Genomic DNA, 288,358 nt, shown 5'->3' on the forward strand with positions numbered 1-288,358 from the left:
AGGATGTATTCAGCGAGTCCAGGTCCAGTGCTCTTCCTCCTCATAGGGACTGTGACTGCACTATAGATTTGATTCCGGGTAGTAAATTTCCTAAGGGAAGATTATTTAATCTGTCTGTACCTGAGCATACCGCAATGCGTTCGTATATCAAGGAATCTCTGGAGAAGGGGCATATCCGTCCATCCTCTTCCCCTCTTGGTGCGGGATTCTTTTTTGTGGCCAAGAAGGACGGATCTTTGAGACCTTGTATTGACTATCGGCTTCTGAATAAAATCACTGTTAAATTTCAGTATCCTTTGCCTCTGTTGTCGGACTTGTTTGCCCGGATTAAAGGTGCCAAGTGGTTCACCAAGATAGATCTTCGTGGTGCGTACAACCTTGTGCGCATTAAGCAAGGAGATGAATGGAAAACTGCATTTAATACGCCCGAAGGTCATTTTGAGTACTTGGTAATGCCTTTTGGGCTCTCTAATGCTCCTTCAGTGTTTCAGTCCTTTATGCATGATATTTTCCGGAAGTATCTGGATAAATTTATGATTGTTTATCTGGATGATATTCTGTTTTTTTCTGATGATTGGGACTCGCATGTAGAGCAGGTCAGGATGGTGTTTCAGGTTTTGCGTGAGAATGCTTTGTTTGTTAAGGGCTCAAAGTGTCTCTTTGGAGTACAGAAGGTTCCCTTTTTGGGTTTTATTTTCTCCCCTTCTGCGGTGGAGATGGACCCAGTCAAGGTCCGAGCTATTCATGATTGGACTCAACCCACGTCAGTTAAGAGTCTTCAGAAGTTCTTGGGCTTTGCTAACTTCTACCGTCGTTTTATCGCTAATTTTTCTAGCGTTGTTAAACCTTTGACGGATATGACCAAGAAAGGTTCTGATGTTGCTAACTGGGCTCCTGCAGCCGTGGAGGCTTTCCAAGAGTTGAAGCGCCGGTTTACTTCAGCGCCTGTTTTGTGCCAGCCTGATGTCTCACTTCCCTTTCAGGTTGAAGTGGATGCTTCTGAGATTGGGGCAGGGGCCGTTTTGTCGCAGAGAGGCCCTGGTTGCTCTGTAATGAGACCATGTGCTTTTTTCTCTAGGAAGTTTTCGCCTGCTGAGCGGAATTATGATGTTGGCAATCGGGAGTTGCTGGCCATGAAGTGGGCATTTGAGGAGTGGCGTCATTGGCTCGAGGGTGCTAAGCATCGTGTAGTGGTCTTGACTGATCACAAAAATCTGATGTATCTCGAGTCTGCTAAACGCCTGAATCCTAGACAGGCCCGTTGGTCATTGTTTTTCTCCCGTTTTGACTTTGTGGTCTCGTATTTACCAGGTTCAAAGAATTTGAAGGCTGATGCTCTTTCAAGGAGCTTTGTGCCTGACTCTCCTGGAGTCGCAGAACCAGTTGGTATTCTTAAAGAGGGAGTAATCTTGTCAGCCATTTCTCCGGATTTGCGACGTGTGTTGCAGAGATTTCAGGCTGGTAGACCTGACTCTTGTCCACCTGACAGACTGTTTGTTCCTGTTAAATGGACCAGCAGAGTCATTTCCGAGGTTCATTCCTCGGTGTTGGCAGGGCATCCGGGAATTTTTGGCACCAGAGATTTGGTGGCTAGGTCCTTTTGGTGGCCTTCCTTGTCGCGGGATGTGCGGTCATTTGTGCAGTCCTGTGGGACTTGTGCTCGAGCTAAGCCTTGCTGTTCTCGTGCCAGCGGGTTGCTCTTGCCCTTGCCTGTCCCGAAGAGGCCTTGGACACACATTTCCATGGATTTCATTTCAGATCTTCCGGTGTCTCAGGGCATGTCTGTCATCTGGGTGGTATGTGATCGCTTTTCCAAGATGGTCCATTTGGTATCTTTGCCTAAGCTGCCTTCCTCTTCCGATCTGGTTCCTTTGTTCTTTCAGAATGTGGTTCGTTTACATGGCATTCCTGAGAATATCGTGTCTGACAGGGGATCCCAGTTTGTTTCCAGGTTCTGGCGATCCTTTTGTGCTAAGATGGGCATTGATTTGTCGTTTTCGTCTGCCTTTCATCCTCAGACTAATGGACAAACGGAGCGAACTAATCAAACTTTGGAGGCTTATTTGAGGTGTTTTGTTTCTGCGGATCAGGATGATTGGGTGACCTTCTTGCCGTTGGCTGAGTTTGCCCTTAATAATCGGGCTAGTTCCGCTACTTTGGTCTCGCCATTTTTCTGCAACTCTGGTTTCCATCCTTGTTTTTCCTCGGGACATGTGGAGCCTTCTGACTGTCCTGGGGTAGATTCTGTGGTGGATAGGTTGCAGCAGATTTGGAATCATGTGGTGGACAACTTGAAGTTGTCACAGGAGAAGGCTCAGCGTTTTGCCAACCGCCGCCGCGGTGTGGGTCCCCGACTTCGTGTTGGGGATTCGGTATGGCTGTCTTCTCGATTTGTTCCTATGAAGGTCTCCTCTCCTAAATTCAAGCCTCGCTTCATCGGTCCTTACAAGATATTGGAAATCCTTAATCCTGTGTCCTTTCGCTTGGATCTTCCGGTGTCGTTTGCCATTCACAACGTGTTTCATAGGTCTTTGTTGCGGCGGTACGTTGTACCTGTGGTTCCCTCTGTTGAGCCTCCTGCTCCGGTGTTGGTTGAGGGCGAGTTGGAGTACGTGGTGGAGAAAATCTTGGATTCTCGTCTCTCCAGACGGAGGCTTCAGTATCTGGTCAAGTGGAAGGGCTATGGTCAGGAGGATAATTCCTGGGTGGTTGCCTCTGATGTGCATGCGGCCGATTTAGTTTGTGCCTTTCACGCTGCTCATCCTGATCGTCCTGGTGGTCTTGGTGAGGGTTCGGTGACCCCTCCTTAAAGGGGGGGTACTGTTGTGAATTAGACTTTTTTGGCTCCCTCTTGTGGTCACTAGTGGTATGACTCTGAGATTGTCTTTCCCTAGTTTGGCACCCACCTGGGTCGTTAGTCCAGGGGTGTTGCTATATGAACTTCCTGAATTCTTAGTCTGGTGCCTGGCATCGTTGTAATCAGTCCTTTCTGTTTGCTCCTGTCTGCTGGTCCTGGTTCATGCAAAATTAAGCTAAGTCCTGCTTCCTTGTTTTTTGGTTATTTGTATTGCTCTTATTTTTTGTCCAGCTTGTACTAAATGTGATTCCTGATTTTGCTGGAAGCTCTAGGGGGCTGGTATTCTCCCCCCGGGCCGTTAGACGGTTCGGGGGTTCTTGAATATCCAGCGTGGATATTTTTGATAGGGTTTTTGCTGACCGTATAAGTCATCTTACTATATTCTGCTATTAGTCAGTGGGCCTCTCTTTGCTAAATACCTAGTTCATTCTTACGTTTGTCTTTTCTTCTTACCTCACCGTTATTATTTGTTGGGGGCTTGTATCCAACTTTTGGGGTCTTTTCTCTGGAGGCAAGAAAGGTCTATCTTTTCCCTTCTAGGGTTAGTTAGTTCTCCGGCTGGCGCGAGACGTCTAGAACCAACGTAGGCACGTTCCCCGGCTGCTGCTATTTGTGGTGCTAGGATTAGATATACGGTCAGCCCAGTTACCACTGCCCTATGAGCTGTTTTTTTGTGTTTGCAGACTTGGTATTTATTGCAGAGACCCTCTGCCATTGGGGTCATAACACACGCCCCAACCACACCCATTTAGCACTGTTGATCACACTGTTTCATAAACAATTATAAACAGAAAAAAATATGGCCACACAGTGCTCCATACTGTATAATGGCCATACATGATGCTCAATACTGTATAATGGCCCCACATGATGCTCTATACAGTATAATGGCCCCACATGATGCTCCATACAGTATAATGGCCCCACATGATGCTGCGTACAGTATAATGGCCACACAGTGCTCCATACTGTATAATGGCCCCACATGATGCTCCATACTGTACAATGGCCCCACATGATGCTCCATACTGTATAATGGCCACTCTGTGCTCCATATTGTATAATGGCCACACATGAGGCTCCATACTGTATAATGGCTCCACATGATGCTCCATACTGTATAATGGCCACTCTGTGCTCCATATTGTATAATAGCCACACATGATGCTCAATACTCTATAATGGCCACACAGTGCTGCATACTGTATAATGGCCACACAGTGCTCCATACTGTATAATGACCACACAGTGCTCCATACTGTACAATGGCCACACATGATGCTCAATACTGTATAATGGCCCCACACAATGCTCCATACTGTATAATGGCCACTCTGTGCTCCATATTGTATAATGGCCACACATGATGCTCCATACTGTATAATGGCCCCACATGATGCTTCATACTGTATAATGGCCCCACATGATGCTGCGTACAGTATAATGGCCCCACATGGCGATGCCAGTGTATAGTCGGGGCTGTAGATGTGTTCCAGCAGCTCTGCTTACAATAAATACAATAGCCACTGATGCATGTCAATTGTAAAACTCCTAACAGGAATACGTCCTACAATGGACATGAAGGATAACTGTTGTGAATTAGACTTTTTGGCTCCCTCTTGTGGTCACTAGTGATATGACTCTGGGATTGTCTTTCCTCAGTTTGGCACCCACCTGGGTCGTTAGTCCAGGGGTGTTGCTATATGAACTTCCTGAATTCTCAGTCTGGTGCCTGGCATCGTTGTAATCAGTTCTTTCTGTTTGCTCCTGTCTGCTGGTCTTGGTTCCTGCAAAATTAAGCTAAGTCTTGCGTCCTTGTTTTTTGGTTATTTGCATTGCTCTTATTTTTTGTCCAGCTTGTACTAAATGTGATTCCTGATTTTGCTGGAAGCTCTAGGGGGCTGGTATTCTCCCCCCAGGCCGTTAGACGGTTCGGGGGTTCTTGAATATCCAGCGTGGAAATTTTGATAGGGTTTTTGCTGACCGTATAAGTCATCTTACTATATTCTGCTATTAGTCAGTGGGCCTCTCTTTGCTAAATACCTAGTTCATTCTTACGTTTGTCTTTTCTTCTTACCTCACCGTTATTATTTGTTGGGGGCTTGTATCCAACTTTTGGGGTCTTTTCTCTGGAGGCAAGAAAGGTCTATATTTTCCCTTCTAGGGTTAGTTAGTTCTCCGGCTGGCGCGAGACGTCTAGAACCAACGTAGGCACGTTCCCCGGCTGCTGCTATTTGTGGTGCTAGGATTAGATATACGGTCAGCCCAGTTACCACTGCCTTATGAGCTGTTTTTTTGTGTTTGCAGACTTGGTATTTATTTCTGAGACCCTCTGCCATTGGGGTCATAACAGTATGCCAGGCGTATATTGAATGTTTAATGCATTGCAGAAGTGGGATAATAAGAAAGGAAATTCTGAGTTTTTTTTTTTTCCTCTCTTTCTTCCTCCCCTTTACCTCTGAGTGGCTTATGCTTGCTGCAGACATGAATGTCCAGACCTTGATTAGAAGTGTGGACCAGCTTGGTGCTCGTGTGCAGGGCATACAAGATTTTGTTACCAGTAGTCCTATGTCTGAACCTAAAATACCTATTCCTGAACTGTTCTCTGGAGACCGATTTAAGTTTAGGAATTTCAGGAATAATTGTAAATTGTTTCTATCTCTGAGACCCCGTTCGTCTGGAGACTCAGCTCAGCAAGTTAAAATTGTTATCTCTTTCTTGCGGGGCGACCCTCAGGATTGGGCTTTCTCGCTAGCGCCAGGAGATCCGGCATTGGCGAATATTGATGCGTTTTTTCTGGCGCTCGGATTGCTTTACGAGGAACCCAATCTTGAAATTCAGGCAGAAAAAGCCTTGCTGGCTATTTCTCAGGGCCAGGATGAAGCTGAAGTGTATTGCCAAAAATTTCGGAAGTGGTCCGTGCTTACTCAGTGGAATGAGTGTGCTCTGGCCGCAAATTTCAGAAATGGCCTTTCTGAAGCCATTAAGAATGTGATGGTGGGTTTCTCCATTCCTACAAGTCTGAATGATTCCATGGCGCTGGCTATTCAAATTGATCGGCGTTTGCGGGAGCGCAAAACTGCTAATCCTCTGGTGGTGTTGTCTGAACAGACACCTGATTTAATGCAATGTGATAGAATTCAGACTAGAAATGAACGGAAAAATCATAGACGTCAGAATGGGTTGTGTTTTTACTGTGGTGATTCTACACATGTTATATCAGCATGCTCTAAACGCCTAACAAGGGTTGTTAGCCCTGTCGCCATTGGTAATTTGCAACCTAAATTTATTTTGTCTGTGACTTTAATTTGCTCATTGTCTTCCTACCCTGTTATGGCGTTTGTGGATTCAGGTGCTGCCCTGAGTCTTATGGATCTGTCATTTGCCAGGCGCTGTGGTTTTGTTCTTGAGCCATTGGTAAATCCTATTCCTCTTAGAGGTATTGATGCTACGCCATTGGCGGAAAATAAACCGCAGTTTTGGACACAGGTAACCATGTGTATGACTCCTGAACATCGGGAGGTGATTCGTTTTCTTGTTCTGCATAAAATGCATGATTTGGTCGTTTTGGGTCTGCCATGGTTACAGACAGTGGCGTAACTACAAAGTTATGGGCCCCGGTGCGAACTTCCAAATGGGGCCCCCCCCCCCCGCCATAAAATTCAATGTAACCCCCGTAGAATACAATGCAGCCCCCCTCATAGTATAATGCAGCCCCTCCATACAGGGGCAGTGAGAAAGACACAAGCAAATGGTGGGGAGAGGGCACAAGGGGGCAAGGAAGACAGGCACAAGGGGACACATGGGGGCTAGGAGGCAGGGGAGAAGGATACAAGGGGACTAGTGGGCAAGGGAGACTGACACAAGGGGAAAATGGAGACTGACACAAGGGGCACACGGGGACAAGTGGGCAAGGGAGACTGACACAAAGGGCACACGGGGACTAGTGGACAAGGGAGACTGGCACACGGGGACACAGGGACTAGTGGGCAAGGGAGACTGACACGGGGAATAGTGGGCAAGGGAGACTGATACAAGGGGACTAGTGGGCAATGGAGACTGATACAAGGAGACACACGGGGATAAGGGACAAGCACAAGGGGAAAAGGGAGACAGGCACAAGGGGACACACAGGGACTAGTGGGCAAGAGACTGACACAAGGGGACAAGGGATACAAGCACAAGGGGACACACAGGGACAAGTGGGAAAGGGAGACTGACACACAGGGACTAGTGGGCAAAGGAGACTGACACAAGCACAAGGGGACAAAGGAGACTGACACAAGCACAAGGGGACATAGGAGACAGGCACATGGGGACACACAGTGACTAATGGGCAAGGGAGACTGGCACATGGGGACACAAGCATAAGGGAGACAGGCTGAAGGGGACACACGGCCCCCTGACCTGCCAGAGCCGCTTGCAGCTGCGACCGTGGTAGTTACGCCGCTGCCTCACACACACACATACTACAGATATCACACACACACTACAGATATCACACACACACACACATCATACTACAGATATCACACACACATCAGTTATCACACACACTACAGATATCACACACACTACAGATATCACACACACTACAGATATCACACACACTACAGATATCACACACACACACACACACACACACATACAGATATCACACACATACTACAGATATCTCACACACACACACACACACACTACAGATATCACACACATCATATTACAGATATCACACACACACTACAAATATCACACACACACTACAGATATCACACACACACTACAGATATCACACACACACACACAGACATACTACAGATATCACACACACATCATACTACAGATATCACACACACACATACTACAGTTATCACACACACACTACAGATATCACACACACACATACTACAGATATCACACACACACACCAGAGATACCAGCTCATATACACAACTCACAATCTCCTCTCTGGTACAGGGGTGGCTGATGTAAACCGGCTGCAGCTCCTCAGCTTCTCCTGACTAAAGCGGCTCTGTCCCGCACCTCCCCCCTGCTCTCGCCTTCTGTCCCGGGGTTATTTTGGCTTTCTCTTAAATACGATCTCATTCAGACGTACATGAGATGTATGAGGGGGGAAAAATACAGACTGAGAAGCTGTCTCATCGTGATGACTGGAGCTGCTTCCTGTCTCTCACGTGCCCCAGCTGCCCCCTTCCCCTAGATACGCCTCGGACTGTTGCCGTGCAGGAGGAATCTCCTGCACTGCAACATGGTGTTGGGTGCCAGCACAGCCCGCACAGTGGTCTATCCAGCACAGCCCGCACAGTGGTCTATCCAGCACAGCCCGCCCAGTGGTCTATCCAGCACAGCCCGCCCAGTGGTCTATCCAGCACAGCCCGCCCAGTGGTCTATTCAGCACAGCCCGCACAGTGGTCTATCCAGCACAGCCCGCACAGTGGTCTATCCAGCACAGCCCGCACAGTGGTCTATCCAGCACAGCCCGCACAGTGGTCTATCCAGCACAGCCCGCACAGTGGTCTATCCAGCACAGCCCGCACAGTGGTCTATCCAGCACAGCCCGCACAGTGGTCTATCCAGCACAGCCCGCACAGTGGTCTATCCAGCACAGCCCGCACAGTGGTCTATCCAGCACAGCCCGCACAGTGGTCTATCCAGCACAGCCCGCACAGTGGTCTATCCAGCACAGCCCGCACAGTGGTCTATCCAGCACAGCCCGCATCTCTCGCCCCCCCCCCCCCCCCACTCTCCTTACCTTTCCTCTTGCCAGCGTTGCTTCCTGCTCCGGTCTCAGGCTCGGCTGCAGTCTGCCCGGGATCGCGCACCCGCAGTGTCAGAGGCAGAGCGCGGAATGATGGGAGAGGGAGCATCTGTAGACGCTCTCTCCTCCGTCATTGCATTCAACTGTACCGGCGTCATAGACGCCGGTATAGTTGAATGCGACGGCAGGGGGGGTGAGTCGTCGGCGGCGGGGGGAGGCGGATCGAGCGGCCCATGACTGGCACCGGCTCTTCTGGCATTTGCCAGAAGTGCCAGATGGCCAGTCCGGCCCTGCTCTGACCTGCTGGCCCCGGGCCCCTGACCTGCTGGGCCCGGTTGCAATGGCGACCACTGCAACCGCGGTAGTTACGCCCCTGTCCATACTGTACAATGGCCACACATAGTGCTCCATACTGTACAATGGCCACACATAGTGCTCCATACTGTACAATGGCCACACATGATATTGCCTACAGTATAATGGCCACACATAGTTACTCCTACACATGCGGCTGAGCTCCGTACACATTGCACATGCGGCTCCCCTCCGTACACCTCTTACACACCCGGCTCCGCTCCGTACACCTTGCACACGGCTCCGCTCCGTATACCTCGTACACACACGGCTCCGCTCCGTACACCTCGTACACACACGGCTCCGCTCCGTACACCTCATACACACACGGCTCCGCTCTGTACACCTCATACAAACACGGCTCCGCTCCGTACACCTCATACACACACGGCTCCGCTCCGTACACCTCATACACACACGGCTCCGCTCCGTACACCTCATACACACACGGCTCCGCTCTGTACACCTCATACACACACGGCTCCGCTCCGTACACCTCATACACACCCAGCTCTGCCTTGTACACCTCATACACACCCGGCTCCGCTCCGTACACCTCATACACACACGGCTCCGCTCCGTACACCTCATACACACACGGCTCCGCTCTGTACACCTCATACACACACGGCTCCGCTCCGTACACCTCATACACACCCAGCTCTGCCTTGTACACCTCATACACACCCGGCTCCGCTCCGTACACCTCATACACACCCAGCTCTGCCTTGTACACCTCATACACACACGGCTCCGCTCCGTACACCTCATACACACACAGCTCCGCTCTGTACACCTCATACACACACTGCTCTGCTACATCCACACAAACCCATCCTGACCTCACACAAAAGCTTACCCTCCTCCAGCAAGATGACGACCAGCACTGCACTACTGTCCTGCACTACACGGAAGCCTTTGATCATGTGACTCCGACTCCTCCCCTCCTGTGACCTCATCACAGGTCCTGCGTGCACAGAGCAGCTGCAGCCATAGTTGTGGACGGTGTGCGGCTCTCTGGGGTGGAGGGGCTCTGCTGCAGGACAAGTGCAGTCCCACCCGTGATCGCGCGTGCACTGAGAGAGTGCACGCGCACTAGGGCCTGTAAAGAAGGTTTATTTAAAGGGCCGGCGGCCCATTTTGTAGCTCAGAGTCGGGGCCCCTAGGCACTGCGGGCCCCGTCGCAATTGCGACCCCTGCGACCGCGGTAGTTACGCCCCTGGTTACAGACCCATAATCCAGTCTTGGATTGGAAGGCAATGTCTGTGTCAAGTTGGGGCTGTTAGGGAATTCATGGTGATTCCCCGCCGGTGTCTATTGCTTCCTCTACTCCTTCGGAAGTTCCTGAGTATTTGTCTGATTTTCAGGATGTATTCAGCGAGTCCAGGTCCAGTGCTCTTCCTCCTCATAGGGACTGTGACTGCGCTATAGATTTGATTCCGGGTAGTAAATTTCCTAAGGGAAGACTATTTAATCTGTCTGTACCTGAGCATACCGCAATGCGTTCGTATATCAAGGAATCTCTGGAGAAGGGGCATATCCGTCCATCCTCTTCCCCTCTTGGTGCGGGATTCTTTTTTGTGGCCAAGAAGGACGGATCTTTGAGACCTTGTATTGACTATCGGCTTCTGAATAAAATCACTGTTAAATTTCAGTATCCTTTGCCTCTGTTGTCGGACTTGTTTGCCCGGATTAAAGGTGCCAAGTGGTTCACCAAGATAGATCTTCGTGGTGCGTACAACCTTGTGCGCATTAAGCAGGGAGATGAATGGAAAACTGCATTTAATACGCCCGAAGGTCATTTTGAGTACTTGGTGATGCCTTTTGGGCTCTCTAATGCTCCTTCAGTGTTTCAGTCCTTTATGCATGATATTTTCCGGAAGTATCTGGATAAATTTATGATTGTTTATCTGGATGATATTCTGTTTTTTTCTGATGATTGGGACTCGCATGTAGAGCAGGTCAGGATGGTGTTTCAGGTCTTGCGTGAGAATGCTTTGTTTGTTAAGGGCTCAAAGTGTCTCTTTGGAGTACAGAAGGTTCCCTTTTTGGGTTTTCTTTTTTCCCCTTCTGCGGTGGAGATGGACCCAGTCAAGGTCCGAGCTATTCATGATTGGACTCAACCCACGTCAGTTAAGAGTCTTCAGAAGTTCTTGGGTTTTGCTAACTTCTACCGTCGTTTTATCGCTAATTTTTCTAGCATTGTTAAACCTTTGACGGATATGACCAAGAAAGGTTCTGATGTTGCTAACTGGGCTCCTGCAGCCGTGGAAGCTTTCCAAGAGTTGAAGCGCCGGTTTACTTCAGCGCCTGTTTTGTGCCAGCCTGATGTCTCACTTCCCTTTCAGGTTGAAGTGGATGCTTCTGAGATTGGGGCAGGGGCCGTTTTGTCGCAGAGAGGCCCTGGTTGCTCTGTAATGAGACCATGTGCTTTTTTCTCTAGGAAGTTTTCGCCTGCTGAGCGGAATTATGATGTTGGCAATCGGGAGTTGCTGGCCATGAAGTGGGCATTTGAGGAGTGGCGTCATTGGCTCGAGGGTGCTAAGCATCGTGTGGTGGTCTTGACTGATCACAAAAATCTGATGTATCTCGAGTCTGCTAAACGCCTGAATCCTAGACAGGCCCGTTGGTCATTGTTTTTCTTCCGTTTTGACTTTGTGGTCTCGTATTTACCAGGTTCAAAGAATGTGAAGGCTGATGCTCTTTCAAGGAGCTTTGTGCCTGACTCTCCTGGAGTCGCAGAACCAGTTGGTATTCTTAAAGAGGGAGTAATCTTGTCAGCCATTTCTCCGGATTCTCCGGTGTGTTGCAGAGATTTCAGGCTGGTAGACCTGACTCTTGTCCACCTGACAGACTGTTTGTTCCTGATAAGTGGTGTCAGTGTGGGGACGTTCCCCCGAGGAAGCCTACGCGAAAAGCGCGTCGGGGCCGCCGGACTCACACTGACACCAATTATATCCTGGTAAGATTGGCAGTATTTTTTTACAATTACTTATATCTATTATGGGCTGTTGAGTAGTAATATAGACGGAAGGACCAGGCATATGCCGGTTCATAGGAAGCACTATGCACTTTATGGTAACAATTACGTTCTGCTGACTAACTAATATGCCCATAATGGCAATTAGTTTCTGCCTCTCCTATACCCGTGGTGTTATTTGCAGTGTTGCAAGTCCGCCGTACATGCACTATATGTGTACTTTGTCTGTTATTTATGTGATTTGATTATGTTTAATAAAACTTGTTACATTTTACTTATGACTTTATGGGTATTCATACTCCGTAGCTGTTTTGTAAGCTCTGCTTACAATGCAGGCAAAGATTTTACCACCTGTCGCTGTCCACACTGCTGCCTCACAGATCCTGCACATTGCAATGTAGCCCAGCTCTGCGAACTCTGCATGCACTCAAACAACACCACTATCTACTGGCTCCACTCCATAACTGCTGTAGTATATAAAGTATCCATACTTATATACTGTGCCTATGACTAACAGGCTGCACTGGATTGCTCCAACTGCTGCCACTACTCCTGGTTATAATGCCTTGTACTGTAAGCAGAGCAGGGCCAGCTGCATGTATGTGTGCAACACGCACACACACACGTACCTCAGTATGTCTTCTCTCTCTCTGAACCACAGGAGAAGATACGGAGGGGGCATGGCCTAATACAAGGGGGCATGTCAGCTGCTTCTCCTGCTGGCTGTGCAAGAGAAGCAGAGTCCCGTCCGGGACTGCGGGGCACAGCCTCAAAATCAGGACAGTCCCGCAGAATGAGGGACGGTTGGGAGTTATGCAGTTGTCCAGGGTCCAAATACACATTAGATTGTCGACTGAAGCCATCGATATCGGCAGGTTCTTCCGACATTAGTTTAATGTGTATTTGGCCCTTAAAGGATTTCCATGGGAGACATTAAGGGGAGGGGAACGTCATAGATGTTTTGAATCAGATTTTCATCAGAGTTTTGTCAGTTTATCCCATATGCAAAAAACATAAAAAATTAGAGGATCCTCAAGCTTCTCCTATCAAACAGTCCGTGAATGTGAACAGCACACTTGTATAACTAGGATGTTATCAGAGTGCTGGCAAGGTGACCCATAGAATTGCATTAGCCAAATTGATCAGTGACTAGTGTATCAAAAACACACGTCTCCACTAGTGATGAGCGAGCATACTCAATACTCGATCGAGCGTCGAGGTGCTTGGGCACGCTTGATACTCGACTGAGTATCCCTCGTGCTCTTGCACATGCTCGAGTCCCCGCCCCTCATGTTTCACGTCTGTTTTTCAGCCAGTAAACATGCGGGGATTGCCTCCCAATCACGGTAATGCCTTAGCCATGTTGGCTACTATATAAGACCCGGTGACGCGATTCTTGCCACACTGTACCCTGGAAACAGAGTAGGGATAGCTGCTGGAGAAGGGAAAGTTAGCATTACAGGCCTAGTCAGAATTTTTATTGCATTACAGGCCTTGCTGCAAAAACCTAAAACCAACAGTTCTTATCAGGGCTCCATTTATTCTATTCAATACCTCTGTTAGATGTATTTAGTGTAGGGATAGCTGCTGGAGAAGGGCTAGTAGGGCATTACAGGCCTTGCTGCAGATACCTAAAACCAAAACTCCTTATCGGGGCTACATCTATTCTATTCTAGTCTCTATTAATATGGCTCTTACTGTAGCTACAGTACATACCTAATGTAGTATGTGCAAGGCGTGCGGTAAGGGACATGAAAGTAGATGTGCTGCTGATAGTGCACGCAGAGGCCGCGGGCCAGATGAAACTGTGTCTGCTGATGGAGCACAAAAAACACTTTCTCAATAACTAGTTACCTGTCCCACTTTGCAGTGGGGCATGGGACACCATACTTGAAGGCAGTACAGCGATAACAAGTGGTCAGTGGTTAGCGGATAATGCTTCCAGTACGTTTCCCACCACACTCCTCCACACGGTCCAGTCTTGCAAGCTATCAGTCTAAACCACATAATCCTCAGGCCGGGATCGCACATGAGCGAGATACGTCTGAGTCTCGCATTGTGATCCTCGACCCTGCCGCCTGCACTCCGGAGCGGAGCATGCGGCTCCATGTATTGCTATGCGGCTGCACGCTCCGCTCCGGAGTGCAGGCGGCAGGACCGGGGATTACAATGCCAGACTCAGACTTATCTCGCTCATGTGTGATCCCGGCCTCACTCTGATCTTTTTTACTCCCACTATGGCGAGTCCCAGGACACAAGTGAACCCCCACTTGGACACTCCGAGTAGCTCTTTTCATTTCCATTTTTTGATTATGTGCTCATTAGTAGTGCTCTGAGTATCTTGGGCATGCTCATAGATTATGTTTGTGTCGCCGCTGCTGCATGATTTGCGGCTGTTAGACAACCTGAACACATGCAGGGATTGCCTGTTTGTTAGGGAATCTCCACATGTGTTTAGGCTGTCTAGAAGCCGCAAATCATGCAGCAGCGGCGACACAAACATAATCTACGAGCAGGCCCAAGATACTCGGAGAACACCCAAGCATGCTCGGAAATCTCGAGTAACGAGTACACTCACTCATCACTAGTCCCTACCCCGGATCTTAGAATGCAAGCGTAAATATGCAGCCACTCACAGGCCCAAACACTAAACAGGCACATTTCCAGATTGTTTGACCTGGAAATGTTGCTGTTTTGGCTTGTGGACACTGAGGCTTCCTGCAACCTCATGGTGGCGACCGTCCCTCGATACTCGGACTCTAGCTGCCACTATTTCTCCCGGTGTGCCGTCCCCGCCTTTCACAAGCACATATCCCATAACTTCACCCATGCTCTGACCAACGCATTTACTGAGAAAGTCCACTTAACCACCAACATATGGGCAAGTGATTGTGGCCAGGGACACTACATTTCCCTGATGGCACACTGAACTAACCCTGTGGAAGCTGGGACTGAACCCTATTTGTTTAGGTGAAAAACAGCACACGTGGCTCATTGGCTGTGAACTCACAGGACCTGTCTGACGGCACCGTGAGCAGGAGAACTTTCTCACGCTTGCAGTGCCCTCAGATAGGTAATGGGAGTTCACAGGGAGACACTGATCACACGCTGCTCAGTCTCTCTGCTGGATGACAGGCTGTATGGTCGCATCATGCAACCATGCAGCCTGCCATCTAGGTATAGCAGAGCTAGACCTGTCGTGGGAAAAATGGATTAGCAGCATCTCTGCAGAAAGGTGAGGAATATTGTTGTTTTTTTAATAGTAGTACAACGTAGTTTTAGAGGTAGCGTAGCCGGCGTCACAGTGTTAGTGACAACCGATCTTGTTTTAGAGAAAAAAAAATTGTATAGAGTAGTTTTAGTGGTAGCGAGGTACAGTGTTAGTATAGCCAGCATCACAGTGTTAGTGATGACTGATCTTCTTTTAGAGAAAAAAAAATCGTACAGCGTAGTTTTATAGGTAGCATGTTAGTGTAGCCGACGTCAGTGTTTGGTGACGTACAGCGTGGTTTTATAGGTAGCGTGTTAGTGAAGCCGGCGTCAGTGTTTGGTGACGTCCGATCTTGTTTTAGATTAAAAAAACAAAACATATTGAGTAGTTTTATAGGCAGTGAGGTAGCTTTTTTTTTGGCATAAAAAAACCCTGCTATCGCCAGGTAATTTCTCGTGCATTAGGGGAGTGTATGTCACATTGAGAGTCCTCAGTGGTTGATACCTTTTAATGGCTAATTGTTGGTGACGTTTGTTTTTGTTTTGCAAAAAAAAAAATTTGTTGCGTCAAGTACGGTAAATTTTAGTGCATTAGGGGAGCGGACGTTTTTCTTTTGTAAAAAAAATAATTAGTTGCGTTGAGAACATTTTTAGCGAGTGCATTAGGAGAGCGTACGTCACATTGTTGGTGACGTTCGTTTTTCTTTGGTAAAAAAATAATTATTTGCGTTGGGTAAATTTATAGGGAGGGCATTAGTGTAGCGAACTTCTGTATTTTTTTATACAAATTTATCTGATTTTCTTTTCATTTTTTTCTTCTACATTTTATCTCTTTACTTTTTTTTTTTAATAAAGAGTACCCTTTACACAAGCCCCATACATTAAACATGTAAAAGCACCACTTAGGCCTCTTTCACATTTCCGTCGGTACGGGGCCGTCGCAAACTGTCGGCCCGACGTACCAACGGACATTGTGCAAAATTGTGCACAACGTGGGCAGCAGATGCAATTTTCCGACGCATCCGCTGCCCATTCTGAAGTCCGAGGAGGGGGCGGAGTTCCGGCCGCGCATACGCGGTCGGAAATAGCGGATCCGACGGACGAAAAAACGTTCCCTTGAATGTTGTTTCATCACAACGGTCCGCAAAAACACGACGCATCCGTTGCACGACGGATGCGACGTGTGGCCATCCGTCGCAATCCGTGGTCAATAAAAGTCTATGGCAAAAAAACACATCCTGCGGGCACATTTGCAGGATCCGTTTTTTACCAAAACGACGGATTGCAACGTATGGCAAAAAAACAGAAGTGTGAAAGAGGCCTTACACACACATCCCCAGGGTTTGGAAAAAAAAAAATTCCCATTTGTCTAGAAGACGCTATTCACCAAAGGAGGCATAGGCCTTCCTTGCCTCCGACACAGGTTCAGGCAGTGAGGAAGATCCCACATTCCTCTATTCCTCCTCCTTTTCATCTAGAGAGGAGGGACCCCCAGCAAGGCGTACTAGAACCCAGGCAACTCCTGCAGCAATCCATCCCATATGGATTGCACCAACCCCGAAAATTATCAGCCTGTTATTCCGGATTTCAGTGGCAGCTCAGGAATCCAGTTTGACACCACCACCACTTCTTCAAATTCTTTTTCAGCGAGGAAATAATAAATGTTATGGTGGCCCAGACAAACCTGTATGCCCATCAATTTTTCACCCCAAATCCCACATCATCATACGCCAGATGGACCCCTGTAAATGCAGCAGAGATGATGACATTTTGGGGAATTGTGCTGCATATGAGCATAATCCGAAAACAAGAGCTTCAACAATACTGGAATACTGATGTTCTCTACAGTACACTGGTATTCCGCATGGCCATGACAAGGACACAATTGAAGCAATTCCAAATTTTTTGCATTCGGCCGGGGTCGCACTTGCGAGTGCAATGAGAGAAACTTGCAAGAGTCTCTCGCATCGATACCCGGCACTGCCGCCAGCACTCGGACCGGAGCATGCAGCTGCATAGAAATACATGCAGCCGCACACTCCGGTCCCGTGTGTCGGCAGCAGTGCCGGGTATTGATGCGAGAGACTCGTGCAAGTTTCTCGCATTGCACTCGCAAGTGAGACCCCGACATTATAGTGAAAATGCACAGTGTCCTCCCCAAGACGATCCAAACTTTGATGGTCTATATAAATTCGGCCAGTGGTTGAACACTTCAGCAGAAAATGTACTGAGGCATGCACACCCCAGAGGGACATCACTATTGATGAATCCGTGGTTCATTTCAAAGGGAAGCTAAAATTCCGACAGTACCTGCACAGTAAGAGGGACAGGTATGGAATAAAACTGTACAAACTGTGCGAGAGTACCTCAGGATACACCCACAGATTTAGGGTCTACGAGGGTTCGGACGCCCAATTAACCCCCCTGAATGACCCCCTGTCCAGGGGGTGAGGTGGGGAAAATTGTGTAGGAATTGCTTCACCCACTGCTCAATAAGAGATATCACCTCTACATTGATAACTTTTACACCAGCGTCCCGCTCTTCAAGACCCTCTCTGCCAGAGATACAGTTGCATGTGGCACCGTGCAAAAAAATCAGCGAGACCTCCCTAAGCCGCTAATTGGGAAAATGCTGAGAAAAGGCGAAAGCAGAGCCCAATGCAGCGGCAACATGCTGGTGGTCATGTATAAGGACAAAAGGGATGTCCTTATCCTGGCTACCATACACCGTGACAACAGCACCCTTGTCACTGTTCATCGGACCATAACACAAGTCTCAAAGCCAGATTGTGTTTTGGATTACAATGGGTACATGGGGGGTGTAGATCTTTCAGATCAAGTTCTCATACCATACAGTGCCATGCGAAAAGCCAAAGAATAGTACAAACAATTGGCCGTGCACATTGTACAGATGGCACTGTACAATGCTTTTGTGCTGTTCGACCTGCAGGCAATACAGGGACCTTCCTTCAGTTTCAGGAGGAAGTCATCAAGGCCCTAATGTTTGGCAATCAGGAAGGTGAGGATCCCAGTGTTTCTGAAACTGATAGTGCCCGTATTGTCCCAGGTCAACATTTCCCAGGACAGGTTCCCCAAACAGCGAGGACAGGACGATCACAAAAACGGTGCAGAGTATGCTCCAAGAGGGGAATCCGAAAGGACACAAGTTATCATTGTGAAACCTGCCCTGAGAAACCTGGCCTTTGCCTTAAAGGGCCACTGTCACCCCCTCCAGCCGTTATAAACTAAAAGAGCCACCTTGTGCAGCAGTAATGCTGCAGTCTAACAAGGTGGCTCTCTTAGTTTTTGCTTCTGTTATTCCCTCAATAAAGCGTTTTATAATTTTCCCTAAATACCTATCTTTGTACCTGGAGGCAGGTCTGAAGCCTCCTCTGTGAAGCGCCCAACTGCCGTCACTCATCTCTTCTGGGGATGTGGTCGCCGCCCCCTGCACGCTGTTCTTCTTAAATCCGGCGCCTGCGCTGTGCGTGCCTGCCTGGGGCAGGCGCAGTGTTCATTGGCCGTCATAGCTCAGATGCCGGGTGCCTGACTGCGCCTATGCGGGCAGTGCGGCCACCCTGTTACTGAATCCCCGCCCCGCACTGTGTTATGCATTATGCACAATGCGGGCTGGGATTCCTGGGCATGGGCACTGCGCTTGTCAGACGCTCCCCCTGGTTCCCTGCCTTCCAGCGTCGGTCTGTGCAGGAATCTGCCCAGGAATCCCAGCCCCGCACTGTGCATAATGCATAACACAGTGCGGGGATTCAGTAACAGGGTGGCCGCACTGCCCGCACAGGCGCAGTCAGGCACCCGGCATCTGAGCTATGACGGCCAATGAACACTGCGCCTGCCCCAGGCAGGCACGCACAGCGCAGGCGCCGGATTTAAGAAGCACAGCGCGCAGGGGGCGGCGACCATCGCCCCAGAAGAGATGAGTGACGGCAGTTGGGCGCTTCACAGAGGAGGCTTCAGACCTGCCTCCAGGTACAAAGACAGGTATTTATGGAAAATTATAAAACGTTTTATTGAGGGAATAACAAAAGCAAAAACTAAAAGAGCCACCTTGTTAGACTGCAGCATTACTGCTGCACAAGGTGGCTCTTTTAGTTTATAACGGCTGGAGGGGGTGACAGTGGCCCTTTAAGGATTGCTTCAAAGCGAACCACACGTACATAAATTAATAAAATTAGTTTATACCCTATTGACACAACACACTTTTAGAATCTGATGTACTCTGCATATCTTACACATAATACCACATTATAAATTCATACACCAGGAAAACCAAAAGCATAATCATTACTATAAGACTATACTTCTAGATAAATTCCTTCAGGGGTGTAGTTTCCAAAATGGGGTCACTTGTGAGGGATTTCCACTGTTAAGGCACATGAGGGGCTCTGCAAACGCAACATGATGCCCGCAGACCATTCCATCAGTCTGCAATCCAAAATGTCACTCCTTCCATTCTGAGCCCCGATGTGTACCCAAACAGTGGTTTTCCCCCACATATGGGGTATTGGCGTACTCGAGAGAAATTGCACAACTTTTTTGGTCTATTTTCTCCTATTACCCTTGTAAAAATAAAAAAATCGGGGCTAAAAGATTATTTTTGTAGAAAAAATGTGTTTTGTTTTTTATTTTCACGACTCAACGTTATAATTTTCTGTGAGGCACTTGGAGGTTCCCGGTGCTCAGCACATATCTAAATAAATTCCTTGTGAGGTCTAGTTTCCAAAATGGTGTTACTTGTGGGAGATTTCCACTGTTTAAGCACAGCAGCAGCTCTTCAAACGCAACATGACGCCCGCAGACCATTTCATGAAAGTATGCAATCCAAAACATCACTACTTCCCTTCCGAGCTCTGCCGTGCACCCAAACAGTGGTTTTCCCCCACATATGGGGTATTGGTGTACTCAGGAGACATTGCGCAACAAATTTAGCGGACCATTTTCTCCTGTTAAGGTACCTTCACACTAAACGACTTTGCAACGATAACGATAGCTGTCATGTCCCACGACTTGGGAAATCATTCACTGTTTGCATTGCTTGTGTTCTATCCTTCTTTCTAGGCAGAAGTTTGCTTTTCCCTGTATTTTGTCCCAACTCTCTCACTGTAGTCCTGTGATGTATGTTTGTTCACGCCCTTATTCTCCATTTTGTCATCATCCCCATATCTGTATGCATCCTATTACATGTCCTCTGTTGAATATTCCTTTTTACCTGCTACTTTCATCATAATACAAGAATTTCGGTTAAAGCAATCCTCTTTTCCTGGAGTCTTCTTACATGAGAACGTGGCTGAGTTAAGCTATCTGATAAATCGGTATGAACGTGAGTACAGGTCAATACGGAAGCGCCCAAAAGAATAGGTCTATCCAGGCACCACTGCGTTCTACATATCCATGAGTCAGAATAGTAAAAAGGAATAACCTGCCTTCAGAGACAGTAACTCAAGGTCTGTGCTGAACCTCAGTGGAAAAGGACATTTCCCAGATACACAGTAACCCAGTTCCCAGCCAGACCCCAGCGTGCATAGAAGCACACACTGCAGATAAACAGTGAGAAGTATAACCCTCATCATCCACTCTTCCTGCCTGCAAACAAATCATGTCTGAAGCGAGGTATACAATGTCCCTACCAGACTTACAGACACAGGAAAGAGACCTAGATCCCCATCCACCAGCTAGTGAAAGGGGAAAACGTACAGTTAAACCTACATGGAAAGTCATGGAGAATTTAGAGACTGAAAAAGGTGTTGTATATCGTGATGTGTCTTCACTATGGGAGAAAGTGCTGAGTCACATAGACACTGTATCAAGGCCTGCTTCTCATGAGTTACCACTAGAGGGAGTCCTAGAACAATTATGCACAGCATACCAAAGGTATATGGAGAAGACTGACCAATACATTACTCTCCTGAAAAAACTGAATCTGCCAGAGACTTTAAAAGAATTGCAAAGTTTCCAGCAACTTAATTCTGAAAGGGACTACACCGTACGCGACATTAAGACAAAGATAGAGGCTAAAATTGCACGGACACCAGATGCATCATCTCGCTCATCCAAATCGTCTAAGCACTCAAAACGCTCATCTAGGTCAAGTTCATCAAAATATTCCACTCTCAGCCAGCAGCTTATAAGGGCACGTGCTAAGGCAGAAACGTCTAAGATACAAGCAGCCTTTGCGCAAAGGAGAGCAGATATGGACGCAGCCACAGCACAAAAGAGAGCAGAAATGGATGCAGCACAAAAGAGAGCAGAAATGGATGCAGCACAAAGGAGAGCAGACATGGATGCGGATGCAGCACGCAAGGAAGCTCTGGAGAAGGAATGTGAGCACGCAACAGCCATGGCGGAGTTAAGGATCCTGGAGCGAGCTATCAGTGGGAGTCAAAGAGACAGCATCAGTTTGTGTGAAGTGGAGGCAGAGGACCCTATTGAACGCACAAGAGACTACGTGCTAAGCCAAAATGGCGAACCGCAGATCATCACTAACACTCCTGATGGCGTTCATGCTTCTCCAGGGCACCAGGATGCCTATCCACTTACAGAACCCTACACTCAAGGTCAGTACAATGCTCCCGAACTTGAACTTCCTTCGTATTCCGGTATGCGCCAAGACCCTGCATCTCATCAAACTCCACAGGCTATTATCTACACGCAACCCAATATACCGGCAGGTCATTATACTCTCGACAACCGCATAGTGCCAGCTCCGCATGTAGCAGAGACTATACCCACCAAACCGGTTGCTGGACTAAATGCATATGCCACTCCATACTTACCCACGTTTCAAGGCCAAGACGTCTCCACTCCTATGTACAACACCGCTCAGCCCACATTCGTGCATCCTAAGTCAGAAAGAACAGACATGTCTGACTTCGCAAGGTACATGATTCGCCGCAAACTTACTAAAACCGGTCTCACAAGGTTTGACGACCAACCTGAAAATTACAGAGGTTGGAAAAATGCCTTTAGAACCGTAACTAGTGACCTCGGCATCACTGCTGCCGAAGAGCTGGACCTGCTAATCAGATGGCTAGGACCACAATCCACAGAGCGTGTCAAGAGACTCAGGTCTGTACATATCAGTAATCCAATGGCTGGTCTCATGGCTGCATGGGAAAGACTAGAGAAAAACTTTGGCAGTCCAGAAGCCATAGAGGATGCACTGTTCAAGCGTCTACAGAGTTTTCCAAAGATAGCAAGCAAAGACAGTTCAAAGTTCCTGGAGCTCAGTGACTTGCTGTTAGAGCTCCATCTGGCCAAGGCAGACACCCACCTACCTGGCCTCAGCTATCTGGACACTGCTCGTGGAGTAAATCCCATTATCTCCAAGCTACCGTACAACGTGCAAGAAAGGTGGACTACACTAGGGTCAAAATACAAGAAAGACCATCAAGTGTCATTTCCTCCATTCTCCTACTTCTGTGAGTTTATAAAAGATGTGGCAGAACGCAAGAACGACCCAAGCTTTTCCTACCAAGAATCCAGTGGCCCAGCTTCACCTCCTTCTAAATACGTCAGCGCACGCTCGAACGACAGAAACCGCAGGGGTCCAGTGTCAGTGAAGAAGACGGATATTCTTCCCATACCAACATCAGCCCCAGGCAAGAGTAACAAAAGTGAAAAGATAGAGAACCCAAATCGTGAGTGTCCCATCCACAAGAAGCCACATCCCTTAAAAAAGTGCATCGGCTTCAGGAAGAAACCGCTCCTAGAACGCAAGGAGCTTCTAAAGAAGTTCGGGGTATGCTACAGATGTTGTGCTTCTACTGAACACCTTGCTAAAGACTGTAAAACTACAATTAAGTGCATGGAGTGTGACAGTGAGGACCACGTACAAGCACTCCACCCATTCCGTCCTGACTCTACACTTACTCCTTCCCCCACCACGAGCCATGGCGGGGAGGACGCAGCTCAAACTGCAAGCCATACCACAATATCTTCTTCATGCACAGAAGTCTGCGGAGAAGACCTCTGGGACAAGTCCTGTGCGAAGATTTGCCTGGTGAACGTATATCCCAATGGTCACCCAGAGAAAGCCGTGAAGGTGTACGTCCTTCTGGATGATCAGAGCAACCGATCACTTGCAAGGTCAGAACTCTTTGATATGTTTAACTTAAAGGGAAATGCCTACCCTTACACCTTAGGTACCTGCAGTGGTGTTACAGAGGTTTATGGGAGAAGGGCCAGTGGTCTTACAGCGACATCTCTCGAGAACACCGTCGAGATACCGTTACCTACACTGGTCGAGTGCAACCAGATTCCATCCAATCGAGAAGAGATCCCAACGCCAGAGGCTGCTCTTCATCACCAACATCTCAAGGGGATAGCAAACAAGATACCAGCCCTCAACAACAGTGCAGATATCCTGATTCTGCTTGGCAGAGACATTCTCCGGCTGCACAAGGTGCGTCAGCAAATTAATGGACCACACGATGCACCATTTGCCCAACGCTTAGATCTAGGCTGGGTAATCATAGGCAATGTTTGCATACACAAGATGAAGAGACCCAACAACATCTCCTCTTACAAGACACACATCTTGTCAAATGGTCGCAGCACCCATTTCCAACCATGCCCACATCACTACTGGGTGAAAGAGAAAGTGAGCAACACCAAGTGGCAACAGGAATCCTTCAACAACATGAACACACTCCAGTCCTGGGAAGAAAACCTCGGGTCATCAGTGTTCGATTCCACAAGTAATGACAACAAGTTGGCACCCACAAGGGAAGATAAAGAATTTATAAAGGTTATGGATAAAGAATTTGTTCAAGACGACTCCAACAGTTGGGTAGCTCCTTTACCCTTTCGTTTCCCAAGAGTGAGGTTGCCGAACAACCTGCAGCAAGCAACTGCAAGGTTCTCATCCTTAAAGCGTACCCTAAAGAGAAAACCAGAGATGGAGAAGCATTTCATTGACTTTATGCAGAACATCTTTGACAGAAATCATGCTGAACCTGCGCCACCACTGAGGGAGGGAGAAGAATGTTGGTATCTTCCATCCTTTGGTGTCTATCACCCTCGCAAGCCTAATCAGATCAGAGTGGTGTTTGACTCCAGTGCTCAGTTTGAAGGCCTCTCTCTCAATAACCTGCTCCTAACTGGGCCCAACCTGAACAACAGCCTCCTTGGAGTATTGATCCGCTTCAGACAAGAACCTGTTGCCATAATGGCCGACATTCAGCAGATGTTTCATTGCTTCATTGTGAAAGAAGACAACAGAAACTATCTTAGGTTCCTATGGCACAAGGACAACAACGTCAACAATCAGGTCATAGACTACCGGATGAAGGTCCATGTCTTCGGCAACAGTCCCTCACCTGCTGTGGCGATCTATGGACTGAGACGGACAGCCCAGGAAGGTGAGAGAGAGTACGGTTCCGATGCTCGGCAATTTGTAGAGAAGAACTTCTACGTGGACGATGGGCTCAAGTCCTTGCCCACAAGCGAAGATGCAATTGACCTACTCTCCAGGACACAGGAAATGCTATCCACATCAAACCTCAGACTCCACAAGATTATCTCTAACAGTCAAGAGGTAATGAACGCGTTTCCATCTGAGGACCGTGCCTCAAACCTAAAGGACCTCAACTTGGGTTCCGATGTTCCTCCAACACAGCGCAGCCTTGGTCTACTGTGGGATATCAAACGGGACACCTTCACTTTCCAAGTGTCACCCTATGACAAACCCTTTACCAAACGAGGAGTCCTATCTGTCATAAATAGCATCTATGATCCTCTCGGGTTTGTAGCACCCATCACTATTCAAGGCAAGATACTGTTAAGACAGCTTACGGCCGAGAACACGGATTGGGACACCCCGCTCCCAACTCAGAAACAGCAAAGGTGGGAGGCGTGGAAGAAGTCTCTGAAGTTCTTAGAGCAACTCCAAGTCCCACGTTGTTATTCTCCAAGATCACCTTTGACTGCAATCAGAAGAGAAGTCCATATTTTCTCTGACGCATCTACAGAAGCCATAGCCGCAGTAGCTTATCTGATGACCTTAGGAGCTAACAAGGCACATTGTGGTTTCATCCTGGGTAAAGCCAAATTAACTCCAAAGCCTGCACACTCTGTACCCAGACTCGAGCTTTGCGCTGCGGTATTGGCAGTAGAAATTGCTGAAGTTGTACAAGACGAAATGGACATTACAATTGATTCCTTTACCTTCTACACCGACAGCAGGGTGGTACTCGGGTACATTCACAACCAAACAAAGCAGTTCTATACATATGTGAGCAACAGAGTAGAGCGCATCAGAAGTTTTTCTACCCCTGAGCAGTGGCATCACATCTCCACCGATTTAAACCCAGCCGACCGAGGTACAAGACTCGCAGCTGCTTCTAAGCTTGATGACAACATGTGGTTAACGCCTCCCAGTCTCCTGTACGAAGATTTCTGTGCGAACAACACCAAAAATGCTTATGAGCTGGTGGAACCAGAATCTGACAAGGAGATAAGACAAACTATCTCTGCTCACTATACTTCAATGACATCTAGGCAAGGTTTGAAGTCTCATCGTTTTGAACGCTTTTCAAGCTGGTCCTCCGTTGTACGAACTGTAGCTCGTCTCATTCACATTGCTCGCTGTTTTACAAAGGACAAGCCCTCAGGGTGCCATGGTTGGCACGTGTGTAAGAGTCGTCTTACTGCCGACGACATAGACCATGCCGAACAAGTTATCATCAGGTGTGTGCAACAAGAAGAATATTCACATGAGATTGGCAGTATTACCAAGGGAGTCAGCGTGTCCAAAAACAGCACTCTACTCGACTTGAATCCAGTAGTCGATCATCTCAAGTTTCTAAGAGTGGGAGGACGTTTAAGTAAATCAGACCTATACGATAAGGAGCAGAACCCTTTCATCATTCCAGGTCGACATCACGTCACTACTCTGTTGATTCGACACTATCACGAACGAGTACAGCACCAAGGCAGACATCTTACTGAAGGTGCCATCAGGTCTGCTGGTCTGTGGATCATGGGAATGAAGAGGTGCGTCTCTTCAGTTCTCCATAGATGTGTCAAGTACCGAAGGTTACGAGGAAAACACCAACAACAACAAATGGCGAACCTCCCAGCAGATCGACTGAGCATGGACCAACCGTTTTCATATGTTGGTGTAGACGTCTTCGGGCCATGGTCAGTTGTTACCAGGAAAACCCGTGGAGGAGCCGCGAACAGTAAGCGATGGGCTGTCCTATTCACCTGTCTCAGTATCCGTGCAGTTCACATCGAGGTTATTGAATCCATGGATACCTCCAGCTTCATCAATGCCCTAAGAAGATTCTTTTCCATCCGGGGACCTGCCAAACAACTCCGGTCCGACTGCGGCACAAACTTTGTAGGAGCCTGCAAGGAACTGCAGTTTGACAACTTCTTGTCCGACAATGGATGCACTTGGGTATTCAACCCTCCACACTCTTCACACATGGGTGGATCTTGGGAACGCATGATTGGTGTTGCACGAAGGATCCTCGACTCCATGTTGCTGGACCATAAACTTCCCCTTACTCATGAAGTTCTGGTTACCTTCCTCGCAGAAGTGTCAGCCATAATAAATGCTAGACCTTTGGTTCCAGTATCATCCGACCCCGATGCTCCAACGATACTTACTCCAGCTACACTCCTTACACAGAAGATTGGAGCCGCTACAGTCCCACCTGGGAATTTCGATAACAAGGACATTTACAAACGTCAGTGGAGACAAGTTCAACACCTGGCTAATGTGTTTTGGCATCGCTGGAAGACCGAATATTTGCACTTGCTTCAAAACCGTCACAAATGGCAGACGCCCAGTCCCAATCTCCAAGAAGGAGACCTTGTTCTCTTAAAGGACAAAGAGGCTCATCGTAATGACTGGCCAATGGGACTTATCACCAAGGTCCTACCCGGTGAGGACGGAAAGACTCGTAAGGTAGAAGTTAAGGTGACAAAAGGGGGCTCTACCCGAACCTTCTTCCGCCCGGTCACTGAACTCGTGCTGCTTCTACGAAAGGAGGACATCACATGAACTGAACATGCTCCTGGACGTTGTTCACGGCGGGGAGCATTCCTCCTCATTCCCCAGTTTATTGAATGTTGACATTTTCCATTGGATTGAACCCTTAACATTCCCATTGGATTCTGGGTTGGTGGAAGAGTTTGCATGTTTGCGGCTTCCTCAATCTGAAGATGGGTTTTATATACTTGAACTTATCTTTCGGTGTGATCTACGGGTCAACAACAACGAGTTGGACTTAAAAATCTTTTATGTTTATTATTGCATGCATGTTTTCTTCCTCTTGTTTTTTCAGGTTTGAACGACTTCGAAAAATTACGGACATCGTGAAATCCAAGGATTTCAGACGGGGAGTGTCATGTCCCACGACTTGGGAAATCATTCACTGTTTGCATTGCTTGTGTTCTATCCTTCTTTCTAGGCAGAAGTTTGCTTTTCCCTGTATTTTGTCCCAACTCTCTCACTGTAGTCCTGTGATGTATGTTTGTTCACGCCCTTATTCTCCATTTTGTCATCATCCCCATATCTGTATGCATCCTATTACATGTCCTCTGTTGAATATTCCTTTTTACCTGCTACTTTCATCATAATACAAGAATTTCGGTTAAAGCAATCCTCTTTTCCTGGAGTCTTCTTACATGAGAACGTGGCTGAGTTAAGCTATCTGATAAATCGGTATGAACGTGAGTACAGGTCAATACGGAAGCGCCCAAAAGAATAGGTCTATCCAGGCACCACTGCGTTCTACATATCCATGAGTCAGAATAATAGCGATCCGTGACGTTGCAGCGTCCTGGATAGCGATATCGTTGTGTTTGACACGCAGCAGCGATCAGGATCCCGCTGTGATATCGCTGGTCGTTGCTGAAAGTCCAGAACTTTATTTGGTCGTCAGATCGGCGTGTATCGTCGTGTTTGACAGCAAAAGCAACGATGCCAGCGATGTTTTACAATGGTAACCAGGGTAAATATCGGGTTACTAAGCGCAGGGCCGCGCTTAGTAACCCGATATTTACCCTGGTTACCATTGTAAAAGTAAAAAAAAAACACTACATACTCACCCTCTGATGTCTGTCACGTCCCCCGGTGTCCGCGCTGCTGCTCAGACCTTCCTGCACTGAATGTGTCAGTGCCGGCCGTAAAGCAAAGCACAGTGGTGACGTCACCGCTGTGCTTTAGGGCCGGCGCTTACACAGTGCAGGGAAGCTGAAGGCGAGGGATGCGACAGACACGGCAATGTAAGTATGTAGTGTTTGGGTTTTTTTACATTTACACTGGTAACCAGGGTAAACATCGGGTTACTAAGTGCGGCCCTGCGCTTAGTAACCCGATGTTTACCCTGGTTACCCGGGGACTTCGGCATCGTTGGTCGCTGGAGAGCTGTCTGTGTGACAGCTCTCCAGCGACCACACAGCGATCGGCATCGTTGTCGATATCGCTGCAGCGTCGCTTAATGTGACGGTACCTTTACCCTTGTGAAAATAAAGATTGTTGCTAGTGATGAGCGAGTGTACTCGTTGCTCGGGTGGTCTCTGAGTATTTGTTAGTGTTCAGAGATTAAGTTTTCATTGCCGCAGCTGAATCATTTACAGCTACTAGACAGCTTGATTACGTGTGGGGATTCCCTAGCAACCAGGCAACCCCCACATGTACTCAGCCTGGCTAATAGCTGTAAATCATTCAGCTGCGGCGATGAAAACTTAATCTCCGAACACTAACAAATACTTGGAGATCACTAATTGTTGCTAAAAGGTCATTTTTGTGGAAAAAATTAGATTTTTTGTTTTCACAGCTCTACGTTATAAACTTCTGTGTAGCACCTGGGCGATCAAAGTGCTGACGAGACAGCTGCACAAGTTCCTTGAAGGGTTTAGTTTCCAAAATGGGGTCACTTGTGGGGGGTTTCCAATGTTTCAAATGTTCCAAAGTACATCAGGGGCTCTTCAAACGCGACATGGCATCCGCTCTCAATTCCAGCCAATTTTACGTTCAAAAAGTCACAAGGTGCTCCTTCCCTTCCAAACCCTGCCGTGCGCCCAAACAGGGGTTTTCCTCTCCATATGGGTTATCAGGGTAGAATGCTGTAGAGAAGCCCGGAAGGCAGTGGTCGCATCTTATAGCGGCAAAATCTGCTGACAGGTTCCCTCTAAAATCGCACTGCATTCGGATGTAAGGCCGGGGTCACACATGCGAGTGTGATGTGAGAAACATGCGCCTCAATACTCGGCACTGCCGCCGGCACGCTGTATTCCTATGCAGCTGAGCGCTCCGGTCCTGAGTTCCAGCGGCAGTGCCGAGTATTGATGATCGAGTTCCTCGCATCACACTCGCACGTGTGACCCCGGCCTAAATGGGGTGCTAGGTGTGAAAACTCGGATTGCACTCGCACGACACTCGTCCTACTTTGCAGGAACAAAACCGGACCGATTTTAAAATGGCTAGTGTGACTCCGGCCCATACATTCAGCATTTCCAGCTCTTTGTATATTTTTGTGCTCAGGCTCATCTGCCCAATGTCTGCTCCTCTGCCCCTGCTCCCCACTGCCTGGGCTGCAGAGCTGGGATGCTGCTATGGATCATGCAGCTCCAGGATCACTTTCAATTATGCTGGCTATAGCTCCACATCGCCCCCTGCTGCTGCATAGTAAGTAATGCATAGGAAGGGCTTTACACAAGCTCGTGCAGTTTTATAGGAAGAACAAGTGTGCTGAACTAGAACTACCCAATACCCAGATTTCTGCATAGTGGCCATGTCAGCGTCCAATCACAGCTCTCGTCTCATTCCGTGACGTAGTGATTTCTGGTGTAAGCCGCGCTACTACTGGTAGCCTCTTCCTGGGAGGCGGTGCCGGGCTTCTGGGAAGTGGTGCAGCAGAGCTTCCGGTACCTTTATGTCCGGAGCCGGCTGTCAGCGGCAGGTATGCGGGGGAGGGCTGTGCTTCCTGCCTGGTGCTGAGGGGTCGGTACGTGGACCGCTTCTCCGCACCCGGCAGGTGTCGTCCTGAGGCGGTCCGGCTATGTGTGCGGTGCACGCTATACCCTGCCATATTAGGTTCCTGTAGTGTCATGCATGAGACCCGGTGAATTACACTGCACGAGGTTCCCCAAGTTTAATAACAAGCAGACGTGACCACAATGATAAAGGAAATCGCAGGACGGTGCCTGGGCGGGAACGGTTCAAAATGTAAAAGTACGACAAAAATGGGCACTGATGGGTATTGTGTAAAGGGTTAAATGACTTCAGGCCGCTGATCACTCACACTGCGGAATCGGGGGTCACCCTAGCATGCCCCAATGGGTTCTGGGCACCAGATCTGGCATTATATTGGCCCATTTTCACAGAGTCGCCTAGGTAACTGGTGTTTATAAAGGGTTAAATGCCTTCAGGGCGTAAGACCGGTGAAGACCTCCTCATGGCTTTGCCCCTGTGGTCTCCAGGTGGAGACGGGAGGCTGGAATGGTCTCCATAGGTGAAACCCGCATTTGTCTTGGCCTGGTGACTGCATGAGCAATACCTTCGAAGGGAGGGCCTCCCCAGGGGAACATTGCTCCTACTCCCAGGATTATAGTGTGGGCTGGCATCATGTATGGTAGCCGGACCCCTCTAACACTCATTCTAAACATGATAGCCGGACCCCTCTAACACTCATTCTAAACATGATAGCCGGACCCCTCTAAGGGTATGTCTCCACGTTCAGGATTGCATCAGTCTTTGGTCAGGATTTTATGCAAGTAAAATCCTGACCAAAACTGCACCTGAGGTCACTGGCAGGTCACCTGTGGTGTGCCTGCGTGTTTTGCTCATTGTAGCAACATGCTGCGTTTTGAAAAAACGCACAACGCATGCGTTTTCGCGGCAAAAACGCATGCGTTTTTAAACGCATAGTGGAGTCTGGATTTCATAAAATCCCATCCACTATGCTGTAACATCTGGACGCTGCGTTTTTGACGCAGCAGAAAAACGCAGCGTCAAAAACGCAGCGTTTCCTGAACGTGGAAACATACCCTTATACTCATTGTAAAGATATGGTAGCCGGACCCCTCTAATACTCTAATGATATGGTAGCCGGACCCCTCTAATACTCATTCTAAACATATGATAGCCGGACCCCTCTAATACTCATTGTAAAGATATGGTAGCCGGACCCCTCTAATACTCATTGTAAAGATATGGTAGCCGGACCCCTCTAATACTCATTCTAAACATATGATAGCCGGACCCCTCTAATACTCATTGTAAAGATATGGTAGCCGGACCCCTCTAATACTCATTGTAAAGATATGGTAGCCGGACCCCTCTAATACTCATTCTAAACATATGATAGCCGGACCCCTCTAATACTCATTGTAAAGATATGGTAGCCGGACCCCTCTAATACTCATTGTAAAGATATGGTAGCCGGACCCCTCTAATACTCATTGTAAAGATATGGTAGCCGGACCCCTCTAATACTCATTCTAAACATATGATAGCCGGACCCCTCTAATACTCATTGTAAAGATATGGTAGCCGGACCCCTCTAATACTCATTGTAAAGATATGGTAGCCGGACCCCTCTAATACTCATTCTAAAGATATGGTAGCCGGACCCCTCTAATACTCATTGTAAAGATATGGTAGCCGGACCCCTCTAATACTCATTGTAAAGATATGGTAGCCGGACCCCTCTAATACTCATTCTAAACATATGATAGCCGGACCCCTCTAATACTCATTGTAAAGATATGGTAGCCGGACCCCTCTAATACTCATTCTAAAGATATGGTAGCCGGACCCCTCTAATACTCATTGTAAAGATATGGTAGCCGGACCCCTCTAATACTCATTGTAAAGATATGGTAGCCGGACCCCTCTAATACTCATTGTAAAGATATGGTAGCCGGACCCCTCTAATACTCATTCTAAAGACACATTGATTTGGTCACTGGAGCCAGTGGTAGGGCCATTTCTCCAGTGTCCTAGATGCCGCTTTCCAACATGCTGATGCTAGACCACATGTTGCTCGTTCTATTGTTAGCAGCCTGTGTGGCCTATGTGTGCTACCATGGCACATCTGGGACGTTATTAATCAGCAATTGCATAGGGAGCTGCCAACAGTGGATCTTGATGATTTGCATTTTTAAGTGCATTCAGCATGGCAGAACGTTTCTCAGACAACCATTAGTAACCTCAGTGAAGCATGCCAAGGCGTGAAAGTGCGTATATTTCTGCATGTGTCACTCATACTTGATCTTGAATAAATCAAGATGTTTTGAAAATGTTCAACATTTTTTTCATTTACATATCCTCATCTGCAAGGCTACGTTCACATTTGCGTTGCGTCGGCGACGCATCGGCGACGCAACGCATGCAAAACGCATTGTTTTGTGACGCATGCGTCCTTTTTTGGCATGTTTTTTGACGCACAAAAAAATGCAACTTGCTGCGTCCTCTGCGCCCTGATGCTTGCGCCAAAAAAACGCATGCGTCACAAAACGCAACACAAGGCATGACCATGCCCCCCCCCCATGTTAAATATAGGGGCGCATGACGCATGCGTCGCCGCGGCTGCGCCCGATGCAACGCAAATGTGAACGTAGCCTAAGTCTTAACAAGGTTCAAATTATGATGTGTAGGTGACTGGGTCACGGTGGCTCAGTGGTCAGCACTGCAGCCTTGCAGCGCTGGGGTCCTGGGTTCAAATCCCACCAAGGACAACATCTGCAAGGAGTTTGTATGTTCTGACAGTGTTTGCGTGGGTTTCCTCCGGGTTCTCCGGTTTTCTCCCACATTCCAAAGACATACTGATAGGGAATCTAGATTGTGAGCCCCATCAGGGACAGCGATGATAATGTGTGCAAACTGTAAAGCGCTGCGGAATATGTTAGTGCTATATAAAAATAAAGATTATTATTATAAATATCTCTATAACAGCAGGTCCTAGTCCGTCTGGTATGATACAACAGAACAGCTATTGTAGCTCAGTTTGTTGAAAAAAGTAAAGTAGCAGTCTGAGGTTATCAATATATATTCCATCTGTAGTATGCTTCTTCAATATGAGACCGGTGGGGTCACCTGGCAACCCTATCGATCAGCTGATACCTAACCCAACATTAGTCGGATGTAAGCAATGTAGCGGACCCCCAGAGCCTTGTACATTGTCTAGTGGCCCCTGCCGAGTACTATGGCTGTTCCTATATAAGGTATTGTCTTGGTCTCCAATCTTTCCATGTCTCAATTCAGTCCGTTGGGTGCTCTGTCAATAAAAGTCCAGTACAAGACCTGCGCTCAGCGGGTCAGAAATGTTTTGGAGGAATTGGGAGCATAAACAATATTTACAACAGGAGTGTAAAGGCAACATGTCATGTAAAATAATGCTCTTAACCCCTTCACAACCTTTGATGTACACATACGTCAAAAGTCGTATCCATTCCTTTGATGTGGGTGGGCACGCATGCCGAGCCTGCATATTTCTTGGCAGATCATGGCTGATTTCCTCATGTGCCTTAACAGCTACGGATGGAGCAGCGTTCCCACCACAGCTATTAACCTGTTGAATCCCATTGTCAATCTCTGACAGCGGCATTTAACACCTGCTGGCGGGGGGGCGTCATTGTGGGGTTCTGATGGATTGTCATGACAGCCAGGGGTCTACAGATGATCCCTGTGCCTGTTATTACAATTCTCTTGTGAAAAACAAGTTTAGCTGGTGTTCACAGATTGTGATTTCAGCTATACAAGTCCCCTAAGGGACTTTTAAATACAATAAAAAGTATATAAAAAAAAAATAATACAAAGTTTAACCCCTTAGTGACGGAGCCAAATTTTTGAAATCTGACCAGTGTCAATTTATGTGGTAATAACTCTGGAACGCTTCAACAAATCCCAGTGATTTTGAGATAGTTTTTTCATGACACATTATACTTTATGATAATGGTAAATTTAGGTTGATATGTTTGGTGTTTATTTATAAAAAAAATCAGAAATTTGAGAAAAATGTAAAAAAATTAGCAATTTTCAAACTTTATCTGGAGTAAAGGGATAATCATTCAGTCATACAGCAGCAAAACATTAATAAATAACATTTCCCACATGTCGGCTTTACATCAGCACCATTTATAAAATGTTCTTTTATTTTGTTAGCATTTTAGGAGGTTTAAAAATGTAGCAGTAATTTTTTATTTTTTCAAGGAAATTTAAAAAATTTATTTTTTACGGACTTATCCATGTTTGAAGTAACTTTAGGAGTCCCATATATTGGAACACCCCCAAAAGTGATACCATTTTAGAAACAGCACCCTCTGACATATTGAAAACTGCAGTCAGGTAGTTTATTAACCCTTCAGGTGCTTTTCAGGAATTAATGCAAAGTGGCAAGACAGAAATGAAAATGTGTATTTTTACCACCTAAATGCCTCTAACTTCTGAACAAATTACTATAGCCGACAGACTCTAAGGTCACTATTTGGTCATGAATTGCCTTGGCAAACATCAGGATCACAAAATCATGATCTGAGGGCACCGATTGGGATAAAGAGGAAGCCCTCACACTCTATTAACCATTTATAATGATGTAGTCACTAATGACAGCAGCATCTAAGGGGTTAAACAGATTTGGACGGTGCAAACATTGATCATGGCTGATGCAGCAAGTCAGCTATAGTGTACAGCTGACAGCTGCTGGATTGTCACCTGTATGGGGAGGCTATTCTCAAATATCTCAGGTCAGTTAAAAGACATATTGGCTGTCATTAAGGGGTTAAATTACAGGGGATACTTTGCCCCGTTTAAAAATTAAACCATAAAAAATAAAATACTGAATACTGGGTCGAAAAAGTCAATCTATCAAAATATTAAATAAGTTAATCTGTTCATTAATGAGAGATGATTAAAACATCGGATTTACCCCAAAATGGTATCAGTTTAAAAAAAAAACAGCTCAGGGCTCTTAACCCCTTAAGCCCCAAGAGTGGTTTGCACGTTAATGACCGGGCCAATTTTTACAATTCTGACCACTGTCCCTTTATGAGGTTATAACTCTGGAACGCTTCAACCGATCCTGATGATTCTGACATTGTTTTCTCGTGAAAATTTCTTTGATAAGACTTGCGTTTTAAAACGGACATTTCGTGAAAATTTTGAAAATTTCACAATTTTCCAACTTTGAATTTTTATGCCCTTAAATCACAGAGATATGTCACACAAAATACTTAATAAGTAACATTTCCCACATGTCTACTTTACATCAGCACAATTTTGGAAACAACATTTTTTTTTTGTTAGGGAGTTATAAGGGTTAAAAGTTGACCAGCAATTTCTCATTTTTACAACACCATTTTTTTTTAGGGACCACATCTCATTTGAAGTCATTTTGAGGGGTCTATATGATAGAAAATAACCAAGTGTGACACCATTCTAAAAACTGCACCCCTCAAGGTGCTCAAAACCACATTCAAGAAGTTTATTAACCCTTCAGGTGTTTCACAGGAATTTTTGGAATGTTTAAATAAAAATGAACATTTAACTTTTTTTCACACAAAATTTACTTCAGCTCCAATTTTATTTATTTTACCAAGGGTAACAGGAGAAAATGGACCCCAAAAGTTGTTGTACAATTTATCCTGAGTACGCCGATATGTGGGGGTAAACCACTGTTTGGGCGCATGGCTGAGCTCGGAAGGGAAGGAGCGCTATTTGACTATTCAATGCAAAATTGACAGGAATTGAGATGGGACGCCATGTTGCGTTTGGAGAGCCACTGATGTGCCTAAACATTGAAAGCCCCCACAAGTGACACCATTTTGGAAAGTAGACTCCCTAAGGAACTTATCTAGATGTGTGGTGAGCACTTTGACCCGCCAAGTGCTTCACAGAAGTTTATAATGCAGAGCCGTAAAAATAAAAAATCATATTTTTTCACAAAAATGATCTTTTTGCCCCCAATTTTTTATTTTCCCAAGGGTAAGAGAAGAAATTGGACACCAAAAGTTGTTGTGCAATTTGTCCTGAGTACGCTGATACCCCATATGTGGGGGTAAACCACTGTTTGGGCGCATGGCAGAGCACGGAAGGGAAGGAGCGCCGTTTGACTTTTCAATGCAAAATTGACTGGAATTGTGATGGGATGCCATGTTGCTTTTGTAGAGCCACTGATGTGCCTAAACATTGAAACCCCCAAAAGTGACACAGTTTTGGAAAGTAGACCACCTAAGGAACTTATCTAGATGTGTTGTGAGAGCTTTGAACCCCCAAGTGTTTCACTACAGTTTATAACGCAGAGCCATGAAAATAAAAATGATTTTTTTCCCACAAAAATTTTTTTTTATCCCCCAGTTTTGTATTTTCCCAAGGGTAACAGGAGAAATTGGACCCCAAAAGTTGTCCAATTTGTCCTGAGTACGCTGATACCCCATATGTGGGGGGGCCACCTTTTGGGCGCATGGCAGAGCTCGGAAGGGACGGAGCGCCATTTGGAATGCAGAGTTAGATGGAATGGTCTGCAGGCGTCACATTGCGTTTGCAGAGCCCCTAATGTACCTAAACAGTAGAAACCCCCCACAAATGACCCCATATTGGAAACAAGACCCCCCAAGGAACTTATCTAGATGTGTTGTGAGAACTTTGAACCCCCAAGTGTTTCACTACAGTTTATAACGCAGAGCCGTGAAAATAAAAAATCTTTTTTTTCCCACAAAAATGTTTTTCTTAGTCCCCAAAATTTTTATTTTTTCAAGGGTAACAAGAGAAATTGCACCCCAAAAGTTGTTGTCCAATTTGTCCTGAGTACGCTGATACCCCATATGTTGGGGTAAACCCCTGTTTGGGCTCACGGGAGAGCTCTGAAGGGAAGGAGCACTGTTTTACTTTTTCAACGCAGAATTGGCTGGAATTGAGATCGGACACCATGTCGCGTTTGGAGAGCCCCTGATGTGCCTGAACAGTGAAAACCCCCAATTCTAACTGAAACCCTAATCCAAACACATCCCTAACCCTAATCCCAACGGTAACCCTGACACACCCCTAACTCTAATCCCAACCCTAATCCCAACCGTAAATGTAATCCAAACCCTAACTTTAGCTCCAGCCCTAACCCTAACTGTAGCCCTAACCCAAGCTCCAACCCTAACCCTGGCCCTAGTCCTAACCCTAGCCCTAACTCTAATGGGAAAATGGAAATAAATAAATTTTTTTAATTTTATTATTTTTCCCTAACTAAGGGGGTGATGAAGGGGAGTTTGATTTACTATTTATAGCGGGTTTTTTTTTTCTGATTTTTATGATTGACAGCCATCACAGACTAAAAGATGCTTTTTATTGCAAAAAATAGTTTTTGTGTCTCCACATTTTTAGAGCAATAATTTTTCCATATTTCGGTCCACAGAGTCATGTGAGGTCTTGTTTTTTGCGGGACGAGTTGACGTTTTTATTGGTAAAATTTTCGGGCACGTGACATTTTTTGATCGCTTTTTATTCCGATTTTTGTGAATCCGAATGACCAAAAACCAGCTATTCATGAATTTCTTTTTTTTTTGGGGGGGGGGGTCCGTTTATACCGTTTCACGTTTGGTAAAATTGATAAATCAGTTTTATTCTTCGGGTCAGTACGATTACAGTGATACCTCATTTATATCATTTTTTTATGTTTTGGCGATTTTATACGATAAAAACTATTTTATAGAAAAATAATTATTTTTGCATCGCTTTATTCTGAGGACTATAACTTTTTTCTTTTTTCGCTGAAGATGCTGTTTGGCCGCTCGTTTTTTGCGGGACAAGATGATGTTTTCAGCGGTACCATGGTTTTTTATATACGTCTTTTTGATCGCGTGCTATTCCTCTTTTTGTTTGGCAGTATGATAATGCGTTGTCTTTTGCCTCGTTTTTGTTTTGTTTGTTTTTTACCGCGTTCCCTGAAGGGGTTAACTAGCGGGACAGTTTTATAGGTGGGGTCGTTACGGACGTGTCGATACTAAATATGTGTACTTTTATTTATTTTTTATTATTTAGATAAAGAAATGTATTTATGGGAACTATATATATATTTTTTTTCTTTATTTAGGAATTTTTTTTTTTTTACACATGTGAATATATTTTTATTTTACTTTGTAACATTGCCCGGGGGGGGGGGGAATCATGTTATAGGGTCAGATTGCTGATCCGACACTTTGCAGAGCACCGTGTCAGATCAGCGATCTGACATGAAGGGCTGCAGGCTTACCAGCGCTTGCTCTGAGCAGGCGCTGGTAAGCCACCACCCTGCAGGACCCGGATGTAGCCCCGTGGCCATTTTGGATCCGGGGCCTGCAGGGAGGAGACGCTCGGTACAAAGTGAGCACATCGCCTTGTAACGAGGGTCTCAGGGAAGCACGCGCGATGCTTCCCTGTACCGCCGGAACGCTGCGATCATGTTTGATCGCAGTGTTCCGGGGGTTAATGTGCCAGGGGCGGTTCGTGACCGCTCCTGGCACATAGTGCCGGATGTCAGCTGCGATAGTCAGCTGACACCCGGCCGCTCTCCCCCCTTGAGCGTGGCCGATCGCATATGACATACTATCCCGTCACTGGGAATTAAGTCCCAGGTCACCTCGACTGGATAGTACGTCATATGGGATTAAGGGGTTAAAATTAGCGATCACAGAGCACTTTATCACGAAAAATGAAAACGATACAGGTCTCAGAAAATGGCAACGAGCAACATTTAAAAAAACAAAACTATACATGTTTGGTCTCTGCGTAATCGTACTGACCTGTAGAATCATTTTGCCAGGTCAGATTAACCATATAGTGAACATGCTAAATTTAAAAAAAAAAAAAAACATTGTGAAATAGCACTATTTTTTGCAACTTCAACACACTTGGAATTTTTTACCCATTTCCCAGTACACTGTGATAAAATGAATGGGGTCATTCAAACGTGCAACTCGTCCCACAAAAAAAAAAGCCCTCAGTCGGCAATGTGGATGGAAAAATAAAAGTTATGGGTCTTGGATGAAGAGTTGGAAAAAAAATTGCTTTGGGGTGAAGGGTTTAGCCCGCAGATACTGTATGTGGTTAATAGCGTGCTGACATAGTGCAGTTCCTTTACTTTAGGCCCCACTGCTGGGAGGAAGTGATCTTTATACTCCCTGGCATTTTTCGACTTCCAGTTATAGGTGCTGCCAGCACTGTTTCACTCACCGCTCTTTGCATAAATAACAGTGGCTATAATTAGAGATGAGCAAACATGTTCGGAAAATATTCGCCAATCTCAAATTCGGCACGAACTTAGCAGATTCGGATCTGTGTTCCCTTACATGAGCATTTTTACTCAAAGTCATCAAAATTCGGCCTAAATTCGGTAAATCATCACGTTTCCAATAATGCTTTTGTTATTACTTTGACTAGGATAGTGGTGCTGTATGATGAGCGGGATGGGGAAGGGGGATGTGTTTTATGAGGGGAGGGGGTGTGCAGTGGTTAGAGGAGCATGTGAAGACATTGTAGGAGCTGCGTGTGCTTTTTTTTTCTTAACTTTGTGTGTTGATTCCGGCAACCAATCAGGGCCCGGAAACCAACCACAATTTCATGGTTTTCTGTGGTTGACTGCTGAAGTCATATGTCCCTGGCCATGTAAAAAGTGGACATCTTGTTTTGCTGGTGTCATTTGCTCAGTGTCACAGTGCAGAGAGGGCGCTCCTTCACTAGTGCTGGTGCTGAAAGTGAACATGTCAGTGAAATAGATAGGATCCTGTCCTGTGTGAAATCGATCTTCCAGCATCGAAGTAGATTGTGCAAAGACTGTCGGGCAGTCTCCGGAAGCCCCATTTGCTACTCCAAATCATTTGATCTAAAACTGTGTTTCAGTGGCAAATCAGAAGGCCAGATTTCCACGTAAAAAATTGTTAGGCATAACAGTCTTGTTCAGGCACACTAAGAAAATAAATAGTGATTGTTCATTTATTGACAGGTGACTGACAGCTGTGGGTCTAAGGTTGTGAGGCAGCAGGGTACAAGAGGGGAAGGCTGCTTTCAACATGAGTGGGAGAGGTCGTGGTGGAAGGGGGAATAGGCTTGGTGTTCGACGTGTACGTGGGTTAGGTGTTAATGTGAATGAAAGCTCAACTGAAAAAACACAATCTCGTCCTATCCAAAGATCACTCACAACATCAGTTACTGGCCGGGCTACTCAACTCCCTTTCTTTGGCAGCTACACAGAGGTACGCCTTGTAGATGAAACTCAGAAAGAGCATGTGCTACAGTGGATGGGCAAGCGCTGCATCAAGTGGCCTCTTCCTCCACCTTAACATCACAGACAGTACAATCTTCAGAGGTGGCACCCCAATCTCCCTTGTTTCCTCTGCGTCAAAAATTTCCAAACCCCCAACTGACTGTGGGGAACCACAGATGGGCCATTCTGAAGAGCTGTTCACACATTGTATTCCATGGGTATCAGAGGTCTTCTCCGAAGAATCACAGAATCCAGAGGAGGAAAGCATCTGCACTGACGCCCCAAATTTTTTCATGTTGGATCCGGGGCCGGACGAAGTAGGGTCCGAGCAGAATTCAGATCCTCTGAGAACAGAGAGGATGATGATAAGGTTGTAGATCCCACTGGGTGTGAACCCAGAGGTACGCAGCTGAGTAGCTCAGCAGAGGAGAAACATGAAGAAGTTACATTGCGCCTTCCCACACAGACACGAAGTGATGCAACCACGACAAGCACTGCATACTCGGCCCCATCTCTGGCTGTGGCCAGCACCTGTCACGAGTATGCAGTTTGCAGGGGCAGCAAGGGTTGCCTAGTTTTTTGAGACATGTTATCTGTCACATTTGCAAAAAAAAAACTCAGAGGCAAACATTGCAATAATTTGACAACCACATACATGAACCGGCACATGCGCGATCAACATGCCTTAGTGTGGGAATCTCTCCCCTAAAATGCGGACTGGTGGGCCTCACCAACACACTGGCCATCCCATCAACCCCATTTGCTGCTTCCTCCTCCATCACCATTCCAAGTCTTCTCACATAGGTCTCCAGCGCAGAAACTACAATTGTTTTCCCACCACATTCTTGGTGAGTGAGAGTCGGACAGCTATTACAGAAGTAGACATGTCTGCTGTTTTTGTCTCAACTAGCACAATGCATCTTTCACAGTCCACCATAACATCTCCTCCTGCACCTCACTCACAGTCCAGCAGTTTGTCCTGTTCTCCATACTCCAGTAAATGGTGACTGAGAGCCCGTCGTCAGCTGTAACAGAAGTGGACATGCTTGCTGTTTTTGACCTATATCGGAGAACTAGCACACCACAACTTTATCAATCCACCGTAACATCTCCGCATGCACCTCCCTCACAGTCCAGTAGTTTGTCCGATTCACCGTACTCCACCTTCTCTCAGCACAGCAGCAAGCCCTCGGTCCTGCAGTTGTGGTCACGTAAAAGAATGTTTCCTTTTACACATGGCAAAGCTAAGAGCTTGAACTCCACCATCTCCAATCTGATGGCCACGGAAATGCTGCCTTTCTGCTTGGTGTATACAGACAGTTTCCGAAAGTTGATGGCCGTCGCAGTCCCCCAGTACCAGTTGTCCAGTCGCCATTACTTCTCTAAGACAGCTGTGCCTGCAACAACACTCGTTCCCTGAAAAAATCTATGTCTGCCAGGGTGCATTTCACCACTGACACCTGGACGAGCAAACATGGGCGAGGGCATTACATCTCGCTGACTGGCCACTGGGTGACTGGCAGACTGTCAAGGGGCTGCTCCACAAGTCTTGGAGTCCCCAAGGCTTGCGGGACAAACCTCTGTATTGAACACTTCCTCCACTGCTTCTGCCTCCCCCACCTCCTTTAGGGCCTCCACCTGTGCCCTCAACCTCTCCCTTAATCAGACATGCGTTCCAACAGTGCAGAGAGAATCCCCCCACTTCCGTACTGCACAGCCATGGCTCACTTCAATCAGTCAGTAATATAAAATAAGTAATAATAAATAATAATATATAATTAATAAATTAATATGACTTGGAGATCACAGTCACACAGCTCAAGAGTTGTGGACAGGTATCCAGGCCGGCAATCTCACACACGTGCCTTCCATGACTCACGTCCTCAACCTGGTGGCGCTGCTATTTCTCTGCCACTATACAGGCCTTGATGTGCTGCTGCCGAAAGCTGTGTGTGCTCACTTCCAACAATCGCATCCCGCAGGTCATCGACTTGCATCGCTACAGAGGTCTTTCAGCCTACCGGTTAACCGTTTGATTAGCGATGTTCCAACACAGTGGAATTCCACTCAGTACATGTTGCTGTGGCAGCAGCGATGAGCCCTGGTGCATTATTTGCTTTTGAATAGCCTGGGCCAATGCAGTCCGGATTGTAGTGAGGAGGTGATGGTCCCAGCAGAAGAGTTGGAATCAGAGGAGGATACGGAAGGGAGAATAATATCTCAAATTTCCAGACTGTCGCACAGCATGCCATGGGAGGGTGGCTTACAGCGATCAAGGAGGGCTCGTGGTACCAGACAAACTTAGTGAAGATGCAGGAGCCGGGAAACAAATGGAGGAGGATGAGGTGATGGACGCACAACAGGAGAAGAAGAGGATAATTATCTGCTCTATGTTGTCCATGGTTGTCGGAAGGGGATGGAGGAAGCAACCTTGAGTGTTACCCTGGCACCAACACAGCATGAACATGGGCCTCATGGAAGCGTCCGACACATGAGTGACTTTTTGCTGCGCTATCTTCAAAACGATGACCGTATTCTTAGGGTTAGAAATAGTGCTGACTACTGGGTTGCCAGTCCGTTAGATACATGGTACAAGAGTAAATTTAGCTAGATGCTTCCCCCCGTTGAAAGGGATGTGCGCATGCTGGAGTATCGAAACATGCTTGTAGACAGCAGTGAGGCACACAGTGTGCATCCCGTTTCTAGACGTCCAACTCCTGGGAATGTCAAGGCGTTATCGCAAAAACAATAGCAATTTCTGTGAGTCACTTAACACATATTTTAGCCCAGCCCCTGCACCAGCAGAACAGAGTACAGGTCTGACACGTTGTGAACGGCTGGAGAGGATGGTGCAGGAGTATCTGGAGCTCAATATCAATGCTATCGCTGTTGTTTGAGGTGTCAGGTCTCCCATCTTAGAAGGCTTACACCGCTCACTTAACCACCAGGTCCTCAATTCCTCACGCATGGCCCATGGCTGACTTCTGCTGTGCTATTTGCAAATTTCTACTGTGAGTCAATTGATGCCAGATTTTTTATGGTGTCTACCCCTAATTTTACCTGTTTGGGAAGCTGTTTTTGTCACCCCTTAAGGTGTTGTGTATATGTTTGGTTTTGCCTTCTATTGAATCTAATGGCATTCGGGTACTTTTGTCAAACCGTTCATCGAACATGTTCTAATCATTCGGCCAATCGAACCAAACCTTGAGGTTCTCTCATCTCTATCTTTAACTGCTCCCCCGACACTGGCTGACAGCAGGATCAGCATTATAGTCTGCTGTCAGTCAGTACATGGGGTGCGGTTACTTGCTCTCTATACACAGAGCGGTGAGTGAAACAGTGCTGGCGGCACCCCTATGACTGAAAGCCGAACACTGCCAGGAGGAATAAAATGAATTCCCTCCTGGCAGAGGGGCTCTCGGTGCCAGCACCGCACAGTATCCGAATGCTATTTTCCTACAGATTAAGCCTGTATCTACTGTTTACATAGTAACATAGTTATTAAGGTTGAAGGAAGACTTTAAGTCCATCTAGTTCAACCCATAGCTTAACCTAACATGCCCTAACATGTTGATCCAGAGGAAGGCAAAAAAAAAACCATGTGGCAAAGAGTAAGCTCCACACTGGGGAAAAAAATTCCTTCCCGACTCCACATATGGCAGTCAGACCAGTCCCCTGGATCCACGCCCTATCAAGGAATCTAGTATATACCCTGTAACATTATACTTTTCAAGAAAGGCATCCAGTCCCCTCTTAAATTTAAGTAATGAATCACTCATTACAACATCATACGGCAGAGAGTTCCATAGTCTCACTGCTCTTACAGTAAAGAATCCGCGTCTGTTATTATGCTTAAACCTTCTTTCCTCCAGACGTAGAGGATGCCCCCTTGTCCCTGTCTCAGGTCTATGATTAAAAAGATAATCAGAAAGGTCTTTGTACTGTTTCCTCATATATTTATACATTAACATAAGATCACCCCTTAGTCTTCGTTTTTCCAAACTAAATAGCCCCAAGTGTAATAACCTATCTTGGTATTGCAGACCCCCCAGTCCTCTAATAACCTTGGTCGCTCTTCTCTGCATCCGCTCTAGTTCAGCCATGTCTTTCTTATACACCGGAGACCAGAACTGTACACAGTATTCTAAGTGTGTTCGCACTAGTGACTTGTATAGAGGTAAAATTATGTTCTCCTCATGAGCATCTATGCCTCTTTTAATGCATCCCATTATTTTATTTGCCTTTGTAGCAGCGCCTGACACTGGCCACTAAATGTGAGTTTGTCATCCACCCATACTCCCAGGTCTTTTTCATTGACGGTTTTGCCCAGAGTTTTAGAATTAAGCACATAGTTATACATCTTATTACTTCTACCCAAGTGCATGACCTTACATTAAAGCTCATTTGCCATTTATCAGCCCAAGCTTCTAGTTTACATAAATCATCCTGTAATATAAAATTGTCCTCCTCTGTATTGATTACCCTGCAGAGTTTAGTGTCATCTGCAAATATTGAAATTCTACTCTGTATGCCCCCTACAAGATCATTAATAAATATGTTAAAAAGAAGAGGGCCCAATACTGACCCCTGTGGTACCCCACTGCTAACCGCGACCCAGTCCGAGTGTGCTCCATTAATAACCACCCTTTGTTTCCTATCCCTGAGCCAGCTCTTAACCCACTTACACATATTTTCCCCTATCCCCATTCTCATTTTATGTATCAACCTTTTGTGTGGCACCGTATCAAAAGCTTTTGAAAAGTCCATATACACTATATCCACTGGGTTACCTTGGTCCAGTCCGGAACTTACCTCTTCATAGAAATTGATCAGATTAGCCTGACAGGAACGGTCCCTAGTAAACCCATGTCGATATTGGGTCATGAGGTTATTCTTCTTCAGATACTCCAGCATAGCATCCCTTAGAATGCCCTCCAGGATTTTACCCACAGTAGAGGTTAAGCTTACTGGCCTATAATTTCCGAGTTCAGTTTTTGTCCCCTTTTTGAATATTGGCACCACATTTGCTATACGCCAGTCCTGTGGTACAGACCCTGTTATTATGGACTCTTTAAAGATTAAAAATAATGGTCTATCAATGACTGTACTTAAAGGGAACCTATCACCCCGTTTTTTAAAGATTAGATAAAAATAGTGTGAAATAGGGGCAGAGCTGGGCTTTACATTACTGCCTTTTTGGTGCCTTTACACCCCCGTTATGCTGCCGAAATACCTTTGTGAAGTGGCCGTTTTCTGCTGTCACTCAAGTTGGTCAGGTCGGATGGGCGTGGTCACAGCGCTGTTTCTCCCCCAGATCAGGCTCATCATTACGTTGGTGGCGTAGTGGTGTGCGCATGTCCAAAGAGAAGATCCACTGCCCAGGAGATTCAAAACAGCGCGGTCTTCGCTATTCGCCGTTTACCGGTGGGCGCGGCCATCTTTCCTGTGGCCGCGCGTGCGCAGATGGAGCGCTCTGCTGTCCGGGGCTTCAGGAAAATGGCCGCCGCGATCTCCATCTGCGCACGCGCGGAATCCCGCGGCCATTTTCCTGAAGCCCCGGGCAGCAGAGCGCTCCATCTGCGCACGCGCGGCCACAGGAAAGATGGCCGCGCCCACCGGTAAACGGCGAATAGCGAAGACCGTGCTGTTTTGAATCTCCTGGGCAGTGGATCTTCTCTTTGGACATGCGCACACCACTACGCCACCAACGTAATGATGAGCCTGATCTGGGGGAGAAACAGCGCTGTGACCACGCCCATCCGACCTGACCAACTTGAGTGACAGCAGAAAACGGCCACTTCACAAAGGTATTTCGGCAGCATAACGGGGGTGTAAAGGCACCAAAAAGGCAGTAATGTAAAGCCCAGCTCTGCCCCTATTTCACACTATTTTTATCTAATCTTTAAAAAACGGGGTGATAGGTTCCCTTTAATTCCTGCAGTACTCGAGAGTGTATCCCATCCGGGCCCGGAGATTTGTCAATTTTAATGATTTTTAGACACCGCCGTACTTCCTGCTGGGTTAAGCAGGTGACACTTAATGGGGAATTTTTGTTATCACTGGCCATATTGGCTGCCATGGGATTTTCTTTTGTAAATACTGATGAAAAAAAGTCATTTAGCATATTGGCTTTTTCCTCATCCTCATCCACCATTTCACCCAGACTATTTTTAAGGGGGCCTACAATATCATTTTTTAGTTTCTTACTATTTCCGTACTTAAAGAATATTTTGGGATTATTTTTACTCTCTCTGGCAATGAGTCTCTCTGTCTCAATCTTTGCTGCCTTGATTTGCTTTTTACAGAATTTATTTAATTTTCTGTATTTATTTAATGCCTCCTCACTACCTACTTCCTTTAATTCTCTAAATGCTTTCTTTTTGTCCCTTATTGCGCCCCTTACAGCTCTATTTAGCCATATTGGTTTCCTCCTATTTCTAGTATGTTTATTCCCATACGGTATATACTGTGCACAGGTCCTATCCAGGGTGCTAATAAACGTCTCCCATTTTCTTAGTGTATTTTTATGTCTCAGGATATCGTCCCAGTTAATTGCACCAAGATCATCTCTCATCCGTTGGAAATTTGCCCTCCTGAAGTTTAGTGTCCGTGTAACCCCTCTACTACACATCTTATTAAAGGATACATGAAAACTTATTATTTTGTGATCACTATTCCCCAAGTGACCCCCAACCCTTATATTTGCTATGCGGTCTGGCCTGTTGGTTAATATTAGGTCTAGCAGTGCCCCCCTTCTTGTTGAGTCCTGAACCAGTTGTAAAAGGTAATTATCTCTCATAGTTGTCAAAAACCGATTACCTTTGCTGGAACTGCAGGTTTCTGTTCCCCAATCTATTTCAGGGTAGTTGAAGTCCCCCACAATAATGACTTCTCCTTGAGTCGCAGCTTCATCTATTTGCTTTACGAGGATATTCTCCATTGCTTCCATTATTTTTGGAGACTTATAACAAACCCCTATCAGTAATTTATTATTTTTTCCCCCTCCCCTTATCTCCACCCACAGGGACTCTACATTTTCATTAGATTCACCTATATTATCACGCAGGATGGGTTTTAAGGATGATTTAATAGCATTATTTTACATTACATGTTCCCTTTTAATGTTTTGGCTAATCAGTACTTATCATATCGCACTTCTGACTCCTGTTTTGTTTTTGTGTTTTAATTTTTGAATGTTAACCCAAGCAATCAATACTTGGGATCATGAGGGGAAAAATTAGCTTTTCTTAGGGTAGATTGATTCATGCATTGATTCATGCAGAACACCTTCTGTTTATCACCTCCCATCTATCAGATGAACTTGATGGATGTGTGTCTTAGGTTGTTTCAGCTGTACTAACTGTGATTCTAGTATTGTAGTTGTGCAATACTGCATACATGTAATCTTTAAGTGATTCTTATGACTGACCAATTTTCAATTATTGCAGATCTGCTGTCCCTGTTCCTAGACACAATGGTAAGTCCAAATTATCCTGCACTATGAGAGAGAGCGTTTTATTTATTTAAAAAAAAAATCATCCTCCAAAAATGTACTCAATTGAAGTTACCAGAATCAGGGCCCCCTCCCTGTTTTGGTGATGCCATGTCTTTCTTCCTGTCCCGTGCACTTGTGGCCTTGCCTGTTCAGAAGTATGTTGGTTCACTTAACAGTCGGTGTAGACTGCATGTTAGAGTACTTGTAGGGCATAAAATGAAGCAAATATATGCACATTATTTTATAGCTTCTGGCCAGGCCAAGCTGAGCTATAGTACTCAACAATGAGCATTATACAGTGTATGGAGCTGTGGTGATGGTCGCACATGTCCAATAGCTTTGCTCCATCAATGAAGTTATCTTGATTAGTGGTGATTCCTTCTATTGTGCCGACCTGACTGTAGGAGTCAGCTTCGATTTGCCATCACTGTACTCATTAGGTGTCGGGGTTTCTACTTTTGCTGAATTTTAAGATTAAAGTAGTTCTCAACATATGTTCAATATAAGGGCAATATAGTAAATGAACAGGTCTGCTCTCGTAATGGCCAAAACAGCAAAAATATTGTCATTGGCTAAAAGGAACCATGAAAAATGAACTCCTAATTATGCCTACAGTGTCTATAGGGGAGTGCTCCAGACCTTCCTGTCAGTGTATATCCAGCAGCCTGTCGGTCACCACTGAGATGGGTGGGAGAGGATAATGCTTCGCTCATGCACACAGCATAATCGGAACATGTGCTTACTGTATTGAGAAAAATTGTGCCTTTTTAACCAGTAAGAGAAGAGACCTTTCCTGGTACTAAAAAAAAAAAAAAAAAAATCAAAGAGGAAGAATAAATGATGCAAACACTTTTGTATTGGGATATTTATAACACGTTTGGGTGATTTATATTTTCTAAATATCTATCCTTATGCCCTTACCACTTTTGTAATTAGCTTTATTACACAATGCCCTACTTTTCCCTATATAATCCCTAAATGTGTGTTTTGTTTTTTGTTTACTGTACTTCCTGTTTCAGTTCGTTTGAGAGGAGTCTCGAACACGACATCAGCGGAGGCTGGGGCTGCACTCACTCCCCACAGCGTCTATCACCCCTCCTGGAACAGGACATCATCAAGGTTCAGCGATACAGTTACTTACTAGTTTCCTGCATCATGGCCCCTGAGAAGACATCCTGGGTGATGGACGAGTGAGTCTAGCACCGGCTTTCTGCTTCTATTGCCACAGTAGCGTCTGTGAAAGAATACATCAGGTGGTGGAGAAATAAGAAGTGAGTGACACTAGTGCTGCCCCACAGTTTCTAGCACCACCCTCGAATCATCAAGAGGCAGCGTTGGTGTCACTCACTGCTTCTAGCGGTGGCAGCGGAGATGGAAGAAAATTGCTGGTGCTGCACTCACATTGTCAATCATCCAGGACATCTTCAGAGGGGGTGGCGATGCAAGGAGCTAGTAAGCAGTGCTGCTTCCTGGTGGCCTCCTGTTCCAAGAGTGGTAATGGACACTGCGGAGAGTGAGTGCAGCCCCAGCCTCCTGTAACATCACATTTGAGACGTCTCTCAAACGAAAAGTCACAGGAAATTCTGTGTTAATAAAAACCCCCCACAGGGATTAGTGTTGTGTGATACAGCCAATTACAAAAGTGGTTAGGGTGTAAGGATAGATATTTAGAAAATGCATTTTAAAGGGAACCTGTCACCCCCAAAATCGAAGTTGAGCTAAGCCCACCAGCATCAGGGGCTTATCTACAGCATTCTGGAATGCTGTAGATAAGCCCCCGATGTATCCTGAAAGAAGAGAAAAAGAGGTTAGATTATACTCACCCAGGGGCGGTCCCGCTGCTGTCCGGTCCGATGGGCGTCGCGGTCCAGTCCGGCTCCTCCCATCTTACGATGAAGTCCTCTTCTTGTCTTCACGCTGCGGCTCCGGCGCAGGCGTACTTTGTTTGCCCTGTTGAGGGCAGAGCAAGTACTGCAGTGCGCAGGCGCCGGGAAAGGTCAGAGAGGCCCAGCCCCTGCGCACTGCAGTACTTTGCTCTGCCCTCAACAGGGCAGACAAAGTATGCCGGAGCCGCAGCGTGAAGACAAGAAGAGGACTTCATCGTAAGAAAATGGGAGGCCCCGAACCGGACTGCGACGCCCACCGCAGCGTGTCCGCCCCTGGGTGAGTATAATCTAACCTCTTTTTCTCATCTTTCAGGATACATCGGGGGCTTATCTACAGCATTCCAGAATGCTGTAGATAAGCCCCTGATGCTGGTGGGCTTAGTTCACCTTCGATTTTGGGGGTGACAGGTTACCTTGAAGTGCCCGACTACCCCTCTAGCACCCTTCATCTGATTAAAATAGACTGTTACTACATTAGCCACAGATCAATTTAAATAGTCAAAATGGCGTCCATTGTGGTGTGAATGGATTAACAATATATTGGTATATGGTGACCAAATACAGATTAAATTAAGAATTACCATGTCAAGTGTCTTGCAGCATTGAGTAATGCTTACAAATAGAACATTATGTATACCATTCTAGGAAAACTGTAATCACGATTACTTCAGAGGATATAGAGGCGCCATAATGCTGTCTCTTAAATGGCAACAACAATTGAGGAAACTGAATTCGAATCATTGGCACAAGAGGCCAGGAAATCTTCATGATACTTTGCCACTACATAGCTCTATAGTACATAGTATAGCTTAGTCAAAAATCACTTTTATTATATACTGGGGTTTTTGCAGCTGTAGATGAGAACAAATATTGTTGTGCCAGGGAAAAATCTAATCTTTGGATAATGTATTTGTACTGCGACATATCACTTGTGACTTGTGAAGTCTCAGTCTCCTATGCAAGTAACATTGCGATTGGGAAAATGTATTTGGTTTTTACATTTAGCTTTGGAGACTTTTTGTTTTTTTGATAGTCTACGCCATACATCAGTATGAAAATACGATAACATTATTTCCCATGTGATATTAAGAAAAACTGATTGCAGTATCTACGTTCTTGAATTCACAAAGCCATATCCTATATTCTGTGTTTAGCACGGGCGGATTAAAGTGAAGACTACGTTGGAGCAACAGGAGGCAAAGCGTAAGGAGAGAGAGAGAAAATTACAACTCTATGTTAGTGCCACACAGGCAGCCTTCAATAAGGTAACTGAAGCGGTCATTGGTGCTGGCTTTTCCACTAATATGCTTCCAATTTTCCATTGAGTCTAAAGAGTTTTCCAAAATCTGTAGAAGAGTAGGGATCTTTTTTAAAACCAAGAAATAATCCTTACTTACCAGTTAAATACCACACTGCTCCGGTGGACCTCATCAGTCCTACTTCATTCACCTGACCTCTGTAGCCAATTGCTGGCTTCAACGGTGCTGCCTATGAAACCCTCACATGGCCAGTGAGTTGCTACAGAGGTCAGATGAATGATGTTTGAATCGTCATTATTGCTGGACTAGTGATCACTGGAGCCGGAATCCGGAATTAGCAGCACTTCGGATGCAGTGCATGTCCGCTGTGTCCAAAGCGCTGCCTTCTGTTGAACACAGGTGAATCCACATGTGTTCACTGAAATTGACAGGCTGCGGTCTTGAAAGACGCCCCTCATGTCGGTGTTCGCAGGTGATCCATAGGTACACATGCACACATACTAGACATGGGATTTCTAGAAATCCCATCCATTATACTGCAACATCTGGCCACTGCGGTTTGTACGCTGCATAAATAAACAGCATCGAAACCGCAGCAAATTCCTGATGGTAGGCACATACCCTGACTCTCAGCTGGTAAGTAATGCTTTTAGCATATTCTATAGTCTTATGTAGTAATGGTTTTTATTTTGTTTATTTAAATCCTGAAAAATCCTTTAAGGGTATGTTTCCACGTGCCGGATTACATCAGGATTTTCTGCGGATTGGACACTGCTTTCAGCCGCAGCGTCCAATCCACAGCATCCAGATGTTACAGAATAGTGGAGGGAATTTTATGAACTCTCGTCTCCACTATGTGCGCACTGCCGCATCCGGCGGCCCTGCGTATCCGGACAGGCGGCATGTCTTTATAGACTGCAGCATGACTATTTATCTTGCGGCGACGCTCCATCTCCGCAAGATAAATAACTTAGCCTATGTATAGGATGCGGTGATTCCGCCTGTGTTCAATGAACACATCCGGAATCACCGCGCGTAAAGAAGGGGGCAGCACTTTGGGCGGAGCGGGGTATCCGCTGTGTCTAAAGCACAGAGCTTCCGGAACGTGGAGACATAGCCTTAATCAGTATTTCGATTAAATCTAGAAATTGACAAGTAACCATTTATGTTTACGGAGATTCGATTAGGTACAATGTATGTGCAGATGTATTGGATTTTATCTGTATTAACCCCTTTTTTGACATATGTACATTATAATGGGTAAGGAGATGCCCCATTATGACATGATAATGTCTTAGGCTACTTTCACACTGGCGTTTTCTGCAGTACGTCTCAATGCGTCGTTTTGCTGAAAAAACGCATCCTGCAAAAGTGTTTGCAGGATGCGTTTTTTTTTTGCATTGACTTACATTAGCGACGCATTTGCGACGCATTGCCACACGTCGCAACCGTCGTGCGACGGTTGCGCCGTGTTGTGGCGGACCGTCTGGACCAAAAAACGTTACATGTAACGTTTTTTGATCCCGACGGTCCGCTTTTTCCGACCGCGCATGCGCGTCCGGAACTCCGCCCCCACCTCCACGCACTTCCCCGCACCTCACAATGGGGCAGTGGATGCGCTGGAAAAATGCATCCGCTGCCCCCGTTGTGCGGCGGAGACAACACTAGCGTCGGCGACCTCGGCCCGACGCACTGCGACGGACCGAGCCTGACGCTAGTGTGAAAGAAGCCTTAGTGATTTATGGGGGCAATAAGAGCTGGCTTCACTATCCGCACCTTCAGATCAGGAAGTGAGAGCTGTAGCTGCACTCTCACTTCCTCTTGATTACTTATACGTCTGAAAGAGGGGATAGTGAAGCCGACACTGATGGGCAAACGGCTCACATTACATAAAAGCCTCAAGTTATTACACCAGTGATCAAACTAAAATGTTCAAGTCTCATAGAAGGACTAAATAAAAAGTTAGCAAAAATTTAAAATAAGCAACATAAAAAACACAACATTTCCTGCAATTTAAATAAATGTATAATACATTTGGTATTAGTATTATGTAAAATTGTCACATTACTTAACCCCCTACAGTGAACATAACAAATATATAAAACCCACTTTTTGACTTCATTTTTAATTATTCCGCTGCATAAAAAGTAGAACAAAATGCAATAAAAAAAAGCATATGTATCTGAGAATATAGCTGAAAACATTGGAGTAAAGGAGAAAGGGTCGGAGAGCTTCAAACAGTGGGGTGCTTTTTTGAATTTACCAAATGGATGAAACAAAGAGTAAAAAATGTAAAGGGGTCTGAATACTTTCCGTACCCACTGTATATTATTCAAGGTTTTTTATCCTTTGTTATTACATATTTAAATTAGGCCGTTGGATTAAATGCTTTTTCCTGCTCTTACATAACCTATTTTATTCTAAGATCTATTAATTAAAACATACTTTGTTCTTGGGACAACCACTTTAAGTTTATTTCCATATGAAAAAGTTCATCGTTACATTTCAAAAGGAAAAACTTCCTTAATTGTAGACATTTTTTAAAAATAAATGTCAAGGTTGGCCCGCGACTTTGTCCAAGCTTTTAATAATTGCGTTTGACATCCCTGATTTAACCCAGCCATTTTCTCTCCTCAGTGAAACATGAACGGACCATCGACATAAATTTGACAATATTCTTCTGTGCCTGCTTTAGAATCTACATTTGTCCGTAGTATCAACCTTCTGTGCTATGAAGGCTTATTTTTGTTTTTTTTTCCAGCGAAAAGGTGGACAGTTGGATAAAGAAGCCTTGGAAATAGCAGCTCAAATATTGGCTTTAAATCCAGACTTTGCCTCATTATGGAACTTGAGACGAGAGGTTTTTCTTGCACTTGGATCTGACAGGTGACTTTTCTTTTCGCTGTAGGACTCTGATATTGTACAAATTGTGAAAAGGTGTAGTGTTAGCATGTATGGTCAAATAGAAATGATCCTTTAATGATCACATGCATTCAGACGGTTTGCTAGAAGTGGTGCTTGGTGACAGATGGAAGGGGGGTACACGTAGGATCAGACTACTCACTGATTTGTTTGTAGTCTCTAACCATGGAAATGCGTAGATATGCAAAGTAGCTGTACAATACTGAAAGATATTTTTGACATTTTCAAACGTGTGCATATTCATTCAGAAAAGCTACCCAATTAAAGGTACAAGTGGGTAAAATGTAAGTGGTCAGTTGTTAAGCACATAAATATTACACTTTCCTTTCTTTTTGTATTTGAGGTCCGATGAAGAGATGCGCTCTCTATATTTGTCAGAGCTCTCCTTTCTACAGAATTGTCTACAAGTCAACCCTAAATCCTATGGCACTTGGTATCATCGTTGTTGGATCATGAAACATATGCCGGAGCCAGATTGGGCTAGAGAGCTAACACTTTGTAATCAATTTCTGGAGATTGATGAGAGGAACTGTAAGTGCAATCTAAATAGAGTCCACTCTCGCGCAATATTGTGAAGTTAATCATATTTATTTTCCTCCTCGTCTGGTATACAGTTCATTGCTGGGGTTACAGAAGATTTGTAGCACAATCATTTCATGTGCCTCCCTCTGATGAGCTTGAATATACTAGCGACCTTATCACCAAAAATTTCTCCAATTACTCATCTTGGCATTATCGGAGCAAGCTTCTTCCCCAGATTCATCCAGACCCACAGCATCTAGGCCGAGCAACCGAAAAAGTCTTGCTCTCAGGTGGGAAAACAAAGATTACTTAAGAAATGTCACAATTCTATCCATATTTCATGCAGGAACCCTTGGAGAAGGGATTCTGAACTTTAGGGTAGGTTCACACGTTATTCTATAGGGACAGCTCTCCAAGCAAACATATGGACATGTGACCAGACGCTTAAAAAGGAACCTGTCAGGTCAGATAACTCTATTATCCTGCAGATGTGGGTTTATCTGCAGGTTAAGATAATTAGAAAAGTGCCTGGCCAGTGTACTGGAAGTGCGGCACCCAGGAGAAAGTCAATTTTATTCCTCCTGGGAGCTGCTGGCTTTGTCAGGCAGGCAGGCGTGTCAGTGTGGCTAAAGTCATTGCTCCCTATACTGTGACTGACTGATAGCTGGGCTCTGCAGTGCCTCCATGCAGAGCTGGCTGTCAGTCAAAGTGCCGGAGCGTGCTTACAGCCACCTCACAGTATATAGTGAGTAGCGACTAGCCGTACTGGCACACCTGGCAGGTCCCGGGAACCTGGAATAATAAAATTCACTGTCTTCTGGGTGCTGCTTTTCCAGTATGGCAGCCAGGCACCTTTTCTAATGCTATTAACCTACAGATATCTGAGGTGACAGGTTCCCATTTAATATAAGACAATTGACAATTTCCATGCTGAGACTCTGTAAATTAGTCTAGTTAATTTAAATTTGCCAATCATAGTGATCAGCCTACTCTACTTGATTGACAGGTCTTATTTATTTTTTTACTTCAAATTTTTAGTGTTCTGTCACACATTTGTAACTTTTCCATGTGTATAATGTGTTCTGTAATAAATAGCATTTTGATTTGTATTTTCTGCTAGAACTGGAGCTTGTACAGAATGCCTTCTTCACAGACCCAAATGATCAGAGCGCCTGGTTTTACCATCGATGGCTTCTTGGAAGAGGTGGGTATCTCCTAGGATGTCTTTCCTCCTTTTACACAATTACAGGCTTATAGTGATGATGGTATGTGGATGATTGATCTTTGGTAGTTCCTTAAACTCCTGTGATCATTGATGGAAAGCTATTACTGTTAAAAGGCGAATCCTTGCTAATAATACTAAATCAAGAAATTGCTGTTTCTAAATTTCCATCATATTTGTTACACCAGCCTCAATGTAACTTTTGTACATTTCTGCATTTCTGTAAAATTTGTCTTTTTCTTCCAGCTGATCTTCCTCTGTCTATCAGATGTATCTCTGTTGATGTGGCTGGCTCCTGGATATCAATAACCTTTTCTCAACCAGTTTTAGTAGGTGTACAGAAGTGAATTTCATGTTATCTTGTTTTGATGTACTACTGATTAAGGTAACATTATTTGGCTAAAGGTACCTTCACACTGAACAACTTAACAACGATAACGATAGCGATCCGTGACGTTGCAGCGTCCTGGATAGCGATATCGTTGTGTTTGACACGCAGCAGCGATCAGGATCCTGCTGTGACATCATTGGTCGGAGCTAGAAGGCCAGCATTTTATTTCGTTGCTGGGTCACCCGCTGACATCGCTGAGTCGGTGTGTGTGACGCCGATTCAGCGATGTCTTCACTGGTAACCAGGGTAAACATCGGGTTACTAAGCGCAGGGCCGCGTTTACCCTGGTTACCCGGGGACTTCGGCATCGTTGGTCGCTGGAGAGCTGTCTGTGTGACAGCTCTCCAGCGACCACACAACGACGAAACAGCGACGCTGCAGCGATCGGCATCGTTGTCTATATCGCTGCAGCGTCGCTTAATGTGATGGTACCTTAAACCAAAACCTGATCTCATTTTAAAGGCTTATAAGCTCCATACACAATAGCTGTCATTCGTCCATTGATTGTTTGCTGGCAGCTATCTCTCCCAACTCCTCCATAAACAGGCATTAGCAATCTGTCAAGCTCTCCTGTACTTTCTACAAGGTAGCCACTGCCAGCCTCCTCTAGCTGTGGCTTAATTCACTGAGCACAAAAGGATCAGTAGTCCCAAATCAAACATGCTGGATCCATATGCCCCCTGCCATCTGTCAGGGAATCTTGTTATTCTCAAACACATTAGGGCTCTTTCAGACATCAGTGTGTCCCGTACATGTGGTGACAGTTTTCACACGCACCGGAGACACTTACACAGGTAGATCCATACAAGTGAATGGGTCTGTGCACATGTCAGTGTGTTTCCACGGACCGTGAGTGCAAAACACGCTGACATCCTGCACACTGAGACAAGGATGACATCCGTGTGTCTGTCAGTGTGACACGTACCGGTGCCTGGCAATCATCTGTACTGTTAGCGCTGTTCCCTGGCGCCGAGTGCTGAAAACAACTCTCCTCATTCTCCCATGCTTGCGTAGTGATCAGCGCTAGCATGGGACAATGTTGAGAGTTGTATTAAGCTGATAACAGTGAGAGCAGGCGGCAGCTGATGAGAGTATTCATCAGCCTCCACCTGCTCTATAAATAAATAAAAAATTTTGTGGGGTTCCCTTGCATTTTTGATAACCAGCCAGGCAAAACTGATAGCTGTGGGCTGCAACCGTCAGCTTTATCAAGGCTAGTTATCAAGAATATAGGAGTCCCCATACTGTACTTTTATTCTTGTTAACTAGCCTTGCTAAAGCTGACAGCTGAGAGTTGCAGCCTACAGCTGTCAGTTTTGCCTGGCTGGTTATCAAAAATACAGCGAAACCCCATGTCATTATTTATAGCGCAGTCGGTGGCTGATGAATACTCCCATCAGCCGTCACCTGCTGTCTCTGTTAACAGTTGAATACAACTCTCAACATTGTCCCCTGCTCGTGCTGCGAGCAGGGGACAGTGATGTTAGCTGTCTTCAGCACACAACGTCGGGAAACAGAGCGAAGAGTACCACTGATTCCTAGATGCCGGTACGTGTGATACTGAGGCGGCACATGGTTACCACACACATTAAAACACATAGACACTGATATCTCCGGTACTGTTTTTTCCAGTATCAGAAATATCAGGACTTGTGAAGGAGCCCTTAGACTGTTGGCCGAGCCTGCCGACACTTGTGCTGCAGACACTTGTGCTGCAGACATTCTTCTAAAGTGTATGGAGGCCTTAGCTCTTATAGCCGAATCATGGCGTTTTGTATCAAAATATTATAGGCCTGTCACAGAGGTACATGGAATTTCTACTCTATCCAAATTTGAGAAAAAAATGTACAAACTCTTTCTTGCACATACACGCTTATAGATTTTAATAGGAGAGCAGAACACCTTTTTGTCTTAAAGGGAATGTGTCATCAAAAAAAGTAAAAAAAAAAAATTGAAACCTTTAAAACCTTAATGTTTACACTGTTAAGATATGCAAAAATTTAAAGTATAGGATCTGAAAAAATGACTAAGAAAAGTTTTGATATTTTCAGCTTATAAACACTAGGAGGAGCAGCTGCTCATGTTTGATATTAACACAAAGCGTAATTCTAGCTTGTATTATGATTGCAGTAAGTGTGGACTGAATCTGCTAGCATGTGTCTGACTTTACTTCTCGCCTACTCTTATGGGTGTCTGCAAAAGGAGAAGGGAAGATAATTTTGTAGGTGACTGTCCACTTCAATATCACATTACAGTGCCACAGATGACTGCAGACAGTGCCGATCCTAGCTTACCTGCTAACTGAGGCAAAAATTGACATAGCGTCCCACTTCACAGGGCGCAATGTCACAATTTGTTGTGAATTAGTCAAGAGGTGCTTATTTTTCACACTTATTAAAGCAACAAGATCTGCTTGTTTCTTTCCCAAGACCATTGTTGCTATCAATATGTAAAAAGCCAAATAAAGATCTGAAAGTAATGAATACTAGCAGTCTAATACTCTAAGAAAGCAGCTTTGAATAATAAAGTGAAATGTCAGTGAGACAACTGAAATGGTATTTTCCTACTACCCTTTGTCATTCTTCACTTCCCTTTCTACAGAATTTTCCACATTGGCCATGTCCTAAATACAGGAGGGAAACATTTGCTGTTTGATATTAACCCCTTAAGCCCCAAGGGTGGTTTGCACATTAATGACCAGGCCAATTTTTACAATTCTGACCACTGTCCCTTTATGAGGTTATAACTCTGGAATGCTTCAATGGATCTTGATAATTCTGACATTTTCTCGTGACATATTGTACTTCATGATAGTGGTAAAATTTCTTTGATAAGACTTGCGTTTATTTGTGAAAAAAATGAAAATTTTGAAAATTTCGCAGTTTTCCAACTTTGAATTTTTATGCCCTTAAATCACAGAGATATGTCACACAAAGTACTTACCCGTATTTCGCGGACTATAAGACGCACCGGACCATAAGACGCACCCCAAATTTGGGGTGAAAATTGCAGAAAAAAAGATTTTTTATAAGATGGGGGTCCGTCTTATTGTCCGAATTTACAGTATCTTACCTGTGGGCTGGTGGTGGCAGAGCAGGGTCCCAGGAGGCATGGTGTCGGCAGAGGTGGGGTGAGGCGGTACGGCGTGCACCTGAGCAGGGTCCCTTCCTGCTTAGGTGGGCGACGCCACGGCCTGGTGTCCATGGGAGGGTGGCAGCAGTGGTTACCGGCAGAGGTGTTGGGATGAGGAGGCACAGTGAGAGGGGTGCGGGTGAATCCTGTTGTTACCGTGGTGGCAGAGGTGTGGAGACGAGGAGGCGCAGTGAGCGGGGTCCCTTTCCCTGGTGAGGTGATGCAGCAGCCCCGGTAATGCAGCAGAGCAGGGTGAATCCTGTGGTTACCGTGGTGGCAGAGGTGTGGAGATGAGGAGGCGCAGTGAGCGGGGTCCCTTTCCCCGGAGAGGTGATGCAGCAGCCCCGGTAATGCAGCAGGGCCGGGTGAATCCTGTTGTTATCGGTGCGCGCGGCCATCTTCCTGAGGCCGCGCGTTCGCAGATGGAGCTCTGCTGCCCGGGGCTTCAGGAAAATGGCCGGCGCGATCCCCATCTGCGCACACGCGGCATCCCGCGGCCATTTTCCTGAAGCCCCGGGCAGCAGAGCTCCATCTGCGAATGCGCGGCCTCAGGAAGATGGCCGCGCGCACCGATAACAACAGGATTCACCCGGCCCTGCTGCATTACCGGGGCTGCTGCATCACCTCACCGGGGAAAGGGACCCCGCTCACTGCGCCTCCTCATCTCCACACCTCTGCCACCGCACCTCTGCCGCCGCACCTCTGCCGCCGCACCTCTGCCGCCACGGTCCACGGTAAGCCTGCATTGCGAATATAAGACGCACCCCCCATTTTCCCCCCTTTTTTGGGGGGGAAAAAGTGCGTCTTATATGCCAAAAAATACGGTAATAAGTAACATTTCCCACATATCTACTTTACATCAGCACAATTTTGGAACCAAATTTTTTTTTTGTTAGGGAGTTATAAGGGTTAAAAGTTGACCAGCAATTTCTCATTTTTACAACACCATTTTTTTTTAGGGACCACATCACATTTGAAGTCATTTTGAGGGGTCTATATGATAGAAAATACCCAAGTGTGACACCATTCTAAAAACTGCTCCCCTCAAGGTGCTCAAAACCACATTCAAGAAGTTTATTAACCCTTCAGGTGTTTCACAGGAATTTTTAGAATGTTTAAATAAAAATGAACATTTAACTTTTTTTCACACAAAATTTACTTCAGCTCCAATTTTATTTATTTTACCAAGGGTAATAGGAGAAAATGGACCCCAAAAGTTGTTGAGCACTTTGACCCACCAAGAGCTTCATAGAAGTTTATAATGCAGAGCCATAAAAATAAAAAATCATATTTTTTCACAAAAAATGATCTTTTCGCCCCCAATTTTTCATTTTTCCAAGGGTAAGAGAAGAAATTGGACCCCAAAAGTTGTTGTACAATTTGTCCTGAATACGCTGATACTCCATATGTGGGGGTAAACCACTGTTTGGGCGCATGACAGAGCTCGGAATGGAAGGAGCGCCGTTTGACTTTTCAATGCAAAATTGACAGGAACTGAGATGGGACACCATGTTGCGTTTGGAGAGCCACTGATGTGCCTAAACATTGAAACCCCCCACAAGTGACACCATTTTGGAAAGTAGACCCCCTAAGGAACTTATCTAGATGTGTTCTGAGAGCTTTGAACCACTTGGGGGTAGTGTTTCACTACAGTTTATAACGCAGAGCCGTGAAAATAAAAATTATTTTTTTCCCACAAAAATTATTTTTTTGCCCCCAGTTTTGTATTTTCCCAAGGGTAACAGGAGAAATTGGACCCCAAAAGTTGTTGTCCAATTTGTCCTGAGTACGCTGATACCCCATATGTGGAGGGGAACCACCGTTTGGGTGCATGGCAGAGCTTGGAAGGGAAGGAGCGCCATTTGGAATGCAGACTTAGATGGATTGGTCTGCAGGCGTCACATTGCGTTTGCAGAGCCCCTAATGTACCTAAACAGTAGAAATCCCCCACAATTGACCCCATATTAGAAACTAGACCCCTCAACGAACTTATCTAGATGTGTTGTGAGAACTTTGAACCCCCAAGTGTTTACAACGCAGAGCCGTGAAAATAAAAAATCATTTTTTTCCCACAAAAATGTTTTTTTAGCCCCCCAAATTTTTATTTTCCCAAGGGTAACGAGAAATTGGACCCCAAAAGTTGTTGTCCAATTTGTCCTGAGTATGCTGATACCCCATATGTTGGGGTAAACCCCTGTTTGGGCGCACGGGAGAGCTCGGAAGGGAAGGAGCACTGTGTTGCTTTTTCAACGCAGAATTGGCTGGAATTGAGATCGGACGCCATGTTGCATTCTGAGAGCCCCTGATGTGCCTAAACAGTGGAAACCCCCAATTCTAACTGAAACCCTAGCCCCAACTCTAACCCTAGCCCCAACCCTAGTCCTAACTCTAGCCATACCCCTAGCCTTAACCCTAACCCTAGCCCTAACCCTAATGGGAAAATGGAAATAAATACATTTTTTTAATTTTATTATTTTTCCCTAACTAAGGGGGTGATGACGGGGGGTTTGATTTACTATTTATCGCGGGGGGGGGTTATCGGATTTTTATGATTGACAGCCGTCACAGACTAAAAGACACTTTTTACTGCTAATAATTGTTTTCGCATCTCCACATTTTGAGAGCTATAATTTTTCCATATTTTGGTCCACAAAGTCATGTGAGTTCTTGTTTTTTTGCTGGACGATTTGACGTTTTTATTGGTAACATTTTCGGGCACGTGACATTTTTTGATCGCTTTTTATTCCGGTTTTTGAGAGGCAGAATGACCAAAAACCAGCTATTCATGAATTTCTTTTTGGGGGGCGTTTATACTGTTCCACGTTTGGTAAAATTGATAAAGCAGTTTTATTCTTCGGGTCAGTACAATTACAGCGATACCTCATTTATATCATTTTTTTATGTTTTGGCGCTTTTATACGATAAAAACTATTTTATAGAAAAAATTATTATTTTTGCATCGCTTTATTCTGGGGACTATAACTTTTTTAATTTTTCGCTGATGATGCTGTATGGTGGCTCGTTATTTGCGGGACAAGATGACGTTTTCAGCGGTACCATGGTTATTTATATCCGTCTTTTTGATCGCGTGTTATTCCACTTTTTGTTCGGCGGTCTGATAATAAAGGGTTGTTTTTTGCTTCGTTTTTTTTTTTTTTAACCACGTTCACTGAAGGGGTTAACTAGTGGGACAGTTTTATAGGGGGGTCGTTACGGATGCGGCGATACTAAATATGTGTACTTTTATTGTTTTTTTTTATTTTTTAGATAAAGAAATGTATTTATTGGAACAATATATTTTTTTTTCCTTTATTTAGGAATTTTTTTTATTTTTTTTTTACACATGTGAATATTTTTTACATCCATCGAACTATTTAGCTAAAGGTGTTCTCTTCAAAGAAGTCCCTTGCCAGTTTGCCTTTCCAGGGATCTCAGCTATTTGGCTCTAAGCTGGACCAAATTATTAAAGAGGCAACCGGAGGGACGAGTTCTCTCCTTCCTCAGGCCAAATCTCGACATTCCCTTCCGAAGCGTAAGTTTCGGCCCTTTCGCCGTCTCTCATCAACGAAAGATTTTTCCCACCAAGAGAAGTCACAGGTTCGCCAGGAAAGGAAAAGCGTTTCCTTCAAACCTACCCCCTCATGGCTGAACCGCAATGCACAAGGTAAATCCGCCTGACACAGGCCTGTCAGATTTTCCTCCGCATGAAGCCTCTCCCAGGCTGGGTGGTCATCTTCTGTGTTTCAGGGAAGCCTGTCTTGCCTCAGTTGATGGCTCAGAGAGGTTGTATCTTCAGGATACAAAATTGAATTCTTTTTGCGGCCCCGAGATCGATTGTTTGTATCCCGTCATCCAAGAGATCTCCGGGGTTCCGAGGTTTTTCGCTTCCATTGCCTCTCTTCTCAGATCAGGGGTTATTGTTCCCGTCCCATCCCAGGAACGTTTCACGGGCTTTTATTCAAACCTCTTCCTGGTTCTGAAGAATGACTGTTCGGTCCGACCCAACCCATCCTGGATCTGAAATTACTGAACAAATGGGTCTGTCTGCAAAATTTCAGGATGGAATCACTTCGTTCAGAAATAGCTTCCATGGAGTTGCCAGAGTTCCTGTGCTCGATAGATATCCAAGACGCCTATCTCTATGACCCTATTTTCCTAAGGCACCAGAGAGTTCTGCGTTTTGCGGTGCGGATGGACCACCTTCAGTTTGTCGCCCTACCGTTTGGTCTTGCAACCACTCCCAGGGTATTCACGAAGTTCATGGCAGCGGTGTTGCCCCTTCTACGGTTCAGTTACCTAGTGCTCATCCCGTGCCTCAACAAAATCCTCATCAAGACTCAGTCTTTTTACCAGGCCCAGCAAAGCTTGTCCATCACTCTTGAGACCCTGTCTCGACTCGGCTGCTTAGTCAACAGGGCAAACTCCTGCTTGTATCTGCACAGCATCTGATATTCCTAGGCATGTTGTTCAAAACCCTCCAGGTAAGCGTCTTTCTTCCCAAGGAGAAGAGGGCAACCCTCCAGCGAGGGGTTCGCTCTCTGCAGGGTCCTCGGTCTCCATCTTTCTGATCAGGACTTCCATCAGATTTGCCTTTGATGGGGCAATCGGGATGTAGACCTCATGGCATCCCGGTTGAACAGGAACGTCCCATAGTTCGTCTCAAGGTCCTGCGATCCTCTTGCAGTGGGTGCCTATGCTCTGGCGATACCCTGGTCACAGTTTGCTCTTCCTATCTGTTCCCTCCTCTCCCCTCCCTCCCAGGCTGTTGAAAAAGATCAAGGTGGAAGGGGTGACGGTCATTCTAATTGCACCGGATTGGCTCAAGAGGTCTTGGTTCACAGAGGTCGTCAATCTTCTCGCAGACACCTCCTGGACAGACCAGATCTTCTTTCCTAGGGTAGGATTTTCCACCAGAATTCTCAGTTGCTCTATTTAACGGCGTGGCTGTTGAACCCGTAGTTTTAAGAACGTCCGGGTTTTCAGGACGAGTGATTCAGACGATGATCTGGGCTTGGAAGCCGTTATGATCATCTGTCTATTATCGGACTTGGAAAGCTTTTTTTCGGTTGGTGTGAGGCTGATCACATTGTTCCTATGTCCTTTTCTCTCCCTTCTATTCTGGCATTTTCATCAGGCGGGACATGATGCAGGCCTTGCTCTCAGTTCTCCAAAGGACCAAGTGTCAGCGCTTTCTATTCTTTTCCAGAAGAACTTATCCTTCTGTCCTCAGGTCAGAACATTTCTTTAGGGAGTGGCCCATGCAACCCCTCCATACCAGACACCTGTTCATCCCTGGTACCTCAGGTTAGTTCGGGGGGCCCTCAGGAGTTCCCCCTTTGAACCGTTTCCAGAAGTCTCTCTTTTTTTTCTTTCTTGGAAGGTGTTTTTTCTTGTGGCAATCACTTCCATTAGGTGCTTCTTTGAGCTGGCGGCTCTTTCCTGTCACCCCCACCTTCCTGGTTCTCCACCAAAATAAGGTGGTTTTGCGGCCAATGCGTGGTTTCCGCTTTTCATCTAAGTGAGCCCACTCCTCCAGAACCTCCATTTTATTTTGAGTGCAGACCAATTATTAACTTTCATGTAAATGAGGATAATGGATTTCTGGTTACTCACCATAAAATCTGTTTCTCTAAGCCTTCATTTGGGGACACAACACCCTTCCAAGTTTTAACAGCTCTATTAACTGTGTTATATTGTTTCAATTTGAGTTTGTGTTTTTTTTCTCTTTTACATGTTGCTTCTCCTACTGCTTTCTCACTAACTGATTAATTTAGTTCCAGTTGGTGGGGTGTACACTGCTGAGGAGGAGCTAGTTTTTTAGTGCATAGTGTCATCTTCCTAGTGGCAGCAGCATTTACAAATGGTTTCCTGTGTCCCCCAACGAAGGCTCCGATAAATAGATTTTACGGTGATTAACCAAAAATCCTGTTTTTGCCTTTGCTGGTTATTATTATTATTTTGGGGGGAGAGCCCCCCTCCCATTTTGATAACTAGCAAAGTAGACCGCTGTGAGATGATAACCATGGACCTTCCCAGCCTGTTAATATCCGGCCCTTCTCACCCTGATTCATTTTTTTTATTCTTATTATTAATGGGTTTAATAAAGATAAACACCCTTTAGTGCCACACAAAAGGGTGCTAATTTATTATACATAGGGGACTTGCGACATTAAATGTCTACTGGACATCTATGTATTCTATATATCTGTGTATAAGATTGCTTTATTAGTTAGAAAACTAGCTTTAAATTACATAGAGAATTACAGTATATAAAAGGTGTTAAATCCACTGCATATGCATGTCATATGGATACTGTGTGAGGAAAAAATTGCACACTTACATAGCATAAGTTGAACCATAAGGATTCCACCCGTCCAACTTTTCAAGAGCAACATTGGGGCTATTTTTTTATATGCTAATGTGAGAGAGCCTATTCAAACAGAATAGAAATATCCAGGTTATGTCACATTTTTGTCAAACTTGGTTTATTTCAGCATGTTAAATAATTAGTTTTTTCTTCCATATGTTTTAGGTGGAGAGTGATTTGATACTGTTCATTGATGAGAAACCAATAATGGTCACGTGGAAGACACCAAATGGAAAAGAGAAGCCAAGTTTACTCTGGGTACTGCGGTATTTTGAGTTTTGTGTTTGAGTATCTGAAGATCATATTTCTCATCTTTGCTGAGTTGGTTTTTTTCCTTCTCATTTTCATTCATTCGTCATCAACTTTCTTCGTATTAATTTGTGCATTCATTGCCAGTATTTGTTATACTTTTGTGTTTGGTACAACACAGGGATTCTGTAAAAAAAAAAATAATTTTTTTTTAAACAAAAAAGTGGAACCCTATATTTCAAGGACGTCCCTCCTGACAGCACCATGGAGGTTGTCCTTCTTATCCTTTATAGGGACAGGAAACACATAAGAGGTTAAAGGACCCCTCCCACCCACCTCCCTGATTGCTTTTTACAAGTACCACACCAGGATGGATGTAACTTATGCTTTATTGAATTGCCATTAGTGATGAGCGAGTGTGCTCGTTACTCGACTTTTCCGAGCATGCTCGGGTGTTCTCCGAGTATCTTGGGCGTGCTCGTAGATTATGTTTGTGTCCCCGCAGCTGCATGATTTGTGGCTATTAGACAACCTGAACACATGCAAGAATTACCTGTTTGTTAGGGAATCCCCATATGTATTCTGGCTGTCTAGCAGCCACATTCATGCTGCTGCAAGGACACAAACATAATTTACAAGCAGGCCCAAAATACTCGGACAACACCCGAGCATGCCCGGAAAACTTGAGTTTCGAGCACACTCGCTCATCACTAATTCCCATACAACATTAACTCACATTCGTAATAGGAAATCTTATGGGAGGGAAACTAAGCATGCTGTCAGGATGAACTCCTGGAAACATCATTACTGGTAGGTCTGCTCCCCGTTTTCCAGGACGTCCCTCCTGACAGCACCATGGAAAATACCAAAGTATTACATTCTAGGGTGGGACCACTGTCTAGAGAACCTTTCTACTAAAAGCAGTCTGTTGTCCTGACAGTACATCTAATTTATAATATTTGCAGAAAGTATTCATGCTAGTCCAAGTTGCTGCCCTGCAAATCTGTTCTACCGAGGCCCCTGCTCTTTCTGCCCAGGAGGTGGAGATTGCTCTTGTAGAGTGGGTTTTTAGGTCTCCCAGAGGAGTTACCTTTGAACTGTAGGCTAGAGATATTGTGGACCTGATCCATCTTGCTATATTGGGTTTGGAAGCCGCCTTCCCTTTATTTCTGCCCACATATTGAACGAATAGGTTGGTATCCTATCTCCAATCCCATGTGGCCTCTAGGTAAAGTCCTCTCGGCAAAGAATGACAGCCTGTCTTACATCCAATGAATGAAAGAGGTGCTCTTTTTGGTGCTTAAAGTGTTGACAAAAGGAGGGCAAGACTACTTCCTGATTCATGTTCTGGGTAGGAACTACCTTGGGCAAGAATGCTGGATCGAATTAAGGATTATTCAGTCCTTCAAGATCTGAAGGGACGGATCTTGTACCGACAAGGCCTGAATGCTGTTTTAAACGTCAGTCTGGAAATGCTTATGTCTTCTACAGTAACATAGGGGCATTTGCATAGGGTATTAAGGACTAAATTTAAATCTCATGGGTGCATTGCTTTTCTTATAGTGGGTCTAAGCCTCTCTATTGATCTAGTAAATCTGGACACCCACAGGTGGGATGCTAGGGGATGGTAAAAAAAAACAAAACTGAAGGCTGATATTTAGACTTTTAGTGTGCTTGGCCTTAGACCCTTGTTAAAATCGGTCTGTAGGAAATCTAGTGTTTCTTTCTCGCTTCATTGGGGGACACAGGTAACCATGGGTGTATGCTGCTGTCGCTAGGAGGCTGACACTATGCAAATAAAGAAGAAATAACTCCTCCCCGGCAGTATACACCCTCTGACAGGCACCAGGCAACTCAGTTTTTACTTAGTGTCTGTAGGAGGCGGACCTGGATCTAATACCAGATCCGCTTTATCTTTCCTTTTCAGGGATTTGGCATGTGTTAGTAATCATTTTCCCTTTTTCAGATACTTTTCTTAGGGTAACAGGGTGCAGTTTCTCTCACCCTGTTTTTCCATATTATACGGCCGAGAGAGCAGTGTGATTTCACCACAATGGCCCGTTCTCGGTGTCGCTGTGCAGGACTTCGTCCCATGTCACCCTTAGGGGTGTTCACGGTGACCTTCGGTGGCCAGTCCTTGCTCTTTTCCCCCCCTCATCCCTATCCTCGGAGTGGGTTGAGAGGAAGACGGTGGTCACCTGCGGTGACCTCCCCCCTTTTAAGGGGTTGACGCCGTCTTCTCCGCCGACCTGAAATGGCGCGGAAAGGAGGACTCCCTCTCCCAGGACCCTTTCTATCGTCCAAGGGCTCCTGATGCGATCCTCAACTTCAGGTAGGAAGATCTTCAATAACAACATCCCCACGCGCAGAGCTTCCCCCACTATCTTTACTGGCCGCCTGCACAAGCAGTGATCACTTAATCGTTCCAGGATGGTCGTTTAATTTTTCAAATTTCGCTCGTTCCCGCATCTGCTACTGCGCTTCTCGGACATCTTCTTCCTGGATCTCCGCACGTCGCGTGGTCACGAGGACCTCTTCCAGCGGGGGACACAGTCTCCTGCGCTGCCGCTATCGCTGGGTGTCTGGTAGGCTTTGCGCTGCTCCTCCACCTCCCGGCCTGTACTTCACTCAGCAGCATCGCTTCTGCGTCCTGCTTCGGTATTACTATTCTCTACCTATGTCCAACCCCGCAGGGGCCCCCGGCTATATCAATACGGTCATTCACTACGCTTGCGCCCGCTGTAAGAAAAAGTGGGCTTCAGGCCAGCCATCTCCTTTCTATCTGTCCTGCAGTCCTCCTATCATGTCCGTCCCTCAGGAAGCTCCTATTTCTCGAGATGAGTGCACTCCCCCTCCCCCGGAGTGGGCTGTTGCCATGTCTCAGTCAGTGTCTGACCTGACTAAAGTATCTCAGTCCCTGGTCCAGGTACTTGAACGTATTCCGCTTCTTTCTAATGCCACCAGTGCCGCGAATTCCTCACACGGAGATTCTTTCGCACCTGACGAAGACCCTCACAGGGGCAGGCTTGGGAAAAGATACAGGAAGAGGACTCTGTCTAGCTCCTCATCCGGTTCGCCTGATCACGCTACGTCAGCCGGAATAACCCTCTCTACCCGTTCCCCCTCCTCGCAGGCGGACGTCGGGTCAGACGTAACTTCTCAGTCGGAATCTGACTCGGATGCAGATCAGACCTCCGGGACGCAGGATATGGTTGATAGCCTTGTTTAGGCTATTATTCAAACACTTGAACTTAAGGAGGAAGAGACAATCTCTCAGGACATCTCCGTTTCATTTAAACGGATGAAACGTCCCTCTAGAGTTTTTCCCAATCACAAGGAGTTTGACAACACTACGTCGAGACACTGGGAGCATCCTGGTAAGCGTTTCCCGGGAAGGAAACAGCTGGACGTTTTATACCCGTTTGATTCAGACCTTGTTAACAAATGGTCCGAATCTCCTGAGGTAGACCCACCTGTGTCTAGATTGTCCTCACAGACAGTGTTGTCCATTCCTGACGCTGCATCTCTTAAGGATCCCACGGACAGACAAATCGAAGCCTTAGCCAAGTCGGCATTTGAAACTTCTGGCGCCTCTCTCTGTCCTAGTTTCGCCTCTTCATGGGTAGCGAATGCGGTATCAGCCTGGGCCAAGATCCTGCGTAGAGGCATTGTAGCTTCAACTCCTGCTGAGGAGCTGGCTGATTTAGGGGATCAGATTTCTCTAGCAGGGAAGTACCTCTTGAATGCCTCTCTGGATGCGGCTGCTTGCTCCGCAAGGGCCGACAGTAACATTATTGCCATTCGCCGAGTTATTTGGCTGAAGGCATGGAACGCAGACCCCGCTTCTAAAAAATCCCTCACTGGTCTGCCCTTCCAGGGCTCCAGGTTCTTTGGCACACAGCTGGACCAAATGATCTCGGACACCACTGGTGGTAAGAGCACTTCTTTACCTCAGTCTAGGCCCAGGCGTTCCTTCAACAAGAAGGGACCCCAGTCCTTTCGCCCCTTTCGATCCTTCTCCTCCTCAGGTGGTACCTCTCGACAGGAACGGTCTGCCACCCAAGGGGAACGTAAGGAACCTGCCTTCAGACCTACACCGCACTGCAGAGCTAAAAGCCTATCGTCTAAACCCTCCTGTTCTCACGGCCATAGATTTTCTTCAAAATGACGGGTCACCCCCACCTGGAAATATTTCCAGGGTGGGAGGAAAGCTTCTTCTGTTCACAGAGGCTTGGTTATCGGTGGTCGACGACGCCTGGGTCAGGGAGATCGTCACTTCGGGCTACAAAATAGAATTTTCTTCGCCCCCAGGAAGACTTTTCTTCCTCTCTCGTCCACCCAAACGGCCCTCCCATGTCCCAGGGCTTCTCCAGGCCTTCGCTTCACTCCTCGCCTCAGGGGAAATCATCCCAGTTCCTTACCGCGAGCGGTTTTCGGGTTTTTACTTGAATCTGTTCGTAGTTCCAAAGAAAGACGGCTCTCTCTGCCCGATTTTGGACCTCAAGCAGTTGAACCGTCACCTCCGGATTCGGCACTTCAAGATGGAGTCTCTGCGCTCGGTGTTCGCCTCCATCGAACCGGGAGAATTTCTATGCTCTGTGGACATCCAGGATGTGTACCTACACATTCCTGTTTGTGTACAGCATCAGAGGTTCCTTCGTTCCGCGATCCAAGAGCAACATTATCAATTCACAGCTCTCCCAATCGACCTGGCGTCCACCGCCAGGGTCTTTACGACGGTAATGGCGGCGGTCATGGCCATCCTTCGATCGAAGGGGATTCTTATAATCCCCTATCTCGACGACCTCCTTGTCAAGGGTCCGTCTCGCCGGGACTGCGCCCAGAGTCTCCAGATCGCAGTGGACACACTAGTCCGTCTAGGTTGGATAATCAACTACAGAAGTCCACCTTGATTCCAACCCAACGCCTAGAATTTCTGGGCATGGAATTCGACACCATTCAAGCCCAGGTCTTCCTCCCAAAGGAAAAGTTCATGTTTCTTCGGCAGGGCATCAAAGCTCTGAAGCGCTCTGCCCTTCTACCTCTACAGCTCGGCATGAGAGTTCTAGGGAAGATGGTAGCTTCCATGGAAGCAGTACCTTATGCCCAATTTCACTCTCACCCTTTCCAGCTGGCCCTTCTGTCGGCTTGGGACAGGAGCCCACTTTCCGTAGACCGCCCTGTTCGTCTCCCTCTCAATGTGAGGAAATCTCTCTCTTGGTGGTCGCTGTCCACCTCCAATCTTCGAGGGAGGTCATTTCTCCCCCTCCACTGGCAGGTCATCACCACCGGTGCCAGTCTCCAGGGGTGGGGTGCGGTCTTTCTCCATCTCACGGCCGCTGGAATGTCCAAGAGACGCGTCTCCCAATCAATCTCTTGGAGATCAGGGCAATCTTCCTGGCCCTTCTCCGCTGGCAGTCCCTCCTCACGGGAAAACCGGTCCGCATTCAGTCGGACAACGCCACAGCCGTGGCTTACATAAACCACCAGGGAGGGACTCGCAGCCAGCAGGTCATGAGGGAGGTGTCAAAGAGTCTACGGTGGGCGGAGAACCACATTCCCTCCATATCGGCCATCCACATCCCAGGAGTGGACAATTGGGAAGCCGACTTCCTCAGCCGTCGGGCGAGTGGGCTCTTCTCCCCGCCGTTTTCGACCAAATTTGTCAAAGGTGGGGCTTTCCGGATGTCGACCTAATGGCCTCCTGAACAAACCACAAGGTTCCCCAGTACGTCTCCAGGTCTCGGGATCCGATGGCTGTCAGCTGAGACGCCCTTGTGATTTCGTGGGCCTAATTTCAGATGCCTTATCTGTTTCCTCCTCTTCCCTTGATTCCAAGGGTCATAAAAAAGATAAAGTCAAAGGGGGTTCCTGTTCTCTTAGTAGCTCCAGATTGGCATCGGAGGGCCTGGTATGCAGAGCTAGTGAACATGCTATCGGACATTCCCTGGAGACTCCCAGACCGTCCGGATCACTAATCACAAGGACCCCTCTTCCACCCGAATTCTAGGTCTCTGAATTTAATGGTATGGCCGTTGAGGACGCAGGCTTTTCCCACAGCGTCATACAAACCATGATAAAAGCTAGGAAACTGGCATATTCGCGTATCTACCATAGATGTTGGAAGGCCTTTTTCCGCTGGTGCGATGACAACAGTTTTTTCCCTATGGTCCTTTCCCTTCCTTCAGTGCTTGGTTTCCTCCAAGCGGGTCTCAATTCGGGCCTTTCCCTAAGTACTTTGAAGGGTCAGGTTTCCGCTTTGTCCATCCTCTTTTCTTTCAAAGAGACCTGGCCTCCCTTCCCCAGGTGAGGACCTTCAAGGTGTCGCTCATATAGCGCCTCCTTACTATCCTCCGGTTGAGCCTTGGGATCTCAACCTCGTACTCGGCGCCCTCCAGAGTGCGCCTTTTGAACCTATTCAGGACATTTCCCTTTCTCTTCTTTCCTGGAAAGTGGCCTTCTTGGTCGCCATAACCTCAATTAGGAGAGTTTCCGAGCTGGCGGCATTGTCCTGCCGTTCTCCCTTCCTGATTCTACACCAGGATAAAGTGGTCCTGCGGCCGGTTCCTTCCTTTCTACCAAAGGTAGTTTCGGCTTTTCACATCAATGACGACATCGTCCTTCCTTCCTTGTGCCCTTCCCCAGTTCACCCTTTTGAGAAATCTCTTCACAAGCTGGATTTGGTCAGGGCCATCCAAGTCTATCTTTCCAGAACTGCTTCTTTTCGCCAGTCTGATCCTCTGTATGTCATCTCGGAAGGGGCTCCCTGCCTCTAAATCCACAATTGCTCGTTGGATCTGTTCGGCGGTTCTGGAGGCATATCGTGTCCATGACAAACAGCCTCCTCCAGGGGTGAGGGCTCACTCTACCCGGGCTGTGGGAGCTTCCTGGGCAGTTCGCCACCAAGCTTCAGCCTCGCAGATTTGCAAGGCCGCAACGTGGTTGTCCGTTCACACCTTCGTAAAGTTCTACAAGGTGCACACTTAGGCTTCTGTGGACGTCGGCCTGGGTAGGAAGATTCTGCAGGCGGCGGTTGCTCACCGGCTGACCTGAGTCTCCTTCTCTCTGCATATTATCCCCACCCTTGGGACTGCTTTTAGACGTCCCATGGTTACCTGTGTCCACCAATGAAGCGAGAAAGAAAGAGGGATTTTTGGTTCTTACCGTAAAATCTCTTTCTTGGAGCCTTCATTGGGGGACACAGCACCCTCCCTTTAGGTTGTACCGTTTTGGCCAACGTGCCGTTGTTTTGGGTTAGTACATAGGTTGAGTTGGTTTATACTTGTTCCTACTACTGCTTTTGCACCAACTGAGTTGCCTGGTGCCTGTCGGAGTGTGTATACTGCCGGGGAGGAGTTATTTCTTTATTTGCATAGTGTCAGCCTCCTAGCGACAGCAGCATACACCCATGGTTACCTGTGTCCCCCAATGAAGGCTCCAAGAAAGAGATTTTACGGTAAGAACCAAAAATCAATCTTTTAGAGATATCCGGGTGGGAAGTGTCCATGGAAGAACTGCCACATTCCAAACAGAATCTTTTCCAAATTTTGTTATAAATAGCCGATGTGTACGGCATCCTGTTTGCCTGAATTGTGGTTATCACCTGATCTGAAAGACCCCAGGATCTTAGGATGTTCCTTTCAGGATACATGCCAATAGATGAAGTCTCTACAGGTCGTGGTGAAGAACTGGACCCTGATAGATCAGATCTTCTATCAGGGGAAGTAAGACCAGTTCCTCTAAGGCCATGATTTTCAATAGAGGGAACCAACTTATTTTTGGCTAAAAGGGAACTATCAGGAGCACCTTTGCCGGATCTTCCTGGATTTTTCTGGGGACCCTTGGTATTAAGGCCGTATGAAAGAGTCCTGCTTCAAACCTGGTTTAAGGCGTCAATCCCTTTTGGATTGTCCATGGGGTTCAGGGAGTAAAACCTTCTGGCCTTTGAATTCTTCCTTGTTGCGAATAGATCGATCTGAGGAAGACCCGAGTGCTGACAACTGCTGGAAAACCACCCCTTATAACTCCCGCACGGAGGCCAGCTCTGCCTGCCTGCTTTGGTAATCCACCACCGTGTTCCGGGAAACTTCCAAATAAATTGCTGAAACTGATAGAACAGTTCTTTCTGCCCAAGCAAAGATCCTTGAGGCCAAATCCTGAAGAGTCCGGGCCTTGGGCCTCCCTGGTGGCGTAAAAAAGATACAGTTGTTATGTTGTCCGTCATAATCTTTTCGTGTCAGTATTCCAGCAATGGACGACTCTGTTTTAGAGCTTCCCAGTTACCTGTATCTCTGTAGGCCAAATCCCCTGGAATATTTTTCACTCTAGATGTGCTCTCCATCCCTTTCTACTTGCGTCGGTGGTGACTGTCACGCAGGGAGAGGAAATCCATGGAATACCCAACTGGAGGTTTTTGGGGATGGTCCACCAGACCAGAGATCTCCTTACCCCTAGGGATAAGTACATTTCCCTGCCGAGGGTTATCTGCCGCCTGTCCCAGGAGGATAGAATAGCAGTCTGAAGATCCCTCGAATGAAACTGGCTCCCTGAAGCTGGAGAAGTCTTCAAACGGAATTTATGTCTTTTTAGCCACCTTAGCAACTGGAACATCAATCTTCAAGATTTCTTCCCTAATTTTAATGTCCTCAGCCTCGAAGGGTAAACGAATCCTGAAGTAACGGGGTATGACCAGCCTTTTTTCTGCGTCTTCCCATTCTTCCAAGATCATTGCATGGATATGCTTATTCACTGGAAAAAAAACTATGTTTCTGGGATCTCAGTCCCTCAAACAATTCGTCCTGGATCGACTGCTGTTTTTGAGCTTCCTCCATTTGCATGGTATTTCTAACTGCACGTACGAGCTCGTCTGTGTCATAGGGGGAGAAGAGATATATTTTACCCTTCTCCGGGGGTTCTGAAGCTATCTCCCCTTTGTAGGGATTGTATATCTTTCTCTGAACTCATCTCCATCTCGATCTTGGTCTCTTAGCCCGTAGAACTGGTTAAGATGTCTGTGGAGAAGCGAGACTGGAGATAGAGGCCTGACCTCTTAAATGATGGACCTCATTTCCGATAGGAATGTTGGCTGTTCATCCCTAATAATCTTAGTGGTGTAGCTTTCATATAACTGCTTCCCATAAACATCAGGCAATTTCATGCTGCAGATGGGGCATCGTTTAGATTTCCCTAAGGCTTTGCCAGCCCTTCTGGGAGCAGGGACTGATGTAGCAGGAGTTCCCCTGTCCTAAATTTGCGACAAAAAATAGACACCCTAAGTATACTGGCGCATATAATGAGAGAAAAGAACCTTAATCCTTTACCCACGATTACCATGCTCTGTTCCTGAGTGTCTGCCCGGCCTGCTTCTTCCATCCCTGTCTAGATGTGTCAGCAGTGTGCCCCCATGACAAAAGGTATTGCTCTTATATTACCTTGTCTTCTTGGATTCCCGGTGTTCCACGGTGGAATGCACTCTCAGCCTGGAAGTAAGCCACTGGAGCGCCTCAATGACGTCACCGGAAATGCGCCTGTTTATCGTGCCACGTGGTCTGCCCAGAGCAGGCAGCACACCGCCGGCGGACGCTGGAGCCAAGAGCCCCCCCACTGTAGGGAAGCGGCTCGTGAGCCAGGAGCTCTTCATGCTCCACTGGTTTGTGGCTGTGGAACCCCCCGGTCGGCCACGGACCTCCTGACTGGGGGGATGGAGAGGAGGAATTCCCCCCCAATACCCCCGAGTCCGTTTAAGTAACCTCGCTTCTGAGGCTCCTTCCTGTTTCAACGTCTTCTCTCGTATCTATCCTTACAGGGACAAAAAAAACACTGAGGGAGGTGGGTGGGAGTAGTTTTTTAACCTCTCATGTGTTTCCTGTCCCTATAAGGATAAGAAGGATGACTTCCATGGTGCTGTCAGGATGGACTCCTGGAAACATCATTACGGGTGGTCTAATCCCCATTATTGCACTGTATTCGTATATAATGGAATAACTTGGTCTTCCATGTGAGTTTTGCCTAGAGAAGTCCTACAAATGTATACTTTAGGCTCCAGTGCAGTGTGAACAAAGCTTTCATACTTTCCAGTATCCTCACATGCTAGTGCATTTTGTCATGTACATATTTATGTTTTTTCCCCAGATCTCTGAATTCCCCAAGGATCGTTTCAGTGACCATTGTCAGCATAACTTTAAAGTTATCTGGAAGGATGGAGAAGCTCAAAAAGAGTGCGTCTTGTACCCAGGTGATCACTGCTGAATACAGGTTATCAGGAGATGTAAAAATGAGAATACTTCCATAATTTGATTTTCTTTTTCAATCTAGGAAAACTGAGCACATGGTTTCAAGATTCTGCAACAGAAGATAAAATCTTCAGGTGAATATTGCTTATGCATCAGAAGTGCTGCATTTGTGTAGCTCTTAGTCATTCCACAACTGCCTTTTGAGAACAGGGCCTTACACTTCTGACTAAGGTTGATGGTGGCGCGAGTACAATTGATGGCAAAACAACCGCAAACTTATTCATCTTTTTCAGTTTGGAGCTATCTGAGGGGAAAAGCAACGTATTGCAACAAGAATTGCAGTCCTGCAAGGAGCTGCAAGAGCTGGAGCCTGAGAATAAATGTAAGTTCTTGAGGAGTCTACCATGATGGTTTTCAAGTAATATTCATGGAATGTTGATCTTTTAACCCCTTTGCTGAGCCCACCTCATATAGTGCAGGTGATGACTGTGTTACATAGTCAGCAACCAACAGTAACTGCTGTCATCCAAGCTAGTTTATTTTGCAACAGTCTAATATATGAATTGCTGTTGTCAAGCATGATGGCTCACTAAAGGACATAAATTCAAAAAGTATACCAGAAAAAGAAGCCGCCTTACCAACACCAAGTCAACAAAGTTGTGATGGATACAGCCACTCACAAACCTACCAATTCATGGAGGGAGTGGCTGCCTAGTAAAAATTGTTCACAAATGAGGCTTGCATAGGATGCCAGTCACACAGATACGGCTCCCTTTACCACAGATGTAAAGGTTAAAATATTCATCACATATGGTAAACAATAAAACCAGAAAAAAATCAAAATAACCATTTTTTTTACTTTGCTTTTCTGAAAAATTATCAAAAAGTCATACGAATGCTACAGTGATATCAATAAAAACTATAGCTCACCCTAAAAACCATTTGTCTTAATGCTATCAACTAAAAATACAAAAAATATGGCTCTTAGAATATGACTAAAGTGATATTTTGTCTTGTAATTAAAAAAAAAATTGCAGTGTATCTCTGGTCATTAGTTCCCTGGTCATTTTTACAGCAAAGTGTTCCCTAAAAAAACAAAAATGGCAGGTTCCTTTTATTTTAAAGAGAACCTGTCCACATGACTTTGTAATGTAAATACACGGTTGTAATGTTGTGTTCTGCTAATTAGAATACAGTGCATATGGGCTGAGTGCTTCCCTCCCTGCCAGTGATTCCCTGCCTCCAGCCTTTCAATGACCTGCATCCTGTATTTGAAATCTGTCACTCAGAGACCAGAGGTCCCAAGGAATCAACAGGGAGGGAAAAGCTCAGCCCCTGTGCACCGAAGTCTAATTGGCAGAAAACTTCAAATGTTGATTAAAGAACCACAAAGTACGGTACATTTCTTCACCAAAGGTTTGGATTTTTATCAGTATTACAGCCTCATTACAGCAATGTCTTTACATTAGTAACTTGTGCTGACAGGTTCATTAAATTCATTCATCCTTCTATATTATTTCATAACGCTCTTTTTCGGTGATTCCTTTGTATATCCGTTCATGCTGCACCCACACACACAAATGATACACCATTTGAAATTTAAACTTGCCCCCTTCAGCAAGAAAATAGCCAAACAAACCACAAATCCACGATGTGATCACAAAATACATTTTAAACATTAATTTTCATAAAAGTGCGGTAAGGAAAAATGACCTGCAGGTGGCACCACACTACCCCAAAGCATACTAATACAAAGCTGAAACAAATCCTAGCATTTGCCTTTGGGGCTTTCCAGCTTGCCGAACTTCTTACCCAGCCGATTTCAGCCCCAATCTTCGGCGTGTCTCAGCGCTTCCACACGCTTGATGCCGACGAGGCGCAGAGAGGCTGCAGGACCTCGTGTGACGTCACTGAGGAAGAAGTCCGCCGACTTCGAAACGCGTTGGATAGCTTTTTTTCGGTACTTTGTGCAGTTTCTAGCCGCTCACGTGCAACATCACGTGATAGTGACGTCACACGAGGTCCTGCAGCCTCTCTGCGCCTCGTCGGCATCAAGCGTGTGGAAGCGCTGAGACACGCCGAAGATTGGGGCTCACTACTAATGAGGTAGGGGGTGACTGTCACCGGCCGGGACAGAACCTCCTTAATCGTTCCTCATATTTGGAGTAGAAGGAAAGAACGCAAGGACTTTGGAAGTACAGTTACCTAGTGAATCCAGACCGTGTCATACGAGGCAACCAAGGATACCAAATCAGGAGACTTGGAATGCATAAATGCCCGGTAAATATGAATATATAGATTTTTAAAGGCAATACAACAACTAATTTTGGATAATTTATGATAGAGTGCATGTTGAATGATCTATGTAAAATATTGCACTCTCATCAATAGATAGATTTCTTGTAACCTGCAGCGCGGATATACATATATTAATTGATCTCTGGTGTGTATCTACTCCAATCCGGACGTTTTTTGGTAGTTGTGTCCGTCTATCTGCAGCAGTAGGATTACTAGTGCAGCGCCCACAGTTGTTTTCTTACATACTACATACAGGAGGAGATGACATACAGGTATATACTATATACAGGAGGAGATGACACACAGGTATATACTGTATACAGGAGCAGATTACCTACAGGTATATAGTATATACAGGAGGAGATGACATACAGGTATATGCTATGTATAGGAGGAGATGACATACAGGTATATACTATATACAGGAGGAGATGACACACAGATATATACTATATATAGGTGAGATGACACACAGGTATATACTATATACAGGAGATTACATACAGGTATATCTAATATATAAAGCTGAATGTGTGTATGTATGTGTGTATGTCCGGGATTGGCATCTGCACCGTCGCAGCTACAGCCACAAAATTTTGCACAGTCACACGTTTGGACCCCGAGAGCGTCATAGGCTATGTTGTGAGGTGAAATTTTAACCCCGCGCGTTCCAATTCACCAAACAATTTTGCCCCTATCTACATAATGGGGAAAAAGTGAAGGGAAAAGTGTTGGAGGAAAATTGACAGCTGCCAGATGTGAACAATGGGGACTTAAAGAATGAGAGCGATGGCGCCAAAGAGTATATACCGTACAGTTGCTAAGGTGGGGCCCCGACATGGGATACTCACCACACACGGGGATATGAACACAAACACAAAATGCGCCACACACTACCACGTGCTTGAACACATATACGACCCTCAGCACACATTTCTCCACACACACACCAACCTCGCCACATAAAAGTCGAAACACAAAAGTCAATACTCAAAACTCGCCACGCGCAAAACTCGCTACATGCAAAACTCGCCATATGCAAAACTAGGCTCACGCAAAACTCGCCACACGTGCAAAACTCACCTCATGGAAAACTCACCTCATGCAAAACTTGCACACACAGAAAAATTGCCACATGTACAAAAGTTGCAACACATGCTAAAGTTGCCTCACACAAAACTTGCACATACTCAAAACGCACCACACATAAAACTCGCCACGCGCAAAACTCGCCATGCGCAAAACTTGCTGCACACAACTTGCTACACTAACCTGTCACATGCAACTCGACACACAAAATGTTGCTACACGCATGTCACCACACAAAACTCATCTCACAAAAGTCGCTACATGCATGTCGCCACACGCAACTCAACACACACAACTTGACACATGAAACTCGCCCTAAAACACACACAAGTCTGGTATTGTCCTTCAAAAATAAAAATCTGATTAATAAGCAGACAAACTACAAGAGCAACAAATGTACCATATAGGAATCCGGCAGCTGTCAGTCACATGACCTGTCTATTATGTGTATGTGTAAGCTAATATATACTGCCAGGGGGGAGGGCTTCCTGTTGGCTGGGGATTTATCAGGCTGCCAATAGCAACCAATCACAGCTCAGCTTCTATTTTGCTACAGTTAATTAATCTGAGCTCTGATTGGTTAATATAGGCAACAAAGACATTCTCAGTATAACAAAGCTAATATATGTTGTGAAATGCTTCTATTAGCTTAGTTTTTGCCTTTGAATAATTACATTTCTATCTATTTGTTTTGTGGTTTTTGTGTGCAGAATAAATTTTTGTTAACACATTCTATTTTGCTAACAGCAGTCATTAACCCGGGCGAAGCCAGGTAGTACAGCTAGTGCTAAATATTGCCCTAGGAAGACTGAAAAAGATGGCGTTCATCAAAATATGTATCAGAGAGCTTTAGCCAATCCTCATTATCACAGCTGTCTTTTTTCCCTGTGATCTAAGGGTAAGGTTTCTTCTTGTGGACAATGAAATGCCAGGCCTAGCATGTCAGAGTGAGGAGACGTAAAAGCCATGCATGCTCCTCTTGGAAATTTCAATATGCAAATTGTCTCTTCAGAGAAGAAGAGGACTAGAATTCTAGTGCCACCTATAGGAAGTAGCAATCCTAAAAGTCAGTATCGACCCTTTTAATGAGCCTTGCTTAGGATAAAAGCTAAATCACATGGCAAAGTTTTTGAAAGAGTCAATATTGGCTTTTAGGATTGATACTTCCAATAGGTGGCACTAGAGTTCTAGTTCTAGAGTTCAGTATTGATAAACCATCTCTGTTCTGTCCTTTCTGCACATATTGGACAATGTGAAATTTATTGAAAGAAAATGACTGGTCTTATTTAACATGATATTTTAGAGAAGACATCCCTTTAAAAGAAATGAAGTGTTCATTGTTAACCATTGCGATAGTATGAGGAAGAATTGAATGATTCTTAACTGACTATTTTTCAAGTCTGCAGTCATTTGTGGTTGTTTCTTCAGTTTCACGTCAGAGGTAACAGATATCACAACTATCAAAATACATTTATATTATGAATCAAATAATGAAATGGAGTGTTGCGTAACACTGCAAGTAACCTGTAGATGTCGCCATTTATAGGGATTGACTATTGATGTGTTTAATACTGCAGAATGAATTTCTACAGGGATCAATCAATAAAATCACACACTGAGTAACAGCACTTCTCATTCTGGCAGTGCTATTTCTAAGACTTACAGATAAAATACATTTTATAGCAACCTGGATGCTGAAGCTTCAGTAGTATCATGTTAGAATCTGAAAAATGCCGTCAAACCTGCCAATACTTTTTAAAATTCAGTTTTCGAGTGCAGATTTTGCTATATTTAGTCATAGTATATGATCCATGATGGAGATATAAGTGAAAATCCTGTTCAGGGAGTAACAGGTCATGCACAGATTTACAGTGGGTGCCACTTCCTGCAGGTACAGCCTCTGACATAAGCTAAAAATGGATCCTATTCATGTAAGCAAACAATGCATGGGGTCAGGTCTGCAAACCGCAAACGTTATCCCCACTTATACTGTCAGTGAGCATTCTCAGTAATTCTGTTATTGTCAGCTGTCACACCATTGTGCTTCATGAACTTGGATGCCAAAGAGCTAAGAAATAAGACCCTTATATGGTGTTATTATAAAGCGAAGTGTCCTTGAACATTACTGTTTGATTTGGCCAAACATTTCTTTTTTTTTTTTCCTCTGATACAGAGGAATCGGATAAGGGGCTGCCAGATAAGTCTTGTTTATCTCGCCAGGAAACATGGAACTGATCATGTTAAATTTCAGGATGTCATTCCCTTCCACTGACCCACTCCCTTTAACAGAAGTGTTACAACTGCCTTCACGCATATTGCATCGTCATCAGAACCCTCTGACATTTATCTAATGAACGACTAATGTTGCCATGCACGAGGAAACTTATTTCAGACTTTCACCCTATTGTACAATGGGAAAAACTTGAGTAAAATTGAGTGAACAATAAACTTATTTTACATGCATTATTGTAAGAGTGATTCACATATAACCCATGTATTATTGATATGGCGGCGATCCTACAGTGGATATAAAAAAGTCTGCACACCTGTGTCAGCTTATGTAAACAGCTATACCAAGAAGAACTTCTCCATCTTTTAATGTCGTCCATAATCTGTACAAGTTCATTGAGAAACAAAGTGAGATCATTTTGAGGATGGGGGGGTCGGGGTAGAGGGTATGTGTATGTATTTGTATATATATATATATATATATATATATATATATATATATATATATATATATATATATATATATATATATAATCTCTCTGCTAAAAAGCAGAAGATGAAGAGAAATTTCAGCATGACAATGAACCTAAGCATAATGAACTATAAGCCATTAAACAAATGGCTTTAACAGAAGATCAAGGTTTTGGAATAGTCCAGCCCTGAATCCAATTGTAAATCTGGCTTGACCTGAAGAGGGGTGTACACTAGAGATGCTCTCATAACCTGACAGATTTGGAGCGCAACTGCAAGGAAGATTGAGCAAAGATTTGCCAATTTTTTGCGATTTCATTCTTATAGTCTCCAATCCCCCCCAAAACCCACAATACTGTCTTAAATTCAAAGGGTAGTTTAACAAAGTATAGTATTTTTAGGACTATAAGACACACTTTTTTCCTCCAAATATGTGGAGGAAAATGGGGGGTGCATCTTATAGTCCGGATGGCCCGGCTCTGGCTGTGGTGGGGAGGTGGGGGAGCAGCAGCGGCGAGGCAGGAGGTCACAGAGGCAGGAGCCAGCTGCTGCGGCTAACTCCTGTGCCCGCTGCTAAAGAGAAATGAATAATCACTGCATTCCACGCCTATGTGCATGGAAGGCAATGAATATTAATTTCTCTTTAATAGCGTCCTGGTATGATTGGCTCCCATCCCCGTCCTGGTGTGCATGGCCCCATCCTTATCCTGGTATGATTGGCCCCCACCCCCATCCTGGCATGCATGGCCCCATCCAAAAACATTAAAAAAACAAACCATTACACTTACCTTCCCAGCGCTCCCTCGCAGCATCTTGTTCCGATGCCAGCAGCTGCTTTATGGACATCATGCGCTGCTTGAAAGCCGAAGGGCAGCTGCCGGAATACTCACCGCTCTCCATGCTGTGACTATGTGTGGAGGGCAGTGAGTATTCATTGTTCGCTCTTTAGTAGCGAGCACAGTGTCAGATGCCGGCTTCCTGCAGCTGTCAGCGGTTACGTGTGCCGCTACTTAAGAGAAATGAAAGGAAACTGACTTTTCAAAGCTATTTACACCAGAATTCTGGCAAAACAGCTTTGATGAATTGGGTTTTAGTTTTCTCCCGGTGGGCACTGTACCAGTAAGTTAGCTGGACAGGATTTTAAGTACTATTTACCCGCAGGTACCATAAATAGCATTTTGGAAGTTACCAGTTCCCTTTTAAGCACTGTGGTTGTGAATGCACAAGGCTGCAAAATGAAAGGGTTACATGGCTTACCAGCTTTCTTAAAATAAAAAGTAAACACATTTGATATGTTTGATGGAAGCAAGCTACGCAAATATGCACTATTTAAAGACAGTGCCGTGTTTCATAGCTCAAGTTAGCAAAATATATGTAAGTTATAATTCAGAACATCTCATCAATAAAGTAAAGGCCGATTTAGGCTTCTTTTACATTTGCCGTGATTTGTCTGCCCGTTTTTGTGGCCCCAATAGATTTCTATGTTGCCACAAAAACGGGCCCCAATAATTTCACGGTGCGCCGTATAGCCGTGAGGGCCGTATTTACGGCCGTGAAAAAAGATTGAGCCTTCTCGATCTTTTTCACGGCTTACGGACACAGCCCCCAGTGGAAATTAATGGGGCCACAAAAACAAAGGAAGGTTGTTCTTGCGGTGCACCGTGATTTCCGTTATTGTGGACCGCCGTTCACGCAGCAGAACGTGAAAATTGCGGCAATAACGGGCCGCAAAAAACACGTCAAGTATAAAAGAAGCCTTACATGTAACAAATATTTTTATCAATCATTTTATTTCAGTCTTCAAATTCCCTAGTGTCAATGCACAAAAGTCTATAATAAAAACTATGGTTAATTGATGGTGACTATTGATTGTCTGTTCTAACATGTGGTTCTACGTTCTCTTCCAATGTGCTGCACCTCTAACGCAAAGAATCTATAGGAATTAAGCGGTTAATATTATGTATGATTGGTATATTTCAACATTCATCTACTACTTTCAGACATGGCGAATTAGTTATTGAAAATCTAGAAAGCGTCTTTAAAACCGTATTCACTTGTAAAGGGAAACGTGTTATATTTGTATTGATTTTTAACTGGGTCTTAAAAGTGGCTATAAATATTAAAAGGGCTGTCCAGGACTTGGATACTGATGACCGGTCTGTTATAGGTCAGTAATATCAATTAGGTGAGGATCTGACATCCGGCAACCCCTCCTCCCACCACCAGTCATCTGTTTGCTGGTCCTGTGGTGGTCAGACGTGTGCAGGGCCACTACACCATAGCGCCATACACAGCTTTTCTCAGATGCGAGGGGGGTCAGATCCTATGAAAGAACCACTACTACAGTGTATTGAGCTGTGCTGTTCTCGCTTTCTTGTTTGCAGTTTCTATGGGGGCTGAAAGTAATCAGCTGATCTGTAGGGGTACTGCCTGTCAGACCCCCACTAGTCTGATATCGTAAGGATAGGTTAGCAATATTTTAGTCGTGGGCAACCCCTTTAATTTGTAAGTCAGGTGCTTGTTTGGCTGGCTCAGGCTATATTCACACGATAAGCTTTTGATGCCTTTTTTATGTAGCGTATTTTCTAAAAAAAAAATGCAAGTAACGTATTTTACTTAATGGTGCAGATACTCTGTAACAGCAAAAGCTCATCGTGGGAACATAGCCTTATGGTAATTTTATTTATAGATTTTTTTTTTTTCCTACAGTAATTTCTCCTGGCTGTTTGTTTCATTGCAGAGAGGAAAGTAAGCTCAGTGTAATGAGTAAAATGTATTTTCAAATTCTTATGTATGTGACTGACGGCTTATAAGCGGCAATACTTCCAACAATACTTTCTTTCTCATGCGGTGTCACAACTTGTTCCAAAGCTTCTCACTTGAATGCTACTTGCCCTTTACACACATGAGAATTTGGATCCCATAATCCTCAGGATTTTGGCATCCTCTGCATGAGGGGGTTTCAGCATTACACCCCTCCGGGTTGTAATTTACAGGAATTTTTGATGCCTTTCCAATTAGTTAAAGATGTTTCATAGCAAGTACAGTGTTTGTGCAATGCACATGCAAACTACATTCATTAGCATTACGCCGTAATATCTTGCAACATGAGAAATCCATATATTCGGAACGTGACCTTCTACTTCTCAGCAGTCAGCAGCAGACTGGTTATCTCACAAACTAGTACCACACTGGGCAACAATGGGGCAATCGCTGATTATAGGATCCTATTCAAAGTACTTGTTCTCACCCACAAAGCTCTCCACAGTGCGGCACCCCCTTACATCTCCTCCCTCATTTCTGTCTATCGGCCTAACCGACCTCTGTGCTCTGCAAATGACTTTCGACTAACCTCTGCACTAATCCGTTCCTCCCACTCCCGACTCCAAGACTTCTCCCGTGCTGCGCCAATCCTCTAGAATGCTCTACCCCAAGAAATTAGGACCATCCACAACTTGCATAGTTTTAGGCACTCTCTCAAAACACATTTGTTCAGAACGGCCTATCACGTTCCCTAATCAAAGTCATTTTATGTGTAAGTATGTGTGTGTAGCCCATTCACTATCTCCTCCTATCCCCCACCCCCTGAAGATGGCTGGACCATCATTGTAAATACATCATTGTAAATACACACCTGTACCTTGTATCTCCCCCACCTCATTGTAGATTGTAAGCTCTCACGAGCAGGGTCATCTTATTGTGCTTTAATTATTGTATTGCTAACGTTGTTACTTATGACTGTTGTGTTTCAAACTGTTAAACTGTAAAGCGCTGCGGAATATGTTAGCGCTATATAAAGATTATTATGTTGTGAGAAACTTTGCAAGGAATTACTTAAGGTTAGGTTGCCTTTTTGGGCATTTTTATTTCTTTTACTTCAATGATTGTATTTTGTCATAAAAAATAAACAACAGATGGGATAAACAGCCCCAGTTGTTGCTATACAGCTGACAGCTGTTGATGTTTGCCATCGTATGGACATAGTGCTGTCTGTGTGTGAGGAAACCGCACTAATGAAAGCTGCCGACGTCTTCGCCTGAGAATTCGTCAGTGAGCTCCTTCTGACAGTCTAACTGGAAAGTTTGTAACTTACTGTCTCACTTATTCATTCTCGTCTGGACTATTGTAACTCTCTACTAATCGGCCTCCCTCTTACCAAACTCTCCCCGCTCCAATCTGTCCTGAATGCTGCTGCCAGAATCATATTCCTCACCAACCGTTACACCGATGCCTCTACCTTGTGCCAGTCATTACACTGGCTACCCATCCACTCCAGAATCCAGTACAAAACTACTACCCTCATCCACAAAGCACTCCATGGCTCAGCACCACCCTACATCTCCTCTCTGGTCTCAGTCTACCACCCTACCCGTGCTCTCCGCTCCGCTAATGACCTCAGGTTAGCATCCTCAATAATCAGAACTTCCCACTCCCGTCTCCAAGACTTTACACGTGCTGCGCCGATTCTTTGGAATGCATTACCTAGGTTAATACGATTAATCCCCAATCCCCACAGTTTTAAGCGTGCCCTAAAAACTCATCTGTTCAGACTGGCCTACCGCCTCAACACATTAACCTAACTATCCCTGTGTGGCCTAAAAAAAAAAAAAAAAACATAATCCGGTTCCTCTCATCATGTTCTCATACACTTTATGCAGTTAATAGCACTCGATGTCTGTACTGCTACATACTTAGGCAGTTAACTGGTTCATGCAGCTTTACATGAACACCCGAGCCTTACACTATGGCTGGTCCAAATAACTAAAGCTATTGTTACCATCCACCTCTCGTGTCTCCCCTTTTCCTCATAGGTTGTAAGCTTGCGAGCAGGGCCCTCATTCCTACTGGTATCTGTTTTGAACTGTGATTTCTGTTATGCTGTAATGTCTATTGTCTGTACAAGTCACCTCTATAATTTGTAAAGCGCTGCGGAATATGTTGGCGCTATATAAATAAAAATAATTATTATTATTATTATATATTATTATTAACTTATGTCTGTCTCTTTGAGCTGTTACTGGCTAGTTGAATGTGAAGGAAAGCAAGCAAAACGGTAAAGTTTGTATTGAAACTCCATTGCAAAAATGATTTTAGATTATAATATGTGCATTTCAGTAATAACAATAGAGTCCCTAAAGGTGGTCAACATCCAATATCCACAAGCAGCCAGCAACATCCTCAGAGGGCATTAACTATATACCACCAATTGGGGCCGCTTAACCCCTCCTAATTCTATCTGCTTATTTGAGGGAGGGGGGCTACTTTTTTTCCCCATTTTCGCAGTGCGGTGTCGCTCGACGCCATTTATCACCCCAGGCAGAGTTGTGGCTGCAAAGTCACGAAGCTACGGTGGCCTGTAAGGTTCTCCCATGATCAGCGTAGATGGATAAACAACCCTAGTATGGGTCCTCGACTTTCACTGGTCTGATTGCTGGTCTAATACTCTGCAATGCTTATTCATTCCAAATAAATATATTATAAAAGGCATCCCTGAAAACCTCATGTTCTGCAAAAAGCAAGCCCTTATTTGGCCCTGTAAGGAAAAGTTACAGCTATTCGAATCTTGAATTGCTGTTTTTGTTCATTCTGTTTTTTGAAAATTTAGAATAAAAAGGGATTTAAAAAAAAAAAATTGCCCCCAATAGCACAAATAAAAGAGGCAAACCAGCCACTATTCAGATCTCTCAACAGAGAAACTGAAGTTTTCTATTACAAAGTAGCTCAAAGGCGCTGGAAAAGTGGCATGGCTCCCAAAATATAATTCTAGTAAAATCCACAGTATGAAAGTCTATTGGCCCCTTCTAACCACAGTTAACGTGAACATTACATGGAGTTTCTGCAGAAGGTAGAATGTGCTTCAAGGGGATTTCCAGGTCTAATCATTACTGACCCACCCAATTGATAGCTTATCAGTGGATATCAAACAGCTGGCGCGATCCCTGGAAACTGCTCCAGCAGCTGCTGGAACTAAAATGTTCGGCCAGAACATAGCAACCCTGTCCATTGCTTAGTGGTTACAGAAGTACTGCGCTCTATCTCCCATTGAAATTGTGCTGCAGTACTCCGTAGCCCCATACATTGCTTGGTGGCCACTGCCGAGTTTAGCCTGTATATTAATAAACTCGGACCACTTCCGACGTAACGTTCAGCTGATCGTGGGAGTGTCTGACCACCACCAATCTCCATATTGAGAGGAGTCCTCAATTGTTGGGTACTGACAACTTACCAATTTATTGGGCTCGTCTCATGTAGCTCAAGCTGGGCTCTCTGTATTGGGCACTAAGTGGCATATTTGCAATTTTCACTCTGCAACATCCACTGCAAACTATTGAGACAAATCTGGACTCCAAAATCCAAATGGTGTTTCTTACCTTTCAAGCCCTGCCATGTGTCTACAGAGTTTTGTATTTTGCCACATTTGGGAGAATTATTGTGGGATCCATTTTCTTATATTGTTTTTAATGTCTCAGTGTTAAACTTTTTAAGCAGCAAGCAACTATAGGTCCGAAAAGATAAATTCCTTGAGGCGTTTAGTTTCCAAAATGACTTTCCTTGTGGGGAAGTGTCTGCCATTTTGGCCCCTTGGCAAATGTTACATTGTGTCCAGAATCAGCTGGGCAGAAAAGTGCAATATTAGCTGCAAACCGATTCTGACTTCCAGTGCATTCAGTAGAAATTGCTTGGCACATTCTTTGGTGCATTTTCTTTTCATTACTTTTATTACAGGTTGTGAGAATTAAATGTGAAGCTAAAGCAACATTTTGGTTGACAAAATGTAATTTTGATTTGTTTTTTGATTCCACTGTGCATTAATTCCTTTGAAGCACCTGAAGAGTTAACACACTTCCTATATTTCGAAGTATGTACAGTACAGACCAAAAGTTTGGACACACCTTCTCATTTAAAGATTTTTCTGTATTTTCATGACTATAAAAATTGTACATTCACACTGAAGGCATCAAAACTATGAATTAACACATGTGGAATTATATACTTAACAAAAAAGTGTGAAACAACTGAAAATATATCTTATATTCTAGGTTCTTCAAAGTAGCCACCTTTTGCTTTGATGACTGCTTTGCACACTCTTGGCATTCTCTTGATGAGCTTCAAAAGGTAGTTACCGGGAATGGTTTTCACTTCACAGGTGTGCCCTATCAGGTTTAATGAGTGGGATTTCTTGCCTTATAAATGGTGTTGGGACCATCAGTTGTGTTGAGCAGAAGTCTGGTGGATACACAGCTGATAGTCCTACTGAATAGACTGTTAGAATTTCTATTATGGTAAGAAAAAAGCAGCTAAGTAAAGAAAAATGAGTGACCATCATTACTTTAAGAAATGAAGGTCAGTCAGTCCGAAAAATTGGGAAAACTTTGAAAGTGTCCCCAAGTGCAGTGGCAAAAACCATCAAGCGCTACAAAGAAACTGGCTCACATGAGGACCGCCCCAGTAAAGGAAGACCAAGAGTCACCTCTGCTTCTGAGGATAAATTTATCCGAGTCACCAGCCTCAGAAATCGCAGGTTAACAGCAGCTCAGATTAGAGACCAGGTCAATGCCACACAGAGTTCTAGCAGCAGACACATCTCTACAACAACTGTTAAGAGGAGACTTTGTGCGGCAGGCCTTCATGGTAAAATAGCTGCTAGGAAACCACTGCTAAGGACAGGCAACTAGCAGAAGAGACTTGTTTGGGCTAAAGAACACAAGGAATGGACATTAGACCAGTAGAAATCTGTGCTTTGGTCTGATGAGTCCAAATTTGAGATCTTTGGTTCCAACCACTGTGTCTTTGTGCGACGCAGAAAAGGTGAACGGATGGACTCTACATGCCTGGTTCCCACCGTGAAGCATGGAGGAAGAGGTGTGATGGTGTGGGGGTGCTTTGCTGGTGACACTGTTGGGGATTTACTCAAAATTGAAGGCATACTGATCCAGCATGGCTACCACAGCATCTTGCAGCGGCATGCTGTTCCATCTGGTTTGCGTTTTAGTTGGACCATCATTTATTTTTCAACAGGACAATGACCCCAAACACACCTCCAGGCTCCAAGGGCTATTTGACCAAGAAGGAGAGTGATGGGGTGCTACGCAGGATGACCTGGCCTCCACAGTCACCAGACCTGAACCCAATCGAGATGGTTTGGGGTGAGCTGGACCGCAGAGTGAAGGCAAAAGGGCCAACAAGTGCTAAGCATCTCTGGGAACTCCTTCAAGATTGTTGGAAGACCATTCCCAGAGACTACCTCTTGAAGCTCATCAAGAAAATGCCAAGAGTGTGCAAAGCAGTCATCAAAGCAAAAGGTGGCTACTTTGAGGAACCTAGAATATAAGACATAATTTCAGTTGTTTCACACTTTTTTGTAAAGTATGTAATTCCACATGTGTTAATTCATAGTTTTGATGCCTTCAGTGTGAATGTACAATTTTTATAGCCATGAAAATACAGAAAAATCTTTAAATGCGAAGATGAGTCCAAACTTGTGGTCTGTACTGTATGTGTGTGTGTGTATGTGTGTGTGTGTATATATATATATATATATATATATATATATATATATATATATATATATATATATATATATATATATATATATATATACATACACATATATATATATACACACACACATGTATATTGCTCCTAAATTTTTAGCCCTTCTAACTTACTAGCAAATTGCAAGAGCTTTTAAAGATGTTGATATAAAGAATTATTTATTAGCTATATTTTCTGCTAGAATTACCTGTTTTGAAAATTGCAAACTTAATAACATTTTTGCCAACTTCTGAATTATATTTTTTTCCCCTCCATAAATACATTTTCATTGATCAAAGTTTATCATTGACATGGAATTAAATGTGTGACGGAAAAATATTCTTAGAATTGTTTTGAATGGAAGTATCTTTCCAAAGTTATTAAAACCTAGTGATACAGATCAGGGCGCGGTCAGGATTTAGGGAAGAGGATTAAGAGGTAGTGCAGCATTTAGAGCAGTTTCCACAAACTGACAACTATGGACTGGTCTAGTCACATATTCCTCCATCACCGGCCATTGTATGGACACAATGGCCAATCTATAATAATAATCTTTATATAGCGCCAACATATTCCGCAGCGCTTTACAGTTTGACAGTTTCAAACACAACAGTCATAGGTAACAACGTTAACAATACAGTAATAAAGCAAACTAAGACGACCCTGCTCGTGAGAGCTTACAATCTACAATGAGGTGGGGAGATACAAAGTACAGGTGTGTATTTACAATGATGTATTTACAATGATGGTCCAGCCATCTTCAGGGGGTGGGGGGTAGATGGAGATAGTGAATTGGCTACACACACACACACAAACATAAAATGACTTTGATTAGGGAACATGATAGGCCGCTCTGAACAAATGTGTTTTGAGCGAGCGCCTAAAACTATGCAAGTTGTGGATGGTCCTAATATCTTGGGGTAGAGCATTCCAGAGGATTGGCGCAGCACGGGAGAAGTCTTGGAGTCGGGAGTGGGAGGTACGGATTAGTGCAGAGGTTAGTTGAAAGTCGTTTGCAGAGCGCAGTGGTCGGCTAGGCCGATAGACAGAAATGAGGGAGGAGATGTAAGGGGGTGCCGCAATGTGGAGAGCTTTGTGGGTGAGAACAAGTACTTTGAATTGTATCCTGTAATGAATGGGCAGCCAGTGTAACGACTGGCGAAGAGCGGACACGTCCGAGTAACGATTAGCCTGATGGACGACCCTAGCTGCCGCATTAAGGATAGACTGGAGATGAGAAAGTCGCGTGAGGGGGAGGCCAATTAATAGAGCATTGCAGTAGTCCAGGCGGGAGTGGATTAGGGCGACAGTGAGAGTTTTTGTTGTCTCCATGGTGAGAAAAGGGCGGATTCTAGAGATGTTCTTTAGGTGTAAGCGGCACGAGCGGGCAAGAGATTGTATGTGGGAGGTAAAGGAGAGATCGGAGTCAAAAATAACACCCAGACAGCGTGCCTGCTGCCGGGGCGTTATTATGGTGCCACCCACGGAGAGGGAAATGTCAGATTTAGGGAGGTTAGTAGAAGGCGGGAGCAGAAGAAGTTCAGTTTTGGAGAGGTTGAGTTTCAGATAGAGAGCGGACATGATGTTGGAGACTGCAGACAGACAGTCAGTGGCGTTCTGTAGTACAGTGGGGGTAAGGTCAGGGGATGACGTGTATAGTTGTGTGTCATCAGCTTAAAGATAATACTGAAAGCCAAATCTGCTGATGGTCTGTCCAATTGGGGCTGTGTAAAGGGAGAAGAGAAGGGGGCCAAGGACTGAGCCCTGAGGTACCCCAACAGTGAGAGGAAGAGGAGATGAAGTGGAGCCAGAGAACAGAACACTGAAGGAGCGTTCAGAAAGGTAGGAGGAGAACCAGGAGAGAGCAGTGTCCTTAATGCCTAGTGACTGGAGCCTAGAGAGTAGGAGAGGGTGGTCAACAGTGTCGAAAGCTGCAGAGAGGTCCAGGAGAATGAGCAGAGAGTGGTCACCATTACATTTTGCTGTCAGATGGTCATTGGTCACCTTGATGAGTGCAGTTTCTGTCGAATGTAGGGGGCGGAAACCGGACTGTGAAGGGTCTAGGAGGGAATGAGTGGAGAGGTAACGGGTAAGGCGGGAGTAGATCAGGCGCTCCAGGAGTTTTGAGATGAAGGGGAGATTGGAGACCGGTCTGTAGTTGTTTGTGAATGATGGGTCAAGGGTGGTTTTTTTTTTAGTAATGGAGTAATGATGGAGTGTTTGAAGGAGGAGGGGAAAATGCCAGAGGAGAGGGAGAGATTAAAAATTGTAGTTAGGTGAGTTGTGACGACTGGAGAGAGAGACTGGAGGAGGTGTGAGGGAATGGGGTCGGTGGTGCATGTAGTCGGACGAGAAGAAAAGAGGAGCTTGGAGACTTCTTCTGTGATGGGATCGAATGTGGAGAGTGAGCCAGGGGAGATGCAGGGAGGGATGGGAGTCATTGCACTTGGTGTCTGGGAGCGGATTTCCTGACGGATATTGTCTATTTTCTCTATAAAGTGGGAGGCCAGGTCATCAGCACAAATGTCTGTGATAGTGTCTTGTGCTTTTGGCCTGAGGAGGGAGTGAAAGGCGTTAAAAAGTTTCTTGGGGTTGTTGGATAGTGAGGAGATCAGGGTGGTGTAGTAGGTCTGTTTGGCGAGGTGAAGGGCAGAGTTATAGGTTCTTAACATAAATTTGAAGTGGATGAAGTCTTCTGGTCTGCGAGTTTTCCTCCATAAACGTTCAGCACACCTAGAGCATCGCTGGAGAAATCGGGTTTGCGATGTGAGCCAGGGCTGTTTCACTCTGTGTTTGGAGGTTCTGAGGGTGAGGGGAGCTACTTGGTCTAGGGTGCTTCTAAGAGTGGCGTTGTAGTGATATACAGATCAGGACAGGAAAAAGAAGAGTTTGGGGACAATGATGAGTGTAAGGAGTCTGAAAGTGTATGAGGGTTACTGGCTTGTAGATTTCTGAATGTGTGATAGGTAGGAGAGTGCTGGGGTGGGCGAGGAATTGTGAGTGTGAAGGAGAGAATGTTGTGGTCAGAGAGGGGAATCGGTGAGTTATCTAGGTAGGAGATTGAACAGAGCCGGACAAAGACCAGGTCCAGGGTGTTACCGTCTTTGTGTGTCTCAGAGGTTGAGAGCTGTGAGAGGCCTAGAGAAGTGGTTAGTGATAGAAGCTGGGATGCAGATATGGAAGTGGGGCTGTTAATAGGGATGTTGAAGTCTCCCAGGATAAGGGTTGGTAGTTCTGAGGACATGAAGTGCGGCAGCCAGGCAGAGAAGTGGTCCAGGAAGTGTGTGGGTGAGCCTGGGGGCCGGTATATGACCGCTACTCTGAGGGAGAGGGGACAGAAGAGTCTGATGGTGTGGACCTCAAAAAAAGGGAATGAGAGTGATGGAACTGGGGGTATAACCTGGAACGTGCATTGTGGGGACAAGAGTATGCCGACTCCACCACTAGGTCTGTTTGTGGGTCTTGGGGAATGGGAGAATTGAAGGCCACCATGGGGAATGGCAGCAGGGGAGACAGTGTCAGAGTCCTGGATCCAGGTTTCAGTGAGGGCCAACAGATTTAGAGAGTTGTTCAGAAAGTAGTTGTGCAGGAAAGGAAGCTTGTTACATACAGACCGTGGATTCCAAAGGGCACAATTGAAAGGGAGAGATGAGGGAGTGCAAGTAATATTAATAAGGTTAGTATGGTTTTGATATGAGGTAGGGTAGCGGTTGAGGTTGGGGAATGGGGGACCGGGGTTTGGGGAGATGTCCCCTGAAATCAGAAGGAGTAAGAAGATAAAAAGCAAGTAGTTTTTGGAAGTGTATGAAGTTTTTTTGTGCAGTGTGTTTGGGCAAGATGGGCTGAGGTTTTTCAGGAAGGTGAGAAGTGCATGGGAGCTGTACATGGGAGAGGGAAGGATTGAGGAGCTGATGTATATGAGTCGTGATGGAGGGGGTATTGGGCGGTGAATGTGAATTGCAAGGGAGCATAGGAGGATAGGAATAAAATTTCATCTCATTAAATATTGTGAGTTATCTGTGCATAATTTGACATAACTCTTCACCTCTTCTCTTGTGTATAGGGTGCCTCCTGACTATAATTCTCCTAATGCGTGCCCTTGATCCATTACTGTATGAGAACGAGTCTCTTTGTTACTTCGATACACTCAAGGTATGTGACAATGTGATAAATGCCAAGGCTCCAGAATGTCTATTCTACAGTATTCTAGTATGTTTTAGGTGTCTTATTTCATTCTTTGTACAACGTCCAATTCCCATAATTGTTAGCTTGGCAAACCATTATGTATTTCCTGACTCCTCCACACACGAATGATAGGCCTGTCCTATTTTGATCCAATTTGTGGATCAGAATCACATATTCAAGTGAATTGGCAGTTAAAAAAAAACAGATCTTGAATTACATGCAAATGGCATCCAATTGCTATCAGTTTTTAACCAATTGGGTTAGTCTCCAGGAACGTAAACATTGCTGCTGTTGACAATCCTGAAGATGGCACTCTTGGGTCCAAAATGGATTAGAGAGTCAATGTGGTCATTTAGAAACTAGGTCAAAGTGGTCATCCACTTCCTGTGAATGGCATTTTTGCACGTAGGAAAGGTATTTATGACAAGGGCCTGAGGCCGGCTGTCCATTGCAAGCACAGGTGTGCCCTCTAACAAAGCCTTCAAATTGAGAATATCGTATTACCAAACAAAAATTCATATGAAAAACATAATGGAGGTTATGTATATGGTTAACAGAATTAACTTGTTGGTAATTTTTAATGTTCAGCATTCCTCATGTCATGCACCTATTGCTTGTTGACCCCTATTAGCATGTTATCCATCTATTTGTCCAAATGGTTCCAATGTTTGTTTCTAACAATCATTGTATGGACTTGGCTATTTATTTTACTCATATTGCACTACTAATTCCACAGCACTTGAGAGATCATTAATGTCCCCATTGTGGTTCACAATCTAAGTTTTCATCTGCCACTCCTGCGCTATAAATAAATAATAAATTTAAAAGTGGCGTGGGTTCCCCCTAATTTTGATAACCAGCCAGACAAAACTCAGAGCTTCAGCAAGGCTAGTTGCCAAGAATAGAGGGGTTATCACGCTTTTTTTAAAAAAATATTTAAATAAATAATTTTAAAAAATGGCGTGGGGTCCCTCCCATTTTTGACAACCAGCCTTGCTAAAGCTCACAGCTGGGGGTTGGTATTCTCAGGCTGATAAGGGGCCATTGATATGGGACCCTAGACTAAAAATAGCAGCCCGCAGCTGCCCAGATAAGGCAAACAACCTAATAGATGCGCCAATTCCGGCGCTTTGCCTGGCTCTTCCCACTTGCCATGTAGCGGTGGCAAGCAGGGTAATGAGGGGTTAATGTCACCTTGCTGTTGTAAGGTGACATTAAGCCGGCTTAGTAATGGAGAGGCATCAATAAGACACCTATCCATTAAAAATCCAATAGCAGTTAAAGGGTTAAATAAACACACACGCAGAAAAAAGTATTTTAATGAAATAAAACACCACACAGTTTTGACCATATTTTTATTATTCTTCCATTCCAAGCATCGATCTTCTGTAATAAAAATAAAATAAAAAAGCGAAAGTATACTCCCTGATCCGTCGTAGTCCGATATATCGAGTGTTCCACGCAGAATCTGGGGGAAATAAAGCGTACTACTGGGAGCGCTGCTAATGCGACCACTCCCGGCTGTAAGCGACTGGGGAATGAATGAGCCGGAGTGGGCGCAGGCCCAGTAACTAGTGGTGACGTCACTGAGCCTGCGCCCCTCCCAGCCTGACCTGAGGTAACCTCCGGACCGTGGGAAAATGCCAGAGAAGAGGATACCGCAAGTAATGTATCTATTCTATCAATCTATCTATCCACAGGAAGTTGTTTTTTTTTCTCTTGTGTGCACTCAACATTATTGGCATGCACAAAGAGAAAAAAAACGCATGAAAAGACGCACCTAAACCTGCATTTTTGGCACAGCTAGTTTCCTGCCAAGATGAACAGGTTTTGCTGCAGAAAACAAATGCAGCAAAAACGCCCTGTGTGAAGTTACCCTTAAGCTGTACGGGAGGACATGGAAAGGAACAAGCAAGTTACAGTGAGATGTGGAGGAAAGGAGTTTGCGAGCTGCCAGGATGGATTTAATAGCTGGTGTCAGAGTGACCTCCGGTCTGCACAGACATGACAAATAAGCTGATGTGGAAAGGTTCGAAATGTGAGGATGCAACTGGGCTAACAAACTACACGGCTAGAATATGGCTAGAGATTTAGCTAGCATTATACGTACAAACAGAATTGATGGAATGTGACTTTGTCTTTGCCTTTCGATGCGGGCTCACATGCTGAACCTGCATCCTTCCCAGCAGATGGCTGATTTAATCAGCCATCGTGTACCTTTAACACAGGGGTGGGGAACCTTTTTCCGGTCGGGGGCCATTTGGAAATTTCTACCATCATCTGAGGGCCACATAAAAATGATCACCTTGAAAATTACCCTGGTATATTTAGTCAAACAATTAATTATGGTAACTCGCCCTTAATGTGACGACTGGAGCTGCTTCTCTTTGGTGTAGCTGTGTTGATAGGTGATGCTGATCATGTTTCTTCTCACAGTTGCTTTTCCAGGGGTGGCACGAAGATCATGGGGGCACAGAAATCACAAGGGGGGGTGGGGCACAAAGATCAAAGGAAGGCACAAAGCTGAGGAACACAGAGATCACGGAGGGGCACATAGCTGGGGGGCACATAGCTGGAGGGGACAGATCACATGGGAGTGCAAATATCACGGGGTACATAGCAGGGGTCACAATGCTGGGAGTCTCAGACATCACAGGGATGCACATAGCTGGGGGCACAGAGATCACAGAGGGGCACATAGCTGGAGAGGACAGATCACAGGGGGCACAAATCACATGGGAGCACAAATATTGCAGGGGGTACATAGCAAGGGGGCACAAAGCTGGGAGCCACAGAGATCACAGGGATGCACATAGCTGGGGGGCACAGATCACAGTGGGGCATATAGCTGGAGGACACAGAAATCATGGGTGGTACATAGCTGGGGGGCACAGATCACAGGGGGCATATAGCTGGAGAGGCAGAGAGATCACAAGGGGAACAGAGATCACAGGGGGGCACATAGTTGGGGGGCACAGAAATCACAGGGTGGCATATAGCTGCCGGGGCAGAGAGATCGCAGGGGGAACATATCACTGGGGGACACAGAAATCACAGGGATCACAGGAGGGGCACAGAGATGACATGGGGGCACATAGCTGGGAGGCACAGAGATCACAGGGGGCTTATAGTTGGAGGAACAAAGAGATCATATTGGGGCACATAGCAGGGGGAGGCACAGAGATCGCAGTGGGCACATAGATTAGCTGAGGGACACAGATCACCTGCAGAGCTGCCAGCACAGAGATCACTCTGGACTCTGTGGCTGCAGCAGCTTCTCTTCCGAGACAGTAGGATGGGAGAGCATTTGGCGCTGGCCCCGCCCACCCGGCGCTAACCCTGCCCACTCCGTCATTAGCCCCGCATACCCCGATGACGCCATTCATGTGCAGGGCAGGCAGCATTCTGTGATGAACCCTGTGTGCCATGCACTCGGAGTTAAAGGGCCGGCAGCCGACAGGATGTGGCTGCTGCCGGTACATTGCTGACTCCGGGGACCTTCCCGCGGGCCGCATGAAAAGCCAGTACAGGCCGCATGTGCCCGTGCGTCGGAGGTTCCCCACCCTTGCTTTAACAGAAGCAAGCTTCTCCTGCTGCTGTTAACCTGTTGAATGCCACTGTCAATCTTGACAACAGCCTTTAACAAGCATCGGCAGAGGGGCGCGTCATTTCTTGCATCCATCGGGGCTCGCAAGACATGTTTGCGGGGACGCTAGTGGGTTCCCATGAAAGCTGTGGGTCTGCTGAAATCCCCCATGCTTTTCATGACAATTCTCTTGTGGATGCTGGCATTAGATTGTGATTTAAACTATATATATATAGCACTACTTATCAGACTATCGCAGCTGCAAGTCCCCTTAGTGGACTATTAAATACAGTGTAAAAAAAAATTTTTATTGAAAATTTAAAAAACACAAGTTCAAATCATCCCCCTTTTTGACCTATTAAAAATAAAAACAAAAAAATACACATTTGGTATTGCTGCATTTGCTACAGTCTAATCTATCAAAATATAAAATTTAATCTGATTGGTAAATGGCGTAACGAGAAAAAATCTAAACGCCAGAGCCACTTTTTTGGCCACCACAACATAACAATAAATGCAATAAGAGGCAATGAAAACATTTGTATCTACCCCAAAATGGTATAGGTAAAAATGCCAACTCGGGGCACAAACAAAAGCCCTCACACAGCCCCATAGCCTGAAAATGGAAAGTGTTATGGGTCTCGGATAACGGCAACACAAGCAAAGTTGTGGTGTGTGGTTTTCAAAACAAATTTACAGGGGAAAAATTTTCACCACTTACAGAAAAAAAACACCTATGCACATTTAATATGTGCATAATTGTACTTACCTGGAGAATCATATTGCGAGGTCAACTATTTAGTGCACAAAAGAGTGCAATTTCACAATTTTATTTCAGCTAACTTGGAACTTTTTCCCGCTTTCCAGTGGATCGCATGATAAAATAAATTTATTTATTTTTTATTTATTTATTTTACTCGCTTATATAGCACCATTAATTCCACAGTGCTTTACATACATTATTGGCACTTTTCCCCGTTGGGGCTCACAATCTAGATTCCTATCATTATAAGTCTTTGGAATGTGGGAGGAAACCGGAGAACCTGGAGGAAACCCACACAAACACTGGGAGAACATACAAACTTCTTGCAGATGTTGTCCTTGGTGGAATTTGAACCCAGGACCCCAGCGCTGCACGGCTGTAGTGCTAACCACTGAGCCAGGATGCATGTGTAAAATGAATGTTGTCATTTAAAAGTACAACTCGTCTCTAAAAGAAACCAACCTCTTAAATGTCTATCTGGACAGAAAAAAATAAATAAAAAGTTATGGCTCTTGGAAGAAGGGGAAGAAAAAATGAAAAGGAAAAAATTAAAATTGCCCTAGCGTGAAGGGGTTAAAGATCATTTTTACCAATGTAAGTTTTAGCATACTGTTCTGGACAGTGAGAGTTTTTTTTTTTTTTTTTACTGAAAGGGAGCCTGCTTCTTGCTATAAGTACATATGTAGAGACCTGTCAGTCATGTAGGTTGGGCAAGGAGAAGCCAGAAGGAGCTTTGGAGGGGACTTTTCTCTCCATGCCTGGGTTGTTGTTCAATCTTTGTTTTCACAAATAAAAGCCGATCTCTGTGTAATAGAGCCTGTCTAGATTATATGCAGCTCATGCTCCAGGCAGCATGAAACTGCTGACAGATTACCTTTAATAACTTAATTCTCTGCTGTTTACATGTCCCATGAATTATTTATCAGTTTTCCACGCCTGTTTATAATGATCTTGTCTGCTCACATTGGTCTATTGATCAGAGATGCAGATAGCATCCATTGCTTCTTCTAGCTACATAGTAAGCCAGATTTAACACATCCTCAAGTTTTAGGAGGAAAATGTCCAAAAAAAAAAACAAAATCAAAAACGAAACCAGATGGTTGCACTTGATTGTCAGCATTTGTGTAGCGAGAATTCTTTTCTGCTGATAGGAATAAGTGACATGACCTAGTAATAGTTTGAGGTTTCCATTGAAGTTTGTAGTTGTTGATGAGGAAACCTGACCACGGAGGTTTTATAATATTTTGGTAAGAAACTAATGGCTGATTACATAGCAAGGCCAAATAAGGGTCAAGTCTTTGTTCCACCCCGTAAAGAAAGTGTAAGAATTGTGCAGTTAACTTTTGTTCCTCATTTCATCACAGGCCGTGGACCCAATGCGTTCTGGTTACTATGATGATCTGCGCAGCAAGTTCCAGATAGAAAATGCTATTTTAAAGATGGAATATGCTGAGGCAAATGTGATCATTCTTTTAGATAAGGTAATATGTATAATATGTACAGTCATATCATTGCATCCATAGAACGATAATGTAAAGTCATTATGTAAAGTATCGCATTCTCTTCTCAGGGTCTGACACGACTGTATCACCTAGACCATATGTTGTTGGTCAGTCATATGTGTCTTTCGAATAATAAGCTTCGTGCTCTTCCCAGTGATTTGTCCATGTTGCGATATATTGAGGTATGTGTTTAGTGTTGTGTTTTTGTTTTGTTTTGTTTTAATATATCGTAGTAGGACTTTTCTGCAGAATGTAAAAAATAAAATAAATTTGGGTCTTTAGTGGAATAGTAAGATTTAGGTATGCCCAACTGTTTTACTATGGAGATACCCTTATACAGTAAGGGTAAGTGCACACAGACTTGAGACTTGCAGCATATCTATCAATTATTTTGGGTCTAGTTGTTTTTCATACACAAGAACTGAAGAGGTAAAGTGATTTGCAGTGTAAAAAATTAATGCTCTCATGTAAAAATTTTCTTTTGCGACAGAAGAAGAGGAATTGAACTCTATTTCGCCACCTGTTGGAAGCAGCAATCCAAAAGGTAGCGCTGTAGAGTACAAGTCATCGTCCTCTCTGATGATGCAATTTGCACATTAACCCTTTTTGACATCAGATGTAATAATCCGTCCATGTGACCTGGGTCTATCGGACCAAGGACGGACTATTACATCCGTGCACCGTTCTGACAGCTGACACCCGGCACTAAGTGCCAGGAGTGGTCACGCACCGTTCCCGCCATTTAAACCCCCAAATTGCTGCGATCGAACGAGCTGGCAGACGGCTGACTGCCTTTGAATCGGATACCTCTCAGCTTGACGTGGGGTCCCGATCGTTACCATGGTGACCCGTTGCCATGACGACATCCGGGTCACCAGAGCTAGGAAACTTGCAGATCATGCACAGTGCATGATCAGCAATTTTCCCTGTCAATGCAGAGCTGACAGTTTCTACAGGCCCATAGTGGGACAAAGTACGGTAATAAAAGTAGAAAAAAGAAAGTTAAACTTTTTTTAATAATTGTAAATATATACAAAATCAAAAATAATAATACAAAAATCAAAAGTTACTGTATCTATAAATGAATATTTGAATGACTTTGAATTAAAATGTTATGTAAAATGTTCCCAATAAAAGCTTCAACTCAATCCACAAAAATAAGCAAGTCTCCACTCAGGTCCGTCATCTGTTAACCGAAATATAGAGGGCTTCCACGTTACTGTTAGCACAGAGGCTCTGGAAAAGTGAAATGGCTCCTCACCCGCCAAAAGAAATTCAGCAAATTCTCCACTCCCAAATCCAAATGCCCCCCTCCCTTCTGAGCCTCACAGTGTACCAAAACCACATATAGCATCCACATTTGGCATTTCTGAAGCAAGAACCCGCCTAACTTACGGGTGCATGCCTCCAGAATCATGGGCTGGGCATAATGTACTGGTGACTGCAACACCAGTTTGCAATTTTCACTCCGCAACATTCATTGCTGCTTGTTTCTGGAAAATACCAATCTAGTCAAAATCTATTCCCCCAGGGGGGTATAGTTTCCAAAATGAGGTCACTTGGGGGGGAATCTGCTCTTGTGCTCTGTACATGGAGTGCACAAATTGTTCTAGGAAAACCTGCGCTCCAGGAGGCAAATAGCGCTCCATTCCTCCTGAGTCTCTCCATTTGGCTATGTAGTACTGTACAGCCACATATGGGGTATTGCCGCGTGCAGTAGAAATTGTTGGACACATTTTGGTGCCTTTTTTACCCACTTGTGCGAAAATGTAAAATTTGGAGGCTAAAACTAAATTTTGGTGGTAAGAAATGTAGTTATTTTTTTCTTCAGTGCCAAAAGGTATAAAATTCTGTGAGACACCTGTGGTGTCAATATGGTCACTGACCCCCTAGATAAATTAATTGAGAGGGAGTTCTGCTGTTCTGGCACCTCATTGACTCTCCCAGTGGGTCATGGCACCTGCAAACCATAACAGTAAAATGATGCCCCTTGCCTTCTGAGCTTTGCACTGTACTTGAAAAATATTTCCCGATTACATGTAGGGTATTGGTGCACTCAGGAAAAAATGGACCTCTGTTTATTGTAAACAAAATTCCTATTAGCCCTTAGAAAAATTAAAAACTGGAGGCTAAAACAACATTTTAGTGTTAAAAATGTAATTTACTCTTTCTTCACCGCTCAGTGGTATAAAATTCTGTGAGGCACATCAATATGATCACTGCATCACTAGATAAATTCATTGGGGAGTGTAGTTTGTAAAATGAGTTCACTTATGGGGGGGTTTCTGTTGTTCTGGCACCTCAGGGGCTCTGCCAATGTGACATGGCACCCTCAAACCATTCAAGCAAAATCTGAACTCTAATATGATACCTCTTCCCTTCTGAGCTTTGCATGGTGCCTCAAAAGTAGTATTCCCCCACATATGTGGTATCGGCGTACTTTGGAGAAATTGTACAACAAACTGTATGGTGCAATTTCTCCGGTTACCCTTATGAAAATGCAAAATTTGGGGCCAAAATAACATTTTTGTGGGGAAACTTAGATTTTTTTTTCACGGCTCAACGTTATAAACTTCTGTGAAGCACCTGGGGGTTCAAGGTCTCACCACGCATCAAATTACATTCCTTGAGGGGTCTGGTTTCCAAAATGGTGTCACATGTGGGGGGATTCCACTGTTTAGGCACATCAGGGGCTCTCCAAATGGGACATGACGTCCGCTAATGATTACAGAAAATTTTACATTAAAAAAGGCAAATGACGCTCCTTCCCTTGTGAGCTCTTCCATGCGCCCAAACCGTAGTTTTCTCCCTCATATGGGGTATCAGAGTACTCAGGAGTAATTGCAAAACAAATTGTCTGGTACAATATTTTATGCTAATAACATATTTGGTGGGGGAAATTTGATTTTTTCTTATTTTTATAGCTCAATGTTATAAACTTCTGTGAAGCACCTGAGGGTTCAATATGCTCACCACGCATCTGTATCAGTTCCCTGAGGGGTGTAGTTTCCAAAATGGTGTCACAGTTGGGAATTTTCATTGTTTAGGTACATCAAGGTCTCTCCAAATGTGACATGGCATCCACCAATTGTTCCAGCAAATTTTGCATTTAAAAAGTCAAATGGCGCTCCTTCCCTTCCGAGCTCTGCCGTGCGCCCAAACTGTAGTTGTCTCACTCACATGGGGTATCGGCATGCTCTGGAGAAATTACACAACAAATTTTTGGGTTCCTTTTTTTTCCTGTTACCCTTCTCAAAATAAAAAAATTGGATCTGAACGCAATTTTTTGTGAAAAAAAGTTAACCCCTTCATGACCCAGCCTATTTTGACCTTTAATGACCTGGCCGTTTTTTGCAATTCTGACCAGTGTCCCTTTATGAGGTAATAACTCTGGAACGCTTCAATAGATCCTAGCGATTCTGAGTTTGTTTTTTCATGACATATTGGGCTTCATGTTAGTGGTAAATTTAGGTCGATAATTTTTGCGTTTATTTGTGAAAAAAATGGAAATTTGGCGAAAATTTTGAAAATTTTGCAATTTTCAAATTTTGAATTTTTATTCTGTTAAACGAGAGAGTTATGTGAGACAAATAGTTAATAAATAACATTTCCCACATGTTTACTTTACATCAGTACAATTTTGGAAACAAAATTTATTTTTGCTAGGAAGTTATAAGGGTTAAAATTTGACCAGCGATTTCTCATTTTTACAACGAAATTTACAAAACCATTTTTTTTAGGGACCACCTTACATTTGAAGTCAGTTTGAGGGGTCTATATGGCTGAAAATACCCAAAAGTGACACCATTCTAAAAACTGCACCCCTCAAGGTGCTCAAAACCACATTCAAGAAGTCTATTAACACTTCAGGAGCTTCACAGCAGCAGAAGCAACATGGAAGGAAAAATTAACATTTAACTGTTTAGTCACAAAAATGATCTTTTAGCAACAATTTTTTTTATTTTCCCAAGGGTAAAAGGAGAAACTGGACCCCAAAAGTTATTGTACAATTTGTCCTGAGTACGCCGATACCCCATATGTGGGGGGGAACCACTGTTTGGGCGCACGACAGGGCTCGGAAGGGAAGGAGCACCATTTGACTTTTGAATGAAAAATTGGCTCCAATCTTTAGCGGACACCATGTCGCGTTTGGAGAGCCCCTGTGTGCCTAAACATTGGAGCTCCCCCACAAGTGACCCCATTTTGGAAACTAAACCACCCAAGGAGCTTATCTAGATGCATAATGAGCACTTTGAACCCCCGGGTGCTTCACAAATTGATCCATAAAAATTAAAAAGTACTTTTTTTTTCACAAAAAAATTATTTTAGCCTCAATTTTTTCATTTTCACATGGGCAACAGGATAAAAGGGATCCTAAAATGTGTTGGGCAATTTATCCTGAGTACACCGATACCTCATATGTGGTCACAAACCACTGTTTGTGCACACGGCAAGGCTCGGAAGGGAAGGAGCGCCATTTGACTTTTGAATGAAAAATTAGCTCCAATCGTTAGCGGACACCATGTCGCGTTTGGAGAGTCCCTGTGTGCCTAAACAATGGAGATCCCTCACAAGTGACCCCATTTTAGAAACTAGACCCCCCAAGGAACTTATCTAGATGCATAGTGAGCTCTTTGAACCCCCAGGTGCTTCACAAATTTATCTGTAAAAATGAAAAAGTACTTTTTTTTTCACAAAAGATTTCTTTTAGCCTCAATTTATTCATTTCCACATGGGCAACACAATAAAAGGGATCCTAAAATTTATTGGGCAATTTCTCCAGAGTACACTGATAGCTCACATGTGGGGGTAAACCACTGTTTGGGCACACGGCAGGGCTCGGAAGGGAAGGAGCGCCATTTGACTTTTTGAATGAAAAATTAGCTCCAATTGTTAGAGGACACCATGTGGCGTTTGGAGAGCCCCTGTGTGCCTAAACATTGGAGCTCCCCCACAAGTGACCCCATTTTTGAAACTAGACCTCAAATGGAACTAATCTAGATGTGTGGTGAGCACTTTGAACCCCCAAGTGCTTCACAGAAGTTTATAACGCAGAGCCGTGCAAATAAAAAAATAATTTTTCTTTCCTCAAAAATTATTTTTTAGCAAGCAATTTTTTATTTTCACAAGAGTAATAGGAGAAATTGGACCCCATAAGTTATTGTCCAGTTTGTACTGAGTACGCTGATACCCCATATGTGGGGGGGGGAACCACTGTTTGGGCACACGTCGGGGCTCAGAAGAGAAGTAGTGACGTTTTGGAATGCAGACTTTGATAGAATGGTCTGCGGGCATCAAGTTACGTTTGCAGAGCCCCTGATGTGCCTAAACAGTAGATACCCCCACAATTGACCCCATTTTGGAAACTAGACCCCCCAAGGAACTTATCTAGATGTATGGTGAGCACTTTGAAGCCCCAGGTGCTTCACAAATTTATCTGTAAAAATGAAAAAGTCTTTTTTTTTCACAAAAGATTTCTTTTAGCCTCAATTTATTCATTTCCACATGGGCAACACAATAAAAGGGATCCTAAAATTTATTGGGCAATTTCTCCAGAGTACACTGATAGCTCACATGTGGGGGTAAACCACTGTTTGGGCACACAGCAGGGCTCGGAAGGGAAGGAGCGCCATTTGACTTTTTGAATGAAAAATTAGCTCCAATTGTTAGAGGACACCATGTGGCGTTTGGAGAGCCCCTGTGTGCCTAAACATTGGAGCTCCCCCACAAGTGACCCCATTTTTGAAACTAGACCTCAAATGGAACTAATCTAGATGTGTGGTGAGCACTTTGAACCCCCAAGTGCTTCACAGAAGTTTATAACGCAGAGCCGTGCAAATAAAAAAATAATTTTTCTTTCCTCAAAAATTATTTTTTAGCAAGCAATTTTTTATTTTCACAAGAGTAATAGGAGAAATTGGACCCCATAAGTTATTGTCCAGTTTGTACTGAGTACGCTGATACCCCATATGTGGGGGGGGGAACCACTGTTTGGGCACACGTCGGGGCTCAGAAGAGAAGTAGTGACGTTTTGGAATGCAGACTTTGATAGAATGGTCTGCGGGCATCAAGTTACGTTTGCAGAGCCCCTGATGTGCCTAAACAGTAGATACCCCCACAATTGACCCCATTTTGGAAACTAGACCCCCCAAGGAACTTATCTAGATGTATGGTGAGCACTTTGAAGCCCCAAGTGCTTCACAGAAGTTTACAACGCAGAGCTGTGAAAATAAAAAATCATTTTTCTTTCCTCAAATTATGTTTTAGCAAGCATTTTTTTATTTTCCCAAGGGTAACAGGAGAAATTAGACCACCAAAGTTGTTGTGCAATTTTTCCTGAGTACGGCGATAACCCATATGTTTGGGTAAACCATTGTTTGAGCGCACGTTGGGGCTCGGAAGGGAGGGAGCACCATTTGACTTTTTGAACACAAGATTGGCTGAAAATCAATGGTGGCGCCATGTCGCGTTTGGAGACCCCTGATGTGCCTAAACAGTGGAAACCCCTCAATTCTAACTCCAACACTAGCCGCAACACACCCCTAACCATAACCCTAACCACAAGCCTAACCCTAACCCCAACACACCCCGAACCTTAATCTTAACCGTATTTCCAACCCTAACCCTAATTCCAACCCTAACTCTAGTTCCAACCCTAATGCTAAGGCAATGTGCCCATGTTGCGGATTCGTGTGAGGATTTTTCCGCACAGTTTTTGAAAAATCAGCAGGTAAAGCGCACTGCATTTTACCTGCGGATTTACCATGGATTTCCAGTGCTTTTTGTGCGGATTTCACCTGCGGATTCCTATTGAGGAACAGGTGTAAAACTCTGCGGAATCCGCACAAAGAATTGAGTGCAGAAATTCCATGCAGCGTTTCCGCGTGGTATTTTCCGCACCATGGGCCCAGCGGATTTGGTTTTCCATAGGTTTACAAGGGTACTGTAAACGTGATGGAAAACTGCTACAAATCTGCAGCGGCCAATCCGCTGCGGATCCGCAGCCAAATCCGCACAGTGTGCACATAGCCTAATTCTAACCCTAATTCTATCCCTAACCCTAGCCCTAACCCTAAGGCTATTTTCACACTAGCGTCGGTCCGTTGTGAAATAAATGCACAACGGGGACAGTGGATGCAGTTTTTCAAAGCATCCACTGTGGGGGGCAGATAGCGATCTCCAGCCATGGCTGATGCTATTGCAGCATCGGCCATGGCTGGATTGTAATATTTCACTAATTTTCATTGGTGAAATATTACTATCGCTCTGATTGAAAGTGAAAGTGAAACGTCACTTTCAACAGCCAATCAGAGCGATCATAGCCACGGGGGGGGGGGGCGAAGCCACCCCCCCTGGGCTCAAGTACCACTCCCCCTGTCCCTGCAGGTCGGGTGAAATTACAGTTAACCCTTTCACCCGGCCTGCAGGAGCGCGATCCGACCATGACACATATGCTGCGTCACAGGTCGGATTGGCACAGGTTTTCATGACTCATACGCTGTGTCAAAGGTCGGGAAGGGGTTAAATGTAAGGGTATGTGCACACGTCAGGATTTCTTGCAGAAATTTCCTGAAGAAAACCGGAAATTTTCTGCAAGAAATCCGCTTTTTTTTTTTTTGCGTTTTTCCGCGATTTTTTTTAGCATTTTGCAAGCGAAATTAGCTTGCAGAATGCTAAAGTTTTCCAAGCGATCTGTAGCATCGCTTGGAAAACTGACTGACAAGTTGGTCACACTTGTCAAACATAGTGCTTGAAAAGTTTGACCAACTTTTTACTATAGATGCAGCCTATGCAGCATCAATAGTAAAAGATAGAATGTTTAAAAGTAATAAAAAAAATTAAAAAAATGGTTATACTCACCTGCAGACAGCCGATCTCCTCAGTGGCGTCCGTTCCTATAGATGATGTGTGTGTGCAGGACCTTCGATGACGTCGCGGTCACGTGAGCGGTCACATGACCGGTCTCGCGACCAATCACAAGACCGCGACGTCATCGCAGGTCCTTCACCACATACCAGCTATAGGAACTGAAGCGGCAGCATGCACCGCTGAGACTCCGGGGCCATCAGAGGGTGAGTATATCACTATTTTTTATTTTAATTCTTTTTTTTTTTACCAATTATATGGTGCCCAGTCCGTGGAGGAGAGTCTCCTCTCCTCCACCCTGGGTACCAACCGCACATAATCTGCTTACTTCCCGCATGGTGTGCACAGCCCCGTGCGGGAAGTAAGCAGATCAATGCATTCCTAGGTGTGCGGAACCCCGCAATTCCGCAAATTTAATGAACATGTTGCTTTTTTTTCCGCGATGCGATTTTTTCGCGGAAAAAAATGCAACATTTGCACAAAAAATGCGGAATACCCTGAAAATAATGGTAGGCATATGTTAGCGTTTTTTTCGCGTTTTTTTCGCGTTTTTATAGCAAAAAACGCAAAAAAAACGCAAAAAATACTGAACGTGTGCACATGGCCTTAATTTAAATTTTTTTTTTCAAAAAAGTCCTGTGAAGCACCTGGTTTAAGGGCATGAAAATTCAAAGTTGGAAAAAAACAAAATTTTCCAAATTTTTGCGAAATTTCAGTTTTTTTCACAAATTCAAGTTGTACTGAAGAAATGTTACCACTATCATGAAGTACAATATGTCACAAGAAAATATTCTCAGAATCACTGGGATCTGTTGAAGCATTCCAGAGTTATTACCTCATAAAGTGACAGTGGTAAGAATTGTAAAAATTGGGCCGGTCATTAACGTGCAAACCACATTCGGGGGGTAAAGGGGTTAAATTTCCCAGAGAAACATTGCATCAGCAAATAAGCCTCCTAACCCTGGAATGCCAGAGTCGGTATGTCACTCTCCACACGGAGAAACGTTACCCCTTAGACCTTTTACGAAAATTCTGTTTTTCATTGCATTTTTGTTTGCAGATTTCTGATTCTTTATCACTTGCATTTGAATTTAGCCTTATTACTTGAATTATCCTTCAGATTGGCTTCTTGCATCATATTCTTGAAGTCAGCAGCCACCTATATGTTAATTTATTCTCTGATACCTCTCAATTATGGTTATTAATTTCAGAACGCATTCCACCATTCAGACCTAGAGATTCTGCTCAATGACCAGATTTTAGAAGGATGTACATGTGAAAGTTTCCAAAGAAATCGTTAATGATCTCGAGCCTTTTGCATTGTACTTTGTGAATTGCATCCTCTATGAACCGCTGCTCTCATTTGTACTAGTTTTCATGTATTCTTTTTTAAGGTTTCTTATTTATTCTTCCTTTTTAAAGGTGCTGGAAGTGGACAATAATGAAATTTCACATCTAGAAGGCGTGTGGAATTTACCGAAGCTGGAAGAGTTGTCTTTGAAGTGTAATAGTATCCTTTAGAATTAATTGTTTTCGGTAAAATTAGTTATCGTGTCCTTAGTTGCTATCTTCTAATAATGCAGCAATTTAATTCTGGCTACTTGTAATTCTTTGGATTTTTTTTGTTCTCCATGATTTTAAATCCAGTATATATGCTTAAAAAAGTTGCCAGACTCTTGACTGCCTATGGAGAAATTTGTACTGTTCTTAATCATTAGCAGTCCTTCAAGTTTTCTCATGAAGCTTCCTAATGAGTTTCTGCAGCTGCTTTGCATAAGGCCTCTAAGCATAGGAGCTCACTGGTAATGAGTAATGCGGTGCATGAGAACCGAGAAAGGGAGCCATCGGATGCAAAGTGGAGCAGGGGAAAAAAGGTTTGGCACAGAAGGGATCTTGGGAGGGACGGTGATGTATATATTTAATTTACGGAAGAAGTTAATTGGAACTTGGCTGCTAATCAAGCCAAAAGGGTGGTTTAAATACTAGAAGCTGGAATGATGACCACAGATTTGATTGTTGTATACTTGGGTCTCTGAGGAAAGAGTTGAGCCTGGTTCCACCTCTTAGATAAAAAATGGCTCAGAGACCAATTGAAATGTTTTCCTTTTTTTAGTCCCTCTGCTGGACTTGAACCTGTGATATTTGGATTGCTTATACTATACACTTCAATACTAATTAGTTGCAATAAATAGTGAAATCGACCAATGGCTGATGGTACTCACACAAGTACCAAAATAGCAATGACAGCGGCCTTCAGCAGGATACAACTGTAACCCTTCAGTTCCCGGCTATTGGCACAGGGGCTCCAGTTACTGCACATGCCATCTGTTACATAGCTGCATCTGCCTGATATGTAGCAGGCTCAGCTCATGAGCCGGTGTCATTTTCCTTAATGACCCAAGACCTACATTTTCATCATAGGGCATTAGGAGTTAAACCAAGCCAAAAGTGTATACACCAGAATGGAAAAGTAGAAGTCCTTACTTTGCGATAGATATACAGTGGGTATGGAAAGTAACATAGTTAGCAAGGCTGAAAAAAGACATTTGTCCAACCAGTTCAGCCTATATTCCGTCAGATTAAATCCCCAGATCTAAGTCCTTCTAAAGAACCTAATAACCAAGAAGACATCCAGGCCTCTCTTAAACCCCTCGACTGAGTTCACCATCAGCACCTCCTCAGGCAAGGAACACCAGTGTCATGATCCGATTCCAGGGTTTAATCCTGGCTGCCTTTTTTCCAGGCGGATCATGCAAAGGGTTAACTTTGCTCTGCCTTATTCTGGGTTCATGTTCACTATTTAGCTCCGATTCATCTTGCTGGAGGTGTCAGCTATAGTTCTGCCTTCGGCGTGTGAACCTGTCACTGGTAGCCCTTGATTTGTCCTGCTGTGATCCCTGACTTGCCCCGTGTCTGTTGACTCCCTCTGTCTGCCCTTTTCCTAGCGTTTCCCTGTTTGTTGGTTTGATTCTCTGGTTTGTGACTTGGCTTGTATTCGGGCTCGCTTCTGCCTTCTGTCTTTGTCTTATCCGCTTCTGACCGTTGCTGAACCTCCTGGCTTGTTCCTGACCACGTGTACTGCTGATACCTTTTGTACTTCTGCCTCTGATTGTTTTTTGACTCAGCTTGTCTGATGTTATGATCCTGGTGGTTAGAACACATGAACTGACCTGATAAGTATACCCAAAAATAAGGACAAGCTCTGGGAATGTGGGAACTTTACTGACCGCAATTCTGATCCTATAAAACCACACTATAGGCAGCCGTGGAGCGTTCCTAACTCGGCCTAGACGCCTCGTTCACAGCCTGAGAAACTAGCTACCCCTAGAGAGAAACAAAGCCTCACTTGCCTCAGAGAAATTTTCCCCAAAGTGTAAGCAGCCCCCCACAAATAATAACGGTGAGTTTAAGGGGAAAACACAAACATAGAAATGAAAATAGGTTTTAGCAAATGAGGCCCGCTAATAACTAAATAGTCAGAAGATAGCCAGGAATCTGTGCGGTCAGTATAAAATACTACAAAAGTATCCATGCAGAGAATACAAAAAGACCCCCACACCGACTCACGATGTGAGGGGCGCAACTCCGCACCCCAGAGCTTCCAGCTAGCAATCAAATAGCATATAAGCAAGCTGGACTGAACTCATAACATACTGAGAAACATTTTCAAATAGAAATGAGCAAAAAAGGACTAGCATGACTTAGCTTCTCCACGAGGAGACAGGTCACAAGGGAAGTCCCAGAGAGATCTGAACCAGTACTGAATACAACGACAGCAGGCAACAAGTAAAGGTCCAGATGGAGTTAAATAGGCAGCAGGCCTAGCAGGAAACGAGGCAGCTGGGGTCCAGCTACAGACCAGCAGTAACACTAAAAGCCACCAGAGGGAGCCCATAAACAGAACTCACAAAGTACCACTCATGACCACTCAGGACCCAAGAACGGAATTCACAACAGTACCCCCCCCTTGAGGAGGGGTCACCGAACCCTCACCAGAGCCCCCAGGCCGATCAGGACGAGCCAAATGAAAGGCACGAACCAAATCGGCAGCATGGACATCAGAGGCAACAACCCAGGAATTATCCTCCTGACCATAGCCCTTCCATTTAACCAAGTACTGAAGTTTCCGTCTCGAAATACGAGAATCCAAGATCTTCTCCACCACATACTCCAATTCTCCCTCGACCAACACCGGAGCAGGAGGGTCAACAGACGAAACCACAGGCACCACATACCTCCGCAACAATGACCTATGGAACACATTATGAATGGCAAAAGATGCTGGGAGGTCCAAACGAAATGACACCGGATTGAGGATTTCCAAAATCTTATAAGGACCGATGAAACGAGGTTTGAACTTAGGAGAGGAAACCTTCATAGGAACATAACGAGATGACAACCATACCAAATCCCCCACACGAAGTCGGGGACCCACACAGCGACGGCGATTAGCAAAGCGCTGAGCCTTCTCCTGTGACAACGTCAAATTGTCCACTACGTGGTTCCAAATCTGCTGCAACCTATCCACCACAGAATCCACCCCAGGACAGTCAGAAGGTTCAACCTGACCTGAGGAAAAACGAGGATGAAAACCAGAATTACAAAAAAAAGGCAAAACCAAAGTAGCGGAACTAGCCCGATTATTGAGGGCGAACTCAGCCAATGGCAAAAAAGTCACCCAATCATCCTGATCAGCAGAAACAAAACATCTCAGATAAGTCTCCAAGGTCTGATTCGTACGTTCGGTTTGGCCATTCGTCTGAGGATGGAAGGCCGAAGAAAAAGACAAATCAATGCCCATCTTAGCACAAAAGGACCGCCAAAATCTGGACACAAACTGGGACCCTCTGTCAGACACAATGTTCTCCGGAATACCTTGCAAACGGACCACATTCTGAAAAAACAGCGGAACCAAATCAGAGGAGGAGGGTAACTTAGGCAAAGGCACCAAATGGACCATTTTAGAAAAACGATCACAAACCACCCAGATGACAGACATCCTCAGAGACTGGAAGATCCGAAATAAAATCCATGGAAATATGCGTCCAAGGCCTCTTCGGGACAGGCAAAGGCAAAAGCAATCCACTGGCACGAGAACAGCAAGGCTTGGCCTGAGCACAAATCCCACAGAACTGCACAAAGGAACGCACATCCCGCGACAAAGAAGGCCACCAAAAGGACCTAGCCACCAAATCCCTGGTACCAAAGATCCCAGGGTGACCCGCTAACACTGAAGAATGAACCTCGGAAATAACTCTACTGGTCCATCTATCCGGGACAAACAGTCTCCCTGGTGGACAACGGTCAGGTCTATCGGCCTGAAACTCCTGCAGCACCCGCCGCAAATCAGGGGAGATGGCAGACAAGATCACCCCCTCTCTGAGGATACCAGCCGGCTCAGAAACTCCCGGAGAGTCAGGCACAAAACTCCTAGAAAGGGCATCAGCCTTCACATTCTTTGAGCCCGGAAGGTATGAAACCACGAAATCAAAACGGGAGAAAAACCGACCATCGAGCTTGTCTATGATTTAACCGCTTGGCAGACTCGAGATAAATCAAATTCTTGTGATCCGTCAAGACCACCACGCGATGCTTGGCTCCCTCAAGCCAATGTCGCCACTCCTCGAATGCCCACTTCATTGCCAACAACTCCCGATTACCAACATCATAATTCCGCTCGGCAGGCGAAAACTTTCTAGAAAAGAAAGCACATGGTCTCATCACCAAGCCATCAGAGCTTCTCTGTGACAAGACAGCCCCTGCTCCAATCTCAGAAGCATCAACCTCGACCTGAAAGGGAAGAGAGACATCAGGCTGACGCAAGACAGGAGCCGAAGAAAACCAACGTTTCAGCTCCTGAAAGGCCTCAACGGCTGCAGAAGACCAATTAGTCACATCAGCACCCTTTCTAGTCAAATCCGTCAAAGGCTTAACCACACTAGAGAAATTAGTGATGAAACGCCGGTAAAAATTAGCAAAGCCCAAGAGCTTCTGAAGGCTCTTCACCGATGTAGGTTTAGTCCAGTCATAGATGGCCTGGACTTTAACTGGATCCATCTCGATAGTAGAAAGGGAAAAAATAAAGCCCAAAAAGGTAACCTTCTGGACTCCAAAGAGACATTTAGAGCCCTTCACAAACAAGGCATTGGCACGCAGGACCTGAAACACCATCCTGACCTGCTTCACATGAGACTCCCAAACATCAGAAAAGACCAAAATATCATCCAGGTACACAATCATGAATCTATCCAGATACTCTCGGAAGATGTCGTGCATGAAGGACTGAAACACGGAAGGGGCATTAGAAAGCCCAAAAGGCATCACCAAGTACTCAAAATGACCTTCGGGCGTATTAAATGCTGTCTTCCATTCATGGCCCTGCTTTATACGCACAAGATTATAAGCTCCTCGAAGATCTATCTTGGTGAACCAACTAGCCCCCCTAATCCGAGCAAACAGATCGGACAGCAGAGGCAAAGGGTACTGAAATTTGACCGTGATTTTATTTAGAAGGCGATAATCTATACAGGGTCTCAGAGAACCATCCTTCTTGGCCACAAAAAAGAACCCTGCACCCAAAGGTGAGGAGGACGGACGAATATGCCCTTTCTCCAAAGACTCCTTTATATAGCTCCGCATAGCGGTATGTTCTGGTACAGATAAATTAAAAAGTCGACCCTTAGGGAACTTACTACCAGGAATCAAATTTATGGCACAATCACAATCCCTATGAGGAGGTAGGGCACTGGATTTGGGCTCATCAAATACATCCTGGTAATCCGACAAAAATTCAGGGACTTCAGAAGGAGTAGAAGAAGCAATTGACACCAAAGGAGCATCGCCATGAATCCCTTGACAACCCCAACTTGACACAGACATTGCTTTCCAATCCAGGACTGGATTATGAACCTGCAGCCATGGCAGACCCAACACGACAACATCATGCAAATTATGTAACACCAGAAAGCGAATAACCTGATGTGCAGGAGTCATGCACATAGTCACTTGAGTCCAGTACTGAGGCTTATTCTTGGCCGATGGCGTAGCATCAATTCCCTTTAGTGGAATAGGGAATTGCAATGGCTCCAAGATAAAACCACAGCGCCTGGCAAATGACAAATCCATCAAATTCAGGGCATCGTCTGAATCCACAAAAGCCATAACAGAGTAGGATGACAGAGAGCAAATCAAAGTAACAGACAAAATGAATTTAGGCTGTACAGTACCAATGGTGACAGACTTAGCGAACCTCTTTGTGCGCTTAGAACAATCAGAGATGACATGAGCGGAGTCACCACAGTAAAAGCACAACCCATTCTGACGTCTGTGATTTTGCCGTTCAATTCTGGTCAGAATCCTGTCACATTGCATAGACTCAGGCTTCTGTTCAGAAAACACCGCCAGATGGTGCACAGGTTTGCGCTCCCGCAAACGCCGATCAATTTGAATGGCCAAAGACATTGACTCATTCAGACCCGCAGGCGTGGGGAACCCCACCATAACATCCTTAAGGGCTTCAGAAAGACCCTTTCTGAAAATCGCTGCCAGGGCACACTCATTCCATTGAGTGAGCACAGACCACTTCCTAAACTTCTGACAGTAAACCTCTGCTTCATCCTGACCCTGAGAGCCAGCAAAATCTTTTCTGCCTGGTCTACTAGATTAGGTTCCTCATAAAGCAATCCAAGCGCCAGAAATAACGCATCCACATTTAACACTGCAGGATCTCCTGGCGCCAGGGAGAATGCTCAATCTTGAGGGTCACCACATAACAAAGAAATAATAATTTTAACTTGCTGAGCAGGGTCACCAGAGGAATGAGGTCTCAGAGAAAGAAACAATTTGCAATTATTTTTGAAATTCAAAAACCTAGATCTATCTCCAGAGAACAGCTCAGGAATTGGTATTTTAGGTTCTGACATAGGACTGCGAACTACATAATCCTGAATGCTTTGTATCCTTGTAGCAAGCTGATCCACACAAGAGGACAGACCTTGAATGTCCATATCTGCAGCTGAGTCCTGAACCACCCAGAGATTAAGGGGAGGAGAGAGGCTAAACACACTGCAGAGGAAAAAAAAAACCTCAGAGCTTCTCTTATCCCTCTTTTGACCTGATAAGTATACCCAAAAATAAGGACAAGCTCTGGGAATGTGGGAACTTTACTGACCGCAATTCTGATCCTATAAAACCACACTATAGGCAGCCGTGGAGCGTTCCTAACTCGGCCTAGACGCCTCGTTCACAGCCTGAGAAACTAGCTACCCCTAGAGAGAAACAAAGCCTCACTTGCCTCAGAGAAATTTTCCCCAAAGTGTAAGCAGCCCCCCACAAATAATAACGGTGAGTTTAAGGGGAAAACACAAACATAGAAATGAAAATAGGTTTTAGCAAATGAGGCCCGCTAATAACTAAATAGTCAGAAGATAGCCAGGAATCTGTGCGGTCAGTATAAAATACTACAAAAGTATCCACGCAGAGAATACAAAAAGACCCCCACACCGACTCACGATGTGAGGGGCGCAACTCCGCACCCCAGAGCTTCCAGCTAGCAATCAAATAGCATATAAGCAAGCTGGACTGAACTCATAACATACTGAGAAACATTTTCAAATAGAAATGAGCAAAAAAGGACTAGCATGACTTAGCTTCTCCACGAGGAGACAGGTCACAAGGGAAGTCCCAGAGAGATCTGAACCAGTACTGAATACAATGACAGCAGGCAACAAGTAAAGGTCCAGATGGAGTTAAATAGGCAGCAGGCCTAGCAGGAAACGAGGCAGCTGGGGTCCAGCTACAGACCAGCAGTAACACTAAAAGCCACCAGAGGGAGCCCATGAACAGAACTCACAAAGTACCACTCATGACCATAGGAGGGAGCCCGAGAACGGAATTCACAACAGTCTGACCACTTTCTCGCCACTTGGTGGCGCCTGTGCTGCTGCTCTTTGGTGCTACTCTGTATACGCAGGCTCACTTCCCTCTCAAGCTCCCTCTGGTGGAGGTTGCGCTATACTGCACTGCAGCAGCATGACATCCAGATTCCCAATGCCCTAACAGTAAAGAATCCTCTTCTATATTGGTGGAAAAACCTTCTCTCCTCCAGACTCAGAGAATGCCCCCTTGTGACCGTCACCTTCCTTGGTATAAACAGATCCTCGGAGATATATTTGTATTGTCCCTTTATATACTTATGGTTATTAGATCGCGCCTCAGTCATCTTTTTTCTAGACTAAATAATTCTAATTTTGCTAATGTCTCTGGGTATTGTAGTTCCCCCATCCCCTTTATTAATTTTGGTGCCCTTCTTCGTACTCGCTCTATTTCCATAATATCCTTCCTGAGCACTGGTGCCCAAAACTGTACACAGTACTCCATGTGCGGTCTAACCAGGGATTTGTACAGAGGCAGTATAATGCTCTCATCATGTGTTTCCAGACCTCTTTTAATGCACCCCATGATCCTGTTTGCCTTGGCAGCCGCTGTCTGGCATTGGCTGCTCCAGGTAAGTTTAGGATTCCCAAGTCATCTCCATGTCAGATTTACCCAGTGGTTTCCCATTCAGTGTGTAATGGTGATATCGATTCCTTCTTACCATGTCTATAACCTCACATTTATAATTGTTAAACCGCATCTTCCACCTCTCGGCCCAAGTTTCCAACTTATCCAGATCCATATGTAGCAGAATACTATCTTCTCTTGTATTTATTGCTTTACATAGTTTTGTATCATCTGCAAATATCGATATTTAACTGTGTAAACCTTCTACCAGATCGTTAATAAATATGTTGAAGAGAATAGGTCCCAACACCGACCCCTGCGGTACCCCACTGGTCACAGCCACCCAGTTAGAGAATATACCATTTATAATCACCCTGTGCTTTCTATCACTACGCCAGTTACTTACCCATTTACACACATTTTCCCCCAGCCCCAACATTCTCATTTTGTGTACCAACCTCTTGTGTGGCTCGGTATCAAACGCTTTGGAAAAATCAATACATACCACTTCCAATCTATAGCTTACCTCTTCATAAAACTGATTAGATTGGTTTGACAGGAGTAATTCCTCATAAACCCATGCAGATATGGGGTTAAACAGTTATTTTCATTGAAATAATCCAGAATAACATCCCTCAGAAACCCATCAAATATTTTACCATCAATAGAGGTTAGACTTACTGGCCTATAATTTCCAGGTTTAGTTTTAGAGCCCTTTTTGAATATTGGTACCACATTTGCTATGCGCCAGTCCTGTGGAAAAGACCCCGTCGCTATAGAGTCCCTAAATGTAAGAAATAATGGTTTGTCTATTACATTACTTAGTTCTCTTAGCACTCGTGGGTGTATGCCATCCGGACCCAGAGATTTATCTATTTTAATCTTATTTAGCCGTTTGCGCACCTCTTCTTGGGTTAGATTGGTGACCCTTAATATAGAGTTTTCTTTGTCTCTCGGCATTTCACCTAGCATTTTATTTTCCACCGTGAATACTGTGGAGAAGAAGGTGTTTAATATGTTAGCTTTTTCCTCATCATCTACAGCCATTCTTCCCTCACAGTTTTTTAAGGGGCCTACACTTTCACTTTTGATTCTTTTACTATTGATATAGTTGAAGAACAGTTTGGGATTAGTTTTACTATCCTTAGCAATGTGCTTCTCTATTTCCTTTTTGGCAGCTTTAATTAGTTTTTAAGATAAAGTATTTTTCTCCCTATAGTTCTTTAGAGCTTCAATGGTGCCATCCTGCTTCAGTATTTTAAATGCTTTCTTTCTACTGTTAATTGCCCCTCTTCTTTGTTTAGCCACATTGGGTTTTTCCTATTTCTTGTCCTTTTATTCCCACAAGGTATAAACTGCTTACAGTGCCTATTTAGGATGTTCTTAAACATTTCCCATTTATCTGTATTCTTATTTCTGAGGACATTGTCCCAGTCAACCAGATTAAGGGCATCTCTAAGCTGGTCAAACTTTGCCTTCCTAAAGTTCAGTGTTTTTGTGACTCCCTGACAAGATCCCCTAGCGAAAGACAAGTGAAACTGTACAATATTGTGGTCGCTATTTCCGAGACATCCGACGACCTGCAGATTTGTTATTCTGTCAGGCCTATTAGATAGTATTAGGTCTAAAAGTGCTGCTACTCTGGTTGGATTCTGCACCAATTGTGAAAGATAATTTTTCTTGGTTACTAGCAGAAGCCTGTTGCCTTTATGGGTTTCGCAGGTCTCTGTTTCCCAGTTAATATCCGGGTAGTTAAAGTCCCCCATAACAAGGACCTCATTATGGGTTGCAGCTTTATCTATCTGCCTTAGTAGTAGAATTCAGACCCCTTTACATTTTTCACTCTCTGTTTCATTGCTATTTGGTAAATTCAAAAAAGTTCATTTTTTTCTCATTAATGTACACTCTGCACCCCATATTGACTGGAAAAAAAACAGAAATGTAGACATTTTTGCATATTTATTAAAAAATAAACCTGAAATATCACATGGTCATAAGTATTCAGACCCTTTGATCGGACACTCATATTTAAGTCACATCCTGTCCATTTCCTTGTGTTCCTCCTTGAGATGGTTTTACTCCTTCATTGGAGTCCAGCTGTGTTTAATTAAACTGATAGGACTTGATTTGGAAAGGCACACACCTGTCTATATAAGACCTCACAGTGCATGTTAGAACAAGTGAGAATCATGAGGTCAAAGGAACTGGCTAAGGAGCTTAGAGACAGAATTGTGGCCAGGCACAGATCTCGCCAAGATTACAAAAGAATTTCTGCAGTACTCAAGGTGTTATGATCTGGTGGCCTAAGAGCAGCGTGAGACGTACTCTGGAGAAGGTGGTACCTGTACTGACCGCAGACCCTAAACCTAACACCGCAACTAGAAGTAGCCGTGGAATGTACCTAGCGCTCCCTGGACATCTCGACACAGCCGAAGGACTAATTACCCCTAAAGATAGAAAAGGGAAAACTATCTTGCCTCAGAGAAAATTCCCTAAGGATAGGCAGCCCCCCACAAATATTGACTGTGAGAGGAGAGGGAAAAAACATACACAGACTGAAATCAGAATTTAGCAAAGGAGGCCACTTCTAGCTAAATAGAAAGGATAGGACAGAGTACTATGCGGTCAGTATTAAAACACTAGAAAATATCCACCACAGAAAATACAAAAACGCCACAGCTAACTAAAGATATGGAGGGTATATCTGCATCTCCAGAGATACCAGCTTGGCTAAACAAATCCTTATACAGACCAAGCTGGACAAGACAAAAAAAACATGGAAAAGAACTGAACAATAAGGCCACAGCATGTGGACAGCAAAAAATCAAGGCCAGAACTTATCTTTGTTGAAAAGAACTGCAAAGCAGGAGAGACCAGGCAGAGATGTGAATCCTCCAGGAACAATGGACAACTGGCACTGACTAAAGGGTGAAGCAAGACTAAATAGCCCAGTCAGATTTGCAAAAAGTGAACACACCTGACAAATGCTGCGACTCAGAGAGAGCAGCGCTACCACTTACATCTACCGGAGGGAGCCCAAGAGCAGAATTCACAACATCAAGGTTCCTAAGAGCACAGTGGCCTCCATAATCCTTAAATGGAAGAAGTTTGAGACCATCAGAAGTCTTCCTAGACCTGACCGCCCAGCCAAACTGAGCAATCGTGGGAGAAGAGCCTTGGTGAGAGAGGTAAAGAAGAACACAGTGGCTGAGCTCCAGAGATGCAGTAGGGAAATGGGAGAAAGTTCCACAAAGTCAACTATCACTGCAGCCCTCCAGTAGTCAGGCCTTTATGGCCGAGTGTCCCGACAGAAGCCTCTCCTCAGTGCAAGACATATGAAAACCGGCATGGAGTTTGCTAAAAAACACATGAAGGACTCCCAGACTATGAGAAATAAGATTCTCTGGTTGGATGAGACAAAGATTGACCTTTTTGGTAATAATTCTAAGCGATATGTGTGGAGAAAACCAGGCACTGCTCATCACCTGTCCAATACAATCCCAACAGTGAAACTTGGTGGCAGCATCATGCTATGGGGGTGTTTTTCAGCTGCAGGGACAGGATGACTGGTTGCCATTGAAGGAAACATGAAAACAGCCAAGTACAGAGATTTTCTGGACGAAAACCTCTTCCAGAGTGCTCTGGACCTCAAACTTGGCCGAAGGTTCACCTTCCAACAAGACAATGACCCTAAGCACACAGCTAAAATAACAAATGAGTGGCTTCAGAACAACTCTGTGATAATTCTTGACTGGCCCAGCCAGAGCCCTGACCGAAACCCAATTGAGCATCTCTGTAGACACCTGAAAATGGCTGTCCACCAATGTTCATCATCCAACCTGATGAACTGGAGAGGATCTGCAAGGAGGAATGGCAGAGGATCCCCAAATCCAGGTGTGAAAAACTTGTTACATCATTCCCAAGAATCTACACCTCCCCCATTAGAAAAAAGAGGGGGTCCATTCAAAAAAAATAAAATAATAAGTATTTATTTCAAATATTAAAACAGATTTAAAAGTTCAAGCAGGACTAACATACAGTGACACATACCAATCAAAAAAAATCATGTATAATTAATCCTAGTGGACATAAGCTCATAGGTTTAATGAAAAATATCATATATCGCTCCTAGTCCTTTTTAGTGTGTCTAGGTACCGCCCATAATTACCATATAAAATGCATGTGCAAAGCAGTGATAGGGCTTTCTTGTGCCTAACACTACACAATAACAGAGAGATTTGCACTCGCTGAACAGAACCGAAATGAAACACACAGTACTTGTAGATACTCACATAAAGTGCCTGGGAGCCAATGAGGTAAAAGATTCAAGTGTCACCACCCTGACGACGCTGTTTCGCCAGATGCTTCTTCATTCCCAAGAAGACTCATGGCTGTACTAGCTCAAAAGGGTGCTTCAACTCAATACTGAGCAAAAGGTCTGAATATTTATGACCATGTTATATTTCAGTTTTTCTTTTTTAATACATTTGCAAAAATGTCTACATTTCTGTTGACCAAAGTGGATACCAATAATCTGATTATAAAAGACAGCAAGCATTGTTGTTGTGATGTTTGAATACATAAATGTACTATGCAGGTGGGAAAGAATTCCTATTTTACACAGCCTGTGTTCTGCTGAGGGTATTGCAGGGAAGCAAGATTCCTGTGATTCCCCTGGTGTTCGGGGGAAATGTACTTACCGTATATACACGAGTATAAGCCGACCCCCCTAATTTTGCCACAAAAAACTGGGAAAACTTAATGACTCAAGTATAAGCCTAGGGTGGAAAATGCAGCAGCTACCGGTAAATGTCAAAAGTAAAAATAGATACCAATAAAAGTAAAATTAATTGAGACATCAGTAGGTTAAGTGTTTTTGAATATCCATATTGAATCAGGAGCCCCATATAATGCTCCATAAAGTTTGATGGCCCCCATAAGATGCTCCATATTAAAATATGCCCCATATAATCCTGCATAAAGGTTAATAATGGCCCCATAAGATGCTCCATAGACACATTTTCCCAATATAATGCTGCACAAACATTAATTATGGCCCCATAAGATGCTTCATAAAGATATTTGCCCCATATAGTGCTGCACAAACGTTATGGCCCCATAAGATGCTCCATACAGACATTTGCCCAATATAATGCCTCACAAACGTTAATTATGGCCCCATAAGATGCTCCATAAAGATATTTGCCCCATATAGTGCTGCACAAACGTTGATTATGGCCCCATAAGATGCTCCATACAGACACTTGCCCCATATAGTGCTGCACAAACGTTATGGCCCCATACAGACACTTGCCCCATATAGTGCTGCACAAACGTTATGGCCCCATACAGACACTTGTCCCTTATAGTGCTGCACAAACGTTATGGCCCCATATGATCGCGCAGCGCTCCCCTCCCCGTCATACTCACCTGCTCCTGGTGCTGTGCAGTCCCTGCTTCCCGGCACTGCAGCTTCTTCCTGTAATGAGCGGTCACCGTTACCGCTCATTACAGTAATGAATATGCGGCTCCACCCCTATGGGAGGTGGAGCTGCATATTCATTACTGTAATGAGCGGTACCATGTGACCGCTCAGTACAGGAAGAAGCTGCCGGCGCCATTGAAGCAGAGACCTGCAGGGGCCGCGCCAGGAGCAGGTGAGTATAATTAGACAGCCCCCGCTCCCCTGCCAACCCCTGGGTATGACTCGAGTATAAACCGAGAGGGGGACTTTCAGCCGAAAAAAATGGGCTGAAAATCTCGGCCTATACTCGAGTATATACGGTAAATATTTTGTTATTTGCGGACCGCTTGGGACTCTTCTGATAAGTCCTGATTGACTATACTAGTGTGAACTCTCTTAACATCAATAATTTTGATTGGAAATATATATTTATACTATAAAATGGATTTCAATCAAGGTCACAAGAAAAACACTTGTTTTTGTACTTAATGACAGGCCTCGATCCATCAAGAGTGACCATCAAGTTGCACTAAAATTTAGCAACTTTTTATAGCTTTCACCATTTTTTGGGGTTAAAGCTTTGATGAATCGTTTAGCAATGTATTAAATTCTATATGACAGTTACTGATCTTCTATACGGGACCACTAAACCTCCATGGGACCATGCTGTATTTTTAAAGCTTGAATAATATATAAAGAATTAGCATTTATTGATAAATTATTTGTCAAATTTCACCTTGCTTTTCCTAAACTACATGTCTTAGAAATAGAAAATGTCTTGAACCTACAATCTCTTTGTAGCTGTCCTCGACTATCAGTGCTACATTTACAAGGAAATCCCATCTGTGAAACAGTAGATACCGAAGATCAGCTAAAATCTCTTCTACCACATGTCACCCTTATTGAGATGTGACATTATTTATTATGATTTATTATTATTGTCACGTTATAAATCAACGATTCCTGTTGTAATATTGGATTTTGTTTTCCTGATAAAAATAAAGAACTTTACACTTCAGGAGTGTTAATGTCATGGGGTTACCGCTACAGTGTGGAGCCATAAAACTGCAACGTCTGATTGCTCCTACTGCGGCGCTGAGAAGAAGCACTTCTTTGTTTTAATGGTGTTTATTCCTTTTGGCAGAACAGGGGTTAATCGGCCATGATTGAAATCTCTGAACTCTCAGCTGAGCTCAGTTAGCCACTCCCTTCCCCTTTATAATCTGGGTTCTGATGCAGATCCATGTCAGAGCTAGCATTTGCTGCATGGCTTCAGGAGGAAGAGGTGTTCATACGAGAAGGAATGTTGGAGGAGTTATCTATGCCTGCTGTGTGGTTTCTAAGTGTGGTAATTCCCTTCCCTTCTCTACTTTTGTTTATTCCCCTACCTCCACTCCCCGGTGCATTCCTCTGTTATTTGTGAGTGAATATTTTGTATGCCTGGAGTTTTCAGTTAACCCTTGTTTGTGTAGCCTTGTTTGTCGGGTTGGTGTACTGCGGTTCACAGTAGCACCCCTCTTCCCTGTGTGGTGGAAGAGAACAGATGGAGGGCTAACTCGGATAAGACAAGGATGGCGGCCCCAGCATATTCACCTTCATAAGTATCCAGGGAAATAGGGCTAGCTAGGGCATCCCCTAGTGATAGGGTCAGGGAAGGAGTGCCTGGTCACCCAACAGCTGTGCCATGACACTTATGTTATTCTGCCAACAAAAAACCTGGGAGTGTTAATCTAAAAGAATTTTGTCTCCCCTATATATAGGAAAAATTCTACTAGGTCTAAACCTTGACCACCCACCCTGGAGATTTGTTTAATATCATTCCTGTTTGATTTAATATTGGAAAGTTGATTGAGAAACAACAAGTTAGGGGCACAGTTACCACCATGAAGTTTGCTCGCATCTGAACATGTACAGTGATGCTTCAAGGTTTGTAAACCCTTCAAATTTATTTAGAAATGTGGAAAATTCTTACCTAAAACTACATCAGATTTTCACACAAATTGTAAAAGTAGATAAAAATAACTAAATCAAATATGTTAATCAATAATATATTTCTTTGGACAGTTTTAAAAAATAGAAAGAAAAACTTGCATCTGTAAGTGGCAAAAGGATGTGAACCTTTTCAGATTAGGAAATAATTTGAAGGTGAAATTGAAGTCTGGTTTTCAATCAGTGGGATAATGATACATTTCTATTTTAAGTCTGAACATCACAACATGTTTGTAGAAGTGTACTATGGTAAAAACAAAAGATTTCTGAGGATCTTAAGAGTTGTTGATAACATCAGGCTGGAAAAAGTTACAAAACCATCTCCTAAGAGTTTTAATTCCACCAGTAGTGTCACACAGATTGGTGTACAAATGAAGCACGTTCAAGACCAATGTTACCCTTCCAACTAGTCGAACAACAAAATATTACTCCAACATCAAGGTGTATACTGGTCTGCAAGGTCACAAAAGTAAACTAAGGAATCTTTTAAGCAATTAAAGGCTTCTCACATGAGATCATGAGTCCACCATCAGAAGAGACACTCAACAAAAAGTGTACATGGCATGATTGCCACTGCTCTTCAAAAGAAATATTGCTGCCTGTCAGCTGTTTGCTAAAGATCACCTGGACAAGCTAGAAGACTGCTGACATAGTGTTTTGTAAATGGATGAGACCAAAATAGAGCTTTTTGGTTTAAATGTGAAGTGTAATGCTTAGAGAAAGAAACACTGCATTACGGCATAGAGACTAAAGACAGGATACAGATTCCAAACACACAGCAGGACTTTCAGATTCCCGGGACATTCACATGTTCCTCTTCCAATGTGGTGTACTTAATTCTGTGCACTATACGTCCTATTGGGGGTCTCTATGTGGGAGAAACAGGACATAAATTGAGAACAAGGATGAGGTCCCATCACCATATGATTACAGATTTAAAAAAAAACAAATTACCGGTGGAAAAACATTTCTGTGGTCCAAGACACAGCATAAATAATATGAAAGTTGTCATATTAAAAGGCAACTTCAAACCACAAAAACATTGAAGGGTCTGGGAATTCAAACTTATTACAGTCTGCGACTCCCTCCACACAGGACTAAATCTGTTACGCTACGTTCACATTTGCGATGTTGGGCGCAGCGTCGGCAACGCGACGCAACCAACAACGCATGTACACAACGCAGCGTTTTGCGACGCATGCGTTGTCATAAGATCCTACAGATCGGGACTTTCGGCGCAGGGAAAACGCTACAAGTAGCGTCCCCTGCGCCCTGTCTTGTGCGTCTATATGACGCATGCGTCGTAAAACGCAGTACAACACATACCGGCGCATGTCCATGCACCCCCCATGTTAAAGATAGGGGCGCATGACGTATGCGTCGACGCTGCGCCCAACAACGCAAATGTGAACGTAGTCTTAGAAGGATTTATTACTCTTTACAAACTCTCAGAAATCTGCTCCAGAGACAGTGAGGGCACCAAACCTCTGATCTTACATGGATATTGGGACTATAAAACTTTAACACATCTAATCTAATCCAATTAAGGATTCATTCTCTGAGCTCAGTTGGTTTATTTAAATGTATAAATATTATGCCATACCTGTTTTTGTGTATATATTTGTGTTTCTTCAGATACTTTGTTTTACCATGCCTGAAGAAGAGAACCAAGAAGTCTTAAAAGCTTTCTTTGTAACATCACTTTTTTTATTTTTGTTAGTCATTAAAAAGTATCATAACTACAAGATTATCTTGTTTTTCCTACTGAGAGCAATCTTTTTTTAACTGTCTAATATGGTACCAAACTTTTTTTTTATATAGGCGCATAAAAAGCTTGTGCCATCTGTGAAACACTGTGATGGTGGTAGTATCATTACTTGGACTCCCGACTTTTCACGTGCTGCATCAATTCTTTGGAATACACTACCCAGGTTAATACGATTAATCCCCAATCCCCACTGTTTTAAGCGTGCCCTAAAAACGCATTTGTTCAGACTGGCCTACCGCCTCAACGCATTAACTCCTGGAGCAGCACGTCCATGCTGAACTTTCCTCCCACCTCTCATCTAACTTGCTCTTTGACAATCTACAATCTGGTTTCCGCCCCATCACTCAACTGAGACAGCCCTGACCAAAATCGCTAATGACCTACTTACAGCCAAAGCTAACGGACAATTCTCTGTACTCCTCCTTCTAGACCTGTCCTCTGCTTTCGACACAGTTGACCACTGCCTCCTACTACAGATTCTCTCCTCCTTTGGCATCAAAGACCTCGCCCTATCCTGGATCTCCTCATACCTTTCCAACCGAACATTCAGCGTCTCCCACTCCCACACTACCTCCTCATCCCACCCTCTCTCTGTTGGAGTCCCCCAAGGCTCTGTTCTAGGACCCCTACTCTTCTCAATCTACACACTTGGCCTGGGACAACTCATAAAGTCCCATGGATGCTGATGACACTCAGATTTACCTTTCTGGCCCAGACGTCACCTCTCTGCTGTCCAGAATCCCGGAGTGTCTATCAGCCATATCCTCCTTCTCCTCTCGCTTCCTCAAACTCAAGGTGGACAAATCTGAATTAATCATCTTTCCTCCATCTCATAGATCTTTCATACCTGACCTATGTATCGCAATTAACGACATCACGTTTTCCCCCGTATCGGAAGTCCGCTGCCTTGGAGTAACCCTTGACTCTACCCTGTCCTTCAAACCGCACATCCAAGCTCTTTCCACCTTCTGTCGCCTCCAGCTCAAAAATATCTCCAGAATCCGTCCTTTCCTCAACCGTCAATCTACTAAAATGCTTGTGCATACCCTCATCATCTCCTTCCTTGACTACTGCAACATCCTTTTCTGCGGCCTCCCTGCTAACACCATTGCACCTCTCCAGTCCATCCTTAACTCTGCTGCCCGACTAATTCATCTCCTCTCTACTCCTCTGCTTCCTCTCTCTGCAAATCTCATCACTGGCTCCCATTCCCTCAGCGTATCCAGTTCAAATTACTAATACTGACCTACAAAGGCATCCATAACCTGTCTCCTCCATATATCTCTGAACTAATCTCCCGATATCTTCCCTCACGTAAACTCCGGTCCTCCCAAGACCTCCTTCTCTCCTCCACACTTATCCGCTGTTCACCCAACCGACTTCTCCAGAATATCCCCCATCCTTTGGAATTCTTTGCCCCAACACATCCGACTATCAACCACATTCGTATCCTTCAGATGGAACCTGAAAACCCACCTCTTCAGGAAAGCCTACAGCCTGCGCTGACCTCGCTGCCTCCTCACCACTACTGAAGCTACCACCTCACCAACATCGGAGCTCCTACAACCCTCAACCTATTGTCTCCATCCCCACCATCCTGTAGAATATAAGCCCGCAAGGGCAGGGTCGTCACCCCTCTGTATCAGTCTGTAATTGTTAGTTTGCTTACTGTAAGTGATATCTGTAATTTGTATGTAACCCCTTCTCATGTACAGCACCATGGAATCAATGGTGCTATGTAAATAAATCATAATAATAATAATTAACCTAACTATCCCTGTGTGGCCCATGGCCCATTCAAAATACTTAAACTATAATCAGGTTCCTCGTATCATGTTCTCATACGCTTTATGCATTTAATAGCCCTCTGTGTCTGTACTGTTACATATTTAGGCTGTTAACCGGTTCATGCAGCTTTACATGAACACCTGATTCTTACACTATGGCTGGTCCGAACAACGAAAGCAATTGTTACCATCTACCTCTCCTGTCTCCCCTTTTTCCTCATAGATTGTAAGCTTGCGAGCAGGGCCCTCATTCCTCTTGGTATCTGTTTTTATCTGTGTTTATTGTTATGCTGTAATGTTTATTGTCTGTACAAGTCCCCTCTATAATGTAAAGTGCTGCCGTATATAAAGAAAAAAATTATTATTATTTTGCTACATTTGTATCTGGACAGTTTGCCATCCTTGATGGAACAATGAATTCTGAATTATTATAAGTTGGAAGAGACATCCTCGGTCATCTGGTTCAACCCCCTGCTAAATGCAAGATTCACAAAATCATCCCAGACATATTTGTCCAGCCTCTGTTTGAAGACTTCCATTGAAGGAGAACTCGCCACCTCTCGTGGCAGCCTGTTCCACTCGTTGTTCACCCTCACTGTAAAAAAAAGTTTTTTTCAAATATCTAATCCATGTCTCCTCCCATTCAGTTTCATCCCATTGCTTCTCTTGTTTCCTTGTGCAAATGAGAATAAAGCTGATCTCTCTACAGTGTGACAGCCCTTGAGATATTTGTACACAGCTATGAAGTCTCCTCTCAGTCTTCTCTTTTGCAAGCTAAACATTCCCAGATCCTTTAACCGTTCCTCGTAGGACATAGTTTTCAGTTCCTTCACCATTCTGGTCGCTCTTCTCTGAACTTGCTCCAGATTGTTCATGTATTTTTTTAAAATGTGGTTCCCAAAACTGTACTGTACTCCTCTCTTGTCAGACCTCTCCTGGAATAGAGGGGGATAATTACTTCACATGACCTAGACCGTATGCTTCTTTTAATGCAACCCTGAATTGTATTTGCCTTTTTTGCTGCTGCATCACTCTGTTGACTCAGGTTCAGTCTGTGATCTATTAATATACCCAATTTTTTTTCACATGTGCTGTTGCTTAGCCCTATTCCTCCCATTCTATATGTTTTTATTTTTATTTTTCTTACCCAGATGTAGGACTTTGCATTTCTTCCTGTTAAAAAAAAACATTCTGTTAGTTGCTGCCCACAGTTCCAGTTCTTTTTGAATCCTTCGTCTCTCTTCTCTAATGTTAGCTATCCCTCATAGCTTTGTGTCATCAGCAAATTTAATCAGTTTATCCTCCGTTCCTTCATCTAAATCATCAATAAAGATGTTGAACAACAAGGGGCCCAGGGCCCTGTTGTACCCCCCTTGAGTCATTGTGGATGTGCAGCCATTTATTACCACTCTTTTGGTCGGATCACTATGCCAAATATGAATCAAAAGAACAGTTGCCTTGTCTGTCCATACTTGGTCTTTTTTTCAATAAGGATGGTATGAGATACTTTGTCAAATGCATTGCTGAAGTCAAGATATACTAAGTCTACTGCATTTCCCTGGTATAACCAGTCAGTGATTCTGTCAGAAAAGGAAGTTAAGTTAATCTAACATGTCTTATTAGTTACAAACCCATGCTGGCTCTGGTTAATCACTTAATTTTCATCCAGGTACTTGCATACATGTTGTTTAACTCCTTAACGCCCAGAGCTTTTTTCAGTTTTCGTTTTTCTCGCCCATCCTTCCCAGAGCCATAACTATTTTATTTTTCCACCAATATGGCCATGTGAGGGCTTATTTTTTGTGGGACGAGTTGTACTTTTGAACTACACCATTTCTTTTACCATGTTGTGTACTAGAAAATGGGGAAAAAATTCCAAGTGCGGTGAAATTGCAAAAAAAGTGCAATCCCACACTTATTTTTTGTTCGGCTTTTTTGCTAGGTTCACTAAATGCTAAAACTGATCTGCCAATATGGTTCTCCAGGTCATTTCCAAGTTCATATGAAAAAGTAGACGTGTGCACAGCCGTAAAGAGGTGCCAGAGTAGGTTCCCAAACCGTAATATATAGCAAAAATTCGGCACTCAACATAAGACAGGTGATTTAATGGTGTCCACAAAATAACAAACGTTTCGGTCCTACATCCGGACCTTCATCAGTCCCAGTTGATAAATGTGAGGGAACGAGTGCACCCACAGAATTGCTGATTGTGGAATGAAATCACACTTGTGTGTGAGCGCTGCCTGTATGTGGGCAGTATATCCCCAAATTAAGCAATATACCTTAAAATATCAGAACATAAGTGCCGTGCCTGTGTGTGACGCGGAATTCACCCAAGTCCATGTGTGATTTTATTCCACAATCATCAATTCTGTGGGTCCACTCGCTCCCTCACATTTATCAACTGGGACTGATAAAGGTCCTAATGTAGGCCTGAAACGTTTCTGTTATTTTGTGGACACCATTAAATCACCAGTCATACGTTCGGTTGAGTGCCGAATTTTTGCTATATAGGACCGAAATATTACATATCTATATATATAATTGTCTAAGGGTTTTTCTGTCTGTCCTGGAAATCCCGCGTCTCTGATTGGTTGAGGCCGCCAGGCCTCGACCAATCAGCGATGGGCACAGCATGGCAACGATGATGTCATAAAGGTTGCCTCGACCAATCAGCGACGGGCACAGTCTGCCGCAAATTCGCCTCGACCAATCAGCGACGGGCACAGTATCGACGTAGATGTCATAATGGTTGCCATGGCGACGATGATGCCATAAAGGTTGCCTCGACCAATCAGTGACGGGTACGCATCGGGTATTCTAGAATATGCATGTCCCCGTAGTATATGGACAATGATGATTCCAGAATTCGCGGCAGACTGTGCCCGTCGCTGATTGGTCGAGGCAACCTTTATGACATCATCGTCGCCATGACATGCATATTCTAGAATACCCGTTGCCTCGACCAATCAGCGATGGGCAGTCTGCCGCGAATTCTGGAATCATCATTGTCCATATACTACGGGGACATGCATATTCTAGAATACCCGATACGTTAGAATCGGGCCACAATCTAGTATTATATATATATATATATATGTATATATAATATAGAGTCTGCCTATGGGGGGGTGCATTATACAATACAGTGTCTAGATATGGAGAGTGCATTATACCATAGAGGCCTATGAGTGCATTATACAATGCCGAGTCTGCCTCTGGGGGTGCATTATACTATAGAGGCCTATGGGGGTGCATTGTACAATACTACAGAGTCTGCCTATGGGGGTGCATTATAGTATAGAGGCCTATGGGGGTGCATTATGCAATACAGAGTCTGCCTATGGGGAGTGCATTATACTATATAGAGTCTTCATATGGGGGTACAATATACAATAGAGTCTGCCTATGGGGCTGCAGTATACAATATGAAGTCTGTCTATGGGGGTACATTATACAATATAGAGTCTGCTTATGGGAGTGCAGTATTCAATATGGAGTCTGACTATGGGGGGTACATTATACAATATAGAGTCTGCCTATGGGGGTGCATTATACAATATAGAGTCTACCTATGAGGTGCATTATACAATATAGAGGCCTAAGGGGAGTGCATTATAATATAGAGGCCTATGGAAATGCAGTATACAATATAGAGTCTGAATACAGTGAATGCATTATACTATATTGCGGACTATCTGGCGCATTATACTCTATTGAGAACTATCTAGGGGGACATCATACAGTGTGTAGATTACAGTGAAAGGGCTGTCTACAGTGTTGGAGCCATCAAACAGATTGGGGGCTACTAAGGGGTCAGTATACTGTGTGGGTGGTACTATACAGTGAGGGGCATCATACTGTGTATAAGAGAGCATCCCCTATCATACTGTGTATAGGGGAGATGTACAGAGGTAGACTTGGGACAGTTTTAAATGTAAAGTGGGCACTTATTGTTATAGGGGAACTGAGGTTACTGTGACTGTCAAAGTGGCACACGGGGCATTATTATTTTCTAGGGGACAAAATGTGGGGACTTGCTCCTGGCATTACTATACTCTAGAGGGTTGCTTTAGAATTTAGAGGGCACAGAGAACCACACAGCAGGTGCAGTAATAGGGACACATACTGCAGCAGTGGCTCAGCATTGGGGTATCAGCAGGATGAGGAGTTTGTACAGGTTGGAAATAGATCGGGATGGTGCTAAAAATATGAGACGTGAAACGTGTCTTTGTTGTATTCTCTGCAGCTGAGTCCTGGCTGAAAGAAATTGTCATGTCAGTCTAGGCCAGTTGGAAAAGATGGGAAAAGTGAACGATTCCATCAGAAAGAAAGTCAGCAGTAAGTCACCATCTACAGCTGTGCTGTAATCTCTTAAATGTTCCATAGGACTGGTATCTACCACTGACCATATGGCATAATATCCATGTTGGTCTTTGTATAGAGATTATTTTCAGCAATAGCACGGTCATCTGCTGAGGTTCTCCTACATCCACTATTAGGGTGTGTCACCCAGTTGTAATAAAGGTTACCTAGGTTATCTAGTTAGGAGCCCACTCAGAGGTTTTGCCCTTTCCCCGAACCAAAACCCTAGCTACGCCTCTGCCTACGCCACATCCACAGTACCCACATTATCCCTGACATCCGAGTATTGTGAAGAGTCTGTGTGTATATACACAGCTCAAAAAATAAAGGGAACACTTAAACAACAGAATATAGCTCAGAGTAAATCAAACTTCTGTGAAATCAAACTGTCCACTTAGGAAGCAACACTGTTTGACAATCAATTTCACATGCTGTTGTGCAAATGGAATAGACAACAGATGGAAATTATTGGCAATTATCAAGACACTCAATAAAGGAGTGATTCTGCATGTGGGGACTACAGGCCACATCTCAGTACCAATAATTTCTGGCTGATGTTTTGGTCACTTGAATGTTGGTTGTGCTTTCACACTCGAGGTAGCATGAGACGGACTGTACAACCCACACAAGTGGCTCAGGTAGTGCAGCTCATCTATGATGGCACATCAATGCAAGCTGTGGCAAGAAGGTTTGCTATGTCTGTCCGCGTACTGTCCAAAGGCTGGAGGCGCTACCAGGAGACAAGCCAGTACACCAGGAGACATGGAGGGGGCCATAGGAGGGCAACAACCCAGCAGCAGGACCGCTCAGCCTTTGTGCAAGGAGGAACAGGAGGAGCACTGCCAGAGCCCTGCAAAATGACCTCCAGCAGGCCACAAATGTGCAAGTGTCTGCACAAACGGTTAGAAACCGACTCCATGAGGATGGTCTGAGCGCCCGTCGTCCACAGATGGGGGTTGTGCTCACAGCCCAACACCGTGCAGGATGCTTGGCATTTGCCACAGAACACCAGAATTGGTAAATTCACCACAGGTGCCCTGTGCTCTTCACAGATGAAAGCAGGTTTACACTGAGCACATGTGACAGAGTCTGGAGACGCTGTGGAGAGCGATCTATTACCTGCAACATCCTTCAGCATGACCGGTTTGGCAGTGGGTCAGTAATGGTGTGGGGTGGCAGTTCTGTGGAGGGCCGCACAGCCCTCCATGTGCTCGCCAGAGGTAGCCTGACTGCCATTAGGTACCTAGATGAGATCTTCAAACCCCTTATGAGACCATGTGCTGGTGCGGTTGGCCCTAGGTTCCTCCTAATGCAGGACAATGCCAGACCTTATGTGGCTGGAGTGTGTCTGTAGTTCCTGCAAGATGAAGGTATTGAAGCTATGAACTGGCCCTCCCGTTCCCCAGACCTGAATCCGATTGAACACATCTGGGACATCATGTCTCTCACCATCCACCAACGTCACGTTGCACAACAGATTGTCCAGGAGTTGACGGATGCTTTAGTCCAGGTCTGGGAGGAAATGCCTCAGGAGACCATCCGCCGCCTCATCAGGAGCATGCCTAGGTATTGTAGGAAGGTCATACAGGCACGTGGAGGCCACACACACTACTGAGCATCATTTCCTTGTCTTGAGGCATTTGCACTGAAGTTGGATCAGCCTGTAACTTCATTTTCCACTTTGATTTTGAGCATCATTCCAACTCCAGACCGTGGGATATTAGTTGTGATTTACGTTAATAATTTTTAGGCTTTATTGTTCTCAACACATTCCACTATATATTGAATAAATATTTACAACTGGAATATTTCATTCAGTGATATCTAGGATGTGGGATTTTTATGTCCCCTTTAATTTTTTGAGCAGTGTATATGTATAATATGTATTTGTATATGTTTTTCTCCTGAGCACCTACTTTGAAGCAGTGAAAGGGGTGTTCTCTTTTTCCATTTTAATATGTATTTGTGTTTATTTGTACTGTATGTATACATGTGTACACAGTTGTGCTCAAAAGTTTACATACCTGGCAGAATTTTTGCTTTCTTGGCCTTTTTTCAGAGAATATTAATGATAACACCAACATTTTTTCTCCATTCTTGGATAGTGGTTGGGTGAAGCCATTTACTGTCAAACTACTGTGTTTTCTCTTTTTAAATCATCGCAATGTCCTGATGGTCTCCATGGAGACCCCTGGCCTCAAGATAGCCGCAGGGTCCTTCAGGGTCTTGCAGGGAAGGTGGCTTTTGAGCGCCTGCTGAGAACAGGTGCTAACATGCCTCCTTCCATGCCTGTCAAATGCTGATGTGATACTCCACAGTGCAGAAGCATTTCAGAGTATCAGATTAGCGATCTGACACTATACAGTGATGTCCCATGATGGAACAATGTAAAAAAGTAAATATATATATATATATATATATATATATATATATATATATATATATTAAAAAGTGTAAAAATATATTACAAAAAAAACCTAAATATTGAAATAAATATTTTTCCAATAAATACATTTATTTATGTAAATAAAAGATAAACAATAAAAGTACACATATTTGTTATCGCCGCGTCCATAACGACCCGATCTATAAAACTCTTCCACTAGTTAACCCCTTGTTATGATCCTGGTGGTAGGATCTCAAACTGACCTGACAAATATACCCTGAGTATATAGGACAAGTTCTGGGGATGTGGAAGCTATACTGACCGCAATCCTGATCCTATCCAAACACACTAAAGGCAGCTGTGGAACGTTACCTGAAAACCTAGACGTCTCGTCACAGCCTGAGAAACTGACTACCCCTAGAGAGAAAGCAAAGACCTCACTTGCCTCAGAGAAATGTACCCCAAAGTTTTAGATAGCCCCCCACAAATAATAACGGTGAGTCAAGGGGAAAACACAAACGTAGAGATGAAACAGATTTAGCAAATGAGGCCCGCTAATACTAGATAGGCAGAAAATAGATAGGTGTCTGTGCGGTCAGTACAAAAACTATCAAAAGTAAACCATGCAGAAAATACAAGAACCCCCACACCGACTCACGATGTGAGGGGCGCACTCTGCACCCCAGAACTAACCAGCAAGCAAAAAATCACATAAAAGCAAGCTGGGCTGAACTCATAATATAATGAGAAACGTTTTCAAGGAAATAATGAGAAACTGAACAAGCAAACTTAGCTTCTCATAGCAGGAGACTGGTCACAAGGAATATTCAGGAGAACACAGGATCAGGACTGAATACACCGACAGCAGGCGACAAGTAAAGGTCCAGGTGAATTAAATAGGCCCAGCCTAGCAGGAGATGAAACAGCTGAGCCCAGCCAAGACCAGCCATACCGCTAAAGGCCACCAGAGGGAGCCCAAGAACAAACTCACACAGTACCACTCATGACCACAGGAGGGAGCCCGAGAACGGAATTCACAACACCCCTTCAGTGAGCACCGTTAAAAAAAAACAATGCTTCATCATCATATCACCGAATTTAAAGTGCAATAAATGCAATCAAAAATACTCCTGTAAATAAAAATTTTACCTCAGAAAATGTCATCTTGTCCTGCAGAAAACAAGCCACCATACAGCTCAATCAGCAGAAAAATGTAAAAGTTATATCTCTCAAAATAAAGTGATGCAAAAATTATTTTTTCTGTAAAAGTTTTTGTGTAAAACTGCCAAAACATAAAAAATATATAAACTAGGTAGCGCTGTACGAACTAATCCGAAGAATAAAGCTGCCTTACTGATTTTACCACACATAGAACGGTATAAAAATAAACCCCAAAAAGCAACTCCTGAATTGCTGGTTTTTGGTAATTCTGTCTCCCAAAAATCAGAATAGAAAACGATCAAAAAATATCATGTGCCCGAAAATGGTACCAAAAAATACGTCAGCTTGTCCCACAAAAAAGCAAGCCATAACATGACTCTTATCGGCTGAAATATAGAAAAATTATACCTCAAAATATGGTGATGCAAAAACTAGTTTTCACAATAAAAAACGTCTTTTAGTGTGTGACAGCAGCCAAACAAAAACCCGATATAAATGTGGTATCACTGTAATCATACCGAACCGGAGGATAATCACTTATACTGCACGAGGTATGGCGTAAAAAATAAAAAAAATGAATTCTTCACATGCTGTTGATTTTTTCATTCTGCTTCCCAAAAATCACAGTAAGGTGCACATTTATCCTGCGCTTTATGCTGAGCGCTTACACCGGGGTTTTCATTTAAATCTTTGATTCAGACAACCCCCAGCTGATCATTCCCTATAATGAGGCAGATGGAGGCACTGTGGATGCCATAGGACATGTGATCTGGCGGTGTCTGTCTTTTTAGGATTGCATAAAATTACCGTAGGCCACAGTTTTGTGCACTTCTGAAAAGAAGGAAACTGCTGAGCAGAGGCCAGACGGAATCCAGAGTAATTCTGCTGCTTCATTACAGTGAATGGCTCCATCAGGGGTTTCATCTGTCATGTCACTCGGAGATTTACAAGAAGTCCTGTCCACGTAGGCGCACGTGTGATGCGACCGGAGTCACTGGGTAAAAGGCGCCATTTACCCAGTGACTCCGGTCGCATCACACGTGCGCCTACGTGGACAGGACTTCTGGCTGCATCCAGTATATTTGTTCTGATGAAGGTCCGGATGTGGACCGAAAACGTTCGACTTGCCTTTATGGATGCACATCAATAAACCTTTTGCATATGATAATTATTCATCTAGAGTGCCAATTTTTTTCAGATTTGGATTTGTTGGGCTGGATACCCTACTTGAGCACCTACTCTATACACTACTACGAGTGCCGTGTTGTTCTATTATTACTTAGTTTCCAAAATGGTGTCACTTGGTGGTTTCCACTATTTAGGCGCATCAGGGGCTTTCCAAACTTGACATGGCGTCCACTAATTATGCCAGCAAATTTTACATTCAAAAAGTGAAATATCACTCCTTCCCTTATGAGCCCTGCCGTGTGCTCACAGTAGATTTCCCCCACATATGGGGTATTGGCATGCTCAGGAGAAATTGCACAACAAATTGTATGGTCCATTTTCTCCTGTTACCTTTGTGAAATAAAAGTAAGTGTTTATTTTTTCCTTCCACATTCCAAAAATTCCTTTGAAGCACCTAAAGGGTTAATACACTTCTTGAATGTGGTTTTGAGTACTATGAGGAGTGCAGTTTTTAGAATGGCATCACTTTGGGGTATTTTCTGTCATATAGGCCCCTCAAAGTTACTTCAAATGTGAGGTGGTCCCTAAAAAAATGGTTTTGCAATTTTTGAAATCGCTGGTTAACGTTTAACACTTATAACTTCCTAACAAAAAAAATATGTTTTAACAATTGTACTGATGTAAAGTAGACATGTAGGAAATGTTATTTATTAACTATTTTTTGCGATATGACTCTCTGATTTAAGGGTATAAAGATTAAAATTTTGAAAATTACAAAATGTTCTACATTTTCACCAAATTTCCATTTTTTTCACAAATAAACACAAGTGATCTAAAGTAAATTTTACCACTATCATGAAGTATAATATGTAACAAGAAAACGTTCTCAGAATCAGTGGGATCAATTGAAGCTTTTCAGCATTATGACCTCATAAAGTGACAGTGGTCAGAATTGTAAAAATTGGCATGGTCAGGAAGGTGAAAACAGGCTTTGGGGTGAAGGGGTTAAACATATTAATTTTTACATTATTACATCATTACATTAGGAGCGACTTTTAGGATTCTACATATTACATACCTAAGTGACCCCATTTTAAAAACTGCACCCTTCATGGCATTCAAAACCACATTTAAGAAGTTTAACCTTTTTAGGTGCTTCACATTAGTTAAAGAAAAATGGAAACAAATTAAAAATTAGTTACTTCCTTTCTATGGATTATAAGATGCTCTCGCATACCCCCTTCCCCCCACTATATATGGGGGGCAATGGTGGTGCGTCTTATATTTTGCAAAATACAGTATTTTGTACAAAAATGTTGCTTCAGCAACATTTTCCCGAGGGTAACTGGAGAAAATGGATTATACAATTTGTTGTGCAATTTCTCCTGAGCAAGATATTCCATATATGGTCAGAAACTACTGTTTGGGTGCATAGCAGAGCTTGGAAGGAAAGGAGCGCTATTTGAAGTTTGGAGTACAATTTTGGCTGCAAAAAAGTGTGCACATTATCACAATTGCTGATCCTCTGATGTTCCAAAACAGGATTCACGAAAGTGACCCCATTTTGGAAACTACACACACCAAAAAATTCAACAAGGGGTGTGGTGAGAATATTGAACCCACAGGTGACTCACAGAATTTTATAATATTGGGATGTGAAAGTGAAAAATTGCATTCCCCCTCCCTTATCTCCCTACATATTGCTTTTGCTCCAAATACTTCATTTTCACACGAGAAACTAGAGTAATTGGACCACATAATTTGTTGAGCAATTTCTCCTGAGTACAATAATACCTCATTTGTGGTCGGAAACTGTTTGGGCACACGGCAGGGCTCGGAATGAAGGAGCGCTACTTGAATTTTGGAGTGCCAATTTGGCTGGAATAGTTTGTGGATGCCATGTCACATTTGAAGAGCCCCGGACATGCTAAAAGAGAAGAAAAATCCACAACCTATTTTGGAAATTGCTCCTCTCAAAGAATTCATCTAAGTGTCTAGTCAGCATTTTTAACCCTGAGGTGATTCACAGAAATGTTTAACATTGGGCTAAGTAAATACAAAATTGCCATTTCCCCCCCCCCCCCCACTAAAATGTTGCTTAGGTCCCAAGTTTTTAATTTTTAAAATGACCAGTAGGAGAAAACAATTTGTTAAACAATTTCTCCTAAGTATGCTAATACCCCATATGTGGGAGAAAACTGCTTTTGAGGCACCGTGCAAAGCTCAGTAGGGAAGGAGCGCCATATTGTGGTTCAGATTTTGTTGAAATAGTTTACATTGGCAGAGACCCTTACATGCCATAAAAACAGATACACTAGCCCCACTCTCATAAGGGACCCTATTTTACAAACTACACATCTCAATAAATTAATCTAGTGCTACAGTGAACATATTGACACCATAGGTGTCACAAAATTTTATACCATTGCCAACAGACTACATGTTATACACAGTGGAAAGCTCAGAAGGAAAGAAGCGCCATATTATAGTGCAGATTTTGCTGTTATGGCTTGCAGGTGCCGTGACCCACTGGGCGAGCCCCTGAGGTGCCAGAACAGCAGGAACTCCTCAGAAGTGACCCCATTTTACAATTACCTCTCAATGAATTAATCTAAGATTGCAGTAGTCATATTGACACCACAGAATTGTCACTAAATTTTATACCAGTGGGCGTTGAAGAAAAAATAATTTACATTTTTACCACAAAAAATTGTTTTACATGGGGAATTTTGTAAAAATGGCACCAAAATTTGTCCCACAATTTTTGCTGAATGTAGAAAAATTCCCCACATGTGGCTGTACAGTACTGCTTAGCCATACGCGAGACTTGGGCGGGAAGGACAGATTTTTGTAGGATAGTTTGCGGACTCCATATGCAGAGCCCCTGAGTGCCAGAAGAGCAGAACTTACCCCTTCAAGTGACCCCATTTTGGAAATTACACCCCTTTGAGAATTCATCTACCGGTGTAGTGACTATTTTGAGCCCACAGGTGTTTTCCAGAAACATGTAGCAATGGAAGTTGCTGAATGAAAATTGCAAATTTGCCATTGTAGTGCCCAGCTCGTGCTTTTGGAGTCACTCACCCTATAAATTAAGCAGGCTATCATTGGTGTATTACTGGTAGCGATCGGGTGGGAGAGGGAGCCCCCTCCCTCTCCCTGCCTTCTAAATGCTGCGATCATAGAGGGTTCACTAGCCACACGCAGTGCAGGCACCGGCCTTGGCTGTTACAGCCGGAGGTCAGCTATCACTTAAGCTGAGCTACCGTCGGCAATCGTGTGGGAGCAGCTCCTATGCCCAGATAATCGCAATGACGTACCAGTATATCATATATGGGCAAGTCACTGCAAAATATGACGTACCAGTATGTCATTTTGGAAAGAGGTTTAAGTCAAATGTATGCATAAATATTTAAAATTCTGACGGGTTCCCAAACATTTAAGCACCAGTGTATAAAAAATAATTTACCAGAAATATAACAATGTTAAGATCTTGAAAATTAAACCGAGGATCATAAAACTACTTGTAGAATGCACCCTCCTAACTGTGGATATGTTGCATAATAGACTCTTACATCATGATTATTTTCTTCTGTTCAGAACCTGTCCACCCTTTCCTCCAGTTGACTACATGAAATGATGAGGTAGCAGAGCAGGTTTTACTGTTTCTTCTATGTTTTGGTGTCATTTTAGCTCACACTCGATGTATCACGAGTTCTCGTTCTTCTACACGTATATGGGAGTGTATATTGCTGTAGTTTTATCTGGCACATTTTCAAAAGTTTTGAGGGTAGGGTTTTGGCTAGTAAATGTTGATTGGGAGTAGCCGAGACTGGGTATAACCCATCATTATAAAGCAATTATACTGTCCATGGACCAACCTAAGAATGAAGAGGGTGGTGTTCATTCTCAGTCCTGCTCTTGTTCCACCTGTTTGGAACTTGGAAGTAACACACCCAAGGGAAAACTTCTTCGTGAATCAGCACTTACTAACAAGTATCTGGTTGTACATGCAGCAAGAAGTAGGATGTGGTGCTTTATATGCAAGCACACGTGTTGAAATGCAAATCATATTCAGGCTGTTGTCTTTTGCTCTGTTTATGATAATTGTATATACTGCGCTGATCTTTCAGCAAGATCAACAGTAACATAATCTCAATGGGCCTCATCATGCATAATGTGAGTTTATTTTTCTCTGACGTAACCAGTGACAATAAGAATGTGCGTAAAAACTTAGGACTTGGTGCCTAAATTGCTTATCTAATTTTGGGCAGCACTTTCTTTTTTTTTTTTTAACAAATTAAGGTAAACTCAAGAAAAATGTATAATTTGTGTCCTTTTTATTTGTGGTTTCATGACAGGTCTAGAACAGGAAATGGTGATATTCTGCACATTAGTTATATTTACATTATATTTCACATTTACTTTTTAATGTGATCACCTAAAAAAACAGCAAACAACATCACTGCAGCAAAGACAGATTTTGGACATAGTGAGATTAGTAGCAACTGCCATCTCCTAAGAAAGCGGCACTCTGCTACCATCAAACGCGCGTCAGGGTCTCATTATCCGGTCTTGGTCGGCCCTCAAACCCACCGGTAAGCTCTGCCTCTTTGCACAGTTTTTTGTCATGTTATTGGCTTATGCATGCCTCTTTGTGGGGCCCTTGTTTGAGCTTACTGGTGACTGATATTCCCGATATTCCCTTTATACTGATCACTTGATACATATTGGAACATTTGTACTCTTTTTCTTTGTTTGGTGACCTTGATTTTCTCTGCATTGCCTTGGTGTTTTTGTCACTGTGTTATGTGAGCTTTTTACCTTTATATGATGACTAATAAAATTTACCTCTGATTTTACTATATTTCACCTTTTGCTCCTAGTCCTTCTTTTGCTCTCAAGATTACTGGAGTTGGTGTTGTTTTCTTGGGGATGGGTCATGATATTTTTCGCCACCCTGGCATCTAATATGTACCTGGGATTCTTGTTACCCTAAGATTCCATGTAAATGTGAGAAGGGAGGGAGTCTGTCTCTACTTTCTCAAGATAAGCTTTTGATGTGTTTTTGACATAGCGTCTTGCAGTTCCATCAAAGTGACTGGGACTATAGAAATCTCAGGTCCGCTGGGCTTCTTTATAACACAGCATAAACTCGCCTGCAGTGCGTATTTCAAATCCACAACATGTCGATTTCCTCTTGCGGATACTCTGAGTCTTCTGTGTGGAATGTCCCCATAGACTTACAGTAGGTGCAGAAATTCTGCAGGTAAGAAACGCATCAAAAATTCATATAATCCACACCTAAGTATGTTATTAATGTTTTGTCAAAGCCAAATATCAAGAGGTATCAAAATAAAGCTTTATTTAAAGCATGACACACCAACAAGAGACAAACCTTAGCGTCAAAAACATGATAACAATGCTTGTTAAACTGCACACAAAGACTCAATTAAGAAAAATGCAAGTAACCTAATTGAAATAATAGGTGTATAAATGGTGAAGAAATTCTGCAAAATCAAAAGATCATTTTGGGAATATAGCCTTACTCATCCCTTCTCCCGCACCTCCCATCTACATAGAATATCATTAATAGTAACTTTCATCTCCGGACTCATTAACCCCTTCACCACCAAGGGTGGTTTGCACGTTAATGACCGGGCCAATTTTTACAATTCTGACCACTGTCCCTTTATGAGGTTATAACTCTGGAACGCTTCAACGGATCTTGGCGATTCTGACATTGTTTTCTCGTGACATATTGTACTTCATGATAGTGGTAAAATTTCTTCGATATAACTTGCATTTATTTGTGAAAAAAAACGAATATTTGGCGAAAATTTTGAAAATTTCGCAATTTTCCAACTTTTAATTTTTATGCCCTTAAATCACAGACATATGTCACGCAAAATACTTAATAAGTAACATTTCCCACATGTCTACTTTACATCAGCACAATTTTGGAACCAAATTTTTTTTTGTGACGGAGTTATAAGGGTTAAAAGTTGACCAGCAATTTCTCATTTTTACAACACCATTTTTTTTTAGGGACCACATCTCATTTGAAGTCATTTTGAGGGGTCTATATGATAGAAAATACCCAAGTGTGACACCATTCTAAAAACTGCACCCCTCAAGGTACTCAAAACCACTTTCAAGAAGTTTATTAACCCTTCAGGTGTTTCACAGGAATTTTTGGAATGTTTAAATAAAAATGAACATTTAACTTTTTTTCACACAAAATTTATTTCAGATCCAATTTGTTTTATTTTACCAAGGGTAACAGGAGAAAATAGACCCCAAAATTTGTTGTACAATTTGTCCTGAGTACGCTGATACCCCATATGTGGGGGTAATCCACTGTTTGGGCGCATGGCAGAGCTCGGAAGGAAAGGAGCGCCATTTGACTTTTCAATGCAAAATTGACTGGAATTGAGATGGGACGCCATGTTGCATTTGGAGAGCCCCTGATGTGCCTAAACATTGAAACCCCCCACAAGTGACACCATTTTGGAAAGTAGACCCCCTAAGGAACTTATCTAGATGTGTGGTGAGCACTTTGACCCAACAAGTGCTTCACAGAAGTTTATAATGCAGAGCGGTAAAAATAAAAAATCATATTTTTTCACAAAAATGATCTTTTCGCCCCCAATTTTTTATTTTCCCAAGGGTAAGAGAAGAAATTGGACCCCAAAAATTGTTGTGCAATTTGTCCTGAGTACGCTGATACCCCATATGTGGGTGTAAACCATTGTTTGGGCGCAGGGCAGAGCTCGGAAGGGAAGGAGCGCCATTTGACTTTTCAATGCAAAATTGACTGGAATTGAGATGGGACGCCATGTTGCATTTGGAGAGCCCCTGATGTGCCTAAACATTGAAACCCCCCACAAGTGACACCATTTTGGAAAGTAGACCCCCTAAGGAACTTATCTAGATGTGTGGTGAGCACTTTGACCCAACAAGTGCTTCACAGAAGTTTATAATGCAGAGCGGTAAAAATAAAAAATCATATTTTTTCACAAAAATGATCTTTTCGCCCCCAATTTTTTATTTTCCCAAGGGTAAGAGAAGAAATTGGACCCCAAAAATTGTTGTGCAATTTGTCCTGAGTACGCTGATACCCCATATGTGGGTGTAAACCATTGTTTGGGCGCAGGGCAGAGCTCGGAAGGGAAGGAGCGCCATTTGACTTTTCAATGCAAAATTGACTGGAATTGAGATGGGACGCCATGTTGCATTTGGAGAGCCCCTGATGTGCCTAAACATTGAAACCCCCCACAAGTGACACCATTTTGGAAAGTAGACCCCCTTAGGAACTTATCGAGATGTGTGTTGAGCACTTTGACCCAACAAGTGCTTCACAGAAGTTTATAATGCAGAGCCGTAAAAATAAAAAATCATATTTTTTCACAAAAATGATCTTTTCGCCCCAATTTTTTTATTTCCCCAAGGGTAAGAGAAGAAATTAGAGCACAAAAGTTGTTGTGCAATTTGTCCTGAGTACGACGATACCCCATATGTGGGGGTAAACCACTGTTTGGGCGCATAGCAGAGCTCGGAAGGGAAGGAGCGCTATTTTACTTTTCAATGCAAAATTGACTGGAATTAAGATGGGATGCCATGTTGCATTTGCAGAGCCCCTGATGTGCTTAAACATTAAAAACCCCCACAAGTGACACCATTTTGGAAAGTAGACCCCCTAAGGAACTTATCTAGATGTGTTTTGAGAGCTTTGAACCCCCAAGTGTTTCACTACAGTTTATAACGCAGAGCCGTGAAAATAAAAATTCTTTTTTTTTCACAAAAATGATTTTTTAGCCCCCAGTTTTGTATTTTCACAAGGGTATCAGGATAAATTGGACCTCAAAAGTTGTTGTCCAATTTGTCCTGAGTATGATGATACCCCATATGTGGGGGGGAACCACTGTTTGAGCGCATGACAGAGCTCGGAAGGGAAGGAGCGCCATTTGGAATGCAGACTTAAATGGATTGGTCTGCAGGCGTCACGTTGCATTTGCAGAGCCCCTGATGTACCCAAACAGTACAAACCCCCCACAAGTGACCCCATATTGGAAACTAGACCCCCCAAGGAACTTATCTAGATGTGTTGTGAGAACTTTGAACCCCCAAGTGTTTCACTACAGTTTATAACGCAGAGCCGTGAAAATAAATTCTTTTTTTTTTTTTCACAAAAATGATTTTGTAGCCCCCCAGTTTTGTATTTTCACAAGGGTATCAGGACAAATTGGACCCCAAAATTTGTTGTCCAATTTGTCCTGAGTATGCTGATACCTGACATGTGGGGGGGAACCACTGTTTGGGCGCATGACAGAGCTCGGAAGGGAAGGAGCGCCATTTGGAATGCAGACTTAAATGGATTGGTCTGCAGGCGTCACGTTGCATTTGCAGAGCCCCTGATGTACCCAAACAGTACAAACCCCCCAGAAGTGACCCCATATTGGAAACTAGACCCCCCAAGGAACTTATCTAGATGTGTTGTGAGAACTTTGAACCCCAAGTGTTTCACTACAGTTTATAACGCAGAGCCGTGAAAATAAAAATTCTTTTTTTTTTTTCACAAAAATGATTTTTTAGCCCCCAGTTTTGTATTTTCACAAGGGTATCAGGATAAATTGGACCCCAAAATTTGTTGTCCAATTTGTCCTGAGTATGCTGATACCCCATATGTGGGGGGGAACCACTGTTTGGGCGCATGACAGAGCTCGGAAGGGAAGGAGCGCCATTTGGAATGCAGACTTAAATGGATTGGTCTGCAGGCGTCACGTTGCATTTGCAGAGCCCCTGATGTACCCAAACAGTACAAACCCCCCACAAGTGACCCCATATCGGAAACTAGACCCCCCAAGGAACTTATCTAGATGTGTTGTGAGAACTTTGAACCCCCAAGTGTTTCACTACAGTTTACAACGCAGAGCCGTGAAAATAAAAAATCCTTTTTTTTCCCACAAAACTTATTTTTTGGCCCCCAGTTTTGTATTTTCCCAAGGGTAGCAGGAGAAATTGGACCCCAAAAGATGATGTCCAATTTGTCCTGAGTACGCTGATACCCCATATGTTGGGGTAAACCCCTGTTTGGGCACACGGGAGAGCTCGGAAGGGAAGGAGCACTGTTTTCCTTTTTCAACGCAGAATTGGCTGGAATTCAGATCGGATGCCATATCCCGTTTGGAAAGCCCCTGATGTGCCTAAACAGTGGAAACCCCCCAATTATAACTGAAACCCTAATCCAAACACACCTCTTACCCTAATCCCAACAGTAACCCTAACCACTCCTCTAACCCAGACACACCCAACCCTATTCCCAACCGTAAATGTAATCCAAACCCTAACCCTATCTTTAGCCCCAACCCTAACTGTAGCCCCAACCCTAGCCCCAACTCTAGCCCTAACCCTAGCAATAACCCTAGCCCTATCACTAGCCCTAAAACTAGCCGTAACACTAGCCGTAACACTAGCCGTAACACTAGCCCTAACCCTTGCCCTAACCCTAACCCTAGCCCTAACTCTAGTCCAAACTCTAGCCCTAACCCTAACCGGAAAATGGAAATAAATACATTTTTTTATTTTTTTATTTTTCCCTAACTAAGGGGGTGATGAAGGGGGGTTTGATTTACTTTTATAGCGGGTTTTTTAGCGGATTTTTATGATTGGCAGCCGTCACACACTGAAAGACGCTTTTCATTGCAAAAAATATTTTTTGCGTTACCACATTTTGAGAGCTGTAATTTTTCCATATTTGAGTCCACAGAGTCATGTGAGATCTTGTTTTTTGCGGGACGCGTTGACGTTTTTATTGGTAACATTTTCGGACACGTGACATTTTTTGATCACTTTTTATTCCGATTTTTGTGAGGCAGAGTGATCAAAAGCCAGCTATTCATGAATTTCTTTTGGGGGAGGCGTTTATACCGTTCCGCGTTTGGTAAAACTGATAAAGCAGTTTTATTCGTCGGGTCAGTACGATTACAGCGATATCTCATTTATATCATTTTTTTTATGTTTTGGCGCTTTTATACGATAAAAACTATTTTATAGAAAAAATAATTATTTTGGTATCGCTTTATTCTCAGGACTATAACTTTTTTATTTTTTTGCTGATGATGCTGTATGGCAGCTCGTTTTTTGCGGGACAAGATGACGTTTTCAGCGGTACTATGGTTATTTATAGCAGTCTTTTTGATCGCGTGTTATTCCACTTTTTGTTCGGCAGTATGATAATAAAGCGTTGTTTTTTGCCTCGTTTTTTTTTTTTTTTTTCTTACGGTGTTTACTGAAGGGGTTAACTAGTGGGCCAGTTTTATAGGTCGGGTCGTTACGGACGCGGCGATACTAAATATGTGTACTTTTATTGTTTTTTTTTTTATTATTTAGATAAAGAAATGTATTTATGGGAATAATTTTTTTTTTTTTTTCATTATTTTGGAATTTTTTTTTTTTTTTTTTTACACATTTGGAAATATTTTTTTTAACTTTTTTACTTTGCCCCAGGGGGGGACAATACAGATCGGTGATCTGCCAGTTTGCATAGCACTCTGACAGATCACCGATCTGCGAGAAGTGCAGGCTGCTTCACAGTGCCTGCTCTGAGCAGGCTTCTGTGAAGCCACCTCCCTCCCTGCAGGACCCGGATCCGCGGCCATCTTGGATCCGGGTCTGGAGCAGGCAGGGAGGGAGGTAAGACCCTCGCAGCAACGCGATCACATCGCGTTGCTGCGGGGGGCTCAGGGAAGCCCGCAGGGAGCCCCCTCCCTGCGCGATGCTTCCCTGCACCGCCGGCACATCGCGATCATGTTTGATCGCGGTGTGCCGGGGGTTAATGTGCCGGGGGCGGTCCGTGACTGCTCCTGGCACATAGTGCCGGATGTCAGCTGCGATATGCAGCTGACACCCGGCCGCGATCGGCCGCGCTCCCCCCGTGAGCGCGGCCGATCGCGTATGACGTACTATCCCGTCGGCGGTCATACGGGCCCACCCCACCTCGACGGGATAGTACGTCAAATGTCGGGAAGGGGTTAATGCACAAATCCATTTTCACTGAAGACAGATTTTACCCGTGAATTGAGAATTTTGAAAATAATCAGTCCAAGAGGAGAAAACAGGTAATTTTTCTGATAAGATGTTTTACTAATTTCCGTGTACTATTTATTTATGACACAGAAATTAACTGGCAGTTACTCTTTAAGGCTATGTGCACACGTTGGGGATTTTGATGCGGATCCGCAGCGTTTTTGGACATGCGGAATTGCATCAAATCCGCAGTGTAGTTCACAGCCAATGTTATTCTATGTGAAATGAAGAATTGTTGTGCACATTCTTTTTGTGGATCTGCATTGTTCTGCACCCATTGACTTCCATTGAGTCAGGCATATCCGCAGCAAAACCGCAGGTGTAAAAGTGATCTGCAGATTTGCTGCGGATGTGGGTGTGAAAAACGTTACAGATCGGGAGGAGGGAAGTTTGTGGACGGAGTGTGGGTGGAGACTGTGTGTGTGTGTGTCTGGGTGTATGCGTGTGCCCCTGTGTGTGTGTGGGACTGTGTAAGCAGCCATTGTCTGATGGGACTACTGCTCCCATCCGGCTATGAATGCTCACAGTGACAGCATTGCCGATGATGGGAAAGTAGTCCCATCAGACAATGCATGTGTTCAGTATTAAAAAACAAAACGAAACATACAGAACATACAGCAGACATACAGGACATACATTTCTGACAGCACATATAACATACAGTACATACTCACCAATCACCTAGTCCCCGAAGCCTTCGATCTAATAAAAATAACATAATAAACCAACCTATACTTACCTTTCCGCCATAGTCCAGGTAATAATGAGTGTCCCACGACGATCTCCCGTGTAGAACAGTGCTCTACAGGGCCTCCGCGATGTATCCCTCTGCCGCTGCCGGGAGAGAGGTCACCCGAGTTCATTCACCGGCAGCGCTGTGTGAGAAAATTCCCATGCAGCATTGCCGTAAAGTGAGCCTGAACTCAGGTATCCTAATCAGCGATTCACTGCAGGAGCCATTATCTCCTGTCAGTGCATCATGGGAGGCCCTGTAGAGCAGTGACATCACCCAATGTCACTGTTCTATAGGAGAGATCGTCGTGAGATACTCGTTATTAATTGGACAGTGTTGGAACAGGGAGTATACTGTTAGTTTATTATTTTTTTTATTTTTTTGCAGGTAATTGATGGCTTCGGGGAATTAGGCATGGTTGTAAGTATGGTGAAATTAAGAATATTAAAATACTTTTTTTCTGGCTGTGTCTTTATTTAACTCTTTCACTACTATAGGATTAGTAATGGATAGGTGTCTTATTGATGCCTCTCCATTACTAACCTGGCTTAATGTCACCTTACAATCAAAGCTGACATTCACCCCTTATTACCCCTTATGCCACTGCCACAGGGCAGTGGGAAGAGAGAGGCTAAGTGCCAGCATTGGCGCATCTTACAGATGCGTCATTTCTGGGGCGGCTGGGGTCTGGTATTTGTAGCCGGGGGGCAATGTCCATGGCCCCTTTCTACGCTATGAATATCAGGCCGCAGCTCTCTGCATAGCATTTCTGGCTATTAATTGTAGGGGGACCCCACGTCATTTTTTTGAGGGGGTCTCCTATTTAAATAACCAATAAAGGCTAAATATACAGCTGCAGGCTGAGATTCATAGCCTGGTAAGCTCCATGAGTATTAACCCATCCCAGGCTGGAAACATTGGCCCCCAGCCGTCGGCTTTCCCTCTCTGGTGCAGAAAATTGCACTGGAGCCCACACCATTTTTTCCCTTTTTTTAAATTAAAGATATTGCGTGTAGATATTGTGTGTGTGTCTTTATTTAACTATGTACCATTTTATTAGGTTCATTACTGAACATCGGCCTTGGTATTATCTATCTATTATCTATCTATCCTCTATCTGTCTATCTGTCTGTGTGTGTGTAAAAATTATTCTTCAATGGAGTATGTAACATAAGAGGTTGGACAAAGAAATGACATCACAATTCTTTTTTTTGTTACATAATAGATCTTTTGTACAGGTTACAAAAATGCAGACAAATTCGCATGAAAATCCGCACAAAAAAATCATCAAAACCATAACAAAAACGTGCGGATTTTTACCTGCGTTTTCTGCCAAGAGATGCAGATTCTGTGCAGAAAATTCTGCAGACAAATCTGCAACATGTGCAGACCTCAAAGACCTCATTCGGACGACTGTTTTTCACTTGTGTGTTCTGTGTTTTTCACTGATAAAACACATACCATTATAGTCTATGGGGCAATTCACAAACTCATGTGTTTTCGCAGACTGCCTGTCTGCAAAAAATCATGGAGACCTGTCTTATTTTGATTCGCATCAGGTATGCCATCCATGTGCTGTCCGTTTTTAACATTGAAATGGGTAATATTTTTTTTTCTATAGCGCCAACATATTCCGCAGTACGTTACAATTCAAAGGTACTTGTACAAACAAGATCAGACTTTATAGAGTAACACATAGTTCAACATATAGCAAGAGAAGTGAGGGCCCTGCTCACAAGCTTATGATCTATGAGGAAATAGAGGGGTCACTAAAGGTAAAAATGGGTGCTTGTCGTCTATGGGTAAGCCATCAATATAATTTATGGCGTCGTTCAAATAAAGCTGCATGAACCAGTCACCGGCCAGTCTCTGTTAAAGTACAGAAACAAAGTGCTATTGAGTGCATGGAAAGGAAAACAGGGAATAGTTAGTTTAGATTAATGATGTAACATGATAGATCAGTCTGAAAAAATGTGCTTTTAGGGCGTGCTTCGTACTATGGATACTGTGAATTAACAGGATTGTCTAGGGTAGTGCATTCCAAAAAACTGTTGCAGCATGAGAGAAATCCTGTAGTCTGGAATGGGAGGTTCAGAATATAGAGGATGTTTTGTTTTTCTTTTCAGAAAAAAAAATCACTGATGAAAATTTGACTTTTATTTTGTTTATGAGAAAAGTCACTGACAGCTGAATGAGACCCAATGGTGTATTTCTTGATCTAAAATATTGATGGCCTATCCTCTAAGGGCTGTATACCTTTATTTATTTAATCTGATACAGTGGCTTTTCCAAATCAAGCACAGCTCAGTCTCATTCAACTCTTGAGTACCGTGTTCTCTCCATTCTGCTGATGGAAGGGGGTCAGATCCAAACTTGATAAACATTGATTGACTACCCTAAAGAAAAATGTGGTACTTAGGTCTTAGAAAAACATGTAAAAAGTTAATTTTCAAAAATCTAAACTGCTTTAATAAGTCCTACATGAGAACCATTTATGGTTATAGTTCTACTTTTAGTATATGTATGTATTTATAAAGTGTTCATTGCTTCCGCTGTCTATAATTTAGTTGACGTTTTGATAATGACAGTGTTATTGTAGATGGAGGAATGTAGCCGAGAATGACATACTGTACAAGTGCGATCATCTCATAGGTATTAGAAGCATTTCAGTAGTGGAGCGCACCAGCTTCTGATTTTAAATGCCTATTTTGTACAACTGACATCATTTTCTAAGTAGCCTATTAAAGTAATGGAAATAAAAGCCGGTCGGCATAAACTATTCTTTACACATATAGTTTGTCATTTTATATTTAAGTATTGATGGGTGACAGATCTTCAGATTTAGGTTCATGTAAGAAAATGTTGAAATTTTGTAAAAATGTAGGATAATTTAACTCCAAAAGGGCATCATACCTAACCTGCTACCTTATTTTTATGTAATATTTCTTGTTTGAAAAAAAATATACTAGATGGCATTTGTTCCACATTACAATTTTTTCAGTGTGATTTGCCATTTCTGTTTTGTATACGGTATTTAAAATAACTTGAAACTAAAATAAAATAGGCTATGATCCACACGCTTTGCATTCCCTGTGTGAACACTGCTGCAGATTATTTGTTTACACTGGTGTGCCAAATGGGCAATCCCTGATTGAAGGCTGGCTGTCTCATTGGTATTATCACACCTGGACCCGCTGCACCATGATAGTACATTTGATTCAACGCCTAGACAGGTAAGCACCTTTGCCTGTTTTTCTGGTGTTTTTTCTAAAATAATATTCTGTTACAGTGTTCTCTGGCTCCCATGCTAATGGAGAGTTGATTTATGGAGGTGCATTCCAATAGTTGGAACTATAAGGGGGGGAATATATATATATCATTATTATTTATTCAGTGTCACTCTTTGCATTCTTGTATGGATCATGCATTGTTAAGACAAAATGGGAATTTTTTACTTCTAGTCTGATATGATAGGCAAGCCCCATGTCTCCTAAAAAGATGTGTGGAAGACTAAAAATATTTATTGACTACTTCAATTCTGTTTGTTACATTTAGTTTTTGTCATTAAGGCCTCAAAGACTCCTGGACATGATAAGACATAAAGGAATCTGACAGTCTCAGGCTACGCTTAGTTCCAGACAGCTCGTAAAGTACATGACTTTTGGATATGGGACCGACCCCCACTCCATCCTAAATCAACCATCACTACAGTAAACCTAGACACTGGAATACTTACTCAAAACACATTATTTTGGTTGTCAAAATGGCCACAGCTTTATTTAAAACACAGGATTAAAACAATCACAGTAGGAGTCAGGTGAAGTGCTAGTACATTGAGGTTTTTTACCTCCTCTATTAGTTAAAATTAGACCACCTTAACTTGTCCACAACTTCCACCTGACTTAAGGAGACTAAACTTGGCAAACCTCTGACTCACAGAGTCATCCTACAGCACTCAGGAGAGGAAAAACCCCTGTGGAGGAAACCTATAGGGAACCATGGCTGAAGGATTGCCCATCCCTAGGGCTTAGAAGGTTAATGCTAATGTTAACTATTTATAGACATGATAAAACTGGATCTGGTAAAAGATATATAATGACAAATAAAAAAAAAGAAATACAATAAAGCATTCATCATTATACAAGTAATAATTAAACACTTTAGGACCGTGATTATAACAGGGCTAGAGGATGGCTGATGTTTTCTCTAATTCATCCTGTGAAAGAAAAAGGGAGATAGACAGATTTACCTCCTCTATATAAACCCCCATCCCCATCCTCCTCACAGAAAGAGACCAGCCCCCACCCTCCTCCCTCACAGAGAGAGACAGAGTTACCTCCCCAATACAAGCCTCACCCTCCTCACTATGACACACCAGGTAAAGACATACTGTGCACCTTCATCTTAAATAAACATCACTCTTGTTTAAAATCTACACCGCTATACAAACAAAAACTGCAGGAGTTCAAGATCCATCCATCTTACAGATGTGCCTTTTCTGGGGTGGCTGGGGGCAGATGTTTTTAGCCGGGGGGGCCAATAACCATGGTCCCTCTCTAGGCTATTAATATCTGCCCTCAGTCACTGTATTTCCCACTATGGCGGAGAAAATTGTGCGGGAGCCCACGTCAGTTTTTTCCTGATTTAACCCTTTATTTTAACACCTAGAGCTCCCAAATTTTGCACACACACACTACTAACATTATTAGTGAGGAATATGTCAAAATATAACGGATATGAAATGGTTTACTGTATGTAAACCATGTCTCATATCCTGTCTGGTTCAATAAGGAGATAGCAAAAGCAGGCAATTGAATTACCAGCTTTTAAGCTATCTAGCTCTGTATTAAAAAAAAATATATATATATATGTGTGTGTATGTGTGTGTCAATGACATATATATATATATATATACAGTTAGGTCCATATATATTTGGACAGAGACAACATTTTTCCAATTTTGGTTATAAACATTACCACAATGAATTTTAAACAAAACAATTCAGATGCAGTTGAAGTTCAGACTTTCAGCTTTCATTTCAGGGTATGCACATTAAAATTGGATGAAGAGTTTAGGAGTTTCAACTCCTTAACATGTGCCACCCTGTTTTTAAAGGGACCAAAAGTAATTGGACAGATTCAATAATTTTAAATAAAATGTTCATTTCTAGTACTTGGTTGAAAACCCTTTGTTGGCAATGACTGCCTGAAGTCTTGAACTCATGGACATCACCAGACGCTGTGTTTCCTCCTTTTTGATGCTCTGCCAGGCCTTCACTGCGGTGGTTTTCAGTTGCTGTTTGTTTGTGGGCCTTTCTGTCTGAAGTTTAGTCTTTAACAAGTGAAATGCATGCTCAATTGGGTTGAGATCAGGTGACTGACTTGGCCATTCAAGAATATTCCACTTCTTTGATTTAATAAACTCCTGGGTTGCTTTGGCTTTATGTTTTGGGTCATTGTCCATCTGTAGTATGAAACGACGACCAATCAGTTTGGCTGCATTTGGCTGGATCTGAGCACACAGTATGTCTCGGAATACCTCAGAATTCATTTGGCTGCTTCTGTCCTGTGTCACATCATCAATAAACACTAGTGACCCAGTGCCACTGGCAGCCATGCATGCCCAAGCCATCACACTGCCTCCGCCGTGTTTTACAGATGATGTGGTATGCTTTGGGTCATGAGCTGTACCACGCCTTCGCCATACATTTCTCTTTCCATCATTCTGGTAGAGGTTGATCTTGGTTTCATCTGTCCAAAGAATGTTCTTCCAGAACTGTGCTGGCTTTTTTAGATGTTTTTTAGCAAAGTTCAGTCTAGCCTTTTTATTCTTGATGCTTATGAGTGGCTTGCACCGTGCAGTGAACACTCTGTATTTACTTTCATGCAGTCTTCTCTTTATGGTAGATTTGGATATTGATACGCCTACCTCCTGGAGGGTGTTGTTCACTTGGTTGGCTGTTGTGAATGGATTTCTCCTCACCATGGAGATTATTCTGCGATTATCCACCACTGTTGTCTTCCGTGGGCGCCCAGGTCTTTTTGCATTGATGAGTTCACCAGTGCTTTCTTTCTTTCTCAGGATGTACCAAACTGTAGATTTTGCCACTCCTAATATTGTAGCAATTTCTCGGATGGGTTTTTTCTGTTTTCGCAGCGTAAGGATGGCTTGATTCACCTGCAAGGAGAGCTCCTTTGACCGCATGTTTACTTCACAGCAAAACCTTCCAAATGCAAGCACCACACCTCAAATCAACTCCAGACCTTTTATCTGCTTAATTGAGAATGACATAACGAAGGGATTGCCCACACCTGCCCATGAAATAGCCTTGGAGTCAATTGTCCAATTACTTTTGGTCCCTTTAAAAACAGGGTGGCACATGTTAAGGAGTTGAAACTCCTAAACCCTTCATCCGATTTTAATGTGGATACCCTCAAATGAAAGCTGAAAGTCTGAACTTCAACTGCATCTGAATTGTTTTGTTTAAAATTCATTGTGGTAATGTCTGTAACCAAAATTAGAAAACTGTTGTCTCTGTCCAAATATATATGGACCTAACTGTATATATACGCTATATCTACCTATTCTATGTGTAGACATTTATTCTATCTTTTCTATTATAACCTGTCAGTGTGATTTTACTGCACACTGCACTGAATTACCGACTATTCTATAAAACACTGGTGCATATTTCTCGCAAGTCACACACATGGTCCGTGTGTAATCTGTATTTTTCTCACCCCCATAGACTTTCATTGGCGGATTTTTTTGCGCAATACGCTGACAAACGCAGCATGCTGCGATTTTCTCAGCCCGTAAAATAAGGCAGACAAATATACGGCTGATGGGAGCTGCCCCATAGAGAAACATTGGTCCGTGTGCAATGCAATGTTTTTGCGCCTCTCCCTCATCCTTATTTCTCTCTAGCGTGACCCCGGCCTAACACAATTCCAGAACTCCAACCGAATAATTTTATCAATGCAACTCTACCAAATTATGATCTATAATACTGTAAATAAAGTAAAATAACAGTCCTGCAATGATGATCCCATAATGGGGAATGTGGAAAGTACACCATAATAAAGGTGGTAGCCACAGTCTGAATACCTGTATAATGACATCTGCCGTGCCTCAAAAACTATTATACCGCATGTATTGTAGCCAGCTCTAATAATTCACCAATTCACAGTTTTTGGTTCTAGAAACCACCATTATGTACGGTAGCTATACTGTGCAGTAATAGTTTCTTAAACCCACTTACTACTACTACCGGAAAAGTGATGAGTATATATAAAGAGATATATAAAGAGAAATATAAATAGAGTATATATAAAGAGAAAGATATTATAAATAGGGAGTAATTAAAAGCTATACACAATATAACATAAACATTAAAAAAGACCATTAAATAACTTTCATAATATTTGGACATAGTAATTGAAATAAACCTACAGTGGGCAGGGCGGCCATCAGGGCATTACTGCCCTTCCTTTTTTTTCTTCGAAAATCTCTTTTATTCATGAAAAATGTCACATACAGATATAACATTTATAACAACAATATGGATAAAGACTTGTATATTCTCATAGTTATCAATATTCATAGATACGAATGGAAAGCAAAGATGCCAAAATAGCATTGCTGGCTCGTAATATAACAAGGCAGAATTTAAGGAAAAGTGATCAAGTCTCACAACAAACTCTTCAGAGTATATGCCTTTCCAGCTAATGCAGATAACTGCCTATCAAAATTCCATAGGTATCTAATAAAAACAGAACAAAGGAACAAATAGCCTAAAAGAAGTTATTGGAAAGAAAAGAAGAGAAGAAAAGATGAAGGAGAAAAGGAAAAAGGGAGGGAAGTGGATGGGTGGTAGGGGTGATATACAATAAAGAAGGGGCCTACCGAAATCCAACTCTTGCCTGAGGACCACTAAGTCCAGGTAGGAACTAGGTCAGATCAACAATTTAAGTGGTTAAAAGACTGAAATATTCAGGAGTTTCACGAAACATAATCCACTCCTGCCATGTGCAAGTGTATTTGCGGAGCTGCGTGTCTGAGTGGGCAGAGAGTCTTTCCATCCCGCATGAAGTCCATCTCCCGGGCCCAATCAAGCACACTAGGTGCCACTGGTAGTTTCCACTTTCTTGGAATAATTGTTCTAAGTGCAGAGATGCAATGTCTAAGTAGCCACGTTTTAACTGTCTTGAATGGACCCAGGATCATGGACAGTAATCCAATCCGAGGGGAACACTCTGTCTCTTCACCTGTGACATGTTGATGGATTTGAAAAACTTCTTTCCACAAATCTAGAATCGGGGGACAAGACCACCACAGATGAACCATATAACATGCCTCATTGTTGCATCTCCAGCATAGGTCCGGTATGACCGGATATATCCTATGCAACTCCCGCAGACATTTATACCACTTAGAGACAATTTTGAAATTGGTTTCCTGTATTTTGCAAGCCAGTGGCAATTTGTGGGTACAAAGGAATGATTTGTTCCAGTCCTGCACAGAGAACTCTATGTCCAGCTCCCTTTCCCATTCCCTAGATGTTAAAATGGAATATAGACGCAAGATCAAATGAATCGGAGTTGGTTCTTGTTGCAATATCATCTCAAAGGGAGAACAGTCGCTTGTGAGAGCTGCAGAAGATGGAGAGGACGAGATATATGACCGAAGTTGCAGATATTCAAACCACAGAATCTGTAGATTAGGGAAAAGCGAGCGGAACTCTGATATAGCTGGGAGAGAGGGCGCCCCCAAGAGAGCCTGTAGGACCCTCGGCCTACTGGCTGAAGACCAGATCAGAAATTTATGTCTCCTGACCGCTGGCAGGAAATCTGGATTGTCAAAAATTGGAGTCAAAGGGCCCCAAAGCCTTGAAAGTTTAATGCTTCGATTAAGTCCAACCCAGATCACCAAGAGGTCTCACGTCAATACAGAGAAAGCTAAATTATTTGGTTGTTTGCTTTTAATAATTCATGGAAGAGAAGTCAAAGACCACTGGATCAGATGTTCTTCTATTGACACCCACTGCTTCCCACCTGCCCCACGAAACCAATCCACAATTCTTATGAGGGTAGATGTGGAATGGATATAAATGGAAGTCGGGTAGGCCGGTGCCTCCTACTCTTTTAGGTCTGGTTAGAATTCTATGGGCCAAATGAGGTTTATGTGATTTCCACACAGGCCCCTCACCTATAGCTTCCGCTCACCTGGTACTAAGCCGGCGTGCCGGGCATCAGTGCAGCCGCGCACACTCATTCCCTGCTCTTACATACTCTGCATAGTGAGGAGCAGAGCGCCGGCAGTGCGCGCGGCCGTGCAAGAGTTGCCGGCTGCAGTGGAACAGGGACACGCAGTCACACAGGCTGTGACAATACTCACCCCCGTGCCTGTAGTCAGCCCCACAGCCAGGACCTGAGCATCCAATCCCTCCCCTCCAGCAGCATCACAGCTAGCAGACTGTGAAGAGACAAGGAGGGGCAGGGCTAAATGGAGGGGGTGGAGCCACAGATAAGCAGCGAGAAGAAGGCAGAAGAAAATATAAAATTAAGAGCGGGAGAGAAAAAAAGATGGAAGAAGTGAGAAGAGAGAGACAGAAAACAACAGAAAGGCAAGACACAGGTGAGAATGCTATATATAAGACACTGGCTGCAGTGGTGGGATTCAGCGGGCTCTCACCAGTTCAGTGACACTGCTTTTAAAAATAGTAGGCGGTTGCCCGAACCGTCAAGATGCGGTGCCGCAATCTGGTTTCCTTTACCGCAATTTTCAACTAAATGTGCATCTGAGGACGCACATTCAGTTGCAATATATTGCGGTACAGAAAGCCACTGGCTTCCTGCATAGCAATAGTTACCAGCTGCCAGCCAATCACAGGCGGCTCACATGTCGCGCATCCGCACCTCAAATAAATGAGGGAGAGGGCACCGCTGGGACGCGTGCAGGTAAGCAGATTTTTTTTTTACTTTCTTTTTGTACTAAAAGCCACAGGATGGGAGCTCATATGGGGCAGGATGGGAGCTCATATGGGGGCAGTATTGGAGCTCATAAGGGGGCAGGATAGGAGCTCATATGGGGGCAGGATGGGAGCTCATATGGGGACAGGATGGGAGCTCATATGGGGGCAATATTGGAGCTCATAAGGGGGCAGCATAGGAGCTCATATGGGGGCAGGATGGGAGCTCATATGGGGGCAGGATGGGAGCTCATATGGGGACAGGATGGGAGCTCATATGAGGACAGGATGGGAGCACATATGGGGCAGGATGGGAGCTCATATGGGGCAGGATGGAAGCTCATATGGGGGCAGGATGGGAGCTCATTTGGGGCAGGATGGGAGCTCATATGGGGGCAGGTTGGGAGCTCATATGGGGGCAGGATGGGAGCTCATGGGGCAGATTGGGAGCTCATATGATGGCAGGATGGGAGCTCATATGGGGCAGGATGGGAGCTCATATGGGGAAAGGTTGGGAGCTCATATGGGGGCAGGATTTCAGCTCATATGGGGGCAGGATGGGCGCTCATGGGGGCAGGATAGAAGCTCATATGGGGGCAGGATGAGAGCTCATATGGGGCAGGATGGAAGCTCATATGGGGAAAGGTTGGGAGCTCATATGGCGGCAGGATGGGAGCTCATATGGGGCAGCATAGGAGCTCATATAGGGACAGGATGGGAGAACATAAAGGGCAGGATGGGAGCTCATATGGGCAGGATGGGAGCTCATAAGGGGACAGGATGAGAGCTCATATGGGGACAGGATGTGCGCTCATATGGGGGCAGGATGGGAGAACATATAGCTGGAGCCAGGAATGAGACACAAAGGGGGCAGGATGGGGAATATTATTACTGTAGGGGCTAATTAAGGTATATTATTACTGCAGTGATGGGGAATATTATTACTGTAGGGGCTAATTAAGGGATATTATTACTGCAGTGATGTATTTTATTTTGGGAGGATACTGTTTTCAATGGGGGGTCCTTATACTATACAGAGTGACACTATGTCGCCTTTTTTCTTCATCTGATGTAGTATAGAAGTTGGTAAAAAAATAAGTAATGTGCTCTGCAAGTGGTGCTCTGGATAAGTGTTATTTCCTGCAGAGACGAGTCCTGGCTGGAAGAAGTAAGGGCGGTCTGTGCTGGATGAAGATGAAAAGCGAAGATTGAGGACTTCACCTAGAGACGTCACTGGTGAGTTAGTGTAATACACGTACATGCACAGTTTACACTGTATATTGTATACAGAGCTCCTGTGTATAATGTCACCAGTGATCACTGTATCACCTGTACACTGACACTATACACAGAGCTTCTGTGTGCAATGTCACCAGTGATCACTGTATTACCTGTCCACTGACACTATATACAGAGCTCATGTGTATAATGTCACTGGTGATCACTGTATTACCAGTACACTGACACTATATACAGAGCTCCTGTGCATAATGTGACCAGTGATCACTGTATTACCAGTATTACCTGTACACGGACACTGTATTCTAAGTACAGATCTCCTGTGTATAATGGCACTTATGGTGATATTAGTATCGTGTTTTTTTAATTAATGATCAGTATTGTAGTATTCGGTCACTTTGTGGTGGCAATATGTGATCTAGTCATGGTGTGGTGGTATTTGTTCCTTGTATGTGCTATTATTCGGTCACTATGTGGTGGTAATATGTGATCTGGTCATAGCGTGGTGATATTATTTGTTACTTGTATGTGATATTATTGGTCACCATGTGGTGGTAATATGTGATTCGGTCATGGTGCGGTGGCATTTGTCCCTTGCATGTGATATTATTGGTCATTTTAAAAATGGAAAAATAAATAAAAATATATCTAAATTGTATTTGATATTTTAACAAATGTTTAATAAGTTATAGTAGAGTAGAGCCCGGCCAAAAGAGTCTACAAAAGCTGCTGGCTATGTATGTGATCTAGTGATGGGAGCTGTTAATGTGTGATTGGTGGGGACATAGTGCAGAAGTTGAGTTTTTCCAAGAGAGGGCGGTGAGACTGTGGAAGGTTCGAGGGGTGGAGGCGGAGATAGGGTTAAGCCTGGGTGGAGTCTCAAGTGGGCCCCAAAAATGTTGACAGTATGGGGCCCTGAAATTCCTAGTGGCAGCCCTGACAGTGGGTACGGAAAGTATTCAGACCCTTTAAAATTGTTAACTCTTTATTTCATTGCAGCCATTTGGTAAATTCAAAAAAGTTCATTTTTTTTTCATTAATGCACACTCTGCACCCAATCTTGAATGAAAAAACAGAAATGTAGTAATTTTTGCAAATTTATTAAAAAAGAAAAACTGAATTATCACATGGTCATAAGTATTCAGACGCTTTGCTCAGGATTGAGTAGAAGCACCCTTTTGAGCTAGTACAGCCATGAGTCTTCTTGGGAATGATGCAACAAGTTTTTCACACCTGGATTTGGGGATGCTCTGCCATTCTTCCTTGCAGATCCTCTCCAGTTCCATCAGGTTGGATGGTGAACATTGGTGGACAGCCATTTTCAGGTCTCTCCAGAGATGCTCAATTGGGCTTAGGTCACGGCTCTGGCTGGGCCAGTCAAGAATGGTCACAGAGTTGTTCTCAAGCTACTCCTTTGTTATTTTAGCTGTGTGCTTAGGGTAATTGTATTGTTGGAAGGTGAACCTTCGGCCAAGTCTGAGGTCCAGAGCACTCTGGAAGAGGTTTTTATCCAGGATATCTCTGTACTTGGCTGTATTCATGTTTTCTTCAATGACAACCAGTCATCCTGTCCCTGCAGCTGAAAAACACCCCATAGCATGATGTTGCCACCACCATGTTTCACTGTTGGGATTGTATTGGGCAGGTGATGAGTAGTGCCTGGTTTTCTCCACACATACCACTTAGAATTATCACCAAAAAGGTCTATCTTCGTCTCATCCGAAAAGAGAATCTTATTTCTCATTGTCTGGAAGTCCTTCATGTGTTTTTTAGCAAATTATACGCAGGCTTTCAGATGTCTTGCACTGAGGAGAGGCTTCCGTATGGCCATTCTGCCATAAAGGCTCGACTGGTGGAGGGCTGCAGTGATAGTTGACTTTGTGGAACTTTCTCCCATCTCCCTACTGCATTTCTGGAGCTCAGCCACAGTGATCTTGGGGTTCTTCTTTACCTCTCTCACCAAGGCTCTTCTCCCACAATTGCTCAGTTTGGCTGGACGGCCAATTCTAGGAAGACTTCTGGTGGTTCCAAACTTCTTCCATTTAAGGATTATGGAGGTCACTGTGTTCTTAGGAACCTTGAGTACTGCAGAAATTCTGTTGTAACCTTGGCCAGATCAGTGCCTTGCCACAATTCTGTCTCTGAGGTCCTTGGCCAGTTCCTTTGACCACATGATTCTCATTTGGTCTCTCATGCACTGTGAGCTGTGAGGTCTTATATAGACAGGAGTGTGCCTTTCCAAATCAAGTCCTATCAGTTTAATTAAACACATCTGGACTCCAATGAAGGAGTAGAACCATCTCAAGGAGGATTACAAGAAAATGGACAGCATGTGACTTAAATATCTGTGTCTGAGCAAAGGGTCTGAATACTTATGACCATGTGACATTTCATTTTTCCTTTTTTATTAAATTTGCAAAAATTTCTACATTTCTGTTTTTTTCAGACAAGATGGCGTACAGAGTGTACATTAATGTGAAAAAAAATAACTTTTTTGAATTTACCAAATGGCTGCAATGAAAGAGTGAAAAATTTAACGGGGTCGGAATACTTTCCGTACCCACTGTATGTTAATTGTTTTTAATGCACTTGATGACATTCACTGTTAACCTCTCCAACTGGGTCAAAGTCATCAGGAATAGGCATCTTGCCCTTCACGTTGATGCACTTAATTACTTTACCCTTAGCCGTTCCCCCTGGGTCAAGGGCTTCGGGAATAGGCATATTGTCCTTTGTGATAATGCACATGATTTTACTCTTAGGTTACTTTCACACATCCGTTTTTTGCCGTCAGGCACAATCTGGCAAATTTAAAAAAAAACGGATCTGTCACAACTTGTGAAAAACTGATGCAATGGATCAGTTTTTTGCTGGTTCTGACTAGCTTATGCGGGGAGGAGAGAGAGACCGACCAGAATGGAAAATGCATGCTTTGTTTAAAAAAACAGAATCCGTTGCTGGATTCCATCATTTGACGGATCCGGCGCCCATAGGGTTCCATTACAGCAAACGACAGATGGCAACTGATCCGTTGCGGTCCGTTTTTTCGACGGACACAAAAACATTCCTATGTCCGTTTTCTCCGGCCGCCGGAAAACAATGCTTCTATGGATCCGGCGAATGGATGAAACGTGAGGCCATCCGGCGCTAATACAAATCTATGAGAAAAAAACTCGACGCATTGTGCCTGACGGCAAAAAACTGATGTGTGAAAGCAGCCTTAGCTACTCCCACCATCTCAAGGGCACCAGGAATAGTCATATTGCCCTTCATGACTTTACCCTTAGTCACTCCCCACTGACTCAAGGGCACCCAGATTAGGTAAACTGCAGTTCAGTTTAATGCACTAGATTACTGCTTTGTCCAGAAGACAATCTTAAAAAAGTTGGGCAATATAAACAATCAAGATCTGTGCCTCAGGATTCACAAGTCACATCAACTAAAAGAGAGGGTCCTTGAAGCTACAGAATGTATTGAAAAGCATGGCTACCTTTTTATCTTCTCCTCTCCAGCTGCTGTTTCTAGCTCGGAGGAGCCAATTTATTCTGTAGGCATGCAAAATATGATTGCCATGACCCCAGGGACTTTACCCTAACTGGGTCTTATAAGCTATAAATGCTTCTGGAAACCAGGGGGGCATACCGTGATGGTCACCCTCCACACCAGGGGGCAACACCCGAGATGGTTACTCCTCCACTGAATAACATTGAACAACTTTATCTTGATTCTGAAAAAAGAGGAGAGGAATTGAAGGTTCAACCATTTTTGAAAAAACTGCAACAAACTGCTCCACCATGCCAACCCCAGCCGCACCACAACTGGCACAGGGGGACCCAGCTGACTGTTGCCCATACCAAAAATGTCCCATTCAGACCTCTTTCAATAGGGACCCATTTTTAATTTTTAATAACAAACAGCCCCACCATGCCACCCCCAGCTGCACTGCAACTGGCCCAGGGGGACCCAGCTACTGTTGCCCATACCAAAAATGTCCCGCTGAGACCTCTCTCAGTAGGGACCCATTTTCAATTTTAATAACAGCTCCACCATGCCATCCCCAGCCGCACTGCAACCGGCCCAAGGGGACCCAACTGACTGTTGGCCATACAAAAATTTTTTCCAGCTGAGACATCTCTCAGTAGGGACCCGTTTTCAATTTTAAACACCTGCTTAACACTGATTGGAGTCACCCATCCCTGCAGTGGGCTCCCCCCATCCTCCTTTGGTGTAAGCAACCTCCTTCAAAACCCCCCTCCTTTTCCACCAAAATATGGTTACCCCTCGACACAAGGGGGCCATACCTGACATAGTTTTGAAATTGAGGGAGATTCACAAGGAGTGGACTGCTGCTGGCGTCATTGCTTCAAGAGCCACCACACACAGACATATCCAGGACATGGGCTACAAGTGTTGCATTCCTTGTGTCAAGCCACTCATGACCAATAGACAATGCTAGAAACGTCTTACCTGGGCCAAGGAGGACAAGAACTGTACTGTTGCTCAGTGGTCCAAGGTGTTTTCAGATGAAAGTAAATTTTGCATTTCATTTGGAGATCAAGGTCCCAGAGTCTATGGGGTATTGTCAAGAGGTAGATGATAGACACCAGACCCAACAATGCAGACAAGCTGAAGGCTGCTATGAAAGCAACCTGGACTTCCATAACACCTCAGTAATGGCACAGGCTGATCGCCACCATGCCATGCCGCATTGATGCAGTAATTGATGCAAAAAGAGCCCCAACCAAGTATTGAGTGCATTTACTGAACATACATTTCAGTAGGCCAACATTTCGGATTGTAAAATTATTTTTCAAGCTGGTGTTATAAAGTGTTCTAATTTACTGAGATAATTACTTTTGGGGTTTCATTGACTGTAAGTCATAATCATCAACATGAACAGAAATAAACACTTGAAATAGATTACTCTGTTTGTAATGACTCTATATAATATATGAGTTTCACTTTTTGTTTTGAAGAACTGAAATAAACTTTTTGATGATATTCTAATTTTGTGAGAAGCACCTATAGCTGTTGGACGAATGAACAGCAAAATGATAATTCGGGCTTTAGGCTTCTTTTACACTTACCGTGTTTTTTGCGGGCCGTTATTGCAGGCCTTTTTTGTGGGCCGTATTGCCGCAATTTTCACAGTCTGCCGCGATAACGGACCCCAAAAAACTTGTGGATCGTTGTTTTTTGGGTTTCCAAAATTACGGCAAAAGTATTGGAAAAAAAAACTGCGTTCCGCAAAACCGTAAGTCACGGTGCACCACAAAAACAAGCTTCCGTTGTTTTTGCGGCCCCATTGATTTTCAATGGGGGCCGTGTCCGTAAGCCGTGAAAAATATCGAGCAGGCTCAATAATTTTTCATGGACATAAATACAGCCCTCACGTCCATACAGCGTATGGCGCTCCGTGGAATTATTGTGGCCCGTTTTTGCGGCCTCATAGAAATCTATTGGGGACGCAAAACCATGGTAAGTGTAAAAGAAGCCTTAGGGTGCTTTTACGTGGGCAGATAAATCAATTGATGCTTGATTTACTTGCAGCAATTGTGAATGGCAAACTATGTGGAAAAACCATTTTTCTGCATCATGCAGTTTGAATTTTTTTGGCAGCACGTCTTTTTTTTTAAGTGCTTTCCTTTATTTTTTTATGCTTTATTTTCTTCTCTAAATAACATGAAAAACAAAACCTAGTTTAAAAGCAATCAGCAAATACCTTGCAATGAGTAATAGTAATAACGCATGAAAATAACACATGGTACTTAGTTGACTCTATTTTGATTAAAAAAAAGCGTAAAAGCCATCCCACCGTGACGGTACACCAAATCAAGATGTTCTCTAACTCTAGCTTTCACCTCGCTGTGTACCAGCAGGCCTCAAAATATACGGGCCAGAGTGGGACCTAAGCCTAACTGAAACTTGAAAAACTCCAGAAAGAAGCATGTAACAAAATGGAATAAGATAGAAATGCCTCCAAGTACGCTTTAAAAAAATCTTTAAAAATGATTGAAATTCATGTTTGAAAACACACAAAAAAGTTGTGAAGGATATCAAGTATGTTTAATATGAAGTGGAATCAAGCAATATGGCATTTATTATGCTAGAATCTAAATGGATTTTGGTGTTGGTCATATAATTAGCATGCAACTGGTAGATTGTTGCACCCGTGGCAAGAATTCAGTTTGATTCCCCCCACCCCTGCATGCACATATGCGGTTTGCTCACTTAAGGTACCGTCACACTAGGCGATATCGCCAGCGATCCGTGACGTTGCAGCGACCTGGATAGCGATATCGCTGTATTTGACACGCAGCAGCGATCTGGATCCCGCTGTGAAATTGCTGGTCGCTGCTAGAAGGTCTGCACTTTATTTGGTCGCTAGGTCGCCGTGTATCGCCGTGTTTGACAGCAAAAGCAAGGATACCAGCGATATTTTACACTGGTAACCAGGGTAAACATCGGGTTACTAAGCGCAGGGCCGCGCTTAGTAACCCGATGTTTACCCTGGTTACCAGCGTAAAAGTTAAAAAAACAAACAGCACATACTCACCAGCGCTTCCCCCAGCCTCTGCTTCCTGACACTGACTGAGCGCCGGCCCTAAACTGAAAGTGAAAGCACAGCGGTGACGTCACCGCTGTGCTGTTAGGGCCGGAGCTCAGTCAGTGTCAGGAAGCAGAGGCTGGGGGACGCGCAGGTGAGTGTGTGCTGTTTGTTTTTTTAACTTTTACGCTGGTAACCAGGGTAAACATCGGGTTACTAAGCGCGGCCCTGCGCTTAGCAACCCGATGCTTACCCTGGTTACCCGGGGACCTCGGCATCGTTGGTCGCTGGAGAGCGGTCTGTGTGACAGCTCTCCAGCGACCAAACAGTGACGCTGCAGCGATCGGGATCGCTGTCGCTATCGCTGCAGCGTCGCTTAATGTGACGGTACCTTTAGTCATTTGCCGATGAGCTGCTCTCCCTAATTCTCTAATGTTTAGCAAAAAAAACTGAGAGAAGGAGAAAGAAAGAAAGGCTCATTATCACTGTGAAGAAACCAGATTGTATCTTAATTTCCCAGACAACCATGTTTTTGCAAACCAAAAAGAACTGACTTTTTATCTGTATATTGGCTTGTGGATTTAAGTGTTTATGTTTGGTGAGTCAAGAAGACAGACTTGCAAACTGATATACTATTTAACATACTGTGTAAGTCTGTAATAGTGATTTGTACATAGCGTGTGTTTAGCTTTGTTTATTGATGTGTGTTGATATGCTAATAGTGCATTATATTCTGGAACCAGCTTGTTGACTTTGAAAGCAGAGAGGGAAAGACTGTGCAAATAGATTGAATGGTCAAGTAGTGCTACTTGATCTCATCACTGATGTTTACCTCTTCTTGATGTTGGACTGAAGGACACAGGACTGCTCTCGGATATCTCCCTACGCTTGGCATTACCTCCTCTCTGCGTGCATGCCACAGATGGAGTAGCGACCCTGGGAGCTCTGACATAACATCTACCATTATCTCGGCGAGTCAGCGGAAGGGTGAGGCCTTGTAATGTGCACCATCTTGGGGTGATTGCTGAGAGTGTTCTGTTTGCTATTGTGTGTTGTGGTTCAATAAAGTATTGCCACACTGTTTTACCTTAACCCTGTGTTGTCTGTGTAGTGTATTGCCCACCGAGAGCTAGAGCGGGTGTTCAGTGGTATGAGCCCTGGTCCATGCAGTCTTGCTAAAGACAGCCGGGCCAGCAGACGAAAGCACCCACTGACCCTGTTTCTCCACAGTTACGTAGACGTAAGTATGAAAATCGCATATGAGTGAAGCAGCCATGTGATGACTTCTGGAAGTAGCAAGCAGAGCTGAATTCTGACAGTGAGTATATTACATGTTGTTAGGATTGTCTACAGGGCTTCATTTTATAATTAAAGGGCTTGTCCAGATTTGAGAAAGTCTAGGTGCCTGCAGGCTTCTGAATTCTCACAGCACATGCACTGCACACTTTTAGGATTTAATGCTCCTAACAAATGAAAATTAGTCAGTATCGCCAAAAAAAACATTTATATACAGGTACCAGATAGATGACTTTGTCTCTGATTGGAGTAGTTCTCTTTATTTTCTTAATCTTGTCCAGACATCATGATGACTTTTCTCATTTACAGCTCATCTATGTAGACTTCCATCTTGTCTGGTCTTGTGCAGCACATTCCCACACGATGCGCTTAAAAATAAGAGTGATATTATAATGCTTCTGAATAAAAATATCTGCCCTACACTGAGCCCCTGAATAAATAATCGCCTCTCACTATGTTCTCACTTTTCAATACTGGGCCTCCTCTTCACACTGTCCTCTCACAATTTGTCCCACCTATAGGGCCCACCAGTGTGTATACTATCCCGCTCATCGCACTTCCACTCCTTGGCATACTGTCCCCCCATACTATCCCCCCACACTACTCAGTCTCTATTCTGTGCCAACTTACACTTTCTCCCCTATACTGTCTCCTCACTCTATTCCCCTCAATAGTCTGCTCACACATTTTGCCCTCCCTCCTCATACTGTTTTCTGTCACATCCCCCTGCTACCCTGTCTCCTCCTCATTTACCCCCTCGCTTTCCATACTGCCTCCTCACACATTCCTCCGACTCCCCATACTGTGTGCACACATCCCATCACCCTCACTCCCCATACTGTGTGCACACATCCCATCAGCCTCGCTCCCCATACTGTGCACACATCCCATCATCCTCGCTCCCCATACTATGTTTGCATACATTTTTCCCCTTGCTACTCATACTGTGTCCACACCCATCCCTCCACTCACCATACTGTGACTGCACCCATACCCCCACATGCTGCTCATACTGTGCATACATTCTCCCCTTCACTCCACATACTGCAATCACACACATCCTCCCCATTCTGTGTCCTCACCAATCCACCCACTTACTATACTGTGTCTGCACTCATCCCCGTCATGCATTCCCCCCTCACTCCTCATACTGGGATTCCAACCCATCCCCCCACTCACCATACTGTGTCCGCACCATTCCCCCATTCAAAATACTGTGTCCGCACCCATCCCTGACTCACCATATTGTGTCTGCACCCATCCCCCATAATGCTTCCTCATGCCCCCATCTCCCCGCTTGCTCCTCATACAGTGTCTTCAAATTTCTCAAACTCTCCATATTGTGTCTGCACCTGTCCCTTCCTTTCTCCAAAAACTGTGTCCTCAAATCTTCCCCCGTTTGTTACACTAAATCTTCTCCACCTCTCCCACACATATTAAATCTCTCCCCACACACACTAAATTTCTCTCCCAACACACACTAAATTCCTTCACCCTAAATCTCCCTCACACAATAAATAGTTCATTGTTGCACTGAATCTTCGGTGTCTTCAGCTCTGGAGCACTTACCACCAATGCGCGCCTCTGCAGCACCCGCGAGTGATATCAGCAGCATGATCACATGACCTGATCATGCTGCTGATGTCGCTCTGACCTAGTAGTCAGAGCTTCAATTTAACTTGTGTCTGTTAACTGGGAAGCCTGCACGCTGCACCATCTGTGAGTGACTCAGAGAATGGTTGACTCCCAGGCTGGGGGATGGCAAAATGCAGCCCAAGGGTGCCCCACTATGCCCCCTTTAGGTATGCCTCTGCATGTGTAAGGAGGAAGACCGGGCTATGGGTACCTGTATTGAGCCGGGTCCAGAACTGTTAAGGCTGTGTCACATGTTGCCTCGAGGGAAGGAATAGGGGACCTGACAGGTCACATGACTTGGGAAGAGGAGGCATGTTTAAGCCAGAATCAGAGCAAAAAGTGCGCAAAGTAAGTTAGTTTTCCGCCAGCAGCGCAAGCAGAAGCAGGCATGCGGCATGCTCCGCAGCGTGACAGCCGCGGCAGAGATTAAGTGAGCGCTCCAGACAGACAGTGAGTGTGTAGAGCACCGTGCGCCCGGCTAGGCAGAGGGCTGTGCTCATGAGGAGGGGTGCGTCTCCTTTATCGATAGACGAGCAGCAGCACACGTGTTTGACAGAGACTCCTGCAGCGCCTACTTTGGCTGCACAGTTTTATGGTCTAGGGGCTCAACGAGTAAAACCGGTGACCGCCTGTTGTCGCCAGAAGCTGGACCGTGATTCGCTGGATCCACCTAAGGATGCCACACCAGCCATTGCCAGTACTAAAACTCCCATCAGACTGTGTTCGAAAGAGGACCAGAGAAGACCACGATAAGTGCCATTTACATATCAGACTGTCACGTTAACCCTTTGTTTACTTTCCTTGTTACTATCCATTGGTTAATGTTATTAGCTCCCCGCGAGGAGACCACTGCTACCCTTTTCTTTGTTAGCCAATTAAATAACCTTGTTATACAGCCTGGTTCAGCAATCCCTGAGTTATTGCATTCCCGCACCTGCTTACACATATATGGATAAATTAAATATATTTTTGAGTGACAGAATTTTATACAACTGAAATATTGGTACTTTTTTATAAAGAGTAAACTTGGGTCTCGGTCAGTGGCGTAACTACAAAGTTATGGGCCCCGGTGCGAACTTCCAAATGGGGCCCCCCCCCTACCCCCCCTACCCCCCCACCTTCCCCCGCCCCCGCAACCCCCCCACCTTCCCCCGCCCCGCTTCCCCTAGATACGCCTCGGACTGTTGCAGGAATCTCCTGCACTGCAACATGGTGTTGGGTGCCAGCACAGCCCGCACAGTGGTATATCCAGCACAGCCCGCACAGTGGTATATCCAGCACAGACCGCACAGTGGTATATCCAGCACAGACCGCACAGTGGTATATCCAGCACAGACCGCACAGTGGTATATCCAGCACAGCCCTCACAGTGGTATATCCAGCACAGACCGCACAGTGGTATATACAGCACAGCCCGCACAGGGGTATATACAGCACAGCCCGCACAGTGGTATATCCAGCACAGACCGCACAGTGGTATATCCAGCACAGACCGCACAGTGGTATATCCAGCACAGACCGCACAGTGGTATATCCAGCACAGACCGCACAGTGGTATATCCAGCACAGACCGCACAGTGGTATATCCAGCACAGCCCGCACAGTGGTATATCCAGCACAGCCCGCACAGTGGTATATACAGCACAGCCCGCACAGGGGTATATACAGCACAGCCCGCACAGTGGTATATCCAGCACAGACCGCACAGTGGTATATCCAGCACAGACCGCACAGTGGTATATCCAGCACAGACCGCACAGTGGTATATCCAGCACAGACCGCACAGTGGTATATCCAGCACAGCCCGCACAGTGGTATATCCAGCACAGACCGCACAGTGGTATATACAGCACAGCCCGCACAGGGGTATATACAGCACAGCCCGCACAGTGGTATATCCAGCACAGACCGCACAGTGGTATATCCAGCACAGACCGCACAGTGGTATATCCAGCACAGACCGCACAGTGGTATATCCAGCACAGACCGCACAGTGGTATATCCAGCACAGACCGCACAGTGGTATATCCAGCACAGACCGCACAGTGGTATATCCAGCACAGACCGCACAGTGGTATATCCAGCACAGACCGCACAGTGGTATATCCAGCACAGCCCTCACAGTGGTATATCCAGCACAGACAGCACAGTGGTATATCCAGCACAGACCGCACAGTGGTATATCCAGCAGAGCCCGCACAGTGGTATATAGAGCACAGCCCGCACAGTGTTATATACAGCAGAGCCCGCACAGTGGTATATACAGCAGAGCCCGCACAGTGGTATATACAGCAGAGCCCGCACAGTGGTATATACAGCAGAGCCCGCACAGGGATATATACAGCAGAGCCCGCACAGGGATATATACAGCACAGCCCCCACAGGGGTATATACAGCAGAGCCCGCACAGGGATATATACAGCACAGCCCCACAGGGGTATATACAGCAGAGCCCGCACAGGGATATATACAGCACAGCCCCACAGGGGTATATACAGCAGAGCCCGCACAGGGATATATACAGCACAGCCCACATCTCATCTCATCTCATCCCCCCCGATAATGGCCCCACAGTCCGGTTAAAAAGAAAAAAAAAAAAAAACTCTCCTCACCCTTCCTTTTGCCCGCGCTGCTCCTGGCGGCTGCAGTCTGCCCAGGACACTGCAGGTGCGCGATGATATGACGTCATCGCGCACCCGCAGTGTACTGTCAGAGGCAGAGCGGGGAATGATGGGAGAGGAAGCGTCAGGTGACGCTCTCTCCTCCCATCATTGCATTGAACTATACCGGTGTCATAGACGCCGGTATAGTTAAATGCGGCGGCGGCGGCGGCGGCACTGGGGGGGTTCCGGGGGAGGAACAGTGCAGCGGCCCACTACTGGCATCGGCTCTTCTGGCATTTGCCAGAAGTGCCCGATGGCCAGCCTGGCCCTGCTCAGACCTGCCGGCCCGGGGCCCCTGACCTGCGGGGCCCGGTCGCAATGGCGACCGCTGCGACCGCGGTAGTTACGCCCCTGGTCTCGGTCAACCCACTCGAGAGTCATTAAATGTGTAGTTGACCCAGAGCCCTGCAGGCATTTTCTGCTTTTCTCAGAGCAGTGTAAAGTTTGTATTCAGTCCCTTTACAGGAACGCAAATTGCTTCTTCAGCATTTGTACAATATGTTATTGAAAGGAATGTTGTAGGTTGTCTGAGCTTCTTCAAATTGTATGTGACCACTCCTTTATGCCTAGCTGATCAGCTACATATTGCTCAATATTCAGTATAAAGAACAGTTCTTCTGTTTCTTCTCAGCTGACTGAATTCTCTCCGTCTATATACAATGTACATACTAATCTTTCTGATAAAATTACTTACAGTCCTATGTTGTGATAATAATTTAGGAAAAACAGAGTTATACAAATGTTCTCAGGGCAGGTTCACGTTGGAAATATGATTCTATTTTACAAATTCACATATTATAGCACATAACAGTTTTTTCAAATGACAGCATATCTGATCCCTGGTATCTGATTACATTGTTTCGCTATTGACCTGAAATAAAGCATATGAATAAACACCTAGTGTAAAAACCTCAACAGCTACTTTTAGTAGAAGTTGCTCTTGAACACTAGGGAGGACCTGTCACCTCTCGGGAAAGATCATAAAGGTACCGTCATATTAAGCGACGCTGCAGCGATATCGACAACGATGCCGATCGCTGCAGCGTCGCTGTGTGGTCGCTGGAGAGCTGTCACACAGACAGCTCTCCAGCGACCAACGATGCCGAAGTCCCCGGGTAACCAGGGTAAACATCGGGTTACTAAGCGCAGGGCCGCGCTTAGTAACCCGATGTTTACTCTGGTTACCAGTGTAAATGTAAAAAAAACCAAACACTACATATTTACATTGCCGTGTCTGTCGCGTCCCCCGGCGTCCGCTTCCCTGCACTGTGTAAGCGCCGGCCCTAAAGCAGAGCGGTGACGTCACCGCTGTGCTCTGCTTTACGGCCGGCACTGACACATTCAGTGCAGGAAGCTCTGAGCAGCAGCGCGGACGCCGGGGGAAGTGACAGACATCAGAGGGTGAGTATGTAGTGTTTTTTTTTTACTTTTGCAATGGTAACCAGGGTAAATATCGGGTTACTAAGCGCGGCCCTGCGCTTAGTAACCCGATATTTACCCTGGTTACCATTGTAAAACATTGCTGGCATCGTTGCTTTTGCTGTCAAACACGACGATACACGCCGATCTGACGACCAAATAAAGTTCTGGACTTTCAGCAACGACCAGCGATATCACAGCAGGATCCTGATCGCTGCTGCCTGTCAAACACAACGATATCGCTATCCAGGACGCTGCAACGTCACGGATCGTTGTCGTTCTCATTGCAAAGTCGCTTAGTGTGAAGGTACCTTAAGGCTAGGACTAGGTACACATGCAGTTTTTTGCTTTATTTTTGTCATCCAAATTAAAAGCTGCTTTTTACAGTACCGTCAAAAGCTGTGAGATTTCAGAAATCTCATGCACACAGCTATTTTATTTATTTTTTTCAATATAAAAAGGGATTCCGGCACTCCCAGCTGTGCAAGGAGGAAAATAATGACTTTATTTGAAATGCAATACAACATATGTAATGCTTTGGTCTCCTTAATCAGCTGGATTGCTCTTAACATAGTGTGTGTGTAAATAGTGCCTTATAAAAAAGGGTAGAACCCCAAGCAAAGAGTGCTTCTTTTTTTCCAGACTGAAAATGAGAACTTCATTGTTTTGTTTTTTTAAATTTAGCATGTCAATTCTTTCAGTGCTTTTGCAACTTTTTTTTTCACCTGTAGGAAGCCATGAGAAAGTGAAAAAATGTTGAAAAAAAACGCACATTATTTTTCACTGAGTTTTCACAGATTCATTCCAATGTTTTTTGGTCAATAAAAGTGACTAACTATGGTAATTTAATTAAACCTGTACTGTAGCCAAGCACAAGTGTAATCCACACCCATACAAAGCTACAAAAATGCCATGAAAATGGGCGTTTTGAAAGAAGCGGTTTTACTACCGAGAAGATTTTGTCTGCAGAAAAAAGTGCAGCAAAAATGCAGCATGTGAACACAGTCCACAGGAGACCAAAATAGGAACCGTTCTAAAATATTTCTAATTAGGAAATTTAGGAATAAAAGCTCAGGCTCTTTTCGAGAGGGATGCTGAGGTTGTGCACTTGACAGCTGTGTGATACTGCCTGCCTCTGAGTTGGGAAATACCACTGTGTGGAGCAGGAAAGTTTTTGTGTTTTGCTGATTAGCTACCAATTGGGATACATTGGTCAATAAATTTACAACGCTTACACTTCTATCTGAATTTGGCTTGCTCACTCTACCTCTCCTTACCCTTCTCCCTCACCTCACTCCATAGATTCGATAGACAGCTGTAATCTGACACTATAGTGATCTAGCAGAAAGTCTTTACACTCAAAGAGTGGTATTAAATGGTTGCACATCCAACTGGAAGAATGTTCTAAGTGGGGTACCACAAGGCTCTGTCAGGCCCAAGTTTTGTTCAACATTTTTTATAAATGCTCTATTTCAACTGATTATTTCTGTTAATGTTGATTATGGCTTACAGCCAATGAAAACCCAAAAGTCATTATCTCAGAAAATTGGAATACTTTATAACTCCAGCATGAAAAAATGATTTTAAAATCCGAAATGTTGGCCTACAGAAATGTATGTTCAGTAAATGCACTCAATACTTGGTCGGGGCTCCTTTGGCATCAATTACTGCATCAATGTGGCGTGGCATGGTAGGCAATCAGCCTGTGGCACTGCTGATGTGTTATGGAAGCCCAGGTTGCATTGATAGCAGCATTCAGCTTGTCTGCATTGTGGGGTCTGGTGTCTCTCTTATTGACACCTCTCCATTATTAACCAGGCTTAATGTCACCTTACAATAGCATGACGTAGGTGACATTAACCACTTATTACCCCATATGCCAATGCCACAGGGCAGTGAGAAGAGAGAGGCTAAGTCTCGGAATAGGCGCATCTTACAGATGCGCCTTTTTTGGGGTGGCTGGGGCAGATGCTTTTAGCCGGGGGGGGGGGCAGTAACCATGGTCCCTCTCTAGGCTATTAATATCTGCCCTCAGTCACTGGCTTTCCCTCTCTGGTGGAGAAAATTGCTCGGGAGCAAACACCATTTTTTTCTGTGAATTAATCCTTTAATTTAACCCCCACAGCTCCCAAATTTTACACACATTACTAACATTATTAGTGTTCTACAATGGTATACTGTATGTTAACCATGCCTCATATCCTGTCGGGTTCTGCAATGATTTTACAGAACTCGACAATTGAATTATCGGCTATTCTGCTACCTAACTCTCTATGAAATATAAAGATATACTGTATATACAGTGGGGCAAAAAAGTATTTAGTTATTCAGCAATAGTGCAAGTTCCACCACTTAAAAAGATGAGAGGCGTCTGTAATTTACATCATAGGTAGACCTCAACTATGGGAGACAAACTGAGAAAAAAAAATCCAGAAAATCACATTGTCTGTTTTTTTATCATTTTATTTGCATATTATGGTGGAAAATAAGTATTTGGTCAGAAACAAACAATCAAGATTTCTGGCTCTCACAGACCTGTAACTTCTTCTTTAAGAGTCTCCTCTTTCCTCCACTCATTACCTGTAGTAATGGCACCTGTTTAAACTTGTTATCAGTATAAAAAGACACCTGTGCACACCCTCAAACAGTCTGACTCCAAACTCCACTATGGTGAAGACCAAAGAGCTGTCAAAGGACACCAGAAACAAAATTGTAGCCCTGCACCAGGCTGGGAAGACTGAATCTGCAATAGCCAACCAGCTTGGAGTGAAGAAATCAACAGTGGGAGCAATAATTAGAAAAAGGAAGACATTCAAGACCACTGATAATCTCCCTCGATCTGGGGCTCCACGCAAAATCCCACCCCGTGGGGTCAGAATGATCACAAGAACGGTGAGCAAAAATACCAGAACCACGCGGGGGGACCTAGTGAATGAACTGCAGAGAGCTGGGACCAATGTAACAAGGCCTACCATAAGTAACACACTACGCCACCATGGACTCAGATCCTGCAGTGCCAGACGTGTCCCACTGCTTAAGCCAGTACATGTCCGGGCCCGTCTGAAGTTTGCTAGAGAGCATTTGGATGATCCAGAGGAGTTTTGGGAGAATGTCCTATGGTCTGAAGAAACCAAACTGGAACTGTTTGGTAGAAACACAACTTGTCGTGTTTGGAGGAAAAAGAATACTGAGTTGCATCCATCAAAAACCATACCTACTGTAAAGCATGGTGGTGGAAACATCATGCTTTGGGGCTGTTTCTCTGCAAAGGGGCCAGGACGACTGATCCGGGTACATGAAAGAATGAATGGGGCCATGTATCGTGAGATTTTGAGTGCAAACCTCCTTCCATTAGCAAGGGCATTGAAGATGAAACGTGGCTGGGTCTTTCAACATGACAATGATCCAAAGCACACCGCCAGGGCAACGAAGGAGTGGCTTCGTAAGAAGCATTTCAAGGTCCTGGAGTGGCCTAGCCAGTCTCCAGATCTCAACCCTATAGAAAACCTTTGGAGAGAGTTGAAAGTCCATGTTGCCAAGCGAAAAGCCAAAAACATCACTGCTCTAGAGGAGATCTGCATGGAGGAATGGGCCAACATACCAACAACAGTGTGTGGCAACCTTGTGAAGACTTACAGAAAACGTTTGACCTCTGTCATTGCCAACAAAGGATATAATAATAAAAAAACAGACAATGTGATTTTCTGGATTTTTTTTTCTCAGTTTGTCTCCCATAGTTGAGGTCTACCTATGATGTAAATTACAGACGCCTCTCATCTTTTTAAGTGGTGGAACTTGCACTATTGCTGAACAACTAAATACTTTTTTGCCCCACTGTATATATATATATATATATATACACTCACTGGCCACTTTATTAGGTACACCTGTCCAACTTCTTGTTAACACTTAATTTCTAATCAGCCAATCACATGGTGGCAACTCAGTGCATTTAGGCATGTAGACATGGTCAAGACAATCTCCTGCAGTTCAAACCGAGCATCAGTATGGGGAAGAAAGGTGATTTGAGTGCCTTTGAACGTGGCATGGTTGTTGGTGCCAGAAGGGCTGGTCTGAGTATTTCAGAAACTGCTGATCTACTGGGATTTTCACGCACAACCATCTCTAGGGTTTACAGAGAATGGTCCGAAAAAGAAAAAAAATCCAGTGAGCGGCAGTTCTGTGGGCGGAAATGCCTTGTTGATGCCAGAGGTCAGAGGAGAATGGGCAGACTGGTTCGAGCTGATAGAAAGGCAACAGTGACTCAAATCGCCACCCGTTACAACCAAGGTAGGCCTAAGAGCATCTCTGAACGCACAGTGCGTCGAACTTTGAGGCAGATGGGCTACAGCAGCAGAAGACCACACCGGGTACCACTCCTTTCAGCTAAGAACAGGAAACTGAGGCTACAATTTGTACAAGCTCATCGAAATTGGACAGTAGAAGATTGGAAAAACGTTGCTTGGTCTGATGAGTCTCGATTTCTGCTGCGACATTCGGATGGTAGGGTCAGAATTTGGCGTAAACAACATGAAAGCATGGATCCATCCTGCCTTGTATGGAGCATCTTTGGGATGTGCAGCCGACAAATCTGCGGCAACTGTGTGATGCCATCATGTCAATATGGACCAAAATCTCTGAGGAATGCTTCCAGCACCTTGTTGAATCTATGCCACGAAGAATTGAGGCAGTTCTGAAGGCAAAAGGGGTCCAACCCGTTACTAGCATGGTGTACCTAATAAAGTGGCCGGTGAGTGTATATATATGTGTGTGTGTGTGTCAATGACATATATATACATATATATATATATATATATATATATATATATATATACTATGCTGGGTGGGAGATCCAAATAGTGCGAGGCGAGTAGTGAAATACTCGCTATTTTCCGAGTACCACGAGTACTTCATTACTCGCCGAGTACCAAATACCCACGATTATACTCGCTGATCCCTAGCTGTAAGCCATAGTCATCAACATTAACAGAAATAAACACTTGAAATACATCACTCTATTTGTAATGACTCTAATATATGAGGTTCACTTTTTGTATTGAAGAACTAAAATAAATTAACTTATTGATGATATTCTAATTTTGTGAGATGCACCTGTACATGTGACTCTCTTCTAGGAATGGTGTTCCTGTAAGCAGCAAAAATAATGTATGATTCTTCTCCACAATACAATTGTGTTTCCAACTCCCACCCAAAATCACTTTCTGAACCCGTGCTGGATCCTGCCTAGACTTAAATCATTCTATTGAAAATAATGTCATCTTGTTTCCTGTCAAAGCCCAGTTAATTCCTGCCTTACCAGAAAGTGCTGAACATTTTGCTATCAAACTTCCCTTTTACTGTTTTCACAATTTTGTACAAGGCATGCAATGCATACTTCCAATATTTCACCCTCTGCAATAATCACAAGGTCTGAGCGTCATATCTGCAGAGACTTCTGTTTTGTTAAGGTAGCCTTTCACTGATTTGGCGAGGAACACGCCTTACACTCAATGCTACAAATAAGTCATGTGCACAGCAATGTATTTTGGAGAAGAAGCTTCTTGCTGCAGTTTTGCTAGTGAACTGGCAATAAGAATTTAATTTAGAATACTGTACAACACATTTTTACGTGTTTTATACAAATTTGGTACCTCAAGAGACAACGGTGCATAGCTTAGCCTGAAAGGCCATGGCCCAGATTCAGAGGCCTAATCTATTATCAAGGATAAGCCACAGTGATAAATCTGTTACTAAAGGTACCTTCACACTGAACAACTTTCCAACGAGAACGACAACGATCCGTGACGTTGCAGCGTCCTGGATAGCGATATCGTTGTGTTTGACACGCAGCAGCGATCTGGATCCCGTTGTGATATCGTTGGTCGGAGCTAGAAGGCCAGCACCTTATTTCGTCGTTAGGTCGGTGTGTATCGTCGTGTTTGACAGCAAAAGCAACGATGCCAGCAATGTTTTACAATGGTAACCAGGGTAAATATCGGGTTACTAAGCACAGGGCCGCGCTTAGTAACCCGATATTTACCCTGGTTACCATTGTAAAAGTAAAAAAAAAAACAGTACATACTCACCTTCTGATGTCTGTCACGTCCCCCGGCGTCCGCGCTGCTGCTCAGAGCTTCCTGCACTGAATGTGTCAGTGCCGGCCGTAAAGCCGAGCACAGCGGTGATGTCACCGCTGTGCTCTGCCGGCCCTGACACATTCAGTGAAGGAAGCTCTGAGCAGCAGCGCGTAACCCTGTGGACGCCGGGGGACGTGACAGACATCAGAAGGTGAGTATGTAGTGTTTTTTTTTTTACTTTTACATTGGTAACCAGGGTAAATATCGGGTTACTAAGCGCGGCCCTGCACTTAGTAACCCGATGTTTACCCTGGTTACCCGGGTGCTGCAGGGGGACTTCGGCATCGTTGAAGACAGTTTCAACGATGCCGAAGTCGTTCCCATGATCGTTGGTCGCTGGAGAGAGCTGTCTGTGTGACAGCTCCCCAGCGACCTAAACAGCGACGCTGCAGCGATCGGCTCGTTGTCTATATCGCTGCAGCATCGCTGAGTGTGACGGTACCTTTAGTCACTTATATGCAGTGCTTGCCATCAATGTTCATCTTCTTACAGTCATTATACGATCACGGATCAGCTATTAACATCGGTGTTTTTTTATTATCCTGATAAGACAGGATGACCAGAAATCTATGCACACAGAACGATCGTTACTAAAAGTGTTCTGTACACATAGAATATAATCATTATCAGCAGCAAAGCTTTTACTCAGGATGATTTGCTGCTGAGAACGATGACAAGAATCATAGAATGGTCCAACCCCCTGCTCAATGCAGGATTCACTAAATCATCCCAGACAGATGTCTGTCCAGCCTCTGAAGACATCCATTGAAGGAGAACTCACCACCTGTCGTGGCAGCCTGTTCCACTCATTGTTTCAGTGTCTCCCACTCACACACCACCTCCTCACCTCGCCCCCTATCTGTCGGAGTCCCGCAAGGTTCAGTCCTTGGGCCCCTGCTCTTCTCCATTTACACCTTTGGCCTGGGACAGCTCATAGAATCTCATGGCTTTCAGTATCACCTCTATGCTGATGACACACAGATCTACATCTCTGGACCAGATATCACCTCCCTACTAACCAGAATCCCTCAATGTCTGTCCACTATTTCATCCTTCTTCTCCGCTAGATTTCTGAAACTTAACATGGACAAAACAGAATTCATCATCTTTCCCCCATCTCACGCGACCCCCCCAACGAACCTAACCATTACAGTAAATGGCTGCCCACTCTCCCCAGTCCCACAAGCTCGCTGCCTCGGGGTAATCCTCGACGCTGATCTCTCCTTCAAACCACATATCCAAGCCCTTTCCACTTCCTGCCGACTTCAACTCAAAAATATTTCACGAATCCGTTCATTCCTCAACCAAGAATCTGCAAAAACCCTAGTCCATGCCCTCATCATCTCTCGCCTTGACTACTGCAACCTCCTGCTCTGTGGCCTCCCCTCGAACACTCTCGCACCCCTCCAATCTATTCTAAACTCTGCTGCCCGACTAATCCACCTGTCCCCCCGCTATTCCCCGGCCTCTCCCCTCTGTCAATCCCTCCACTGGCTCCCCATTGCCCAGAGACTCCAGTACAAAACCCTAACCATGACATACAAAGCCATCCACAACCTGTCTCCTCCATACATCTGTGACCTCATCTCCCGGTACTTACCTACACGCAACCTCCGATCCTCACAAGATCTCCTTCTCTACTCCCCTTATCTCCTCTTCCCACAATCGCATACAAGATTTCTCTCGCATATCACCCCTACTCTGGAACCATCTACCACAACACATCAGACTCTCGCCTACCATCGAAATCTTCAAAAAGAACCTGAAGACCCACCTCTTCCGACAAGCCTACAACCTGCAGTAATCACCGATCAACCAAACCGCTGCACAACGAGCTCTATCCTCGCCTACTGTATTCTCACCCATCCCTTGTAGATTGTGAGCCTTCGTGGGCAGGGTCCTCACTCCTCCTGTACCAGTTATGACTTGTATTGTTTAAGATAATTGTACTTGTTTTTATTATGTATACCCCTCCTCACATGTAAAGCGCCATGGAATAAATGGCGCTATAACAATAAATAATAATAATAATAATAATAATTGATCGCCCTCACTGTCAAAACATTTTTCGAATATCTAATCTGTGTCTCCTCTATTCAGTTTCATCCCCTTGCTTCTAGTCTTTCCTTATCCAAATGAGAATAAAGCTGATCCCTCTAAAGTAACTGTTCCTAGTAGGACATTGTTTGCAGGCTGGTCACCATTCTGGTTGCTCTTTTCTGAACATTCTCCAGTTTGTTCATGTCTTTTTTTTAAATGTGGTACCCAGACCTGGATACAGTATTCCAGATGAAGTCTGACCAAAGATCGGTAGAGGGGGATATTTACTTCACATGATCTAGAGTATATGCTTCTGTTAATGCAGCCAAGAATTGTGTTTGCCTTTTTTGCTGCTGCATCATACTGTTGACTCATGTTTAGTCTGTGATCTATTAGTATACCCAACTCTTTTTCACATGTGCTGTTCCTTAGCCCTCTTCCTCCCATTCTGTATATGCTTTTTTCATTTTTCTTGCTCAGATGTAGGACTTTGCATTTTTCCTGTTAAAAAACATTCTTTTAGTTGCTGCCCACAGTTCCAGTTTGTTTAGATCTTTTTGAATCCTCCCTCTCTCTTCCCTTGTATTAGCTATCACTCCTAGCTTTGTATCATCAGTAAATTTAATCAGTTTGTCCTCAAATCCTTCCTCTAAATCATTGATAAAGATGTTGAACAACAGAGGGCCCAGGACAGAGCCCTGTGGTACCTCACTTAAGACATTCTCCTACTGCATGTGCAGCCATTTATGACCACTCTTTGGGTCCGTTCACTAAGCCAGTTATGAATCCACCTAACAGATGCTTTGTCCATTCCATACTTGGTGATTTTTTCAATAAGTATGGTATGAGATACTTTGTCAAATGCTTTGTGTCATGATCTCTGCAGGCAGAGATCATAGCAAGCCTATAGAGGGACAAGCTCTCGGAAGATGGAACTATACTGACCATGAACTAAGCCTGCCGCGCAACTAGAAATAGCCAGGTAGCATTTCCTATTTATCGCTAGATGCCCAGCTCTGGCCTAAGACCTAAATAGCTAGCAGAGGGAAATATAAGACCTGGCTCACCTCTAGAGAAATATTCCAAAGAAGACAGTAGCCCCCCACATATAATGACGGTGAGTTCAGATGAAACAACAAACGCAGCAGGAAAATAGTCTTAGCAAATTTGAGGTCCGCTTACTAGATAGCAGAAGACAGATAGTATACTTTCATGGTCAGCAGAAAAACACTAACAAAACACCATCCAGAGATTACCTTAAACTCTGGCATTAACTCATAACGCCAGAGTAGCAATCCCTGATCAACGAGAGCTTTCCAGACACAGTAACAAAACTTCAGCTGTGAACTGGAACAAATAGGCAAAACAAAACATGGACAAAAGTCCAACTTATCTAGTAGTTGTCTAGAAGCAGGAACAAGCACTGAGAGGCATCAGATAACATTGTTGACCGGCAAGAAACCACCAGAGAAATGAGCTTAAATAGCGACACCCACTACTGATGGAACCAGGTGAAACAGGAAAGAGGATGACAAGTCCAATTCCACAAGCGGCCACCGGGGGAGCCCAGAATCCAAATTCACAACAGTACCCTCCCCTCAAGGAGGGGGCACCGAACCCTCACCAGATCCACCAGGGCGACCAGGATGAGCCCTATGGAAGGCACGAACAAGATCAGAAGCATGAACATCAGATGCATTGACCCAAGAATTATCCTCCTGGCCGTAACCCTTCCAGTTGACCAGATACTGGAGTCTCCGTCTGGAAACACGAGAGTCCAAAATTTTCTCCACAACGTACTCCAACTCACCCTCAACCAACACCGGAGCAGGAGGCTCAACTGAAGGTACAACAGGTACCTCATACCTGCGCAATAACGACCGATGAAAAACGTTATGAATGGAAAAGGACGCAGGGAGGTCCAAACGGAAAGAAACAGGATTAAGAATCTCCAATATTCTATAAGGGCCGATGAACCGAGGTTTAAACTTAGGAGAAGAGACCCTCATAGGGACAAAACGAGAAGACAACCACACCAAATCTCCAACACAAAGCCGAGAACCAACACGACGATGACGGTTGGCAAAACGCTGAGTCTTCTCCTGGGACAACTTCAAATTGTCCATAACCTGCCCCCAGATGTGATGCAATCTCTCCACCACCGCATCCACTCCAGGACAATCCGAGGATTCCACCTGACCGGAGGAAAATCGAGGGTGAAACCCCGAATTACAGAAAAACGGGGACACCAAGGTGGAAGAGCTGGCCCGATTATTGAGGGCGAACTCTGCCAATGGCAAAAAAGCAACCCAATCATCCTGGTCAGCAGAGACAAAACACCTCAGATATGTCTCCAGGGTCTGATTAGTCCGCTCGGTCTGGCCATTAGTCTGAGGGTGAAAAGCAGATGAAAAAGACAAATCTATGCCCATCCTAGCACAGAATGCCCGCCAAAATCTAGACACAAATTGGGTACCTCTGTCAGAAACAATATTCTCAGGAATACCGTGCAATCGGACAACATTCTGAAAAAACAGAGGAACCAACTCAGAAGAAGAAGGCAACTTGGGCAGAGGAACCAAATGGACCATTTTAGAGAAACGGTCACAGACCACCCAGATGACAGACATCTTCTGGGAAACAGGCAGATCTGAAATAAAATCCATCGAGATGTGTGTCCAAGGCCTCTTAGGAATAGGCAAGGGCAACAGCAGTCCGCTAGCCCGAGAACTACAAGACTTGGCCCGAGCACAAACGTCACATGACTGCACAAAGACTCGCACATCTCGTGACAGGGAAGGCCACCAGAAGGATCTTGCCACCAAATCCCTGGTACCAAAAATTCCGGGATGACCTGCCAATGCAGAAGAATGTACCTCAGAGATGACTCTGCTGGTCCAATCATCCGGAACAAACAGTCTATCAGGCGGACAACGATCCGGTCTATCCGCCTGAAACTCTTGCAAGGACCGCCGCAGATCAGGAGAAACGGCCGACAAAATAACTCCCTCCCTAAGGATACCTGTGGGTTCAGAATTACCAGGAGAGTCCGGGTCAAAACTCCTAGAAAGGGCATCTGCCTTAACATTCTTAGAACCCGGTAGGTATGACACCACAAAATTAAAGCGAGAAAAAAATAAAGACCAGCGCGCCTGTCTAGGATTCAGGCGTCTGGCAGTCTCAAGATAAATCAAATTTTTGTGGTCAGTCAATACCACCACCTGATGCCTAGCCCCCTCGAGCCAATGGCGCCACTCCTCAAACGCCCACTTCATGGCCAAAAGCTCCCGATTCCCAACATCATAATTCCGCTCTGCGGGCGAAAATTTGCGAGAAAAGAAGGCACAAGGCCTAATGACGGAGCAGTCGGAACCTTTCTGCGACAACACTGCCCCAGCTCCGATCTCCGAAGCGTCAACCTCAACCTGAAAAGGCAGATTCACATCAGGCTGACGCAACACAGGGGCAGAGGCAAAACGGCGCTTAAGCTCCTGAAAGGCCTCTACAGCATGAGGGGACCAATTAGCAACATCAGCGCCTTGTCTGGTCAAATCAGTCAGTGGTTTAACGACATCCGAAAAACCAGCAATAAATCGGCGGTAAAAGTTGGCAAAGCCCAAAAATCTCTGAAGACCCTTAAGAGAGGAGGGCTGAGTCCAGTCACAAATAGCTTGCACCTTGACGGGATCCATCTCAATGGAAGAGGGAGAAAAAATATACCCCAAAAAGGAAATTTTCTGGACCCCAAAAACGCACTTAGACCCCTTCACACATAAAGAATTAGACCGCAGAACCTGAAAAACTCTCCTGACCTGCTGGACATGAGAGTCCCAGTCATCAGAAAAAATCAGAATATCATCCAGATATATTATCATAAATTTATCCAGAAAATCGCGGAAAATATCATGCATAAAAGACTGGAAAACTGAAGGGGCATTAGAAAGACCAAAAGGCATGACCAAATACTCAAAGTGGCCCTCGGGCGTATTAAATGCGGTCTTCCACTCATCCCCCTGCCTGATCCGCACCAAATTATACGCCCCACGAAGATCAATTTTAGAGAACCACTTAGCACCCTCTATACGAGCAAACAAATCAGTAAGCAATGGCAATGGGTATTGATACTTAACAGTGATCTTATTCAAAAGCCGATAATCAATACATGGTCTCAAAGAGCCGTCTTTTTTTGAGACAAAGAAAAACCCAGCTCCCAAGGGAGAAGAAGATGGACGAATATGTCCCTTTTCCAAAGACTCCTTTATATATTCCCGCATAGCAGCATGTTCCGGCACAGACAGATTAAACAAACGACCCTTTGGATATTTACAACCCGGTATCAAATCTATGGCACAATCGCACTCACGGTGCGGAGGTAACGACCCAAGCTTGGGTTCGTCAAAGACGTCTTGATAATCAGAGAGGAACTCAGGGACTTCAGAGGGAATGGACGACGAAATAGAAACCAAAGGTAAGTCCCCATGAATACCCTTACATCCCCAGCTCAACACAGACATTGCTCTCCAGTCCAAGACTGGGTTGTGAGACTGCAACCATGGCAATCCCAGTACCAAATCGTCATGTAAATTATACAGCACCAGGAAACGAATAATCTCCTGGTGATCCGGATTGATACGCATGGTTACTTGTGTCCAGTATTGTGGTTTATTATTAGCCAATGGGGTGGAGTCAATCCCCTTCAGAGGAATAAGAGTCTCCAAAGGCTCTAAATCAAAACCACAACGATTGGCAAAGGACCAATCCATAAGACTCAGAGCGGCGCCAGAGTCAACATAGGCGTCCGTGGCAATGGATGACAAAGAGCAAATCAGGGTTACAGACAAAATAAACTTAGACTGAATGGTGCCAATGGAAACAGACTTATCAAGCTTCTTTGTACGCCTAGAGCATGCTGATATAACATGAGTAGAATCCCCACAATAGAAACACAATCCATTCTTCCGTCTAAAATTCTGTCGCTCGCTCCTGGACAGAATTCTATCACACTGCATACTTTCTGGCGTCTTTTCCATAGACACCGCCAGATGGTGCACCGGTTTGCGCTCCCGCAGACGCCTATCAATCTGAATAGCCATTGTCATGGACTCATTCAGACCTGCAGGCACAGGGAACCCCACCATAACATCCTTAACGGCATCAGAGAGACCTTCTCTGAAAGTTGCCGCCAAGGCGCACTCATTCCACTGAGTAAGCACAGACCATTTACGGAATTTTTGGCAGAAAACTTCAGCTTCGTCTTGCCCCTGAGATAGTGCCATCAAAGTTTTTTCTGCCTGAAGTTCCAAATGAGGTTCCTCATAAAGCAAGCCCAAGGCCAGAAAAAACGCATCCACATCGCGTAACGCAGGATCCCCTGCTGGCAATGAGAAGGCCCAATCTTGAGGGTCACCCCTGAGCAAGGAAATCACAATCCTAACCTGCTGAGCAGGGTCTCCAGCTGAACGAGACTTCAGGGACAAATAAAGCTTACAATTATTTCGGAAATTCTGGAAGCTAGCTCTATTCCCTGTGAAGAACTCCGGCAAAGGAATTCTCGGCTCAGATACCGGAGCATGTACCACAAAATCTTGTAAATTTTGTACTTTCGTGATGAGATTATTCAAACCCGCAGTTACACTCTGGAGATCCATTATTGTCAGGTGCACACAGAGCCATACAGAGATTAGGAGGAGAGAGAGAAAAAAGACTGCAGCAAGGCAGACTGGAGGAAAAAAAAAAAAAAAAAAATTCCAGCAGACTTCTTATAACTCTCCTTTCTCAACCTGGGTCTTTAACACTTTATTGGCCGGTCAAACTGTCATGATCTCTGCAGGCAGAGATCATAGCAAGCCTATAGAGGGACAAGCTCTCGGAAGATGGAACTATACTGACCATGAACTAAGCCTGCCGCGCAACTAGAAATAGCCAGGTAGCATTTCCTATTTATCGCTAGATGCCCAGCTCTGGCCTAAGACCTAAATAGCTAGCAGAGGGAAATATAAGACCTGGCTCACCTCTAGAGAAATATTCCAAAGAAGACAGTAGCCCCCCACATATAATGACGGTGAGTTCAGATGAAACAACAAACGCAGCAGGAAAATAGTCTTAGCAAATTTGAGGTCCGCTTACTAGATAGCAGAAGACAGATAGTATACTTTCATGGTCAGCAGAAAAACACTAACAAAACACCATCCAGAGATTACCTTAAACTCTGGCATTAACTCATAACGCCAGAGTAGCAATCCCTGATCAACGAGAGCTTTCCAGACACAGTAACAAAACTTCAGCTGTGAACTGGAACAAATAGGCAAAACAAAACATGGACAAAAGTCCAACTTATCTAGTAGTTGTCTAGAAGCAGGAACAAGCACTGAGAGGCATCAGATAACATTGTTGACCGGCAAGAAACCACCAGAGAAATGAGCTTAAATAGCGACACCCACTACTGATGGAACCAGGTGAAACAGGAAAGAGGATGACAAGTCCAATTCCACAAGCGGCCACCGGGGGAGCCCAGAATCCAAATTCACAACAGCTTTGCTGGTCAAGATATACAACATCTCCTGTATTTCCCTGATCCACCCAGTCAGTGATTCTATCATAGAAGGATATTAAGTTAATTTGTCACAACATATTAGATACAAATCCATGCTGGCTCTGGTTAATCACTTAATTCTAATCCAGGTACTTGCATACATGTTGTTCAATAATTTGTTAAAATATCTTTCCTGGTATAGAAGTCAGACTCACAGGTATTTAGTTCCCTGGGTCTACCTTCTGCCCCTTTTTGAACATAGGGACAACATTTTCTCTTCTCCAGTCTTCTGGGACCTCTCCTGTTCTCCACGAATTTTCAAAGATTATGGAGAGTGGTTCAAAAATTTCCTTTGCTATCTTCTTCAGTACCCTAGGATGTAATTCATCTGGACCTGGAGACTTAAATTAATGTAAGTATTCCCTCACTATCTCTTTGTTTATAGATACTGTGGATTCTTCTATTCTTTCAATAGTACAGTGAAGATCTGTTGATGTTACATTTACATTTACAGATGCAAAATAGGAATTTAAAAGTGCGGTCTTCTCATCATTTTTTAATACTTCATCATTTTCATCCTGTAAAAATAATATAGCATCTTTGACTTTTCTTTTACTTTTTACATACCCCCAAAATCTTTTCCTATTGCTTTTAACGCCTCTTGCAAGCCTTAATTCATTATCAGCTTTAGCTAATCTGATGCATGCACTGAAGATTCTGCAGACAACGTTATGTTCTTCTTTAGATATACCTCCCTCATTCCATTTGATAAACATTTCTTTCTTTGTTTTTAATGTGTTTAAATTCTGTGTTCATTCATCCTGGTTTCCTTAAATGATTCCTATTCTTCCCACTTTTAGAGATTGTAACCGATTGTGCTTTGAGACTCTAATTTTTCAAAATTTACCATCCTTCCTGGTCATTGGATCCCTCCTATCCTCTTTCGGAGTCACTTAAAATCTGCCTTTCTGAAATCCAACCTTGAAATTTGAGTCTTCACAGGTCTTTATCCTCTAATTAGACAAAATTCTATGATAGCATGATCGCTGCCTCCTAGGGTTCCAGTCACCCTTACCGCCTCAACCTTTTCCTCCCTGTTTATACGGATTAGATCCAAGGTTTGCATGCTAAAGTTGTCAGGAACAGAGAATAAGAATTTGCTGGATCTGTTACCCGTCAGTTGAAATTTCCCGTGACCACTATGTCATATTTTTTGGAGAACTTGCCATTTGATGCATAAAGAGTTCATCCATATCTTCAGCTTGCACAGGCGGCCTGTAGTAAATGCCTACAATGGTGTCCTTTCCGTTTTTCTCTCCTTGTATTCTTACCCAAACAGTTTCCACAGAACTCCCAGTCACTGAAGCTTCAATCTCTGGGGAGATAAACAATTTTGTAATATACAATGCGACACATCCTCCCCGATTATTAAGTCTGTTTCTTGAAAATAAATTGTATCTTTCTAGCCTTGTATTCCAATCATGTGTATCGTCCCACTAAGTTTCAGTGATGCCAATAACATCATATTTCTTTTCTTACATTAGTAGCTCCAATTCTCCTTCTTTGTTGCCCATGTTCTGTACATTTGTATAGAAACATCTTAGTTTGTGATTGGTTTCTCTTTCTCCAATATTTTATTATTCAGTTTTTTTCTTTCTTCTTCCTTTCCACTTCTAATAGCAGAGTTCTCAATAATAATAATAATATTTTTATTTATATAGCGCCAACATATTCCGCAGCACTTTACATTATAGAGGGGATTTGTACAGACAATAGACATTACAGCATAACAATAAACACAGATCAAAAACGATACCAAGAGGAATGATGGCCCTGCTCGCAAGCTTGCAATCTATGAGGAAAAGGGGAGACACGAAAGGTGGATGATAACAACTGCTTTCGTTGTTCGGGCCAGCCATAGTGGTTTCTTACACTGTGTTCATATAAAGCTGCATGAACCAGTTAACAGCCTACATATGTAGCTGTACAGACACAGAGGGCGATTAAATGCATAAAGCGTATGAGAACATGATGCGAGGAACGTGATTATGTTTTAAGTTATATGAATGGGCAACACAGTCATAGTTAGGTTAATGTGTTGAGGCGGTAGGTCATTCTGAACAAATGCGTTTTTAGGGCACGCTTAAAACCGTGGGGATTGGGAATTAATTGTATTAACCTGGGTACTGCATTCCAAAGAACTGGGCGCAGAACGTGAAAAGTCTTGGAGATGGGAGTGGGAGGTTCTGATTATTGAGGTTATTTACGTCAGGTCAGTAGCAGAACGGAGAGCATGGGTATGGTGGTAGGCTGAGACCAGGGAGGAGATGTAGGGTGGTGCTGAGCCGTGGAGTGCTTTTTGGATGAGGGTAATAAGATTGTACTGGATTCTGGAATGGATGGGTAACCAGTGTAATGACTGGCACAAGGTAGAGGCATCGGTATAACTATTGGTGAGGAATATGATCCTGGCTGCAGCATTTAGAACAGATTGGAGAGGGGAGAGTTTGGTAAAAGGGAGGCCGATTAGTGGAGAATTACAATAGTCCAGATGAGAATGAATAAGAGAAACAGTAAAAGTTTTTGCAGTGTCGACAGTCAGAAAAGGTCGAATTCTAGAAATGTTTTTGAGGTGCAGATAACAAGAGCGAGCCAGTGATCGGATGTGGTGGGTGAATGAAGGCTCAGAATCAAGTGGGCATGTTGCTTGGGAGTAATGGTGGAACCACACATGGAGATGGCAATGTCAGGCAAAGGTAGGTTAGTAGAGGGAGAAAGCACGAGGAGTTCAGTTTTTGACAGTTTCAGATGGACATGATGTTAGAGACAGCGGTAAGACAATCACTGGTATTTTCTAAAAAGGCAGGTGTGATGTCAGGAGAAGAAGTGTATAATTGGGTGTCATCTGCATAGAAATGGTACTGTAACCCAAATCTACTGATTGTTTTTCCAATATGGGCGGTATACAAAGAGAAGAGGAGGGGCCTAGGACTGATCCTTGAGGAACCCCGACAGTAAGGAGAAGATGAGAGGAAGAGGAACCAGCAAAGGATACAGTGAAAGAGCGATCAGAGAGATAGGAGGAGAACCAGGAGGGAATGGTGTCCTTGAGGCCGATGGACTGTAGCATAGTGAAGAGGAGCTGATGATCCACATTGTTGAATCCTGCAGAGAGATCCAAGAGATTTAGCATGGAGTAGTGACCATTAGATTTAGCTGTTAGTAGATCATTAGAGACTTTAGTGAGGGCAGTTTCAGTAGAGTGTAAAGAGCGGAAGCCAGATTGAAGAGGGTCGAGAAGAGAGTTATCTGAGAGATAGTGGATAAGGCTGGAGAGGGCCAGGCATTCGAGAAGTTTAGAGATGAAGGGAAGATTAGAGACAGGTCTATAGTAAGTGCCACAGTTTTGGTTGAGGGATGGCTTTCAAAGTAATGAATGTATGATGTCATGCTTAAATGAGGAGGGAAATATACAGAAAGAGAGAGAGCGGTTGAATATTTTTGTTGGCTGAGCGGTGACAGGAGGGGAAAGGGACTGGAGGAGATGTGACGGAATGGGGTCACTGGTGCAAGTGGTCCAGCGAGAAGATGCAAGGAGCCTGACTACTTCTTCTGTGACTGGTTCAAAGTCAGAGAGTGAGCTAGATGCAGTGGGGGAGGGAGGACAGTGCATGGCATGAGGGGATTGGGAGATAATTTCCTGTCAGATATGGTAAATTTTTTCTTTGAAGTAATTGGCCAGATCGTCAGCACAGAGATTCTTTGTCTGCACTCTTGGGTTGAGTAGGGAATGAAAAGTGTCAAAGAGAAGTTTAGGGTTATTGGACAATGAAGTGACGAGGGTGTTGAAATAGGTTTGTTTGGAGAGGTGAAGGGCAGAGTTGTATGTTTTAAGCATAAACTTATAATGGATGAAATCTTCTGTTAGATTAGATAGTCTCCACAGACGTTGAAGCACCACTGCAGGAAACGTGTTTGCAGCATGTGCCACGGTTGTCGCCGTCTGTGCCGTGTAGTTCTACCGGTATGTGTAGGAGGTGCAATTTCATCCAGGGCACTTTGCAGGGTTTCATTGTAATGCTTCAATGCAGAATCAGGACATGAGAGGGAGGAGAGCGGGGCCAATGATAACTGCAAGTTCTTCATAAGTTTCTGGGAGTTAATGGCCTGTTTGTTTGTATAAGTTTGGAGAGTGGGGATGACCTGAGGGGGATGGCAATTCTTGATAGAGAATGGAAGAAGGTTGTGGACAGAGAGCGGGAGAGGGGAGATTGTGAAATCATCTACTGAGCAAAGCCGAGAGAAGACCAAGTTGAGGGAGTTTCCGTCTTCACGCGATGGAGAGATAGTATGCTGTGAGAGGCCGAAAGAGGAGGCAAGAGATAAAAGGTGAGAAGCAGATGGGGAGAGGGGAAAAGCAATGGGGATGTTGAAATCACCCATGATGAGGGTGGGGATGTCACAGGAGGGAAAATGTGGAAGCCGGGTGGCAAAATGATCCAGTAACTGAAGAGAGGGGCCGGGAGGACGATACACCATCACCACTTGCATGGAGAAGCGGATGTAGAGTCTGACCGCATGGACCTCAAAAGAAGGGAAGACAAGTGAGGGTACTTGGGGAATAACTTGGAAGGTGCATTTGGTTGATAGGAGCAGACCAATGCCTCCACCTGCTCTGTTGTCCGATCTTGGGGTATGGGAAAAGTGTAGTCCACCATATGAAAGAGCAGCAGCAGCGGTGGTGTTTGACTGCTGGATCCAGTTTTCAGTAAGAAGTAAGGAAAAAGTCATGGATGAAGGGGAGTTTATTACACACGTGATCGAGAATTCCCAAGGGCACAATTGAAAGAGACAGAAGGCATGTAGGGAATATTAATAAGGTTAGAGGTGTTTCTGAGTGTAGCAGTTGGGAGGTTTGACTTGCTATAACATGGGGGGGCGGGGCGGGAGAGATCTCCTGCGACTAGGAGAAGGAGGATAGAAAGAGTGAGCAGATGTTAAGTGATTTGTGAGAGCGTCTCGTGTGTTCGATGGTGGGACTAAATGGTACTAAATGGTACTCAATAGTACTTGTTCACTGTATGACCTTCCCTGGCCTTTCACTTCCCTTCCCATAATGTTATACTTTAAAGCTCTCCTGATGAGTGTAGCCAGGCAAATTCCAAATATGCATTTTCCAGACTTGGTAAGCTGCAACCCATCTCTAGCAAGTAGTCCATCATGTAGGTAATTCTGTGATCCAAAAATCCAAATCCTTGCTGACGGCACTATTGACATAGCCAGTTGTTTACCTGTAGAATCTTGTTCCACCTCCTTGTTCCATGGCCATCCACTGGGAGGATGGATGAAAAGACGACCTGCACTCCTAGTTCTTTCACTTTTTTTGCCAAAGGCTTCAAAGTCACTGCAGATGGTTTCCAGCTCCTTTCTTGCTGTGTAATTTGTCCCCACAGGTATTAGCAGGAATGGGTAGTCATCTGTAGGTCTGAAGAGTCCTGATATCCTTTCAAACACATTTTATTTTTATATGTGGAAGACAGCACATTTCTCGTGAGGTTGTATTCGGTCTGCAGATAGCGGCCTCTGTTCCCCTCAACAGGGAGTTCCCCATGACCACCACTCTGTTTCTTCTGCAGAACATTTTTCTTTCTCCATTCAAGAGGACTCTGAGTGCTTACAAGGTTGTTCTTTGTGGTCAAAGTCTTATCTTGATGTATTTGAAAATCATTCTCCTGCGTGAGAGCCTGGTACTGGTTCCTGAGCAGTATTCGTGCTGACTGCCTCCCGATCCTCCTGCTTCTCTTGGTTACATGCTTCCAATCCTCTGTTTTTTAAGGTGCACTACAAATTTCTTCTCTTTCTATATTCTGAAGAGATTCTTCTGCTCTGCCTAAAAACTCCTCAACCTCCCTAATAATTTTCAATGTATCTATTCTCTCTTTTAGACTTTGCAACTTTTCTTCCAACAGGGACACAAGCTTGCATTTCTGGCAGGTGAAGTTTGGCTTTTCCACTGGTAAGTCTGTGAGCATGTAGCATATAGTGATGAGCGAGTGCGCTCTTTACTCGAGTTTTCCGAGCATGCTTTGGTGTTCTCCCAGTATCTTGGGCCTGCTCGTAGATTATGTTTGTGTCCCCGCAGCTGCATGATTTGAATACATGTGGAGATTCCCTAACAAACAGGCAATCCCTGCATGCATTCAGGTTGTCAAACAGACGCAAATCATGCAGCTGGTGGGGACACAAACATAATCTACAAGCACACCCAAGATACTCGGAGAACACCCGAACATGCTCGGAAAACTTGAATAATGAGCACACTTACTCATCACTAGTAGCATGCATTGCAGCTCACCAAATAGCTATTGACCTCTTCCATGTTCTTAATATTTATATGATGTCAAAGTGGTGAAGATCGTGCCAAAATTCACTCTGAAGATCGTCCCAAAAGTCATTTTAATGCCTGCATTACGATCCAATCATGGTTACACAAGCCAATAATTGGCAATCGAGTATGCTCAAGAACGCCCAATATTGATTAAATTAGCCTTCAAATCCTAAATGTAATACTTCCACTTAAATAGAACCTGTCAACACATAAAAAATAGCCATTTTTTGCTTTTATCTTATTCCTGCTGCTCCCCTGAGTATTACATTTTTTGTTTTTCAAATTTGCCATACTATTCCAGACATATGGGCCTTTGCATGTACTACTAATTTTTATGGTCTCTACCATGCTCCTGACGCCGTGACCATGCGTTCACATGAGCAAAATCCTCTGAAGATACGGCGAGGGCGGATGGATGATGCAGAGGGGCCAAAGAGATGACTGGCAAGGTGAGTATAAGGGTATGTGCACACCTACCAGTAAGTAATTGATGGAGAAATTTCTGCATGTCTTGACAGGAAAACACAGCCTACAATAGGTGCGTTTCTGCCATGTTTTTTAGTTGTGTTTTTGTGGTAGATTTTTCTAAACTTGATAGTTTGGGTGAAATCTGCAGCAAAAACCCTGAAAAAATTGACATGCTGTAGATTTAAACCTGCAAGTCAAAAATAAGCAAAGTGTGCAGGAGACTTCAGGGTTCTCATTCACTTTGCCGGCATCAGGAAATCCTTTAGGTTTTGTGACAAATCTGCGCAGACAAAAAAGGCGACAAATCTGCAATGAGTGCACAGTCCCCAATTTTTTAAATTATTATTTAACCCCTTCCCAACATGCGCCGTACATATACTACTCTGCGGGAGCTATGTTTCCACAAACAGCAGTACATGTATGGCGGCACGATCGCTCTGCCTCACGCTGAGCGCCGCGATGATCGTGTGAGGTTGTCATCTCTGTGTGAGAGCTGACACCCCGCAGCAACACCCACAATTGTGGCTAGCACCGATCGTGAGCATTTAACCCCTCTGATGCTGCTGTCAGTAATGACAGCGACATAAAGGAGAATCGTGCAGAGAACTCATGCCCTGCGCACTTCCAAATGCTGTCTCGTTGTCGTGATGGTCTCCATGGAGACCCACGGCCGCGGGGTCCTTCAGGGAAGGTACCGTGTCAATGCCTGTTCAGAGCAGGACCTGAGATGCCTCCTTCCCTGCTTGTCAGATGCAGCTCCGATGCCCTGCAGTGCAGATGCGTTGCAGAACATCGGATAAGCAATCTGATGCTATACAGTAAAGTCCCGTACTGGGACAATGTAAAAAAGTAAAATAAAGACATACCTATTAAAAAGTGTAAAAATATATTTTTTTTAAATCCCAAACAAATATTTTTCCAATGAATCCATTTATTTATGTAAATAAAAAAATAAAAACTTTATCATCATACTGCTGAATAAAAATTGATCGAAAATTGTCATGTACCTGAAAATGGTAGCAATAAAAACGTCAGCTCGTCCCGCAAAAAACAAGCTATAATATGACTTTTTCGGTCCAAATATGAAAAAATTATAGCTGTCTATGTTGATGCAAAAACTAGTTTTCACAATAAAAAGTGTCATTCCGCCTCCAAAAGATCGCAGTAAGGCTCGGCTCACATTTATCCTGCACTCTATGCTGAGCGCTTACACCAGGGTTTCCATGTAAATGTCTGTTTAGAATTGAGAGTCCTCAGTGGTTGATACATTTTAATGGCTAACTGAAAAGATGGTAACAAATTGCAAGCTTTCGAGACTACACAGGTCTCTTCATCAGGCATAGACTAATACAAATTCTGAAGAATCTCATATTTATGCACAACATAGAACAGAAAAAAAAAAACCATGGATAAGACAGGTGGCATGAAGCAGAATTACCATGAGTGATAAACAGTTATGTCCATAAATGTTGGGCCAGTTATTAGATAAGGAATGTTTTATTGTCCTGATTGGGGTCTCTGTTGTGATGACCCCTTATAGTCTGAGGGTCAAGTTCCTTAGTTGATGTAAAAAGACATAAATCCATGCGACACATTCATTCCTGCAGTGAGAGTGTCAAAGGTCGTCATCAGTTTATATTCCCAGACTTTTCTGTCTCTCTGAGTTTTGAAGTTACCTTTCAATACAAGTAATTTCATGTCCATAATGTTATGATTTGGGAGACAAAAATGTATTGCCACAGGTAGATCCATTCTTTTCTCTCTTATTGTGTAGCGGTGAGAATTCATTCTTGTTCTCAGTTTCTGCCCTGTCTCCCCTACATACAGGCTCCCAGTTGGACATTTAGTACAAATAATTAAGTACACCACATTAGAAGTGACGCAGCTGAAAGTACCTGAAAGTAAATGGGACAGTTTCCATCCAAAACACATAAAAAACTCCATTGTCTACAGCCAAGCCATCAGATACAATCGTATATGTTCCAACCCAATGGATAGGGATGAACACCTTGATCGCCTCAGAAAGACCTTTTTGAATCAGGGCTACCATCCAAGAACAATTGAAAACCAGATTACAAGAGCCACCAGAATATCAAGGAATCACCTGCTACATTACAAAGCTAAAGAAGAAAATAACCGGGTACCTCTAGTGGTCACCTACAATCCAAATCTGGAGGTGCTAAGGGGAGCTGCACGGAAATTACAACCTTTACTACAAAAAGATGCTCGATTACAATCCATTTTTCCAGACCCCCCACTACTGTGTTTTAGACAGCCCCCAAATCTAAGAAGCATCATTGTCAAGAGCTCTCTGTCCTCTCCAACAACTGCAGGTACCTTTCCCTGCAATCAGAAAAAATTTAAAATCTGTCCATTTATAATGACCACGGACAAGATAAAGATCCCCAACTCACATCAGGACTACAAGATACCAGGTACTTTCAGCTGCGACACTTCTAATGTGGTGTACCTAATTATTTGTACTAAATGTCCAACTGGGGGCCTGTATGTAAGGGAGACAGGGCAGAAACTGGAACAAGAATGAATTCTCACCGCCACGCAATACATTTTTGTCTCCCAAATCATAACATTATGGACATGAAATTACTTGTGTTAAAAGGTAACTTCAAAACTCAGAGAGACAGAAGAGTCCGGGAATATAAACTGATGACGACCTTTGACTGTCTTAGTAGTGGAATGAATGTGTCGCATGGATTTATGTCTTTTTACATCAACTAAGGAACTTGCCCTTCAGACTATAAGGGGTCATCACAACAGAGACCCCAATCAGGACATTAAAAAATTCCTTATCTAAGAACTGGCCGAACATTTATGGACATAACTGTTTATCACTCATAGTAATTCTGCTTCATGCCACCTGTCTTATCCATGGTTTTTTTTTCTGTGCTATGTTGTGCATAAATATGTGATTCTTCAGAATTTGTATTAGTCTATGCCGGATGAAGAGACCTGTGTAGTCTCGAAAGCTTGCAATTTGTTACCATCTTTTCAGTTAGCCATTAAAAGGTATCAACCACTGACGACTCTCAATTCTAAACATCTTTCTATCTACTGGCTAACACGGTACCAAGATATATATCTTTCCTGCATGTAAATCTCTGAAATACCTGATTTAGATGGAACCCCCGGCAGAAGATTCCCTATAATGAGGCAGATGGAGGCACTGCGGACGCCATGCGACCTGTGATCCGGTTGTGTCCGTCTTTTTAGGATTGCATAAAAGTGCCGTCTGCCACAGATTTGTGCATTTCTGAAAAGAAGGACACCGCTGAACAGAGGCCAGAAGAAGTCCAGAGTAACTCTCCTGCCTCATTATAGTGAATGGATCCATAGGGGTTTAATCTGTCACATCATTCGGAGATTTAGATGGAAACCCCGACGTACGTGCTCTGCGTAGAGCGCCGGATGAATGTGATCATAAATGTAATTTAAAATGTTCCCAATAAAAGCTTCAACTCAATCCACAAAAAAGCAAGTCCTCACTCAGATGTGTCATTTGTTAACAGAAATATAAGGGCTTCCAATTCAAATGTGAGGTGGTCCCTAAAAAAATGGCTTTGCAAATTTTGTTGCAAAAATGAGAAATCGTTGGTCAACTTTTAACCCTTATAATTACAAAGAAATTATGTTTCAAAAATTGTGCGAATGTAAAGTAGACATGTGGGAAATGTTATTTATTAAGTATTTTATGCAATATGATTCTCTGATTTAAGGGCATAAAAATCAAAAGTTTTAAAATTGCAAAATTTTCTAAATTTTCACCAAATTTCCATTTTTTTCACAAATAAATGCAAGTCATATCAAAATTTTTTACCACTGTCATGAAGTACAATATGTCAGAAGAACAGTCTCCGAATCAGTGGGATCCGTTGAAGCGTTCCAGAGTTATGACCTCATAAGGTGACAGTGGTCAGAATTGTAAAAATTGGCCTGGTCATGAAGGTGAAAACAGGGTTGCGGGTGAATAGGCTAATATATTTTAATATTTTCATGGCCTTTTGCGACATTTTGCTAAAATCTTCCTGGAAGTACAGTGCAAAAGATCTGCATTTGGCGAATGCTTATTTTTGTAAAATTCTATTCCACGCTAATTTATTCGCTCATCTCCAATCATTACTTTATGATCTTGGCTCTAGCACTGATAACTCATAACCATATTTTTTAGGACTCTTCACCAGCCAGTTTTTCCCAGTACGAGTACTATTTTTTCACAGATAGCACTTGTACCTATGACGTCACAGGCGAGGCGCGTGAGCGGGCACGCGCACACAGCGGAAGAATGTCAAGCGCGCAGCATCTGAGCGGCCATTGTATGTATGGGCAAAATAGTAAATACATGCCAGCGGTATCTGGAGTATGGAATAAGAATCATAGGTTGAAATGTAATTGTACTGTAGTCTTTGTAAGACATTCCCTGAGTCCCTAATGTATGAGGGTAATTCTGCTACACAAGGTTTAAGATAATAGTCGACGAATCAGCAAACTGGTTCACTCAATCCTCCACATCCGGAGACAATTCCTGGTGGATTTATTAAGTTCTTGTGAAATTCAGGTAGAAAGTATATAGTTGGTATGATCGGAAATGTAACACATAGTCCTTCCTATACCGTTTTAGTGATGCAGACCTTTTCCAACTTTTGTCTCTGGAAGGTGGCTGTGGGGTCTGAGGCCAGTTTGTTATAACAAACATCGTCACTGAGGGTACGTGTCCACTTTCAGGATGGCTGGCGGTTTGGACGGAGCAGCAAACTTGCTCCGCCCCCTTCTGGAGACGCGATGATGCCAGATGTGTTCATTGCACACATCCGGCATCATCGCACCCCACACATAGGGCCCTGTGATTTACAGTACCTTGCGGCGGCGCAGCATCGCCGCAAGGTACACGGACATGCTGCGATCTAAAAAGACGCGCCGCATGTCCGTAATCGCAGGGCCGCCGGGTGCGTGTTACCACGCATAGTGGAGACGGGATTTCATAAAATGCCCTCCACTATGCTGTAACATCTGGACGCTATGGATTGAACGCTGCGGCTCCACGCAGCGTTCAATCCGCTGCTATTCCGGATGTAAAACGGCACGTGGACACATACCCTTATCTGTTTAAATGCTTCTTTCTCATACTGTTAAACCAGCCAAACCACCACATTACCATCTTTGTCAGCTGGTTTAAATACAACCTGTTTCATATCCTTAAGCTCCTTTAATGCTTGGCGTTGCATGTATGTTAAGTTGTCATAAGGTCTTTTGATTAGTAGTTGGTAAAGTTCATTACTAGTGATGAGTGAATATACTCGTTACTCGAGATTTCCCGAGCATGCTCGGGTGACCTCCGAGTATTTTTTAGTGCTCGGAGATTTAGCTACAAATACTCAGAGGACACCCGAGCGTGCTCAGGAAATCTCGAGTAAGGAGTATATTCGCTCATCACTATTTATTACATACCATCCCAACAAATATTTCCACCAATGAGTTCAAGGTGATAGGGGGAAGTTATTAGATTTCTTTTTAATAAAATCAGGGAACTTATTCAGTTGTGGTTTTTGTTGTTCAAGAAGTAATTCCTCTAGTATATGGAGTGCTTCCAATTCTGCCTCTGTTGAGGAAGGTGTGTTAGTGGAATTTTTGTTGTGGAATTTTTTCAAAATTAGCTTGTGAGCAAAGAGAAATACATCTTTGATTACTTTTAAGTCGTAACTCTGTTTGAAGTTCTAATATTTGCTGTGTTTACGTCCATATGTCGTCTGACAGGTGTTATAACTTCTGAAGTTGGTTGATGGCTCCTTGCCACTGGTATCAGACGATATATGTGACAAACTGCTGGAAACCGAATTAATGGAACCTGATTGGGAGAGGTTACGATGTGTTTTCCATTTGTATACTCTGTTTGTTTGATCTCGCTGAAATTTATGTGTCTTAGTTTTTATGAGATCCTGTTCCCATTTACTTTAACTTTTCTTAACCCTGCTGTTCTGTTTAGATTTCACATACACTTGTACTGTTCCCGGTCATTTTTGACCGTCCTTATAAAATAATCATTTTTAGCTAATCTAAGTGGTTTTTTTAAACAGTTTTTGCATTATTATATTGCTTGTGAAGATGGTTGTTCAAATACCAGAAAAATAAATAAATACAAAGCTTGTTTTATATTTTTTTTATATCCAAAAGGGAACATGGTATTTTTTCGATTTTTGTAAAAATTGATTATTTTTGCAGATAAAAAAAAAATCTTGATCTAAATGTTAACTATAAGTAATAATATCAAACATTATGTAGATATACTTTTTTCAAAGGCAAAAAAAAAAAAAAAAAAGCTTTTTTCTCTATAAAATGGCAAAAAACGTTGTTTTTTATACACTTATACTGTTCCCGGTCATTTTTGACCGAACCTAACAAAGTTGTGATTTGTACCTAATTCAAGTGTTATTTGATTACCTGTTGCATTGTTTTACTGTATGTGAACATGGTTTTCAATAATCAGATGAAAAATTAAATCAAAAACTTTTATTTTTTGAATCAAATAAATTAACATTTTTTGCAATATTTGCTTCATATTGCACATAAAAACTTTTCTTTATTCTAAACTATATACAAACTTTTTTTTTAAAAAAAGGTTTTTTGTCTGACGTCTGAACCTCTGCTCACTCTGTGTTGTCTCCAGCTGAACTGAAACTCTACACTGCTATGTTATCTGTCTACAGATAAGATCAGAGCAGACACCACCCTGCAGCAGGAAAAAGCTCACAGTACAACACTTTAGGTGAATTCTGCTTAGGACAGCATTGCACAGTGTAATACTGTACAACCAGCAAACACATGGAAAATCAGAAAATCATGATTTACAATATGAAATGTTGACAACTGAATGGAACTAGATCTATATGAACAGCAGGGTAAATAAAAACCAGTGAAATAAATTGCGCATAGCTATACTGGAAGCGAATCCGTCGGCTGTATCGCAACTTGAAAATGTTGGTATGTGTAAATCTGTTCTGACCAAAAGTAGTCAGATACATTGATAAATAGTAGTAGATGCAATATATAGTTCAAAATGAGGTGATAGCACCTTTATTTTTGTCAAAAATTGTCTGGAGAGCTGAATAAAGGCCTATCGGTCATTTTTGACCGAACAGTACAAGTGTAAAAAAAATTGTACCAAATAAAGTAAACAAAAATTTAAAAAAAAAAAAATTCCCACAGAGAGTACCCCCCTAATGATGAAAAGTCAGGGAGCCTCAAGTCTCAGAATCACACGCTGAATTTTTATAACATTATAGAATTTCAAAAACGGTCATTTTTGACCTAACAGAACAGCAGGGTTAAGGTCTTCGTCAAAGGCAGTTAGTTCAATTGGGGGCAATTTTTCTTTGAGTCTGTCCTGTATAGAACATGTTTGACCCTCTAATGCCTCAAGTTTCTTTTGATCAAGAGAGATAAGTAACTCCAAAAAAGTTTTAGAACAATTGTGGCATGCTTCCTCCCATTTTTGTGTAATACCCACATCTTTAATTAAGAAGGAAGGAAATACTTGAACTCTCAAGCCTCATGGAATAAGCTTGTATTGCAAATATTGCACTAGTGTTTGCTATTCCACCATGTTTTGGTGGGTTTAAATAGTAAGGGTACCGTCACACATTGAAATTTTCATCGCTGCGACGGCACGATTCGTGACGTCGCGACGGCACGATTCGTGATGTCGCAGCGTCGTATAATCATCGCTCCAGCGTCGTAGACTGCGGTCACACGTTGCAATCACGGCGCTGGAGCGATGCCGAAGTCCCCGGGTAACCAGGGTAAACATCGGGTAACTAAGCGCAGGGCCGCGCTTAGTAACCCGATGTTTACCCTGGTTACCAGCGTAAACGTAAAAAAACAAACCGTACATACTCACCCGTCGGTGTCCTTCAGGTCCCTTGCCGTCTGCTTCCTGCTCTGAGTGCAGCCGTACAGTGAGAGCAGATCGCAGCACCGCTGCGCTCTGCTCTCACTTTCCGGCCGGCACTCAGAGCAGGAAGCAGACGGCAAGGGACCTGAAGGACACCGACGGGTGAGTATGTACGGTTTGTTTTTTTACGTTTACGCTTGTAACCAGGGTAAACATCGGGTTACTAAGCGCGGCCCTGCGCTTAGTTACCCGATGTTTACCCTGGTTACAAGCGAAGACATCGCTGGATCGCTGTCACACACAACGATCCAGCGATGTCAGCGGGTGATCAAGCGACGAAAGAAAGTTCCAAACGATCTGCTACGACGTACGATTCTCAGCAGGGTGTCTGATCGCAGTAGCGTGTCAGACACAGCGATATCGTAACGATATCGCTAGAACGTCACGAATCGTAACGTCGTAGCGATGGAAATTTCAATGTGTGACGGTACCCTAAATCCCTCAGTCGCTGCTTATATATCTCAAAGCTAGTATTGTTACTCTCAATAATCTTATGTGAATTGTCCCCAACAATAGTAGAGATTTGTTTAAGCCAGTTGGTGTCCCGGCTTTTATAGTCCATTGTTAAAGGGAATCTGTCACCTAATTTTGGCCCTATAAGCATTCTGTAATGCTGTAGATAAGCCCCCCCCCCATGTAACCTGAAAGATAACAAAAACAGATTATATTTTACTCACCCAGTGGCGGTCCCAGTGCAGTCCGGGTCCGATGGGCGTCGGAGGTCCGGGTACGGCGCCTCCCATCTTGATGTGATGACATCCTCTTCTTTGCTTCCTGTCGCGGCTCCTGCGCAGGCGTACTTTGTCTGCCCTGTTGAGAACATATAAACCGGACGAGTGCAATCTTATTAAAAATAGGATAGAACTCGAATCTGTATTATTCTATGGGGCAGTGTAGATCTGTGATTATTTTCTCATGCCAATTCGCTATGAGAAAATAATCGCAGTATGCTGTAGGTACATCCGACAATTGGATCACACTCACCCATACAAGTCTATGGGTGCGTGTGAAACATCTGGCTGCACTCGAATGTCATCCGAGTGTAGTGCGATTACCGTAGTCTTTCTGCCTCGTCTGCAACTGTGCTGCGATTCTGTCATGCGAGAGGATCGGAGCACAGAGCACTGACACTCTGCTCATACTCGCAGCAGAGTTTGAGTCGAGTGTCATTAGCATATTACATCTGATGCTATACGCTACTCTAGCCTTTAAAGGGACTGTGTCACCTGAATTTGGAGGGAACAATTTTTAGCCATAGGGGCGGGGTTTTCGGGTGTTTGATTCACCCTTTCCTTACCCGCTGGCTGCATGCTGGCTGCAATACTGGATTGAAGTTCATTCTCTGTCCTCCATAGTACATGCCTGCACACGGCAATCTTGCCTTACGCAGGCGTGTACTATGGAGGACAGAGAATGAACTTCAATCCAATATTGCAGCCAGCATGCAGCCAGCGGGTAAGGAAAGGGTGAATCAAACACCCGAAAACCCCACCCCTATGGCTGAAAATTGTTCCCTCCAAATTCAGATGACAGAGTCCCTTTAAAATAATGTGGAATGTGTCACAATTTTTTTATTAATAATTGGCTATAGGTTTATTTTTTTAAACAAAATAAAATGTACTATTTTAGCTTTTTTTTTCTGCAGCTACTGAGGGTTGCCATTTATATTTGATAGTATGTAAGTGTCAGACCATTACACACACCACAAATACAGCACTACAGGCCATAGGAGACTGCGATCAGCGTTTGACCCTATCTCCCATACTGCAATTATGAGCACATGTCACTTGGTGAAATCACCGTTGCATGTGTGATACGATCCACATTTGTATCTAATCCTATCATGTATAATACAATTCATTAAGTTGTGCATCTAATCCTATCATGTGTGATACAGTCTGCAAAGCTGTTTTTTTTTCTAATTCTATCATGTGAGATACAGTCCACAGAGCCAGTTATCTAATCCTATCATGTTTGATGCAAACCGTTGAGCTAATGTATCTAATGCTATTACGTGTGACTCAGTCCACTGAGCAAAATATGCAATCATATCATGTGTGATACAGTCCGCTGGGTCATGTATCACTCGTGATCCCGTGCTGTAATGCTTATATACCTTATTTTGCTTCCTCCCCTGACCAGGAAATGTGGTACTTATGAAGCTTCTAGTGATTTATTTCTGTACTGATGGTGGTTGTGATGCAGTTGTTATGTACAGCTACTGCTTCTGGTGATGTATTCCTGTATTGATGGTGGTTGTTGTGCTGTATTTCTGTACTGTTGGTGGTTCTAGTGATGTATTTCTATACTGTTATTGGTTCTGATCCTGTACATACTGTATGTTGCAATACATAACTTGCCAGATAACATAATACATGGCTATGTGAGTAAACTATTGTGCTGTCTGCCAAGTTACGAAATTACTATATCTGTATGTTAGTAGCATAATTATAACATTAAGCACTGTAGCATGCCAAAACGTAACAGAGTGTTGTATACTCACTGTCAGGATTCAGCTCTACTTGCTAGTTCCAGTGGTCATCTCATCACATGACCACTCGTATGGGATTTTCATACTTCTCTTCACGTGCCATCTAGCTTCTCTTCCTTATTCTCTCAATGAAGTAAGGGCGGTAGTTTTTCACTGAACATTGAGACAATTAGGACGATAAGCTAAATTGTTTCCATGGCACCAGAGCAATGATTCTATGTCTTTATTCATTCAAAATGCATCATAAAAGCAATATTTCGGCTAGGAAGCAGCCTTTTTCAAGCATAAACAAAATGACAAATGAAGCTAGAAAAAGGCCTCTTGTTGGCCGAAATGTTGCTTTTATGATGCATTTTGGATGAATTAAGGAATAGAATCATCTCTCTGGTGCCTTGGGAACAATTTAACCAGAGGAAAAGTACAATAGAAATACGTCCCACTTCTGTATTTATTACCCACTCCTGACCATAGACCTGCCGAGTGCCCATTGGCTCCCACAAAACAAGGTGCCAAACGCTCCAGGCCTGTGAGTACCGTGTGCATACCGCTTAAGCAAGACTGGGGGTGCTACCGTGAACTGGACCCTGACGCCCCGGTGTATGTCTGTTGAGCCACGTTAGGCTCTTTCATCGCTGTGAACTGTGTACGCCCCCTTTGCCGGACCCCGGACCAAAGAGCCCGCAAAAGACATGAGAGACTCATCTTTTGACGCCAGGACTCTGCTCATCTACGTCATCAGGACTATACTGGACTCACTGCACGCTAACCGTTGTGGACATTGCATGCTGGACGTCGCCAAGGCCAGATAAGTCACATCTTGAGCACCTTTGTTATTGTTTTATTTTATCTTGCATTTTCCACAAACTGCACATCCTATATCTCTAAATACCCCTGCTTCCCTGCCTTCCCCCTGCGTGGAGTATACACCTGTTAGTAAATACGTTAGCCCTTGCTCTGCCTCCTTTCCGTTACTGCATCCCGCAACCTGCTCGCAACCTAATACTGATTTATTTTCCAACAAAACTATATATAAATCCGCTCAGCTTCTCTTTCTCTTTACCTTTCCATACACAGATCAGACTGGCAACCGACCACATTGTTAGTAATATCCACACTATGAAGATTGAAAATCAGATTGAAATCCTATCATCCGTGACAGTAAGGAATTAACCGCCACTCATCTGACAGCTATCTTCCTGAAGTATAGACTACTAAGAAGAACTACTCTACCTGATAAAGCTAGTACTAGATAAGTATAAGGCCGGGGTCACACTAGAGAGGAATACGGACGTATGAGAGGCGCAAAAATAACGCATTGCACAAGGACCAATGTTTCTCTATGGGGCAGCTCCTATCTGCCGAATATTTCTCTGCCATATTTTACGTGCTGAGAAAATCGCAGCATGCTGCGTTTGTCAGCGTATTGCGCAAAACAATCCGCCAATGAAAGTCTATGGGGGTGAGAAAAATACGGATTACACACGGACCATCAGTGTGATTTGCGAGAAATACGCACCGGTGTTCTATAGAAAAGCCGGTAATTCAGTGCGGTGTACAGTAAAATCACACTGACAGGATAGAATAGAATAGATAAAATAAATGTCTACACATAGAATAGGTATATTTATACTGTATATATATATATATATATATATATATATATATATATATATATATATATATATACACTCACTGGCCACTTTATTAGGTACACCTGTCCAACTTCTTGTTAACACTTAATTTCTAATCAGCCAATCACATGGCGGCAACTCAGTGCATTTAGGCATGTAGACATGGTCAAGACAATCTCCTGCAGTTCAAACCGAGCATCAGTATGGGGAAGAAAGGTGATTTGAGTGCCTTTGAACGTGGCATGGTTGTTGGTGCCAGAAGGGCTGGTCTGAGTATTTCAGAAACTGCTGATCTACTGGGATTTTCACGCACAACCATCTCTAGGGTTTACAGAGAATGGTCCGAAAAAGAAAAAAAATCCAGTGAGCGGCAGTTCTGTGGGCGGAAATGCCTTGTTGATGCCAGAGGTCAGAGGAGAATGGGCAGACTGGTTCGAGCTGATAGAAAGGCAACAGTGACTCAAATCGCCACCCGTTACAACCAAGGTAGGCCTAAGAGCATCTCTGAACGCACAGTGCGTCGAACTTTGAGGCAGATGGGCTACAGCAGCAGAAGACCACACCGGGTACCACTCCTTTCAGCTAAGAACAGGAAACTGAGGCTACAATTTGTACAAGCTCATCGAAATTGGACAGTAGAAGATTGGAAAAACGTTGCTTGGTCTGATGAGTCTCGATTTCTGCTGCGACATTCGGATGGTAGGGTCAGAATTTGGCGTAAACAACATGAAAGCATGGATCCATCCTGCCTTGTATGGAGCATCTTTGGGATGTGCAGCCGACAAATCTGCGGCAACTGTGTGATGCCATCATGTCAATATGGACCAAAATCTCTGAGGAATGCTTCCAGCACCTTGTTGAATCTATGCCACGAAGAATTGAGGCAGTTCTGAAGGCAAAAGGGGGTCCAACCCGTTACTAGCATGGTGTACTGTTGTGAATTTGGATTCTGGGCTCCCCCGGTGGCTACTGGTGGAATGGAACTGGTGTCTTCATCTTCTCTGTTCACCTGTTCCCATCAAGATGTGGGAGTCGCTATATAACCTTGCTGCTCTGTTAGTTGCTTGCCGGTCAACAATGTTATCAGAAGCCTCTCTGTGCTTGTTCCTGCTCCTAGACAACTACTAGATAAGTTGGACTCTTGTCCATGTTTGTTTTTGCATTTTTGTTCCAGTTCACAGCTGTAGTTTCGTTACTGTGTCTGGAAAGCTCTTGTGAACAGGAATTGCCACTCTGGTGTTATGAGTTAATGCCAGAGTTTTAAAGTAATTTCTGGATGGTGTTTTTGATAGGGTTTTCAGCTGACCATGAAAGTGTCCTTTCTGTCTTCTGCTATGTAGTAAGTGGACCTCAAATTTGCTAAACCTATTTTCATACTACGTTTGTTATTTCATCTCAACTCACCGCCAATACATGTGGGGGGCCTCTGTCTCCTTTCGGGGTATTTCTCTAGAGGTGAGCTAGGACTAATATTTTCCTCTGCTAGCTTTATTTAGTCCTCCGGCTGGTGCTGGGCATCTAGAATCAACGTAGGCATGCTACCCGGCCACTGCTAGTTGTGCGTTAGGATTAGTTCATGGTCAGCTCAGTTCCCATCTTCCAAGAGCTAGTTCCTATATATGCTTATGCTATGTTCTCTTGCCATTGAGATCATGACAGTTTGACCGGCCCGCAAAGTGTTAATTGTTTGGGCTGAAGCAGGAGAAAAAGAAGTGTTGAAGGGAAATTTTTTTTTTTTTTTTTTTTTCCCCCTCAGAGTTTTGTTGCCTAGCCCTTAATTGCTGTCTAGCTGCTTCTTACCTCCTCTTAACCCTTGAATGGCTCTGTGTCCACCTGTTTGTAATGGATCTTCAGAGTGTAACTGCAGGTTTGAATAATCTCGCCACGAAGGTACAAAATTTGCAAGATTTTGTTTGTCATGCACCTGTATCTGAGCCGAGAATTCCTTTGCCGGAATTTTTCTCGGGGAATAGATCCGGGTTTCAGAATTTTCGAAATAATTGCAAATTATTTTTGTCCCTGAAATCTCGCTCTGCCGGAGACCCTGCACAGCAGGTCAGGATTGTGATTTCCTTGCTCCGGGGCGACCCTCAAGACTGGGCTTTTTCATTGACACCAGGGGATCCTGCGTTGCTCAATGTGGATGCGTTTTTTCTGGCCTTGGGGTTGCTTTATGACGAACCTCATTTGGAGCTTCAGGCAGAAAAAACTTTGATGTCCCTATCTCAGGGGCAAGATGAAGCGGAAATTTACTGCCAAAGATTCCGTAAATGGTCTGTGCTTACTCAGTGGAATGAGTGCGCCCTGGCGGCGACTTTCAGAGAGGGTCTCTCTGATGCCATTAAGGATGTTATGGTGGGGTTCCCTGTGCCTGCGGGTCTGAATGAGTCCATGACAATGGCTATTCAGATCGATAGGCGTTTGCGGGAGCGCAAACCAGTGCACCATCTGGCGGTGTCCACTGAGAAGTCGCCAGAGAGTATGCAGTGTGATAGAATTCTGTCCCGAAGCGAGCGGCAGAATTTTAGACGGAAAAATGGGTTGTGTTTCTATTGTGGTGATTCTACTCATGTTATATCAGCATGCTCTAAGCGCACTAAAAAGCTTGGTAAATCTGTTTCCATTTGCACCTTACCGTCTAAATTTATTCTATCTGTGACCCTGATTTGCTCTTTGTCATCTATTACCACGGACGCCTATGTCGACTCTGGCGCCGCTTTGAGTCTTATGGATTGGTCCTTTGCCAAACGCTGTGGGTATGATTTAGAGCCTTTGGAGACTCCTATTCCTCTGAAGGGGATTGACTCCACCCCATTGGCTAATAATAAACCACAATACTGGACACAAGTAACTATGCGTATTAATCCGGATCACCAGGAGATTATTCGCTTTCTGGTGCTGAATAATCTACATGATGATTTGGTGCTAGGATTGCCTTGGCTGCAATCTCACAACCCAGTCCTCGACTGGAGAGCTATGTCTGTGTTGAGCTGGGGATGTAAGGGGGCTCATGGGGATGTACCTGTGGTTTCCATTTCATCATCCATTCCCTCTGAAATTCCTGAGTTCCTGTCTGACTATCGTGACGTCTTTGAAGAATCCAAGCTTGGTTCGTTACCTCCGCACCGAGAGTGCGATTGTGCCATAGATTTAATCCCGGGTAGTAAATACCCAAAGGGTCGTTTATTTAATCTGTCTGTGCCTGAACATGCTGCTATGCGAGAATATATAAAGGAGTCCTTGGAAAAGGGACATATTCGTCCATCGTCATCTCCCTTAGGAGCCGGTTTTTTCTTTGTGTCAAAAAAAGACGGCTCTTTGAGACCATGTATTGATTATCGGCTTTTGAATAAAATCACTGTTAAATATCAATACCCATTGCCGTTGCTGACTGATTTGTTTGCTCGCATAAAGGGGGCCAAATGGTTCTCTAAGATTGACCTTCGTGGGGCGTATAATTTGGTGCGAATCAGGCAGGGGGATGAGTGGAAAACCGCATTTAATACGCCCGAGGGCCACTTTGAGTATTTAGTGATGCCTTTTGGTCTTTCTAATGCTCCGTCAGTTTTCCAGTCCTTTATGCATGATATTTTTCGCGATTATTTGGATAAATTTATGATTGTGTATCTGGATGATATTCTGATTTTTTCGGATGACTGGGACTCTCATGTCCAGCAAGTCAGGAGGGTTTTTCAGGTTTTGCGGTCTAATTCTTTGTGTGTGAAGGGTTCTAAGTGTGTTTTTGGGGTACAGAGGATTTCCTTTTTGGGATATATTTTTTCCCCCTCTTCCATTTAAATGGATCCTGTCAAGGTTCAAGCTATTTGTGATTGGACGCAGCCCTCTTCTCTTAAGAGTCTTCAGAAATTTTTGGGCTTTGCTAACTTTTATCGTCGATTTATTGCTGGTTTTTCGGATATTGCTAAGCCATTGACCGATTTGACTAAGAAGGGTGCTGATGTTGCTGATTGGTCCCCTGATGCTGTGGAGGCCTTTCGGGAGCTTAAGCGCCGTTTTTCCTCTGCCCCTGTGTTGCGTCAGCCTGATGTTGCTCTACCTTTTCAGGTTGAGGTCGACGCTTCTGAGATCGGAGCTGGGGCAGTGTTGTCGCAGAAAAGTTCTGACTGCTCCGTGATGAGGCCTTGTGCCTTCTTTTCCCGTAAATTTTCGCCCGCTGAGCGGAATTATGATGTTGGGAATCGGGAGCTTTTGGCCATGAAGTGGGCTTTTGAGGAGTGGCGCCATTGGCTTGAGGGGGCCAGACATCAGGTGGTGGTATTGACTGACCACAAAAATTTGATTTATCTTGAGACCGCCAGGCGCCTGAATCCTAGACAGGCGCGCTGGTCATTATTTTTCTCTCGGTTTAATTTTGTGGTGTCATACCTACCGGGTTCTAAGAATGTTAAGGCGGATGCCCTTTCTAGGAGTTTTGAGCCTGACTCGCCTGGTAACTCTGAGCCCACAGGTATCCTTAAGGATGGAGTGGTATTGTCAGCCGTTTCTCCAGACCTGCGGCGGGCCTTGCAGGAGTTTCAGGCGGATAGACCTGATCGTTGCCCACCTGATAAACTGTTTGTTCCTGATGATTGGACCAGTAGAGTCATCTCTGAGGTTCATTCTTCTGCGTTGGCAGGTCATCCTGGCATTTTTGGTACCAGGGATTTGGTGGCAAGGTCCTTCTGGTGGCCTTCCCTGTCACGAGATGTGCGAGGCTTTGTGCAGTCTTGTGACGTTTGTGCTCGGGCCAAGCCTTGTTGTTCTCGGGCTAGTGGATTATTGTTGCCCTTGCCTATTCCTAAGAGGCCTTGGACGCACATCTCGATGGATTTTATTTCAGATCTGCCTGTTTCTCAGAAGATGTCTGTCATCTGGGTGGTGTGTGACCGTTTTTCTAAGATGGTCCATTTGGTTCCTCTGCCCAAGTTACCTTCTTCTTCCGAGTTGGTTCCTCTGTTTTTTCAAAATGTTGTTCGTTTGCATGGTATTCCTGAGAATATCGTTTCTGACAGAGGGACCCAATTCGTGTCTAGATTTTGGCGGGCATTCTGTGCTAGGATGGGCATAGATTTATCTTTTTCGTCCGCTTTCCATCCTCAGACGAATGGCCAGACCGAGCGGATTAATCAGACCCTGGAGACATATCTGAGGTGTTTTGTGTCTGCTGACCAGGATGATTGGGTTGCTTTTTTGCCATTGGCGGAGTTCGCTCTCAATAATCGGGCCAGCTCTGCCACTTTGGTGTCCCCGTTTTTCTGTAATTCGGGGTTTCATCCTCGATTTTCCTCTGGTCAGGTGGAATCTTCGGATTGTCCTGGAGTGGATGCTGTGGTGGAGAGATTGCATCAGATCTGGGGGCAGGTGGTGGACAATTTGAGGTTGTCCCAGGAGAAGACTCAGCTTTTTGCCAACCGCCACCGTCGTGTTGGTCCTCGGCTTTCTGTTGGGGATTTGGTGTGGTTGTCTTCTCGTTTTGTCCCTATGAGGGTCTCTTCTCCTAAGTTTAAGCCTCGGTTTATCGGCCCGTATAAGATATTGGAGATTCTTAACCCTGTTTCCTTCCGTTTGGACCTCCCTGCATCTTTTTCTATTCATAACGTTTTTCATCGGTCATTATTGCGCAGGTATGAGGTACCGGTTGTGCCTTCCGTTGAGCCTCCTGCTCCGGTGTTGGTTGAGGGTGAGTTGGAGTACGTTGTGGAGAAAATCTTAGACTCTCGTGTTTCCAGACGGAGACTCCAGTATCTGGTCAAGTGGAAGGGATACGGCCAGGAGGATAATTCTTGGGTGAATGCATCTGATGTTCATGCCTCCGATCTGGTTCGTGCCTTTCATAGGGCCCATCCTGATCGCCCTGGTGGTTCTGGTGAGGGTTCGGTGCCCCCTCCTTGAGGGGGGGGTACTGTTGTGAATTTGGATTCTGGGCTCCCCCGGTGGCTACTGGTGGAATGGAACTGGTGTCTTCATCTTCTCTGTTCACCTGTTCCCATCAAGATGTGGGAGTCGCTATATAACCTTGCTGCTCTGTTAGTTGCTTGCCGGTCAACAATGTTATCAGAAGCCTCTCTGTGCTTGTTCCTGCTCCTAGACAACTACTAGATAAGTTGGACTCTTGTCCATGTTTGTTTTTGCATTTTTGTTCCAGTTCACAGCTGTAGTTTCGTTACTGTGTCTGGAAAGCTCTTGTGAACAGGAATTGCCACTCTGGTGTTATGAGTTAATGCCAGAGTTTTAAAGTAATTTCTGGATGGTGTTTTTGATAGGGTTTTCAGCTGACCATGAAAGTGTCCTTTCTGTCTTCTGCTATGTAGTAAGTGGACCTCAAATTTGCTAAACCTATTTTCATACTACGTTTGTTATTTCATCTCAACTCACCGCCAATACATGTGGGGGGCCTCTGTCTCCTTTCGGGGTATTTCTCTAGAGGTGAGCTAGGACTAATATTTTCCTCTGCTAGCTTTATTTAGTCCTCCGGCTGGTGCTGGGCATCTAGAATCAACGTAGGCATGCTACCCGGCCACTGCTAGTTGTGCGTTAGGATTAGTTCATGGTCAGCTCAGTTCCCATCTTCCAAGAGCTAGTTCCTATATATGCTTATGCTATGTTCTCTTGCCATTGAGATCATGACAGTGTACCTAATAAAGTGGCCGGTGAGTGTATATATACAGTATATGTCTTTGACATACATATATATATACCGTATATTTATTTAATACAGAGCTAGATAGCAGAAAAGCCGGTATCTCCTTACCAAACCCGACAGGATATGAGACATGGATTACATGCAGTAAACCATTTCATATCCCTTATTTTTTAACATATTCCTCACTAATAATGTTAGAAGTGTCTGTGTGCAAAATTTGGGAGCTCTAGGTGTTAAAATAAAGGATTAAATCTCGGAAAAAGCTGGCGTGGGCTCCCGCGCAATTTTCTCTGCCAGAGTGGGAAAGCCAGTGACTGAAGGCAGATATGAATAGCCTAGGGAGGGACCATGGTTATTGGCACCCCTGGCTAAAAACATTGCCCCCAGCCACCCCAGAAAAGGTACATCTGTAAGATGCGCCTATTCTGGCACTTAGCCTCTCTCTTCCCACTGCCGAGTAGTGGTGGGATATGGGGTAATAAGGGGTTAATGTCACCTTGCTAATGTAAGGTGACATTAAGCCTGGTTAATAATGGAGAGATGTCAATAAGACATGTATCCATTATTAATCCAATAGTACTAAAGGTTTAAAAAAACACTCACACATTATGAATAAAGTATTTTAATGAAATAAATACTCATGGGGTTTTAACATCTTTATTGTACGCTCAATCCAACTGACGACCCTTGTCTTCTGAAAAAAAGGGAAAATAAAAAAGCAACAATATCACATACCTGTCCGCTGTACAGTCATGTCCCATGACGTAAATCCATCTGAAGGGGTTAAATAATTTTACAACCAGGAGCCTGCTAATGCAGCCTCCCTTGGCTGTAAAAACTGGGGAATGAAAGGAATGCAGGGGAACGTAGCTTCGTAGACTTGCGGTGATGCCCCCCACTGGTGGCATAAACTCATATGAACTCTAGCGTGGGAATTTTTCTGAATATTTTCCCACACTAGAGTTCATATGAGTTTATGCCACCAGGGGGCGCATCACCGCAAGTCTAGGTAGCTACGTTCCCCTGCATTCCATTCATTCCTCAGTTTTTACAGCCAGGGGCAGCTGCATTAGTAGGCTCCTGGTTGTAAAATTATTTAACCCCTTCAGATGGATTTACATCGCAGGACATAACTGTATGGCGGACAGGTATGGGATATTGTGGCTTTTTTATTTTCCCTTTTTTTCAGAAAACAAAGGTCGTCAGTTGGATTGAGCGTACAATAAAGATGTTAAAACCCAATGTGTATTTATTTCACGGCGTTCATTGCACTCCACTGCGCATGACACAAACGCATCACCGCCTTGGAATGCAATCCTAACCAATAGGGCACTTTGTGTGGCAACTTTCTGTATGCGCATGCACAGTAGCGCAAATAGACGCCATGCTTGTTGTGGCATCATTATCACCGCACATACGATTTCAAAATAGGAAGTATCTATTATATACTCACTTGCTATTCCGGCCATATATAGAGAAATATACTTATTATATAAGAATATGACAATTTATCCATGATTAGATGATTTTAACATATATTATCCTTATTTTTTTCAGAGTCATATTATTGTCGGCCATATTATAAGTACTCATGCCGGACTGATAAGGACTGTTTAAGGTGCCACGGCATATCCTGACACCCCAGACGACACCTTGCTCAGGTTGTCTCCGAGGGCCACATAGGGTCACACTGCCACAAAGTGGTCCCTCCGGTTCAAAATGTAACAATTGCGACACCTATAAGACAGCCTGCACCATTGTCCAAGTCCATTATTAACCCTAAGATATACCTATTAAATGATATTCACATGAAATTGTTTCTTTGAATGCTTAATCTTTTTTATTTTTATTTATATTTAATCAATGATATATCAAGTTATATAGCCAAATAGCATAAAGAGCATAGATAAAGTACAAAATTATATAGAATTTTTTTTTTTTTTAAATAATACATGTAAATATAGATGACAGAATATATATAGTATAAATATCTTTATCCTCCACGGTGCCACATCTCTCCCGGGCAAGTTTCTTCACAATATTACATCTCTGGAAGGCAAAGAAAAAACATTAGGGTGTATAATGACAGAATGATTCTGTCATCAACTCAACCTCAATTATAAACATAGAACAAGGTCCGTACATACCCCTCTATAACACCGTATGAATTTTAAAGTCCGCATTTAATCCGTTTGGTTTAAGTGTTTTAAGCTCATAAATCCACTTAAGTTCCTTCCTTTTTAGAATTTGTTCTCTGTCCCCTCCCCTCCTCAAATTTGGGACCACATCTATAATTTTGCACTTAAGGTCTTTTTCAGTGTGATTATATTCCACAAAATGTTTGGGTACTGGGAGGTCCATTTTTTTCTTTCTAATCGTATAACGATGTTGGTTCATCCTGACCTTAAATGAGCATGTCGTCTCCCCAATATACCAAAGATTACAGGGACAGATCAAAAGATATATCACATGATCAGTATCACACGTGAGATATTCCTTTATATCATACACTTTGCCAGTTTTTGGGTGCTCAAACGTAGAGCCCTTTATCATGTGAATACAATTCACACAATTGAGACAAGGAAAACATCCTCTTTATATAGTATATATAGAAGTGTTGTGCTGTTCCCCTTTTTTTGCTGTATTGATGTCTGGAAATAATTGCACACTGAAAGAACTTTCTTTATTGTTATTTTTTTGTGTACTCAACATCCTTAAGCCATTTTTTGGTAACATGAATGAAAATTCTATGGAACCTGGTGTCTTCAATTATACAATTGAGGATGAGGAACGCATACTTAATGGTATCATGGGTGATGCAGTTTTCCTCAAAACACCGTCAATTATTGAAATGAAGAAAAAGTATGAGAATGATGCTAGACGTTTAATTACTCTGCAACTGCATTTAACAACATTGGGGCAATATTATAAGGAGCACAAAATCCCCAGAGGACTAAGATCTAATATTAGACCTAATCTTTTTTTGGATAATTCCACATTTTGCACGAGGTTTACTATGATATCTAATAAATATGCCATGGACGTGATGCTATTGAATATTGAATTTCTGCAAATGGAAATTAAGAAATTGCAACAGAGCATTGGAGAATGTGAAATAAAAATATAGGAAATATTAAAAGCTGAAGAATGGACTTTGTTCAAGGATAAAGTTGATAAGGATATGTCCAAGCTTCGGGGAGATCTTGAGGACGTGAAAAGAAAAAAATGGAGTAGGGATGCTGGGGATTACGAGACTGGTCATGTGTATGCTTGGCAGTTTGATAATACCAAAGTGCCCTGGAAAAAGAGAGGTCAATTGGAAAGGAGAAAAGTCGATGGGGAAATCAAAGATTCTGTGATTAATAATTTATTTACTCCCTATAGACGTTTTAGGTGGAATGGAGGACGCAAAAGGCGAGGAGGCAAACACCATTACCGGAGGCAAAAAGAAAATACTCCTATAAAAGAAGCAGAAATATAGGGGATTATCTAGTGATTGAAATCAGACATAGGGTCTTTGAAAAAGAATCCCCAATTAACATTAACGGGCAAAAAGAAAAGAGGATGTTTTCCTTGTCTCAATTGTGTGAATTGTATTCACATGATAAAGGGCTCTACGTTTGAGCACCCAAAAACTGGCAAAGTGTATGATATAAAGGAATATCTCACGTGTGATACTGATCATGTGATATATCTTTTGATCTGTCCCTGTAATCTTTGGTATATTGGGGAGACGACATGCTCATTTAAGGTCAGGATGAACCAACATCGTTATACGATTAGAAAGAAAAAAATGGACCTCCCAGTACCCAAACATTTTGTGGAACATAATCACACTGAAAAAGACCTTAAGTGCAAAATTATAGATGTGGTCCCAAATTTGAGGAGGGGAGGGGACTGAGAACAAATTCTAAAAAGGAAGGAACTTAAGTGGATATATGAGCTTAAAACAATTAAACCAAACGGATTAAATGCGGACTTTAAAATTCATACGGTGTTATAGAGGGGTATGTACGGACCTTGTTCTATGTTTATAATTGAGGTTGAGTTGATGACGGAATCATTCTGTCATTATACACCCTAATGTTTTTTATTTAAAAAAAAAAAAAAAAATTTCTTTGCCTTCCAGAGATGTAATATTGTGAAGAAACTTGCCCGGGAGAGATGTGGCACCGTGGAGGATAAAGATATTTATACTATATATATTCTGTCATCTATATTTACATGTATTATTTTTTTTTAAAAAAAAAATTTCTATATAATTTTGTACTTTATTTATGCTCTTTATGTTATTTGGCTATATAAATTGATATATCATTGATTAAATATAAATAAAAATAAAAAAGATTAAGCATTCAAAGAAACAATTTCATGTGAATATTATTTAATAGGTATATCTTAGGGTTAATAATGGACTTGGACAATGGTGCAGGCTGTCTTATAGGTGTCGCAATTGTTACATTTTGATCCGGAGGGACCACTTTGTGGCAGTGTGACCCTATGTGGCCCTCGGAGACAACCTGAGCAAGGTGTCGTCTGGGGTGTCAGGATATGCCGTGGCACCTTAAACAGTCCTTATCAGTCCGGCATGAGTAATTATAATATGGCCGACAATAATATGACTCTGAAAAAAATAAGGATAATATATGTTAAAATCATCTAATCATGGATAAATTGTCATATTCTTATATAATAAGTATATTTCTCTATATATGGCCGGAATAGCAAGTGAGTATATAATAGATACTTCCTATTTTGAAATCGTATGTGCGGTGATAATGATGCCACAACAAGCATGGCGTCTATTTGCGCTACTGTGCATGCGCATACAGAAAGTTGCCACACAAAGTGCCCTATTGGTTAGGATTGCATTCCAAGGCGGTGATGCGTTTGTGTCATGCGCAGTGGAGTGCAATGAACGCTGTTCAGCGTACATGGCGTCCTCCATGAGCCCACATGTCTCCAAGTGGTAAGTGGAAAAATGATTAATATAATCAATGCAAATAAATTGTCAATACAGCAATTGCAAGAACTAATAAGTTAGTAAGATCTGAGATCTGAGAGGCAATGAGATGATATATTTTAATATATATAAGCACCGAGCACTTTGTATATGAACACTCTAGGCAGCTATAACTGAGTACTGTATAATGCACTATTTTGTAAAACGCACTTTATTTAATGTAAATTATAATTGGGAGGAATTATTGATTGTTGAGACACGTATAAATAAGCACAAAGTAGAGATACCCACTGCTTGAGAAAGGCTCAGATGGAGCCGAAACGTCGCCCAGTGAAGTGTGTTGATTAAATCTTCCACATTTTTCACAAAAGAAATGGAGTGCTGCCTCTTTTTTGAGCTTATATATATATATATATATATATATATATATATATATATAGACTGTATATATGCTTTCACGAACATTTGAGCCCATGGATCCATTCTATGTCCATTTTGCAAGCCGATGAGAAAATCTCGCTGTACGGATGCCATACGGATGCTTTACGGAGGTTTACATGCTCAAATACGCAGCCACACCTTGCCTACGGATGATATACGGATCACTGTTCAGGGAACATTTCTGTGTAGTATTTGGTCTGTAAAAAACGCACCATATTTTTATACGTTGTGTGTGACTCCAGCCTTAGGCTGTGTGCACATGTTGAGTATTTGATTGCAGAAATTTTTGATGCATTTTTGCAAGCGGTTTTTATGCGTTTTAATACAGCAATGAATTCTTTATAGAGCTAAATAAACCTCTAATCCCATTACACCAAATGCACCAGGGCATAGGGAAGAGCCTGGGCTAAGTGCCAGAATTGGCACTTCAAATATGAAGTGCCATTTCTGGTTCAGTGGACGGCTAATATTTTTAGCCTAGGATGGCGCAAATGAGCATAAAAAAGAAGGGGTTGAACAAGAAAATTACACCACAAAACATTTTTTTTTCCTTTTTTCAAATATCTCTATTTAGCTCCAAAAAGTATTAATTGCTGTACAAAAACGCATAAAAAATGGGTGCAAAAAAACATACAAAAATGCAACATGCTGCCACAAATTCTTAGAGATGCAGAAACGTTGCAGAAATTTCTGCAATCAAATACTCAACGTGTGCGCATAGTCTTAAACTACACTATGCAGAGTAGACAAGTCTATCCAGTTGGAAGGAACATTATATTTTATCTTATTACATCTTTTACTATTTCCTATTATGTCACTTCCTTTTAGTATTAATGTCAGATTGAAAGAAAATAGCATTCACCACCTGTTAATGTTGAGCGAAGGCCATATTCTCTTCGATGTAGCGACACAGCCAAATAGACAGACAGACCTTGGTTCAGTGCCTACCCTTAACAAAATTCCAATATTTTCACAAATAAGTGCAAATCATATCGACCTAAATTTAACACTAACATAAAGTACAATGTGTCACGGAGAAACAGTCTCAGAATCAGTGGGATCTGTTAAAGCGTTCCAGAGTTATTACCTCGTAAAGTGACACTGGTCATATTTTAAAAATTTTGCTTGCTCATTAAGGTTAAAATTGGCTCAGCCAGTAAAGGGTTAAACAACCGCAGATTGCAAAAAGTGTACAGATCGCTGATCGTATCATGCAGCTGGTTGGCCAATGTAAATGGCCCCTTACACTAGATGAGTGGTTTGTCCTAATGACAGGTTCCCATGTGGAATCAATGGGAGACAATTTATATTTAATTTAATTTATATCAATTAAATACATGGCCTTGATTGGGCTGAGGTGTCTATAAACTGAATGTGGACAAAAGTCAGGAATGGATATACCATATGTCCAATCTGTTCTGCGTAGGGGCCCTACAGACAGTTCCAGAGATATTTTAGTAGATATGCAGCTGTGACAGAGAGACTTTAGTAGATCTGCTGCTGTGACAGAGAGATTTTAGTAGATATGCAGCTGTGACAGAGAGACTTTAGTAGATATGCAGCTGTGACAGAGAGACTTTAGTAGATCTGCTGCTGTGACAGAGAGATTTTAGTAGATCTGCTGCTGTGACAGAGAGATTTTAGTAGATATGCAGTTGTGACAGAGAGACTTTAGTAGATATGCTGCTGTGACATCACATGTGGACTTCTTTCAGGTGGACAACTGCGACATTGCAAATGTCTTTATTTTAGTTTATGAACTATATTATAAAAAATGGTGTAAAGTTATGTGAACTGCTCTGACATCACAGGCTTGGGAAACATAAAAGATTGTCAGATTCTATGACATCACAAGTGGGTTTCACTTAATCTATTAAATAGTAGCGACATCATAATAAATGTCTGCTGTGTTATTAAAAATAGATTTCAGTTCTGTTCTGTGAGGTCACATTGTGGTAGCTGATATGACATCATAACAGTTTCTAACAGGTAAGCTAATGTGACGTCACAAGTGGGCTTTCATTAAATAATTTGCTAAACAGTCATTTTGGAAACCATGGTTAGATTCTATGACATCACAACTCTATAGTCCGGGGAGAGAGGGAATGCTTCACATGCCACGTAAACTTGCAGTTACAGATACGTATTACAGGACTGCATTGTAACATGTTTTAACAGATTGAGAATAAAAATGATACTTATAAACTATAGAATTACTTATTACTAATATTAGAAATATAAAGAATTAGAAAAAAAAATATTTGTATGCTTTCTGCCATTCCTGTCCTTTTGTATATCATTCTTAAAGGGAACCTGTCACCTCAAACATGCTGCCCAAACCGTGGGCAGCATGAATCAGAGCCTGGCCATATGACTGCAGCCAGGAATATTTTTCTCTGAAATGCCAGAGCTTTCAGAGAAAATATATTTACCAGATCCATAGTTTGGCGGAATAAATAAAGAGACCGGTTCCCTTTAATTAGCTTGTTAGCTCTAAAATCCACATGGAAATAAACATGGTGGCTCTGTGGCTTGCACTATTGCATTGCAGCACTGTGATCTCGGGTTCAAATCCCACCAAAAACTACATTCTCCTGTGCTGGCGTGGGTTTTCTCAGGGTTTCTTGGTTTGTTCCCACATTCCAAAAGTGATGACAATATATGTGCAGGTCTTTGGAATATGTACCACAATTTTTCATCAATACATTTGTTACTGACAATAGTTATATATTGTAATTCAAGTTGCTCATAAAATTACTATATAGTAAAATAGTCAAATATAATAAGAACAAGTTCAAAAGTTTAGATTATTAGAATATTACTTATCTTTGCATGATTACAAGCATATTGATATCTAACAAGACAATACACTCCATAGATACAAAGACATTGAAAATAGACCATGACTCTTCAATGGATCAAAAATCAAATTTAAAGGGATTCTGTCAGCAGGTTTTTGCAACTCATCTGAGAGTAGCATAATGTAGGAAAAGAAACCCTGAATCCAATGATGTGTCACTTAGTTTACTGGGTGCAGCCGTTGTGACACAAACATAGTTCTTAGTTGTAGCATGAAGCATTGCTGAGAAAGCTGCCCCCCCCACTCACACACACACCAGGCTCTCTATGTATATTGTCTATTGACAGAGAGATGCTTATGACAGGAGGGGGTGGAGTCCTGTTGAAAAAATCTTCATTGTAAGTAAACAACAGCACACAGCTTGATAAGTGACACATCCCTGAATTCTGTGTTTTAAACCCTACTTTATGCTGTGTTCAGATTAAATAGCAAAACCTGCTAACACATTCCATTTAAACCAAGGGCATTCAAGTTAATATTGAGCCCATGGAGGTAGACAGGCATGCTGCACACACAGGTATTGAGAAATCACGAAGGCAGATTGGTGTCTAAACACTCCTGCAACATTTCAGGGTGGCCATATTTGTCCGTCCAATTCCCCAAAACTGCTGACATTTTGCAGGGCAGAAATTCTACTCCATTCACTTATTGAATTGCCCACATAGATTTTATGGCCCTTTTCAAAAAAGATGTGTAGCTATTGAGTTTTCACCCAAATTATGTTCTTTCTTCTTTTTTTCTAGTGTATTTTTTTATTTCATTTTTTTGTTCATATACCAGAATGGAAGAACAATGTTCATTAAACCTTTAATTTCATCAATTGGGAAGTCTAACCCACATATACTTTTCCATATGGGCAATTTAACAGGTACACTACATTACAGCTGTGGCAAGTGAAAAAAAAACATTGATTTTAACTGGTGTCCCCTTTAATAAATGTAGAAAATTTTCTCCCTTGATAATCAAAGAGCAAAGAAAAACAAGGAAAAGAACATTTTTATGTGTTTTGAAAAATATCTGTCTTGATCCTCTTTTTTCATTCTGCCTTAACTAATTGATTCCTTTGATTATCCTTATTTTAATTTTCTCCATATTTCACTTGTAATCTACATCTCCACTACAAATTATTCGAGTCTTCATCATCTGTTTTTAGGAATCCCTTTAAGGCCGGAGTCACACTAGAGAGGAATACGGATGAGTGCTGTGCGAGAAAAAAAATCACATAGCACTCGGACCAATGTTTATCTATGGGGCAGCTCCTATCACCGTATTTTTCTCGGCCGTATTATACGTGCGAGGGAAATCGCAGCATGCTGTGATTTTCACTGTATAATGGCCGAGACTCACCAATGAAAGTCTATGGGTGCGAGTAAAACTCGCACACCACACGGACCATCAGTGTGACATCCGTATGGCATCCGCATGCAATGCGATTTTAACATGAGCTTTTACATAGAGAGAACTGCTGTATGTAAAAGCTCATGTTAAAATCGCATTGCATACGGATGCCATAGGGATGTCACACTGTTACTAGATGTGAGGAAATCACATTCTCGCATTGCACACGGATTACATACGGATCACTGTTCGGGAACATTTGTGCGATTCTCGGCCGTCACAATTGGACCGATTTTTTTATACGGCAAGTGTGACTCCAGCCTAAGGCTACGATTTCTGCATCTCTTGGCAGATGTGACTGCTCTCAAGAACAGCTGACCACACACTGATACGGGAGATAATCGCTCCTGCAGTGTATAGCACTGAGCTGTGGTGAGAGAGTTCACTGGAGTTCATGAGAAAGTTCTCACGCAGCTGTGGTGCCGTAAGTGAGATCACCGGAGCTGATCAGCTGGTGAACTCAAGTGAATTCTCTCACTGCAGTTCAGCGCAATACACTGCGGAAGCAATGACGCTCCTGTCAGTGTGCAGCCGGCGGCCGGTTAGAGCAATCACATCTCCAAATGTGACTGTTCTACATGTGAGATCGCCATGGGCCACTCTGGATTATGTGGACTATGGCAGACAGGAGAGTATATGGTGGTTTATTACTTTTTATTGTTTATAGGAGACATGGGCATCACGGATTGGGTGTTAAGTTGAGTATGTTTTATTATTTTACATTTTTTATAGGAGACTAGGGCATCAGGTATTTGGTGTTAGGTGAGTATAATGTGTTTTTTATTTATTATTATTATTATTATTTATTGTTATAGTGCCATTTATTCCATGGCGCTTTACATGTGAGGAGGGGTATACATATTAAAAACAAGTACAATAATCTCAAACAATACAAGTCATAACTGGTACAGGAGGAGTGAGGACCCTGCCCGCGAAGGCTCACAATCTACAAGTTGAATATGTATTTAATTATTTTCCGTGATTTTTTTAAGTTTGAGCACAGGTGCTAGCTGATGAGAGACTACATCTCCCATCAGCGGCACCTGCTATCACTGTTATTAGTGACAGCAGACATAGCCTGATGGGAGTAGTAGTCTCTCATCAGCGAATGCCTGCTGACCTGACAGCTGACATCTGACAGCGTGACCCCGTAGCACTCTAAAGGCAGTAGCGATCTTACCTTTGGTAGCGTTACCGCCGATCAGTAGCACCGCACCAGTCTTTCCCACGCTGTCACATAGATAACAGCATGGGAAACACCATAGGAAGACAAAAAAACGCAAACAAAAACTCAGGAAATCCACAAACATTTTTATACTTGCGCTATTTCTGCGGAGTTGACTGACTCAGTTGAAGTCAATGGGTGAAAAACGCTAAAAATGCGCAAAAAAAATTGACATGCTGCAGAAAAAAATGCAATGCAAATACTGGGAATTTTTCAGAATATTTTCCCACGCTAGAGTTCATATGTGGTTATGCCAGCAGGAGGCGCAGCATCGCAAGTCTACTGTAGGTAGCTACGTTCCCCTGCATTCCATTCATTCCCCAGTTTTTACAGCCAGGGGCAGCTGCAATAGCAGGCTCCTAGTTGTAAAATTATTTAACCCCTTCAGATGGATTTACATCATGGGACATGACTGTACAGGTATGGGATCTTGTTGTTTTTTTATTTTACATTTTTTTCAGAAGACAAGGGTTGTCATTTGGATTGAGCGTATAATAAAGCTATTACAGCACCATGTGTATTTTTTTCATTAAAATACTTTTTCCTAATGTGTGTGTGTTTTTTTAACCCTTTATTAATATTGGATTAATAATGGATAGGCGTCTTATTGACACCTGTCCGTTATTAACCAGGCTTAATGTCACCTTACATTAGCAAGGTGACATTAACCCCTTATTACCCCATATCCCACCACTACAGGGGAGTGGGAAGAGAGAGGCTAAGTGCCAGAACAGGCGCATCTTACAGGCTTTCCCACTCTGGCATAGAAAATTGCGAGGGAGCCCACGCCAGTTTTTTCAGTGATTTAACCCTTTATTTTAACACCTAGAGCTCCCAAATTTTGCACACATACACTACTAACATTATTAGTGAGGAATATGTTAAAAAAATAAGGGATATGAAATGGTTAACTGTATGTAAACCATGTCTCATATCCTGTCGGGTTTGAGAAGGAGATAGCTAAAGCCGGCAATTGAATTACTGGCTTTTCTGCTATCTAGCTCTGTATTAAATATAAATATATATATATATATATATATATATATATATATATATATATATATATATATATATATATATATGTGTGTCTCACTGACATATATATATATATATATATATATATATATATATATACACTGTATATATAGACTATGTATGTTTTCACGAACATTTGAGCCCATGGATCCATTCTATGTCCATTTTGCAAGCCGGCGAGAAAATCTCGCTGTACGGATGCCATACGGATTACATACGGAGGTTTACATGCGCAAAATACGCTACCACACCCTGCCTACGGCGGACATACGGACCACTGTTCAGGGAACATTTCGGCGTATTTGGTCTGTAAAAAATGGACAGTATTTTTATACGTTGTGTGTGACTCCAGCCTAATACTGAGATTATTAGTCCAAAATCTTCAACATGTAAGCAGCTGGCGTGGTGAGCTGTATCCCCTTCTTTTTATTTTTTTATTCTAATAAAAGTTTTGAAACTTTATAAGTAAAACAGTCACACAAAATATATCTAAATGAAGCCTTAACATGTTGTGTGCCTGGTGGATATGATATCACACCAGACAGCAATGTTTTTCATATAACCATTGCTTCGGAAGCAGGAACCCTAGCTAAAATGTTATATTACCATAGGAATGAAAGTGCAATCTTGGTTGATGTAATGCCTAGATCCACTTGATTTATTTCTATGCTGAGATATGAGTGTTACAGTAATAAAGTAATTCAGCTTTACAATGTAAAGAGGTTGGCTACATATCCTAGTGTCACAACAGACGTCATACTGTTGTGTACACTGACTCGGAGCTGCAGGGTTGGAGCGACGAAAGAATGCTGAATGTTTCTTTATGTAGTGACACATGTAACCTCAGCAAACCTTCCCCAAATATCACAGTAACGTGTTAAGAAGACGTCATGTGTCTGATCATACGAATAAAACAACAGGAAATACAGAATTAACCATCACTCTCTATGACTCATACAAATCATTTCTACAACCTTTCTGTGCAGTCTTTCATGTCAAGTATGACTTTATAATTAATTCTATTCTTCCCAAAGTAATACCTTTTGCTCTGTCACCTGCTTTTTCTGTTAGTCATACTATAATGTCATATGTAAGCTTTCCTCCTTCCATTCATAATGTAAGTTGATGAAACTTCTGCTTAGTGACCACATTGCATAACATCTGATTAACAATTCTCTAGAAACTCTGAGCTTCTTGTTTTCATCTTATAAATAACTAGATGGCAGCCCGATTCTAAAGAATCGGGAGTCTAGAATCCATATATACTTTATTTATTCAAATGTAAGAATAATACAATTAATAAATAATAGTAAGAAAGAACAAAAAATGGCTGCACTCACCAGCTCTTGACAATTCTTGACAGTACGGCACATTTCTGATTGGTCGCTCGCGGCAGGCGGCAACCAATCAGAAAAGTGCCGCGCACCACGAAGGCATATATCTTTGTCCACCCTGAGCGGGTGTAGGACGCTGGTGACGTCACTTATCTCCGGACATTATCTCCGGACAAAGCCACGGAAGTTGGCACAAATTGCCGGAAGTAGTATTCTAGGCAATTATATATTAGATTTTAATGTTATCAGTGTTTACCTTTGAACGTTTATATTGTATTGTCCTGTCACCAGCCATGTGTACGATTATCGGCCGAAAGCCTCTCTGGAACCAATAATCACCCCATGTAAAGGTATCTTTATAAGTTAAAGATTCAGAATACTATGACTTTTATCATAACCTGAACAGTCAAGTTTTTTATGAACCGTTAAGGTTTTCTGGTTGAAGTAAAAAAAACTCTGAGTGTTTACAGTTTGAAACCATAAAATGTTGAAAAATTATGTCATTCTTGAGTATATCACTCAATGGTGCTCATAAACGTGTCAAATTTGATCTATAATATACTTTAATATACGTTACTTTAATCTTTAATATACTTAAGAACAGGGCCCCAGACATCACACAGGGGGTCTGAAACACCGCACAGTGGTCCAAAATATCGCTGTGCTCTGCCTGGGGCCCCATATGCTGCCTGGGGCCCCTGTGCTCTGCCTGGGGCCCCATATGCTGCCTGGGGCCCCTGTGCTCTGCCTGGGGCCCCATGTTCTGCCTGGGGCCCCTGTGCTCTGCCTGGGGCCACTGTGCTCTGCCTGGGGCCCCATATGCTGCCTGGGGCCCCTGTGCTCTGCCTGGGGCCCCATATGCTGCCTGGGGCCCCTGTGCTCTGCCTGGGGCCCCATAGGCTGCCTGGGGCCCCTGTGCTCTACCTGGGACCACTGTGCTCTGCCTGGGGCCCCTGTGCTCTGCCTGGGGCCCCTGTGCTCTGCCTGGGGCCCCATGTTCTGCCTGGGGCCACTGTGCTCTGCCTGGGGCCCCATAGGCTGCCTGGGGCCCCTGTGCTCTGCCTGGGACCACTGTGCTCTGCCTGGGGCCCCATATGCTGCCTGGGGCCTCTGTGCTCTGCCTGGGGCCACTGTGCTCTGCCTGGGGCCCCATATGCTGCCTGGGGCCACTGTGCTCTGCCTGGGGCCCCATATGCTGCCTGGGGCCCCTGTGCTCTGCCTGGGGCCCCATATGCTGCCTGGGGCCCCTGTGCTCTGCCTGGGGCCCCTGTGCTCTGCCTGGGGCCCCATGTTCTGCCTGGGGCCCCTGTGCTCTGCCTGGGGCCACTGTGCTCTGCCTGGGGCCCCTGTGCTCTGCCTGGGGCCACTGTGCTCTGCCTGGGGTCCCATATGCTGCCTGGGGCCCCTGTGCTCTGCCTGGGACCACTGTGCTCTGCCTGGGGCCCCATATGCTGCCTGGGGCCCCTGTGCTCTGCCTGGGGCCACTGTGCTCTGCCTGGGGCCCCATATGCTGCCTGGGGCCCCTGTGCTCTGCCTGGGTGTAGGACACTGGTGACGTCACTTATCTCCGGACATTAGCTCCGGACATTAGCTCCGGACATTAGCTCCGGACATTATCTCCGGACATTATCTCCGGACATTAGCTCCGGACAAAGCCACGGAAGTTGGCACAAATTGCAGGAAGTAGTATTCTAGGCAATTATATATTAGATGGGCATTTCCTGAAGGAAATACATGGTGCTTGAACAGCGCTACCAGCTTTACAGCAGCACTTTTCACACACGGGACTGGGGGCGCGCTTACTTTTGCACCCGGGGCCGGGGGCGCGCTTACTTTTGCACCTGGGGCGCACTTACTTTTGCACCTGGAGGCGCACTTACTTTTGCACCCGGGGGCGCACTTACTTTTGCACCCGGGGGCGCACTTACTTTTGCACCCGGGGGCGCACTTACTTTTGCACCCGGGGGCGCACTTACTTTTGCACCCGGAGGCGCACTTACTTTTGCACCCGGGGGCGCACTTACTTTTGCACCCGGGGGCGCACTTACTTTTGGTGGGCGGGGCTCCTCGGCCTCCGATTTGGTTGGTGGGGCCCCTCGTCCTCCGATTTGGTGGGTGGGGACCCTCGGCCTCCGATTTGGTGGGCGGGGACCGGCCTCCGATTTGGTTGGCGGGGCCCCTCGGCCTCCGATTTGGTTGGCGGGGCCCCTCGGCCTCCGATTTGGTGGGCGGGGACTCTCGGCCTCCGATTTAGTGGGCGGGGACCCTCGGCCTCCGATTTGGTGGTCGGGGACCCTCGGCCTCCGCTTTGGTGGGCGGGGCCCCTCGGCCTCCGATTTGGTGGGCGGGGTCCCTCTGCCTCCGATTTGGTGTGCGGGGACCCTCAAACTCCGCTTTGGTGGGCGGGGCCCCTCGGCCTTCAATTTGGTGGGCGGGGCCCCTCGGCCTCCGATTTGGTTGGAGTGGACCCTCGGCCTCCGATTTGGTGGGCGGGGACCCTCGGCCTCCGATTTGGTGTGCGGGGACCCTCGGCCTCCGATTTGGTGGGCGGGGACCCTCGGCCTCCGATTTGGTGGGCGGGGCCCATCGGCCTCCAATGTGGTGGGCGGGGACCCTCGGCCTCCGATTTGGTGGGCGGGGACACCCGGCCTCCGATTTGGTGGGCGGGGCCCCTCGGCCTTCGATTTGTTGGGCGGGGCTCCTCGGCCTTCGATTTGATTGGCGGGGCCCCTCGGCCTCCGATTTGGTGGGCGGGGACCCTCGGCCTCCAATTTGGTGGGCGGGGCCCATCGGCCTCCGATGTGGTGGGCGGGGCCCCTCGGCCTCCGATTTGGTGGGCGGGGACCCCCGGCCTCCTATTTGGTGGGCGGGGCCCCTCGGCCTCCGATTTGGTGGGCGGGGACCCTCGGCCTCCGATTTGGTAGGCGGGGCCCCTCGGCCTCCGATTTGGTGGGCCGGGACCCTCGGCCTCCGATTTGGTGGGCGGGGACCCTCGGCCTCCGATTTGGTGGGCGGGGCCCCTCGGCCTCCGATTTGGTGGGCGGGGCCCCTCGGCCTCCGATGTGGTGGTCGGGGCCCCTCGGCCTCCGCTTTGGTGGGCGGGGCCGGGCCCCTCGGCCTCTGCTTTGGTGGGCGGGGACCCTCGGCCTCCAATTTGGTGGGTGGGGCTCCTCGGCCTCCGATTTGGTTGGTGGGGCCCCTCGGCCTCCGATTTGGTGGGCGGGGAGCCTTGGCCTCCGATTTGGTGGGCGGGGACCCTCCGCCTCCGATTTGGTGGGCGGGGACCCTCAGCCTCCGCTTTGGTGGGTGGGGCCCGTCGGCCTCCGATTTGGTGGACGGGGCCCCTCGGCCTCCGATTTGGATGGTGTGGACCCTCGGCCTCCGATTTGGTTTGCGGGGACCCTCGGCCTCCGATTTGTTGGGCAGGGACCCTCGGCCTCCGATTCGGTGGGCGGGGCCCCTCGGCCTCCGATGTCGTGGGCGGGGACCCTCGGCCTCCGCTTTGGTGGGTGGGGCCCGTCGGCCTCCGATTTGGATGGTGTGGACCCTCGGCCTCCGATTTGGATGGTGTAGATCCTCGGCCTCCGATTTGGTGGGCGGGGACCCTCGGCCTCCGATTTGGTGGGCAGGGCCCCTCGGCCTCCGATTTGGTGGGCGGGGAGCCTTGGCCTCCGATTTGGTGGGCGGGGACCCTCGGCCTCCGATTTGGTGGGCGGGGACCCTCGGCCTCCGCTTTGGTGGGTGGGGCCCGTCGGCCTCCGATTTGGTGGACGGGGCCCCTCGGCCTCCGATTTGGATGGTGTGGACCCTCGGCCTCCGATTTGGTGGGCGGGGACCCTCGGCCTCCGATTTGGTGGGCAGGGACCCTCGGCCTCCGATTTGGTGGGCGGGGCCCCTCGGCCTCCGATGTCGTGGGCGGGGACCCTCGGCCTCCGCTTTGGTGGGTGGGGCCCGTCGGCCTCCGATTTGGATGGTGTGGACCGTCGGCCTCCGATTTGGATGGTGTGGACCCTCGGCCTCCGATTTGGTGGGCGGGGACCCTCGGCCTCCGATTTGGTGGGCGGGGACCCTCGGCCTCCGATTTGGTGGTCGGGGCCCCTCGGCCTCCGATGTCGTGGGCGGGGCCCCTCGGCCTCCGATTTGGAGGGTGGGGACCCCCGGCCTCCGATTTGGTGGGCGGGGACCCTCGGCCTCCGATTTGGTGGGCGGGGACCCTCGGCCTCCGATTTGGTGGGCGGGGACCCTCGGCCTCCGATTTGGTAGGCGGGGCCCCTCGGCCTCCGATTTGGTGGGCGGGGACCCTCGGCCTCCAATTTGGTGGGCGGGGACCCTCGGCCTCCGATTTGGTGGGCGGGGACCCTCGGCCTCCGATTTGGTGGGCGGGGACCCTCGGCCTCCGATTTGGTGGGCGGGGACCCTCGGCCTCCGATTTGGTGGGCGGTGCCCCTCGGCCTCCGATGTGGTGGTCGGGGCCCCTCGGCCTCCGCTTTGGTGGGCGGGGCCGGGCCCCTCGGCCTCCGCTTTGGTGGGCGGGGCCGCTCGGCCTTCGATTTGGTGGGCGGGGCTCCTCGGCCTCCGATTTGGTTGGCGGGGCCCCTCGGCCTCCGATTTGGTGTGTGCTCTGCCTGGGGCCACTGTGCTCTGCCTGGGGCCCCATATGCTGCCTGGGGCCCCTGTGCTCTGCCTGGGGCCCCATATGCTGCCTGGGGCCCCTGTGCTCTGCCTGGGGCCCCATGTTCTGCCTGGGGCCCCTGTGCTCTGCCTGGGGCCACTGTGCTCTGCCTGGGTGTAGGACACTGGTGACGTCACTTATCTCCGGACATTAGCTCCGGACATTAGCTACGGACATTAGCTCCGGACAATAGCTCCGGACAATAGCTCCGGACAATAGCTCCGGACAAAGCCACGGAAGTTGGCACAAATTGCAGGAAGTAGTATTCTAGGCAATTATATATTAGATTGCTTTCTATGACTTTTCATTTACTTTTTTTTATCTTAAGATGCCCACAGATACCATCTTCCACATGTACAGTTGACATTGATTGAACAAAGTTTTTATTTCTGAATGTATTTGCTTGACAATTTGTCATGCGTTCTTCTCTTACTTCAAAGCATGCGGGTAATAATAGCAATAGGGGCCCCAGAGGATGACAGAACCCATTAAGGTGGGACAGCATTTTTCTACAAAATAATAAGTTGGTGTCTTTCTACTATTTAGAACAGTGTTTCCCAAACTCCAGTCATCAAAGCCCCAACAGATCATATTTCAGGATTTCACAAGTATTGCAGAGGTGATGGAATTATTATTAAGGTATCAGAAATTGTCCCAGGTTCTCTCACCTGTGCAATACCAAGGAAATCCTGAAAATATGATCTGTTGGGGGTCATAAGCACTGGCGTTTGGGAAACACTGATTTAGAACTACTATGAGGGCTCGCTTATGTGTGGTGCTGTTAGCCATGCCTCTCTTGCTACTTATGCTACTGTTTCAGTTTCCTAATATTAGGTGATATTAGGGCTAGTGATGAGCGAGCGTGCTCGTGCACATGCTCGAGTCCCTGTTTTGCGGCTATTTTCCAGCCACTAAACATGTGGGGATTACCTGCCAATCACAGTAGTGCTGCAGCCATGTTGGCTACTGGCACTACTGTAATTGACCGGCCACATCATGTCATCAGGTCTATACGGTCCTTCTCATCGCTATTGGCACCCATGAAGTTTAAGTACAAAATGTGGAATATCTCCTGAAAAAAATGAATCAAGTGAAACAGTTTTTTTGTATAGAGCACTCGTGTTAAATACAAAAGAGCAAATGATAAACAATAATTGAAATTAAAAAACAATGGAAGGGAAAAATAGAAAAATCTAAAGCTTGCTGTGACACTGGTATTGGCACCCTTCACATTAGATTAGTATTGAAACACATTTTGAGTCGCCTGTGCTAAATTACAAATGAGAATCACCTGTGATTAATTGTTGGCCCCATGTGACATGAATTAGCCAATGAATGATGACTTCAGTGTTTTAAAAAGCCTTTGTCACAATGGTGAAGAAAAAGGAACTGTCTGAGGACATCAGAGCTGCTATTATTAGCAAACACAAGACTACCAAAGACCTTGGTATCCCAGTTTCAACAGTGTGCAATGTTATTAAGAAGTTTGCCAAGCATTGTACCATCAAGAATCTCCCTGGACGTGGGGGGGAAGAGGAAAATTGGCAAGCGATCTCTTCGAAGGTTGGTGCAAATTATGGAAAAAAACACCACGTCAAACATCTAAAGACCTGAAGGCCAACCTGGAACAGTCTGGGGTCATGGTTTCAACAAGTACCATATGCCACTTACTAAACCAAGTAGAGCTTTATGGGCGAAGGCCAAGGAAGAAACCATTTCTGAAGAAAAGACATAAAAAGAAACAACTGATTTTTGCCAAAGAGTAACTTGATAAACCACAATCCTTCTGAGAAAATGTTATGTAGACTGATGAAACAAAAATATAGTTTTTTGGCAATGCAAAGCAACAGTTTGTTTACAGACAGCGCAATGAAGCTTATAAGGAAAGGAACACTCTACCAACAGTTAAGCATGATGGATGATCCATAATGCTGTGGGGTTACTTTGCTGCATCTGTCACTGGAAGCCTTGACGGTATCACAGGAATCATGAAATCAGAGAATTATTAAGAGATTTTATAGCAAAATGTCCTAAAAAGTGTAAGAAAACGTGGTTCAACTTGATGATCATGGGTCCTCCAGCAAGACAATGACCCCAAGCACACATCCAAAGTACACAGAAATGGATGAAAAAGAAAAAATTGATGGTTTTAAAATGGCCAGCAATGAGTCCTGACCTCAATTCCATTGAAAATCTTTGGTGTGAGCTGAAATCTGCCATTGGGAAAAAGAACCCTGCAAACATTCAAGAGCTTGAACAAAATGCAAAGGAAAAGTGGAAGAAAATACCAGCTGAGAAGTGCAAGAAGCCTATTGATGACTACAAGAAACATTTGGAGACTGTCATCAGTGCCAAAGGGTGTGCAGCCAAGTATTAATTAGGGGTGTCTTTATTGCTGCACTTGCTGTTTATTCAGTTTCTTCTTTGAAATTGCAACATGTAAGTTGAAAAACAATTATTTATTGTTGCATTACTTTGGACAACTAATAAACAAATCATGAGGATGGAACTTTGATACATTTCAATTTATTTCTGAAGATATTGAACAGTCTATAAAAAAATGAAGTGGTGCCAATAATGGTGAGCAAGACTGTATAATACCCAATGACGTGATGCTCACACTGTACCTGGAAATAGTGTAGTAAGAGCTGCAGGAGAAGGGAAAGTGATCATTGCAGGCCTATATCAGGGTTTATATTGTATTACAGGCCTTGCTGCTGAAAAACCTATAACCAAATAGTCCTTTTCAGGGCTACATGTATGCTATTCAATACCGCTGCTAGCTGTACTGTTTAGGGATAGAAACTGTAGCTGCTGGAGAAGGGCTAGTAGTAGTAGGGCATTACAGGCATTACTGCGGAAAACAAAACTCCTTATCAGGGTGTCAGGACTCTGAACATTTTTTACCTTTTGTGCATTACTGCCCTTTTCCAAGATGGCGTCTTTGGTCTCATGTGCACTGTGTCTTCCTGCTATAAAACTCCACCCCAGCCTTCAGTCTGTGCTAGAGTATTCTGCCTTGCATCCAGCTCCTGACCTCTGATTACTCCCTGGCTATATACCTGCTCCTGTGAACCTGTGTGGTGATCCTGCTACTCTGCTCTGAGTTCCTGCTGCATACACAAGTTTCCAGTAATCCTCCTTCATCTGCTGTTCATTTTTACTTCCATCTGCATTTGCTGGACATGTAAGCTGTTTCTGCTTTGCAATAACCTGAGACTATTAACCAGGCCTCCCTGGTTGAGCTAAGATATGATTTGAACTGCCTAATAAGCATATCTATCTGTTATGGACCTAGTGGTTAGGAACACTTGAGATGACCTGATAGGTAAACCAGAAATATAGGACAAGCTCTGGGGACGTGGAAACTTTACTGACCGCAACCCTGATCCTATCACACACACTATAGGCAGCCGTGGAGCGTACCTAACTCTCCCTAGACGCCTCTTCACAGCCTGAGAACTAACTACCCCTAGAGAGAAACAAAAGCCTCACTTGCCTCAGAGAAATTTCCCCAAAAGTAAAGTCAGCCCCCACAAATAATGACGGTGAGTTCAGAGGAAAATACAAACATAGGAATGAAAACAGGTTTTAGCATAGGAGGCCCACTAGTACTAAATAGTAAGAAGATAGCAAGGGAACTGTGCGGTCAGTATAAAATACTACAAAAATATCCACGCAGAGAATACTAAAGACCCTCACACCGACTCACGATGTGAGGGAGCAACTCTGCTCCCCAGAGCTTCCAGCTAGCAAGAAAATAGCATATAAGCAAGCTGGACTGAACTTAACATATACTGAGAAACATTTTCCAAAAGCAGTGAGCAAAAATGAACTAGCATGAACTTAGCTTCTCCAAGAGGAGACAGGTCACACGAGAAGTCCCAGAGAGATCTGAACCAATATTGAATACAACGACAGCTGGCAACAAGTAAAGATCTAGGTGGAGTTAAATAGGCAGCAGCACAGCAGAAAACGAGGCAGCTGGAGCCCAGCTAAAGACCAGCAGTATCACTCAAAGCCACCAGAGGGAGCCCACGAACAGAACTCAACAAAGTACCATTCATGACCACAGGAGGGAGCCCGAGAACGGAATTCACAACATCTATCTGTGCCTGGACTAAGACAAGGATTTATTCGTGTCATGTATCCTCAAGAATAACTGTGCTTCATAGACTTTCTCCTTGATTGCATTTTCCTCTGAAGTTTCCTATAGACTGCTAAGCTGCGTTTATTATTTGCACCAAGTGTTGTGGACTTGAGTTTCTCTCTGCACCTGTTTGAATCACCGTGTGATAATATAGACTTTACCACTTATAAAACTGTGTCCTGTAGTTGTCTTGTTCCATGCAAAGAGTCTCCTGAGTTATCCCCTATAATTATTACAGGATACTCTAGCCTAAAAAAAAAGGGAGACTGCTGGAACAATGACTGCAGAAAGCAAACTAGAGCAGGTGTTTTCCATAATTAGATCACTGCAGAAAGATGTGGAAGGTCTGCAAAAGAAGTTTGGAAGCTTTGAACACAATCAACAAGTGTTTGGACAAACTTTGCAGGACTTGAGCAAAAGGATATCAGCCCAGGCAAACAAACTTGCTGGCATAGAGTCCCAGTATGGACGGGCTTTTCAGGACATAAGTACGCAAATAGCTGCACAAGTGACTTTACCCTCTGGGCAACCGCCACCAGCTGGCCCACCTAAGTTGCCCCCATTCAGATTTAATGGTGATCGCGACAAATTTCGTGGCGTTGTGAATCAATGTATGCTATATTTTGATGTGTATGCTGACCGTTTTCCTACTGATAGATCCAAAGTATTGTGTGTAATAATGCTACTGACCTCACGAGCGCTCGCCTGGGCAAATCCGAAGATTGAGTCTCGTGACCCACGGTTAAATGACTTGGATGATTTCTTGGCCGCTATGGCATTAATGTTTGATGACCCTAATCACCGTGCAACCGCTGAATCTGCTTTGTTGTCTTTACGCCAGGCTAAACATTCTGTTATTGAGTATGCCACTGAATTCAGGAGATTGGCGGTAGATACCAATTGGGACAGTTATGCACAATTGCCTATTTTTAAAAGGGGTCTGTCTAGTATTGTAAAAGATGAACTAGCCCGCTCTGAGTCACCACAAGAGCTAGAGACATTTATACAGCATTGTGTGCGCATAGACATTCGCCTTACTGAGCGTAGGCAGGAGAAATTTGCTGCATATAACCATGTTTCTAACTTTTCCCTTCCTTCCAAAGAGCCTGCAGGTAAAACCTCTCGGGAGGTGGAGGAGGTGCCCATGCAAATTGATTCCGTTCATAGGCGCGAGATCAATGAGCGTCGGGAGCATCGCCTTCGTGAAAGTCTATGTTTCTACTGCGGCCAGTCTGACCACTTCTTGATCAATTGTCCTAAGTGTCCTAGACGGCCTAACAAGGTGCTAGCAGCAGTAGGGGAGTATGACAACTGTGATGATGAATCTGACATCTCTGAATGTAGCCTGCCTTTAAACGCTGTATTCCATTCACTTTCTATGACTTCACCCCCCAAGGAGCTGAAGGAAAAGAACTCTCACTGTTCTCTCCCTATTAAGATCCTGTGTTCAGGACAGTGGATTTCCAGTGCAGCTATGATTGACTCTGGTGCAGGTGGCAATTTCATGGATATCGCATTTGCCAAGGAACATGGTATTAAAATTCAGCAAAGAGCCTCTCCAATTACCATGGAAACAGTGGATGGGTCACCTTTAATCTCTGGGCCTGTGGATCAGGAGACCGTACCCCTTGAAATTTGGTTGGAGCCTAATCATCAGGAACAACTTTCTTTCTTGCTAATTTCTTCTCCTAATTTTCCTGTGATTTTAGGCATTCCTTGGTTGCATTCTCAGAACCCAATTATCAACTGGGAGACCAAGGAGATTATCTTCCCAACAAGGAGCAACTCAGCGTTAACAGAAGCTGTCCCTGAGTCCACGGCTAAGGAACCACATGTACAGGTATTTTCTTTACCTCCAGCTTATAAAGAATTCTCTGACATCCGTGACAAGAAGAATGCAGATCAGCTTCCTCCACACAGGCATTATGACTGTCCCATTGAGCTGCTTCCCGGGGCAGCCATTCCTTTTGGTAACGTATACCCTTTGGCGGCACTTGATCTTCAAGCCTTAAAAGAGTATATTGATGAAAATCTGGCCAAAGGCTTCATACGTCCTTCTTCCTCACCAGCAGGGGCACCTATCTTTTTTGTAAAGAAGAAGGATGGGACCCTGAGACCCTGTGTTGACTATCGAGAACTCAATAAGATAACCGTACGAAACCGTTACCCTTTGCCTCTGATTCCCGAATTACTGGAATGAGTCCGCCATGCTAAGGTGTTCTTTAAACTGGATCTTCGTGGGGCTTATAATTTGGTGCATATTCGTCCAGGGGATGAGTGGAAGACAGCATTCAGATGCCGGTATGGACACTTTGAATCTCTTGTGATGCCCTTCGGGCTTTGTAACGCCCCTGCAACATTTCAACACCTTGCTAATGACATTTTCAGAGATTTGTTGGACCAGTTTGTAGTGATCCATTTGGACGACATACTAATCTTTTCTGACTCTCTACAGGAACATAAAGAACATGTCAAAACTGTTTTAAGACGTCTGAAAGAGAACCATCTGTATATTAAGCCGGAGAAATGCGAGTTCCATCGTTCTGAGATACAGTTCTTAGGTTATATCATCTCCCCCCAGGGGCTGAATATGGAATCTGGTAAGATTCAGGCTATCCTTGACTGGCCGGTACCCAAGAACGTTAAGGAGGTCCAACGTTTTATTGGTTTTGCAAATTTCTACAGACGCTTCATTCGAAATTTTTCTGATATTGTCTGTCCCATTACTTCCTTGACAAAGAAGGAAAAGCCCTTTAAGTGGTCATCACAGGCTCAAGAGCTTTTGATCGGCTTCAGATCTGTTTCACATCAGCACCGCTGTTGATACACCCAGATCCAACACTTCCTTTCATTGTGGAGGTGGACGCTTCTGATAATGCATTGGGGGCTATTCTCTCCCAAAGAACTGGAGAGAAGGGTCTGCTACATCCTTGTGCTTTCTTTTCCCGTAGACTAACCTCAGCAGAGAAGAATTACGACGTGGGAGACAAGGAATTGCTGGCTATTATTGCGGCTTTCAAAGAATGGAGGCATCATCTGCAAGGAGCTGCACAACAGATCATAGTGCTAACTGACCATCGCTATCTAGAGTTCCTTAGATCAGCTAGATAACTTTCTCTTCGTCAGGCTCATTGGAACTTATTTTTAAATCAATTTAACTTTGTTTTCTCGTACCGTCCAGGTTCTCGTAATGGGAAGGCTGATGCTTTATCCCGAATCCATGCTGCGGATTCCGTACCTGGAGCCCCGTCCAAGACCATTCTATCTGATGCCAATTTCATTAGAGTTATCCACGATCAGGACTTGTGGAAGGAGTGCAGGGAGGCCTATGAAGGTGATGTATTTCTGGCCAACCCACCTGTGGATATTAATCTTGTCTTTAAGGGTGGCATGTGGTTCACAGATCGACGTATCTACGTCCCAGAGGTCGTCCGTCTGCAGATCCTCAAGTTGGTACATGACTCCAAGTTGGCTGGTCACAGGGGGGTACAGAAGACACAAGACTTCCTGAGCCGATTCTTCTGGTGGCCAACTTGCCTGAAGGATACCAAGGACTATGTTCTCTCTTGCGAGGTATGTGCCCATTACAAGACTCCTCATGTGGCACCTACGGGTCTTCTACAACCATTACCTGTTCCGTCCCACCCTTGGGGGTCTATATCAATGGACTTTATTGTGGAGCTGCCTACATCGGGGGGCATGAATACAATCATGGTGGTAGTTGATCGCCTGAGTAAATCTGCTCATTTTGTTCCTTGCACCGGCCTCCCCTCAGCTAAAGATACAGTGAACTTGGTTATACAGAATGTCTTTCAGTTGCTCGGGGTTCCGGATGAGATCATCTCTGACCGTGGAGTACAGTTCACTTCAAGATTCTGGAAGGGGTTTTGCTCTGCACTCAATATTAATGTCTGTCTCTCTTCTGCTTACCATCCCCAGACAAATGGTCAGACTGAGCATACCAACCAGACACTGGAACAATATCTAAGATGTTATGTCAGCCATCTCCAGGATGATTGGTTGGAGTTGTTGCCGTTAGCCGAATTTTCATATAATAATTCTCAGAGCGCCTCCACTAAATTTACACCTTTGTTTGCCAATCTGGGTTATCATCCGTGTATCTTACCTAGGTCTCCAACTAATTCTCCGGTTCCAGCAGTGGAGGAAAGGCTGACTGCGAGGAGGCAAAATCTGGAGGTTCTGAAGGAATCCCTGACCACAGCTCAAGAACGTTATAAGAGATCGGCTGATAGATTCCGTAAACCTGCACCCATGTTCAAGGTAGGAGATTCCGTGTGGGTAGCAACTAAGAATCTGAAGTTAAGCGTTCCTTCACAAAAACTTGGACAGAAATTCATTGGCCCTTTCAAGATCAACGGTATTGTGAGCTCTGTAGCCTGCCGGCTGAAGCTGCCTAGGACAATGAAGGTACACCCAGTTTTTCATGTATCTTTACTAAAGCCTGTATCTCCTAATACCTTCCAGGGATGTGTTGTGCCACCTCCGCAGCCTGTGGTGATTGATGGGCAAGAACAATTCATGGTGGAGGAAATTATTGATTCCAGGATTCGCAGGAATCGGCTCCAATATCTGATAAGATGGCAGGGATATCCCCCTGAGGAAGACTCTTCTGAACCTGTGGAAAACATCAATGCCCAACAGAAGATTTCTCGTTTTTATCAGAGATTCCCTGAGAAACCAGGTCCAGGATCATCCTGAGGCCGCTTCTAAGGAGGGAGTAATGTCAGGACTCTGAACATTTTTTACTTTTGTGCATTACTGCCCTTTTCCAAGATGGCATCTTTGGTCTCATGTGCACTGTGTCTTCCTGCTATAAAACTCCACCCCAGCCTTCAGTCTGTGCTAGAGTATTCTGCCTTGCATCCAGCTCCTGACCCTCTGAGTACTCCCTGGCTATACACCTGCTCCTGTGAACCTGTGTGGTGATCCTGCTACTCTGCTCTGAGTTCCTGCTGCATACACAAGTTTCCAGTAATCCTCCTTCATCTGCTGTTCGTGTTTACTTCCATCTGCATTTGCTGGACATGTAAGCTGTTTCTGCTTTGCAATAACCTGAGACTATTAACCAGGCCTCCCTGGTTGAGCTAAGATATGATTTGAACTGCCTAATAAGCATATTTATCTGTGCCTGGACTAAGACAAGGATTTATTCGTGTCAAGTATCCTCAAGAATAACTGTGCTTCATAGACTTTCTGCTTGATTGCATTTTCCTCTGAAGTTTCCTATAGACTGCTAAGCTGCGTTTATTATTTGCACCAAGTGTTGTGGACTTGAGTTTCTCTCTGCACCTGTTTGAATCACCATGTGATAATATAGACTTTACCACTTATAAAACTGTGTCCTGTAGTTGTCTTGTTCCACGCAAAGAGTCTCCTGAGTTATTCCCTATAATTATTACATAGGGCTACATGTATTCTATTCAATACTTTTGTTAGCTGTACTATTGAGTGTAGGGATAGCTGCTGGAGAAGGGCTAGTAGTGGATTACAGGCAACATAAACAAAAAAACTCCATATCAGGGCTACATACAGTATATTCTATTCTATTGCCTATTAACCTGCTTTGTTTCATTTAGTGTAGAGAGAGTTGCTGGAGAAGAGCTAGCTTTGCACTCGAGGCAGGGGTTATTGCCTTCAAGTCCTTCTATAGGTGTACTGTTGCTGCAAATTAAATACAAAAGTCCTTTCATGGCTACATCTATTATTGTCCCTATTAATAGAGCCTTTACCTGCATTCAGTGTAAGGATAGCTGCTGGAGGAGGGATAGTTGTGGATTAGAGGTATATTGGCAGGGTTTAATGCAGGGGTGGGTACCCTTTTTCAGTCGGCGGCCATTTGGAAATTTCTAACATCATTTGGGGGCCACACAAAATCATCACCTTGAAAATGACCCCGGTATATTTAGTTAAAAATTAATTACGGTAACTCACCCTTAATACAATGTCACAAAAACCACATAGACCTAAGACAGTTATCAGATATAGGGAAAGAATCAGAAAATAGTTCTGACAAAAGAGAAAGGGGAATACTAAAAGAAAATGACATTATCTAGGCCTAATATTATCTAAGATAAGAAAAAGGGAGAAAATACCTGTGTGGCTTTGGTGCATAGAGCCATAAGCTCACTTTATTTGTTACAATCACACTATCTCATAACTTCGCTATCAGGTGATTGCAAGCATACCTATGCCCAGGAGAGGTGGAAATAGAATACAGTTACTAAAAGAGAAGGAGGCCTATTGGATTTATGTCCTCCAAATACTAGAACCATTTGGCCTAAATAGGGAGTATGAGGTTTTACATTGATCAATATCAGTTATTTCATGGATAATATCTAGTTATGCATTGATATCTTCTTCCGTTTTATTTACATTTATGCATCACTTTTATTTATCATTTATGTATCATTTTGTAATAATTTTATATCTTGTTTATTTCTCCACAGACTTAATGGCGGAAATCAGGTATCCACCCTTCGGCTTTTTCCCCTTTTTTTGGTGCAGGTTTATCCTATTCTGATTTAATTTCTTATATCAGAACCATATCATCAATCCTTCCATATTTCTGGTAATCATTGGACGCCACAACATAAGTGTTATTCCATGCTATCATACATGCGCCATCAGATTCTTCTACCTCAACCGTGCATGCGCGGTAGCTTTGTTTCATTATGCCCCACTTCTGGCGGCCCTTGCTTTATACCCATGCGCCACTCTCTATAAAACAGCACAGTAGGTTTGCCTTATTATGCCCCACTTCTGGCTGTTCTGGCCTTGTGCGCATGCACCGCCCATCACTTCGAACATTCACTATAGCGTCTTTTTAACATGTTTTTTCCCGAACGCCCCACTTCTGGTATCTGCAGCAGCATGACATAATCACCGTCTAGTTCCCTATATATAGGTGTCACCCATACACGGCAGACACCTGCTTCCACTACAGCGGCTAGTCCCTGATTCCTTTCTTTATCTACATGTAAGCAACATTATCTTCTTTTCTAATATGCTTAATGTTCATCATGCGGACCTTACTTACCAATACTCATTGCTACTCCCCTTTTCTTTTTCTTATGCCTTCAGAATATGGCTGCATGCACCTAAGCCACACAGGTATTTTCTCCCTTTTTCTTATCTTAGATAATATTCGGTCCAGATAATGTCATTTACTTTTGGTATTCCCTCTCTCTGTTCCCAGAACTATTCTCAGTCTGATTCTTTACCTATACCTGATAACTGCCTTTGGTATATGTGGTTTTTGTGACATTGTATTAAGTGTGTACATTATTATTGCAATTTCATAATTATATACCTTATCCTTTTGTTTTTACAGTTTCAAAATAATTGTTTTTCCATTGAAGTGATGTGGGCCCTTAATGAATGATTTAATGTGATTCATTTTGAGTCAGAACTATGTCCCCCTTTTTTTCTTTTCTTGTTGAATATGTGATATATGATTGATCCTGTAATGTTAGGGTTGGCGGAACGCACCGAATATATTTATTAGATGGGATAGGTGCGTTCGCAACCCGGGATCCACCGTGCAGGAAAGAACCTGCTGCTAAGTAAGGAGGCGAAGCAAAATAGAATAAACGAACTCTGCTGCTTCACAGAGCCCGTAGTAAAGAGAACGCTGTGCCCTGTTTAGCTCACAGGGGACACAGCTACTGTGTAGAGCCGACTGTGGTCATGCAGTCCAACCAACTTGCTGCTCCTCTCCGGTGGAGCCGGAATTCTATCGGCTATTAGCCAGCCCTGAATTCACACATAAACTCCTCGCCGGAGGTGCCAGCATTCTAGGGGCTTATTTCAGCCGGGTCCCTGACTGCATACACAAAACTCCTCGCCGGAGGTGCCAGCATTCTAGGGGCTTATTTCAGCTGGGTCCTTGACTGCATACACAAAACTCCTCGCCGGAGGTGCCAGCATTCTAGGGGCTTATTTCAGCCGGGTCCCTGACCACACACACGACCACACTGGCGCTGAGCTTGTACATATTTGACACTAGCGCATGGCCGTGCGGTCATGAGAACCTTATATAGCTGCAGCACCTACAGGACCTTCCAAGTAGGACCAATGGAAGGCTGCCACAGAACTTGATCAGGTAGGTACAGGACCTTCCTGGAGGACCAATGGAATTTGCTGCAGTACCTGAGCATGTGACCCTTGATCTCCACTGAGAGATCTTACCCTGGGCATGCTCAGTGTGTGCAAAGCAGGACTTAGTCCCAGAAAAGCCTGCTCGCCGCAGATCAGTGCAGGGTACAATAGCAGAGCCTGGAGAGGCAGCAGCAACCCTTTGCACAATATCAGACTCAGTGAGACGCTGGGACCGACGTCTCCGCTGAGCAGGCTCCACTGCGGCCGATGCAGAATGGGAGACCACAGCAGACACGGCTCGAGATTCCCCCTGTGCCGCAGCGGGAACTTGACTCCTAACACTGTAATTTCTTATTTTCTTCATTCTGCTATGTTTTAGCCAGATAAATACCTTGATAAAAGCCATATTGGCCAAAACGTTGGTGGTACTATGTGACTGATCATACCAATAAATATAATGGAACTTGATTTGATATGACTATTAGATATACAGATACATACAGAAAGATAGATATAAATATGTGAGTGAGATATATAACATATATATATATATATATACACTTCTCAAAAAAAAATAAAGGGAACACTAAAATCCCACATCCTAGATATCACTTAATGAAATATTCCAGTTGTAAATCTTTATTCATTACATAGTGGAATGTGTTGAGAACGATAAAACTTAAAAATTATCAACGTAAAATACAACAAATATCCCACAGAGGTCTGGAGTTGGAATGATGCTCAAAATCAAAGTGGAAAATGAAGTTACAGGCTGATTCAACTTCAATGGAAATGCCTCAAGACAAGGAAATGATGCTCAGTAGTGGCTGTGGCCTCCACGTGCCTGTATGACCTCCATACAATGCCTGGGCATGCTGCTGATAAGGCGGCGGATGGTCTCCTAAGGGATCTCCTCCAAGATCTGGACTAAAGTATCCACCAACTCCTGGACAGTCTGTGGTGCAACAGGACGTTGGTGGATGGTGTGAGACATGATGTCCCAGATGTGTTCAATCGGATTCAGGTCTGGGGAACGGGCCTGCCAGTCCATAGCTTCAATGCCTTCATCTTGCAGGAACTGCTGGCACACTCCACCTACATGAGGTCAGGCATTGTCCTGCATTAGGAGGAACCCAGGGCCAACCGCACCAGCATATGGTCTCACAAGGGGTCTGAGGATCTCATCTCGGTACCTAATGACAGTCAGGCTACCTCTGGCAAGCAAATGGAGGGCTTTGCAGCCCTCCAAAGAAATGTCACCCCACACCATTACTGGCCCACTGCCAAACCGGTCATGCTGAAGGATGTTGCAGGCAGCAGATCGCTCTCCACGGTGTCTCCAGACTCTGTCACATCTGTCACATGTGCTCAGCATGAACCTGCTTTCATCTGTGAAGAGCACAGGGCGCCAATGGCGAATTTGAAAATCCTGGTGTTCTGTGGCAAATTCCAAGCATCCTGCATGATGTTGGGCTTTGAGCACAACCCTCATCTGTGGACATCGGGCACTCAGACCATCCTCATGGAGTCAGTTTCTAACCGTTTGTACAGACACATGCACATTTGTGGCCTGCTGGAGGTCATTTTGCAGGGCTCTGGCAGTGTTCCTCCTGTCCCTCCTTGCACAAAGGCTGAGTTAGCGGTCCTGCTGTTGGGTTGTTGCCCTCCTACGGCCCCCTTCACATCTCCTGATGTACTGGCCTATCTCCTGGTAGCACCTCCATCCTCTGGACACTACGCTGACACAGAAAACCTTCTTGCCACAGCTCGCATTGATGTGCCATCCTGAATGAGCTGCACTACCTGAGCCACTTGTGTGGGTTGTAGAGTCCGTCTCATGCTACCACGAGTGTGAAAGCACAACCAACATTCAAAAGTGACCAAAACATCAGCCAGAAAGCATTGCTACTGAGATGTGGTCTGTGGTCCCCACCTGCAGAGCCACTCCTTTATTGAGTGTGTCTTGATAATTGGCAATAATTTCCATCTATTGTCTATTCCATTTGCACAATAGCATGTGAAATTGATTGTCAAACAGTGTTGCTTCCTGAGTGGTCAGTTTGATTTCACAGGAGTTTGTTTTACTTGGAGTTATATCCCATTGTTTAAGTGTTCCCTTTATTGTATATTGAAGAATATGTCCTTGGAAAACTATGTGTAAATGACCGAGAATGGCTCTGTATGTAAAAGCTGATGTTAAAGTCGCATTGCAATCAGGTAGCATTCACATGTAAATCAGATGTCATTCGGATGTTAGGTGATAAAAATCACATTGTACTCATATGAAAATCGCATGACACTTGTCCCACTTTTCTGGACCAAGCCATTTATCTATTTTCTATGTAAGGCTATGTGCACACGTTGCGGAATTGCCTCTGGAATTTTTTGTGCGGATTCTGCATCTCTTTGACGCATTTTTTGTGCGGATTTTGTGCGGATTTACTGCGGATTTTGTGCGGATTTCTTGCGTTTTTTACCCCTGCTGGATTTCTATAATGGAATGGGTAGAAAAACGCTGCAGATCCGCACAAAATAAGTGACATGCTACTTATTTTAATCCGCATCATTTCCGAGTGGAATTTTCCGCACCATTAGCACAGCATTTTTTTTTCATTGATTTACATTGTAGTGTAAATCACTTGCGGACCTGCAGCGTTTCTGCACGGTAAAAAACGCTGCGGATCCGCAGGAAATCCGCAATGTGTGCACATGGCCAAAGCTGTTTTTGTTTATGCACCCGTTTAGACTTGTTCTCTGTTCAGTCAGTTTACCATTACTTGCTATGTACTATTTTTTCTGACTTGAACACCCCGCCCTTCACCATGCTGTGATTTTAATTACATCCAAACACATTTGGTTCCGACCTTCCTATAAATACAGGCTTTACCATGACATTAGCCAGAGGTAAGTGTTCACAATAGGCAGTTAGGTCAGGGACCCATCCGATTCATGAGATTACCTTGACGTTGGTGGATGGGCTCACATTTTTTGGTCAAATTTTGTGATAAACATCTCATGTGTATTTTCATAGATCTCACAAGCCATTATGCTATTCAGAAAAACTAAACAAAAACTAATTTTAACCAATATCTTTATTTCAACATATTTAGGATAAATATACCAACACAACCCCTTAAAAAACCCCTTACGTATATGACAGGGTTAACTAACTGGTCACATATGTGTAAATATGGGCAAAGGGATGGGGTCACTGTCTAGGGTCTGAACCTGCACGTCCCTATGGTGTCCCCTACCTGACTGCGGAGGTTGGCACCCTCTTGAACGCAATATGGCGCCCCCGCTCGTCGACGGCTAACCCTCAATGCCCTATGAGTCCCTAGTACACAAAACAACGTTGATACCTCATACCTGCCCACTCCTAGGGCCCAAATATTACCAATACTGACCAGATATGATATTTTCACCAATACCACAATGATATATGAAATGACCGTCTCTTGTGGCTCAATCAAAAAACTTAAAAGGTTAAACCATCTATTCTAGGCCTCCTTCACTGGCTATAACGCCCTCGCGTGTCCCTGTCAGCGTTACCCTACCTCACAGCGGAGGTTGGCACCCTCTTGATCGCACTGTGGCGCCCCCGCTCCTCGGCGGCTGTCCCTGGGGTACCCTAAAAAGGTCCCTACAAAAAAAATTGGACCCGCTGCGGGAGAGTGCCTATGGGGCTGTGCTGGTGGGCTACAATATATACATTAGCTCATCATATAGGCAGGAATTGCACAGTGAATTATAACATGCTGTGTATCAGCTCTATTATTGGATTACTCACACAAAACAAAAAATAGATACAGTCTTGATTAAACCCTAAGGCCACATATATAATGATGTCTCTATTATTTCAAGATATACACATGGTGAAAAGATCAAAATAATAACGTTTAAAAAATCTGTTGCACTTATCTGTGCCCAGGTCTCGCCTCTACGCGTTTCCCCCCCATGATATGGTTCTTCAGGAGGCACATGGGAAAAGAACCGTGTGTGTCCACATCGGTGATGCGCTGTGCCTGGTTACAGGTGCCATTATGCTATTCACAATTCATCTATCACACATTCATTTGCTTTAGTACAATTGAGTGCAGCAATTTATCTATTTGCACAACCTCAAACAGTCACACTCCAAACTCCACTATGGTGAAGACCAAAGTTCTATCGAAAGACACCAGAAACAAAATTGTAGGCCTGCAACAGGCTGGGAAGACTGAAATTGGAATAGGCAAGCAACTTGGTGTGATGAAATCAACTGTGGGAGCAATAATAAGAAAATGGAAGACATACAAGACCACTGATAATCTCCCTCGATCTGGGGATCCACTCAAGATCTCACCCCGTCGGGTCTATACGATCACAAGAACGGTGAGAAAAAATCTCAGAACCACACGGGGGGACTAAATGAATGACCTACATAGAGCTGGGACCACCGTAAAAAAGGCTACCATCAGTAACACACTACACCGCCAGGGACTCAGATCCTGCAGTGCCAGATGTGTCCCCTTGCTTAAGCCAGTGCATGTCTGGGCCCATCTGAAGTTTGCTAGAGAGCATTTGGATATCCAGAAGAGTATTGGGAGAATGCCATATGGTTTGATGAAACCAAAGTAGAACTGTTTGGTGGAAACAAAACTCGTCATGTTTGGAAGAGACAGAATGCTGAGTTGCATCTAAACAATGCCATACCTACTGTGAAGCATGGGGGTGGAAACATCATGCTTTAGGGCAGTTTCTCTGCAAAAGGGATTGATCCGTGTACATGAAAAAATGAATGGAGCCATGTATCGTGAGATTTTGAGTGCAAACCTCCTTCCACCAGCAAGGGCATTGAAGATGAAGTGTGGATGGGTCTTTCAGCATGATAATGATCCCAAGCACACTGCCAGGGCAACGAAGGAGTGGCTTCGTAAGAAGCAAGCGAAGGTCCTGGAGTGGCCTAGCCAGTCTCCAAAATCTCAACCCAATAGAAAACCTTTGGAGAGAGTTGAAAATCTGTGTTGCCCTGCGAAAGGCCCAAAACATCACTGCTCTAGAGGAGATCTGCATGGAGGAATTGGCCAACATACCATCAACAGTGTGTGCCAACCTTGTGAAGACTTACAGAAAACTTTTGACCACTGTCATTGCCAACAAAGGATATATAAGAAAATATTAAGATAAACTTTTGTTAATGACCAAATACTTATTTTCCACAACTTATTTTCCATAATTTGCTAAATAAATCTTGCAAAATCAGACAAGGTGATTTTCTGGATTTGTTTTCTCATTTTAACTCTCATAGTTGTGGTCTACCTATGATGTCAATTACAGGCGTCTCTCATTTTTTTTTAAATGGGAGAATTTGCACAATTGGTGGCTGACTAAATACTTTTTCCCCATCTGATTTTATAATAATATATAATAATAATAATTTTTATTTATATAGCGCCAACATATTCCGCAGTGCTTAACAACTTATAGAGGGGACTTGTACAGACAATAGACATTACAGCATAACAGAAATCACAGTTCAAAATAGATACCAGGAGGAATGAGGGCCCTGCTCGAAAGCTTACAAACTATGAGGAAAAGGGGAGACACGAGAGGTGGATGGTAACAATTGCTTTAGTTATTTGGACCAGCCATAGTGTAGGGCTTGGGTGTTCATGTAAAGCTGCATGAACCAGTTAACAGCCTAAGTATGTAGCAGTACAGACACAGAGTGCTATTAACTGCATAAAGTGTATGAGAACACGATGCAAGGAACCTGATTATGTGTTTTTTTTTTTTGTTTTTTTTTCTATTTTTAATAGGCCACACAGGGATAGTTAGGTTAATGCATTGAGGCGGTAGGACAGTCTGAACAAATGCGTTTTTAGGGCACGCTTAAATCTGTGGGGATTGGGGATTAATCGTATTAACCTAGGTAGTGCATTCCAAAGAATCGGCGCAGCACGTGTAAAGTCTTGGAGACGGGAGTGGGAGGTTCTGATTATTGAGGATGCTAACCTGAGGTCATTAGCGGAGCGGAGGGCACGGGTAGGGTGGTAGACTGAGACCAGAGAGGAGATGTAGGGTGGTGCTGAGCCATGGAGTGCTTTGTGGATGAGGGTAGTAGTTTTGTACTGGATTCTGGAGTGGATGGGTAGCCAGTGTAATGACTGGCACAAGATTTTATTATTTTACACGCTGCAATTGTTTGGGCACCACTTTTTAAAAGTGGGAAAATCCCTTTAATATTTTGGGTAAAAGAATTTTCAAATATTCCACATACAAAATAATCCATGATCAAGTCAAGGTTGCCTACCTGACTTTTCTTTTTTTCTGGACAACTTAAAGAATCACTGACAGTCAGTATGTGATAAAGATTTTAAGTAATATATATCTAAATCAATATCTAATATGAAGACTTTACCAGCATTTACTGTGTGCTATAACTAGTGTTGAGCATTCCGATACCGCAAGTATTGGGTATCGGCCGATACTTGTGGTATCGGAATTCCGATACCGAGATCCGATATTTTTGTGATATCGGAAATCGGAATCGGAAGTTCCCAGTGTATGGTTCCCAGGGTCTGGAGGAGAGGAAACTCTCCTTCAGGCCCTGGGATCCATATTCATGTGTAAAATAAAGAATAAAAATAAAAAATAGGGATATACTCACACTCTGACGCGCCCTGGTTGTAAACGCTGCAACCGGCAGCCTCCGTTCCTAAGAATGAGCGAGTGAAGGACCTTCGATGACGTCGCGGCTTGTGATTGGTCGCGTGAGCGGTCACGTGACCGCTCACGCGACCAATCACAAGCTGCGACGTCATCGCAGGTCTTTCACTCCCTGCATTCTTATGAACGGAGTGTTGTGAACTCTATTTCTGGGCTCCCTCTTGTGGTCACAAGTGGTACTGTGTGAGTGCTGTCTTTCTGCAGGTTTGTGACTGGCTTCAGCTGTCTCGTTATCTGTGGTCTGGTTTTCTATTTAAGCTCACTTGGACTCTCAGTTCATGCCTGCTGTCGTTGTATTCAGTGCTATTCTGATTGCTCCTGTCTACATCCGTTATCAGTCTCTCCAAGAGAAGCTAAGTTTTGTTTGCTTATTTTTGCTCATCTGTGTTCAAGATGTGTCCTAGTATATGATTTGTTTATTCCAGCTTGCTAATATGTGATTTCCCTGCTTGCTGGTGCTCTGGGGTGCTGAGTTGCTCCCCCCACATTGTTAGTTGGTGTGGGGGTTCTCGCATTCTCTGCGTGGATATTTTTCCATAGGGTTTTTTACTGACCGCACAGATCCCTTGCTATTTTCTGCTATCTAGCGTTAGCGGACCTCATTTGCTTAATCTGTTTCATCTCTGCGTTTGTCTTTTCCTCTTAACTCACCGTTATTATTTGTGGGGGCTTCTATATCTTTGGGGTTATTTCTCTGAGGCAAGTGAGGTCTGTACTTTCTCTTTAGGGGTAGTCAGTTTCTCAGGCCGTGAAGAGACGTCTAGGATTTCAGGATACGTTCCACGGCTACCTTTAGTGTGTTTGGTTAGGATCAGGTTTTGCGGTCAGTCCAGTTACCACATCCCCAGAGCTCGTCCTATTATCTCTCACTTAGCTGGTTAGATTTGTGATCCTAAGCCACTGGGATCATAACAGTACAGCAGGCCGAAAAGTGTTTAATGCATCGCAGAAGTGGGATAAGAGAAGTCCAGAGTACAATTTTTTTTTTTTTCCTCTCCCTTTGCTGCAGTCTGTCCAGCTTCTCTCATCCCCTTAATCTCTGGGTGGCTTTGAGTTCAGCTGCAGACATGGATATTCAGAGTCTGACTTCTAGTGTGGATCATCTTGCTGCAAGGGTGCAAAGCATTCAGGATTTTGTTGTTCACAGTCCTATGTCTGAGCCAAAAGTACCTATTCCTGAGTTGTTTTCTGGAGATAGATCTAGGTTTCTGAATTTTAAGAATAATTGTAAATTATTTCTTTCTTTGAGACCTCGTTCCTCTGGTGATTCCGCTCAGCAAGTTAGAATTGTTATCTCCCTGTTACGTGGCGACCCGCAAGATTGGGCTTTCTCCCTGGCGCCGGGAGATCCTGCATTGCTGAATGTGGATGCGTTTTTTCTGGCGCTTGGATTGCTTTATGAGGAACCTAATCTTGAGAACCAGGCAGAAAAGGCCTTGCTAGCTCTCTCTCAGGGCCAGGATGAAGCTGAGGTATATTGTCAAAAATTTCGGAAATGGTCGGTGCTTACTCAATGGAATGAGTGTGCCCTGGCTGCAAATTTGAGAGAAGGTCTGTCTGAAGCCATTAAGAATGTTATGGTGGGGTTCCCCACGCCTGCAAGTCTGAATGACTCAATGGCTTTGGCCATTCAGATTGATCGGCGTTTGCAGGAGCGCAAATCTGCGCACCATCTGGCGGTGTTTTCTGAACAGAGACCTGAGTCTATGCAATGTGACCGAATTCTGACCAAATTGAGCGGCAAAATCATAGACGTCAAAATGGGTTGTGCTTTTACTGTGGTGATTCAACTCATGTTATCTCAGCATGCTCTAAGCGCGTAAAAAAAAATCGCTAAATCTGTCACCGTTGGTACTATACAGCCTAAATTCATTTTGTCTGTTACTTTAATTTGTTCTTTGTCATCCTACTCGGTTATGGCTTTTGTGGATTCAGGTGCTGCCCTGAACCTGATGGATTTGTCGTTTGCCAGGCGCTGTGGTTTTGTCCTGGAGCCTTTGGAATTCCCTATTCCACTGAGGGGTATTGATGCTACACCATTGGCTGAGAATAAGCCTCAGTATTGGACTCAAGTGACCATGTGCATGACTCCTGTACATCAGGAGGTGATTCGCTTTCTTGTGCTGCATAATCTGCATGATGTGGTCGTTTTGGGTCTGCCATGGCTGCAGGCCCATAATCCAGTTCTGGATTGGAAAGCTATGTCTGTTTCAAGTTGGGGTTGCCAGGGGATTCATGGCGATGCTCCTTTGGTGTCAATTGCTTCTTCCACTCCTTCTGAGGTCCCTGAGTTTTTGTCGGACTACCAGGATGTATTTGATGAGCCCAGATCCGGTGCCCTGCCTCCTCACAGGGATTGTGATTGTGCTATAAATTTGATTCCTGGTAGTAAGTTCCCTAAGGGACGACTTTTTAATTTGTCTGTACCAGAACATGCCGCAATGCGGAGTTATATAAAGGAGTCTTTAGAGAAGGGACATATTCGCCCGTCCTCCTCCCCTCTTGGTGCAGGATTCTTTTTTGTGGCCAAGAAGGATGGTTCTCTGAGACCTTGTATAGATTATCGTCTTCTAAATAAAATCACGGTCAAATTTCAGTATCCTTTGCCATTATTATCTGATCTGTTTGCTCGGATTAAGGGGTCCAGTTGGTTCACCAAGATAGATCTTCGCGGTGCGTATAACCTTGTGCGTATTAAGCAGGGGGATGAATGGAAAACAGCATTTAATACGCCCGAAGGCCATTTTGAGTACTTGGTGATGCCTTTTGGACTCTCTAATGCTCCTTCTGTGTTCCAGTCCTTCATGCATGACATCTTCCGAGAATATCTGGATAAATTTATGATTGTGTATCTGGATGACATTTTGGTCTTTTGTGAGGACTGGGAGTCCCATGTGAAGCAGGTCAGGATGGTATTTCAGGTCCTGCGTGCTAATGCCTTATTTGTGAAGGGCTCAAAATGTCTCTTCGGAGTACAGAAGGTTTCATTTTTGGGTTTTATTTTTTCTCCTTCTACTATTGAGATGGACCCAGTCAAGGTCCAGGCTATTCATGACTGGACTCAGCCTACATCTGTTAAGAGTCTTCAGAAGTTCTTGGGTTTTGCTAATTTTTACCGTCGCTTCATTGCTAATTTTTCTGGCGTGGTTAAACCCTTGACGGATTTGACCAAGAAGGGTTCTGATGTGACTAATTGGTCTCCTGCGGCAGTGGAAGCCTTTCGGGAGCTGAAGCGCCGGTTTTCTTCAGCTCCAGTCTTATGTCAGCCTGATATCTCTCTTCCTTTCCAGGTCGAGGTGGATGCTTCTGAGATTGGAGCAGGGGCTGTTTTGTCGCAGAGAAGCTCTGATGGCTCTGTGATGAAGCCTTGTGCCTTCTTTTCAAGAAAGTTTTCGCCTGCCGAGCGGAATTATGATGTTGGTAATCGGGAGTTGTTGGCTATGAAGTGGGCATTTGAGGAGTGGCGACATTGGCTCGAGGGAGCTAGGCATCGTGTGGTGGTCTTGACTGATCACAAAAATCTGATTTATCTCGAGTCTGCCAAGCGCCTGAATCCTAGACAGGCTCGTTGGTCGTTGTTTTTCTCCCGTTTCAATTTCGTGGTCTCGTACCTGCCTGGTTCGAAGAACGTGAAGGCTGATGCCCTTTCTAGGAGTTTTGTGCCTGACTCTCCGGGAGTTTCAGAGCCGGCTGGTATCCTCAAAGAGGGAGTGATTTTGTCTGCCATTTCCCCAGATTTGCGACGAGTGCTGCAGAAATTTCAGGCTGATAGACCTGACCGTTGCCCACCAGAGAGACTGTTTGTCCCAGATAGATGGACCAGCAGAGTTATTTCCGAGGTTCATTCTTCGGTGTTGGCAGGTCATCCTGGGATTTTTGGTACCAGAGATTTGGTGGCTAGTAGGGTTGAGCGACTTTCATTTTTTAAAGATCGAGTCGGGTTTTGTGAAACCCGACTTTGTCCAGAGTCGAGTCGAGTGCAGTCGGCCGATTATCGCTAAAAGTCGGTGATCGACCGAAACACGAAACCCAATGCAAGTCAATGGGGAAGCATAGTCGGCAGTGCGTGGAGGCCAGGAAAACACCTACAGTGCCCATTTTAATGCCAAAAACATCCATTCTTGTTTCTGAAGCTTGTCAATCTTAATTAACTTTATAATAATAGTTGGGCATAGGAAATTGGGGGTCATTTGGTAAAAGTTGTGGGGGGTAGGGCTGGTTCAAGGCTTTAGTGGGCCCAGGAAATGTGGACTCCGTCACGGCGGTGGAGCAGGGAGAGGTAAGTATTTCAATGTTGCAAGTGCTGTGATCCTGAGCAAGCAGGGGGGGCCCACTCGTTCACATTGGCACTGGCACAGGGCCCCTCAAAGTACAGCGGTGTGTTTGCATGGCGGGGGCGCCTCCCACCGGCAGCGACACTTTTACGTACTCTGAGGGGCCCTGTGCCAGTGACGTCGCCAACGAGTATGCCCCCCCCCACCTGATGAAGGAACCTGCACTTTCATCTGCACCTTCCTCTTTGTCCCTGTGTAAGGTGGTATAACATGCGGGAAGGGGAACCTTACTTTCAGCAGGGTCAGATTCTGGCTGTGTAGAGTGCAAGGGGAATGTAGTGGTCTAGGTCAATGTACCAGCAGACTCATCTAGCAGTGGCTGGGCAATGGGCAGGATGAGGAGGAAACAGATATAGGGCCAAAGAATAAAGTAGGCTAAATGCAGTTCAAAATTGGTAACATGACTAAACAGGCGGCATTGCTTTGTTCAGTGGAGTAGCAAACCCAAGAGCAGCAGACACTGTTTTAAGGGCCCAACCACACTAGTAGGCCAAATGCAGTTTAATATCTGCTACTGTAGGCCAAAAGCCAGAAGGTTGAAGCTCAGCTTTATTCAGTTGAGGACAAACAACATGGAGGGGCAGACACCGTTAGTAGGCCCTAACCACCAATTTTTAAAAACACAGCACTTAATGAGAGCCAGAAGGTTGAAGCTCAGCTGTATTCAGTTGAGGTCAGACTCAACACCAGGGAGGGGCAGACACCGTTAGTAGGCCGTAACCAAAGTTGAAGGTCAAATGCAGTTTAATATCTGATACTATAGGCCCGAAAGCCAGAAGGTTGAAGCTCAGCTGTATTCAGTTGAGGTCAGACTCAACACCAGGGAGGGGCAGACACTGTTAGTAGGCCGTAACCAAAGTTGAAGGTCAAATGCAGTTTAATATCTGATACTATAGGCTGAAAGCCAGAAGGTTGAAGCTCAGCTGTATTCAGTTGAGGACAAACACTAGGCAGGGGCAGACACCGTTAGTAGGCCCTAAACACCAATTTTTTTTTAAACAACAGCACTTAATGAGAGCCAGAAGGTTGAAGCTCAGATTTATTCATTTGAGGACAACTTGAATTAGGGACTGCAGAAAGACTTACCAGGCTGTCCCCTGTGTGGACCATGCATCCAATACATTAACCCATTGCGCCACAAAGGACACATAACCTTCCGTGGCCATGCCTACAGGTCCATGTGTCTGTTGTCAGGTGTACCTTTGGACTCACAGATTGACATAGTGCATGGACAATGCGGTCTTTTACATGCTGGTGGAGGGGTGGGATGGCTTTTCTCGCAAAAGAATTGTCAACTGGGTAGCCCATAGCGTGGTACAGCGTAGTCCATCATGGCTTTATTAATATTAAATAAAATAAAAAAATAGGCTCTATGCACTGTAAAATAGGTTCCAGGGGTAAACGGGCAGCATTGGTGTGGTCAGTGGAGGAGTAATGCAAGTAGGGACCGCAGACAGGCTATCAAAGGCCTTAAATAACAAACAATAGGCTCATGGCAGTTTTACATCGGTTACATGGATACACAGGCAGGCAGCATTGTGGTCAGTGGAGGAGTAATGCAAGTAGGGACCGCAGACAGGCCTTCAAAGGCCTAAAATAACAAACAATAGGCTCATGGCAGTTTTACATCGGTTACATGGATAAACAGGCAGGCAGCATTGTGGTCAGTGGAGGAGTAATGCAAGTAGGGACCGCAGACAGGCTATCAAAGGCCTAAAATAACAAACAATAGGCTCATGGCAGTTTTACATCGGTTACATGGATACACAGGCAGGCAGCATTGTGGTCAGTGGAGGAGTAATGCAAGTAGGGACCGCAGACAGGCTATCAAAGGCCTAAAATAACAAACAATAGGCTCATGGCAGTTTTACATCGGTTACATGGATACACAGGCAGGCAGCATTGTGGTCAGTGGAGGAGTAATGCAAGTAGGGACCGCAGACAGGCTATCAAAGGCCTAAAATAACAAACAATAGGCTCATGGCAGTTTTACATCGGTTACATGGATACACAGGCAGGCAGCATTGTGGTCAGTGGAGGAGTAATGCAAGTAGGGACCGCAGACAGGCTATCAAAGGCCTAAAATAACAAACAATAGGCTCATGGCAGTTTTACATCGGTTACATGGATGCACAGGCAGGCAGCATTGTGGTCAGTGGAGGAGTATTGCAAGGAGTGTCTGACACAGTTAGTACTCCAAAAAAATAAATAGATGTTAATGTCTCGCAAAACAACTATAAGTAAAAAAAGGGTGTCATGCTTAGGTACAGGGGTGGGCTCAACTGCAGAGTTTATGACAAAGTAATTTGGCAGTAAATTAGTATTTACTGGTGTCAATATAGGACACTGACCCAGACTACTTTAACTAGCATCATAGATGCAAACAAATTGGTATTGTTTGTCAGTGCCAGGCATTGAATGATGTCAGTGCATAGACCAGTGATGGCGAACCTATGACACGCGTGTCAGTGCTGACACGCGTAGTCATTTTCAGTGACACGCCGGCCGCGGCCCCATAGAAATTGCTTCTTTCCCAGGGTCTGAAGGAGAGGAAACTCTCCTTCAGGCCCTGGGAACCATATTAATATGTAAAATAAAGAATTAAAATAAAAAATATTGCTATACTCACCTGTCCGACACAGCCTGGACGTCCGCGAGGGAACCGGCAGCGTTGTTTGCTTAAAAATCGCGGTTTTCCTTCCTTCCTTGAAGTCCCGGCTTGTGATTGGTTGCGTGCCGCCCATGTGACCGAGACGCGACCAATCACAGCAAGCCGTGACGTAATTTTAGGTCCTTCAGGATTTTAAAATTACGTTCCGGCGTTGTGATTGGTTGCGTCGCCCATGTGACCGCACGCAACCAATCACAACGCCGGAACGTAATTTTAAAATCCTGAAGGACCTAAAATTACGTCACGGCTTGCTGTGATTGGTCGCGTCTCGGTCACATGGGCGGCACGCAACCAATCACAAGCTGGGACTTCAAGTAAGGAAGGAAAACCGCGATTTTTAAGCAAACAACGCTGCCGGTTCCCTCGCGGACGTCCAGGCTGCGTCGGAGAGGTGAGTATAGCAATATTTTTTATTTTAATTCTTTATTTTACACACATTAATGTTGTTTCGATACCGATACCCGATACCACAAAAGTATCGGATCTCGGTATCGGAATTCCGATACAGCAAATATCGGCCGATACCCGATACTTGCGGTATCGGAATACTAAACAATGGCATCCGATCCGATTTTTTATCGGATCAGATGCCATGCAGGAGGTCTGTGGGTCCAAACAACAGAGCTCCGGTGCAGAGCGTCTAGGCCTGGGACTTCCGGTAGGCCAGGCGCAGCTCCCGGAAGTCCCAGGCCTCTGCGTCGGATCTGTGTTGTTTGGGCGACATTGCGCTGCTCCCTGCTGCGCCGACCAGAAGTCCCAGGCTGCACCGACCAGAAGTCCCAGGCTGCACTTCTGAGGCCTGAGGAGATAGCTGTCTGGAGGCCCTGTGATAGCTGTCTGGACTCAGGCCCTGTGATAGCTGTCTGGAGGCCCTGTGATAGCTGTCTGGACTCAGGCCCTGTGATAGCTGTCTGGACTCAGGCCCTGTGATAGCTGTCTGGACTCAGGCCCTGTGATAGCTGTCTGGACTCAGGCCCTGTGATTGCTGTCTGGACTCAGGCCCTGTGATTGCTGTCTGGACTCAGGCCCTGTGATAGCTGTCTGGACTCAGGCCCTGTGATTGCTGTCTGGACTCAGGCCCTGTGATAGCTGTCTGGACTCAGGCCCTGTGATAGCTGTCTGGACTCAGGCCCTGTGATAGCTGTCTGGACTCAGGCCCTGTGATTGCTGTCTGGACTCAGGCCCTGTGATAGCTGTCTGGACTCAGGCCCTGTGATAGCTGTCTGGACTCAGGCCCTGTGATAGCTGTCTGGACTCAGGCCCTGTGATAGCTGTCTGGACTCAGGCCCTGTGATAGCTGTCTGGACTCAGGCCCTGTGATAGCTGTCTGGACTCAGGCCCTGTGATAGCTGTCTGGACTCAGGCCCTGTGATAGCTGTCTGGACTCAGGCCCTGTGATAGCTGTCTGGACTGAGGCCCTGTGACTACTACAGCAACCATCATCCAGTGAACTGTGGGGTGTCATTGGCCATTACTGAGATAAGTGAGAGGGAGGCATCAGTGATGGCGATCCTGTGGCAGTCCAGCTGTTGCAAAACTACAATTCCCATCATGGCTGGCCATTCAAAGCAAAGGCTTTGGCTGTAAAGACATGATGGGAATTGTAGTTTTGCAACAGCTGGAGTGCCACAGGTTCGCCATCACTGGAAGAATTCCCCCTCCCCCTCACTTATCTTAGTTCACGGCACCCCACACAAGTTAAATAATAGCAAGACCAACAAAAGAAACCAATTGACAGATGAACAAAGAAGTCACTAAGCAGGTAAGTTAATTCTAATTATACATATTTGTTATTTAAACTATACATGTCGCAAAATTATGTTTTTTTATCAAGGTGACACACCACCCAAGTTATGCTCGGTTTTTTGGCGAATTTTGACACACCGAGCTCAAAAGGTTGCCCATCACTGGCATAGACTAAACATTGGTGGAGCTGTGCGAGATAATTTTGCACGTGGTAGAGCACAGTTTGAGCTGGGGGGGAACTCTCTTGTGGCCGGCGGTACCGCCCCAGGGCCCCTCATGTTACAATGGTGTGTCTGACGTTGGGTGCGCACCACCACCGCCAGAGACACTACATTGTACTATGAGGGACCCAGTGGCAGTGCCGTCAACCAAAAGCGGGCACACCCACCTCTTCAGACAATCAGCACTGTAACGGGTGCTTGCGCCAAGTGGCGAGACAACGGCCCCGTGGGGGGATTTTTCCCATTGGGGGAGGTGTAAACATGTTGTATGCTGGACAAACAGCTGCTGCAAATTAACAGATTGGAACACTCAGTAAGACCAGTCCACAAGCAAGACCTTTTTATAGGAAAGCTAGGTGTCAGCCGGGAAAGGTGGGGCAAAATAATTTGAAATCCAGGAGTGGTTCATTTTAATGAAGGTGAGATCATCCACATTTTGGATAGCCAGACGAGTCCTTTTTTCGGTTAATATTGAACCAGCAGCACTGAATACTCTTTCTGATAGCACACTAGCTGCTGGGCAAGCAAGCTCCTGCAACGCATATTCTGCCAATTCAGGCCAGGTGTCTAATTTTGATGCCCAGTAATCAAATGGGAATGACGGTTGAGGGAGAACATCGATAAGGGAAGAAAAATAGTTAGTAACCATACTGGACAAATGTTGTCTCCTGTCACTTTGAATAGATGCAGCAGTACCTGTCCTGTCTGCGGTCATTGCGAAATCACTCCACAACCTGGTCAGAAAACCCCTCTGTCCAACGCCACTTCTGATTTGTGCACCTCTAACACCTCTGCCATGTAGCCCCCTGCAGCTTGTGTGAGACTGAGAACCATCACCGGCGCTGTGTGCTGGGAATGCCTGAATCAAACGGTCTACAAGAGTAGCTTGTTTGGTTGCTAATATTTGTTCGAGGTTCTCATGTGGCATAATATTTTGCAATTTGCCTTTATAGCGAGGGTCAAGGATGCAGGCCAACCAATAATCGTCATCGCTCATCATTTTAATAATGCGTGTGTCCCTTTTGAGGATACGTAAGGCATAATCCGCCATGTGGGCCAAAGTTCCAGTTGTCAAATCTGCGGTTGTGCTGGTTGGAGGGGCTGTTACAGGCAAATCTATGTCACTTGTCTCCCTTAAAAAAACAGAACCCAGCCTTGCAACGCCACTAATTTCTGTTGGCCCAGGAGAAGCTTCCTCATTCAAAAAGTACTCATCCCCATCATCCTCCTCGTCCTCCTCCTCCTCTTCGCCCGCTACCGCGTCCTCTACACGGCCCTGACCAGACAATGGCTGACTGTCATCAAGGCTTTCCTCTTCCTCGGCTGCAGACGCCTGCTCCTTTATGTGCGTCAAACTTTGCATCAGCAGACGCATTAGGGGGATGCTCATGCTTATTATGGCGTTGTCTGCACTAACCAGCCGTGTGCATTCCTCAAAACACTGAAGGACTTGACACAGGTCTTGTAGCTTCGACCACTGCACACCTGACAACTCCATGTCTGCCATCCAACTGCCTGCCCGTGTATGTGTATCCTCCCACAAAAACATAACAGCACGCCTCTGTTCGCACAGTCTCTGAAGCATGTGCAGTGTGGAGTTCCACCTTGTTGAAATGTCGATGATTAGGCGATGCTGGGGAAGGTTCAAAGACCGCTGATAGTTCTGCATACGGCTGGAGTGTACGAGTGAACGGCGGATATGCGAGCAAAGTCTGCGCACTTTGAGGAGCAGGTCGGGTAACCCCGGGTAACTTTTCAGGAAGCACTGCACCACCAGGTTTAAGGTGTGAGCCAGGCAAGGAATGTGTTTCAGTTGGGAAAGGGCTATGGCAGCCATTAAATTCCTTCCGTTATCACTCACAACCTTGCCTGCCTCAAGATTAAATAAATGAGCCTCAAGGCACAGTGCACAAATTACAAAGGAGGACACATGCAAGTGCAGCGCCCCAGAGTCCTGGTCGTTGCAGTATCATGGCTCAGCCACTAAGGGGGGCCATGGTGCGTTCGATGGCACTGAAGGAGTTCTCTGAGCAGGTATCACAGTCACCAATTCATTTCACAGCTGGGCCTCCGGGGGGAGCTAAGGGTGCTATTCATTAGGCCACTCCCCACCATAGTGGGTAAACTGGGGGTCAGGCAGGAAGTTAGAGAGAACGCTGACGGGATTGAACGGAGCAACACCCTGTGGCAGGGGGTGTTGTGAAGGGAGAGACTGTAGGGTCTCTGCCAGGGGTGGGATCCTGGCAGAGGCTTGGCATTGAAAGAACGTAACGGGTCCGCGCAGGCTCCTGGAAGCGGCGGGACTCAAGAAAGGACTAGAAGCGAGATAGATTGTGCTGAGTGAGAAACGAAGTCAAGCGAAAGGAGATACCAGTGAGGGTTGTGCTGAAAGAGGCAGCACCTTACTGAGGCGCACTACCGGTGGCCGGAACGCCGAGGAGGTAAAGAGTTTCAAGCCATACCTCAGACCTACGGCAGGGCAGTTAGCTTTAGGCGGACTGTCTCACGCATCACCCAGGAAGGCAAAGGGGGGTACCAACAGGAGAGGGGCGCAGATAGAGTCCCGGAAGATCTCCGAGCCTCCCCGTCATACGGGTGCGTTCCTACCATAGTATCTGGAGGGACGAGGAAGATCTTTGCGAATTAAGTTGTTGTGAGGGAACACGAGAAACAGACACAATAGTTGTGGGGTACTTTCCATAAGCACAGCAGGGAAGGACTGCAACACATAGCGCTAGAAGGAAGGCACCGATTTCCACCTGCAAGGAGAGCTCTGGAAGTGCCATTGGACCGGCCGGACTTGCGCAGCCTGGTGAGCCGTATTCTGGACTGAGGACCCAGAGAGCTTCAGTAAAGAGGTAAAGAGACTGCAACCTGGTGTCCTCGTTATTTACCGCGACCTGCACCCCACAACTGCACCGCTACACCGTTACTACACCACTTATTGCACCGGACGTCCCCCACTGACAGACAGGGCCACGGACCGGGTCTAGCCACCGTGACAACCCCAGGACTGAGACCTAGAGGCCCGGCTCCGGGTACCCCTCGGCCCTGCGGCGGTGTGGGGGCGCTCCAACTTGGCGTCACAAACAGGATCTACTTAAGCCTGAAGAATCAGGTCATGTGTGCCTAGAGACTGTGATTTACTGTGCTTTATTGCAAGATTGTGCTGCGCCATTAGCCGCCAAAAGTTCCCGCCAAAAGGCGCCGCCATTGCTACACCCCAGGAGAAGGAGGGTGTGTTATGGGCGGAGACTCCCAGTGTGGCGCGAGAAATGGCTACCGCCCCCTGCACTTCTGGCTGCAAAGAGATGACCTGCCCCAGAGCAGAAGAGAAACACCCCTTGATATGCAACGGCGAGAAGCTGGCGACGGAGAAGCTCGACCTCGGAAAAATGGCGGAGTTAGGTGCATGCACTGCCACCGACTATCAGGCAGCGATGATGAACGGCGAGTGCCTGAGCGAGGAAGAAGTGGTTCCGGCCTGCCTTTCTTCACCGGAGATGGACCGGAAGCCCGCGGACCCGACAGCAGAGCTACGTCCACCAATCCCGACCTCGGAGTTAGAGGAGGAGGAATCACAGCAAGCGGAGCCGAATCCGAGCATCCCATTGGAGGAGCCCCGGTCCGGGCTGCAGCCGACTCCAGTGTCCTCGTTAACGGACCGGAGCGACACCGATGGAACCACATTTGGCGCAGGTATGGCCGACGTCCCTGCTCCCCTCCACGAGCCCGCTTCCATGACCCACCTCCATCTCAGTAGGGAGCGACTTATCTCGGCAGGGCTAATGGTGCTATCCCCCGATGACCTAGGGAGGATGGTGCCACCGCTGTCGACTGGAGTGGGGGAACCCGTGGATGTGAGCTTAGATGGAGTAGTTCTTCGGTGGGACACCCCCTGGTTTAGAGCGGATGGATCCCGGGAGAACGGGTCCACTCTTGCGGTGCTTACATGGGAACAATATAGACAGTGCTTGATTCTGCAGTGGAAAGGACGGAAAGGAGCTGAGTCGATGGGCCCATCGAAAGTACAACAACCCCCCCCGGCATGGGATGACAGAGACGCGGTAAGGCGGGGCACTGTGTTGGCCTACCATGTAAAAAGGGGGTGGGGCCTCATACACGAGCCGGGACTGGATACTGATGTTTTTGTTGCACATTGTAATGTGAGGGCTCCCTGTTGTGGCCGAAGCGGAGAACCGTTACAAAAGGGGGATCCAGTGACCTACAGCCGCCACTTGAACCCCCTCGGGTGGTATGCACGGAATGTTCGGCGGTGTATGTCTGGAGCCGCAGCACTTGCTACCCCAGACCTGGTCCCGGGAGTACCCGATCTTGTCACCATTGCAACAGTACGCCTAGTAGCAGCCCCAGAGTTGGCCAGTCGAGTCCATCTGCATGTCCGGACCGCGGACACTGGCACCACGGCGGCTGGGTTCCAGGAACCCAAGCCACCAGAAGAAGAATAAACCTCGATACCATGAAAATGTAAATAGTTAACTGTTCATTCCTTTAACTGTTCCTGTTTGCTACTAAACCCGTCTAGGGTTAAAGGTGACCCCTTGTTGACCCGGGGCCACTATTGTTGTTCTCAAAGTTTTGCACAAGTTTAAAAAAAACTGCAGAAATCATGAACTGCGCATGATTCAAACTCTCCCTTGTAAAAAGTTGCACCTTCTTAAAGGTGCTCCCTACTGGTTTTAGCCAAAAGACACTTTGCGAAGATTCCTTCTCTACTGGTTTTAGTTAAAGACACTTTGCGAAGAAACCTTTCCTACTAGTCCTAGTTAAAGACACTTTGTGAAGATCCCGGGCTGGAACTTTGCATAAGACTGGTAGGCTGAGAAGACGAGCTACCTCAGAAAGACTTGGTCCCCTCTTAAAGGGGATGTGACGAAGTAAATTTGAAAGAGATACTGTTACCGAACAGTAATGTGATAATGATGCCTTGAAAAAGAAAATGTAACTGTTTTACATGCCGAGTTATATGTGTTGAAGTTGTTGAAATGTGAAATCTGAATAATGTTTTGTAGAAAGGAAAGATGCAGAGAGCCCGTAGGGGTAGATGTAGAAGCCTGCATAGTTGAAAGTAAAAGAAGTAATAATGAAGGTGAGGATAGAAGGTAAACCCCGCGTCCCCATTGAAAAGTTACTTTGTTACTAAGGACAGAGAGTGAACCCGTAGGGGTTAGAGAGTGAGTCCTTAAAGGAGCCGAGTAGAGCGGGCTCAGAGTTCTTTAAATGAAAGGAATGTTATGTCTATACTGTGTATAGTAGCGAAAGGCAGTAGGCCCTGGCTGAACAGGGCGGTCCTGTAAAAGAAAGGAGAGGCAGTAGGTCTGGTGCCGTAGGGACAGGCGGTCCTGCAGGTTCACAAGAAGGAGAATGTAAAGTTGAAATGCCTTATAATGTGATTATAGGAAGGCCTTTGATAGACTAAGAGTGTGAGTTTCTTAAAGGCAATGTTAAGTTATTGTTCCAAAAATTGCACTAAGTAGAATACCCGGTTGGGTAACAGAAGTTATTTATGCTCTGTAATTTATAATGTTGATTATGTTTGTAACGTTAAAAGTGTCCTCACCTCCCATAAAGGGAAGCTTACTTAAGTATACTTACTGTTATTTGCACTCAACAAAATTGTATGTCTTTTTGCTAACCTGTATTGTTGTTTTTCTTCCCAGTCCCGGAGTACTGTGTTTAACCAGGGGGGAGTGCAGCGCCCCAGAGTCCTGGTCGTTGCAGTATCATGGCTCAGCCACTAAGGGGGGCCATGGTGCGTTCGATGGCACTGAAGGAGTTCTCTGAGCAGGTATCACAGTCACCAATTCATTTCACAGCTGGGCCTCCGGGGGGAGCTAAGGGTGCTATTCATTAGGCCACTCCCCACCATAGTGGGTAAACTGGGGGTCAGGCAGGAAGTTAGAGAGAACGCTGACGGGATTGAACGGAGCAACACCCTGTGGCAGGGGGTGTTGTGAAGGGAGAGACTGTAGGGTCTCTGCCAGGGGTGGGATCCTGGCAGAGGCTTGGCATTGAAAGAACGTAACGGGTCCGCGCAGGCTCCTGGAAGCGGCGGGACTCAAGAAAGGACTAGAAGCGAGATAGATTGTGCTGAGTGAGAAACGAAGTCAAGCGAAAGGAGATACCAGTGAGGGTTGTGCTGAAAGAGGCAGCACCTTACTGAGGCGCACTACCGGTGGCCGGAACGCCGAGGAGGTAAAGAGTTTCAAGCCATACCTCAGACCTACGGCAGGGCAGTTAGCTTTAGGCGGACTGTCTCACGCATCACCCAGGAAGGCAAAGGGGGGTACCAACAGGAGAGGGGCGCAGATAGAGTCCCGGAAGATCTCCGAGCCTCCCCGTCATACGGGTGCGTTCCTACCATAGTATCTGGAGGGACGAGGAAGATCTTTGCGAATTAAGTTGTTGTGAGGGAACACGAGAAACAGACACAACAGTTGTGGGGTACTTTCCGTAAGCACAGCAGGGAAGGACTGCAACACATAGCGCTAGAAGGAAGGCACCGATTTCCACCTGCAAGGAGAGCTCTGGAAGTGCCATTGGACCGGCCGGACTTGCGCAGCCTGGTGAGCCGTATTCTGGACTGAGGACCCAGAGAGCTTCAGTAAAGAGGTAAAGAGACTGCAACCTGGTGTCCTCGTTATTTACCGCGACCTGCACCCCACAACTGCACCGCTACACCGTTACTACACCACTTATTGCACCGGACGTCCCCCACTGACAGACAGGGCCACGGACCGGGTCTAGCCACCGTGACAACCCCAGGACTGAGACCTAGAGGCCCGGCTCCGGGTACCCCTCGGCCCTGCGGCGGTGTGGGGGCGCTCCACATATATATATCAACCAATGTGCACCAATGGAAGAAAGTGATGGACAAATCCGGAATTTGAATAGCAAAACAAAGGAAACCCAGACAAAAAGGTCCAAAAATATGAAATAACAATATTTATTAGTGAATAAACAATAAGTCGGTGGTGGACTACCAAAGAGACACAAAACCAGGGACATATAAATAATGAAAATAATAATAACTAACAATGTGTGATGGTAAATATACAGGTTAATACATCATAAAAAGGGGACCATATAGCAGCATGGGGATCCAGATGGCAATATAAATATAACATAAAGTGCATATGCAAAAATGTATGTAAACAATAGACTGGCTGAAGTAACCCGAAAGATGAGTGCAAGGTCAATAGTGACCGATGCTTATAAGTAAGCAAAATGAAGGTCAAAAGAATCCAAAAGCCAAATAGATAGAAAGCAGCATAGTGGCAAGTGCCAAAATCAGATAGAGTGCTACTATAATAAAGCAACCGCGGCCATGAGTATTACCTGCTATATGGTGGATATGTCCAGGGATGTGCCTGACCCCGACGCGCGTTTCGGCGTCTGCCTTCGTCAGGGGGTGGCTACATCCAAGGAAAGCTGGGTATTTATGAAGGGGAGCGACCAATGGAGGAGGGAACGGGTGTGTGCGGCGACGCACGCTGACACAGGAGGTCATCAGGAGGCGCCGGCCTACAAGCCCACACAATCCCGGAGCCGCGGTCAGCTGACGCGACGCAGGGAAGCATGGGAAAGGGGGCGGAGCCGCCCGGGACACAGTGCCGGCGCGCGTACCACCCGACCCGCCGTCATTGGGTGAAAGGGAACATGTGATGCTAGGTCCTGGAAGGGAAATACTAATACAAGAGAAATAAGTAAATAACAAAATAAGAAAATAAATAAGAAAATAAAGAATTTATGGCTGCGGGTCCTGATTTAAGAAAATAGCGGCCGCAAGGGACTGGAAAAGAAGATGTAAGTAATAATAATAGAAAAAATGGTGGAAAACATGGTGACCAAAAAAGAACAAGATATATATATATATATATATATATATATATATATATATATATATATATATATATATATATATATATATATATATATATCAAAAAATGGATATAAAAGAAAAACGTGAACAGTGCGTGAATATATGAATATATATAGTAATAAATAATAATAATAATCAATATATATAATATATAAAGGCAAATAAGACAAATACAATAAAACCTAAAAAGATTAATACTAAATGATGAGGAAAATGTAAGTGAAGTGCGGTGAGGGAAATACGAAATACCAAATAATGAAAAAGCAAATAATATTAATTATTAACATTAATTATTTTCTTTTCTACTCTTCACAGCCAAGCCTTTTAAATCTTGACCTTCGTGGACACGGCAGACGGCACGTCTCAAGAATACTCCAGGACAAATGTAAAAAGGAAGGATACACAGCCAAACAGTCACCAGAGTGATCAGTGAAAACAAAGGTAACTATGAGAAATATACAAAAAAAGGGTAAAAGTAAAACACCAAATCAGATAACAATAAAATAATAAACACATACAGTATAAATATAATTAATATAGATATAAAATATGGAAGAATAAATATGAACAAATAAATAAAAAATAAATCAAAAAGACCAGAAAAAATAATGATGACTCAAAAGGACCAGAAAAACGAGGGAATTGGACAAAATACTATAGCTCACACTAAAACCAAAAGAATAAACACAATTTAATAATATAAATTGGGAAAAATTAAAATACAATTAAAATCATGTTAAAACCTTGGATTAACAGGTAGACAGGGAATTATCTATAAGAAAGGGACAAAGCTAATATTTTCGTTCAAACCTAGAGGATGCATAGTGTTAAGTGTCCATATCCATCTAGTTTCAGTTTGTGCTAATCTCTGACTGATGTTGCCTCCACGTAAGGATGGTATTACCCTATCGATTCCTCTGATCCTCAATAAGGTTGGGTCACAGTTATGGAATAGCTTAAAATGTCTCGGAATAGTCCTTAGAGTAGAGACATCGTCCACATTCAATGCAGCCTTAATTCCATTGACATGTTCGCGTACCCTTATTTTAAATTGTCGGGAGGTAAGGCCTATATAAATTTTTTGGCATGGACAAGTGGCATAATAGATTACTGCCTTGGTTTCACAGTTAATGAAATGGTTGATATTAAAACATTTTAGTCCAGAAGCATCGGTAAATACACTGAAATGAACCTTTCCTTTGAGTAATTTGAGAAAGAAAAGTTTGAGGTTCGTTCTGGTAGTGGCTGTCGAAATATCTTCCAAAAGAACCAAGCATCACATATCGTCGCCCGAGAAATATTCGTGACACATTGGTGAAAAGCCACTACCAGAACGAACCTCAAACTTTTCTTTCTCAAATTACCCAAAGGAAAGGTTCATTTCAGTGTGGCCATTGTATGGCATGTCCCAATATTGAAAGAACAAGTGTATTTACCGATGGTTCTGGACTAAAATGTTTTAATATCAACCATTTCATTAACTGTGAAACCAAGGCAGTAATCTATTATGCCACTTGTCCATGCCAAAAAATTTATATAGGCCTTACCTCCCGACAATTTAAAATAAGGGTACGCGAACATGTCAATGGAATTAAGGCTGCATTGAATGTGGACGATGTCTCTACTCTAAGGACTATTCCGAGACATTTTAAGCTATTCCATAACTGTGACCCAACCTTATTGAGGATCAGAGGAATCGATAGGGTAATACCATCCTTACGTGGAGGCAACATCAGTCAGAGATTAGCACAAACTGAAACTAGATGGATATGGACACTTAACACTATGCATCCTCTAGGTTTGAACGAAAATATTAGCTTTGTCCCTTTCTTATAGATAATTCCCTGTCTACCTGTTAATCCAAGGTTTTAACATGATTTTAATTGTATTTTAATTTTTCCCAATTTATATTATTAAATTGTGTTTATTCTTTTGGTTTTAGTGTGAGCTATAGTATTTTGTCCAATTCCCTCGTTTTTCTGGTCCTTTTGAGTCATCATTATTTTTTCTGGTCTTTTTGATTTATTTTTTATTTATTTGTTCATATTTATTCTTCCATATTTTATATCTATATTAATTATATTTATACTGTATGTGTTTATTATTTTATTGTTATCTGATTTGTTGTTTTACTTTTACCCTTTTTTTGTATATTTCTCATAGTTACCTTTGTTTTCACTGATCACTCTGGTGACTGTTTGGCTGTGTATCCTTCCTTTTTACATTTGTCCTGGAGTATTCTTGAGACGTGCCGTCTGCCGTGTCCACGAAGGTCAAGATTTAAAAGGCTTGGCTGTGAAGAGTAGAAAAGAAAATAATTAATGTTAATAATTAATATTATTTGCTTTTTCATTATTTGGTATTTCGTATTTCCCTCACCGCACTTCACTTACATTTTCCTCATCATTTAGTATTAATCTTTTTAGGTTTTATTGTATTTGTCTTATTTGCCTTTATATATTATATATATTGATTATTATTATTATTTATTACTATATATATTCATATATTCACGCACTGTTCACGTTTTTCTTATTATTATTATTTATTACTATATATATTCATATATTCACGCACTGTTCACGTTTTTCTTTTATATCCATTTTTTGATATATATATACTAGCTATTGAACCCGTTCTACGCCCGGGTGGCGAGCATTTATATTGGAATATGGTCTCCATCCTGGTATGTGCTGCTCCCATCCTGTCATATGCTGCTCCATCCTGCGCCCCCATTCTGTCATGTGCTGCTCCACCGTGTCATGTGCTGCTCCATCCTGTGCCCCCATCCTGTCATGTGCTGCTCCACCGTGTCATGTGCTGCTCCATCCTGCATCCCCATCCTGTCATGTGCTACTCCACCGTGTCATGTGCTGCTCCATCCTGTCATGTGCTGCTCCACCGTGTCATGTGCTGCTCCATCCTGCGCCCCCATCCTGTCATGTGCCACTCCACCGTGTCATGTGCTGCTCCATCCTCATCCCCATCCTGTCATGTGCTCCCATCCTGCGCCCCCATCCTATCACGTGCTGCTCCATCCTGCGCCCCCATCAGTGTGGGCGGCTGTGCTGAGTGCGGGCGGCTGTGCTGAGTGCGGGCGGCTGTGCTGAGTGCGGGCGGCTGTATGTGGCTGTGCTGAGTGCGGGCGGCTGTATGTGACGTGGCTGTGCTGGGTGCGGGCGGCTGTGCTGGGTGCGGCAGCTGTGCTGGGTGCAGCGGCTGTGCTAGGTGCAGCGGCTGTGCGTGGCTGTAGGCGGCTGTGCGTGGCTGTGCTGGGTGCGGCGGCTGTGCGTGGCTGTGGGCGGCTGTGCTGGGTGCGGCGGCTGTCCGTGGCTGTAGGCGGCTGTGGGCGGCTGTGCTGGGTGCGGAGGCTGTGCGTGGCTGTGGCGGCTGTGCGTGGCTGTGCTGGGTGCGGCGGCTGTGCTGGGTGCGGCGGATGTGCTGGGTGCGGCGGCTGTGCTGGGTGCGGCGGCTGTGGGTGGCTGTGCTGGGTGCAGCGGCTGTGCGTGGCTGTGGTCGGCTGTGCTGGGTGCGGCGGCTGTGCGTGGCTGTGGTCGGCTGTGCTGGGTGCGGCGGCTGTGCGTGGCTGTGGGCGGCTGTGGGCGGCTGTGCTGGGTGCGGCGGCTGTGCGTGGCTGTGGTCGGCTGTGCTGGGTGCGGCGGCTGTGCGTGGCTGTGGGCGGCTGTGCGTGGCTGTGGGCGGCTGTGCTGGGTGCGGCGGCTGTGTGTGGCTGTGGGCGGCTGTGCTGGGTGCGGCGGCTGTGCTGGGTGCGGCGGCTGTCCGTGGCTGTGGGCGGCTGTGCGTGGCTGTGGGAGGCTGTGCTGGGTGCGGCGGCTGTGCGTGGCTGTAGGCGGCTGTGCGTGGCTGTGGCGGCTGTGCGTGGCTGTGCTGGGTGCGGCGGATGTGCTGGGTGCGGCGGCTGTGCTGGGTGCGGCGGCTGTGGGTGGCTGTGCTGGGTGTGGCGGCTGAGCGTGGCTGTGCTGGGTGCGGCGGCTGTGGTCGGCTGTGCTGGGTGCGGCGGCTGTGCGTGGCTATGGGTGGCTGTGGGCGGCTGTGCTGGGTGCGGCGGCTGTGCGTGGCTGTGGTCGGCTGTGCTGGGTGCGGCGGCTGTGCGGGCGGCTGTATGTGACGTGGCTGTGCTGGGTGCGGGCGGCTGTGCTGGGTGCGGCAGCTGTGCTGGGTGCAGCGGCTGTGCTGGGTGCAGCGGCTGTGCGTGGCTGTAGGCGGCTGTGCGTGGCTGTGCTGGGTGCGGCGGCTGTGCGTGGCTGTGGGCGGCTGTGCTGGCTGTGCTGGGTGCGGCGGCTGTCCGTGGCTGTAGGCGGCTGTGGGCGGCTGTGCGTGGATGTGCTGGGTGCGGAGGCTGTGCGTGGCTGTGGCGGCTGTGCGTGGCTGTGCTGGGTGCGGCGGCTGTGCTGGGTGCGGCGGATGTGCTGGGTGCGGCGGCTGTGCTGGGTGCGGCGGCTGTGGGTGGCTGTGCTGGGTGCAGCGGCTGTGCGTGGCTGTGGTCGGCTGTGCTGGGTGCGGCGGCTGTGCGTGGCTGTGGTCGGCTGTGCTGGGTGCGGCGGCTGTGCGTGGCTGTGGGCGGCTGTGCGTGGCTGTGGGCGGCTGTGCTGGGTGCGGCGGCTGTGCGTGGCTGTGGTCGGCTGTGCTGGGTGCGGCGGCTGTGCGTGGCTGTGGCGGCTGTGCGTGGCTGTGCTGGGTGCGGCGGCTGTGCTGGGTGCGGCGGATGTGCTGGGTGCGGCGGATGTGCTGGGTGCGGCGGCTGTGGGTGGCTGTGCTTGGTGCAGCGGCTGTGCGTGGCTGTGGGCGGCTGTGCTGGGTGCGGCGGCTGTGCGTGGCTGTGGTCGGCTGTGCTGGGTGCGGCGGCTGTGCGTGGCTGTGGGCGGCTGTGCTGGGTGCGGCGGCTGTGCGTGGCTGTGGTCGGCTGTGCTGGGTGCGGCGGCTGTGCGTGGCTGTGGGCGGCTGTGCGTGGCTGTGGGCGGCTGTGCTGGGTGCGGCGGCTGTGTGTGGCTGTGGGCGGCTGTGCTGGGTGCGGCGGCTGTGCTGGGTGCGGCGGCTGTCCGTGGCTGTGGGCGGCTGTGCGTGGCTGTGGGAGGCTGTGCTGGGTGCGGCGGCTGTGCGTGGCTGTAGGCGGCTGTGCGTGGCTGTGGCGGCTGTGCGTGGCTGTGCTGGGTGCGGCGGATGTGCTGGGTGCGGCGGCTGTGCTGGGTGCGGCGGCTGTGGGTGGCTGTGCTGGGTGCGGCGGCTGAGCGTGGCTGTGCTGGGTGCGGCGGCTGTGGTCGGCTGTGCTGGGTGCGGCGGCTGTGCGTGGCTATGGGTGGCTGTGGGCGGCTGTGCTGGGTGCGGCGGCTGTGCGTGGCTGTGGTCGGCTGTGCTGGGTGCGGCGGCTGTGCTGGGTGCGGCGGCTGTGCGTGGCTGTGAGCGGCTGTGCTGGGTGCGGCGGCTGTGCGTGGCTGTGGTCGGCTGTGCTGGGTGCGGCGGCTGTGCTGGGTGCGGCGGCTGTGCGTGGCTGTGGGCGGCTGTGCTGGGTGCGGCGGCTGTCCGTGGCTGTGGGCGGCTGTGCGTGGCTGTGGGCGGCTGTGGGAGGCTGTGCTGGGTGCGGCGGCTGTGCATGGCTGTGCTGGGTGCGGCGGATGTGCTGGGTGCGGCGGCTGTGGGTGGCTGTGCTGGGTGCGGCGGCTGTGCGTGGCTGTGCTGGGTGCGGCGGCTGTGGTCGGCTGTGCTGTCGGCTGTGGGCGGCTGTGCGTGGCTGTGGGCGGCTGTGCTGGGTGCGGCGGCTGTGCGTGGCTGTGGTCGGCTGTGCTGGGTGCGGCGGCTGTGCGTGGCTGTGGGCGGCTGTGCGTGGCTGTGGGCGGCTGTGCTGGGTGCGGCGGCTGTGCGTGGCTGTGGTCGGCTGTGCTGGGTGCGGCGGCTGTGCGTGGCTATGGGTGGCTGTGCGTGGCTGTGGGCGGCTGTGCTGGGTGCGGCGGCTGTGCGTGGCTGTGGGCGCCTGTGCGTGGCTGTGGGCGCCTGTGCGTGGCTATGGTCGGCTGTGCTGGGTGCGGCGGCTGTGCGTTGCTGTGGGCGGCTGTGCTGGGTGCGGCCATTTTCTTGGTCCTGCTCCCGGAATCGGCGCCTGCGCAGTCCGCGCTTTCCGGCGCCATTTTCTTGAAGACACTGCAATGTGTCTTCAAGAAAATGGCGCCGGAAAGCGCGGACTGCGCAGGCGCCGATTCCGGGAGCAGGGGGACAGTCACGGCCCGGAAGCGCGTCGGTGGAACGGGTCAGGTAAGTATACTCACCCTCCGCCTCCTGGCTCGTCCCTGCTTGTCCGGTGGAGATCGCGGTGTGCGTTCAGCGCTTACGCATACCGCGATCTCCTGGGAGCGTCGCTCTGTGTGGTCCAGACTGCGCCGGCGCTTGCGCTTGCGCAGTCTATAGAGGCTTCGGACAGAGTGACGCTCCCAGCGTTATATTATAGATATATATATATATATATATATATATATCTTGTTCTTTTTTGGTCACCATGTTTTCCACCATTTTTTCTATTATTATTACTTACATCTTCTTTTCCAGTCCCTTGCGGCCGCTATTTTCTTAAATCAGGACCCGCAGCCATAAATTCTTTATTTTCTTATTTATTTTCTTATTTTGTTATTTACTTATTTCTCTTGTATTAGTATTTCCCTTCCAGGACCTAGCATCACATGTTCCCTTTCACCCAATGACGGCGGGTCGGGTGGTACGCGCGCCGGCACTGTGTCCCGGGCGGCTCCGCCCCCTTTCCCATGCTTCCCTGCGTCGCGTCAGCTGACCGCGGCTCCGGGATTTTGTGGGCTTGTAGGCCGGCGCCTCCTGATGACCTCCTGTGTCAGCGTGCGTCGCCGCACACACCCGTTCCCTCCTCCATTGGTCGCTCCCCTTCATAAATACCCAGCTTTCCTTGGATGTAGCCACCCCCTGATGAAGGCAGACGCCGAAACGCGCGTCGGGGTCAGGCACATCCCTGGACATATCCACCATATAGCAGGTAATACTCATGGCCGCGGTTGCTTTATTATAGTAGCACTCTATCTGATTTTGGCACTTGCCACTATGCTGCTTTCTATCTATTTGGCTTTTGGATTCTTTTGACCTTCATTTTGCTTACTTATAAGCATCGGTCACTATTGACCTTGCACTCATCTTTTGGGTTACTTCAGCCAGTCTATTGTTTACATACATTTTTGCATATGCACTTTATGTTATATTTATATTGCCATCTGGATCCCCATGCTGCTATATGGTCCCCTTTTTATGATGTATTAACCTGTATATTTACCATCACACATTGTTAGTTATTATTATTTTCATTATTTATATGTCCCTGGTTTTGTGTCTCTTTGGTAGTCCCCCACCGACTTATTGTTTATTCACTAATAAATATTGTTATTTCATATTTTTGGACCTTTTTGTCTGGGTTTCCTTTGTTTTGCTGCCTCAAGATGTACAGTGCCCAGCCATGACTGAATGACTGAGTTTCATTCTGCAAGAACTCGGACAGAACTTCCGCGGTGTGTCTGTTGTCGCCCAAACACTTCATTGCCAATACAGCCTGCTGACGCTTGCCACTAGCTGTCCCATAATGGCACACCTGGTGTGCAACAGTGGCAGCTGCGGATGGAGTGGATGTGCGACTGCGGTGTGTGGACGAGCTCTCGCTTCTGCATGAGGAGGAGGAAGAGGAGGAGGGGGGGCGAACACCTACAGCCAACTCTTTCCTTGACCGTGGACTAGGCAAAACTGTCCCAATATTGCTGTCCCCTGTGGACCCTGCATCCACCACATTCACCCAGTGTGCCGTGATGGACACGTAACGTCCCTGGCCATGCCTACTGGTCCATGCATCTGTTGTCAGGTGCACCTTTGTAGTCACAGACTGCCTGAGTGCATGGACGATGCGGTCTTTAACATGCTGTTGGAGGGCTGGGATGGCTTTTCTAGAAAAGAAGTGCCGACTGGGTAGCTCGTAGCGTGGTACAGCGTAGTCCATCAGCACTTTGAAAGCTTCGCTTTCAACTAACCGGTAGGGCATCATCTCTAATGAGATTAGTCTAGCAGTGTGGGCGTTCAAACCCTGTGTGCGCGGATGCGAGGATGAGTACTTCCTTTTCCTAACAAGAGTCTCATGTAGGGTGAGCTGGACTGGAGAGCTGGAGATCGTGGAACTAGCGGTGGTGCCGGTGGACATGGGTGAGTGAGAGAGGGTTGGAGATGGTATTCTTGCCGGTGCCCTACATGCAGTGTTTCCTACTGCAAACCTGGTGATTCCCTGACTGCTTTGGCCTGGCGACGAAAGCTGCACAGATACTGCCGGTGGTGCGGGAAATGGTGGGTTTACAGTGAGGGAAGGGATGTAGCGTTGCTGACTAGCTTCATTGGCCGAGGGTGCTGCAACCTTTAGGGACGTTTGGTAGTTAGTCCAGGCTTGCAAATGCATGGTGGATAAATGTCTATGCATGCAACTTGTATTTAGACTTTTAAGATTCTGACCTCTGCTTAAGGTAGTTGAACATTTTTGACAGATGACTTTGCGCTGATCATTTGGATGTTGTTTAAAAAAATGCCAGACTGCACTCTTTCTACTATCGGATAACTTTTCAGGCATTGCAGACTGAGCTTCTTTAACCGGATGGCCACGCTGTCCTCCAACAGGTTTTGGTTTTGCCACGCGTTTTTGGCCAGATACGGGCACGGTAGATGGAACCTGTTGTGATGTTGATGCCTGCTGCGGCTCCTCCTCCTCCGCTTCTGAACTACTGCTGCCTGCACCCTGTTCCCCCAATGGCTGCCAATCGGGGTCAACAACTGGGTCATCTATGACCTCCTCTTCTATGTCGTGTGCAACTTCGTCTGTGTCACCGTGTAAGCCGGTGGTATAGCGTTCGTGACGGGGCACCATAGTCTCCGCTGGGTTTGATTCTGCCTCAGTACACTGCGAGGGCAATGTTCTGGTCTGAGTCAAAGGAACAGCATAGTAATCTGGCTGTGGCTGTGCATCTGTGCACTCCATGTCCGATTCAACTTCTAATGGGCATGGCCTGTTAACTGTTTCGTTTCACTGTCTAACCCAGGAACGGTATGTGTAAAGAGCTCCATGGAGTAACCTGTTGTGTCGACTGACGCATCCTTCACTGTTGTTTTTAGTGAAGGACACAAGGAAGCGACTTGTTCCTGACCGGGAGCATACACTGACGATGCACTGCTCTGACATTTGGCACTTTCCGAGGAGGAGGCGAAAGAGTTAGAGGCAGAGTCAGCAATGACAGCCAATACTTGTTCCTCCTGCTCCGGCTTCAAAAGTGGTTTTCCTACTCCCAGAAAAGAGAGCGTTCGAGGCCTTGTGTAGCCAGACAACGAACCTGGCTCAACAACTCGAGACTTAGGTGCTGTACTGCTTTTACCACGACCACCTGATGCTCCACCACCACTACCATCATTACCAGCTGACAATGACCGCCCACGGCCACGACCTCTTCCACTAGACTTCCTCATTGTTTGCAAAACGTAACTAAAGTAACGCTATTTGTTACTGTAAAACAACTTATAAGGTGAACTCAAAATTCTGTAGGATTTATATATACCTTTATAGGTGCCTGACACTGAAAGGAAAATCAGGCCCAATGTTACACACTAGGCTTTCTGTGCCCCAATAATTTAGGACATATGGCACACACAGGAGCAGCACTCAAGCAGACTTGCCAATATTTATCTCCCACTAATTATTTTTTTTTTAAAAGGGAGAATTTACCCCAAAAAAAAAAGGCCCAGTATTACACAGTGTTTTCGGTGGCACACAATGAGAGACAGATACCACACTCAGCAATGGCACGGAGGCAGACTTGCCAATATTTATCTCCCACTAATTATTTTTTTTGGGAAAAGGGAGAATGTACCCCCCCAAAAAAAAATGGCCAAGTATTACACAGTGTTTTCGGTGCCACACAATGAGAGACAGATGCCACACACAGCAATGTCACGGAGGCAGACTTGCCAATATTTATCTCCCACTAATTTTTTTTTTGGAAAAGGAAGAATGTACCCCCCCCAAAAAAAAATGGCCAAGTATTGCACAGTGTTTTCGGTGGCACACAATGAGAGACAGATACCACACACAGCAATGGCACGGAGGCAGACTTGCCAATATTTATCTCCCACTAATTTTTTTTTGGGAAAAGAGAGAATTTAGCAAAAAAGAAAAAAGGGCCAAGTATTACACAGTGTTTTCGGTGGCACACAATGACAGACAGATGCCACACACAGCAATGGCACGGAGGCAGACTTGCCAATATTTATCTCCCACTAATTTTTTTTTAGGAAAAGGGAGAATTTAGCAAAAAAAAAAAAAAAATGGACAAGTATTACACAGTGTTTTCGGTGGCACACAATGAGAGACAGATACCACACACAGCAATGGCACGGAGGCAGACTTGCCAATATTTATCTGCCACTAATTTTTTTTTGGAAAAGGGAGAATTTAGCAGAAAAAAAAAAGGGCCAAGTATTACACAGTGTTTTCGGTGGCACACAATGACAGACAGATGCCACACACAGCAATGGCACGGAGGCAGACTTGCCAATATTTATCTCCCACTAATTTTTTTTTAGGAAAAGGGAGAATTTAGCAAAAAAAAAAAAAAATGGACAAGTATTACACAGTGTTTTCGGTGGCACACAATGAGAGACAGATATCACACACAGCAATGGCACGGAGGCAGACTTGCCAATATTTATCTCCCACTATTTTTTTTTGGGGAAAAGGGAGAATGTACCCCCCCCAAAAAAATGGCCAAGTATTACACAGTGTTTTCGGCGGCACACAATGAGAGACAGATACCACACACAGCAATGGCACGGAGGCAGACTTGCCAATATTTATCTCCCACTAATTTTTTTTTTGGAAAAGGGAGAATGTACCCCAAAAAAAAAAAAATGGCCAAGTATTACACAGTGTTTTCGGTGGCACACAATGAGAGACAGATACCACACACAGCAATGGCACGGAGGCAGACTTGCCAATATTTATCTCCCTGCAGTTATCTCAGAAAAGTATGGCAGGCAGCTATAAAAAGGACTGCTGCACACAAAAGTGTGGACAAACACACAAGATAGCTGTGCAGAAAGGAAGGAAAAACAGGATTTGTGCTTTGAAAAAAGCAGTTGGTTTGCACAGCGGCATACACACAGGCACAGCAACGCAGCTATCAGGGTCAGGGAGCCTTCTAGGGCAGCCCAATGAGCTACAGCGCTGAGGAAAAAAAATGTAGCTTCCACTGTCCCTGCAATCAAAAGGTGGTGTTGGACAGTGGAAATCGCTACAGCACAAGCGGTTTGTAGCTTTATGTACCCTGCCTATCACTATCCCTGCTTCTGAAGAAGCTGCAGCAACCTCTCCCTACGCTCAGATCAGCAGCAGTAAGATGGCGGTCGGCGGGAACGCCCCTTTATAGCCCCTGTGACGCCGCAGAAAGCAAGCCAATCACTGCAATGCCCTTCTCTAAGATGGTGGGGACTGAGATCTATGTCATCACGCTGCCCACACTCTGCATCCACCTTCATTGGCTGAGAAATGGCGCTTTTAGCGTCATTGAAACGCAACTTTGGCGCGAAAGTCGCGTACCGCATGGCAGACCCCACACAGGGATCGGCTCGGTTTCATGAGACGCCGACTTTGCCAAAAGTCGGCGACTTATGAAAATGAACGATCCGTTTCGCTCAACCCTAGTGGCTAGGTCCTTCTGGTGGCCTTCCTTGTCGGATTTGTGCTCGGGCTAAGCCTTGCTGTTCTCGTGCCAGCGGTTTGCTTTTGCCTTTGCCTGTCCCGAAGAGGCCTTGGACGCACATTTCCATGGATTTTATTTCAGATCTTCCAGTATCCCAGAGAATGTCTGTCATCTGGGTGGTGTGTGATCGTTTTTCCAAAATGGTCCATTTGGTGCCCTTGCCTAAGTTGCCTTCCTCCTCCGATTTGGTTCCTTTATTTTTTCAGAATGTGGTTCGCTTGCACGGCATCCCTGAAAATATTGTGTCTGACAGAGGATCCCAGTTTGTGTCCAGATTTTGGCGGATTTTTTGTGCTAAGATGGGCATTGATTTGTCTTTTTCTTCGGCCTTCCATCCTCAGACGAATGGCCAAACCGAGCGAACTAATCAGACGTTGGAAACTTATTTAAGATGTTTTGTTTCTGCTGATCAGGATGATTGGGTGACTTTTTTTCCATTGGCCGAGTTTGCCCTTAATAATTGGGCTAGTTCTGCTACTTTGGTTTCGCCTTTTTTCTGCAATTCTGGTTTTCATCCTCGTTTTTCCTCGGGTCAGGTTGAGCCTTCTGACTGTCCTGGGGTGGATTCTGTGGTGGATAGGTTGCAGCAGATTTGGAACCATGTGGTGGACAATTTGAAGTTGTCAAAGGAGAAGGCTCAGCGCTTTGCCAACCGCCGTCGCAGTGTTGGTCCCCGACTTCGTGTTGGGGATTTGGTATGGCTGTCTTCTCGGTATGTTCCTATGAAGGTTTCCTCTCCTAAATTCAAGCCTCGCTTCATCGGTCCTTATAAGATTTTGGAAATCCTTAACCCGGTGTCTTTTCGTTTGGACCTCCCAGCATCGTTTGCCATTCATAATGTGTTCCATAGGTCTTTGTTGTGGAGGTATGTGGTGCCTGTGGTTCCTTCTGTTGAGCCTCCTGCTCCGGTGCTGGTGGAGGGCGAATTGGAGTACGTGGTAGAGAAGATCTTGGATTCTCGTGTTTCCAGACGGAGGCTTCAGTATTTAGTTAAGTGGAAGGGCTATGGTCAGGAGGATAATTCCTGGGTTGTCGCCTCTGATGTTCATGCGGCCGATTTGGTCCGTGCCTTCCATGCGGCTCATCCTGATCGCCCTTCGGGTCTTGATGAGGGTTCGGTGACCCCTCCTCAAGGGGGGGTACTGTTGTGAACTCTATTTCTGGGCTCCCTCTTGTGGTCACAAGTGGTACTGTGTGAGTGCTGTCTTTCTGCAGGTTTGTGACTGGCTTCAGCTGTCTCGTTATCTGTGGTCTGGTTTTCTATTTAAGCTCACTTGGACTCTCAGTTCATGCCTGCTGTCGTTGTATTCAGTGCTATTCTGATTGCTCCTGTCTACATCCGTTATCAGTCTCTCCAAGAGAAGCTAAGTTTTGTTTGCTTATTTTTGCTCATCTGTGTTCAAGATGTGTCCTAGTATATGATTTGTTTATTCCAGCTTGCTAATATGTGATTTCCCTGCTTGCTGGTGCTCTGGGGTGCTGAGTTGCTCCCCCCACATCGTTAGTTGGTGTGGGGGTTCTCGCATTCTCTGCGTGGATATTTTTGCAAAGGGTTTTTTACTGACCGCACAGATCCCTTGCTATTTTCTGCTATCTAGCGTTAGCGGGCCTCATTTGCTTAATCTGTTTCATCTCTGCGTTTGTCTTTTCCTCTTAACTCACCGTTATTATTTGTGGGGGCTTCTATATCTTTGGGGTTATTTCTCTGAGGCAAGTGAGGTCTGTACTTTCTCTTTAGGGGTAGTCAGTTTCTCAGGCCGTGAAGAGACGTCTAGGATTTCAGGATACGTTCCACGGCTACCTTTAGTGTGTTTGGTTAGGATCAGGTTTTGCGGTCAGTCCAGTTACCACATCCCCAGAGCTCGTCCTATTATCTCTAACTTAGCTGGTTAGATTTGTGATCCTAAGCCACTGGGATCATAACACGGAGGCAGACGCTTGGACCAGTGAGAGCCGGGGCCGCCGGAGGGGTGAGTATATCAATATTTTTTATTTTTATTCTTTATTTTACACATGAATATGGATCCCAGGGCCTGAAGGAGAGTTTCCTCTCCTTCAGACCCTGGGAACCATCCAGGATACCTTCCGATACTTGTGTCCCATTGACTTGTATTGGTATCGGGTATCGGTATCGGCGATACCCGATATTTTTCAAATATCGGCAATCCGATACCGCTACTTTCAAGTATCGGAAGGTATCGCTCAACACTAGCTATAACATAATTATAAAATGATTTTAATTTTTTTTTTACTGAAACCCGAAAAAAAGGCCCCCTGTTCTTTACATAATTGACAGATCTTTGCATTTTAAATTAGCAGCATTTAGAGTTAGAGATGAAGTTCGAGTCGAATTTCCTCAAATTTGAAGGTTCACACAAAATTTGAACATTTTGCAGTTCTATTAACTATTATCGCAAAAAAAGAAATGCCCACAATCATTTAACACAATGCTGAAGACTAAGAGAAGAGGAAAATGAGGTCAGTTGAGGTTTTGCAAACTTCCCATAATGCCCTAAAGCTATAACGGATAGATAGATAGATAGATAGATAGATAGATAGATAGATAGATAGATTTTTATGAAAAAATAATTTTGTTAACCAGCAGAGGGAAAACTGAAGACTGAGGGCAGATGTTTATAGCCTGGGAAGGGGGTAATATCCATGGAGCTTCCCAGGCTATTAATATCAGCTCACAGATGTATGCTTAGCTTTTACTGGCTATTAAAATGAGGGACCCACTCCCCCCAAAAAAATGACGCAGGGTCCCCCTATAATTAATAACCAGCAAAGGCTAGGCAAACAGCTGCGGGCTGATATTAATAGCCTAGGAAGGGAACATGGATATTGATCCCCCCAGACTAAAAACATCACCTCTCAGATACCCCAGAAAAGGCGCATCTATAAGATGTGCCAGTTCTGGCACTTAACCTTGCTCTTCCCACTTGTCCTGATGTGGTGGCAAGTGGGGTAATAGTTGGGGGGGTTGATGTCACCTTTGTATTGTCAGGTGACATCAAACCCTGTGGTTAGTAATGGAGAGGCATCTATAAGACGCCCCCATTACTAGCCCCTTAGTCATATTATATAAAAGACACACACACCCAGAATGAAGTCCTTTAATTGAAAGAATGACACAGACTCCTTTAATCAATCTTAATTAAACCATACTTCCGACATCGCCCATTCCAATGAAGCCATTGTCCCCTGTAAGAGAATTAAAATAATAAACAATATTACTCACCTGTCCGCTGAGAAGATAATAATCCATTTGTCTCCCGACAGGTCTAGCTCTGCTGCATCTAGATCTAGCATGTGCTACCACTGCGCAGTGTCTCACGGTGACCTCCTATGACCTGACTGACCTCACTGCGAGCGTGAGAAAGTTCTCACACTCACAGTGCCATCAGAAAGGGCCTGGGAGTTCACATCCAATAAACTCGCTTCACCTAACTGACATCAGCGCGAGCACCAAGGGGAAATTTTTTTACCACTACACTCACCGCCCAGATTAGATATCAATGCCACACTGTCTCACCTTATTAGCAATAACCACTATACTATTCATCCTGATTAACTATAACTGCCACACTGTTACTACTGTAGCTTAAGGGTCCCAACCATGCTGCCCCTTTCCATAATGTGCCCCTTCTTGACACTGTTCCCTTAAACTGTGTCCCTTCTATACTACACAGTCTCAATACTGGGCACCCTCCTCACATTTCTCCCTCTGCATACTGGCCCTTCCTTGCTGTGCATTCACTGTGTCCCCAATCTGTCCCCTCTCAATACTACTTCCATACTGTTCGGTCTCAATACAGTGCCCCCTCACACTTTACTCCCCCATACCGTCCCTTCACATTTCCCCCATATTGACCCTTTATACTCTCACTGCACCATATTGTTCCCTCACACTTTCATCCATACTGTCACTTCATACATTTCCTCCACACACACAGTACAGTGCAGCTCCTCCCACACATAGTACAGTGCAGCTCCCCCAACACACAGTACAGTGCAGCTCCCCCCAACAAAGTACAGTGCAGCTCCCCAACATATAGTATAGTGCAGCTCCCCAACACACAGTGTAGTGCAGCTCCCCCAACACACAGTGAAGGGCAGCTTCCCATTACACAGTATAGGGCCGCAGCGTTTCTCGCACCCACATCCGCAGCAAAACCTCAGATCTTTTTTACATCTGCGAGCTTGCTGCGGATTGGCCTGACACAATGGAAGTCAATGGGTGCAGAAACACTGCAGTTCCCCACAGAGCATTGACATGCTGCGGTAAAAAAAATCGCTGCAAATCCGCGCATTTTTTTTCCGCAGCATGTGCACAACATTTTTGAATTTCACATTGATTAACATTATGTGCACAACGCACTGCGGATTTAAGGCAATTCCAAAAACGCAGCGGAAACACATGAAAAACCGCAATGTGTGCAAATACCGCTATTGTGTGAATGGTGAGGATGTGGTGCAGAAGTGGAGTTTTTCCAAGAGTGGGCTGTGGGACTGTGGAAGATTCGAGGTGTGGAGGCGGGGCTGGAGTGGAGCCCGGGCGGAGTCTCAAGAGGGCTCAAAAATGTTCACAGTATGGGGCCCTGAAATTCCTAGTAGCAGCCCTGACTATAAAGCAGTAACTGTAGGTACTGCTACTCTAACCATGTAAACGTAAAGTCTGGATTTTATTTCCCTGGTTTCAACACAGCAGTGACAGTGAGTGTAATTCTCTAAAGCATGGAATATGTAAAGACCCAATATAATATGCAATATTGAAGGCTCAGTAAGGTACATTTTGCCACTTTTGATATGTGCATGACAGAATTTGTCCTGTAGCTCCAATCATGTAGAACATTTAAGAGTTAATTTAAATATGGCCCTTAAAGAGGTTGCCCACAACTACACTACTGGATAACCCTCTATAAATTGGCCCAAGATGGGAAAAAAATGAATATGCACCTCCTGGACCAACACTTTGCCTCTGTACACAGCGCTGCTTCCCCTGGCCCTCTTATGGGATCAACATCCAGAGAGAGGTAACATACAATATACACTCACCGGCCACTTTATTAGGTACACCTGTCCAACTTCTTGTTAACACTTAATTTCTAATCAGCCAATCACATGGCGGCAACTCAGTGCATTTAGGCATGTAGACATGGTCAAGACAATCTCCTGCAGTTCAAACCGAGCATCAGTATGGGGAAGAAAGGTGATTTGAGTGCCTTTGAACGTGGCATGGTTGTTGGTGCCAGAAGGGCTGGTCTGAGTATTTCAGAAACTGCTGATCTACTGGGATTTTCACGCACAACCATCTCTAGGGTTTACAGAGAATGGTCCGAAAAAGAAAAAAAATCCAGTGAGCGGCAGTTCTGTGGGCGGAAATGCCTTGTTGATGCCAGAGGTCAGAGGAGAATGGGCAGACTGGTTCGAGCTGATAGAAAGGCAACAGTGACTCAAATCGCCACCCGTTACAACCAAGTTAGGCCTAAGAGCATCTCTGAACGCACAGTGCGTCCAACTTTGAGGCAGATGGGCTACAGCAGCAGAAGACCACACCGGGTACCACTCCTTTCAGCTAAGAACAGGAAACTGAGGCTACAATTTGTACAAGCTCATCGAAATTGGACAGTAGAAGATTGGAAAAACGTTGCTTGGTCTGATGAGTCTCGATTTCTGCTGCGACATTCGGATGGTAGGGTCAGAATTTGGCGTAAACAACATGAAAGCATGGATCCATCCTGCCTTGTATGGAGCATCTTTGGGATGTGCAGCCGACAAATCTGCGGCAACTGTGTGATGCCATCATGTCAATATGGACCAAAATCTCTGAGGAATGCTTCCAGCACCTTGTTGAATCTATGCCACGAAGAATTGAGGCAGTTCTGAAGGCAAAAGGGGGTCCAACCCGTTACTAGCATGGTGTACCTAATAAAGTTGTCGGTGAGTGTATATTATATAACTATATGTAGTTTTTGAACCTTTTTGCCTACTCTCTGTAACTGCTCTGTGATGATATAGGCTGGTTTCACATTTGCGGTTGTGTCCGCAGCGTTTGTACCGCATATATCCGCATGCGTTGTGTATTTCTATATTTAACATTAGGGACGCATGCGTTTTTGTTTGTTCGCGTTTTGCCGCGTTTGACGACGCATGTGCAGCGCCCCAGAGTCCTGGTCGTTGCAGTAATGTCGCTCTGCCACTAAGGGGGGTGATGTTACGTCTGATTGCACTAAAGGAGTTCACCTGACCAGGTATCAGTCACACATTACACTTCACACTCTGGCCACCAGGGGGAGCAAAGGGTTCTATGTATTAGGCCACTCCTCACACTCTGGTAAAACTGGGGGTTGGATAGGAAATTAGAGAGAAGCTGACTGGGTTTTGCCCAGGTAACATCTAATGAGAGAAGAGCGTTACTTGGGAAGATTCAGGGGGGTCCCTGTCAGGGGTGGGATCCTGACAGTGGCCTAGCAAAAGGACAGATCGTTACGGAGCCGCGCCTGCACTTCATTGTGGCGGCATCTTAAGAAAGGACACGAAGCGAAGTATATTGTGGAGAAGTGAGAAACGAGATCACAGCACAAAGGCGATAGAACCAGAAGGAGTCGTGCCCCGAGATCGGCAACATTCTTCTGAGGCGCGTAGCCGGTGGCCGGAACGCCGAGGAAGTATTAGGCTCTACGCATTACTTCAAACCAACGGCAGGGCAGTTGACTTTTAGATTGGCTGTCTCACCTTAATCACCTAATGAAGACAACGGAGGCAATTGTGGGAGAGGGGCGTCTCTAGGGTCCCTATAAAATAACTCCAGGCCTACCCTGTCATATGGGTGCGTCCCATCCATATCATCTGGGGGACGGAGAGAAAGAACAGAAACATACACGACAGTTGTGAGGACTATCCCGGGGTGCTCAGCAGGGAAGTACTACAACACCCAGGCGCTAGTAGGTAGGCTACTGATTTCCACCTGCAAAGGGAACTCTGGATGTGCCTTCGGACCGGCCGGTCTGAGCCAGCCCTGTTAGCAGTGCTCTGGATTGCGGATGCCGAAGCCTTCAGTAAAGAGGTAAAGAGACTGCAACCCTGTGTCCTCGTCATTTAATGCGACCTACACCTGCACCTACATCTTTAATTGGGCGCCCCTTTGCAGGGCCACGGACTGGGTCAGGCCACCGTGACATCCCCAGAACCGAGAGAGAGACCCGGTACCGAGTACCCCGCTGCCCTGCGTTTGGGGGCCGCTCCACATGCGTCGTCTGGTCGTTTGCGGCTTGGGGCGGAAATGCAACATGTATTTATTTTTATAGGCGTCAATTTGCCGCCTGGAAGCGCATGCGGTCGATTGCGACAAAAAAAGCATTGCTGTCTATATGAACACATGCGTTTACAAGCACATGCGTTTGGTTGCGTTCGTGAACGCATGCGTTTCAATAGAGAAAAACATGTCTAGACACTGATAAGCCACCCCCCCCCATCAAGGTGATAAAGGGAGGGTGTGGACAGTTGCAGTACACTTCTCAGCAGACAGCCAAGCAGAGCAGACAGACCACAGCACCTTGGAGCAAACAAGCCTCTGAACAATGTGAGTATATCCTAGCCAATGCCTTTATTTTCTATTTTCTTTCTCTACATGTCCTAATTTCTGCCATTTCTTTCTTTATACATGCATCAGAATGTCTTTTTCTTCTTCTGATGAGGAGTTTAGTCCAGGACAGTCGGAAGTGGAGCATGTCAGTGAGGTGAGTACTTGCCT

General features: G+C 44.7%; 1 protein-coding gene and 1 long non-coding RNA gene across 4 annotated transcripts; one reads left to right on the forward strand and one right to left on the reverse strand.

Moving 5' to 3' along the window:
- The first annotated feature begins 30,049 nt into the window (after positions 1-30,049).
- Positions 30,050-124,564, forward strand: RABGGTA (Rab geranylgeranyltransferase subunit alpha). 3 transcript variants are annotated; one of them, XM_077248936.1, is made up of 17 exons: positions 30,050-30,113; positions 47,831-47,859; positions 50,918-51,028; positions 53,784-53,908; positions 54,288-54,475; positions 54,559-54,756; positions 55,587-55,670; positions 55,935-56,017; positions 65,744-65,836; positions 75,959-76,061; positions 76,142-76,193; positions 76,353-76,441; positions 94,745-94,833; positions 100,580-100,696; positions 100,786-100,899; positions 110,006-110,093; positions 124,313-124,564. In XM_077248936.1, exons 2-17 carry the CDS (start codon positions 47,857-47,859, stop codon positions 124,459-124,461), a joined length of 1,686 nt encoding a protein of 561 aa, XP_077105051.1. In that variant the 5' UTR covers positions 30,050-30,113; positions 47,831-47,856; the 3' UTR covers positions 124,462-124,564. The 3 variants fall into 3 exon arrangements, with proteins under 3 accessions (XP_077105051.1, XP_077105049.1, XP_077105050.1); XM_077248934.1 differs by lacking the exon at positions 30,050-30,113 and adding an exon at positions 30,175-30,385; XM_077248935.1 differs by lacking the exons at positions 30,050-30,113; positions 47,831-47,859 and adding an exon at positions 48,897-49,067.
- A 29,291-nt stretch (positions 124,565-153,855) lies between these two features.
- Positions 153,856-206,857, reverse strand: LOC143794023 (uncharacterized). Its single transcript, XR_013220387.1, has 4 exons — positions 206,755-206,857; positions 204,929-205,061; positions 169,228-169,374; positions 153,856-154,169 (listed from the first exon to the last, which is right to left on the reverse strand). It is a non-coding gene; the product is annotated as an uncharacterized LOC143794023 (long non-coding RNA).
- Positions 206,858-288,358: the final 81,501 nt, after the last annotated feature.

Source organism: Ranitomeya variabilis, chromosome 1, assembly GCF_051348905.1.
Source record: "Ranitomeya variabilis isolate aRanVar5 chromosome 1, aRanVar5.hap1, whole genome shotgun sequence".
Taxonomy (NCBI): domain Eukaryota; kingdom Metazoa; phylum Chordata; class Amphibia; order Anura; family Dendrobatidae; genus Ranitomeya; species Ranitomeya variabilis.

Bases quoted from the DNA above. Each gene is read 5' to 3' on its own strand.
- RABGGTA (XM_077248934.1), top strand. From the start codon at position 30,331: ATGATAAAGGAAATCGCAGGACGGTGCCTGGGCGGGAACGGTTCAAAA. The intron at 55,671-55,934 runs GTGGGTATCTCC...TTTTTCTTCCAG, and splicing joins TCGATGGCTTCTTGGAAGAG to CTGATCTTCCTCTGTCTATC. The intron at 94,834-100,579 runs GTATGTGACAAT...ATTTCATCACAG, and splicing joins GTTACTTCGATACACTCAAG to GCCGTGGACCCAATGCGTTC.